General features: G+C 34.9%; 5 protein-coding genes and 2 long non-coding RNA genes across 17 annotated transcripts; 1 reads left to right on the top strand and 6 right to left on the bottom strand.

The window, feature by feature from the left end:
- Positions 1–41,337: 41,337 nt before the first annotated feature.
- LOC123561854 (uncharacterized) lies at positions 41,338–44,046 on the bottom strand. The gene is made up of 4 exons (XR_006688546.2): positions 43,890–44,046; positions 42,610–42,822; positions 41,697–41,839; positions 41,338–41,434 (listed from the first exon to the last, which is right to left on the bottom strand). It is a non-coding gene; the product is annotated as an uncharacterized LOC123561854 (long non-coding RNA).
- Positions 44,047–46,342: 2,296 nt separating this feature from the next.
- Positions 46,343–70,519, bottom strand: LOC123561855 (uncharacterized). Of its 5 annotated transcripts, none has more exons than XM_045354512.2 (14): positions 70,348–70,519; positions 67,459–67,764; positions 67,026–67,331; positions 65,620–65,904; positions 62,873–63,202; positions 61,079–61,369; positions 60,135–60,337; positions 59,562–59,676; positions 59,015–59,149; positions 57,417–57,548; positions 56,483–56,687; positions 56,132–56,154; positions 52,974–53,116; positions 46,343–51,560 (listed from the first exon to the last, which is right to left on the bottom strand). In XM_045354512.2, the coding sequence occupies exons 1-14, from the start codon at positions 70,409–70,411 to the stop codon at positions 51,387–51,389; spliced, it is 2,712 nt and encodes a 903-aa protein (XP_045210447.2). In that variant the 5' UTR covers positions 70,412–70,519; the 3' UTR covers positions 46,343–51,386. The 5 variants fall into 5 exon arrangements, with proteins under 5 accessions (XP_045210447.2, XP_045210448.2, XP_045210449.2 ...); XM_045354513.2 differs by having other exon boundaries at positions 70,218–70,518; XM_045354514.2 differs by lacking the exon at positions 70,348–70,519 and adding an exon at positions 68,536–68,713.
- LOC123561860 (serine/threonine-protein kinase 11-interacting protein-like) lies at positions 53,111–261,127 on the bottom strand. 3 transcript variants are annotated; one of them, XR_008372706.1, is made up of 26 exons: positions 260,937–261,114; positions 254,191–254,323; positions 252,576–252,796; positions 251,604–251,771; positions 250,502–250,609; positions 250,023–250,094; positions 248,256–248,385; positions 245,735–245,838; positions 243,546–243,677; positions 242,847–243,081; positions 239,911–240,189; positions 238,833–239,102; positions 237,652–237,791; positions 236,258–236,401; positions 231,222–231,284; positions 230,316–230,503; positions 228,729–228,871; positions 222,357–222,440; positions 218,401–219,730; positions 217,776–217,839; positions 217,142–217,236; positions 216,106–216,284; positions 212,541–212,708; positions 211,664–211,830; positions 208,016–211,292; positions 53,111–55,274 (listed from the first exon to the last, which is right to left on the bottom strand). XR_008372706.1 is itself a non-coding variant. In XM_053552821.1 (25 exons), the coding sequence occupies exons 2-25, from the start codon at positions 254,258–254,260 to the stop codon at positions 211,074–211,076; spliced, it is 4,773 nt and encodes a 1,590-aa protein (XP_053408796.1). In that variant the 5' UTR covers positions 254,261–254,323; positions 260,937–261,114; the 3' UTR covers positions 204,160–211,073. The 3 variants fall into 3 exon arrangements, 1 of the variants encoding a protein (XP_053408796.1); XM_053552821.1 differs by lacking the exon at positions 53,111–55,274 and having other exon boundaries at positions 204,160–211,292; XR_008372707.1 differs by lacking the exons at positions 53,111–55,274; positions 208,016–211,292; positions 211,664–211,830; positions 212,541–212,708; positions 217,776–217,839 and having other exon boundaries at positions 216,147–216,284; positions 260,937–261,127.
- LOC123561858 (titin-like) lies at positions 94,170–133,221 on the bottom strand. Of its 5 annotated transcripts, none has more exons than XM_053552824.1 (13): positions 132,573–133,220; positions 128,900–129,199; positions 117,772–118,059; positions 106,519–106,851; positions 104,445–104,735; positions 103,485–103,687; positions 102,922–103,036; positions 102,380–102,520; positions 99,702–99,887; positions 98,492–98,696; positions 98,142–98,164; positions 95,899–96,041; positions 94,170–94,425 (listed from the first exon to the last, which is right to left on the bottom strand). In XM_053552824.1, exons 1-13 carry the CDS (start codon positions 132,634–132,636, stop codon positions 94,252–94,254), a joined length of 2,466 nt encoding a protein of 821 aa, XP_053408799.1. In that variant the 5' UTR covers positions 132,637–133,220; the 3' UTR covers positions 94,170–94,251. The 5 variants fall into 5 exon arrangements, with proteins under 5 accessions (XP_053408799.1, XP_053408800.1, XP_053408801.1 ...); XM_053552825.1 differs by having other exon boundaries at positions 99,702–99,833; positions 132,573–133,217; XM_053552826.1 differs by lacking the exon at positions 99,702–99,887 and having other exon boundaries at positions 132,573–133,221.
- LOC128559889 (uncharacterized) lies at positions 150,717–153,694 on the top strand. The gene is made up of 3 exons (XR_008372708.1): positions 150,717–151,931; positions 152,242–152,430; positions 152,946–153,694. It is a non-coding gene; the product is annotated as an uncharacterized LOC128559889 (long non-coding RNA).
- On the bottom strand, positions 163,168–169,010 carry LOC123560390 (uncharacterized). Its single transcript, XM_045352584.2, has 5 exons — positions 168,732–169,010; positions 166,448–166,879; positions 165,364–165,548; positions 164,837–165,041; positions 163,168–163,524 (listed from the first exon to the last, which is right to left on the bottom strand). Exons 1-5 carry the CDS (start codon positions 168,796–168,798, stop codon positions 163,430–163,432), a joined length of 984 nt encoding a protein of 327 aa, XP_045208519.2. The 5' UTR covers positions 168,799–169,010; the 3' UTR covers positions 163,168–163,429.
- Positions 178,388–198,356, bottom strand: LOC123561859 (uncharacterized). Its single transcript, XM_045354520.2, has 5 exons — positions 198,284–198,356; positions 194,405–195,105; positions 191,564–192,859; positions 190,620–190,765; positions 178,388–180,517 (listed from the first exon to the last, which is right to left on the bottom strand). The coding sequence occupies exons 2-5, from the start codon at positions 195,095–195,097 to the stop codon at positions 179,713–179,715; spliced, it is 2,940 nt and encodes a 979-aa protein (XP_045210455.2). The 5' UTR covers positions 195,098–195,105; positions 198,284–198,356; the 3' UTR covers positions 178,388–179,712.
- Positions 261,128–268,014: the final 6,887 nt, after the last annotated feature.

Below are 268,014 nucleotides of genomic sequence, written 5' to 3'. Positions count from 1 at the left end.
CAATATCTAAGATATTTGAAAGGCATATTGCTTCACAGTTGCAATTATATTTCAAAAAGACAAATATATTACACAAAAACAATTAGGTTTTCGTCCTACTCATTCATTCCACACTGCTTTAACACTTTTAATTGATACATGGTTGAAAGATGGTAAATGTGTAGGGCCCGTATTTCTTGATCTTCGAAAAGCGTTCGATCTTGTCGACCATAAAATATTACTACATCAACTGAAGTTTAATCACTTCACAGAAAACTCACTGAAATTATTTGAATCATATCTGTCGAAAAGAACTCAACTAGTTAAAATTAAAAATTTATATTCTAAAAAAAAAAATCTTTGCAAAGTCTTGATTTCCACAAAGCTCGTTAATACTGACATGTATGCTGACGATTCCACTGTGCATAAATCCAACATTGACATTTCAGTTATAGAGCAAGAGCTCCAAAGTAATCTTAGCCTCATTACACATGGTGCAAAATTAATAATATGTCATTGCATCCGGAAAAAACAAAATGTATGCATCTAAGTACATATGATAAAATGAAACAAGCAAGGAATCTTGAACTGTTTATCAATGAAACGATAATTGAAAATGTAACAAGTCAAAATATTCTTTGAATCTGTATATATGATAATTTAACCAGGCATGCACAAGTTTGCAATGTTATGAATAAACTGAACTCAAAAGTTGCACTTTTAAAAAGAATTTCTTACTTTTTGACCGATGAAATGAAGATGTTATATTATAATGCATTTATTATATCAACCAAGGACTATTGCAGTACTGTATGGGGGCTTGACTGTAAATTAGATACTGATAAAATATATGATATACAAGAGAGGGCAATTGGTGTAATAACAAAAATCGTATAGCAGGTAGCGTGTTTAAAAATCTGAATCTGCTCACTTTTGAAAACAGATACAATTATCATATGGCTGTACTGGTTTTTAAATGTGACCATAACCTTGTACCAAAATATATGTCTGAATTATTATCTTTTGCTCACAACGATAGATATAATCTTCATTCCTCAACACGTAAAGATCTTGCTTTGTTGAAGCCCCGAACAAACTACTTGAAACAAACATTTTCATACAAAGCCACGCATTTATGGAATTCAATTCCATCAAACTGCAAGATAATCTATTAACATTTAAACGAAAAACTAAGGATTATTTATTACAAGAACAACGTTATTAATACTGAGTTTTTTTATTTATTCATTTATTCATTTTTAAATCTTCATCATTTACCATGCATTTTTGTGGCATAGGGTAGCTTTTAAATTTTATGATATGGATGGATGAATGTACATATATGCAAAATGAGTTATACTGATTTATTCTCCTGGTAAAACTATTTTATTTGTCGTTAAAATTGTGCTACTGTTACTCTTATTGTTGTAGATACTGTGTTTAAAATTTATATAGAAGGCCATATTGGAAATAAGTTGTATGTATACTATGTACTCTTAATATGTCATCTTCTTAAAATAAAGTTATTATTATTATTATAATTATTATTATTGTATTCAAATTAATTAATTCATACTATTCATACTATTTCATATCTATCTATAAAGAGAACGCAAAATGCGGACAATAAAATTTTTACACATTGCCATTACACTCAGTTTTCAAATTAAAATTGTAATGTTTGTTCGCAGGTACATCCCTTCAGCTGAACTCTATTATGAATTAACACTTAACCTAAAGCCTGCTGGCGGCAAGTGCTTTTGCCTTTGCGACCAGTGTAGACCAAGATCTGTGCAGGCTGATCTTGGTCTGCATTGTTTGCTATTCAGTCAATAAACAAATATTAAATGGCACTGTCCAAGTTAAATGATAGATCAGTCCATTTTAGAAATTTAGCAGGTAAAGGTTAATGGAATCCTCAGAAATAATGAGGACACTGAGCCTACGGCAGCCACACCACACTTAAAATGGCTGTTGTGAAAGTTATTCAATGCACAAAAAGATCAAATGCTTTAATTGGATAACTGCGTGTGCAAAGGAATATGGAGGTTAATTCCTGATTTGTACCTTTTATTATCCCTTTCTTTGCCTTGAAGTTAAAATGTCAAATTTTATCTGGTATTAACATTTCAGTTTCAAGCATTGATTAATTAGTTCATGTTTTTTTCGTGCCCGGACACATCTTTTTAAAAAGGGACATAAAGTATTTAAAATGGAAATTATTATTTGAAATATCATCACTAACCTATAAATATGCGAATATACAGATAATATAATTATATAGAAAACCCATCAGGATTTCATCTGTCATAAATCTTTCACGTTCATTCGTTCTGATCAACTGTATTGTGTTTCAAAGGAAAGTGATGTTCGTCGTTATAATGATCTTCAATTAATGTTTAAATTAAACTCAGTGCGTTTAATTTGATTCAGTCACATTTATTATGATAATTAGTTTTCAATTAAATCTGCATATAATGTATTCAATAAGGTAAATTGCCAATATGAAATAAAAGTACAATTTTAACATAATATAAATGAAAATGAATTTATTAAAATGGAAAAAAGATCTATAAACGTAAACAGAATATTATTTAGATGATCATTTGAAGTCCATCTACTTTCCTTCTATGTCTTTCTATTCGATGAAGCTAAATTTTCAATCAACCTGTGGAAATTTGGTCTTTTACAATGATAAAGGCATCAACATGACATTGATACGTGATACTGTTACAAATTGTATAAAAGCTATAAAAAATTATGGCTCATGGTAAGAATGTATATAAAAACATCTGTCATGACAATTGTTGTCAAAATAGTGTCAATAAATATCAGCTTAGTATATACCTTTTTCGTGACAAAGGTTAATTAAGTCTTTGTGCGAAATTTGGTTTCGCGTATCAAAATGTGTTTACAAATAGTTTAAAGAAACTGTAGATAGCTTCGTTATATTACAAAACCTCCCTCCTCTTTTGCAAAGAGTGACAGAAATTTTCAAAAGTTAGCTGACCAAATGAATACAGAAGGTTTGCCTGAGTGAAAAAAAAACCTTTGCTTAATCTACTTTTTGGTTCAACAAGCACTTTTAATGCAAATATCAAATAATTTCTGGGGAAGTATTTGTTTAAACGAACAGGTTCTTTTTCAGACAAAGTGAGTACCACTCAGCTTGTATGAGAATTTAAACATTTACAACATGTTTTGACTGTTACAGCTGATGTGCATGTTAAACGCTTGTAAAATACTCCAATACACGCTTGTCTCCAAACATTTTTCAGAAAGAACAGAGACAGATTCTGAAATCTATTCCGAAAGCCCAGTTGTCATATCTGTCTTGGTAATAATATAGTAATATTGTTTGTAATTTTTACTAAAGTCATCTGAATAAATGAACATTTCAAGCTCTTCAGAAACATATTTTTATTAATTGTCTCATTTCTTAAGTACTGAACTTTCTATAACTCGAGGTACAATAAAAGTGTCTTTAGCCTTCTGGCGGCAACTGATTTTTTTCCAATGTGACCAGTACAGACCAAGATCAGCTGCACGATGGTCTACACCTTTTACTATTCAGTCTGTAATTTTTCAGTTGACACCTCTTCAAATTATAAATGGTACTGCCCAAATTGAACTATAGACCAGTCCATTTTAGAAATTTAGCAGGTTCAAGGTTAATTCAAGATAAGAAACGTTAGCCTATTTCATCGCCAGATAAAGTAGAAATATACAAATGTGAGCACTGCACAAATACTGAATACAAATAAGTTGAAACTTTACTATTTTATAGTTGATTTTTTTTCACTTTCAAAATAAGTTTTGCTTTTCCTTATTAAAAATCATGACAAATGCAGACAGTTTGGAAAAATGTCAGTGTCGGTACATGAACCAAATCAATAAATAATGTTTTCTGTTTATAACTCAGAGACAATCTATATAGGATATTTTAATAATCAGGTTTTGTTTCTTTTCTTTTTCGTGTTAACACTTAAAAAAAATTGAATGGATATCTGTAAATTTATTTCCCATTAAATGAACACGAAGTAACGCTAGCTTTGTTAATTTAAGAGGGATTTTATTTTATTTTTATTAAATTATTAAAACATATATGAGCCGCGCCATGAGAAAATCAACATAGTGACTTTGCGACCAGCATGGCTCCAAACCAGCCTTGCGCACCCGCGCAGTTTGGTCAGGATCCATGCTGTTCGCTAACAGTTTCTCTAATTCCAATAGGCTTTGAAAGCGAACAGCATGGATCCTGGCACTTAACAAAACCACAACAATAACTTCCGGAATCTTCATATTTGCGTTTTAATTGTTTTAAAGTAATTTTCAGTTCTAAATAATGAGACCGAAGTTTTATTACTATTAGCAAATATTCCCTCCTTTAATCTAACCGATATTAAATGTTCACCATGAAGCGCTTTAAATAATTTGTACATCTTTTTGTTTAATTGTTAACAGAGCGCCGCAACAACCACATTAAACTGTAAGCCAATAACTTATTTGATGAATAAATACTTTGAAAATACCGGTCTACGTCTACTTCTTAGGAAGCCATGGATACGGATGCCTGAGGGATATTGGTCTTCTTATGACTTATTTGTTATTATTATGTGTTATTACTTATACTTATTTGTTATTACTTATTTGTTACTACTTTAACGTGGGAATACAAATGGAAGTGTCCAGCTTTAGGACCACATCAGTCACAAACTCAGGCATCTCCATGTGTACAAGGATGCATTTAAACGATTAAACATAAGAAGAGTACAGAAATAGGAAATGGGGCATTTGGTACTGTATATGAAGGGCGTTGGAATGGGACTAAAGTTGCTATAAAGGAGATTGTGATGAAGAGAATGGTGATTGCAAAATCAGTCATTGACCGTGAACTTTGTGTACATAGTAAGTTAAGGCATCAAAATAGTGTACTGCTGATGGCGTATGCCTTAGCAAGTGATCAGCTTTACCTGGTTTCTGAACTTATTGAAGGTTGCACATTGGATAACAGTTACTGTCTCTTCTGTAATTAAGAAAATTCCATGACTATGTTAGTGATATTGACTGTTTCATTAATGGTATCACAAGCCACTGTGCACTCACAAGATCCAATAATCATTCACAGGGATATAAAGCCGGAAAATATACTTGTTTCACAAAATTTCTATGTGGTAAAGTTACGTGACATGAGTTTGAGCAAGCTCAGGAGCATGAATACTGTCATGACAACTATGGCTGGCGGGTCCTCACAGCCTGGCACTCGTGCTAACCAGGCATCCGAGGTGATGCTGGAAAGAAGCAGCTCAAAGTTCAACAACAGATGTGTGGAGGCTTGCGTGTACGGTTGAAAAACCTGTCTGGAACCCCTCAGAGGACTAAGTGCAGTACATATTAAACAGAATGAAATTGAAGGCAAAAGATGGATGATTTAGATTTATTTGCAAACATTGCTGATGTTGATGATAATACAGGGAAAATCTACAACAATCTTGGATAAGGGATTAAGTTACAGTGCTAGCGACAGACCACATACACTTGGAATAGTTGATTGTTTTCATTGTTTGATGTTAGACCCAAATTAAAGATACTGTTGAAACAGGTGTAAAACCCCAAGAAAAAATTATAGTTGTCGGGTGTAGCACTCATTTTTGAACTTAGTATGCATTGTGTTAAATAATGTTGCGTGAAATTATGAACTTCGGATGTTATTTTGTTACTTGTAGTGCATGATGTCATCATTAGTCATTCTTAAAATATTAGATAAAAATTTATACTGGCTGTGAACTTCTATGGACCAGTGACAATTTTAACAATTAATGATATATTGGTAACACTATATAGAGTCTGTCAAAATGTTTTTCTGTTACATGTGTCTGTGTGTTAATGGCTTTTTATGTAAAAGAACTGTGTGTTTATCCATATTCATGTTTATATACAGATACATAGCAGCAGATAACTCAGAGAGAATATCCATTGTTTCATACATAATTTTTCATTGGTTTTGTATCTATTTTAACTTAATAAGTGGACTGAGGAATTTTTTCAGGGAAACATACAGTTAAATGCTGCTTTGTAGCAATTAGTATCGGTGGGTTGTCCGGCGTCCATCGTCCGTTGTCCCTTGCGCATCGTCCATCATGAACATTTCATTTAGATGTCTTCTTCTCAGAAACTACAAACCAGATATCCACCAACCTTGGTCTGTAGCATCCTTACATTGATCTCTTTCAAAAAGCAGGAAATGGTTTCGGCCCACAGCACACATGGACCACTGTAACTAAAGAAGATAAACATTTGAATTGCTTCTTCTCATGAACCAATGTATGCACTGGGTTTGCAGCATCTTTCAAACACCAGGAGATGGTTCCGGTCCACCGCACATAGGGGCTTCTGTTACTAAACCTTTAATGTAGATAAACTATTAAATGGTTTCTGCTCGGGAACCAGTGTATGCACTGTCTCCAAACTTTGTCTGAAAAATCACATCCCAACATTGACTTCTTTCTAAACACAGGAAATAATTTTCTGCACACTAAAGTACATACTTTACTACAATAATTCAGTACATACAGATGCCATTGTATGCTATGGTTCATACAGTATTCTACGGTAACAGTAGAATCAGTATACTTCTCTTGACACGGTACATGTGCTGAACATACATGTACCGTATACTAGAGCAGACACAACATATGGCATTACATACAATATAATTCAGTACATACAGTAAACTATAGTAGATACAGTACACTATCTTCAGTGTATATTAAATATATTGCTGTACAAACAGTATACTATGATATATTCTGTTGGTATTCTTCAGTACATGAAATGTTCAGAAGTACAATTATTCTACAGTAAACTCTGTAGACTGCAGTATACTTTAGTAACTACTGGATGTACTGCTCAAAAATAAAATAATGCGTGCTCAGATGAACGACTTAGTGTATCTTAGTCCTCTTGTTTAAGTTGTCATTTTGTGTTGCAGCAAACTTTTTTATCTTTCAGTGCCCAAAAGTTAAAGTTAACCTCTGTGTATTCTTCTTGCAACTTTAAGAAATCTTTTGTATTTACACATTATTTTTTTTCTAGTCTCTTGTATATCTTCAAAGTAAAATAAAGTGTTTAGTTACGACGTGTCATGAGCAAAATCCGAACCCTTAGCTCAAAGGTCAAGGTCATAATTGGAGGTCAAAGTTCAGCAGGGCTTTTTTACCTGTCCGGTCCATAACTCTGCCATCCACGAAGGGGTTTTATTATTAGTTGACACAAATGTACTCCATAATAAGAATATATGTCCTGCTCAACTTTCAGACCCCTGAATCAAAGGTCAAAGTCACACCTGGCAGTCAAATGTTAACATGGCACGGACACGGTCAGTTTTGTGTCCAGTCCATAACTCTGTCATTTATCAAGGGATTTTAATATTACTTGGCACAAATGTTCCCCACGATGAGACGATCTGCCATGCGCAAATCCCAGACCCCTAGCTCAAATGTCAAGGACCCAATTTGAAGTCAGATGTAAACAGGGTGGTCCATAACTCTCTATCGAAGAAGGGATTTTAATATTACTTGTCGCAAAAGTACCCCATATTAAGATAATGTGGCATACATATCTTTAAGACCCCTGGCTCAAAGGACAAGATCACAGTTGGCAGTCAAATGTTAATATGGCATGAACAGGGTATGTTTCGTGTCCGGTCCATAACTCTGTCATCCATCAAGGGTTTGCAAATGAATATTATTTGGCGTAAAGGTTTCCCATGATGTGCAACAACCAGAACCCTAACATAAAGGTAAAGGTTCCACCTCGAGACCAAAGGTGAGGTTATTTTTTCTGTCCTGTCTATAACTTTGACATGCAAAACAGGATTTCAATATAAGTTGGCACAAATAGTACCCTGGATGAGATAACTTGTGCAAAACCCGGACCCTTAGCTGAAAGGTCAAGGTAACACTTGGAAGTCAAAAGCCAAAAGGACCTTTTACCTGTCATGTATGTAACTCAACCATCCTTTAAGAGATTTAAATATTTTGGCACACATGTACCCTATGATAAGACAATGCGTGATGTGCAACACCCAGACCCATTATTCAAAGGTCAAGGTCTTACTTGGAGGTCAACGTTCAAAAGGGCTTTTTCCTGTATGATCTATAACTCTGCTATCCATGAAGGGACTTTAATATTGCCTTGCACAGCTGTTTTCCATAATAAGACAACTTGTCCCTGATAAAAAGGTTAAGGTAACTGTCAGAAGTCAAAGATCAATAGGATATTTTTCTTTCTGGTCGATAACTCTGTCATGAATTAAAGGATTTTAATATTACTTGACAACAATGTTCACCATAATGAAACAATGTGTCATATGCAATACCCAGACCCCTAGTGCAAAGGTCAAGGTAACACCTGAAGGTCAAAAGTCCACATTGATCTTTTATATAAGATAATGTGTCATATGGACCCAAGTAAAAATGGTGTATTTTCTTCAGAATTACTTTCCCTTAATATGAGGATTTCTTACATTTTTTCTCATATTTTTCCACAAAATTCTGTGAAGCAGGAACCCAAACAAACTGACGTATTATAATGCTAAGTATTACATCTGGTATCATATTTGATGATTCCATTTACTAATAAATTAATTTTGGCTCGACTTTTCGACTATTCGAAGAATAATAGAGCTATCCTACTCACACGGCGTCTGGTCGGCGTCGGTCACACTTGGTTAAGTTTTTCGTACCAGTCCACATTTTGACAAATCTTTTGAGATAAAGCTTTGAAACTTTCAAAACTGATGTAACATCACATGTCAAGTTTGAGACAAGAGTACATAACTCCATCAATGATTTTGGCTGAATTATGGCCCCTTTTTAACTCACAAATCTTGGTTAAGTTTTTCGTACTAGTTCATATTTTGTTTAAACTGTTTGACATATGGATTTGAAACTTTTATCACTTGTTTATTATAATAATTTCTATCTGTAGGCAAGAATTCATAACTCTGTCAACCATTTTAGCTGAATTATAGCCCATTTTTACTTGGATATTGGTACAATTTTCGTACAAGTCCATGTTGTGTCAAAACTATTTGACATGTGGCTTTAAAACACTTGTTTATCATCATGATTTCCATCTGTAGACAAGAGCACATAACTCGTCAACTATTTTGACTGAGTTATGCCCTTTCGGCTCATTTTTCGTACATGTCAGCGTTTTGTCAAAACTATTTGAAATGTTGCCTTGAAGCTTGTTTATCGTCATGTTCTCCTTCTGTAGGCAAGAAAACATACTCTAACTCTGTCAACCTTTTTGTGCTGAATTATGGCCATTTTTGGACTTTGAAATAAGTAAATTTTTCATACCAGTCCATGTTTTGCCTAACCTGTTTGTGATATGGCTTTGAAACTTTGGCCACTTGTTTACCGCCATAGTCTACATATGTAGGCAAGACTACATAACTAGAACAAGGACTTTAGCTCAGTTATGACCTTTTTTGACATAGAAATTAGTTAAGTTTGGCATACCATTCCTTACATTGTCAAAGCTGTTTGATATTTGCCTTTGAAACTTTGAACACTTGCTTACAATCATGGCCACATATAGTGCAACACGTATCCAAATACACAAATACAGGTACATTGTTTGTCTTATCTATTTTTCTTCTTTTGTCTGAACATCTCTGGTAATACTTCGACCCCATACTTCCACCAATTTCGAATAGTTGAGCGCGCAGACAGCTCTTGTTAGTATCTTGATTCATCAAATATAATATCAAATGTCCAAATGCTACGTAATGTTGTAATATTTAAAATCACACGGCAGTCATTTCTACATTTGCATATGAATCACACTTTATACCTGTCATGTTTATACCTCATGAGATCATATTACAACAAGAACAGTAACGAGAAAATAAAGGGTTTCGGGTTGACTAGAGTTGATTCGAACATGTGTAACATAAGAAGCTCACCCGAGCACAAAGGGCTCAAGCTATTGTAATTGCCCTATGACTAGCGGTTGCCGTGAAGTGTTCCTCGTGCGTCGTCAACAATTCATCCAAACAAATGTCTCCTAAATCAAAGTACAGACGTACTGAAAGAAGGTGACTTTTTAGTTTGAGTAAATCGAGACAATTCAGCATTTTTTCTGGCACAGTCAGTTTTAAGACTGACGAAAAATTAATTGTATCCATGTCTTGTCATTTTTACAGAATTTTAACTGTCGTTTTTCCTGGGCGAGAAATCCCCGAACTCATTTAAAGCAAAGCTCTCCTCAGCATCACCGGAAATTCCGTATTCATTTTCGGGTCTGTAACGATGGTGATAAAGATCAGAGGTGATAAAATAACTCCGCATTGAACTACGATGTACAGCGGATAGATATGAAACAGTTGAGAGACAGTCCGGTTCATATTAGATATTGAATTCTGCGTAAGTACATTGGGAGGTGATTTTGATCCATTTACCTAAACATTACATGATTGTTGCTTTGATGGCTGTTTTGAGGATTCCTTCAAATAATGCAATTGAATGCAGAGCTAAGTTTAACCAAAGATAAAACTTCAAAACTCTTCTCAAAAACTACTTGTAAGATTTCTACCAATTGTCTTTAAGTAATTTTGATATGCCAAAGAAAGCCACAAGGGGACAGGGGTTTATCGTATATACATCACCATGTGAAAAACATTAGAATTACTCTTTCAGACACCAAACGTCATGGAATTGATTTGCCAAGTGGGCATTGTAAGTTTTCCTTATATAGCAATATGGAACTTATAAAAACTCTTGTAAATGCAGTAGATCAACTTTATATGCGTAATGTTGGAAGTTTGATAACATTCTGAACTAATTTGATCAGTCCTTTCTAGACTCGAAAAACTGCGCAACATATACCACCCTTTGACGATAAACAACATCGGAACAATGATGTAATCTTGAAGTACTCTATCCCATAATCCTTTTTATTACCAATATTTGTAACATTGCTAAGAAAACACAAATTAAGAATGAGGTGATTACTTTTTATTTCTGCATTCTTGTAAGCACGGTGAAAAAATAACTCCATCAGCCACGCATGACAACATGGTCTAAGCCATATCAAGCTTAGTTTCAAGTACATGTACATGTAAGTTCAAAACCTAAGAAGTTGTAATGCAAAGTTATCGTTATGCATTGTACTTATATATACTTATTTGAAAACGTCCATGTTTACCACATTGGAAAGACTATAAATATAGAAAGTATCAATATGTTAAACCCATCGATTTTATATGAGTATCATTTACAGTCAGGGAACATGGATTTAACAGAACATGCAGATACTTCCAAAACACAGTTCAAATAAAATCTGTAGGAGGGTGACACATTTTAAAATGACACTTAAAGGACATATTAGGTTTGGTATAGAAGAATTCCTGCTCAAATATAGCTATGCAACTCATTTCTTTTTTCATTATATGTATTCTTCCAAACGACTATTTAGCTCGATGAAAAGTTTTAAGGCATCAAATGGATGAACATGGATATGTACAGTTGGTTTTATAAATTTAACAAGCGCTCTAAATTCTCTACTGCAAAAGCCTTTCCGTTAAAAAAAATGACTGATGCACGCATTCATATCCTCCCTTTTCACATTAGTACCAAAAGTCATGGGCATCAGTCAATTCAGGGACATAATACCACATATCGGGTTTTGTGGTCGTGTACTGCGAGAATTCCAGTGCTGTCCAGTTCTGTCTTAATCCGTTTGCAAAGCATCCATAAACGAATGAATGCGGCTGCAAAAAGATCAGTACCCATATCTGCTCGTAACATTCGTGGAGCACACTGAACATGATTTAAACAGTCCATGTAGTACTTGGCAACAACAGCTAGGTCATTATTACTGGATGCAACATCAAGCCACATGATTCAACGACAGTAACCGTCAATACATCCATGAATACACCATCCATACAGCTTTAATTTATCATATCCATCATGCCACACATAATTAGATTCTTTCAGTGTATACACTCTTCTCTTCAACCTATATGCTTTCCATTCTTCTTATGCATCTGGACAAAGTTGTTTCATGAATTTCACGACGTCGGTTCTCTATCAGTCTTTACCACATAGTTCTATAGATACCCTAAACACTGCCCTCTTACACTCCATTCGCGCTTTATTGCGTTCATCACATCTTCTGCAGAGGAGTAGGACTGAGGACGTCTCCGTAAACGCAGTTCGCGCATGATTCGTTTCAAATGACATATGCTGATTTTAATGTTGTGTTTACAGAATAAAAACAACTATTTCCGAATACTTTAGTCATTCGGCAAAATAGATTTTAATCAGTTCTTTTCTTGTCAGATCATTTCCAATGAGGGGAATATTCAACGGCACAAATGCACACAATAACAACAGTATGAATGAAACACATGACATTTTGGGAAATAATTATTTCGCTTTTAGATTCCAGCAATTTGATAGCTCCCTCTATTTTAATAGTCACATTTCTGTACTTCCCAAACGAATAATGCTCCCATCACATTTAACTTCTGGACTATATTTCTTGCACTTTTAGTACTAGCTTGGTTCTGAAAATACTGAAATGCAATTAAATTCATAACATTATGACATACTTCCAAATTCCACAAAGATATTCCACAAGACAATAAATATTCGTACATAAAATCATGTCGTTTAATTCTACGGAAAAGATAAACTAAAACACATATACATAGGTACACATATAGGAGGAAGGCCTAGTAGGTGCAAATGGTGGGATATCTTCAGAGAAAATTATTTGAACGTAAAAATTAAACTAGAACGTATTAGGTATTGTTTCCAGTATACCGATGTTACTTAGTACTGCAGCCATAATAAAACAATAAACATGGTTTTTAAAACACCTGAACACATTAAAATTTTGTCATTGTGACTGTCCTTTTTTTAAACTAAAAATAATTGTGGCAGATAAATCGACGTATACATACCTCTTTTGCACTAGGATTATTTTCCATTATGATGCAGTTTACCGCGTTTTGCCTTTCATATGTTGTAACAAATAAGTAGTAACAATTAGTAACAAATAAATAGTAAAAAATAAGTCATAAGAAGTAACTAAAATGTCCCTCTAGGACTTCCGTAAATTCTACCCAGTTGTTTTGTGTAACAATTTGAATGACAGTTTAAAACGTCATTGTATATCGCCAAATTGTGTATCTTGTGATAGCAGCTCACATTTAATTGGTAAATGACTTTAACGATGCACGTTCAATTACAAAATTAAGTTCAAATGATGAAATCAATAGTTAAATATTGATAGCGGTGCTATGTTACAGAGCCTCAAATGACATAGAATACATTAGATATATGCATAGATATTGTTGTAATTACATTCTAATATGCTTTTCTCTGTTAAAACTCTCTTACGCTACATGACGTCACGTTAACGTGCGGTGACGTCAATGTTTTTGTTGCGACCGAGAAAGAGCGCTACTATATTTTACCCTCTATTTTAGATTAGGGGCATATTAGAATCGAAATAATTTATAGCAAACCGTGTTTTAACACTATTTATACACTCAGGAGGTAATACGTCGTACAAATTATTACGCTCGACGTATAATATTTACATTTACCCTGTTCTATTCCATTGAAAATTATGACTTTCATTTTGTATGAACAGCAAAAGGAAAGGCGCGAAAGTTATGTCATCGCTGCTTAGTGATAACCGGCCACTGCTTTGACGACGTCCGCGTATTATCAGGGAGAACGTTCCTTAGATGACGTTGCAGTTGTTCCGTCTGGTGATTAGAATGGCCGGAAAGCTGATATTAATGTTATAGATCTATATGCCAAAAATTATGTGCAATTTATAATATAATCTTGTTTATCAATGGAAAGGAAAAATTATGTAAATATAAGAAATGAAACTATGTTTTCGGTGTTCATGCGAAATGAACAACAGAATAGGCTCGGCAAAATAAACATGAATCGCTAGCCCGATTCATTGATTTGCCGATCCTATTCTGTCGTTCATTTCGCATGAACACCGAAAAAAATCATTTCATATCTTAAAAGAACTACACAGAATAATTGTTTCAATCTAAAATACAACCAAGACTCGGTTTAACAGAGTCTGTTCATGAGAGGTAATGAAAAGTTCAGCATCCTTCACGTCCCGTTAGCACCGGCGTAAGCCAAATTCTATTACATATATATTAAATGATCTACATGGTCTTACTCAAAGGAAAAGGAAATATAACAACACTGAACCAAATAAGAGCCACCACACATCATTTTTGATTGCAGTTGTGATACTTAAGAATCAGCACGTAGGTGAAACGTAGCTTGAAATGAAGTTCAGAAGGTAGAAAAATAACATCAAAGCGTAACTCTTAAAACCACATTTAGTCAATAAAACAATAGAAATGTCTGGAAAAAAAAATTATTGCGATAATATTTTCAGAAAATTGCACAACGTTCCTGGAAAGTTTAGAATATTATCGCGATAGCTACCAAGCATCTCGTGGCAGTTTCGAGCATTAACGCGAAATTTTGCGCTAAAATATTTTCACAAAATATTATATATTGCGGATTTTTTTTCAGAAAAAAAAACACACATTTCCTGGAAAGTTTACATTATTATTGCGATAGCTACCTAGCTACCTCGTGGCAGAAATATGCCACCATACGTTTCAGCTATACGTAATATTTTCTAGATATTTTTATTTATTTCCTGAAAATGTTTTAGCGCAAAAATTCGCGTTAATGCTTGGAACTGCCACGAGACGCTCGGTAAGTATTACGATAATATCTTAAACTTTGCAGCAAAGTTTTGCATACTTCTGAAAACATAATCGCAATAAATTATTTTTTTCTCGATATGCATTTTATTTCCAGAAAACTTTAGGCTATTGCGATAAACTTTTCAGAAAAAGTTCGAAATATCCAGATAATTTCTGAAGGTATCGAGAAAGCTTATCTAGCTAAAAAATGGCAGTTGTGGGCCATAACACAAAAGGTATCGAGAAAATAATGTAAATTATCGCAATAATATTTCCAGGAAACCTTCCACTTATGAGAAAATCTTTTCAGAAAACTTCGTTTTATGAAGATAATTTTTTGTATCGCGGTAGCTACCTAGCTATCTCGTGGCAGACATATGCCACCATGGTATATCAATAAAGAACAAGATACAATAGTTCCGCGCTCAGTTCTCGATTTGTTGAATATAGTATGCAAGAAAATTATTTTATCACTGGTTGTACGGTTGAAGATGGGAATATCCGGCTCGGCAAAGCCTCATTCCACGTGTACCTTAACAGGTTTTCTAGAGCTGCACCTACAATCAATGAAAGAATCTTATAATACCACATTGCTTTTGTATATTGGAAAGGGAAATTTATAGAGTTTGAATGTCCTTTATCCTTTATTTTTACAGTTTTTTTTAGCACAACTGTCATTTGATGTATTGTAAATCTCTTTACTTTATAGTGTTAGCATTCAGTGAGACGTCTGAGGTGATAACTTACTGAAACAAATTATGTTCTCTTTCAAAAAAATATTTCTTTACAAATATTTATGTTCATAAAATCTATTATTCATGGAAATTTGTGCCAATAGTAAAATACATTTGTCGTGTCAGTTTACTCTGCGAACCTATTATACAAAGCTATAAAGAAATCAAAATTGTTAAGAGATAATGGGGACAAAATCAATTATTTACCAAAGTGACACTCACATTGTCCAGTGTTTTGTAAACAAAAAAGTTCAATAGAAAACTTTTTCCAATTATTTCATAAATAAAGTCGTCTTTAATTTTTAAATCGTATGAATAGAGGGATCTTTTAAAATGTATTTAATCGCTTTTAAAGCAATTGTGTCCGTTCGAAATTAAATTTGTACTGCTATGAATAAGAAAAACGCTTGTTTCTTTTGAAAATATAAAATTTGTACTTGAATATTATAAATTAAAATTAACTTTTTTTTTAAACTTGAATGTGGACTCGAACAGCTCTCATCAAATGCTTTAACACAATACTTGATGTTTTGCCAAATGTCTTTTAAGGCCTCACCAAATTAAAAAAGTTGTTCATTTACGATGAAAATCGAAAAGTGTTTGTCACGCTTTTAATCCAGGTAAACTGTCTCGATTATAAATATCATAATTATCTATTTTTGAAGTCATTATTCACTACTTCAGCTATAGCCCTTTTGGTTACGACGACAGGAAAATGTCTCTATTGCCGCGGCGGTCCGGGCTTCGATTCCCGACGCTGTCATCTTTTTTTCTTGATTTTGAACTTTTAGAATATTTTAGTAAAAAAATTCATATTCCAATGTGCATAATATCACCAAACTTCAATTTGAAAGAAAGGTGTTTTTTTAGCCAAATCTGGAGGTCAGTGCCTTTAAGTCTCTTAATTAAAATTATGGATTAAATTCAACCCATATGAATTTTCTACATGTAAAGCAAGTAAGTCTGACCAGTATATTATGATTCTTTTTGTTGATTTTTTAAAGTCTTCGTTTTCCTAACAGTAAAATGCAGATACAGGTAAGGCGGAAACAATACGACTTGGAGGGATGACAACTATAAAATATCAGATCATAAAATAAGTCATCCCGATAAGCCAAATGAGTAAGGCTACTCGCCCCATTGAAAAAAATCAAGGCAAAATTTGTTGGTGCGCTATATTTTACGGACGTAACAGTGTACAATATAAGATTCTTTCACTGGTTGTAGGTGCAGATGGGAATATCCGGCCTCGAGGATAACTGTTCAGGCGGTAACGAGGCTCCATGCCGAGTTACCAACTAAACAGTTACTCGAGAGCCGGATATTTCCATCGGCACCTATAACCAGTGACAGAATCTTTTTCTTGCATACCATACCGATTTCAAGAAATAATAATAAAAATAAAATCAATCGAACGGCTTTTCTTTTAGAACTATTTCTTATGGCAGTGTATTTATAAAAAGCGCGGGAAACCAACGTCCGTAAACAGGAAAGACGTCATGACGTTTCAAAACAAATAACAATGTTTAGTTCCGGTTTTGTTTTATCTCTAGTGAAGTGTTTTACGAACATTTTAGCAATTTAAATGCAGATTTTGAAAACCCAGGTGATATTCCTGATAGTATTGATTTTGAATTTAATGCTGGTTATAATGAAATGCTTAACAAACCTTTTTCGGTACCTGAAATTGAAAGGGCAATTAATGCATTAAGCAATAACAAGGCGTCTTCGACATTTGACAATATTTTGAACGAGTACCTTAAAAATGTTCACCCTAGTATGTTATCAGTATTTTGTAGTTTGTTCAATATCATTTTGGACTCGGGTATTTTTCCCGATATCTGGAGTAAAGGTGTTATTTTACCTTTGTACAAGAATAAGGGTAGCATTAATGACCCCGACATTTACAGGGGCATAACTATATTAAGCTGTTTTGGAAAGTTGTTCACATCTTTATTAAACACTAGGTTAAACACCTTCTTAGATGCCAATAACATATTGTGTGAAGAACAGGCTGGATTTAGAAAACATTATAGCACTGTTGATCATATATTTTCTTTAAAAATGTTAATAGATATGTATTTTGTCAATAATAAAAAACTGTACTGTGCTTTTGTGGATTACCGTAAAGCCTTCGACTCGGTCAATCGTATTGCTCTATGGCGAAAGATTTTAAGTTACAATATTGATGGTAAATGTTTTAAAATTATTCTCAACATGTATGATAAAGCGAAGTCTTGTGTAAAATCAAACAGTACTCTATCTGAATTTTTTGTGAGTCATACAGGAGTTAGACAGGGTGAAAATCTCTCTCCTGTTCTATTTTCTTTATTCTTGAATGATTTAAATAGCTTTATGTCTAGTAAATTTCATGGTCTTCAGTTATTATCTGACAATGTTAGTCATATGTTAAGTGATAATGATGTTGAGGTTTTCTTCAAGTTATATTTGCTATTATATGCTGATGATACAGTCATCCTAGCAGAAACCCCTAATGACCTCCAGTCAGCTCTTTATGCCATGTCAGAGTATTGCATCTCATGGGGGCTAAAGGTTAACAACGCAAAGACTAAAGTTGTCATATTTTGGAAAAATAAGAGAGGTATGCGTAATGCGCCAGTATTTCAATTTGAGGGTAATATTTTAGAAATTGTTGACCATTTCTCATACTTAGGTATTCAATTTTCATTCAATGGCAAGTTCGGTAGAACTAAGGCTCATTTAGTTGATCAAGCACGCAAAGCTATGTTTGCTGTTATTAGTAAATCCAGGAATTGTTTTTACCTATTGATTTACAATTGCACCTTTTCGATACCATGGTTACTCCTATTATCTTGTACGGCTCAGAGGTATGGGGGGTTGAAAATTTAGATATTGTTGATAAATTTCAGTTGAAATATTTAAAACTTATTTTAAATTTGAAGCAAAGTACCCCTAATAACATGTTGTATGGTGATCTTGGTATTTTACCACTTTCAAGTCGTATTAAATGTAGAGTGTTAACTTTTTGGAGTAAGGTAATAAGCTCCAAGGAAGATAAAATTTGTAATATTTTGTACAGAACTTGTCTTTCAATGTCTCAGAGGCAAAACAAGAAATTTAACTGGTTATGTTATGTCAAAGATAGTTTAGATTCTCTTGGTATATCTAATTTTTGGTTTGATCAGAAGATTCACTCTTTTAACTCCTTCAAAAATCTTGTTAACACTAGAATTAAAGATCAGTTTATACAAAACTGGAACTATTCAGTTAATAACTCAAGCAAATGTTTAAATTATAGAATGTATAAACACGAATTTGTATTTGAAAAATATTTCAAGCTTTTACCTTTTGACCTTAGCATTTCACTTTGTAAATTCAGATGCATGAATCATTTGTTGCCAATAGAGAAAGGTAGATTTGAAAACATTGCAAGAGAACAAAGAACTTGTCATTTGTGTAACAGTAACATTTTAGGAGATGAATTTCATTATCTTTTTGATTGCAAATATTTCAGTGTTGATAGGAAAAAATATATAGATGTATTTTATTATAAATATCCAAATACTGTCAAATTTTCTAACCTTATGAACAATGACAATAAGAATACTTTGTTAAAACTGGCTGTTTTCTGTAAGAAAATTATGTCTACTTTCAGATAAATAGTTCTCATCCTCCACATTATCAGTTACTTCTGCAATAATTTGTCATGTTTTACATGCTGTTCTGATTTTGTTACTATAACTGTTATTGTTATAATTGTTGTCAGATGCCCTTATGGGCCTTGACTTAATAAACTAAACTAAACTAAACTATCAGCTGCAGCGTAACGTTATGAATTTTTGATAAAATAACGTGATTTGAATCGGGAAATATATTATCAGAAACCAATAGGAACTGTCAAGGTACTGAATTTTTATCCTGTTTTTTTTTAATAAAATATAAATTACTACATAAATTTTCTACATATATGTAGTTCGTAATACGTCATTTACAGCACGAGAGTCATCTTACACCCCGGGGTGTAAGATGGATTTTTCCAGCACCGGTAAAAATACCGGAAATTCCCGTCTGGTATGCAAGAAATGCTTATATAATATGTATAATTCCAGTCTAAGATTGTTCTAAAATGGACTTTAAGGTCGGCATTAAATCTCCCGCATTGAGTGTGCGTACGCATTGAATGTACACTATAAGACCTATGTTAAACCTAGCCCTAACCTTTAGTCAGTATATAGTATACTCAATGCGTGCGTACATCCAATAGGTGCGATTTAATGTTGACGTGGACGTTAATCAAAATAAATACATATTCTAGCATAAAACTTCTGTTCTTGTCACTTTTCGGGGGTGTTTTAACAAGAGAGAAAACGTGTGTTAACAGAGAGATTCTCGCGCTCACGTGCTATTATAACACCTTTTTATATATGCGCGTTGCGTGGCAAAGCGTAAACGCATTACGGCCCCAAAACAGATAATTAAAACGGAAATGACGTCAACGTGAAAAAAACACGCAGACGTTCCCGCGCGTTTCATGGAATAATGACGCTGAGGGAGAATGTATTCATTTATTAGTGTTTTCTTTCGCTTTTTATGCTAGAATAGCGATAGCGCATGTTCATTTCGTGTTATAACATCTTCAGAATCCCTTGGGATACGTTGGTACCCTCGCCCTATAGACCCAGCGACAAATGGTTCCGCTAGCTGAAGAAGCTTGCTTTTCGTAAGCCACAGATCCAGGACATGGGGAGAAGTCGGATGTCAAACAGGAAGGTGGCCGGGGAATTTTTCCAGTTCTGGAGAGATGTATCGGAGAAGCACTCCCTGTTAGTAAACCGTCGCAGGTATGTTCTATTTTTTATTTATATATAAATATATAGTTTATATAGTTATATTATATTATATATATATATATATATATATATATATATATATATATATATATATATATATATATATATATATATATATATATATATATATATATATATATATATTATTATATATATAGTTTACAGATTGTTAAAAGGGCTGACAATATAATAATAAAACACTTAACTTATTAGGTCATCCTCATTTTTCAGATTTTCAACTGCGATGAGACTGGGTGGTCAGGCAAGGGGTCAGGTCGGGGAAAAGTGTTAGGGCCTAGCTAGGACAGGCTTTTTGTATCAGCAAACGCCCATTTCTGCAGACCACATGACTGCCCATTTTGTTTGCCTCGGCAGACGGACGATTTATGCCGACGATGATCATCATTAAGGGTAGTTTGCCGCATCGCAACTACAAGGGCGGCTTGCCAGGTATCCGAAATCATTAAATTTTATGAATGCACTATTATGTTAACAATTGTAGACGTGACTGTGTTTTTTTTTTAGTTTTCTGCATTTAAATAAATTCATAAGAAGATGAGATGAATAGATAGATCAATAAATAATAAACAGATTATCGCCAATAGTATACTTTTTAAGACATGAAAGCATGATCTCAATGTAAATGAAGTTTTCAGCTGTTAAAATCACAGCTTGCTCTTTGTTTCAGGCTCATGGCCATTCAGCACATCAGAGTCAGGGTACGTGGACTCGGACCTGTTTTATCAGTGGTTCATACGAATATTTGTTCCGAATTGCGGTCGGGCGCGTCCGGTTGTCTTGCTGATGGACAACCATGACTCGCACATTTCATTGCCCTTAGTGGAGAAAGCGAGAGAAGAGCAGGTACAGCTGTTTAAGTCTCTAATTAATCGTACATTATTATTAAATTTATTTAGCACAAATACGATGTCATAGGTTCACATTAAAATCTGAGCAACTCACCCGTAGGTCTGTGCATAGACCTACGTACCAAAATAGTTTCCATTTTACCTAAGCATCCACATAGATAAGAAATATCCACATAAAACACGTTAACACGAGTGCAGCTACCATCCAACAGTATCTCAGTATCTGGCTACAATTGGATGTCTATAATAAAAAAAAATGACCGGCTAAAGGAAAAAAATCATTGTTATGTTTTTTTAATTTGATTTACCGTCAATATTGCCTGGTGTCGTTAACAGAACACCTTGGATAAAAGCGACTTTTAACAGTTACCTCAATTATGTTACGCAGGTGCTACTAGTTGGACTTCCTTTACACACCTCACACTACCTGCAGCCGCTAGATGTGCACATCATTGGGCCAGTGAAAGAAAAGGTGACCAGTCCGGCGTCAAGTGTTGGGTTTTCTAAACCCCACACTTCTATAGGAAAGGCGCGATTACCAGTTCTGGTGTGTTATGCCATTGACCAAACCCCACCTTCACTGTAAAAGAGGCGTTCCTGTTGGCTGGTATGTTGGAAAACAATTATTGTCTAAATCATTATTCTCAGTATAAAACAAGTTGAAAACATAACTGCTTAATTATTAGTTCGCATGCTGAAGATGGATGTACAAATCAAATACTAAAATACGGAATGCTAAAATTCTAAATATCTGTAGATCGATATGAATTTGCATTTTCTACTAGAATTACCAAATAATATTGACTATTTTAGAATAAATCAAAAATGTAGTGACAGTCTATGTTTTGTTCCAGGTATAATGCCAGTCAATCCGGACGTTATCCAGGAGAGCCAGCTGGTGCCACCAACTTTTGCAGCAGCTGATGAGCCAAAGGGTGGTAAAAGCTCGCACGAATCTAGTACCAGGACATGTGAGACATGTGGACAAGTTATAGGCCAGAATCCACTTGTAAAAAGGTGAATGATTCCACCATCTCTGGTCGAAATTCTGGTGCCGCCTCCTGTGAAACCACAGACAGAGAACAAGAAACGCAAAGTCGTAACTTCCGGTAGAGTTATTTCAGGAGATGAAATGCTGAAAGTGTTGAAGGTAATCTTTAAACATGTAATACATATTTGTACCCACCATACAGACTAGAACTTTTAAAATGAATGTCTGAATATAACACTGTACGTATTCTGATATGTTATGCTAAGATCCAGTCAAACTTTTCACACCCGAAATATTCGAACAAAAAGTTGCGGTTAGTATACAATGTCAGCAGCATAAAATGGAATTTGAGTGATTTACAATATGTAAGATTTACCTCATAAAAGCAATGCAATGCAAAGTGACAGGGCATCACAGTACTGAGTAGTCGAACAAATGCATTCTCGCTGTATCATTCAAAACTCTCTTGCTGTCTTAATGTATCAGTGATGTACATTTTATCTGTGAGCACTGCTCAATGGAAAAGTCCAAACATGACAGCCGTATGCATAAAATTATGAATTACTATTATGTTTACAGGAAAGGGAGGAAGCAGAAGTAAGGCGCGAGGAGGAAAAGAAAAGAAGCCGCAGATAGAAAAAGAATCAAGGAGAGAACAGAAATAGTTAGAACAGGAGATGAGAATGGCGAAGAGGCAGAAGAAAGAACAGGAGAGAAGTGAAAGGGAGCTGGCGAAGTTAAGAGAGAAGGAGAAAAAGATAAAGTTTGGAAAATTGGCAGAAAAGAAGTATACGTATGGAGTGTGTGGAGAGAGAGGCAGTGTGAATGACGTGTTGTATGGTGTGGAATGGTACGGTTGTGATAATGAAGATTGTAAATCGACTGGACGGTTTCATTTTGACTGCTTGAGTGAGGGTGAAAGAGAAGTAATAAGAGACAGTTTGGAGGATGATGATGTAAACTGGTTTTGCAAGACTTGTTTCCCCGATTTTATGAAGAGGAATAAATTGTAAAATGTATTTTTAGATGCCGAAACTTTGGATAGCTTTATGTAAATTTTATAAGACCGATATTATAGAACTTGAAAACAATAATACATTAATTGATCCCTCTGCTTTCGGGGCCCCTGTTTTTGGACGCATGCGCAGATAAGGCTGGTATTGTTTACATCGTTACACTAAAAGACTAACGTTTAAAGATTTGTAAACAATTTGTATTTAAAAATAAATATAGAGAAAACCCTAATTCTTATCGGAAACTGGTCGGAAACCAGTAATGTTTGTTTGTATATAGTCGACACCGATGACTCATCCAGAAGACTGTTAGTAATCTTAGTGGGAGGATAGTGCAAGATACAGAAGACGCTCCAATTCCAGAAGCTTCCCTAGTTCTTTAGCGTGCCAGGTGTAAAGCACCCATACATGGGACTCTTATCCCAATGTTAGTAATTTTTAGTTGGAGGAGCGGGGGCTCGAACTCACGACCCCTGGTTTCGTAGTCAGACAGTGTTACAACTGGACCACTGCGTCCCATTTTCACTAAAGTGTTTTGGTACCGGCTTTATACAAGACTGGAGTGCACTACACATTGGAACTGGTTAAACATTTGCATATGTACTCAAATCTCTGTTATCGTGTCTCATAAGTCAACTGTGACATTTTAGTCTGTTTAACTGACTGTGACTAGAGAAGCTCTGAAAATTACCAGGATCTCAACGATATAATAACTTATAAAGAAAGCGTATGCATTCAGGGGCATGTCTCAATTCATAACAATTACCTTTCCCGTAAAGGAGATCAAAGAGGATTGATGTTCGCATTATTATGGTGGCGAAAACTCGACGTTTAGAGGGCGTCGACACGACAAATTTATCTGTCGAGTTTTCGTGTTGGCGGGTATGAATATGTCGTATTGGCGCCTTTTATTTGTCGTGTTTTCGTCCCGCCGACACGATAACTCGACAAATTAGGTATTTGTCGAGTTTTCGTGTTGTCGTGTTTTCGCCCCTTATTTGTCGAGTTTTCGTGTTTTCGTTTTGGCGTCTTCCGTTAGACATGCGCACAACAATTACTGAACTGAACACAACATAACTGCATGCAAAAATACACAAAAACAACAAGAAAATATAAGTTTAAGAATAAAAAAATTGATTTATATTCTATGTATATTTCGGCCTAATACCATTTTGTTAAATAAAATATATCGAAAGACGAACGTATGAAGTAACCAATGAACACATACACGTATGCGTACCCACACAAGCACAAATCGCAACCTCTCCAAATGATAAAATATTCAGCCAAACCTGTATTAAGCAGCCCACAAAAGAAATGAACCCATGCGATTATTATTTCTTTCATTATTCTTATCAGCATACAAAGAAAACTACAAAGTGCTTGATGGGAATTGGCCACCACCTTGTTTTATTGATATTAAGGCATATAACATGTTTAAATTATAGAAATGAAGAGGAAAAGGATAAAAATCATAATTGCAACGCGACCTAAGGGTAATTAAAGCAGAAAAGAAGCCTATGTTACAGAAAAAAAAATAACCAACAAATAACATGTTTCATGTTTGACATGAACCGGGTTATGTTATCAAATGACATGGAAGAACTACTAAATATAGAAGTGGGTTAAATTTATAATCAGGCTAATTGTTTAGAGGTTTCCAACAGATTATTGTATTTTGAAACAACAAGTCGAAGATCTTAAGAATCAAAGCGGAGTTGATTTCTAGGGAATGGCCGCGTCAGGACGTGATGTTTTAAAGGACTACCTAAGCTAGAGGCAGTTATAGCAGACGGACTAGAAACAGACGAAATCAGGAGCTGGTTTACAAACGCTTCCAGATAGCATTTGTCAGGATAAATTTACAAGACAAACAGACGTATCGATTAGTTTCCGAAATGTTGTACACTGAATCGGGGTTATAGCAGACAGTTAAAAACAGCCAGCGTGTCAGTTTCCCTAATAATGACAAAAAGGGAGTTCCAGTGCTGTTTCAGCCCTGCCATGCCAGTATAAAACATGTTAATGTCCTTGCCAAGCTAGAATTGTGAACGTAATTTCTTTTGTTTAATACAGCCGATGTAACATAACGGCAGAAAGGCTTTATCAAAATAGGTTTGGAAAGGGTTGGAGGAAAGTTTCCTGTCGATGTGGTTATAAAATGCGAATTTAAACCGCATAACGGAATACAATTCAGCGCACAAGTGGTCATCGTGGCAACGAAAACAAACTGGTGAACCACTGACACCAAAAATAACACACAATTTATTTCTATGAGAAAACATGAATATATTTAAACGTAAAGATATCCAATGCATGTCTTTCAGTAAAATCGTATTTTATATTAATATATTTTCTTCGAATGTAAAATATCCTCATCAAATGTATTATATAGATTACTTGTGTATATAGAGTTACATTCATAATTAAATGTAATACAGTTGACAGTCGTTTGTTAAACAACTCCGTTTTATTAAACAACTCCGTTTTTTGTGATTGTACTTTTTTGAATAGCTGTATACATGTATAAAGTGTGTACTAATTCAAATCAAATGCAAAGTACTGTAAATATAAATAAGGTTTATTAATTTTATGCTACTATGCTTAAAATCCTTCATGCCGACTTTGGTATTAGAGTTTTGGCATCATAGTTCCTAATAACCGATCTACTTGCCTTTCTACTGCTGAAATTTTAAAGTCTGTTCACTGGTTACCGGTAAGGGCTAGAATTATGGTTAAGATAGGCCTACTCGTTCTTGTCTTTCGCATCGTGCAGGGAAAGGTATTATCTTATTTGAAAAAAAGCAGTAATGTTCAGAGTAAATATAAATTCTAACACGATCCGATTCATTTCCCTATTAAACAGTACATCCTTGACGGCACTCATCAAATATTTGTCCGTTTTCAATCGGTTTCTTTTCCAGCGCGCCGCTATGCCGTTTGACGCTATGACGTAATAATTGTGACGTCAGAACAGTGAATTGTTGTATAATAATTCAGTTTTCAGCCTTCTTTGTTTAATAGGAAAATGAATCGGATCGTGTTAGAATATTTCTTAATTAAGATCATCTAATGTGACATCCGTGCATCATCGTCTGCACTGTTCACTATTCAGACAGTAAATTTTCAGTAAACACCCCTTCAAATAATAAACGGTATTGCCAAAATTGAATGATGGACCAATGCATTTAAGAAATTTAGCAGGCTAAAGGTTAATACTTTTGATAATCATTTGGGGTCTTGGAAATAAATAACATACTGCCACAATTAGCACACATTAATTTTGTTTAAAATGTAGCGTTCCAAATAAACCCCTGTAACTTTATGGAAATTAGCCTATACATTGGGTGTTGACTTGAGGTATAATAACATTTTTTATCATTATCATTGTTATTATTATTATTATCGTTGTTGTTGTTGTTGTTGTTGTTAAAGAAAATAATATATTAAAAGATATATATGAAAGAAATCAGATATAATTATCATTTTGAATTTATTTGAAAACACTTACACAATAAAACAATAAAATTTACCAATTTAGAATATGGGAACAAAGGTTTTCAAACTCTTTACAAAAATATTCTAAAATGTTTAAATTTTTATCAGACAATCTAAATAGGTAAACTGTACGTATAATTTGAATGTCACTGTATTTGGCATTTACAGTACTGACATGTTGTGATGGTCTGATTAAAAGACACAATTATGAATGGACTCGTGATCGCTGACGAATTTTGACGTCCGGACAATACTTCAAAGATCATTAATATTTGAGCCGTGCCATGGGAAAACCAACATAGTGGGTATGCGACCAGCATGGATCCAGACCAGCCTGCGCATCCGCGCAGTCTGGTCAGGCTCCATGCTGTTCGCTTTTAAAGCCTATTGGAATTGGAGAAACTATTAGCGAACAGCATGGATCCTGACCAGACTGCGCGGATACGCAGGCTGGTCTGGATCCTTGCTGGTCGCATACCCACTATGTTGGCTTTCTCGTGGCACGGCTCATTTATCATTTCGCATTATAGGCCGGATTGGTTATGGAGGTAATGTCGTTTTGTCTAAAATAAAAAAAAAATAATTTGAGAGCATTTGAGTTTCATGTTTTATTGCTTATAATACGGAATGGAAGAAGGCAAGAACAAAGCCCAACAGGAAAAGCCATATTTAAAGAACGCCTCCGCCCATAGCAACAGGGTTAGATCATAATTCTTATCAAATTAGCGACCGGCACACGCCACATCTAAAAAAATTAGACATATGTACTTATGGACTGTTTAAACTGGACCTCTGCCATTTTTATGAATAGCATGGAACATGTAGCACAAAGATTCCTGAAAAGATAGCTGAATAAGAGCCAATTAGTCGACTCACATATTGTTAGAATTTCAGTTTATTTAAGCAAGACCCCTGCAGTCACAGCAAAATACTGGTCAGATTAAATTTAGAGTTTTAAAACAGTGTTGCTGACAGCCATTATGTCTAATTTCATGAAGCCATTTCTTTTACGAATATAAAATGGCATGAATGAGTATCGAACCTTTTAAAATTGTTTTTTAACACGTTACCCCTGCTTTACCGACTGCACTTATGACAAATTAGTGTTAGCCAGTGTTTGCATTATTTTAACTTAACCGTTTTCAACCAGTTACAGCATGCATTCTACTTTAGTATATGGCAACTTTGTAGAAAATTTTGTAAATGACAAAGTAATTGAATGGATCTATTTCATTACCTTGTGTACCTATGTATTGTGTACTTATGTACAGTTTGTTAGGACAAATGGCACGTATATCAAGTTTAAGTCATTGCTTTTTAGTGGCAAACATTTGTAAAACAGGCTATAGTATAATAAGACCCGTCTCGTGATTCTGTGATGAATGGAAACAATTTGAAACCTTTGTGGTTGGATAAATATTACCCACTGTTACAATGTTTACCTAGTCTTTTGTTCCGTCAAATTTTATTTGTAATAATTATTTGATCAGTGATAAGTCAAAAGAGTGACTTTATGAATGTATGTAGAGACTATAATAAAGAATAAAGTATCATATAAATTGAAAGGAAACAAAACAGAAATCCGAGCGCAAGGAACATTAATTTCTATGCCCATACGAAGGCATTATTGTAAGGACATTAAAAATTACGGTTCAATTAATTTAAGTACTTCAAAACTAACCGAGATATTGTTGACCCGAATAAACGACATAATTAATTATACATAACCTAGCAGATAAACCTAATTATGTATTGTATGAATTAAAAACCCACCACAACCCAATGACCTGCTTTACCCACATGAACTTTTAACACAATAATAATACAACTATACTACAAAATAACATACTGGTAATTTAAGGCCATTCCTTAATTTTTGTGTTTTCACAATGCTATATGCTTATGTTTTTAGCTTTCTTGGTCAGGCCATTTGTTTTCAGTGTATTTTGAAGTTTTACAAATTTGACAGAATAAAGATGTCACAATGTAGAAACAAAATGTGGTTAAAAGTAAGTACTGAGAATAGATGCCACATTTATGCAATAAAACGAACGGCAAAATATTGGCATCAATGACTCAATTTGAGATTGTTCACATAAAGTACATTCAAAGTATTTTTATGTTTCGAAGAGATGAACATAATTGCTTTTCATAATACATATTGATGGTGTTGTTTATCTCTAAGTTAACAAAATCTTCAGTGCCATTATTTTATAAAAAAAATAAATTCTTGCGAAGTATCTGTAATAAAAAAAAATAGTGGCATTTAGCATACAGACAAAAAATTAAATCGCACGTTGTTCGCGCACAGCGCGTTGGGTCGGTAAACATTATAATTTGCACCATTTATGCAAACAGGTTCCATGTGCTGAATATACGGACAATATGCCGAGCATATGAACCAGGCTAAAAGCTGAAAGGCCAAGGTCAGAAATGGAGCTCAACGGCCAAAATTAAGCATCTACGGATAATCAGCTTTAAAACGGTATGCTCTAAAGCTGCTACGCAGAATGTGCGACTTGAAGCGTAGTATCTCGTTGACTACCTTAAGCCCTTGTCTTATCCCGGCACCTCAACACACAAATATTTAAAATACATACCAATACTTCTTTTTGGAGGGGGGAAGTGTGACCAACGTCACACCGCCGCAATTATATGCATGTCACATGGCGACTATTAAGGCTTTTTTTTATGTAGGAAGACCCAAAAAGCCCTTCCAGGCATTATTCAAGACTGAAACGTTCACTAGTATGAAACAATTGTCCTCCAGTAAACAAACTGACTGACTTCCACACTTAAAAGCTTGGTTTTGAATCTACAGCGGTTAGTGGCAAGCCTTTAGAATTCTGCGATCTTAATAACTCGACAAGGAATTCTCTATTAATATAGATGTACATTCCGGTGGATGATGTTTGAAAATGCCCTACACGAAAAGTTGACCCATGTTTTATGTATATGTACATGTATGCATAATTACACATGTTAGAACTGCAACGAGCACACTGCCTATACTCATGTGCTACACCGCAAGTCAGATCTTCCTCGCGATAATGATAATGTCTGTAAAAAGATCCTTTGGAAGCATAGAATGCAACCAAGCAGAATAATAGCAGATTCGGCTGTAGGTCAAGGTTACAACTTAGGATCAAAAGTTTGAGCCTTCCATTTTGTGTCCATCCTGTATCTCCTAAACCTCTTGAAGGATTTTCATCAAACTTGGTCAAATGATCACCTCATCAAGAACACATGATTAAGCCATGTCAACCCAAGGTCAAGGTCACAACTCAAGTTCAAAGGTTTGAGCTCTGTATCTCCTAAACCCCTAGAAGGATTTTCATGAAACTTGGGTCAACTGATCACCTCTTCAAGACGTTGTGCAGACAGAATTCATGAGTCAACCATGTCAGCTCAAGGTCAAGGTCAAGCACAAGATCAAAGGTTTACCCTTTCCCTATCCATAACAGTGGCGAGGGATTTAGTTGTCTTTCAGACTGCCTTTTTCAATATTCTTTTCCAAGTATTCCCAAGTATTTTCCAGCGAGCCTATTTTCAGCCTTGCCAGCAGAGGGAGACAGCTTAAACTTCTTGGGAGGTGGGGAACAAGCTCCACTACTTTGACTGAGCTTTTGTTTCAGGTTCAGCATTTTGAACCCACATTTCATCCCCAGTGACAATACAGTTCAAAAACGCATTTTTATCACGATTAAAACGCCCCAAATATTCTTTTGCTAGGTCACCCTGGATGCGTTTTGTTTTGTTTTTTGTCAGCTGTTCCGGCACCCATCCAGCACCTAACTTGCTCATACCTAGTTTAGCGTGTAAAATCTAATGAACCGATGCATTACCGATCTTAAACTGATTAGCTATCTCCTGCAATGTCACAAAAACCTCAACATTCACCGACATTGTAAGAGTCACTGCCTCAGTGGGCCTCCCTGGCCTAGGCTTGTTCTCACGCTTATCCTGCAATCCCCTTAACTGTGAAACCCAGCTATAAAAAGTTTTATTAGAAAAAACTTTTCTGCAACATTTGAAAAATATGGCTAGGTTTTTCACTCTCTAGAAGATTACAGATCTCTGTTCCTCCAGCTTAGAGTCAATGGTAGCCCTAACACATACATTGGTTTAAATGCTCTAAACTTCGTTTATACAAACTTATCATTGAAAATAAAATGACCGATTCATGAGCGATAATATGTAGTTTTCACTCATTTATAATATGAGTACATACCTGCACGTGAAAAGAGTCCGGATATTTTCCAACCAGCCCTCTTTTAAGGTTTTTTTGATAAACGAATAACATTTTTACCAACAATCTACCTGACCATTACATGTTCTGCCGCATTGTCCCGTACGATGGATACTTAAAATATTCTAAAACATTGTCTCCCTTTAAAAATGAATACCATTTGAAAAGAAATAAAAAGAAAAAATGCTGAAAACTACATTAAACCTAGTTATGTGAAATTTCAGCACTGGGACATCTTTGCAAATGCATCGAAACAAAGATATGTAACAGTTCTTTGAAAATGGTGAGTTTTTAAAGGCTCTGAACTGTCTGAAAATGTGGCCCCTTTATGCAGCCCTTTTCCGGAATTCCATGTATATATCAGCAAACTGACAGTTGAGTACAAGTTTTATATGTTGTTCAATTTTCAGGTGAAACAACATTTTCTTTCTATGATCTGTTGTTGTTTGAATTTTTTCTCAAAATGTAAGGATACGTCTTAAAGACAGAGCAAACTGTATTGCGCGGTCTGATAAATTTGTTTTGATGTTTTTACTTTAAAACCTCCGACATTTGTTCCCTATATCCAAACTAGGAAGCAGTATCTTGTATGATCCATTCAATATATTTCAGATATTCCTAGACAATGAGACCGCTATTTACTACGAGGGGATATTTTTAACAATCAGTATTATTATCAGATTACACCGTTTGGTTGTTTAAGAATTCCATTCAGTTCTTTTTCATTAAAACGATATACAATTCTTCATAGAGAAAAAATGAGTTTTTGATTTATTTCTATATTGCATCTCTTTGCAAAAGATAGTATTCGATATTTTGTTATTAATATAAAATAACGTAAACTGTTTTCCAGTTTGATATTATATACATATATATATATACATTATACAAAGACAATGATTTATAAAAAATATATAACACATACAATTTCGTGGTATTACTTGCGAAAGTCCCACAAATGCAGTGAACCCCTTACGCCCGGTGTTACAAAAACGCACAAAGAGTACTGTACAAGGTTTCATGTAGCTAAGTACCGTTCGCTATTTACAAATAAACAGTAACAATCAGAGCGGGTAATATCGAATTGTTGAAAAGTTCGGTCATTTAAGTGTGCCAAAATAGAATTGTATTTAATGCCAAATTTTAAAATTGTTCTGGATCTGCTCAAACATGCGGTACGTACTAAGTACACTTATATAAACCATACGAATAAGGTCAGTCTTTTGAAAATGATACTGATCTTTGAATACACGCCACTGTTTAAGGACTACTATACTTTAGATATCAAGACAAGTACTACCTTGACCCCAATGCGCGCATTCAGCTTACAAATGCTTAATCGGAAATGATTTTTTTCAGTAGCAGGGATATATAAAGAAAATGTATGATAAATAAAGCGTTTTGTATCTGTTGCGTTGTTTATTTTCTTTCATTTAAAAAACAGAAAGAAAAAAAGAAAATCAAAAGGCGACGTTGTCCGCCACTTTGTTTAGTTTGTGCCTGCATATTCCATTGTCGCATTTAGTTCCAATTTGAGCAAGCATTTTATGATAGCTGCATCATGTAAGTCGATGAATTATTTCATTGTCAATTAATTCTTTTAATGTGTAGTGTACATCATTGCTAGCATTCTGTTGGAGCCAAGCTCAGTTGAGAACATTGAAAATAGCGTAACAAGCAGAACATGAACATTATTCGTCATGACAAGCACCTATTAAGTGAATCTTTTAAATAGATTATTAAGTAGGAAAATATGGTGTTTGCTTATGGTTATCTTTAACCATAAATAGGTCATAGATGACTTATTTGCCATCTAATGAGTAAGGTTATTGCTGCCAAGGCGACGGGGCTCTGTTAGTCGAAATGCCACTGTTAGGCCGACGAAAAAAGTCAAATTGAATCATGATGCTGCTATTCATCATTTACAATGAATAGACTTACAATGTCAGGCGTACTCTCCACATTCCGTGAAAGCAGTGGTCACTCCACGTGGACAGAATTAACTGAGAGAGGATCTGGCTGAAGAAGGTGACAACCAGTTGTAATCGGATGCTGAGTTCGAAACCCTTATTAGGGATTAGAGGATGATTATATTATCTGCTGAAAGAAGCCATATTATTGTTTTGATAAGGTACTTCCTTTTGGAGTATCAACTTTTAGCTTCACTTTCGAAAACAAATGCTATGTTGCTAAATTAGGAATGAAAGTGGCAAGATTATTCCATAAGCTTGATGATTATATAGGTAGCGAGAAAGACTGAAACATGTTCCTTAGCTTCAGACACTTTTAAATCAATATAGACAAAACCATAGGTCCGGTCGAGATTTTGGTACATTGTATTTTTAGTGTGAAACTCAATTCTAACAAAATTGTTGTCAGAATTCCTGTCAGCATTACAAGAAGTTGTTAAAAGATTCAAGATTTACCACTGAAATCAAACATAACGTTGAAAGCTATGCAATTCCTTGATATTGTATTTTATGCTGCTTGATAAGTGCCACCTATGGTCTCTCTTGGCCATATAACCATATACGGATTAATAAGGAAATCGGCCTAGATCTAGAATTGCGATTAGATTTCCTTCAAAACTATAACGGAATTTCATTTTTTGGGTCACAAATAGGGACATTTAATTGCTTACGGACATGAGAGGCCAAGAAGTCTTGATATTTACTTTCATGGCCATTGTTGCAACGCTAAGTTGCCGTAGTCGTGGCATACATTAGGCGTTACAGCCGATATTATTTTTTAAAGTGATTTCCCATTCATGTTGCACTACATATATGGGGCGTCGATAAAAAAGAAACGACCAGGTTTGATTGCGATAATATCTCAGTGGTTCATATTCTGAACCAATTAACCTCAGCTTCCGATCGTGTTATGTATTTAGTTACTCTTCTTTTTTTTTTGAAAATGGGCTTTAATCGAAAAGCATTTGAAACTATTTGTCTGGTCTGAATTACCGCCACCAATTTCACAGCTATTATAATATCACTAAAAGCTTTTGTCATTTGAAAATTCCTGGAGGGTTGTCAAAGGAAACGTATCCGTAAAGGGCAAACGGGATCCGTTGATGTGTAAGATATATTAGTCGTGCCATGTTCTGTTAATCAATTACTATGAGTCAATTCCCTTTTTGTTGCTTTATTAGTTGCATATCGTGGCTTATTCAGAGAAAGAAAGTTAATCGCTCCAAGACACGGTGTAGGCAGCCAAATTCAGTTTAGTAACGTATCAGATTCAACAAGAAGTATTTTAGTTAAGTTACATCACTTCGAAACTAAGCAGAGCAGGATTTCAAGTTGTATCAAACTGCCTATGTAAAAGCCTTATCAAGTTACTTGTCTGTTAGGCCTAACAAGCAAGGTCCCTTATTTTGTTATGAGAACGGCATGCCAGTCACAAGGTCAGTTTTCCGAGTCCTAAGTTCTCGTTTAAGAACCTAATAAGATGCCTGATACTAAAGGCCTCATAATTTTAGAATTGGAAGAGCAGCTGACCTAGCAGGTTCGTGTTTTTCTGAAAAAGTAATAATGACATTAATGCATAGGTTTTCAGAATCATTTAAAGCCTAAATTCGTAATCAAAATTTTATACAATGTTCGCATATTTGCTTACATCGCCAGTCAGCGAGTGAGGATTTAATGAAAATTATTCCATGCTTTGCTTTATTTAGACGCTTTGGTTCTTGGTGATTCGTTCCCTTGTTGGGCAGGTAAAAGAACTAGAGCCACTGGAAAGTCAACCTTGCCGAACAGGCAAGATAATTGATTAGTGAGCCGTCAGTGGTCTGCCATGGTTGTTAAGATAAGTGTCTGGTAGGTCATAAGGGGTCTGCGAATGACTTAATCTCTCGATCTATTTTCAACTTTAGAAATGTCAGAAAAAGAGAAAATTACTGTGGCATAAAATTGACATGTGAACTTTTATTTTGCAAACAAAAGGTTTTGCGAAAAAATGTCGCGAAATTAATAAGTCGGCCTTCTCTGGCGATAGATTTTTTTAAAGCGGAAGTACGCAAGTGATATGCATTGTTTTATAAAATAAAAAACAAGCAAATGTCTTAACTACAGTATTTACGTACGGAAGAGCATTAATGCAACGTAGGTGTTATTCATTAACACGAAATATTAATATACAAGCTCGTGATTTAGAACTACCATCTCGATATTTCAACTTACAAAGAATTATTTCTTTGTATCTTGCCTCGATCCTTATTCTCAAACTTTGAACGTCCGTCCGTCTGTCAAATGTACAAAAGGTTAATGAATAAGTTTTACGGCTACTTCTCCTAAATTTCCAATCATTGACTCCAACATAGTAAAACTATAAAGTGGATACCTCTGCCTGCATATTTATATATGGTACTTGTTGGTACCTAGCATACAGGGACTTGAATAAGGATCAAAGCATAACATAGTGTCTACATATACCTAAAATGACCCTATGACACATTTATGTATAACCTGACATCTGGAGCTTCTCCAGATAAAAGATCTTTAATCTTTACTGTAGCCAGGACCTATACCTGTATATCAATGCATAGTATGGGTACTTCTTCTGTAGTGGCTAGAAAAAGGGCGAAAACATTCCAGATATGGTCAAAATAAAGAAATATTAGAAGTTTGAACACTATCTGATCACTTTCTATGAACAGCCCTTACGTCTAGAAATATGCCAGGTACATGTACCCGATCTTGGTCACGAACGGAAGCAAGTTCCTATGACTCCTTTTAATAGGATTCAAACCGGGTTGAAAATGCTTTTAGACTTAATCATGGTAGAAATAACGATCTGTTTAAAAGTCAACACTGACCGGTCACCAGTCATGACCATCAGGGCTACCCAATAGACCTGGTTCTAGCCAGAACCTATACATATATGTCCGTTTATGGTAGTAAGTAAGCCGAAAGGAAAATCTTCGAGATATCATATCAAAATTTCGATTTAATAAATGTGACTCACTTGGCACTAATGCTCTTTCATACGTGAGTACTTAGTAAAAACATGTGATTTCTTAATTTACAAAAAAAGTCACACCCCCACCACCCCCACCCCCCGCAAAAATAAAATTAAAAAAAATATAGAAAACAATGTCACTTTGATACGCTTGCTATATTAAAAAAAGTTTTGTTTGGTTTCGCAATTTTTGTTTTGGAAAGACTTAAAATGTCGCCTTTATGCCGCCGTAGAAATGAAATACATACAAAGAGCAACTATATTTTGGATAAAAATTTTCCATAGACGGGGTGTGGGATGGTGCTATCAATGACAGGTTCCCTATATAAAGTAAACACAAAAAGAGTAAATAGCTGTTGCAGATATTTTATAGCATGATATCAAAGCCCCTGACATAAATGTTTCAACAGGTTTTGGAACGGAAGATGGTGTTCGTTTAAACGGCGTTGGTCATATGTTGAAGATGTATTGGTAGATTTATTTGTCCATTTAATTCATTCCATTTACTTGCGTGCTAAAACATCACATTTATTTGCGTGTGAAAAATATTTATTGTTATTTTATTGTATCTGCCGGTGGTATTTTCATCAATACTGGCCTCAATAATGTCAGTAAAGGAGTATATTATACTGGACTACTTTAATATGGTTTCAATCCAAGGGGTAATTTGAATCGCGCTGTTTATTTATTTTGTTGGGTTTAACGTCGCACCGATGCAATTATATGTCATATGGCGACTTTCCAGCTTTGATGGTGGTGGAAGACCCCAAGATGCCCCTCCATCAGATTATTTCATCACGAGCGGGCACCTGGGTAAGTAATACCGACCTTCCGTACGCCAGCTGGATGGCTTCCTCACATGAAGAATTCAATGCCCCTAGTGAGGCTTGAACCCAAATCGATGAGGAGCAAGTGTTTTGAAGTCAGCGACCTTAACCACTCGGCCACGGAGGCCCCTCTGAGATAAATTTTGACTTTAATGTCTGCAAATTTGTTTTGCTTAGTTTACTGTTGCACTTGCCATGTTTGCATAGTTTATCATTGCATTTACAAAGTTTTTTTTTACATGATTGGATTCAAGTAATGTAGCGTGTAAGGGTTTTTGCACTTGACTTACAGTATTTTGCGTTTGTGTTTTGCCCAGGAGCACTTTCAATCTTAGCTTGCTTTATTCGCATTTTTTGCCATTCGATTATTTTGACGGAAAATTTATCTTATTTATGTTATTTATTACTAAAAATCGATATTATTTTATCATATGATGTAGTGTTTGTGAAAATTAATATTGAATAACATCTATATGGTATTTGGTTTTATTAACTTTTTCGAAAGATCAAATAAAAAGAATATGTGTATGTAAAATCAGTAATGAAGTAATGATGTTTTGGGGAAGAAAAGAGAAAATATAAATTTCTAAAATGATCGAAGAGGTTTTCAATTTTTTTGATGTAATTGATAGTTTATTGCTCGCAGGAAGTAGATATTTTATTAGGTAAAATTTTGGTTACAACCCTAGGCAGAATACTGCTTGCGTCTAGTGACTTTTGATTTTATAAGAAAAAACATCTTCTGTCTTTCGCCCAGCTTGCTGTTGATTTTGCAAGGTATACATCCCGAAAAAGATCCTAACTATTTTCCAATGGGGGAGGGAGGGGGGTGGGGACGGGGGCAGTGACTGATGTGAGAGTTAGTATATAATCAAAAAGAGCATATTTTATTATTTTATTATGAAAACTTATGAGAGGTCCAAATTAATCAAATCAGTCTAACAATAAATCAAATGCACGACCAAATATTTTTATTTGCCGAATTTTCTTAATAGTATATACTGAAGTTTTAAAAATCCAGGGTGTAATTAAATTCTAAATTGCAGCAAAGAAATTGATCCGAATGTGCATAGCTATATTAAAGCCGCGTGCATCTAAAAGTGACACCTACAAAAATGTATTCGAAATTACATAACTTGATACATTTTCAGCATTTTCATTTTTAAATTATTTATTCAATTGCTGACTATCTAGAATGTATCAAAATAATTCGCAAGAAGTCTAAAGTGGCCATCTTACCCCCTACTACAACTGTCTGTCTTTGATATTTAATGTACATGTTGAAAGCTTAAAATAAGATGATATATTGAAGGCATCACATGCTACGAGTCTAATGTCAATAAACAGTACCTACAGACAGCAATTTTCGGTAACGCTAATGATGCAAAAATTCTGTAGTTTAAAATAGACACAGTTTCGCGGTTGGTGTTCTAATAACACTGTTGTTTCCGGACGTTCCGTGTGTTAAATACAATTAAAGCCGCACCATGAGAAAATCAACGTGGTGCATTTGCGACCAGCATGGATCCAGACCAGCCTGCGCATCCGCGCAGTCTGGACAGGTCCATGTTGTTTGCTAACGGTTTCTCTAATATTACAATAGGCTTTGAAAGCGAACGCATGGATCCTACCCAGACTGCGCAGTCTGGTCTGGATCCATGCTGATCGCAAATGCACTATGTTGATTTTTTCATGGTGCGGCTCACTTATTATTTTAAATTTTCTTTTTTTTTTTCGAGTTATATTTGTTTCAAGCATATTTTCCAAACCGAATTCTCGGGGGCCTCCATGACCGTGTGGTTAAGGTCACTGACTTCAAATCACTTGCCTCACTCGAGGCGTTGAATTCTTCATGTGCGGAAGCCATCCAGATGACTAACGGAAGATCCATACTTCTACCTAGGTGCCCGTTCGTATTGAAATAATGAATGCACGGAGGGGCACCTGGGGTCTTCTTCCACCATCAAAGCTGGAAAGTCAATTCGCCTTATCACCTATAATTGTGTCGGTGCGACGTTAATCAAACAAAAAAAAAAACTTGAATTCTCCGAGGCATCTGATTGTCAATCATAAAATATATTCAGTTTGATTTAGTAGTTACGACGAGTTTTCATTACTATTATACACTTACCTGTTCTCTCGTACATTTTTATGATTTAAGCGGTACTGCATTATACTAACATCTTTATCATAAAAAGAAACTAAACAAAATAACAGCAGGCTCAGCTTTATTGTGGAAATGAACAATGCAACACATAGGCAAATGCCAGCCAAAAATAAGGATGAAAATTTTTTTCGCAAAAAGCATAATATATTTGGTTAAATGGTACATTATTAGCCATATTTTAATCATTTAGCATTAATTTTTGGCAAAACTTTTGTTAGAAAGCAATATTCGAAGAAACATTTTTCAAAATGGCGGATATCCTGTAAAAACGCTCGTACATCCTTAAGCGGAATTCTATTACATTCTGTTACATGTATACCAATGAATTCAATAATCTCCAAAATGATTAGAGAGGACACACAGCACATTCAGTCGTGCAAAAGTCTTATTAGCGGAAATTTATCATAGATTTTAACCAGTCTTTGCAACGTGAAATATACGTATATTGTTAAAAAAGAAGAAATGAATGAAAGCTTTTATGATTTTTTTTTTTTTGTATTTAGTCATGACCGTGGAATGATCTCTTTGCATTGATCCATTGTTACACTTGTCAATATTTATGTTAAGGATATTGCGTCTTTGAAAGGGGACAGTACAAACAGGAATTTGTTTCAAAAAGTGTTATTTTGAATGTTAATTGATACAATATGAAAGCTTTGAAACATTTATAAAGCTATATAGAAGGTCGGCTAGGTCATTTTGTACTGAATTCTGAATGGTTTTACAGCGAATGAAAAGACAAAAGATTTTTAGACATTCGTAAATGAATATTAGTACAATCTGCAAATTATATGAAAACAAGCCAAACAATGTCACAGTATCTGATACAAAAATACCAAACAATTGTAAAACTAAGATCTACATGATCAAGGGCATCATTTGTATTATAATGTATGCGGCTTTGGACTCATGGGTGATTCCTCATTCAGTGACTTTGGATGGAAGGAGTTAAGCTATTTTTCGGATATCCTTCTCTTGTTGTTAACGAAGATTTTTTCGCATGTATGTGATATTCCACAAAGACACTTGTCAATAGCCTTGTTACCTGGTTGACTATTGTAATGCCTTGTTAAGTACTTCAAATAGCACACTTGACAAGTAGCAACAAGTCCAGAACACGGCAGCTCGCGACTAGGACGCCCCGTCGCAATTATATAACACCGGTTCTGAAGGAGCTCCATTGGTTGCCAGTAAAATACAGGCAGGGTGCAGTATAAGGTTCTGACCGACACCTTTAAGGTTCTACACGATCAGTTCTCTGTCTATATAAGGGATATGATAGAAGTATATTTACAGGTCAGAAACCTAAGATCACAAGACACACTCTCATTGGTTATGCCAAAAACTAAAACCGTGATGTACGGCAATCGGAATATTTCGTTCACTGCTCCCAAGCTTTGGAACTTCCTTCCCGTCAAGGCCAGGGAAACTGGCACGCTGGCTGCTTTCACGCCTGCTGAAATCCCACGTCTTTGTACAACATTTCATTAACTGACCAATATATTCTTTCTAGTAGATATTTATACGTTTATGGTAGAATAGCATTTGCGCTTTTTATCTATAAAGGCGCGTTCCATGGTAAAGATTATGTAGAGTTAGAAGTGTAAACGGAATGAATGCTAATATTTTGTTTTAGCCTTTTACAAGTATTATGTTGTTGTTTTATTTTTTGTTGGTTTTATATCGCTCAAAAGCACTTGGGAATTTTTATGATAAAGGCGCGTTCCATGGTAAAGATTACGTATAGTTAAAACAAGTGTAAACGGAATGAATGCTAATGATTTGTTTTAGCTTTTTACAAGTATTATATTGTTGTTGTTGTTTTAGGTTTTGTTGGTTTTATATCGCTCAAAAACTATCGGGATTCCGAAGATGTTATATCACGAAAGTACTTGCGTTCAAAACGATAGTAGCAGTTTTTAAAGTAATATATGGTGCTGAACTTGTTTCACTACCGACTTTAATATTTGTATAACAAAAATATTATTTTCTTCGGTAGGCGTAGGAATAAAGATTTTTTAAATATTCCGAATTTTTATGTAATCAGTTTGCACAACTGGATTTTTTTTTGACTTTCCCATACACCGTAAAATGCAAAATAATGTTTTTAGGATATTAGAGTATTACAATTAAAGCTTCCATAGCCGAGTGGTTAAGGTCACTGACTTGCCCTGATTCACTTCCCCTCATCGATATGGGTCCAAGCCTAGGGGTGGTGAATTCTTCATGTGTGGAAGGTATCCATAAAGCACGGTGGGGGCACCTGGGGACCTCAAACATCTAAACTGGGAAGTTGGTAAATGATTTATAATTGTGTCGGTGCGACGTTAAATCCAACAAAAGTAAAAAAAAAATACATTTTACCTCTATATTCTCACAAATATGATGCCCATTATAAAAACTGTAAAGTGAAAGTTCTATAAACCATAACGAGGCATAATAAATATTTTATAATTTTTATTTCTTCATAATGTAACAAGGTGGTAAAAGTGACACATTACGATCGCATGGAGTTTGTTCTTTGCTTGTCTGTAATTCTGAAATTGATATAAAATGTTATTGAGATATTCAATCTCAGATACTGATAAATATATCAAGACCAAATGAATTGTGGGCAGTATTGGCATATTACGTTCTATATAGTTCAAAGCTTTCTATATAATTCACAAGGAAAGACAACTTGCAGGTGCCCGTCTACCCCTATCCATTTTCATTACAAATACCACTTACATCTAAGAAAAGGTGTACAATGTAAGAATATGAATAGTACACGTGATTAAAGGAAGTATATTCACATACCGTTATTGTAAAATGTTCAGATTTCTAGTAGTCGATGCCGCCGCCGCCCCTTTTACCGCCTCCGCCGCCGCCGCCAATGCCACCAATTCCGCCGCCGCCCAAAGAGCCGAATAATAATTGAATAATCAATATGAATACGAACACTGAAGATATAATACAGAAAACAATGTAATTTGAAATATAAAAAACTGAATAAGTTCAGCACTTAAACATGAACAAAATTAACTCTTATGATGAATATAATGAATATTGACGCTGAGAAGTAATTGGATAATCAATGTTACTACAAATATACACTGAAAACCGAACGAAATATACACTTGGATAATCTAAGAGTAAGATTGGCTCATCTGATGGCCAATACGATAAGATGTTGGTACGATGAGGTGTGAGACAATATTGTCTTGTATTGAAAGTAAATTCGTTGAAATCTTTGTTACAATAAAAAAAGAAATATCACACAGTAAGTGTGGACCACACTGGTGCTTTTTTCTACCAAAAGCGACTGTAAGACGCTGTGTGTGTGCGGGTTTAACGTTTTTTTAACACTTTTTCAGTCATATAAACGATCGTGTCTACTTGTAGCAGTTAGCACAATGTCCAACTTTATAGTGCAGTCTCACTTATATTAATCGCGCCTCAGACACGTGACACCCACAAAGTCACTTTATACTGACACCGTGCTGACAAGTCCTAGCGTACAGCGAGGAAGCTACTAACTTTACGTCTTTGATATGAGGCGACCGGGGATCGAACCCTCGACCTCGGCGCTCTACCACTAGCCTGCCGAGGCGCTACTGTAAGAAACTGAAACATCTGAACATTTTAAAAAAGTTCATACACTTAAGGAAATAAAAGGTTGCAAGTTTTCATTTATATTATAGCTAGAAAATCTTTACTTCACAAAACGTACAGAAAATGATCATTCCAAAAATGCCACCGCCGAAACCTCCGCCGCCGCCGCCGCCGCCGAAACCTCCGCCGCCGAAGCCTCCGCCGCCATAACCTCCCATCATATATGGCATTTTCCCACCATGATACATTCCACCAGCATGTGTCACCGCCAGTCCGGCCACACTAACAACGGCTAAAATTGCTAACATTGACAGTTTACCCATTCTGAAAACTACAAAATGAATTTATCTGTATTATACTGACTAAATGCACGACTTCATACAAATATATTACACAAAAACTATATAGAATAGTATGTTCATTAAGTCAAAAATTAAAATTAACCTGAGCCTTTTTTTACTACATATCACCAAAGTATGTACGATTCATAATCATTGCATATCCACATGGAACGCTATAAATGGGGGAAGAGTTTTCTTCACATTTCGAATTATTCACAATCGTAGGAAGAAAATATTTGATTATGTCAAAATATTGAGAGATGAACCCGTCTAGATCAGAATTAGTAATTTTAGTTTTGAACCATATTTATACATTTGTAAATCAATGAATCCGACGTTTTCTTGTTTTGTGAACACCCGTTGTAAAAATGTGGCAAAGACATGCATATATTTTAAAACATTTTTGTTAAAAATCTAAACTCTTTTTGTTTAACCCTTAGCCTGCTGCAGGCGAATTTAACAGCCTATGCAAACAGCTTGGAACCAGATCAGACGCCAATTAAATCGGCGTCTGATCAGGTTCCAAGCTGTTTGCTACTCTGACAATATTTCTTCCAATTTTGGAGCAAATTGAATGAACTTTACAATTTTAGCAGACGACATTTCCAGCAGACGACAATTTATCTAGCATGCTAAAGGTTAACAGTTAGCTGATTAACAAGGTTTAGCAAAACATTAAAAGCAACTTTTTAAATACTTGTAATACTTCACCTCTGCATGATAACAAATGTCATTAAATTTTGATTCAGTTTTGAGATTAGATTCCGACTGCCAGAACCAACTTGTCATCTTGGACAAAGCGTTGGATAAACTAAATTACAAACAACACATATATATATATATATATATATATATATATATATATATATATATATATATATATATATATATATATATATATATATATATATATATATTTGAAAATTAACTTTAGGAATGAATGTTACCACTTCTTCTGAACATTAAGTCTAAAAAGAAACTTCTTCTTAAAGCTTCAATTTGTTAATATGATTGTTAAATTAAAAATAAAAGATATAAATATGGTTTAGATACATACATTTCGGAGTGGAGACTTCCCGTTCTCTGATCAAAGAGGCCTCATTACATTGCCTTTATATGTACAATGTGTATGTGTTTTGAAACCGCTTCCTCGATGCTTGCGGAAAGTGGTCGAAAAAACACACCGGAAGTATCCATCTAAAAGGCTACAAGCTTGTGAAAAAAACATAGACTATATTGAAAAATGTTTGTATTTGCGTGTTTTGATAGCAACATATAATAACGTAAATAGATATTGACCGCAAAATATTTCATTTTCATATTGATACGATCAATCAAAGTGAAAAAAACAAGGAAATGGGGAGAATGACTAAATTGTTGGCAAGAACTTAAGACTAGAAACGTGTATGTAAAGTCAATTCGAAACCAACATTTTGACACTGCCCAGGGGCCTAAGTGTAAGTTTCGATTTTAGCTTAAATATCAATCTGGTTTATATACATGCATGGCTTAAATCATAGAACTTTTTGGATCATATGCAAAGTTTCATGTTTACGTGTTTTCTATGCAGTCTGATCTTGGTCTGTGCCCGCTATTCGGTCAGTACATTTTCGGTGAAAATTCCTTCAAATAATAAATAGTACCTCCCAAATTGAATAATAGACCAGTACATTTTAGAAATTTAGTTATTTAGAAGCAACATCATCAGTATGAACACCATTAATATACGATATCTAAACATTCAATAAAGCACATCATTAAAATTTATACAAAATGGACTTCTTGCAGAAACAGAGGATATCAAATTAATGAATTTATTGAACAAATAAAATATGATTCGATTCGCTTTCGTTTTGTTCGAGGAAAATTGAGAACATATCAACAGAACTACTCTGACTGCATACAATCAAAGCCTTGAGATGTCTGGAGGTTGCGGGTTTTGCTAGATTTATTTTCATTTTAAATGCCAGTCTATAAATATACATGTATAGGAAACAAATACTATTGTGCCTCATATCCAAGATAAATTCTGACCTTACATGAACTTATCTTAATTGACAGCTGGAAGTCAGTGATGTAACCATGGGCTGGAATACCTTATCATTGACAGATCTTATATAATCTAAATGGCCAGTGTGAATGGATAGAGGATGAATAAGAACTGCTCGATCATTGATGATTCATCCGCATTGTTCATGAATGGGACTACTTTGTGTAGCACATGAACATCTATTGGATGTGATTTGGAATCAAATAAAGATGCTACATGACTGTCAGAAATACACTTAACTTTGGTAGCGGGATAAACCCGCAACCAAAAAGAATAATAAAAAATACGGAGCAAGCAACCTTGACTTAAGCCAGATATAAGTAATTAGGCGCTTGAAAAAAAAAACTCCATGCACATTAATATAACATTAAATGAGGCCATCTTATCAGCCTACGTCATAGTTTATGAAGGGTCCGAGAAACTTACCTACGTGATTTATAAATAGTATTCCATTTTATCATTTTCAAAGAATTTAAAATTGGTTTTATGACTCAGTAAATCATTATCAATGATAATACATATTATTAGTAATCGTGATGTTTAATATGTAATATTATCGGATCCCAAAAATATGTCATATTGATAAACTCACTCTTTCCCTCTGGTCAGATCGATCTGTGTCTGTGCTATTAGAGGATGAATGTGGCACCCTGAGTGGCTACCTTTGTATTTGAACGTGTTTGTCTTGAAAAGGGTGCTTTAAAAATCTGGTATAATATATATATTAAGAATAAAAAAGAATAAAAAAGAAATATAATTTTTGTTACAATTTTACGATAATGATATATAACTTTGGTATATTATGATATATAGATTTGTCACTGTTTTCCACGCCTAGAGAATAATTAGTGTTCAGAAACCTGCCACCGTTACGCGACTGGACCAGATAGCTCCCACGCTGATTCCTGTACTACAGTTAGGCCTCAAGTGTGGTGAAAACATTGACCGTTCCCTACTTCAAAAATCAATAATTATAGGTGATTAGCAGAAAGGAGCGAAATCGTGCAGCAGAGATATTTACTTATGACTAGGCCCGGGCGAGGTAAGCATAGCATTTTTGAAGTTTTTTTTTTGTCACATGATGTTTATGAAATTTTATACTCGTTCATTTTTCTTGGTATAATAAGGTCCGGCAAAAGGCCTGAATTGCTATCGTGCAGACTTTCATGTTAGTTTTAATGATAAAAATTCCGCCGTTTAGATGGAATACATTTAATATTCTCATCTGTTCCTTCATGACCCTTGTCCAAATTATTAGATTTGAAACAAATAAAACTCTTAATTAATTGTTTTACACCTAGTAATCAACTTTGTGTATCAAATCGAAATATTTTGGAAATTTGAACATAGAGCTGTGTTAAACACACAGAGTTAGACAGAATTCAGTAGGATTATTTCTGCATGAAATTTGCCTGGAAGTGGCACATCCACCGCCATCTATAATGTGTGATGGCTGAATTCGCCCTTATTTCGTCCTCCCGCTAAAAATAATAATATTTTCTTGTGTTTTCTTTGTTACGTTTTAACTTTCTGCATGTTGAACAGCGGCTATTCAGCGCAAAAGAAAGAAATCAGTACATTTATACACACGCAGAAAAGAAAGAGAAAATAACGTTTGTTTTTACTTTACAGCCAAAACGTAATTTCACCAAAGCGATAGGATAATAAGTTACATAATTATGTTCTGTCGTGTTCTGGTAAGTTACACCTAAAAAGATGCGAAGTTTGAGGGCAGATTATGTTATTGAAATCACAGTTTCATACTGTATTTACTTGTCGTCGATTCAAAGAATATTGCTTCGTTTGGCATACCATAGTAAGCAAACAAACGTATGAAAATGACTGAAAAAAAAACGAAGCAGGAACAGATTTCAGTAAAATTTATTTCTTTTTCGAAATCAAGAATTTGGCCAAGTAGTATATGTTGGCAGTGGCATCTGACTATGTTTCATTTCTATTATTTTCAGATAAATTTCGAAGTATTTCCTCCGGCCAATAATCGATAACGGTCAGATTTTCTATATAGAAATAAAAAGGGCATGTATACATTTTAATAAATAACTAAAATACTAAAAGAAGTTGGTCCTTTTTCAAAATTTGATTTATCAAATCATTTTTTAAATATATTTTATCTTTAATTTTGAATTAATCGTGCCAAGATTTATGATTCCCCATTTCCTCATTTTATTTTCTGTAGTAAATATGGAAAAGTTTCATATAGCTTAAAGCAATGTTTGGTGCAAGCGATTTCTTACTCTCAATATAATTACTCTGAATATATATTTTGAATGAAATATATTTCATTTTTGCAAATAGAAATTTAATGAACCCACATACGTATTTTTTCTACTAATTAAAAAAATAATAGTTAAAGTCAGTGCAATGTTGTTGTTGTAGCGTGAAAATGATATGTAATGCCACGTAAGCATGAGGTATCGTGGTCAAAACGTTAAAGGAAGTGACTGAATAATTTGAATTGATTTGTATGTGAATATTTTATTCGTCATAACGAGTCTAACTTTAAATGTAATTTCACTTTGCAAACAATTTTGTGTTAATAACACATACTTTAAAATGTTGCTTGATTTTATTCTAAGCTTCCAAAGGATCTTTTTAAAGATATATGGTTATATTAAACACGATATAAAGAGAAAAAAAAGAGAAAAACAAAGGAAAAGATCTGTCACGAAAAATGTGAATAGAACTTTTATAAAGTGTACTGATTTAACACCATGATAATTTTCATGATGTTTTCATAAACGATAGTATAAATCATTTTTTAAACTATTTTACATAAAACCAATTTCTAGAATTTAATTTTTGCAAAGTAGAGAAAAGCTGATATGAAATAATACAAATGTTTAATGCACCGCTGGTAATCCTTTAATCGACCTGTAATAAAAGTGTCAATTTCCCCTTAATAACGAGCGTTAAGACAATACAACCCCATTTTTTAAAGATTTTATTTACAGAAATATACGTAAATCCCGCAAGAGCGTGAAACATCAGCTGTATGATAACACATAAGAAGTATACAAAATGCATAGTGGAAAACGTCTACATTACATTTACAAGATACAGTGCAGATGAATTCAAACAGATATATTTTTAAACGTGAAATTTGTGCAAGATTTTACAGTGCTTAATAAAACGTGAACAGCTTGACATTGGCTTAATCAAAACGAAAACGGACTGAAGGTTATCTAGGTTAAATTGGAAACAAATAATTAAGACATATTGAAGTGTTGGATAATCTTGTCACAGAAAGTACTTATTTTTTTAATTTTCTTTGTATTATCAGATGTTAACAAATTAATACATTGAAACACACTTAGTCTATACATGCAATAACTGTCTATTTATTTTCCCTCCCGGTTTCAAAACTTGGACAAACAAATATAATTATAATGAAATTCATTTACTATATATTTCTACAACAAATACATCCGTAGTAAAAACTTTTTAAAAAGAATATTACTTAAATATAAGCTGTTTAGCTGTTATATTTCAAATTCCATAATTTTGTTTCTTTTAAACTATATTCTTCTTAAATAAGATATACAGTACGTAAAAATAATTGGGTATGCAATGTAAACACTATTTTAATGCTATCATATTTGTTACTGTTGACTTAAAATACATTTTATCATTATATATATTTGTTTATTAGAGTCTCATCCCTTTCAAATCACCAGTAATCATATACACGATAGCTTTTATATATGCAAATGGTCATGAAAACTTCTGCAAAAAATAAGGAAGGTTTTCATGAAAACTAAAATATATCGCGAACACAGACAAATTTTTCATTAATGCAAAATAAATACCTTAACATGAAAATTTGTTAGTTAGTGCTTTAAACTGCTACAGAATAACAAGATAAAGTTTCATAATACCTGCTAACTTTTTATGAAAGTAAACTTTTCAAGACATTAAGGGGAAGTGCAGTGTACAAGAACCATAACTATCCTTCCAATTATCTCCCTTTACTCTAAAAGTACTCGAGGGAATTTATTTTAACTGCATACATAGATAAAGGACAATAACTTGAATAAGGGAAAGTGCAGAATATAAGAACCATAATTCTACCGTGCCTTTTTGTTCAATTATCTTCCTTTATTAAATTAATACTTCACACAATGATAGAGGACATTAAGTTTATGACCATGAATAAACCAGATCTACGTACTGATATGTGTATACTTCAGTACCAGAAATTAATTTATTTTACAACTTTTCAGATGATAACTTTGCCTCAGTGTGTGTGTGAAAAGTCTTCTTTCTATGATAGTTTTATACAAATCAGTATACTAACACATTGACCGTTGTGTTGATAATATTGATATAATTTTAGAGAATCGAATTATTTTTCAGGAAATTTTGCACTGAATTGAAAACTTTGGTTCTGCTCTATTGTTCAAACGAAAACAAATATAACGCCTTTTTTAATAGTGTTTTCATTTGCTCACTGCCTTGGGCATGAACGGCAAGTAAGTTTTTCAAAATTAAGGGAAATATTCTCTTATGATAAAAAAATCGCATTTTAGCATCTCGCCAACTGCTTTCGCAGTACCAAAGAAAATAGGCAAGGGTAGATTTCTCGGAAGCACAGAGCACCACAAACATAGCTTGAGAACCTTTCTACTGGTTTCCACTATGTACTAGGTTAAAGTATGTCCAGACCCAGAGGTTTACTTAAACTATTAATGCGCATGACAAAACTACGACACTTATGGTTTGCTGAATTATAAAGTCGACCTCAGGGAGTTTAACGATATTTTGTGTTTTGCAAATATATAACGGCCTTGCAAAGTGAAGTTATGTAACATATTCGCTGTGCATAATAATCAAAGCCTAAATTGTTACTATCTTTAAAAATTGTTATAATAAACAAGAATATTGAAACAAAAACAAAAACAAAACAAAAAAAAACAAAAAAAAAAAAAACAACATATTTCAAACAATTATATTAAGGAAAAGCAGAAACAAAAGTACATCACTCATCTAATCTATGCAAATGTTCAAGAAAGATATTACATAAAATATCATTAAAAAGCAAAATACTATGGACTTCTTGCACAAATCGCGTAAATTAACAATACCGTATAGCTGGTTAATTCTGCAGGCAAATGTTTATTTTTGCGTTTTTTATTTCTGCAACCTTCGAGAAAAGCAGGAATTAATTTTTGATCTGTCTTAGCGAATATGTAGTATGAACGCGTGGAAGAGTCTATGTTAATATGTAGTATGAACGCGTGGAAGAGTCTATGTGGCATTATCTTGGTCGGAATCTAGGACAGTGAAGTTGGCGCAGCTGATTTATGTTTAAATCTGATTTCTTTTCATTACCGTGCATGATCAAAAATCAGATTTAAAGATAAAAACGGTAGGTCTAGTACTGGTAATTCATTTTGAAAGACATTTTCATAAAATGCAATACTGCTGGCAGAAAAAATTACGAATTATTTACAAATATATACAAATGTAAAATCTAGTATATAGTCCGTTCACAGTTCATTCAGTTACAACAGAGTGCTTTCTGATATACAGTTATACAAATTACATGTCCGAAACGGTAAACATTCATTCGTAACAATAGATTGATACAATAACAAAAGCAATCAGCCACAATCGATACGGTGTGAATAACTTGATAGCAGAGATAAATATAACTGGTCATTATATTGAGCGAAATATCAAAGTTTATTTCTGCGTCAAAAAATTCTGCTGATACTTTAAATAAGCGGAATTTATTTCTGCGTGACAGCCTCGACCCGCAGATTTAGCAGAAATAAAAACCCGCAGAATTAACCCTCTATACGGTAATTGTATTTTCACACTGAATAATATAGTTACATTCTGATCACCCTAGCTCTATCTCTACCTTTTTATACTTATACGTGTGTCTTTAATGGGTCAGTCAAACTAAACTGTATATGCGTTACCGGACGTCCAACGTATAATAAAATTTTCAATCTGTTCGTGTCCTTTCGCATGCGTTTCTTTTCCGTTTTTTTACATGCGGCGCCTGTGATCCTTGCCCAGCGATGTTCGTTCCATCCGGTGGAAGGTTTTTAACATATTCAAAATTTGGAACGTGCACTTCCGGAAAAAGTTGAAAAGTTGTTTGCTAGATGTACGGTAGCAATTCGCTGGCATACGTTTTGTTTGTTACTCGTGCCTTCCTTATTCTGTACTTGTCTAGTTCGCATCCGTTCTTGTTCGGTAGACCTGATTCACGGCCGAACTACTACCGGAAATGCAACAGATGTTACAGACGATAACTGACAATACATTCGTCAAACGTTGGAAGTACGTTTTGTCAGTCTCTCTTGCTTTGAGCGTCCGTTAACGCTATACGGTGTAGTTAGCTTGATCTATAAAAACAAAGAGCATGAAAAGGTTTGTAATAAAGCTATCAAACAAATAAGTTATCAAGCAGACGATAAATACATGTATGATGTTCGCATGTCATAACTTTGTCCAGCCAAATAATTTCAGACCCTAAATTTCTCCACCGTCTTCATTCATTGTCACAGCTCCTGTTTTATGGAAGTCAATAGACACGTATTCTGTTGGCTCATCTCTTATCACCAGAGGACGTTTGACTGCATTGTTTGAATCTTGATTGAGATCAAGTTCAGCATAAACAAGGTTGTCTCCCTTCTCATTCTGAGGCTGAAATTATCGGTAAAAGTAGCATTAGAATTAATATTATCATTTATAATGATTTATAATGAAAATGATAAAACGCCGATAGTTACATATTTAAACATTGCCAAAATAACTGTAAACATATAATACATATCTAAACAAGTGGATCATGAAGTAAGCTGACCCTCTTTCTTGCACCCACAAGAGTATTTACAAGGTTTTTCTGTAAGTTGACATAATGATCTACTTTTAAACCCCAAATAAATCTTCATTACGAAAAACATTCTATAGAAGTTTTATGTATGTTAGGTAGAACATGTGACCAATGCAGTGTAAGCAATTTTTTTTTTCACAAGAACAAACATTTTGACCATGAATTATGATAAGGATTTAGTAGCAAAGAGCGCAAAATAATTGCATGTGACCTAACTTATAATTTCAATACCAGATAATTAAGGTTTGAACTTGAGATGAGATTAATATGAATGCTCTAATAAAGCCGTATTAGTTCAGGTAGAAATCGGGCCTGTAGAGTAACAAAATCTTTCTGTGACTTTTAACTTTGTGACTTAGTTTTTAAGTCAGATAATTCAGTATCGAATTTTAATACATTTCTTTTTCAAGACTAACATTCTGACCCGGTTTCAAGTGGATCAGGTAGAAAATAAACGGATTACAACGTTTTTCCATGATTTAGCCTAGAGATCAAGTGTTGGACTCCTGATAACCCAGTATCGAAACTGACCTGGAATTTATTCTGGCAAGGTATTATGCAGTTCAGATAAAATATGGTCTTTGGAGTGTTAGCGAGCTTTTTTAGTGATTTAACTCTGTGACATACTTTGTATGCACAACTTTAACCAAGATATCATAAAGACCTTTCTGACTGTTTCATTTAGATCAGACAGATAAATGTCGCCTATAGAGTGGAAGCAATACTTTTCTATTATTTGATTTAGTGATGTAGTTTTTAACTCCAAACAACCCAGTTTCAAACGTGACCTACATTTTATAACGCAAACATTCTGAATGCTTTCATAAAGATCAAATAAGAATAAAGCCTCTGGAGTATTAAGGCGTATCCAAAACTACTCAGAGATGTTACTTGGGCAAACATTCTTAGCAGGTTTCATCAAGGCGGAATATTACCTGTAAAATGTTCATGACGCATGATGCTCTACAACGGACACAGGGTGATCACAATAGCTTAAACACTTTATTCTTAGTTGAGATAAAAATGACAGCAATACCAATACTGTCGTTGTACTTTATGAAAAGTATGTTTCTACGTAGTCAATACAGCCAGCCTTCGACATAATGGCAAAACATTCAACATTCTTGAAAGTCAAACAAAGGATGTTTTATCAACAGAATCGCAAAAATTAAAACATATATCAAACCATTACAAAAATAATTAAGAAGAATTAGAACACTGACACTTTCGTTTTCAGCATCATTGACGGGTTCTGGACATGCATTTGCGTTTTCCCTCTCATTCTTTGGTACTACAAACGCATACTCTGGTTGTTCCTCCACTGCATCTTCATTGCTAGACGCTGCCACGTTATTATAGACAGGTTCTGTAGAATATAACATATACATAAGTTTTAAGGTAGTTCTGCATGTTTGGATCGATTTTTTCTACAATTTAGAATTTTACTAAACGCTGATTTTTTAAAACTTCAGAATATACCTAGAAAATTCAGGAAAAAAATGGCCGTGTGCTTGCTTTTTAGTTAGACTGATTTGAAAAATTTGGACCTCGTGCGATATTTCATGACGGGAGTCTGTGGGAAAATCATAACTTCCATAACAATTTTGCGAATAGATATTGTTCTACAATGTAGATTTTGATGAATCTTCTCACAGTTGTAACTAAACACATGGCCTATAACTTGGTGAAATAAAATGTATAGGTCCGTGTGCTTATTTTTTGGATATTTGACCATGATAAAGAAACCGAACATACTTTACGCCATCACTTCCGGATTATCAAATGTGCAGAACTACCTTAAAGATATATTCTTGTTGGACAATAGAAAATTGCACCGGTCTTTTCGCTAAAACTAAAGAATACATGTTATAAACAATTGCGATAACATTTACATTCATCTTGCATCAAGTGGATTCAAAACCATACAATTTCGATTCCCTATTATCGTAGTCATTCAGTCAAACATGACAGAACTGTGCATGAGTAACATGGCACGTGGTAATGTTAGAATGCAAAATGTAACATATCCATTCACAGTACAACGAATGCAGCATGTAACATTGCATCGGAATGTCAGATGTGATTTTACGCGGGTGCCCTCCAACTGAGATAAAAAAATGCAAGTCAAGTAGCGTTTAAACATTTTTCTTTTTGAGCTCGTTTTCTGGAGAATGATGTAGTTATATCTTTTTAAAAACCTACCTGCCTGAAGTCAACATAGTGTTGCATCTCATCTGTTTCAATCATACATATTGTCAACAACTCACACTTGTAAGAGTTAATAAGCGGTGTTGAATATGTCATTGCGCACAACCACTTTAAAATGAACTTTCCAACAAGGGTTATTTATCCGCTAATAAAATGTTTCTATTAAAACTACATTACATTTCTTTTCAGTTAGTTATTGAACAAGAAGGCCATGATGGCCCTATATCGCTCACCTGTTATCATTGCACTTGAGGACAAGAAGGTCCTCAGAAAAAATATCTAAGTCCAAAGGACAGGAACAACAAAGGAAAGAAATTTAACCAAAAAGAAAAACAAAATTTTTACAAGGTACGGATATGTCAAAATACACCTAAACATTGGAGGTACCATCCATGTTGTACCACAGAAAAGTGGTCTCGGTTTTTCCCTACGGCCAATAATAAAAAAGTTACTAAAATAGGCTATTTATAGTAACGTAAAAGGGAAGTAATTCAAAAGAAAATTATTGTAAGTTAACAAAAGAAGGATCTGCCAAATAAATCTGTTAACATAAATGAAATTTCAGATCAGTATCTTCATTAGTTACGGAGATATACCCATTTTAATTTCAAAAATAAAGGGAGGTAATTTGACATAAAATCAGTCCATAGTTATCTACCCTGATTGGCTCGGTCCAACTAATGACAATAATGAAATTTCAAATGAGTCCTGTAAGTACTTACTGATATAAATCCATTTTGACTACAATCAGGGGAGGTAATCAGATATAAAATAACTCTGGAAACTACGAATGGATCTGATTTGTCATGGAATCCAAGATTTATTGTTGTTGAAGATATTTTGGAAGTTTGTATCAAATAAAACCATAAATGAAGTCTCTATATGGCTGCAAAAGACAAAATAGCCAATTTTGGACATTTAAGGGGCAATAACTCTGGAACCCATGATGGAATCTATCCAGTTTAAAAAAAGGAACCAAGATCTTGTGGTGATACAAGTTGTGTGCAAGTTGGGTTAAAATCAAATCATAAATGAAGTTGCTATTGTGCAGACAAGGTCAAAATAGCTAATTTTGGCCCTTTCAGGGGCCATAACTCTAGAACCCATAATGGGATCTGGCCAGTTCAAGAAAGAAACCGAGATCTTATGGTGATACAAGTTGTATGTAAGTTTGGTTAAAATAAAATCATAAATGAAACCACTATCTTGCAGACAAGAAATTGTTGACGGACGGACGGACGCACGGACGCACACACGACGGACGACGGACGAAGGGTGATCACAAAAGCTCACCTTGTCACTATGTGACAGGTGAGCTAAAAATAACTGTGAAATATGTCTGGTTATATATATGTAAGAAATGTTACACTTCTGGTTATTTCGGAGTAAAATAATCAAATATTTTTCAGTAGAACAAAACGGGTTGATATGGATAAAAGCATTAAAAAGACATGAAGCAAAGGAAAATTGATTATTGTACAAATGTACGTGTAAAATTTCTTTTTTAAGCGTACAGTAATCCAATGACGTATAAGTCTACATGCTGCCATAAATTACTAGTACGTATTTCATTTTAAACATGCAATATAGAAATATACTGAGTAGTTTTGCACAGATTTTAATAAAAATAAATTATCAGGTTCATGTAAACGCTTTAAGATATGGACTCTAGTACATGCAGAATTTGAGTAACTAGATCGATTTCGAAACTGAAAAGAGAAGACACGAATAAATATTTTAAAAATTAAGGGTTTATCGCCGTTTTCTAACAGTAGCTCAGTTACGTAACGTGAGGCAGTTAAACTAAAAGTACTGTTCTTGGATTCTACAACAGTACTTGGCTGTTCCTTGCAAGTTACTGCCAACTTCTCCGTATGAATCGGAAGTAGAGGACATAATGACTTTAGACACAATATCTTTTTATCAAATCGTCACGGAGAACATACGTCTCTTCCGCGGATCGAACACTCGGCCCCGTGATCAACAGATCTACGCTCTCCCTACTGAAATAAGCGGACGGACAGGCTACAAATACTGGCAGATACAGCTCAAACAATCTTAAATTTTCATTCGTTAATATCTGAATAAAACAAAACATTATGCCGTTAGAGACAGCTTGCAAACGGAGTAAAAGTACACAAATATGCAGAAATGCTTCATACAATTTTCTTACCATTGTCTACTAGATGAACACTTCTGTAAATGAAAGACTGCAGTAAGTACGATTTTAACTGACCATATAATTATATTGTATTTCAATAAGCAAAAGTAATAACTTGATATTTCTAAATTTGATTTCTCCAGAACATTTTGAAAGAATGATTTAATGTAGGTCTTAGAGACATATTATACACATAAAACAACACAAGTAATATAAAAGCCGAAAAATATCACAAAAGTATTCAGTACAAAATAACCGCTTGTTAACATCAAAAGCCATATTATAATAACAAATATCGTTAATTTATGTTAAATTTCATATAGAAAATAAACAAAAAGTAGAGAAAAAAGTGTTTTAACATACGGTTTTCTGTCTTCTATTTCAATTTGATATGTTCCCTTTCTTTCCAGTGAAGTGTTCTGTCGTTTCTTTCGCCAGTAGAGAAACGCAGTAACCGCTACCACTGCAACAACTAGCGCAATAGCACAACCAATGACTGGTCCGGCCACGGAGGAGCTAGATGACTCTTTGCTTGCCATTGGTTTAGTTACTGGTTTTTCAGATGCATCTAAACAGAAATAATGAAACAAAAACTAATTGCTACCTATATAACGTTACATGTTTTCAGCTTATACATACAGTCAATTGGCTGTATTCCTATACTAAGGACAGAAAATTAAATAGCTTTATAACGGAGAAGCATGATAAACTGTTTCAAACAATTTATAAAAATTAATGTGAATTTCTGATAATAGAGCATAGATTTTTTGTTTAAAATGTTATCATCATTGGCATTATGTCTCCTGAAATTTCTTTATTGATTGTTATTAAACTCGTGCCAATAAAATAGTTTTCAGTCTACGTAATGAAGACAAATACTGCAGAACTTTATACATGTGGAAATTACTCCATTCAGGTAGTTTAAATGAATGATTCGAAAAAATTGTTGCATTTCCTATAAACAACAATCACACTTTTGTTCTAAGACTCAGTTAGGTTTCCGCTTTGAGACGTTTTGATATTACAGTCACTTTCATATCACATCAAATCAGGTTTTAACTATAACAATTCGAGAGCTCAGCGCGAAACTAGTTTATCTGCTTCTATTTCTATATACACTTAGCCTAGTTTTGCTCTGAGCCCTCGAATTATGCGAACGAAAATGAAAGGCAAAGAGATTAGTGTGTCAAGACAACGATTTTCTTTAAGTTGATAATGTCACATCCTATTAGGGTGCGTGAATCGCTCTAAGGCTTCCGTACCTCCACCATGAAAACCCTATAAAATTGTTCTTTACCTTTTACGATCAGGGTGACGTATTTGGATTTGGTGCTACCAATGCTATTGTGAGCTGTGCAGGTGTATATCTGAGAATGATCAAACGACACATTCACGAGGTGAAGATCAAAGTCCTTTGCTCCATACAATTCTTCAAAAAAAGAAACGGTATAAAAAATTATACATGTTAGTTCAAATTTTATGATATCTACTTAGACGACGACCCATTCCTTGTTGATCTAAATGGTTTTGCATATACTCTCCTGAAGAATGTTCAGGCACTGTAGTTCTTCTTCAGGCTTGTCCTTATACTCCGCAAAAATGTTCTATGTACGCAATGTCGTTTAAAGGTATATTAGACGCAAATTTTGTAAGTTTATGTAAATATAAAATTAACACGTTTATGTGTACAAACAACACTATGCATTAGGTTTAAAATATTACACGCTGTATACATATAAACACAGCACAAATGAGTACAGCAACTAGAAAAGACTTTTAACAATAGACTGTTACAGCATGAAACTTGAATATGAATGTAGCTCTACACAGACACTTAATTTATATATTTAGTAAAACTAAATACATAATTTTTTTTTTACATTTGAAGTAAAAATCTGAAGATAAATATTTTAATAAATGATGGCCATTAGATATCTTCAATGATTAAGGACAGAACATCAATTCTTAACTTGATATATGTATACAGTTGTGACGGACGTTAACTGCATTAATTAAGTTAGGCAGATTCTTTGAAAAGCTTTTAGCGTCAAGCAAGCTTGGTTTGATCGTCTCTGTTCACGGAAAGAAATGAATTGAGTTGCCCCACACTTTGACTCAGGTTGTTTCTGTATATTCCCGATCATTGGCGTCCATTCAATATTTAATGTAGTTCCGCTGCAGCCTGAGTAAGTAAGCGGCACTTACGTATATATTGGATATTGAATGGACACCAATAATCGCATATATGACGCAATCAAGAAAACTAATAGGAGGCTTGGTTTCATCGAGTCTGTTTGAAAGATTATGTAATGTGCTACATTAAGGGGAGTGGAGGTCTAGTTGTTAAGGTGTCGGTCGCTCAACCCGGGGGTTGTGGGTTCGAGCCCCACTGGGGTCACGACCATGTATTCTGATACGACACCAGTACTGATTTTTCCAGGAAGTGAACTCAAGAGTGGTTCAAATAAGGTTTAAGCTTTCATCACAATCGATCTAAAATGAATTAGTCCAATTTTTTGGAAGTTAATTAATCAAGAAGACTCAGTCTGATCGGATCTATAAGAGGCAATAAATTTACATCCCATGTACCAGCTTAATGACATTAGTACTGTTTTTTGAAATTCTTAACCTTGTGGCCAGATGTAAAGTTAATTGTTTGCATGGGACACTGCGAGTTTTTTAACAAGTCTGAAATCAAGTAGTATAAAGACAAGTTCAGGTGTACCTAGGACTCATTTCCATATCTACCGCACTTTGGGAAAGCCTGCTTAGCTATCTTAATGATAACCAATTAAGAAGTATGTCTTACCGATGTCTTTAAGCGAACTGTATTAGTAAGTAAAATTGAATTGACCTGCAAAATTTTAAGAATCGAAGCCATAGGCGTCTGCTTACCTTTGATTAAGTCAGTTTGGTTGTACCACGAGAGCATTGATGGAGGATTACTATCCACGTGGCAAGAAATAAAGACGTCATCACCTAGGTAGGCAACTCCATTTTCTTGTCCTGATACTGTGATAATTGGAGCATCTTGAATAAAAACAAATAAGTCAGCATGTTGAATCTTCATTCCATATGGCAATTTCAAGTTGTAGAAAAGAAAACAAATCAAATGCGAGACAATTTAATATATTTTAAATGTGCTTTAAAGTATTAGCAGTAACTGTTTAGTTACGACACTGAAAAGAGAAAGGGTCTGTCTTTTAGTAAATTATTATCTTTTCTAGAAAGAATCAGCATAGGAGCAATACAAAAACATTTAATTAATACATTTACCAGAGACGGGTCTTTATAAGTAAAATTAAAAGTTTATGATCATAACTATGGAAGATGGTTTTAGAGTTACCGGTGAAAGTAAAGTCTTTTTACCTTCACATGAAAAAATAATACTATTTGGAACAGAAACGGCATTTAAAAATTGAATGATGTAAATAGTACATACATGTAATATTTGGCCTGAATAGCTGCACTAACTCTAAATTTGGGAATTGTGGATTTTTAACTTCACATCTGATACTACGACCGTTATCATCTTTGGTGAGATTGAAAACCCAATCCTGCAAGGAATTAAAACTGCAAGTTTAAACGGCGTATTCTCCTATTTGTTGGTAAAAATGAAGTACACACAGAATGTGTTAAAATCTGTAAAATGTAACTGTTGTTAAAAGTATAAAGTCATAGACATAAGAACATTTGCAAATTAATTCTGTTAAGTAGAAAAACACAATCTGTTAAAAGGCATACGCCTCTGAATGTTTTCGAAATGATAAATACAATAGAATTTTTACATTGATCTCATCAATATTCATATCACCGACTTTCATTTCTTTAATAATTTCTGTATATCAGACACACTATGTGTAAATGAACGTATTGAAACTGTTAACGAGCACTTTAAAACACTTATGTAAAGTATAGTGTTTAAACTATTAATTGTATGTACACATGTAAGAACAACTATTAATCTATAAATCTGTTGCTTTTTTAAAAATATTTTCATAAAAGAATTGAATACCGCGGAATATGTCCACCCATTAGTATCACTGTGGTTGGTATATTTTTTCACTGTCAAATTTCTTGGAACATTTTTTACTCCTTTCCATTCAATAGAACTACGTGGATTTGACACGTCTACAGAACATCTCAATTTTAGCTCTGTATCACCATTGTCTTCGTTCCTCTTCATTATTTCTATGACACGAACTTTTTTCGGTGGGACTTAAATCATGATAAGAAACATTCAAACAATGCAGTGTATTTACACAACAAATGATCTGTTAGAATGTGAAGCCTGTAAAAGCGATATCAAGGTAGACTCAGTTTTTGTTGTACAATTACGTTCGACCAAACATTACGGCGCATTTTTAATATACATACGAACGTCAAATAATTAGATATTTTTATGCTTTATGAACATTAATACAATAATTGCATTTTTGTTATTGATATACAAATTAAAAGTTATGAATATATTTGCATTGGGAGTCATTGGCATAGCCTGCAACGAAATAATGTATGTAGGTTGAAAAATAATGCTTTATGTTATATATTTTAAGTTATAAATCATGATTAATGAGTGTTCATGATATCATAAGTGCAAGTAAATGCTGATGAAAGACATAAATCTACACTTGGATGATACGTATCTAACTGCTGCTGAAAATATCAGTAAAACACTGCTACAACATACTTCTATCATTTGATGGTTATCTGATGTTTTAATAATGACAACAGATGACTTGACAATTCCTTGCAATCATGCATAACACACTGGTGATGAAAAAGTCATTGAAACTTAATCGGGTATTTACATTTGAAGTGCTGCTGCAAATACAGTTCAAGATAGTAATACTTGCAGCACGTTACAGTCTCTTGATTCTCTGATATTTCGATAATGACTATAGATGACATTGACAAATCCCTTGTAATTGATGGTGAGAAAGAGTCATTGAAACTTACATAAGACATTTACATTTGACGTGTTGCTGCAAATACTGCTCAATATATTGCTGCAACACACTACTTTTTTTTGGTTATCAAACCGAGTGAAGTTTTTGACCACCGTTGTTGTTACGCTGTATGTATGGTCTGTCTTAATTTCACTTATCTTCTCAGTTTTGTCTTCTTCAACATTCTCGATGAATATCAACGACTTTCTGGGCGGTCTTCCTTTCTTTGCTATACACTGTATTTCACTTTGTTCATTTTCAGTGGCTTGTTTAACCTTTACTTTGACAGTTTCTGGGTCGGCTAAAATGGTGTAATATATTAGGGTTTCACGGCAAACTTATTATCATGTGGCGTATAAGCAAGATAATCATCAAACGTTCTTGACGTATCGAACCATACTTTGAATATAATAAGTCATAATTCTTAACAGTTGAAGCCGTTGTTTTACGAGTCTAATATAAAGTACTGCTAAATTCCTTCTATTCCTTTATTACATATTCTAAAGATTTTGCAACCATCTACAGAATGCGCTGAATTGCGTTATTTTTTAATTTAAAACCACCATATATTATATAATGAATGAAACCGCTTCAACAAAAATATGAAACCGGTCTCTTTTGACTTACATGTTTTCGTAATTGTGATATACAAAAAGAAAAATTATTAATATTGTCTACAAATATATTACTTACAGATTGTTATCAAAGTATTTAGACTTTCAAAAGTGTTCCACATCATATAAAGCGGAAACACATATATAGTTTATTGTAGTAGAGCAGAAAACCATTTGATAAATGCATGCTTAGACATCACAGTAAATTACCATACGAAAATACTGCTTACAAAATAATTCCGATCTATACAGTTATGTGCCAAGTGTTAGTCCTCAAAACATAGTTGTACCTTACAGCATAGTTATTTATACGTATTTTTTCATACTTTATAAACACTGGGGCTCTGTGGGTGAAGAGTTGATATCTGTGATTTCGAATCACCTATCCTTCGCCGCGAGGGATGTTGTGTAACACATCTAACTGGGTAACGGAATGTTGGTAGACAATTACAGGTGCCCGTGCGTGCTTTAAATCATACCCACAATGTTACCTGGGGCTTTCCCCTACAATCTGAAGTTGGCAAAATGTCCAAAAATAGTTTCGGTGTGACATAAACCCCAACCAAACAGACGCTACTCTCTTTATATTTCATCAGCATTAACGCATCAAATATTTGAACGATTTATACACAGGCATTTCAGATTCTTATCAGTCATTAACAATTTCTATGTATGTAAAGAACAACCATTTTATTCACGACAAAATGAAGGAAAATGTAATAAAGAAACTTTATAAGCCTACCACACATCTGGCCACTTCTCAGCCGAACGGATACGGGTCTTTCTGCCCGACTGAATGTGAAAATAAATCTATGTCAACTTGAACATATATCTGAACCCGCGTTCACAAAACATTTTCAGCCTCATCTGAGTTTGATAATGAAACTTCATTTTGTCATTTATTTCTGAATTACATGTTTAAAACTAAATGACTAAATTCTGAGTTCATAACTATTGTAAATTGACTATTCAATATTGATGGCCAGTTTCATTATGAATTAACTCTTGAAGTTTTAGTAAAATTGATAATAATATTTCAAACTCAAATACACCTTTTGTGAACATGAGGCCCGTAAACCCGATATACTCAATAACGAGATCTCGCGTGACCATCATGTGATTTAGCAACATTTCATTATGTGTTCTTTCAAGATTTTCATCTCTGTTTTATTATATAGATCTTTGCATACCTCTTATATATAATGGTGCAGACTTGTTTGATTCGGCCCTAAGCGCTGGATTCTTTACATTGCAGGTAAAAACGACACCGCAGTCCATTGTATTAGGTAAATATTTGTGCCTTGCATGGTAGATATTAACGCCATCTTTGCTAGTAATTGATTTATTCACATTTGAGATGATTTTCCCATCCTTAAACATGTTTAGCACCACTGGCTCTGTTCCTCCCTTCACAAAACATTCCACGTTTACCGATACATTCAGTTCTGCTAGTATACACTCTTTACACTCGGGTATGCTCCCATTCCCTGAAAATTCTGGAACAGTTGGGGCTTTCGGAACTGAAAATTAGAATGGTATGTTTACTTTATATGTTTAAAGTACGTTTCTTTTTTCTACAACGTTCAGTTTAGTTAAAATTCTCAAACCGTAACATTTAAGGCGGTCACCTGATATTTAAACAATATACATGTATTTCAAAAGATTATCAAGATATCAAAGAAAGTTCAGTTAACTTTGTAACATGCAAATAGTGATAGCATGTCCTGAAAAGTACGTAGTGATATAAAGGGAAAAATAAACTACAAATGGACCGCCTTCAAAATAAAAAAAGTGAACACAAACTATTTTTACAATTAAGCAAAGTTGATAATATATTTGGCATTCACACGCAACATGCTGATGTATACCTGCAAATTGAATGAAACTAGACTTTCCTTCATAGAACTGTTTATAGTTAAACGTCCAAAATACTTCTGTTAGTTCTTACGTTTCATGTACCTTTCTCAGTAATTATGTTAATGCGTCATTAACCTACTGAAAAATTTCAAAAGTTATAAAGATTTAAGCTTACACTAGGGCCATGCTGGTCCAAGACATCTCAAAATTTAACAATTTTGATAGAGAGACATCCATGAAACATTTATGCCAAACCACTTTAAAAACTGGCGAGAATTAAACTACACCCCCACAGCCCCAAACCTCAACACACATATCCTATCCCGTAGCAGGCATGTTTCTTTCTTTAATCAATTACACGACTGTTCAACAATTTTCGCATAAGTTCACTCAAGGAACATTTCTTTCAAATAAGTTCAATATCCAACAAGCGGTTAAGGAGGAATGGTTTCTATCTTAAGTTTTTGCAGCCATGTTTTTTATAAATTGGAATTATTTTGATATTGGTGGTATATGGTTTAGAATGATTTGAACGTCCTTAATAATTAGTCTCCCAAGAAACATTTTAGTAAAATTGTTTTAAAATCCAGCTACATTTTAGTGGTTCTTGACAAGTTATTAAATTTCTACTAAACAGGGAAAAGTAACCATGCCCTTTGGCGGCCATGTTTTTGACGCATTGGTATCACATGTATCTATGCAATCTTTGTAAGGGTCACCAGACACTTTTTAATGTCTGACAAGAACATATTTCAAAGTTGCCAGGAAAAACACCACACCCTCTGGCGGCCATGTGTTTTGGCAAATTGGAATAATTTGAGCATTCATTGTAAAAGTAAGGAACATTTTTGTTAATCGACCGAGAAGTTTTTCACAAGATTTTTCTTTTATGTTTCCACTAAATACATATAGGGAAATGTAAACACGCCTTCTGGTGGCCCGCTTAGCTCAGTAGGTAAGAGCGTTGGTCTACGAAACGCGGGGTCGTGAGTTCGATCCCCGGGCGGGGCGTATGTTCTCCATGACTCATGATTCATGTGGGGAAGTTGGCAGTTACTTGCGTAGAACAGGTTTGTACTGGTACAGAATCCAGGAACACTGGTTAGGTTAACTGCCCGCCGTTACATGACTGAAATACTGTTGAAAAACGGCGTTAAACCCAAAACAAACAAACGCCTTCTGGTGGTCCTGTTTTTTGGACGAATCAGAATAGTTTGAACAATCCTGGTAGAGGTTACCCAAGAAACAATATGTGATTTTGCGATCACAGTAGCTCACCCAAAGCACTTCGTGCTCAAGTGAGCTAAAAAAACTTTCTAAAATCTTATGTACCAACCTATGTACAACTGTATCAAACGAAATGGTCAAGAATAACTGGATTTTGCAAATGGATAAACAAAATGGCGACTAAGAAACACTTTACAGTTACCTTGGATGGGTACTTACAATTTATACACCTTTCTCTCTATCAGAAAAGAATGATATTAATTCATTGAAATTATAGTATATTATACGGTCTCTGAGACAACTTAGGCAAACTTACACTATTATTTTTAAACGGACAGGATGTATGTGCTCAGTGACGATTTGATAAAAGACATTGTGTCTGAAATCTTTCGTCCTCCAGTGGTTAAAGTTGGTAGTTACTTGTACTGGTACAGAATCAAGGAACACTGGTTAGGTTAACTGCTCGCCGTTACATAACTGAAACACTGTTGAAAAAACGGAGTTATACCCTAAACAAGACGGGTAGAAAAATGGCCTTTATAAGCAGAGGGTACAGTAGTCATTATTCAGATGTTGTTTTTAGTGCAGTTGTGACAAAACCTCTGTCTATAATATGTATTTAGCGAACTAATACATTCCTTTTGATTAGTTATTAAGTTGTTTCAAGAGAAGCTATGTCTTATTGTCAAACTTTCAATCATACAATAATGTAGCAGGGAGATGTCAAAAGTAGCCACATCTTTGACAGTGTTGATACTTCAAAAATATATAGTCAACAATTTCACGTGTGTATGTCAAAACAACATAGGGACGCCCTTAAATTTACAATTGATTAAAAAATATATTTATTTACCTATATATAGATGTACCGAATTTGACACTGCGCTATCACAATTCACTCTATATTCGCCACTGTCACTGAAGTCACTTGAATAAATCCAAAGGTTGTGTATTGTTTTCTCCCCATTCTTTGTAATGTCATAGTGTTTGCCTTTGTACAACTGCTGAAATGTCGAGTTGATTTTCTTTTCCCATTTTACCGGTCTGCCTAGATGTATACTAAACTGTAAAGTAGCCGCTTGTCCCTCTGTCAAATTATTTGTCTTCACTGTAAGACTGCCACAGTTTGTCTGGCTTTCTAGAAGTAAATCGAAATATTTGAATATTTTGTACTAGAAAATATAAATGAAAAAGCTTACAATCCGAACATTATCAACATTTGAATACTATACAGCTTAAAGGGTTATAATGCCTTTAATTATAATGTAGCTGTCACATTTTTGTTCATAACATAAAATGTACTCATTAATTTCTTGTTGAACCCTATTATATATTTTCGATAATTGTTTTAGCATATATTTGTTAAAGGTTCTGGGTATTAATTAACATAGTAGAAAATATTTTTGAATCGTTTTCTTTGATTACCTCCCTTTATGGCTCTAATTTTATATAATCATATATGCAATATTGAAAGTAAATTATGTCTAACTATTTCATTATACATAGCATCTATAGGCAGCTTTTTAACAAAAATAAAAAGCCAAATGAAACTTCAAGATAGTGCAAAATATTAAGTATGCGTTAAGAATTGCACCGAGTAAGTCCAAAAAGTAAATTTAACTACCACAGTGCAAAGCATCTGATATCAATGAAACAAAAGATAATAAAGTTAGCAACCTCTTGTAAATGAGAAAAAAAAGCCAAAAACATATATTCTCTGTCGAAATCTTTTGTATACCGTTTTTAAGTAGGTAGATTTTTTTGTGCCAAAGAATTAGTATCGTTTTCAGATTTTATGGAAGCATTATTGTTTGTAACGTTGTTTTGCAGCTCCGCTCCGTACATATTTATATACGGTGACGTTGTAGCTATATCTCCGTTTAGTGGGCCTCCGCGGCCGACTGGTTAAGGTCGTTGACTTCAGATCACTTGCCACTCATCGATGTGGGTTCGAGCCTCATTCGGGGGCGTTGAATTCTTCATGTGAGGAAGCCATCCAGCTGGCTTACGGAAGGTCGGTGGTTCTACCCAGGTGCCATCTCGTGATGAAATAAATGCACGGAGGGGCACCTGGGGTCTTCCTCCACAATCAAAAGCTAGAAAGTCGCCATATGACCTATAATTGTGTCGGTTCGGCGTTAAACCAAACAAAATAAATAAATATCTCCGTTTACTTTTATTTTACAGTAAGGAAGCCCTGAGATAAATCTTGTTCGAGAAAATATTGATGCATTGCAGAATTTATTTATTTGATCATACCTCCTGTAGGTGGTGGCGTGACAGTTAGCCTTGTTCTCTCGGTGTAAAGTTGTCCACAAGAAACAATATAAAACCCAGCATCTGCTTGAATTACTCCTTTGATTGATAAAGCGAAAGCTCCTTCTTGTGTTGCTTCAACATATTTGATATAAGTGTTAGATTTGCCACTGTCATAGAGGAGAGTCAATGATCTCTCCTCTTTATACCACTGTCGTGGTGCACCTATATCATGAGGTTTGTAAATGAGCTTTGCAACCCCTCCCTCCGTCACTGTGTCTTGCTCAAATTCAAGCGAACCACATGAAGCTGAAAGATGAATTATAATTTTGACTATAGAGATTTCAAGCGAAATCTTTACAGAAAGGAAGCTCTAAGATGAATCGTGTGCGAGAAAAATATTAATGCATTTCAGAATCTATTCATTTGATCATACCTACTGTAGGTGCTGGGGTGACAGTAAGCCTTGATCTCTCGGTGTAAAGTTGTCCACAGGAAACAATATATAACCCAGTATCTGCTAGACCTACTCCCATGATTGATAAAGCGAAAACTCCTCCTTGTGCTGCTTCAACATATTTGATATTAGTGATAGATTTGCCACTGTCATAGAGGAGAGTCAATGAGCTCTGCTCTTTATACCACTTCCGGGATGCATATATATTAAGCGGTTTGTAAATGAGAGTAGCAACCCCTCCCTGTGTCACTGTATCTTGCTCAAATTCAAGCGAACCACATGTAGCTGAAAGATGAATAAAAATTGTGTTTATAGCAATTTTAAGCGAGTTCGATAGGTGTCTCTACAAGTTCCCGTGCTATATACATCTACTCGTACTGATAAAACTTCATTTCAATTTATCTAACTATTTTTACACCGGAGCAATCTTTATTAAAGCGAAGTTGCTATGACGATTTTGCAGTTGGATTGTGAAGAAAAAACAGCTTTCGACCATTAACTGTACATGGTTGCCGTGTTCTTATCTCTGCGTGGCATGAACAAATGATTAATAAACCGGTATACTGAGTCAGATTTGATTTGAAGAATGAATATCTACTACAAATGAAAGACAAATATGACAATCTGACTGATTGCTAACCGTACGTTTAGCGAACTGTAAGTCCGGTAAATTTACTCACCCAATGAATGACTAGAAAACTGACGGGCTACAAGCTGTCGGTTTGTTCAAAAGCTAATAACATTTTACACAAAATACCTAAAGGTACATAAATATTGCAGAAATCCTGTATGTATAAAATTGTAACCACAGGTATATTTTATACCTGCAAAAGAATTATGCAGGTATTAACTTTATACGCAGATGTATAAGCTTGTACCTACAGGTATGAAATTGTACATGCAGGTCTAATTTCAAACCTACAGGTACAATGTCATACCTGAATGTACGCCATAAAAGTGATAGGCAAATAAAATCATCTGTAACACTACAATGTATGCAACAAATTATATGACTGAGAGAGGGGTCTCCGTGGCCGAGTAGTTACGGTCGCTTACACTGATATGTTTGAGCCTAGCTTGGGGTGTAGTATTCTTCATATAAGGAAGTCTCAGCTGGCTTAGCGAAGGTCGGTGGTTCTACCTAGGTTCCCGCTTGTCGCGAAATACTGCACAGAGGGGCACCTGGGGTCTTCCTACACCACCAAACATTGGAAAGTCGCCATATGACCTGTAAATGTGTCAGTGTGACTTTCAACTCAGCACAAACAAACAACAATGACAGAGAAGCTTTCAAACAGGATTACTAGTAAGTTCCCTGAAAAACTAGATATCTAGCTAGTGCACTTGATCTTAACGTGATCTATTTCAATTTATGTTTAAAAATGCGTTTCATTATTTTCATATTTACTCTGTGTTTAACGCATTTCTCCTTAATATGTGGTCCTAGTCGCGTAAACGTTACAACGCCTGTGCTGCATTTTTTAAAAAAAAGACACTTTAATGATATCTGAACATACTTAAAACTATTTTTAAGCTGCCATTGTTACCAGTAAGGTAGCAACAGAACTAGGACATTTAATAAATAATGAAAACATTAAGGTACAATAGAGCAGCATATATTCGTGTATCGTGATAAAACAGGCATAATGTATAAAACATGTAGTGAAGCAACCATGTAAAACTAGAAATGTTGAAAAACAAATACATATTTAAACGAACTTAGTGTCTGATTTAGTAAATTGCTGTCAACTAGTGTTTAATCAAAGCACCCATTTAAGTCCAATTAAACGTATATGTTTACATTCATTATTCCGTATGGAAGAAAAGTGCGTTTATTTTCCTATAAACGACATTGGTGTAATTATAACTAGGATGGCCTTTCCGCGAGACTGTAAGAGAAATCCGACATAATTTACATGAACAAACATATTTAACAAAATGGCGTCAGTCAATGTTTTTTTTCTTCAAAATTGGACACTAAAGTTTCAGAAAGTACACTAAATTATAGCATATCTATTTTTATCTGACGGTAAAGGTGAAACATGATATATGGATTTTCCATATATTTTGTTAATCACTCTAGATCTACTTTTTTCCAAAATTGTTGATATGCAGCAGTTAGAAAACATGCTTGCAAAATATGGAAGAAATAGCTGAATATATCATCAATCAGATCTTTGATAAGGGGTGGGGGTAGAGGGGGGTGGGGATGGAGGGAGGTAATTTGTGTTATGATTAAAATTACTATGAGTTAATAACAGCTTAAATCGACTAGCAGATATTATGCAGACCTCACTTAGGTTTTCCGGTATCATGACATGTTTAAAGGTTCTTGCGCAGTGCTTGATATCGATCACTTTTTAAAATTAGTGAAGTATAAATGACACAACATGTTAAGGTATTGCAAAATTTTACGTAAGGTGTAACTGCTATTCAAACAGTTTTGTACGGAAGCTTAGAAAGTGCACCGGAATGTTGCTTTATTGTCTCATATTCACTGTCTACTTACCAGTATATCCTAGCTCTAATTTAAGTAAAAGTATAAATGTTAATCCAATATAAACGTACACCATGATGTTAAATAAATGAAAAATGTTAATATCCTAGCTATAATTTAAGCAAACATATAAATGTTAATCCAATATAAACGTACACCATGATGTTAAATAAATGAAAAGTGTTAATATCACTGACAAAAACATGTATATAAATGTATTTTAACAACAATAGTCACGGACCGATCTCGTATTGTTGAAAGTATCTGTCAGAAGCGGAAGCAAGTCATTTGGTTAAGTATGTTGATTCATTGAAATCTTGGCAAAAAAATTAAGTACGCTTATAACACTACATGACTTAAACTTCAATCACCGCTTCTCGTTTTAATTGATATTCCCAACCGGTTGCACACCACCCACTCTTTCATCCTCCACATCCATTTTAACGTTTTGCGCAAACATGAACACAATATATTTGGTAGAAAATATTAAATGTCGTGCGGAGCCGTGTCAATATTTGTACATCCGTCATGTTACAAATAAATTAAACATGAAAAATAGATCGTACTAAGAGTTCTTCGCGTACTTTGACCTTTGTAATGAAATGGGATTTATACGCGCAAAACAATTGACTTTGTCTAGGGAGAAGGACAGTCGATCTTAGTCAGTTGGCAATGAATAATTATTTCGTGTGATGTAGAGTGGTGTTTAGTTAACTTTGTAATTGTAGTTTCCTATTTTCTGAAATCTGAACAAAACTCGCTCTTTCGCCGTTCATCTGCTGCAAAATCTCCAACAAGGCGTATAAAATTTACTGCCGGACCTAAAATCTCATATCTTAATGAAGAAACCGTACTTAGAGTTCTTCGCTTTCTTTGATTTTTGTAATGTAATGGAATTTGTTTGCGCACCGGAAACGAGTAAAATGTGAACAATGGAGACTTTGTCTAGAAGTTATTGGAATAAATGTATGAGAGTCAGTTTTTGTCATAATACTGATTGACAGCAAACGCTAATGACTCAGTGTATCTAAGCTATAACTAATATTTCCTATCGATTGTAAATTTGGTATTAGCATTTGCCAGCTGCTAAAAGGGCAAGAAATGTCAGAGAAATTTGAGCAGTTTTGACCGATAAAAAAGGAATGGAAATAAATTATGTCTTCTTTACACGTAAAATGGCGTTGCTAACAAAGTAAATACACCAACAATCCGGAGTACTCCGATCATGTCATTGTCAGAAATATATGTTCCAGTCCACTTAATGTAGGCCGGTAGAGAATAAGCGTGCACATACACTGTTTAGCGATCCAAATCGATTTTGAATGCAAACTGGAATACTCCCAAATAGAACATTTTCAATATATTATGAGCATTTGATGTTCCTTCAAAACAGTTTCTTGGTCAGAAAATTTCCTTGATATGAAAATATTAAATGTTCAGCATTGTACACTTGAATAGTATTATAAATAAGTATATTTTTGAGAAACATATGTTCATTTGCAAGCATTTCAAAGCATTTTAACTTCATACCTGTGTTTCGAAAACAAGAAACAAGTATCTTTACATGAAACTAAGATAGGTAATGTTCGACATGAGATACTTTCTATAAATATTAACCAAGGTTTTGTAGAGGATAAAATTGTTTTATATCATGCTAGTAGAGGATGAAATTGTTTTACATCATGCTATAATGATTGAGCTGCTTGCACTTTAAATATCTGGCATTTGGATAAACTATGTTTAAGATTCTTCCCTCGTCCTTAGTGATGGGAAAGTCGGTTAGCTATTCAAACCGATTAGCTTAACCCTTATCATGCTGGACAGGATTGATTCTGTCTTTGCGACCAGTGTAGATCATGATCAGCCTGCACATCCGTGCAGTTTGATCAATATCTCTGTACTACTTTCCATTCAGTCAGTATCTTTTTGGTAAGTTCCCACTTTAACAATTAATTGTGCAGTCCAAATTGAAAGATGGAAAAGTTCATTAATTGTAGCAATTTAGCAAGGTAAGATTTATGTTTGACTTCAAACAGACACAATATTTCACAAATGAATCATAAAATGATTAAAAATTAATAAAAATCTGTATTAAGATCTTAATTAAGTTTTCATGACCATTGACCGGAGATTAATTTAAAAAAATGTAATAACAACATTTAAGATATTAATAATAATTCATTTTTTGTTAGTGAACTCATAACCTGTATATCTGTACAATCGCATAAAAAGTAAGACTTAAAGCAGATTTCACAAACATTCTGCAACGAAAATGACACCCGAAGTCTTGCCTTCAAAAACGTCTATGAAATAGAAAAAGTGGAAACTCCACAGCTCGCCCAACACGACAAAAACGAAAAGGTTGCAGGATCGGTTGAATGAGCCTATTCATGGACGGCAGTGGAAATGGGTGCTACCGTTCACGCCTTCTATCCCCGGGTTAAGCAGAACTCAACATTGACACATGCTATTGTTCTATTTTATTGAACTGTCAAATGCATATTGATTACATGGTCGGTGCAAAGAATATTATAATATTCGGTTGATTTTCGGTACAATCCGTACAGTGTACGGAAAGTAACCAGCAATTAAAATGGTTTATATTAAGCGTGTATACGGATGTACGCAAGTCACGATAGTTCAGTGGTCATTGTCAATAGCTTGAAACCTGGAGGTCGTAAGATCAAAACCATTCAGTGTCTGTGTTTTTCCCACAAATTTCAACATACACTTTATATAATCGAAGTGCAATGACTGGGCGGCAATGCTTTGGTTTGGCGCTAAAAATTCACAACGAAACACTTTTGTTCGCGAAGCCCGTTAATTTCAGTCTTCACGAGTCCCTTTATAATTTAAAACATATAAATCAATAAACAATTAAAAATGAAAAAAAAATGTTCCCGCTCATGGGCTCGAACCAGCGATTTTCCGCATACGAGCCATGTGCTGTAAACACTGAGCCACCGATACTAACGACGAGTACGTATTTCACTTACAATACTAATAATGATATTTAGACTCTCCACCAAAATTTCTTTCCGTAAAACATACGGATATCACCGAAGTTGGGCCGAATATTATAATATCGAATTCAGAGAGCGTATAATTAATGCACATTTGACAAGTTAAAAAGATAGTACAATACACGTACAAAACTCCGCAGATGGGTTCATACGGCGGTACACATGGAACCTTCAATGATACACTAGCGTGTAATTCTATGATAAGCGGCGTATGGTCCCCAGTTAAAACAATGGGTTTGCCCTAAACGAGATAACAATAGGCAGAACTAAACAAACTGGAATTTAGAAAGGGGATCTGAGGTTATGGAGCCTGCATGTCATAGGAACTGCCAAAAGACAAAATTAAAATGCCGGCACCTTATCCAAGGGGTGATTATACAATACCCAAAGCTATGAAAGCGGGAAAATTGGAACCACACAGACAGAAACAGTACCAATAACACGACATAAAATTCGTGCTGAACGATCTGAGAAGATCGAAATATAACAGCCCTGATTGAATGAATGGGGACACTGTTTACGCCCGCCACACGGCACAAACAACGCTGCTATGATAATAAAATAGAAAAATTGGAAACTCCACAGGTCGTTCAACACAACAAAAACGAAATTGTTGCAGGCTCTGTTCGATTGAGAATGTTCATGGACGGCAGTGGAAATGGATGCTACCGTCCACGCCCTCTAGCCCCGGGTTGAGCAGAACTCAATACTGACACATGTTACAAGTACAAAAAATAACAATACAGAGACATCCGCAGATGTGTTCAAACGGCGGTGCACATGGAACCTTCAATGATATCCTAGGAAGCAATTCCGTGAAAAGCGGCGTATGGTCCCCAGTAAAAATAATGGATTTGCCCTAATCGAGAAAACACTTCGCAGAACTAAACAAACTGGAATTTAGAAAGGGGATCTGAGGTTATGGAGCCTGCATATCACAGGAACTGCCAAAAGACAAAATTAAAAAGCAGGCACAATATCCAAGGGGTGATTGTACAATACCCAAAGCTATGAAAGCGGGAATATTGGAACCACCAGGCCGAAATGTTCAAGCTGAAATCGAGTCTATAATGTAAAAACAGCACCAAGAGGTAATTAAGTGTCTGATTTTATCAACATAAAACAAGGGACATCGTCTGGATTGTTAGTCTATGACTCTCTGTCCTATATCATCCTTGTCAAATGTTTGGAACTTGAGGCAAAATAAAAGGTAGAATCAATGAAATGAAACTTTGTATACCGATTATATATATCAATACTAAGTTAGAAATTTAGATCAGTTAGATCAATTTAATTTTACCGGAATTGGCAAAAATAGTGTCTACCCAATCACTAAGATCTTGATTTTTTAGCTCACCTGTCACAAAGTGACAAGGTAAGCTTTTGTGATCGCGCGGCGTCCGTCGTCCGTCGTCCGTGCGTGCGTCCGTGCGTCCGTAAACTTTTGCTTGTGACCACTCTAGAGGTTACATTTTTCGTGGGATCTTGATGAAAGTTGGTCAGAATGTTTATCTTGATGATATCTAGGTCAAGCTCGAAACTGGGTCACGTGCCATCAAAAACTAGGTCAGTAGGTCTAAAAATAGAAAAACCTTGTGACCTCTCTAGAGGTCATATATTTCACAAGATCTTCATGAAAATTGGTCAGAATGTTCACCTTGATGATATCTAAGTCAAGTTCGAAACTGGGTCATGTGCGGTCAAAAACTAGGTCAGTAGGTCTAAAAATAGAAAAACTTTGTGACCTCTCTAGAGGCCATATATTTCAAAAGATCTTCATGAAAATTGGTCGGAACGTTCACCTTGATGATATCTAGGTCAAGTTCGAAACTGGGTCACGTGCCGTCAAAAACTAGGTCAGTAGGTCTAAAAATAGAAAAACCTTGTGACCTCTCTAGAGGCCATATATTTCACAAGATCTTCATGAAAATTGGTCAGAACGTTCATCTTGATGATATCTAGGTAAAGTTCGAAACTGGATCACGTGCCGTCAAAAACTAGGTCAGGTCAAATAATAGAAAAACCTTGTGACCTCTCTAAAGGCCATATTTTTCATGGGATCTGTATGAAAGTTGGTCTGAATGTTCATCTTGATGATATCTAGATCAAGTTCGAAACTGGGTCATGTGCGGTCAAAAACTAGGTCAGTAGGTCTAAAAATAGAAATCCCTTGTGACCTCTCTAGAGGCCATATATTTCACAAGATCTTCATGAAAATTGGTCAGAACATTCACGTTGATGATGTCTAGGTCAGATTCGAAAGTGGGTCACGTGCCTTCAAAAACTAGGTCACTATGTCAAAAATAGAAGACCTTGTAACCTCTCTAGAGGCCATATATTTCACAACATCTTCATGAAAATTGGTCAGAACATTCACCTTGATGATATCTAGGTCAAGTTCGAAACTGGGTCACGTGCCGTCAAAAACTAGGTCAGTAGGTCAAATAATAGAAAAACCTTGTGACCTCTCTAAAGGACATATTTTTCATGGGATCTGTATGAAAGTTGGTCTGAATGTTCATCTTGATGATATCTAGGTTATGTTCGAAACTGGGTCATGTGCGGTCAAAAACTAGGTCAGTAGGTCTAAAAATAGAAAAACTTTGTGACCTCGCTAGAGGCCATATATTTCATGAGATCTTCATGAAAATTGGTCAGAATGTTCACCTTGATAATATCTAGGTCAAGTTCGAAAGTGGGTCACGTGCCTTCAAAAACTAGGTCAGTAGGTCAAATAATAGAAAAAACTTGTGACCTCTCTAGAGGCCATATTTTTCATGGGATCTGTATGAAAGTTGGTCTGAATGTTCGTCTTGATGATATCTAGGTCAAGTTTGAAAGTGGGTCACGTGCCTTCAAAAACTAGGTAAGTAGGTCAAATAATGGAAAAACCTTGTGACCTCTCTAAAGGCCATATTTTTCATGGGATCTGTATGAAAATTTGTCTGAATGTTTATCTTGATGATATCTAGGTCAAGTTCGAAACAGGGTCATGTGCGGTCAAAAACTAGGTCAGTAGGTCTAAAAATAGAAAAACCTTGTGACCTCTCTAGAGGCCATACTTTTCATGGGATCTGTATGAAAGTTGGTCTGAATGTTCATCCTGATGATATCTAGGTCAAGTTTGAAACTGGATCAACTGCGGTCAAAAGCTAGGTCAGTGGGTCTAAAATTATTAAAATCTTTTGACCTCTTTAGAGGCCATATTTTTCAATGGATCTTCATGAAAATTGATCTGAATGTTCACCTTGATGATATCTCGGTCAAGTTCGAAACTGGGTCACGTGCGGTCAAAAACTAGGCCAGTAGGTATAAAAATAGAAAAACCTTGTGACCTCTCTAGAGGCCATATTTTTCATGAGATCTTCATGAAAATTAGTTAGAATGTTCACCTTGATGATATCTAGGTAAAGGTCAAAACAGGGTCACTTACTTTCGAAAACTAGGTCAATAGGTCAAATAATAGAAAAACCTTGTGACCTCTCTAGAGACCATATTTTTCAATGGATCTTCATGAAAATTGGTCAGAATTTTTATCTTGATAATATCTAGGTCAAGTTCAAAACTGGGTCACTTGAGCTGAAAAACTAGGTCACTATGTCAAATAATAGAAAAAACGACGTCATACTCAAAACTAGGTCATGTGGGAAGAGGTGAGCGATTCAGGACCATCATGGTCCTCTTGTTTATTGGGGGGGGGGGGGGGGGGGGGGGGGGGGGGTGTTAACGCCGTTTCTCAACAGTATTTCAGTTATGTTACGGCGGGCAGTTAACCTAACCGGCGTTCCTGGATTCTGTACCAGTATCAACCTGTTCTCTGCAAGTAACTGCTCCACATGAATCAGCGGCTGAGGACGAAGGATTTGAGACACAATGTCTTTTATCAAATCGTCACGGAGAACATACGCCTCGCCCAGGGCTCGAATTCGCAACCCCGCGATCCGTAGATCTGCGCTCTCCCAATGGAGCTAAGTGGGCGGGTTTACTAAGATCTAGTTGTTAAACCAGACCTGTATGTTTCTTATTGTAAGACCAAGGCTGGGCTTGCTTACAAGGTCTTTGGTTCATTGTCACGACCATTGTTACTAAAATCTGTAAACAAAGATTGACCAATAAAATGAAGTCGAATACACGGAATCAAATAGAACCAAGGCTATAGAAAATAAAGTCTGATTTTTAGCGGCTCTTGATGGTGACGTTTAACAACGTTACGTCAGTTCCGGCTTTGTATTTCATTTTTTTGTTGTATTGAGAGAACGCCATGATGTAGTCGTGATTTGTCATTTTGATAAAGGCCTTAAGGCCGAAACGTTAATAAAACAGAGTGAAAGAGTCTTTGAACATTCGATACTCCTTAGGGTCATAATTTTATTTTGGGATTGATATTTTGAAGTGGAACTTGACCAATACATAGTCTATTGTGATGACAGTGTTATGATTGCATATAGGACCAGAGGGGACATGGTTAATGCCACTGCCTATAAAAATGAAAGCAATCACATGAATCATAGGCTATAGGATGCTTATATCAATAACAAAGAAAGGGTTGAATATAAAGCCAGTTGGGTCAAGGTTAGGTCACTCTTACTATCAAAGAGTTAAAACACAATATTTGCTCACAATCTTTACTAAAGATTAGAAAGTATACTTAATAAGTCTTAATAATAAGCCCAAGGCTAGACTTGCAAACGAGGCAATCAGATTAATGTCAACTTCAAACTTCCTAGTGTGACAGGGCTTATGGAGAAGACGACCCCTATTGATTTTGGGGTCACTCCATCAAAGGTCAAGGTCACAATGGCTTGAACATAGAAAACAATTTCCGATCAATAAAATGAGAACCACTTGACACAGAATATTGAAACTTCATAGGATGATTGTTCATGCAGAGTAGATGACTGCTATTTATTTTGGGGTCACTCTAATAAAGGTTAAGGTCACAGGGGCCTGAACATGGAAAACCATTTCCGATCAATATCTTGAGAACCACTTGGCCCAGAATATTGAAACTTCAAAGGATGATTGGACATACAGAGTAGATGACATCTGTTGATTTTGGGATCACTCCATCAAAGGTCAAGGTCACAGGGAGCTGCACATAGAAAACACTTTTTAATCAATAACTTGAGAACCACTTAACCTAGAATGTTGAAACTTTATAGGATGATAAGACTTACAGAGTGCATGACCCTTATTGTTTTTGGGTTCACTCCATTAAAGGTCAAGGTCGCAGCGGACATAACATGGAAATCCATTTCCAGTCAGTAACTTAAGAACCATTTGAACCAGAACTTTAAAATTTCATAGGGTGATAGGACCTACAGAGTAGATGACCCTTTTGTTTTTTGGATAAATCCATCAAATGTCAACGTGACCGGGGGCTGAACACAGAAAACACTTTCCAATCAATAACTTGAGAACCACTTTACCCAGAATATTGAAACTTAATAGGATGATTGGACATGCAGAGTAGATGACTCCCACTGGTTTTGGGGTCACTCGATCAAAGGCCAAAGTCACAGGGGCCTGAACATGGAAAACCGTTTCCAATTCATAACTTGAGAACCACTAGGCCCAGAATGTTGAAACTTAGTGGGATGATTGGTCATGCTAAGTAGATGATCCCTATTGCAGCCAACCGTCAGTTCTCTTTGACTTTTGCTCCTGTCCCCTATTGACTTCTTGCCTACACGACTATGCATTGGGGGAGACATGCGCTTTTCTACAAAAGCATCGTCTAGTTGAATTTAATTCACACTGGTGAACAATCGTTTCTTTGAGGTTTAATGATACTGTCAACGGACCTAAGTGTTTAGGCATGCATTTTTGCTGCTTATTTGGAAAGTTCTTTCTGTTAATATTCGTCCATGTTTCAAGTCCTTGTATATTATGGGTAAAAAACTAACTGTTCTATAGCTTTTGGGAACATCTGTAGGTTTTCCATCTTTGTATATAGGGATAGCTATTCCAGTTTTACAATAGCTTGGTATAACCGATGTTTCAGTCATGGCTGAAGGTATTTCTTCAGGACTTCACTTACAAAATTTTGCCAATACCAGGCACTTTTCGCTTTTTAAGTGATTTCAATGCGTTTTCAATTTCACATAATTTAACCGCCTTTGATAAAGGCTTATCCTCTCTGTAGTCACCCGACTCTAAGAATGCTTTTTCAGCATCTAATTTCTGAAGGAAACTGCCGTCGAACTTTTCATTATTTCTTGGCGAAAGTACTTGCTAATAATAATCTCTGAAAAGTTCATCAATTTCATGTGGATCATGTTTTCAACATTCAATTACTTTAAGTTCTGAAATAGTGGAGGATATATTACAATCTTTGTTCCGGTATAAGCTCTAAAACAAGCACATGTCACATTTGGCTGCTGTACTGAGTTCTTCGCAATATTTATCTCGGAAGAGTTGTATTTTTTCCTTTTTGGTATTTATAAACCGTCGTTTAGCAGTTTTATATGAAATGTAACTATTTTCAGACTGATCACGTGGTCTATAATTCATAATCCATTTTATCCTGGCGTTTCTTTGTTCGGTATGGGCATTTTTTTTATTTTATCGACCAGCAGGGCTTCGCATGAGCGTTGTATATACTCTTTGGTAATGCATTTGTTGAAGTAGTAATAATTAATTTAGATCAAGCTCTAGCAACGTTGTTTCAAGATGGTTTGAATATGTTTGCAAGTCATATTCTGTGCATTTATTCCACGCTATATGATCATCTTTAGACGTGTAAACCATAACAGATACGTTTAACAAGGTAACAATTAGTTGGTGATCTGAGACGATACAGCAGTTGACATTCAATGATGAAATCATTTCTTGATTACAACTCCGTCAAGCATTTTATATCTCGGCTTGAAAGTATAATTCAGTCCATTTGAACCTTTTTATCCTCAGACCATTTAGATTAAGGAACTACATAAACGCTTCCACTCTTTGGCCACAGTCATTATTGTCTGTATATTGTAAGTTTACGTTCCAGTCAGCACAGAAAACGATTGTTCCTGAAAGTGAGTATACTTCATACAAACTGTAAATTGTCTAAGCATTCCTTATTATAATCTTCATCAGGATAATTCACACATGGCATACAGATGCAGAATATGTATACTGGTAAGGTATTTACACGACAAAGCTGAATGCCGGTAATTCTATGCGAGTTCGTATTAAGTATTTGTTTCGTGCTGAACACTAGTGACTTCTTATATAGGATGCTTACTCCTCCTTTGCCACATGACCAAAAGCTATCACAAACTATAAGAGCTTTATAGTTCGTGTGAATTGTATCTAGGAATGCGGAAGAGTTTGTTTTAAGTTTATATTCCATGACACATGCGATGTCAGTATCATATCTTTGAAGAAGATAACTGAGACTTCCAACTGAGGACATAACTCCTCGTATATTCAATGTAGGTATATTACAGCATATTCAGGTATCGGTAAGTATATTGTTAATTGTCGTTAAATAGATAAAAATAATAGAAATGAGTGATATTTGATTCTTCATGGCGGAGGTTTACTTAGTCGGCTCCCAGGTAGTTATGTTCCCCCTTTCTCCTGGCATGTATAAAACTTTGATTCCCATTCACGTTTGGAATACCACCTTCTACAATATTTTTTTTTGTCAAAAGTAGGTTACAGCATATAGCATATAGTATATGAAATATTCTATAAGTAGGTGATTACATACCGAGTTGTTTGAAAAAATTGTATTATCTAAAACTTGTATAAAGCCCTGACCCTTGCCATGTTAGATTTCTTTAAAGAATTTGTCTGTCCTTCAATTCGGACAGTACTATCGAGAGATTAAAAGATGTTTACCAAAAGATACTGACCAATAGGCGAAAAAAAGAAAAAAGAGCGCAGATCTTGATCAGACTGCACTGCTGTGCAGGCCAATCAAGATCTACACTGGTCTGAAAGGCAGAACCGATTGTGCTAAACAAAAACAAGGGTCAAAGCAATATACCATAGTATAATAACTACTATTGAGCTAAATAAAAGGGAAATAATTCCTACAAGCATAATAAGCTAATCAAAACACAGTTATTCATCTTTCTTGTTTGTAATACCTACTTCTTATAACCTTAATAAAGAACAAAAATAAAAGATACCAGATCGGCATGAGAGACTATGCAAAAAAGCTTGAGAAAAAAACGGGGGTGGTGGGGTGGGGAGGGGGGAGAGAACGGACAGAAACAAAGTAGGGGTTGGTGGTGCAGCACTGGGGAGATTCAGAAACGAACTGTACAAAAGAAAGATTAGTTGTCTAGTGAAAGCAGAGATAAACAATCACTCCATTTCAGATTGAATTTGTTTAATTTGTTTTCTTTTTTAGAGTTAAAATGTTCAAGTTTCAGTAGCATTTCCATTTGTGTTTTGAACAATTGAAAGCTTGGAAATATGTTTCTAGTTCGACATTTCGCATTTAGTAATATATTCATTAATGCAATGCTAAATTTTTCGTTACCTAAAATAATATCTGTCTTTGACCATTCAGTGGAAATATTCGGACAAGTTTCGTTTATCCATCTTTTGGCCTCAGTCCAGTATAAGTTACTATAATGGCAATAATAAAAATAAATGTTGTAAAGTTTCAGTTTCTGTATTACAGAAAGAACATAACGAATCATTTCTTAAACCCATTTTTTGGAGAGAGTAATATGTTGCAATGATTCTATGATTCAGTCTGAATTGAAACCATTGCAAATTTGTATCTTTAGTTACAATGAAAGGGAATTTATATATATATATATATATATATATATATATATATCCAATTAAAAAGCGCATTTAAATTTAATTAATCAGTCCATTTTCTCCTTGAAGAGAGGATTATTTTTGGCCTGGCAAGTAGGGAAGGATAGATTTTACTACATCATTTTATTTGACTATTAATTATTTTTACTGCAAACGGTTGTAAAGGTGAGGTTTCCCTTTTTGCATAATGTGGAAAACTAACCTTGTCAATGAAATCTCTTATTGATGCGATAATACTTTGGTATTGTAAAAAATTTGTTCTGACTTCATATTTATACAACAGAAAATTTCCATTTTTATCTAGAAAATCGTTGACTAATAAAACTCCTTTCCTTATAAACATGAGAAAGCGAAAACTAGCACCACCAAATTTAAAATTACTGCTGTGCCATACTGGCAGTGCACAAAAATCACTCCAGCCTTTTGGGTATTGATCATTTATTCGTATGATTCCTTTAAAGACATCATTCCAAAAGTAATTTCTAACAGTGTTCAATTTATTATTCATAAAATTCATTCCATATTTACTATAAGTTTGAAGAAAAGGGTAGATATCTGTAATAAGTTCAAAATATGTAGTATTATATCTCATATATCTGCGAAGCCAAGTAAGTTTTAAAGCGGTAATGAAAGTATCTAACTATCATTTTTATACCTCCATTTTTATAGGACTGAATATTAATATTTCTTTTTACCTTATCCTGTCCATTCCATAAAAATGTATAAAAAGAATTTTGCAAAGTTTTTATGATATCATTATTTGGATTTGGCAAACTCATAATAAGGTGATTGATTTTTGGTAAAGCTAGTGTTTTTCTGACTATATTTCTACCTATAGGACTGATGACCCTTCTAGTTCTGGATAAGGTAAAAACCTGCTATTTTTTAAAGATCCAATCAGAACAGCTTTTGTTTTATCTATGTTTATTTGTAGTCCCGATATTCTTGCAAAGAGTCTAATGTTTGTATTGTGTTTTAAGGACTTTTCAGTTCCGTCTAATAATACAGTTGTGTCATCCGCATACTGTGACAGGAGAAATTCTATATTATTTATTCTTATCCCTTTAATATTTTTGTTTTGTTTCAAATATTGCTGCTAATACTTCCGCACACAGAATAAAGATATAAGGGGACAGGGGATCCCCCTGACGGCAACGTCGTTGGACCCTAAACCAATCTGACACATGACCATTTATATTGACACAAGATTGTATGTCATTATAAAACAATGTAACCCAGTTTATGAAATTTTCACCAAAATTACAATACAGTAACACTTTGTACATAAAGGACCATGAAAGGCACCCAAAAGCCGTTGCAAAATCCACTAACAATAACATTCCTGGTATTTGTTGTTCTTCTGTGTGGAACATTACATCATACACTAGTCTTATATTATCTGCAATAAATCTTCCAGGAAGTAAACCAGTTTGGTCTGGACTAATCAAATTTGGTAAGACATTCAAAAGAGAAATGGGACGCCAATTTTTAATGTAACGTTTATACTTATCTCCCTTTGGGATACAGGTTATAACCCCTTGTTTAAGGGTAACTGACAGATTCCCCGAATCGAAGGCATAGTTAATTGATGGCCAATATCCGACCAGAAAAATTTAAAAAAGGCAGTGGTAAGCCCACTAGTACCAGGCGCTGTGTCATTTGACTTTTTTTAGACTGTTCAGCATCTCACTGTATGTAAGATGTCCTTCTAAACCTTGTTTCTCATTTTCACTTAATTTTGGGATACTACCATTTTGTAAAATATGGTCTAATTCTACTGTTTCAGTCTGTCTTACTGAGTATAAGTTTTTATAATGGTTAACAACCTCATTCATAATTTCCTCTTGCTTTTGCAGGAGGGCTCCTGATGTCGAGTACAAAGAGTTCATTAACTTAGAAACAAAATTCCTTTTTTCTAGACCGCAAAAGTATTTTGTGGGTTTTTCGCCCTCAGCGATCCACTTAGCTCTAGACCTTATATAGGCACCCTGCAATTTTTTTATCTCAAATCTACCAGTTCTGTTTTTTTACTCTGTAAAAATTCAAAGTTAATATTATTTTGTTTTTCAAGGGTACTAATCCCATTTATAAGTTTCTCTTGTTTTTTATCTTCTTGTTTTTTCTTAAAGGAGGAGAAAGCTATACTTTCCCCCCTAAGCTCCATTAAAAGAACCTCAAAAAATAGTTTATCATTTATGATCAATCTTAATTCTTCATTACTTATATTTTCTACTGGTTCTTGTGAAGATTGTTCTTCTGAAGCGTATTGTCTTTTAATCTGCATTATAAGTTGCTTAGTTTGTTCAAGAAATTGAATATCTGTTAACAAAGAGTTGTTGAATTACCAGTATGAGGTACCTTTCTTAAACTTTCTGAATTCAAAACTTAATAAAATCATTGAATGGTCTGTTCTATAGCCTGGTAAAATTGACGCATTACTCAAGTCTGTGTATAAATTACTGGAAATTAGGAAAAGATCTAGTCTTGCTTTTTTGACAGGATTTCTCTTAAACCATTATACTGTTTTTTTTTTCAATGTTTTGTTCTCTCCATGCATCAATTAAGTTACATTCGATAATGATGTTTCTCTTGCTTTAGGATTATTTACATTTAATTAATTAAAACAATCAAATGTCACCTTCTACAATATAACCGTCGAGGTCAAAATTTCTTATTTTCAACAAGATAACCTGCGAGACTGCCACATTGAGTATCTATAACTTTGACTCCTACTAGCGTTAATATTCTATGATGCTATATCTGTCTGAATATGAGGCTATTCCTTCGACATAATACCGTCTTGACGAGAATGACCACTTTCGAATACAGGTACACTTTGACGGTTGTTTCTATTTTTGGTCGTTCGTCCCTCAGCAACAAATGAAGGTTTATCTGTTTGCATTGATGTTAGTTCATTTTTTTTGTGTGTTCATGATTTACTTTCTCTGCAGAAATGTCTATTTGATACACATACTGGTATTGGCTGTTTCACGACATTTGCATAGGAAAGTAATACCGAGTCTGTTTGCTTCAAATTTTGGGCATGTTGTTTTTTTTGTGTCGTACTTGCCCCGTTGATTTTTGAGTTGCAGGAATTGACACTTGATATATCATTTCATTTGTGGATTTCTGCGCGTTTGTTCGAAACTTCAGTTTTTTCAACTTCTTTAAGTCGCCATATGACCTATAATTGTGTCGGTGCGACTTTAAACCCAACAAAATAAATAAATAGATTCAACTTCTTTTGCTCTATTGACTTAAAAAGCGATGAGGTGCTTCTCGATTCACTATGATTTTAATCGTTTTTTGACATTTACATAAGAGACAGCAGCTTCCTGGTTCAAGCCCTTATTTTTGGTCTCCTCGTTAATTTTAGTGAGCTTACTGTTTAAGTATTCAGTATCAATTTTTAATTTCATCACTGTCTCTTTTTGTCCTTTCTTGCCTTCCTTGTTCTTTTCAAACGATTGTTGTAGCATTTTTACCCCTTCCTTTAGATCATAGATAGTGATTCTGTCTTCTAGTCTTTCTGCTTGCAGATTGTCTATGGCTTGTCTGACAAGATTTAGGTTGCTTTCTATTTCAGCAATTTTTTAATTGCATGCTTTGATTTACACTATCGGCGTTTGATGAATAGTCATCTGTCGTTTCTGATTTTTCGCGTTTTCATGTAAACATCTTTACAGATATTTTCAGGTTGTTATTGTTAATAAATACTTGTAGAGCATAGCAGTCAATAGCATATCTGTGATAATTTTTCTCGGACTTTGTCGTAAACGTTCAATATAGCACACCATTAAACATTTATACAATACGGACTTCTTGCAGATACAGAGGATATCAAATACTGAAGTTATTGAACAAATAAAATAACATGATATGATTCGTGCGCTTCGCTTTCGTTTTATTTTGGGGAAATTGAAAAAAAAATGTTAACGGAACTACTCTGACTTAATATTCTTTTTATCACATACAAAACAAAGTTGAAAAAAACTTTTGACGAGCAGGCTACCTTGACTCAAGCCAGATATAAGTAATTAGGTGCTTGAAAAAAGCTCCATGCACATTAATATAACATTAACCTTTAGCCTGCTGGCGGCAAGTGATTCTGCCAAATTGAATGCAGACCAAGATCAGCCTGCACGTCCGTTCAGTCAGTAAATTTTCAGTGAACACCCCTTCGAATAATAAATGGTATTGTCCAAATTGAATGATGGACTAGTCCATTTTAGAGATTTAGCAGGGTAAAGGTTAAATGAGGCCATCTTATCCGCCTATGTCACAGTTTACGAAAGGTCCAAGAAACTCATCTTATCTATGTGATTTATAAGTAGTGTTTGTTTATTATCATTAGTATCATTGCATTTTAATATTTTTAAAGAAATTTAAATTGCTTTAAGAACCATGACTCAGTAAATCATGATCAATGAAAATGCATATTATCAGTACTCGGCATGTTATCGGATCCCCAAAATATGTCATACTGATAAACTCACTCTTTCCCTCTGGTCAGTTTGCTCGGTGTCTGTATTAGTAGAGGATGAATTTGGCGCCCTGAGTGGCTACCTTTGCTTTTGAACGTGCTTATCATGAAAAGGGGGCTATATAAATCTGGTATAATATATATGTATTAAAAATAAAAAAGAATAAAAAATATTTTTTTTTATAATTTTACGATATAAATATATAAATTTGGTATAATATGATATATAAATTTGGTATAATATAATATATAAATTTGTCATATACCTTCGAAGTATTTCCTTTTTCTACAAAGCTTCAGGCGTTTTATCCAATGTTTGAATGCATTTTCAAAAATTTAGTTATACCAAAACATACACCGGAAAACAGACTGCCGTGATTTTCAGAAAGGGGCGTAATCATGCAGCACAGATATTTATTTATGACTAGACCTGGGCATAGCATTCTTGACGTTTCTTTAGTACGTGATTCCTGTAAAATTCCCACTCACAGATTATTCTTTGGGCACCGCAAACATTAACTAAGGTCCAGCAAGACCCTTGTCCAATTTATATAATTTGAAACAAAATAAATAAAAATATTATGTAATGTTGCAACTAGTTTTCAATTTTTTGTATCGAAACATTTTGGAAACTTGAACATAAAGTTGTGTTAAAACACACAGAGTTATATACAATTCAGCACGATTATGTCTACATGCTCCTAACCGAAATTTGCCTGGAAGTGGCACATCCATCCCCATCACGATCTATGTGTGATGGCTGACTTCGTCCTAAGTTCATCCTCCTGCTAAAAATAACGATATTTTCTTGTGTTTTCTTTGTTACGTTGTAACGTTCTATAGCCGCTGTGGAAATGCAGCGTAAAAGAAAGAAATCAGTCATTTAAGCACACGCAGAAAACGAAATAAGGAAATATCGTGTGTTTTTACTTTACGGCCAAAACGTAATTTCGCCAGAGCGATAGGATAATAAGTTACAAAATTATATTATGTCGTGTCTGGTAAGCTTAACTTAAAGACAAAGATACGAAGTTTGAGGGCAGATATGTTCTTGAAAACACAGTTTTATATTTAGATATTTTACTGTATTTACTTGTCGTCGATTCAAAGAATATTGCCTCGTTTGGCACACCATAGTAAGCATATAAATGCATGAAAAAAGTACAATGGCTTTTGTATGAAAATGGAAAAATGACTGATGAAAAGCAAAGCAAGAATACGTTTCAGTAAAATTTATTTCTTTTTCGAATTCAAGAATTTGGCCACGTAGTATCTGTTGGGAGTGGCATCTGACTAAGTTCCATTTCTGTTTATTTTCAGATAAATATCAGTGTATGTTGAACTAATTTATTTACAAATATACCATTCCGAAGAATATATCACCAGCCAATAATCGATAGCGGTCAGATTATCTATACAGAAATAAAAAGGGCATGTATACATTTTACTAAATAACTAAAATACTAAAATTAAGAATCCTTAGGTGCAAGAAGTTTGTAAATTTTCAAATTTGATTCATCAAATTCCTTTTTTTTAAATACATTTTATCTCTAATTTCGACTGACTCACGCCACGATTTTAGGATTCCCATTTACCCCCTTTTTTCTATATTAAATGTGGAAAAGTGTCATACATGAGTTAACTTAAAGCAACGTTTGTGTGCAAGCGATTTCTTACTCTCAATGAATATATCTTTTGAATGAAATATATTTCAAAATAGAAATTTAATGAACCAACATACATCTATTTTCACTAATTTTGAAAAATAATGAACGTCAGCGCGATGTTGTTGTTGTAGCGTCATATGCAGATGATATGTAATGCCACGTAAGCATGCGGTATTGTGGTCAAAATGTTAAAGGAAATGGTTTAATAATTTAAATTAATTTGTATTTGAATATTGTATTCGACGTAATGAGTCTGATTTTAAATGTATAATTGCTCAATCAAATATTGTATTTAATGATACTTTAGATACTTAAAAGAAAGAGGTGCGTTTTTCCCCTTCTTATGCTGTAGTTCTCTCTCTTTCTGTTATTTATATTAATATAACAGTGTCGATTATGTCAATTACTCTTACATACAATAACTGATTTAAGTAAAATCCAATATCTATGTAATCGAGTTCCGCTTAAGCCGGTGCAAGGAGGGCATGAGGGATGTTGCACTTTCCATTACCTCTCATGAACAGACAGTCAAACCGAATCTACTATTATGTTGCTTGGTTGCATTCTAAGCTTCCAAGGGATCTTTTTACAGATTTTATCAAGGTGTCATTGGCTGATAGAAGGACGTTAGCGATGTTATAGTTAAGGTATGTGTATGTGCACATTTATGTAGATGCATACATGTATATGTATGTGTATATATGTATATATATGTTTGTACGCATGTACATATATGTATATGAACCGCCTCGGTAGCCTAGTGGTAGAGCGTCTGCTTCGAGTGCAGGAGTTCGTGGGTTCTGGGTTCGATCGCCGGCCGCGTCATACCAAATACTAGTAGCTTCCTCGCTTGGCGCTCAGCATTAAGAGGATAGTGCTAGGACTGGTCAGCCCGGTGTCAGTATAATGTGACTGGGTGGGGTATCATGTCACGTGTCTACGGCGTGATATTCCAGTGAGGCAGCACTATAAAGTTGGGCATTGTGCTCACTGTTACGCTACAAGTAGACACCGTCGTTTATATGACTAAAGAACTGTTGAAAAAGACGTTAAACCCGAACACACACACACACACATATGTAAAGTTGCAACTTTGGAATATGATTTGTTTGGTACTCCCATGTGTTTACTTTTTATTCATAATGAGTTGTATTTGTAAACTATGAGCCTTGAATTTTGTTAATGATTATTTGCCTCATGTTGTCAATACCTTGACCTGAATGAAAAAAAAAGATATTTGTATTTGTATTTGATAAAAAACCATAGAAAGAACTAATGGTCTTTTTATTTAATGGTGAATATATTAATTTTTTCTTTATTTGAACTTTCGGCCTACGTTTCTGAAGGAAATTACTGTTGTTATGTTGGGCCGTAAAACGTTTAATTCATACTTTACAAATGTATTTATACGATATTAAGGTATAAAGATATATGGTGATATTAAACATAATATAAAGAAAAAAGAGAAAAACAACAAGAAAAAATCTGTCACGAAAAATGTGAATAGAACTTTTATAAAGTGTAGTGATTTAACACCATGATAATTTTCATGATGTTTTCATAAAGTATTGTACAAATCATTTATTTTTAACATTCAATTCAAAATCATTTTACATAAAACCAATTTCTAGATTACTTGCAAAGTAGAGTAAAGCTGATATGAAATAATACAAATGTTTTATGCAGCGCTGGTAATCCTTTAATGGACCTGTGATGAAAGTGCCAATTTCCCCTTAATAACGAGCGTTAAAACAATACAGACCCTATTTTTTAAGATTTTATTTACAGAAAATACAAAAGTCCCGCAATAGCATAAAACATCAGCTGTATGATTACATATAACTAGTATACAAAATGCATAGTGGAAAACGTCTACATTACATTTACAAGATACAGTGCAGATAAATTCAAACAGACATATTTTTAAACGCGAAATTTGTGCAACATTTTACAAAATTTTACAGTGTTTTATATGTTAACAACTTGACACTGGCTTAACTGCTTAATTAAACAAAACGAAACTTGTCACAGAAAATACTTAATTTTTCAAGTTTCTTTGTATTATCAGATGTTAACAAATTAATAAATTAAAACGCACTTAGTCTATACCTGCAATAACTATCTATGTATTTTTCCTCTCTGTTTCAAAAGTTGGGCAAACAAAAATATAATGAAATACATTTACGGTCATGTGCCGGTATCATTTGCCATCGCTCCAGTTCAACCGGAAGGCGATGATTTCTGGTCAAAAGCAGGCACAACTGTTTAGATAAATAAAGAGGAAGTTTATCTATATATTGACTTCTTGTGAAGTTACTCATTATATATTTTAATCTGACATATTGTTAATTTTAGATCTACAGTTTTGTATATGTAATTCTAATGCCATTTTTTTCGCAACGTTGTATTACCACACGACTTAGCAAAAACGAAAAGCTGTATGAGTTACAGTCTATATCCAAAATTTTATAGTCAAGGAAAACATAAAATATGTATGTAATTGCAAACACTGATATTGTCTTGTCACGCTCAATTTTCTTCAAGATTAATAACGGCTCTCGTATTTTTGATAAGTAATTAATGGCAATTTTTAACAAACGATATATGCTTTAAACAATGTAAATATGTTAGAAATGAGAACAATCGTAGTAAATTTTATTATAAATAATACTACGTTTTATGTAAAAATGAGCAGTTTAGCGAAAACATATTTCAAATTTCATAATTTTGTTTCTTTTAATTAAATAAGACATACGTAGAAAATTTTGGGTATGCAATGGAAATATAATTTTTATTGCTAATATAATATATGTTACTTTTGACTTAAAATTACATTTTATCATTATATCTATTTGTTTATTAGAGTCTCATCCCTTTCAAATCACCAGTAAATCATATACACAATAGCATCTATATATGCAAATGGTCATTCTTATGGTGGCATAAAACTGCTACAACTTAACTATTAGTTTTCATGAAAACTTTTGCAAAATGAAGAAGGTTTTCATGAAAACTAAAAAATATCGTGAACACAGATACATTTTTCATTAATGCAAATTAAATATCTTAACATGAAAACTTGCTAGTAAGTACTTTAAACTGCCACAACATACCAGATAAAGTTTCATGATACCAGCTATTATTATTATTATACCAGATTTATAATTTATTATAAATCTGGTATAATAATATAAATCTGGTATAATAATACCAGCTAACTTTTCATGAAAGTAAACTTTTCAGAACATTAAGGGGAAGTGCAGTGTACAAGAACCATAACTACCCTGTCATTTTTTAAAAATTATCTCCCTTTACTCTAAAAGTACTCGAGGGAATTTATTCCAACTGCATACATAGATAAAGGACAATAAGGGGAAGTGCAGAGTACAAGAACCATAACTCTATCGTGCCTATTTGTTCAATTATCTCCCTTTATTCAATTAATACTTCACACAATGACAGAGGACATTAAGTTTATGACCATGAATAAACTAGCTCCTCTAACTGATATGTGTATACTTCAGTACCAGAAATTAATTTATTTCACAACATTTCAGATGACAACTTTGCTTCGGGGGTGAGGGGGGGGGGGGGGGGGGTTGGTCATGTCCAAAGTGGCTCTTGTTCTTATAGAGATGGTAACTAGTTTTCTTCGAATTTACAGCTGTATAATTGCGACTGTTTTTTGGAGTCACAGGTCTTTTACACAGTCAGATCCTTTATGACCATTTTACAGCTTTAATACATGTCTTTATTTCGTTCAGGTGGCGTTTCGTGGGTATTGTTTAGTTTGTCAAATCATTTGGACTAATATTATTTTTTTCATAGACCGCTTGACCGTGAACAGTATGTGACCTGTATGAAATTGGAGGTCAGTGGGCCAAATGTCAAGGCCAAATCTGTCATGTTCCTTAAATGGCCCTGAAGTGTTCCAAATAGCTAGGGAGTTAATGAGTCTTGCCTAGCAGATGTCCCTTACTGGCAGAGGTCATTAAATGGTCAAAGTTCAAGGTCGGACCTTTTATGTTATGTTAAATGATCCTTGAACCCGTCAAATTTGTGGGTGTTTGTCTTAACCAATAGATGTCCCAAACTGATTATGAGGTCACTGGGTCAAAGGTCAAAAGCAAACCTAACATTTAAAGTATTTAAAGTAATTGGCGAACTATTTTGCCTTGGTCTTCACACTTGAAAAGGGGGTACGTCTTGACTGGTAGAGGACCCCTTCTACTCAAAGGTCAATGTCAAACCTTTTTAGTTCAATAATGTGTGCAAGTGACCCGGGCGAACGATATAGGGCCATCATGACCCTCTTGTTTAGCTCACCTTTCTCTAAGTGGTGTCAGTTCAGAGCAAATATAATTTTGCTTTCATGTAAATTGATCTGGTTTCATGAAAACCACTATTATTTTCGCGAACATTTTCTTTAAGTGGTGTCAGTTCCGAGCACTAACTAGCATATTTCATGTTAAGATATTTAACTAGACTTCAAGATATGTTTCTGTTTTCATGAAATCCTCAATTACTGACGCGAAAACTTCCATCTTTTTCGCAAACGTTTTCATGAAAACTAATAGGTAAGTGGTGGCAGTTTTATGCTATTATACATTCTTTTAAAGAATTACAAGAGAATTAAAATAGATTCATTATTACAAAGTAACACGTTTATAATGCTATGATTCTATTAATTACATATAAAAGGTTGTTTTACATACAAATAACTTCTTATTTCTTATGAAAAGTCCTTTTTTTCAATATAGTTTGTAACTGAAGTTACACGTCAGCCAATTAAATTTGTTTAATTTCTAAAGAAAAACCTCTTCAAATTGAAATAACACGCCAGTCGTATAGGTGACAATACCCGGAGGCAATAAACATTAACATTGCAATATAATCGCTGTTGTTTCTCCTGATATCGATTTTCTGTCATATCGATTCTGAGGTCAGTAACTGTATAGAACGTAACTATTTAAATGAGCCGCGCCATAGGAAAACCAACATAGTGCATTTGCGACCAGCATGGATCCAGACCAGCCTGGGCATTCGCGCAGTCTGGTCAGGATCGATGCTGTTCGCTTTCAAAGCCTATTGCAATTAGTGAAACCGTTAGCGAACAGCATGGATCCTGACCAGATTGCGCGGATGCGCAGGCTGGTCTGGATCCATGCTGGTCGCAAATGCACTATGTTGGTTTTCTCATGGTGCGGCTCAAATATTTGTTCATGGTAAGATATCACGTAAACACACTTTTCGAGCGAGTGGCCCGTTTAAATATTTGCACGTCAAGTTTCCTATGAGAGAAGCTATTAAAAGTCTTTTTTCTATGATAGTTTTAAGCTTATTTCGAGCTAATCATTTCAAATCAGTATACTAACACATAGACCATTGCGTTGATATAATGTTAGAAAATCGAATTATTGTTAGGAAATTTTGCGCTGAATTTAAAAACTTTGGTTCTGTTCTACTGGTGTGTGTAACGAAAACAAATATAAAGCTTTTCTAATAGTGTTTTCAATTGCTCACTGCCCTGGGCACAGTACATTTTTTAAAATTAAGGGACATATTCTCTAATGATAAAAAATGCATTTTAGCATCTCGCTAACTTTTTTCGCAGTACCAAAGATAATAGGTAAGGGTAGATTTTTTGGAAGCACAGAGCACCACAAACATAGCTTCAGAACCTTTCTACTGGTTTCCACTATGTACTAGGTTAAAGTATGTCCAATCCCAGAGGTTTACTTCAACTATTAATGCCGCATGACAAAACTACGACACTTATGGTTTGCTAAATTATAAAGTCGACCTCAGGGGCTTTAACGATTGTTTGTGTTTTGCAAATCTAAAACGGCCCTGTAAAGTGAAGTTATGTAACATATTCGCTGTGCATAATAATCATAGCTTAAATTGTTAGTATCTTTCAAAATTGTTATAATAAAATAGAATATTGAAACAAAAAGTACATATTTCAGACAATTATATTAAGAAAAAGCAGAAACAAAAGTACGGACATCACTCATCTACGCTATACAAATGTTCAAGAAAAATATTGCATAAAATATCATTAAAAAGCTAGATAATATGGACTTCTTGCACAAATCGCGTAAATTAACAATGGTATTTTCACACTGAATAATGTAGTACATTCTGATTACTCTAGCTTTATCTCTACCTTTTTATATTCATACGTGTGTCCTTTAAATATGTTTAAATATACTTGGTTGAAGAAGAAGCTTGATCTACAAATAAATTATCTAAATTATCTAGCAGACGATAAATACATGTATGATGTCCGCATGTCATAACTTTTGTCCAGCCAAATAATTCTAGACCCTAAATTTCTCCACCGTCTTCGTTCATAGTCACCGTTCCTGTTTTATGGAAGTCAATAGACACGTATTCTGTTGGTTCATCTCTTATCAGCAGGGGACGTTTGACTGCATTGTTTGAATCTTGATTGAGATCAAGTTCAGCATAAACAAGGTTGTCTCCCTTCTCATTCTCAGGCTGAAATTATCGGTATAAGTAGCATTAGAGTTAACTGTTCTATATATTTTCATTTATGGAAAATGATAAAACGCCGATATTTACATATTTAAAAATTGCCGAAATATCTGTAAACATATAATACATATCTAAACAAGAGGATCATGAAGTAAGCTGACCCTCTTTCTTGCATCCACAAGAGTTTTAACAAGGTTTTTCTGTAAGTTGACATAATGATCTAGTTTTAAACCCCAAGTAAATTAATTCCGAACAGTTTGTATTACGAAAAACATTCCATAGAGGTTTTATTTATGTTAGGTAGAAAATGTGACCAATGCAGTGTAAGCAAGTTTTTTTTTCACAAGAACAAACATTATTACCATGAATTATGATAACGATTTAATAGCAAATAGCCTTTGGGGTGCGTAAAATGATTGCCTGTGACCTATCATATGATTTCAAAACCTGATAACCGAAGTTGAACTTGAGATTTGATTAATACCAATGCTCTAACAAAGAGCCTTATCAGTTCAGGTAGAAATCGGGCCTGTTGAGTAACAAAATGTTTCTGTGGCTTTTAACTTTGTGACTTACTTTTTATGTCAGATAACTCAGTTTCGAATTTAATATATTTCTTTTTCAAGACTCACATTCTGACCCGGTTTCAAGCGGATCAGGTAGAAAATAAATGGATTACAATGTTTTTCCATGATTTGATCTAGTGATCAAGTGTTGGAGTCCTGATAACCCAGTATCGAAACTGACCTAGATTTTATTCTGGCAAGGTCTTATGCAGTTCAGATAAAGATATTGTCTGTGGAGTCTAGTGATCAAGTGTTGGTTTGTGGAGTGTTAACAAGCTTTTTTTAGTGATTTAACTCTGTGACCTACTTTTTATACACAACTTTATCCAAGATATCATAAAGACCTTTCTGACTATGTTTCATTTAGATCAGACAGATAAATGTCGCCTATAGAGTAGATGCAATACTTTTCTATACTTTGATCTAGTGATGTAGTTTTTATCTCCAAATAACCCAGTTTCTAACGTGACCTACATTTTATAACGATCGAATAAGAATAAAGACTCTGGAGTATTAAGGCGTAGTTTTTGATCCAAAATTACTCAAAGATGTTACTTAGGCAAACATTCTTAGCAGGTTTCATTAAGGCGGAATGTTACCTGTAAAAATGTTCACGACGCATGATGCTCTACAACGGACACAGGGTGATCACAATAGCTTATCTCAAACACTTTATTCTTAGTTGAGTTTAAAAATGACAGCAATGCCAATACTGTCACTGTATTTATCAAGCAAAATAACCGAAAAGTATACTTCTACGGAGTTAATACAGTCAGACTTCGAAATAATGGCAAAACATTCAACATTCTTGAAAGTCAAAAAAAAAAAGATGTTTTATCAACAGAATCGCAAAAATTAAAACATATATGAAACCATTACAAAAATAATTAAGAAGAAATAGATCACTGACACTTTCGTTCTCAGCATCATTGTCGGATTCTGGACATGCATTGGCGTTTTCTCTCTCATTCTTTGGTACTACAAACGCATACTCTGGTTGTTCCTCCACTGCATTTCCATTACTAGACGTTGCCACGTTATTATAGACAGGCTCTGTAGGATATAACATAAACATAAGTTTTAAGATAGTTCTGCATGTTTGGATCAATTTTTTTCTACAATGTAGAATTTGATTCAACGCTGATTTCTCAAAACTTCAGAATATACCTGTAAAATTAAGCAAATAAAAAAGATATGACCGTGTGCTTGATTTTTAATTAGACTGATTTGAAAAATTTGGACCTCACGCAACATTTCATAACGGGAGTCTGTGGGAAAATCAAAACTTTCATAACAATTTTGCGAATAGAAATTGTTCTACACTGTAGATTTTGATGAAACTTCTCACAGTTGTAACTAAACACATGGCCTATAATTTGGTGAAATAAAATGTATAGGTCCGTGTGCTTATTTTTGATTAAAGAAACCGGACATTTCCCACTATTTTTTAGACATTGTTTTGCATTTTTTAACGTGTCATATTTTTGAATATTATATTTTGACTCACAGCTTTCGATAAATTCATAAAATGATTTTTATTTTCGTACGTACGCCGAATCCAGGCTTTATTCTACGTTTTCCGGATAAATGACGTTACGCCATCACTTCCGGATTATCAAACGTGCAGAACTACCTTAAAGATATATTCTTGTTGGACAATAGAAAATTGCACCGGTGGTTTCGCTAAAAATCTGTAGATTACATGTTAAAAAACATTGCGATAACATTTAATTACATTCATCTTGCATCAAGTGGATTCAAAACCATACAATTTCGATTCCCCATTATCGTAGTCATTCAGTCAAACATGAAAGAATTGTGCATGAGTAACACGGCTCGTGGTAATGTTAGAATGCAAAATGTAACATATCCATTCACAGTATAACGAATGCAGCATGTAACATTGCAGTATATCTTAAATCGGAATATCAGATGTGATTTTACGCGGGTGCCCTCCTATAGAGGTTAAAAAAATGCAAGTCAGGTAGTGTTTAAACTTTTTCTTTTTGAGTTCGTTTTCCGGAGAATGATGTTGTTATATCTTTTTAAAAACCTACCTGCCTGAAGTCAACGTAGTGTTGCATTTCATTTGTTTAAATCATACATAATGTCAACATATCACACTTGTTAGAGTTAATAAGCGGTGTTGAATGAACAAGTCATTGCGCACAACCACTTTAAAATTAACTTTCCAACAAGGGTTATTTATCCGCTTATAAAGTGTATCTATTAAAACTAAATAAAACACTTGTTGTTTATTACATTTCTTTTCAGTTATTATTGAAAAATAACTGTGAAATATGTCTGGTTATATATATGTAATAAATGTTACACGTCTGGTTATTTCGGAGTAAAAGAATCAAATATTTTTTAGTACAAAACAGGTTGAATTGGATAAAAGCATTTAAAAGACATGAAAAAAAGGAAAATTGATTACTGTACGTGTAAAATTTCTTTCACTCATGAACACCTGTGTATGAGGAACTCGTATTAAAAGAAGTAATTTTAGCGTACAGTAATCCAATGAAGTATTAGTCTACATGCTGCCATAAATTACTAGTACGTATTTCATTATAACATGCAATATAGAAATATACTGTTTTGGGTAAACAATAGTTTTGCACAGAGTTTTATGAAAAATAAATTATGAAGTAACCGCTTTAAGATATAGAATCTAGTACTAGAAGAATTTAAGTAACTAGATCGATTTCGAAACTGAAAATAGAAGAAACGAATAAAAGTAACATAACTTCAAGAACAAATAATGGCTTTCTTAGTTTAGGGTTTATCGCCGTTTTTTAACAGTAGTTCAGTTAAGTAATTGTTCCTTGCAAGTTACTGCCAACTTCTCCGTATGAATCGGAAGTAGAGGACGAAATGACTTCAGACACAATCTCTTTTATCAAATCGTCACGGAGAACATACGCCTCTCCCGGGGATCGAACACACGGCTCCGTGATCAACAGATCTGCGCTCTCCCTACTGAAATAAGCGGACGGACGGGCTACAAATAGTGGCAGATACAGCTCAAACAATCTTAAATTTTCATTCGCTAATATCTAAATAAAAGTAAACATTATGCCGTTAGAGACAGCTTGCAAACGGAAGTAAAAGTACACAGATATGCAGAAATGCTTCATACAATTTTCTTACCATTGCCTACTAGATGAACACTTCTGTAAATGAAAGACTGCAATAAGTACGATTTTAACTGACCATATAATTATATTGTATTTCAATAAGCAAAAGTAATAACTTGATATTTCTAGATTTTATTTCTCCAAAACATCTTGAAAGAATGATTCAATGTAGGTTTTAGAGACTTATTATACACATAAAACAACACAAGGAATATAAAAGCTGAAACATTTCACAAAAATATTTAATACAAAATAACCACCTTTAACATCAAAAGCCATATTATAATAACAAATATCGTTAATTTATGTTAAATTTCATATAGAAAATAAACGAAAACTAGAGAAAAATGTGTTTAAACATACGGTTTTCTATCTTCTATTTTCATTTGATATGTTCCCTTTCTTTCCAGTGATGTGTTCTGTCGTTTCTTTCGCCGGTAGAGAAACGCAATAACCGCTATCACTGCAACAACTAGCGCAATAACGCAACCAATTACTGCTACGGCCACGGAGGAGCTAGCTGATTGTTGGCCTGTCGTTGGTTTAGTTACTGGTTTCTCAGATGCATCTAAAACAGAAATATTGAAACAAATACTAATCGCTATGTAACGTGTCTCGTTTTCAATTTATACATACAGTCCATCGGCTGTTTTCTATATCATGTCCGTTTTCACTGAGGAGAGAAAAAGAAATATTTATATAACGGAGAAGCATAAATAAATTGTTTCAAACATTTTATAAAAATGTGAATATAATATGGTATAGATTTTGAGTTAAAATGTTATCATTATTGGCAATATTTCTTCAAAAATTTCTTTACTGATTCTTATCAAAATCATGCCAATTTAACAGTTTTCAGTCTAAATAGTGAAAACAATTATTGCAGATTTTTATAAATGTGGAAATTATTCCATTAAGGTAGTTTCAGTGAACAATTTGAATACTTTTGAAAAATTTCCTATTAACAACAATCACACTTTTGTTCTAAGAGTCAATTAAGTTTCCGCTTTAAAACGATTTGATATGAGCTGCGCCATGAGAATACAAACATAGTACATTTGTGACCAGCATGGATCAAGACCAGCCTGAGCATCCGCGCAGTCTGATCAGGATCCATGCTGTTCATTTTCAAAACCTATTGCAATTAGAGAAACCGTTAGCGAACAGCATGGATCCTGACTAGACTGCGCGGATGCATGGTCTGGGTCCATGCTGGTCGCAAATACACTATGTCGATTTTCTCATGGCGTGGCTCAATTACTACAATCACTTTCGTATTACTTCAGATCATGTTCTAACTATAAAAATTATGCAACGAAAATGAAAGGCAAAGAGTTTAGTGTCTCAAAACTTTATGACTTCAGTAACGATTTCTATAAGTTGATAATGTCTTGCATACACATCCTAGTAGAGTGCGTGATTTTGTTTGTTTGTTTTGGGTTTAACGCCATTTTTCGACGGTACTTCAGTCATGTAACGGCGGGCAGTTTACCTAACCAGTGTTCCTGGATTCTAGTCCTACACCATGAAAACCCTATGAAAATCTATAAAAACATTCTACTTTGTTCTTTACCTTTTACGATCAGGGTGACGTTTTTGGATTTGGTGCTACCAATGCTATTACGTGCTGTGCAGGTGTATGTCTGAGAATGATCAAACGATATATTCACGAGAGGAAGATCAAAGTTCTTTGCTCCATACAATTCTTCAAAAAACAAAACAAAAAACAAGAGGGCCAAGATGGTCCTAGGTCGCTCACCTGAAAACACACTATAACAGTGTAAACATGTTTGACCTAGGGATTTCATGGAAACAAATATTCTGGCCAATTTTCATAAGAATAGGACCAAAAATGTGGTCTCTTGAGTTTAAACAAGTATTTTATTTGATATGACCTAATGACATAGTTTTTGATGCCAGATGACCCATATTCAAATTTGACTTAGATTTCATCAAGGCAATCATTCTGACCAAATTTTATGAAGATCAATTGAACAATATAGCTTCTATCGCATACACAGGGTTTTTCTTTGAGTTGACCTAGTGACCTACTTTTTGACCACAGATGACCCATATTCAAACTTGACCTAGATTTCATCAAGGCAATCATACTGACAAAATTTCATGAAGATCAATTGAAAAAATACAGCCTCTATCGCATACACAAGGTTTTACTTTGTTTTGACCTAGTGACCTAGTTTTTGACCCCAGATGACCCATCATCTAACTAGACCTAGATTTCATCAATGCAATCATTCTGACCAAATTTCATGAAGATCAATTGAAAAATACAGCCTCTTATCAATACACAAGATTTTTCTTTGATTTGACCTAGTGACCTAGTTTTTGATCTCAGATAACCAATATTCCAAACTACTCTAGACTTTATCAAGGCAATCATTCTGACCAAAATTCATGAAGATCAATTGAAAAATACAGCCTCTATCGCATACATAAGGTTTTTCTTTGATTTGACCTAGTGATCTAGTTTTTGACCCCAGATGACCCATTTTCAAACTCAGCCTAGATTTAATTAATATTATCATTCTGACCAAATTTCATGAAGATCAGTTTAAAAATACAGCCTCTATCGCATACACAAGCTAAATGTTGACAGACGACAGACGCCAGACGACAGACGACGGACGCCGGACATCGAGTGATCAGAAAAACTCACCTGAGTATTGCTCAAGTGAGCTAAAAACAAAAAAAAAACAAAAACGATATAAACATTTATACATGTGACTACAACTTTTATGATATCTGCTTAGTCGACGATACATTCTCTGTCAGTTTAAATAGTTTTGAATATACACCTCTAGAAGAATGTTCAGGACAGTAGTTCTTCTTCAGGCTCCGCCTTATACCCCGTCCCCACAAAAAAAAAGAAAAACAAATCATACCATATGTCGTTTGAAGTTATATTGGACTCGGATTTTGAATCCAGAACAAGTACATTTATACAAATATAGAATTAACAAGTTTATGTGTATTAACAGCACTATGCATTAGGTTTAAAACTGTACACGTGCACGTTGTATACATATAAACACAGCATAAATGTGTACAGCTATTAGAAAACCGGAAGTTGTGTAACAATAGAATCTTAATTACTGCATGAAATTTGATTATGAATGTAGCTGTACATATACAATTAAATCATATATTTAACAAAAGTAAATACATCTGATGAGAATTATTTTACATTTGAAGTAAAACTCTAAAGATAAATATTTTAGTAAATGGCCATTAGATATCTTTAATGATTAAAGGCAGTACATCAATTCTCAATTTGTAACAGTAGTGACGGATGTTAGTTTCATTAGTTAATTAATATTGTTTGTAGGCAGGCTCTTTGAAAAGCATTGAGCATCACTAAGCAAACGAACAGCAAACTTAGTTTGATCGGTTCTTTTCACGAAATGAAATGAATTGAGTTGCCCCATACTTTGACACTGGTTTTTTCTGTATATTCGTGAACATTGGTGTCCATTCAATATCTAGTATAGTTCCGCTTAAGCCTTGTCGTATTTAAGTAAGCGGAACTAATGTATATGTTACATATACCAATGATCGCAAATACACGTTTATTTATGGAAAGCCATAGAGGAACCCCGCTAGTTCAATATAGAATGTATAGTAACAGCAGAAATTCGGGTAACCCCGCGCTTCTGGAACCCCGCCAGTAGCTCCCGCTGATTCAATATACTTACATGCCCCCTACATCCGACGTTCGCGGTTCTTTATTATGAAGTAAAATTTAACGAACCGTACGATCCAAAATGACCAGATAACGTCACTAAGTCCAATTTTAGGGCCGAAACGTGGCATTGTGGAAGTTTATTAACCGAGCAGCCTCAGTCTGATCGAGTGTGATTATAAGAGGTAATAAAATGACATCCCAAGTACCAGTTTAAAAACATTAGTATTGCTTTTTTTTAATATTCTTGTGGCCAGATGTAACGTTTATTGTTTACATGGGAATGCTTTAAAAATTTTGACACGGTGTTTTTTTTTTCACATGTCTGAAATCAGTAGTATAAAGACAAGTTTATGTGTAACTAGGCCTCATTTCCAAACCTATTTCACTTTGGAAAATCTTCTTAGCTATCTTTGTGGGCGCATTTGGCATGTTTTATTGGTAACCAATTAAAAGTAGGTCTTACTGATGACTTTAGGGGAAATGGTTAGTAAGTAAAATTGAATTGACCAGAGCTATTTAAAGAAACGAAGCCATAGGTGTCTACTTACCTTTGATTAAGGCCGTTTGATTGTACCACGAGAGCGTTGATGGAGGATTACTATCTACGTGGCAAGTAAGAAACACGTCATCACCAAGGTAAGCAACTCCATTTTCTTGTCCTGATACTGATACTGTGATAATTGGAGCATCTGGAAGATGAACAAATATGTCAGGATGTTAAATCTTCTCTTCCATATGGCAATATTTCAAGTTGTAGAAAAGAAAACAAATGCAAGGCAATTTCAATTTTAAATGTGCTTTAAAGTATTAGCAGTAACTGTTTTGCTACGACGCTGAAAAGGGAAAAGGTTTGTATTTAGTAAATTATTATCTTTTGTAGAAAGAATCAGCATAGGAACAATACAAAAACATTAAAATAATACATTTTAAACAGAGACGGGTCTTTATGAGTAAAATTAAAATTTTATGATCAGAAGTATGGAAGACGGTTTTAGGGTTACCGGTATAAGTAAAGACTTTTTACCATCAAATGAAAACAACAAACTATTTGGAACAGAAACTGAACTTAAAAGTTGAATGGAGTACATACATGTAATATTTGGCCTGTATGACTGCACTAACTCTAAATTTGGGAATTGTGGATTTTTAACTTCACATCTCATACTACGACCGTTATCATCTTTGGTGAGATTGAAAACCCAATCCTGCAAGGAATTAAAACTGCGAGTTTAAACGGCATATTCTCCCATTTGTTGGTAAAAACGAAGTACACAAAGAATGTGTTAAATTTTGTTATATGTAACTGTTGTTAAAAGTATATTCATTGAGAGGTGAACATTTGGAAAGTAATTCTGTAAAGAAGAAAACCGACATCTTGAATGGCATAAAGCCTCTGAATGTTTTTGAAATGATAAATGCAATAAAAAAATTTACATTGATTTATCACCGATTTTCATTTCTTTTATCATTTCTATATGTAAGATACACTCTATATAAATGAATGTATAAAACTTATCACCCCGGCTGCTAACCAGTACCCTATATCAAGTATAGAGTTTAAACTATCAAAATGTACGTACACATCTGAGAGCAACTACAAATCTATAAATCTGTTGGCTTCTTTTATATTTTCATAAAAATACTATTGAATACCGCGAAATATGTCCATCCATGAGTATCACTGTGGTTGGTATATTCTTTTATTGTCAGAGTTCTTGTAACCTTTTTTACTCCTTTCCATTCAATAGAACTACGTGGATTTGACGCTTCTACAGAACATCTTAACTTTAACTCTGTTTCACCATTGTCTTCGTTACTCTTCATCATTTCTGTGACACGAACTATTTTCGGTGGGACTAAAATCATGATAAGAAGCATTCAAACAATGCAGTGTATTTACACAACAAAATGGTTATTGAGAAAGTGAAGCTTGTAAAAACGATATAAAAGTAGTCTTAGTTTTATTCGACAATACCTTCGACCAAACACTATGCTTGCATTTTAATATACATAAGAACTTCTAATAATTAGTTATTTCATATTTTTTAACATTTACAATAATTGCATGAGCACTTTATTGATATGCGCAGTATAATTTATGTATATAGTAGCATTGGGAGTCGTGTGTCGCGCATAACCCGCTACGGAATAATCTATGTAGGTTGAAAAAGAATTCTTTATGTTATATATTATGTTCTAAATCATTATTAAAGATAACACTGAGTGCTTTTGATTTAAAATTGCACATAAATGTTGATGAAAGAAATTCGTCAACACTGGAAATACATATTTTAAGTGTTACTGGAAATATCAGTAAAACGGTGCTACAACATACTACCATTTTTTTTTTATTATTCTGATGTTTTAATAATGACAACAGATGACATTGTTCATTCCTTGCAATCCTGTATAGCACATTGGCGATGAAAAAGTCATTGAAACTTATACTAGTATCAGGTACCTACATTTGAAGTGCTGCTGCAAATACGGTTCAAGATAATAATGCTGCAGCATATAACATTCTGCTGGTTCTCTGGTGTTTTAATAATGGCTATAGATGACATTGACAAATTTATTGCAGTTGATGGGTGATAAAAAGTCATTGAAACTTACATAAGACATTTACATTTGACGTGTTGCTGCAAATACGGTTCAAGATAACGCTGCAACACATCACTTTCTTTTGGTTATCAAACCGAGTGAAATTTTTGACCACCGTTGTTGTTACGCTGTATGTATGGTCTGTCTTAATTTCACTTGTCTTCTCAGTTTTGACTTCTTCATTATTATCGATGAGTATCGATGACTTTCTGGGCGGTCTTCCTTTCTTTGTTATACACTGTATTTCACTTGGTTCATTTTCTGTCGTTTGTTTAACCTTTATTTTGACAGTTTCTGGATCAGCTGAAATGATGTAACACAGTGTTACTTCACGGCAAATTTATTATAAAGGGTCATATCGCAAGATAAACATCAAAATTTCTTGCACTGATAGCACCGTATTCTAATTATAATAAGTCATAATTCAGAATAATTGAAGGTGATGTTTTATGAGTCTTATATAAAAGTACCGCTAAATGCCTTCTATTTTGAACCAAAAGTACAATTTAGAGAGCTTCATTACAAATTATAAAGATTACACAACACTGCACAGAATCGCGTTATTGATTCTTTAATTTAAAACCCTATATATTATATACTTTATATAACCACTTCAAAATATATATGGAAGCGGGTCTCTTTGACTAACATATTTTCAAAATTGAGAAATGCAAAAAGACAATAGTGTCTACAAATATAATACTTGTAGATTTTATCAAAGAATTTAGACTTTCAAATGTGTTCGACATCATATATACTAGTAGCGGTAAAAACATTTATAGAAGCCTCAAACCAATTGATACATGCATGCTTGGACATCACAGTAAATTACTTTACGAAAATACTCCTATCTGTACAGTTATGTCATAAAAATTATTTGATCCATTCAGCATATTTACACGTATTTTTCCTACTTCGTAAACACTGAGGCTCTGTGGCCGAAATGTTGATATCGGTGATTTCGAATCACTTATCCTTCGCCGCGACGGATGTTGTGTAACACTTCTAACTGGGTAACGGAATGTCGGCAGACAATCCCAGGTGCCCGTGAGTGCTTTAACTAATGCCCGAAAGATTACCTTGGGCATTCCCCCACAATCTAAAGTTTGACATTGGCCAAATGTCCCAAAACAGTTTCGTTGTGACATAAACACCAACCGAACACTTTTAGACACTACTTTTTTATATTTCATCAGCATTAACACATCAAATGTCTTAACGACTACACACGTATTTCAGATTCTTATCAATCTATATCAATTTCTACATATTTAAAGAACAGTCATTTTATTCGCGATAAAACGAAGGAAGAAAATAATAAAGAAACTGTTAACTTCTAACTTGATTTTATAAGCTTACAATGTATCTGCCCCATTAAAGTTGAAAATAAATCTAAGTCAACGGGAAAGACTGTGACTTTATGTTTGGCACATATCTGATTCCATGTTCATAAAACATTTTCCGTCTCAGCTGAGTTTGATAATGAAACTTTATTTGTACATTATTTCTGAATTGCATGTTTAAAACTGAATTTTCAGTTCATAACTATAATTGATGGTCAGTCTCATTTGGCATTTAAGAAATAATTTATAGCAAAAGAATGTTTAAACACTATTTAAGCATGATGGGCGGTTATACGTCGGGTGTAATAATTTCACGAGGGCGCAGCCCTCGTGAAATTATTTCTACGACGTATTACCGCCCGTGTGTATAAATAGTGTTAAAACACTTATTTCGATTCTAATATGCCCTTAATATAAAACAGTAGATAAAATATAGTAGCTCTCTTTCTTTGTCGCAACAAATATATTGACGTCACCGCACGTTAATGTGACGTCATTCTAGCGTAAGTGTGTTTTAACAGAGACAGCCATATTAGAATTTATATTGAAGTTTTAGTAAAATTATTATTAAGATTTCAAACTCAAACACACCTGAGATCACAAAATCATGTGAACATGAGGATTGTAAACCTGATATACTTGATAACGAGACCTCGCGTGGTTATTATGAGATTTAGCAACATTTCATTATATGTTTCTTTTTAGAGTTTCATGCATGTTTTATTTTATATATTTTTGCATACCTCTTATGTATAATGGTGCAGACATGACTAATTCGACCCTAAGCGCTGGATTCTTTACAGTGCAGGTAAACACGACATCAAAGTCCATTTTACTAGGAATAAATATGTGCCTTGCATGGTAGATATTAACTCCATTTTTGCTGCCAGTAATGGATTTGTTCACATTTGAGATAATATTCCCATCCTTAAACATGTTTAGTACTACTGGCTCTGTTCCTCCCCTCACAAAACATTCCACGTTTACCGGTACATTCAGTTCTGCTAGTATACATTCTTTACACTCGGGTATGCTCTCATTCCCTGAGAATTCTGGAACAGTTGGGGGAGTTGGAACTGGAAAGGAGAATGATATGTCTACATTGTATGATTAAGTGAGTGAGTGAGTTGGGTTTTACGGCGAATCGACACAAAATGGTCATATATCGCCGAGGCATTGTATGATTAAAATATACATTAGTTTTTTAACCCTGCAGTTTGGTTAAAATTCGCAAAGCGTAACATTTAAGGATAACTACTCCAAATGGTCATCCGCATTTTAACAATTTATATAATAATATGAATTTTACAGTACGAGCTACACGCGCACAGGAGACAACGGACCAATATCACGAAGGAAACCAACATATCGGATCAGCTTTAATGAAAAATGATAATTGAATATAAAAATACTTGAATATATGTTGCAAGATGTAATTGCCATATATGGATGAGGCGTTTTATGTTTATGTATAGGGCGGCTTGACACATAATGTATGTGCTCTTCACCACTGTACCTATGAGTCGTGCAACATCAAGTTGTAAAAATGAAATGAATGAACTGGCACGCAAAAAAGTGCCTTTCAAATATTCCACATGACAATGCAAACACAACCAGCCGTGTCCAACTGTATAAAAACAGTTTGGTTAATTCCGAATGTTATGTATCAACACATCCTGACATGCACAAACAGTAGCCCGATGAACTCCCCGGAAACACTACCAGATAAATTCCCTTGCGAAGAATTAATGGCAAGTTAAGGCCTTTACGCGCGCGCAACGCTCCTTGCCTATCCGGCCCGAATCCGAAGAAAATCCCAAGCAAAACTGTTCACATGTCTTCTTCAAAGTTAATATCTTCCATGAAAAAGTGATTATGGAGATTTTTTTAAACCAATTTGTCTTAAATCATTATTCATTTTGTGTAAGAACCTAGCTAGATCTTTATTGAAGGTGGCTGTCAGTCTAACCGTGCAATCACTTTGAATATCGTAGATGATAAGACAAAAGTATTTGTAGTAATTGTGATGATCATCTAATCTGCCTTCTGTTCCCAAAAATATTTTATATGTGTTATTTGTTACTTGCACTTGTTTCAGATCAAAACGGCTGATGTTTGCCATCCAAAAAACATCTTCCGAGTCTACAAGCAATCTATCCATCCTTATATCCATGTGATTATAAGAATGGTGCACCTTACTACTAAGAAGCATTCTTGTTATGTCCTTGACCCAATCCATGCCTAATGACAAATTTGATTAAAATTTAAATAGGTATTATTAGTCTGTGTAATCAACTAAGATTGATTCACGTTCCGCATATGACGTATTATCTTTGAAAGTCGCTATATATAGTCGAGGAAAATTACCTCGTAATTTTGCTCAAAATTTCACCAAACAACTGTCTGTCCTATTGGACCCACAAAACAACTCAGGCGGCGGGACCATACCCGAAATCCGAAGTCACACCAAGCCATATTCTAACCCCCAGACAACAACAATAATCCTCACCAAACTGTGACAATGCGAGATACTTACCTTAACACACAGAGTGAAACCTCCTGGGCACCGCCATAGAACCATGTAAATTAAATTTCGAATTTTGAGCTCGTATCAAATTTTCGACCGAATCCCGAACAGAATATCTAATACTAAAACAATCTCACCGACCAAACGCCTCTAGATCATCCATTAGCCCAGACCCCTGCCAAAAAACCATCCAATCAAAATGCTATGCCACCACCCGTAACAACTACACATAAAACGTAGCAGGCCCCAAAAAAATCAGACAAACATCAAAAGTCAGTAACTAATCAAAAATTTTTTGTTAATATATTAAGAACTAAAGCATACATGTACCGTCTAATCAGAATCCAACAGTGAACAGTAGCCGGAAATAACCGTACGTTGTATTAAACTTCCATATACCTAAAAATATAAACATGTCCGCATGCTCCCATTCTCAGTTATACACAGTGTGCGTCATTACTGGATGTAAGCACCCATGACCCTGTCTCCAAATGAATGAAACCAAGCAGAGAGGAATCGAAACGCACCAAAACCACACATCGACACCCCGTGGAAATAAAGACATAACCTACAAACACCTGATTAACTCCGGAACGTTAGAAAAAAAACCGTCGATTACCAAGCCACTGTAATCAGACAAGCATCCGAAGTTAGTATCTAATCAAATATTTTCAGTTAATGTATTTGGAGTGAAAATACATGGTATTATCAAATACGGGAGTGTAAACAAACAATCCATGAAGCCAGTCAAGTGATAATTGATAACTGCATTGAAAAACAGTTGGGCACCGCCTTAGAACCACATGCCTCCCAGTCACTACCGTAAAACAGTGTGCGTGCAAGTCATGTAACACCCTTAACTTATTAAAAACAGTTATTTAAATGCCCAAACCAAAATGTTATGTCATCACCTGCCACAACCACATACAACGTGCCACGTCACCACCCGCCACAACCACACACAACGTAGCAGGCTCAAAAAGGTTATGCCATCATCCGCTATAAACACACATAACGGAGTATGTCTACCAAAAAACTCGGACAAGCGTCAAATGTTAGTATCTAATCAAAATTTTTAGTTAATAAATTAAGAATTAAAACATACAGTACCATCCAATCAGAAACAAACAGTGAACAGCTGCCGGAAACAACCGCACGTTGTATTAAACTACCATATACCTGAATCTGTCAACATGTCCGCAAGCTCTCATTCCCAGTTATACACAGTGTGCGTCACCACCGGATATAAGTGACCATGATTTTGCCTTTAAACGAATGAAACCAAGCAGAGATGTATCGAAACGTACTGAAATCATATAAAGACATCTCGTGGAAATACTGAAGCAGTTTACAAACACCTGAGTAACTCTGGAACGTCAGAAAAAACTCCGCCGATTATCAAGTCACCGTAATCAGACAGGCGTTCGAGGCCAGCCACTAATCAAATAATCACAGTCAATGTATTTAGAGCGAAAATATATGGTATTAACAATTACGGGAGTGTAACTTGCAGTTCATGACGCCGAAATGCCAGCCAAAAGACAATTACCATGAAAAACAGCTGGGCACCGCCTTAGAATTACATGGTATCGTCTAATACTACAGCATTATTAACTGTCAGAATCTACTAGTGTGTGGCATTATCTGTACTCTGTTCCTGTACCCTATCAAGTACTACTGATTAAACAAGTTATTTGCTCTGTCAATATAATTCCTCATTTTCTTGTGGAGTTTCCTATTTGTCAGTAATAAGGTCTTATTTTTCATTTGTACTCTGTAGCATGGTTAGCTCTATTTAAAAGCTTTTTCGCAATGAGATGTCTGCCGTCCAGCCTGTTAAAAGTAACTGGACAATATCTTGTATTATAACCTCTTTTCCTATACTGAGACAACCGTTTCTGGTCCTTATAACTCATAGAAACACCGTTAAAATTTAACATATGTTTATGGATAAATTTATTACTAGGATAACCACATCTGTGTAACCTAATTCTAAACAAACTGACCATGTGCATATATTCTAATTCATTGACTGAGTTTCTAGCATATCTATGGCATTCTGTAACAATAATGCCTTTACGCACACCTTGTGGATGGTTACTCTCAAAATGAGTGTAGGCGTACTTATTGCGTTATTTCTGGTAGACGTGAAAATAAATTTGTCCATTTAAAATGGTGTTGAAACCGATGCTAAAACTCAAATCTAAAAAATTAGCCACCATTCTGTTGACTGTGAATTCTATTTCTAACTCCGGGGGGTATATTTCAACAATATACTTAATACATGTGTTTAATTCTTGTAATATAATGTTATTAATCAAGCAATTTCATATTGGCCTTGTTATTTGTCCAAGGGTAGTCGTATTGGCCCGAGGCCGTAGGCCGAGGGCCAATACGACTGCCCGAGGACAAATAACTAGGCCAATATGAAATCGCTTGATTAATGATAATATTATTATTCAACTTTCAACTGTTGGCGGTAACAGTATAAGAACTCTGTGAGTTACCTTATGACAGCTATGCACGTTCAGGTGAAAAATCGTGTCATTCTTTGACAAGTTGTTTACAGTTTAGACGTATTTTAGAAATCATGATCATTTTCGCCAGTAAAACAGAATGAGTTGTATGTAGGTACTTGAGAATAATTTTGAAAGATACTTTTAATGCGACAAAATCAAGAGTAACTAGAACATACCTTATTTTTTGGAATTCCTATTTATTTTCTTTAGCGAGTACCATACCATTTGAACTGTGATAAAAAACTGCTTTAAAAGTCGTTTCCTTTTAGGCTGCAAGCAACGAGACACAAAATTATACACATATGTGTTGATCAAGATAATACAACCAATCAAGCACATATTATATAGTCCCATGCCTCGTTTAATTCTTATCCGAAATTGTTTGCAGTTCACAACTGACACTCTTGTTCGCCAATTTATTCATCCACTTTCCAGCACTTGAATCGCTATTTATCATTGCACAAATAGTCCACACTATCAAAATGTCTGTTAAAGATAAGTCTCATCCTTTTAATTAATCTGAGTTTCCATATTTTCTTATTATTTTCCTTGACAACTGCTAGAATTTCTGACAGGAAACACTTGCATTTTACACAATACCGAATAAGCGAAAGTACCGTTGTAATCTCCGAAGACGTACATCCCGCTCAGTCATACTTGGTTATTAAATTCAAACATGTTGGATGACTTTTTTTTATCAAAATGTGAAAAAAAAATGTAATCTATAACTCTGATGTAAAACAAAATGGCGTCATTTAAAAATCAAACGGAAGTGGCTTCTCCGTATTGGCCCTCTCTTTTGAACCAATCAAAATGCTTGAATTCCGTATTGGCCCTGTTTTTTCGTATTGGCCCTGTTTTTCTCATATTGGCTCAGTTATGTTTTGTATTAGCTCTGTCTGTTTCATATGATGTTTGCAATTGATCTAATACAGTGTGTAATATTGTAAAGTTGAATAATAATTCACAGTACAAAATGACACAACCAACGTCAACAAACCGGAAAAATTCTATTATTTTATCTGTTATAGGTGAATTTATCAATTTCAGCTCACACAATAGAAGTGCCAGATTTGCTCCGTCAAAAGAGTCATAGCTCCCCATAGTCAGACCAGATTTTTGCAGGAAACACCTGTCCTCCATGGCGTTGAAGATTGCATAACGTTTAATGAATGCATACAGATCGTGCATGAGATACCGAATACTATCGTCTAAATCTAATAGTCGACTCAAATGATCGATAGTATTGAAAATAGTGGTATTACTTATAGATGTATATAAAGAAGCCACATCAAAAGTGACAAAGAAAACTTTATCTAGATGGTCTGTGTCAAGATATATTGACTTTAATCGGTTTACTACTTCCATAGAGCTATGCACAACAGGTGCCTTGTAACCGGATGTAAAAAAGAAATTCAAAATGTCTTTGAAGTAGCCTCTGTACATATGCCCAAGCATTTTGGATGGTTCAGTATTCAAGGTAGCAAAACCATTTATTATCGGTCTGCCTTTCAATAAGTGTTCATTTCCAACACTAGGGTCGTCCTTTACCTTATGTACTTTGGGTAAAATATTCAAGGTTGGGATTTTTATATTGCCTCTACTACGGTAAATGAGAATTTGAGTATCAAATAATTCATTAGCGACTGTGAATTTATATTTATTGTATATATTATTTAAATCCGCGACTCCTAAATCCAAAAGAGAACTTATGTTATTTACTTCAATTGGTTGGTACACGTTACTGTCACTTAACTGTCTATTGTATTCACTGATGTACCATGATGTGTTGTTTATGCTAATGCCAAGATTCTTATCTGCAACATTAGCAATGATGTCTTCTCTTTTAGCCAAAGAAATGAGTGCTTTATATTCAGCATTAGACACATTGCTCTTTCTAGGGTAATTAAAATCAACCTCTGTACTCATGGTATTCATGTGATCTAAAATATCTATACAGTATTCGTATACGTCCCTGGGTATAGAAGGGTTATGCAAACCAAGCTTTAAAATGCTATTATTCGTGAAGTTATCCTGTTTTGTGTGGGTAAACTTTTTGATACCTTGATATATATCAGTTTTTATTTGTTCCTTTATAACTTGGTTAGTGTTTGTTCTGGTAGGTATGAAGTTGGGACCCTTACCAAGTATTTTAGTTAAATTGTTATTAATATACAAATTTGTGAAATTGTGTACTATACCATTATTCGACAGCTTACAAGCTGATAATTCTCTTTCACAATTACCGATACGTCTATCTAGTAACTCAATGGCTAGATTCATCATGTTAACTTTTTCATAGGAGTCTATATTATCTAAGATGGTTTTTAAACTTAATGCATTGTTAGCCTGTTCGCATACATTCTCCCTTAATATATTTATTTCTGTTTTTTTGCGTTATATGAATCTAAATACCCAATCATATCGTTAGAGAAAGATTGTTCTTCACTGATAGAACCTCTTTTATAATTGTACACGGCTGAGGACTTACTTGCTTCATAGGAATATAGCGAAAAATATGCTTTTTTGCCAACACTCAAGCTATAAGATTTATTAAGAATATTGTTTTCTTGACCAACCATCTTTACTACTAGGAGAAATGAATAACTGTTATATGTGGAGATGAAATAAACCAAACACGATTCCAGACGATAATTTTAAGGTACTTTCAATTTTTGACCTGTTTTGGGTTTAACGTCGTTTTCTAACAGTAATTCTGTGATAGTTCTCCCACTGCTTGGAGAAATGAAAGCTTTTCTGTGTCAAACTGATACAAACAACAACGATTAAACTTTAAGTCAATAACTGAAGGTTACTAGTCTTTCTAGGGAAAAATTCAACAAGGTTTTGTTTAGGGTTTAACGTCGTTTACCAACTGTATCCCGGCTATGTAACGGTGGGCGTTTTTCGTTATCGTCGCTCTCGTATAATGCACCCGTATTCTGTATTCAAGTACCTACCCCTATTATATGCACCAGAGGAAGAGGATTAATGATGTAATCCAGGATAAGCTATTACCAAAAAAACAAGGAAGAATATCCGACAGGGAAAGCCACGTTTAAAACCCGCAGTTTGCAACAACAACAAAACCCAGAATACACTTGAAACAAGAGATTTGTCTTTCTAGAACCCTGCAAACCCAGAACAGGTAAAATAATAACCACTACCCGAGCAATTTTACTTTACATAATAGAAATAACATAGAACGGAATCGGATTGAAACCCCAGTTGTAGATTAAGAAACAATTTCTTTGAGTATTCAAAGAAAGTAGGATTAGATTTGGGTATTTCTTAAATAAACCCTCCCAAAAGAAGGCCCACAAACTCTGTGAAAATATATCTACGTTTAACTTAAATATTTTCACGGCTGATCAGTAACTCTCAACCCTTATAATATGACGTTGAAACATGATGACGTCATGACCTAACTGTTGAAAGATTCGGAAAATAGACGTATTGTCTGTGTTATATATTCTGGGATAAAAACTGCTAGACCGTATGGAACATCATCACCATTGCAACCCTTTCCCCCCTTTGTTCCTAGGCTCGAGCACCCTAACTGCAAAACCACGGCGCTTCCGTATCCCAGCCACCGTACCACCAGATGCATAGTGTAAAGGATCGTGTATACGTTGGGGTACCGCCTTCGGATGGTCTTCAGTACGAAACGGTCAGCGGTATACCTATCATCTGGGAGCTCGACCTCTATTCCCCCTTTGACCCGTGTTATGCAAAGCCCCATTACTATATAGGTACTTATATTGATGCACATCATAGGCTGATATGATACAGATTAGAATGAATGTAAAAAAACAGCATATAAGCTTATTTTGTTTTTATCATTTACTTTTTATAATCCGCCAAGAAAGGATACATTATAGAAATGGACTGTTGGACACGGCTAGTTGTGTTTGCATTTTCATGTGGAATATTTGAATGGCACTTTTCTGCGTGCTAGTTCATTCATTTCATTATTACAACTTGATGTTGCACGACTCATAGGTACAGTGGTGAAGAGCACATACTTTATGTGTCAAGCCGTCCTATACATAAACATAGAATGTTATAAAAGTCCCGCGTAATCTCTTGGTGAAGGCTAAAAAAAGGTTTTCTGCTGAGAGAGTGGGCCTGTACCGGGTACTAACATATGTATAAAACGTTCTACCCTTGAACATAATAATTTATAAATGTATTGATAACAGTTTTGGTTAGTTCATAACACATTATGTCTATTATTTTTGTTGTTTTGTTTTTACTTTCATACAAGGTAGAATGTATCATATGGTAGTCATGCTTCTGCAACTATATAGTTTCTAGCGGCAGAAATGCGAATGCAATCACTGTGACTGACTGAATTTTATCATATAATCGGAAGAAAAAAATAAAGACAAAATAAGATTGTAGGTTGTTTTGTTTTTCTATATTCATTCTAACTCTGTATCATATCAGCCGATAATGTAAAAATTTCACTATTCTTCTTAATTCTTCATTAATTTTGTACCAGAATACATTGATTATCGTCACAATTCGATAGCCGGTGATTTATAAGTGATAATGAACGGTTATAATACCTGATCCAGTATTCAGTTATGTCTTAAATAGTACTTGTACAGCTAATTTTCTAATACAGACTATTACATTTTGCATCAGTCGGTTTTCTTATCATAATGTTCATTTCCTAAAGATATTTGTAAAATTTTCATATAGACCCCTAGGTCAGTATACAGTTTACTCATACTGAAATACGGTTGTGGTACGGCAGGAAAGCTACACTCCGTGCCTTCCGGTATACGTAGCAGACGATAGAAATGATCCAAGTTTATGTAAAGTATTATGAATTGAATGGTATTATTATAATTTCATTGCTATTTGCTCTAATTGTTATAGTCAAAATTTCTTTAGAAATGTCTATTTAGACTGTGAAATGTACATGATGCCCCTGTGAACACTGCGCCGTAGTGTAGTCATGTTCGGATATAATCCGCCAAGAAAGGATACATTATAGAAATGGACTGAATGTGATGATATAGGAATTTAGAAGTAAAAATGTCTTTGGAAACTGTTCAGAGGTATGTGCCATTTCATTTTTTAACTATTTAATTAGGGCTGGGATGAAATATTTATGTAAATATTGTAAGATTCAAGAATACAACAGGCTACATGGGTTACATTCGTTTCTCGGACATGTGTTTTAGTACAGCAGACTGGTGTTTAAGTTTTCATAGTGTCTGTGCACATGGCTAAAATATTTTAAAAGATAAATGGACTATTATTTATGTATTGTGTTATACGTTACGGTTTAATCAACAACACTCCCCCCTGTCTTATTTTCTACAGAAACTAAAAAATATAGATATTAATTTCAACTGTTATTACCCATAAAACTGGTAACTAAAATTAAATAATATCACAGTCTGCACTAAGATAAACTAAATTTTATAAAACAACACTCCCCCTTGTTTTATTTTCATGAAAAACTATATTTTATAGACCAATACTCCACCCTGTTTTATGTTGCACGACTCATAGGTACAGTGGTGAAGAGCACATACTTTATGTGTCAAGCCGCCCTATACATAAACTTGAATATATGTTGCAAGATGTAATTGCCATATATGGATGAGGCGTTTTTAACGTCCTCGAGTGTATCGTCGCGACTAATATTGTGTAGTTGGCGACTAATGATCGAATATCTATACTGAAACTATACTTCATGTAGGACATAGATGTACACAAATGCCCATTATACATTAAAATATTCGCCCTACCATATCAAAATGTAAAAGAAAAATGTACATTTTGTAGAACTTTTTTCCAACACTCTTTACACATTGTAACGCCACGCACTGTGTTGATGTTGTGCAGTAAAAATGTGTATGGTCTGGTAATGATTATAAAAATGCATGCAATAAAAAGAAAATATGTTTGTTTAGCAAGTAAAAACGTATGATTTTTCTCTCGTGAACACCAAATTCATACCATTCTGCTTGTGTTGCGCCACTAGTGAAAAATATTACATCTGGTGTTCAGTTAGTAGAATATTCTTACAGTGAAACCAAAAAGTATCCTCTATATAAAACGTTGTTGCTTACAAATGAAGCAAAGCATGCATCTGTGTAATAAAGATGAAATGCTCAACAGTCGTACACTACGCGACTAACTAAAAAGATTTTTTTTCAAATATTATGAACCAGTCTATGTACAAAAGCAGCAAATGAAATGGTCAAAAATAAATGAATTTTGCAATTGGATAAACAAGTCGACTAAGAAACATTTTACAGTTACCTTGATATTGTTCTTACAATTTTATACAACTATGTATCTGTCAGTAAAGAAAGATGTTAGTTCACGGATTTTAAAATACATTACACTGTCTCTGAGACAACTTAGGTAAACTTACACTTATATTTAAACGGAACCGGGCGGGGCGTATGCTCTCCGTTACGATTTAATGAAAAAATTGTGTATGAAATCATTCGTCCTCCACCTCTGATTCATGTGAGGAGGTTGGCAGTTACTTACGGAGAAAAGGTTTTTATCAGTACAGAATCCAGGAACACTGGCTAGGTTACCTGCCCGCCGTTGCGTTACTGAAATACTGTTAAAACGGCGTTAAACCCAAAACAAAATGGGAAGAGAAATTAGCTGACTTTACATATAAGTGTTACAGTAGAAGTTGCCTTAAGTGCATTAATGAAATCCTCTGTCTATGACGTATATTAAGCGGACCAATACATTCATTTTAATTACTTAGTAGTTATAAGTTGGCACAAGAGAAGCTATGACTTATTGTCCAAATTCTAATAATACAAAGCAGTGCAACCCTCACCCCACCATCCCTCAGTTATAAACATTTTCATAAATGTAAATTCAACCATTTAACGTTTGTATACTACAAATAGCATAGGAACGCCCTTAATTCACAAGTATTGAAAAAAGAAATTATTTACCAATATTCAGATACACTGTATTTGACACTGCGGGATCACAATTCACTCTGTATTCGCCACTATGACTGTAATCACTGTTGTAAATCAAAAGGTTGTGTACTGTTGTTTTCTCCCCATACTTTGGCATGTAATAATCACCGCCATTGAACAACTGCTGAAAAGTCGAGTTTATTTTCTTTTCCCATTTTATCTGTCTGCCTGGGTGTATTGTAAACTCTAATCTAGCGATTTCTCCCTCTGCCAAAGTATTTGCTTTAACTGTAAGACTTCCACAGTCTGTCTGACTTTCTAAAAGATAATCGAAATATATTTTTTTTAAATTCTTGACAGTTTATACGAGAAAATGTTAATGAAAAAGCTTGCAATCGGAAAATTATCATTAATATTTGAATACTTTACAACTTACAGGGTAGTCTGTATTCAGACCCTGTGTTTTGTTCACAGTACCTCTGCATATGATGGTACATACGGTTTGTTAGTTCATTTGTCAATTATGCATTTCGACCGATCTTGTTATTTATGTTTGATACATCCTTAGTGAAGGCTGTACGGGGAAATAACACTTTGTATTTTTTAGAACACGCTATGGTTTTGATATGATATTAAAGCAGAAGTTATCCACGGCATGAATGTATAACTGTTTTCTTGGTTATAAGTGCAACTTTTTAGCCGTGACGTCGCAAACATAACCATGAACGTCTGTTTTCGCGCCGCGTTAAAAAAAAAAAAAAAACGATAAACAAGAGGGCCATGATGGCCCTATATCGCTCACCAAAGTTGATCTGGTCTACTGACCTAGTTTTTAGACCTAGAGATAATTAAGGCAAACTTCTAACCAACATTCATAAAAAATAGGTCACAACTGTTGCCTCCAGAGTGTTCATAAGTTTTTCCTTTGATTTGACCATGTGACCTAGATTTTGACCCCTTATGACCCAGATTCAAACTTTAGCTAGAGATTATCAAAACAAACACTCTGACGTAGTTTCAAAAAGATTTGACGAAACTGTGGCCTCTAGAGTGTTTACAAGCTTTTCCTTTGATCTGGCCTACTGACCTACTTTTTATCCCCACATGTTCCAGTTTCAAACTTAACTTAGACTATATCACGACAAACATTCTGACCAAGTTTAATATATATTGGTTCACAACTATGGACTATAGAGTGTCCACAAGCTTCTCCTTTGATCTAGCCTACTGACCTAGTTTTTGATCCCACATAACCCGGTTTCAAACATGACCTAGCAATCATCAAGACAAAAATTCTGATCAAGTTTCATAAATATTGGGTTAGAACTGTGGCTTCTAGAGTGTTCACAAACTGTTCCCTTTATCTGGCGTACTGACCTAGTTTTTGACCCCACATAATCCAGTTTCAAACTTAACCTAGAAATCATCAAAACAAGCATTCTGACAAATTTTCATAAAGACTGAGTCACAACTGTGGCCTCTTGAGTGTTCACAAGCTTTTCCTTTGATTTGACCGGGTGGCCTAGTTTTTGACCCCACATGACCCGGATTCAAAATTGACCTATAGATTATCAAGACAAACAATCTGACTAATTCTCATGAGTTTCAAACTTAAATTCTGGTGTCTATAGTGTTGACAAGATTTTCCATTGATCTCGCCTAGTGGCCTAGTTTTGTCCCACCATGACTCAGTTTCAAACTTGACCTAGAAATTATCAAGGCAAACATTCTGACCAAGTTTGATAAAGATTGAGTCACAACTGTGACCTCTAGAGTGTTCACAAGCTTTTCCTTTGATTTGACCTGGTGACCTAACTTTTGACCCCACACAACCCAGATTCAATCTTGACCTAGAAATCATCAAGACAAACATTCTGACCAAGTTTCATAAATATTGGGTCACAACTGTGGCCTCAAGAGTGTTCACAAGCTTTTCTTTTGATCTAGCCTACTGACCTAGTTTTTGATCCCATATGAACCCAGTTTCAAACTTGACCTAGAGATCATCAAGACTTACATTCTGACTAAGTTTCATATAGATTGGGTCACAACTGTGGCCTCTAGAGTGTTCACAAGGCAAATGTTGACGGACGACGGACGACGCATGCCGATGGACGCCGGACAATGACTTTGTGCTCTAGTCGGCTAAAAATCGGTTTATTTTCTCTCATTTATTTTTTTTTTAATTTACAGCGATGAAACGTACATCTTTATATGTGTTATACAAAGGTCTACGGCGCTAGACATTATTTGTCACTTTTATTTTCAAAATGATGGAAAAAAAAATGAAGAAAAACGACATTCTCACTTTTTTAGATTTTTTGAAAAAATGGAACACTCGTATAATTAATGGAAAAACGGCTCGAAAATGTTTTGCCAAGTTTTTATATTTTCAAGATAAACTTTTGTTTGATAGAATATTAAAAAGTTAAGAACTTTTATCATCCAGTTTTTTTTTAAATAATGGTTTATTAAACATATTCGTCAGTGAAAAGTGACGTCAAAATATAACGCATAAAACTTACGGTTTGTATGTATGTGCATTTAACAGAAATACCAAAGTATCGAGCTTTAAGTACTTTTGTATTATGTGTTGTTTGTTTTAGAAATAATATATCTCATCCAGCGATTTGTCGTTGAATAAATCATTGTTTGGAGTTGAGATGCGAAGGAATTATATCACGAGGGCGCAGCCCGAGTGATATAATAATATGCATCTGAACGACAAACAATGATTTATTCAAGAGCAAATCAATAAATGAGATATAGTATTTCGATTCTAACACGTTAACAAGGACTTTTAAGTACATCCTCGACAACATTCATTAAAAATTTGCCCGTTTTCAATCGGTTTCTTCCTATGTGGCGGTAATATAGAATTCTAGTCTATTTTCTATTTAGAACATCTTTTACTGAAAATAATCATTATATCGGTGGAATAAACCTCTGAACAAAAGTGAAAAATGTCTTGCATATCAAAACTTTGTTTTTAGAATAAATCAGAAATGACTATTGTAAAACAACTGTAAAATGAAAAGAATACACGCAGTATCTGCATTAACTCATTTTCTTAGCAACTGGGAAAACTGTATTATTGCATTTGATTAAATATTCGATATAGGTTGTTCCACGCAATATCGATGCTATCCCTTACTGTTACACCGACGTGCAGTGAACTTCTATATGTTAAAAAAAAACACTTGCTTAAATTTTACAAATAAATAACATCTTTTATCCCGCTACATATAGCTACAAGTATAACTTATCAGATTTATGTTTTACAAGTACATTTAAGTGTGTAGTGTAACAATGAAATTGCACAAGCAGTCGTATCCTGAATTTCGACAACTCGGGAGTTTAATTAAGAAAATTTGAAATGTAGAAATGAAATGCTACTCGTATATGTGCATTTACAACAGCGCTGAAACGTATACTAAAATTACATTTGCTAAAGTACATTTTCATTTCATATCAAAGTATGATGACAATGAGTTTATTATTTTTGACCTGTTAGTTACTCTAGCACATTTTCCGACTTTCTCAGTTAATATTGCGCGTATGCCCAGCTCACGGTCACGACAATGTGCCAATTGAAGCATTTCGTCCTGTTGGAAAAAAAGTTGCAAATAATTTGAATGTTGACATACTTTTAATGTCTTTATTCTTTATAGAAAATTCCCTGTCAACAAACAAGATCGAATTTTACAGTGTTAATATTTTTAGGATATTAGCACTGTATTATGCAATGTTATGTTTATGAAAAGGACATTCATTTTAGATTAAATCATATTATCTCGAGCCCACGACATCTTATCTCCTGCGCATGACATTTTATCTCTTCCCTTAAATAACGCACAAAAGGGAACATGGGGTCTCCTCCATCATCAAAAGCTAGAAAGTCGCTATATGACTAAAATTGTGTCGGTGTGACGTCATTCCCGAAATCCGTCTGTTTTTTGTTGTTCAACATTGGGAAAAACACTACATGCTTGCCTGATTCAGTGTGATGAAATAACTAAATGGGACAGCGCTATTTGTTTTGTATATATTTTAGCAATTCCATTTTTATCGTTTTGGAAGCGAGTTTCGTTTATAGTAGCATGGTAATGAGCCTGTGGAAAGCCGGTGCGCCATGCTAATTCTAAAATAAAAAAAATATCGTGCGCCTTGCACACGAGATAAGTTGTTGAGAGCACGAGATAAGATGTCTTGCGCACGAATTAACATGTCGTGTTCACGAGATATGATGTCGTACGCGCGAGATAATTTAATCTAAAAAATAAATAAATGCATGTCCTAAACATACCACCGTAGTATTAACATCCGCTTGAAAAAGTTTTTGATCACAAATGTACGCCTACGTCTGAATTTTATTTATCAATGTATTAATAAGAGTGAACTGAAACCAAAATGATCAAAACTGCGACATTTCTGATGCTCAACAAAGTAAAGTACGAACCCTTACTAGCAGAGGTAAACGTACATACATATAAAGTCTAATCCTCTATATACCAACACCTATCACTGCAAAGTACTATAATTGTAAAGGAAAACAAGGTATTGTCAACACTACTACATTTAAGAAAAAAGATATTTACCGCCTGTGGAAAAGTCTTTCTGCAAGACGTTGTCTTTAAATACCACTACACTTACATGAATCTGTAATGTCACATGTTCGTGTGACCTCGCAGTAGTCATGAGCTTCTTCTTTTGTTTGTTTGTCTTGGTTTTTTCAACAGTATTTCAGTTTGTTTAACACTATTTTATTCATATATATACATTTACAACATAAAACTCTCCATAATTAAGGCAAGAAGGATTGAGTAGAAAGCTAAGCTTATTTGAAACTCTTTCTATTTCAGTTATGTAACGGCGGGCAGTTAACCTAACCAGTCTTCCTGGATTCTGTACCAGTACAAATCTGTTAACCGCCAAGTATCTTCCAACTTCCCCTCATGAATTAGAGGTGGAGGACGAATGATTTCAGACACGGCCTTTTATTATATCGTCACGGAGAATGTACGCCTTCGCACAGGGCTCAATCTCGTGAAACCGCGATCCGTAGATCTGCGCTCTGCCTACTGAGGTAAGCGGGCGGGCTCGAGACTCTTCTTTAATGTTTTCAGTTTTAAACAGCATGCCTTCAGATTTGGCTAAAACATAATCTTTCTTTCAAATTGAAGTTTTGGCCATATTATGAACATTAGAATATGATTTTTTGTTTCTAAAATATTTTGAAAATTCCAAATCAAGAAAAAAGATGACCGCGTCGGGAATCGAACCCCGGACCGCCGCGGCAATAAAGACATATTCCCGTCGTCGTAACCAATAGCGCTAAAGCTGAAGTAGTGAATAATGACTTCAAAATATAGATATTTATAATCGAGACAGTTTACCTGGAGTAAAAGCGTGACAAACGCTTTTCGATTTTCATCGTAAATGTAGTAAAATCAGCAAATTCTCATGTGTTTCCGTAACATAAAGTTTGTCAGTAATTAAGTTTTAAAGCCTTCTTAAGAAATATAGCGCATTTATTTCAAGATATCTGAAAAAATAAATTTTTTGTTGTCGAACTATCTGGAGGCATGCCGCTTTAACGTTTTTAAGCTAATAGAATTTTCAAACAATTTTCTTTTCGTAAAAACGAAGAAATTGGAATATTTATAAATGACCTTGATTGCGTACATGACGGCACATTTTTCTGCCAGATTAAACAAGATCTGAAAACAGAATAGTTATAAAATTTATTTATGAAATATTTTAGTTATAGAACAATTAAGAATTGAGAAAATACAAGTACATTTATACGGCAATATTAAACTTACATGCCTTTTTAAGTATATAGAATATTTTTATTCTTACGAATCCATACCCACGTTGTTTCCAAGAGCACACTTTGACGTCACTTTTTGTTCGTCGGATATTGGACGAAAATCAGTGATTTAAAAGAATACTAGATGGTAAAAGTTCTCATTATTTTGAAATTTTATCATAAATAATTTAATTTGAAATACATAAAATTTTGGGAAAAAATGTCGAGCCGTTTTCCTGTTAATTAAACCAGCGTGCGATTTTAAAATATGCAAATGTCGTTTTTTCTTTTTTTATTTACATCGTTTTGAAAACAAAAGTAACGAATTCTGTATAGCGCCGAAGATCTTTATATGATACTCATAGAGACGTAAGTTTCATTGCTGTAATTGAAAAAAAAAAACAATTGAAAGAAAATATACCCATTTTATCGCTTTTTAACGTAGCGACAAAACACACGTGCATGGTAATGTTTGTGACGTCACATCTTAAATGTTTCACTTATAACCAAGAAAACAAAAGCTGGCATCATTGAGCATTTTGAGAAATTCATGATGGCGTCCAAGATGGCCGCCAAAATCAGAAAATCAGATGGCGAAGCGCGACAGTACGACGGACTCTCACCATCGTACTGTCGCGCTTCGACATCGCACTATCGTGTTGTCACCATCGTACTGTCGCGCTTCGCCATAGTACTGTCGCGCTTCGCCATCGTACCGTCGTGCCCTCGCGCTTTGCGTTTATAGGGAGCAGGCGCTGGCCCTAACGGAACACCGTATGCGGGAGATTTTAATGCCGAACGTTATTTAGTCGGTAAAGACTTGCTCTATTCTATTAATCGTGCCATTCTATTACTGTCTTCAGTAAAGCATTTACCGTACATACATTCCAACAATCATTGCATTTGTCTTAAAATGATTTGCCCTTGTTTAATTAATATTTCCCTCAGGTAGACAAAAATGCAAATATAAAAAGTTACATACGTAAAAAAGCAAAATACCTATATTGATTTTTGCAGGCGCCCATATGTATTATATACGTTTGATTCTTCGTTGATAGCTCAGCTCAATAAAGAATAATCGAACAATAATCGGCGTGCTCGGGGGTTAAAATAATCCCTTTCGGGAAAGACAGTGGACTAACATCAGAAATAAGGAACAGCCAAGTTCAAATATGACATCAGACTTAAAGCTGAAGCCGAGATAGAATCATAAAATAGCTTTCATTGTTTTGCCTGTGGAAAGATAAATTTTCATCTCTCTAGCTATCGATTTCAAGATAAGCACTCGCACTTTGTTACTATGTCATTAGATTGTGTTTACAATACATTTTTTTAATTTGCATTCATATTACATGCACCACATAATAGTGTTGTATGATATATGATATATGTGATGCCGCAGGTAAACTGCCTTCTGGAGTAAGACTGTTTTAAATTGTGGTCGAGACATTAACAGCTATTTTCTAACAATTTCGATATTACATGCTTTCATTGCATAGCGAAAACGCACTTTGTTTAAGTAACAAAAACAACAGGTAAACACAGAAGAACCGTGATTGTGTGTGATTCTTCTTTAAAAATAGAACATATTCATATCCCTATTAAGCAAAGAGAAAAAATAGCAATAAAGATTGTGCAAACCAAATAGCACCAGACCTTGGTACAAATAAAGATTAATTTTAGCTCTCGTAGCGGACGTGAAACCAGTGTGCCTTTGGCAGGGATTTGCACACTATAACAAAATCGTTCACCAGAACCATCTTTTCCTAGTTTTGAAGATTTACTCGTAGGTAAAAACTCATTTTTACCTGTTTTATCTGCTGTAATAGATATTGACTGAGTATGGTTTAACTGAGTGGCTTATATTTTTTATTCCTTTAAGTTATCCGAAGAGTACGGCATACAAAAATGAATTAAGCACTGGTTGTAGGTATTGACTGTATTATTAGGCACACAGCTTATTGTTTTTCGTTAACTCTTCGGAGCATTGTAATCATCTAAACAGTTACCCCCGAGCCGGATATTTCTACTGGCACTTACGATCAGTGAAATAGTCATATAATCTGACATCAAGGAGAAGAATCATACCAAGGAAAATGAAAAGCCGTTCTGTCATTTAAAGCACAGGTTTTTCTTTACTATCTCAAATTAACAAAATTGCGGGCATATGAAAATGTTCCAGATAATGTTATATACTCAATACTAGTTGAACGGAAAACTTGATTTTAGAAGGAAAAACAACTTCATGATGTTTGCATGAAGAGCATGCTTCCATTTACAGGCCTATAAATATGCTAGTACTGTCATGGTTTTGCTGGACTTGTCAACTTTTGCTGCTCATAGCCTTTTTCGCGTTACAGACATGTCGTTTGAAGTTGGTTGGCCATAACATTCTGATACAAACCTTGTTGATTCATTATTATAATGTCATTGATGTCAGCTGTTATATTACCCAAGGATTTTAAGAGATAACCATCATGCAACATCTTGATCACCCTTGATTTGTCAATGCCATAGTAGCCTGCCACAGTGTCACACCCAGAGTCAGCATAGACTTCCAGTAAATCTCGCGCAATTCCATAATGCTTCTGTACCGTGTCTGTTGTATGTCAATAACAACTCTATCTCTCACAGGAGATCCCATGATCACAATTATAGATATATCTAACACAACATAATAGCGATTTAAAAGATTATATTTATAGGGAATTACATACGATAATGAAAGATTTATATCAGTTTGTCAAGAAAATTTGATTTTAAGCTTATCTGAATCAAAGTTCTTCACTGGCATAAATAAAATACAAATAAAAAATACAATTTTGAAATACAATAAGCACCATTCAATAAATATTTACTATACAGAAATATACACCAATCACCTCTGAAATATTTAGATAGACGTATAATACATGTACATATAATTATGACGTTACAATCCAATGTAGTAATTAAAAAAGCTCTGTCATGAATTCGATGATGTATCAGCACCATGGTGACATGGCTTTTCCATCTCAGAATGTGACACTAGGTGTGACTGAAAACAAACAACAACTGATATCACACATTTGTTCAGAGCTGTGCAACGATTCATACTTCCATCAGTTCTGTACAAACAATCACATGTTGACTGTCACTGGCGAAGGAGATGTTCCAACACAAATGCAAAAGGAAATAGATATTGATCGAGTTGACTTGAAATCTAAACATAAAGAAGCAGATATAATATTGATTCTACAAATGATTGACGCGGTTCACGAAGAACACACAGGTGTTGCAAGACTATCAGATGACACAAATGCGTTTGTACTGTTGTTATACTTTTATGTGGTGTTAGAACTACTTGTAATTATGGGATCTCCTGTGAGAGAAAGAGTTGTTATTTAAGAAATAATGTATCTTATCCAGTGATTTGTAGTTGAATAAAATCATTGTTCGGAGTTCAGATGCGAATGAATTATAATAATACGCATCTGAACGACACATACTGATTTTATTCAAGAGTAAATCACTAAATGAGATATATTATTTCGATTTTTTGCCAGTTTTTTTTTTTGTTGGTTTCTTTTTCAACGCGCCTCATTGCCGTTTGACGCTATGACGTAATAACTGTGACGTCCGAATAGTGATTGTTGTAAAATAACACACAACTTTCAACCTTCTATCTTTAATAGGAAAATGAATTAAGTCGTGTTAGAATGACATACAACAGACACGGCAGAGAGGCATTGTAAATGGAAATGGAAGCATGCCCTTCATGCAGACACGCCAAATATGGACCCATGTGAATACGGTTGGTGTAGGTAAGAGGTACTGAAGACACTCGTTCCTGAATCAGTAGCACCCACTGTAGCTTTGGCACAATCAGAAGTATTGAAGATAATAAAATGCGGTTGCGTGAATGACAACCCATCTTTAACATAATCACTGTAGGAAATCACATGATCAAAATAATCTCTAAACAAAAGTTATATTTTGAATAACATGAATAAATTTCCTACCAGGATAATACGTAAAATTTAAACAAAGCCTAACATATGACTAATGAAAGTTGTTAAATTATTATGTAGTTGACAATAATGATAGATATCCTGTAATTACAAACACTAAGGAAAATAAGAAGTCTCAGTTTCTTGAAGTGTTCTAGATACTCAGGAAGTAATTGTGATTGAAATCTATGTAGTTTTAGAATACATCTATGTTGCAGTATGATAGGCTATATTTTAGATTTACAGCAAAAATTGCTTCAATTTTATCCCATATTATTCATAACTTTATTTTGGTTTAGAGATTATTTCGATCACGTGATTCTTATATCAACAAATTTGATTACCATACTTGATATGTTAATACAATACGCCAAAAAGGCAATAGGGGCGGCCATTTTAGCCGCCATTTTGAATTCAAGCCGTCCTAGATGCCATCTTGGATTGACTTATATAAATATGTTTTAAACATTTAAAGTACAATCAATCCGCAAATAGCAATTTGTAAGTTATTTCTTGCACCAATGATATATTTTTTCTGTTTTTGGCGGCCATCTTGGACGCCATCTTGAATTTCTCAAAATCCTCAATGATGCCAGCTGGGCATCATAGATTCTTAAATATCAACATATTCCCTAACAGAATACCATTAAACATTTACTATACAAGCCAATGCCAGGTCATTTTTAGGATTGACAGGACTGTCTCTGTTTTTAACATAGATTAAAAGCTTTAGGAAACATTAAAAAAGTACAAAATATTAAGTTCGCTTTAAGAATTCACTGAGTAAGTCCAGGGTGTAAACTTCATATCGCACTATGGTTTTAGCACAAAACCTTTATTTAAAGAAACGCGAGTTCTTTTGATAACCTTTTCAAGATATCTGTTGCATTATATCTTGGCTTGTTTAATATAGTTTCCCTGATTACATCTACCATCGCAGTGTAGTGCATCGTATGCCAGTTTATATTAGATAAAAGAAAAAAGTGTGCAACCTCTTTAAATGAAAAAAAAAACATATACATTTTGTAGTATACCGTGTTTTAGTCGGTATAATTTGTTGTGCAAAAGAATTATTATATGAGCCGTACAATCAGAAAACCAACATAGTGCATTTGTTACCAGCATGGATCCAGTGTTAGTTTTCTCATGGTGCGGCTCATATCGTTTTCAGATTAATTTTGTTGACGCATTTTTGCTATGTTTGTAACGTTGTTTTGAAACCCCGTGCATTTTACACGGTGCCGTTGTAAAATATCTCCGTCACCAGTTTCTTTTAATTTACAGTAAGGAAGCCCTAATATGAATCGTGTGCGAGGAAAATATCAATGCGTAGTAGAATATATTTATTTAATCATACCTCCTATGACATTTAGTGTTGCTCGATCGCTGTAAGTTCCACGTTCATCACATCTAACAATATAATTCCCAGTATCTGCTAGAACTACTCTTTTAATTGATAAAGTGAAAGTTCGTCCTTGTGCTGCTTCAGCATATTTGATATCATTGTTAGATTTGCCACTGTCATAGAGGAGAGTCAGATTAGTCGTCTCGCTATACCAATACCGGGCTGCATGTATATTATACGGTTTGTAAGTGAGAGTAGCAACCCCTCCCTCCGTCACTGTATCTTGCTCAAATTCAAGCGAGCCACATGTAGCTGAAAGATGAATGATAATTTTGATTAAAGCGATTTCAAGCGAGTACTTTAGGTTATCTTCAAGTACAAATGCATCTTCTGTGTAAATCTACTTGTAGTTGATAACACTTCAATTTTAATTTTACTATCTATTTTTAAACTGAGGCAAGCTTTATTAAAACGAAATCGCTTTTGACCTTTAATTGTACAAGGATGCGCAGTTCTTCTCTTTACGAGGCTGGAAAAATGACTGATAAACCGACATACTGACCATTTCTACACATTTCAGATTTGATTTAAAGAATAAATATCTAGTAAAACTGAAAGGCGAATCTAATATCTGACAACCTGGCCGACTGTTGACTGTACGTTTTGGCGAATTGAAAGTCCAAAAAAGTGACAGACATAACGAATGACCGGTAAACTGACGGGCTACAAACTGTCAGAGGCCTACAAGCTAATAACATTTTATGCAATCTACCTGCAGGTATATAAATATAGTTGCAGGTACAATTCACAAATGTTCCTGCAGGTATAAAATTGTAACCACAGATATATGTTTGTAATTATATGTATTATATGTATGAAACTGTACCAATCAGGTACAAATCCGAAATGTACGTGCAGGTGTAATTTGTATACCTGCAGGTACATTTTATACCTGCAACAACATTCTGCAGGTATAAACTTTAAACGTAGACTGGTATCATTTTGTACCTACAGGTATGAAATTGTGCCTGCAGGTCTTATTTCAAATCTACAGGTACACATTCAAACCTGAATGCATAATTCTTATTCGTACCTGGAGTTATCAAATTGTTGTCAAATTGTATCTACAGGTAAAACAATTATACCTGCATGTACATTGTTATTCCTAGTTGTATCCGTTTACTTTTGACCAAAATAATACACCATCAAAGTGATAGGCAAATAAAGTCATCTATAGCACTAGAATGTGTGCGACAAGAGGGGTCTCCGTGGCCGAGTGATTACGGTCGCAGACTTCAATTCGCTTGCCCCTCGTCGGAACATTTTTCATGTTTGGAAGCCATCCAGCTGGCTTACGGAAGGTCGGTGGTTCTACCCAGGTGTCCGCCCGTTACAAAATAATTCATACAGGGACACCTGAGGTCTTCCTCCACCATTAAAAGCTGAAAAGTCGCCATATGACCTGTAAATGTGTAGTTGTGACGTTCAAGTAAAACAAACGAGGTCTGAGGAGACTGGTAGTTTCCTGAGAGACTAAATATATAACCGCGGGTCTATGTCTGATTTTTCAAAATTGTTTTTCGTTATGTTTATAATTACTCTGTGTTTTACGCATTTCTCCTTAATATATGGTCGTAGATGCGTAAACAATACCTGTGTGTGTTTTTAATGCAAAAATTTGAACGTAAAAGGAAAAAACATAAGTTGTATTTCAAAAACAACACTTTCATCATCCCAGAACAAACTGAAAACTTTTTAAAGCTGGTATTGTTACAGAGAAGAGTGGTGAGTAAGATCCGCACAAGAACTAGACACTTCATAAATAATCAGATGAAAAAAAGGTACTATAGCGCAGCATATATTCGTGTATCGTGATAAAAACAGGTATGATGCATACAACATTTTCCTGTAAACGACATTGATGTAATAATAACAAGGACGGCCTTTTTCCGTGAGCGACGTCATACTCATGAAAAAAACAACATATTAACCAAAATGTCATCGTTCAAAAATTTCTTTCAAAATCTAGACAACGAAGTTTCAAAAAGATCACTGAATGATAACTATTTTTTCTGACGGTAAAAGTAAAACATAAGGAAATGAACGTGGGCGTTCCGATCCTCATTGAAAGCAACCGCTAATTTTTGTAGCAAGCGAATGTAAAATGTAAACATTAGGATTGAATGTTTTTTTTGTGCGTTGGTACGGGTATAAATCACACTGAGACTTATTGCAAATAATCCAAAGAGTCGGATTTGCAAAAAGTGTCATTTTGGTTGGTGCCCGTATCAAAGCACAATAAAGTTTCTTTTTAAAAGGAAATGCTTGCCTGTTTTTGCAACCTAGGAACTATATCAAAGACTGCAAGTAAAGCAGCTTATGATCATAATAAAAATGTTCGCATAAAACAGGCCCGGATCCAGAAATATTTGACTGGGCGGAGTTTGGGGGGCACCAGTTTACAACGAAGATGTAACCGCCGGTATGATATGGTGGCCTTTTGTGCGTTTCTGGGTCTAAATTGTTAGAGAATATTATTCTTTTGAAAAGTATATGCCACTTCTCAGCCAACTGGGTGGGGTGGGTGGGGGGCAGTTCCCTCGGCCCGGCTCTGAATCCTGCCCTGCAGAACCGAAAACATAGTTTAAAAACATTCGTATCGTCCATTTGTTCTATTTATAGCCCAAATGAAGGGTTTCCTTTGTTGGTTTTTACTTCCAACGAAACCGGAAGTAGTCGACTTCTCTGTCATTTTCGCAAAATGACTAAGCAAAGAAAACATGCTCAGAAGCAGTCTAAAACCAGATACCCCTTTAAACACTAATGGATTCGGCCACAACGTAAGCGCAGAAACTGACTGAGATGCCTATTTGGCAGATTACATTATCTCATGGGTGTGCTTATTATAACAGTTATAAATGTCCATAAATTCTTAACATTAGTAACTAAAAAATCTGAAATATGTAATGTCAGAAATTAAAGATCAACATTTTCAATAAAATCTTAATATATATAACTGATTTACATTTTGTTATCATATTATTGTTCGAAAATAACTAACAGACTGTCATAAAACGCAAACACATGTTGGACCTAAGCATGTAGGTGTGACCAATCGGTAGACTCCTTTCATCATGTCACCTGGATATTCTGCTCTCCGACTTCTTGTAGTAGACACGACTACATTTTGAGAGGCATAATAACCGAAAACAATATATCATATTATTAAATTTTTGAATATGTACAGTACCAACAAAGACTTTTTTTTCATATATTTTGTTTCTTTTTCAAAATTATTAAAATTCATCAGTTAGAAAAAAAGAAAAGAATATTTATAGGATATGGAAGTAAAAGCTGAGTATATCATCAATCAGATCATTGATAAGGTGGGGTTGTGGGGAGGGGTAATTTATGGCATGAGTAATATTACTATGAGTTAATAACAGGTTCAAACGACTAGCAGATATTATGCAGACTTCACTTAAATTTTCCGTTTAAAGGTTCTTGCACAGTGCTTGGAATCAATCACTTTTTAAAACTAGTGAAGTATAAACGATTCAACATAATTATTAAGATGTTGCAAAATTTTAAGTAAGATGTAACTGCTATACAAACAGTTCTGTACGGAAGCTTAGAAAGTGCACCGGAATGTAGCCTTATTGTCTAATATTTACTGTCTACTTACCAGTATATCCTAGCTCTAATTGAAGTAAAAGCATAAATGTTAATCCAATATAAACGTACACCATGATGTTAAATAAATGAAAAGTGTTAATATCCTAGCTATAATTTAAGCAAAAGCATAAATGTTAATCCAATATAGACGTACACCATGATGTTAAATAAATGAAAAGTGTTAATATCCCAGCTCTAATTTTATTAAAAGTATAAATGTTAATCCAGTATAAACGTACACCATGATGTTAAATATAAATGCTAAGTGTTAACATCACTCACAAAACATGTATATATGTTTATTTCAACAACAATAATCACGGAACATTCTCGTATTGTTGAAAGTATCTGTCCGAAGCGGAAGCAAGTCATTTGGTTAAGGATGTCGATTCATCGAAATTTTGGCAAATAATTAAGTACACTACATGACTTAAACTTCAATCACTGCTAATCGTTTTTAATTGATATTCCTAGTTACATACATCCCACTCTTTCATCCTGCACACTCATTTTAGCGTTCTTGCACAAATATGAACACAATATATTTGGTAGAAAATATTAAATGTCGTGCAGAGCCTTGTTAATATTTGTACATCCTTCTGTTACAAATAAATTAAACATGAAAAAGAGACCGTATTAAGAGTCCCTCGCGTACTTTGATTTTGTATATATATATATATATATATGAATAAAAATGTAAACAGTTGACTCTGTCTAGGAAGACAGTCGATGTTAGTCAGATTACCAACTTACAATGAATGTGTATGATTTTGTGTGATGTCGAGTGGTATTGAGATAAGTTTGTAATTGTAGTTTCCTATCGACTATAGAAACTTATTGTTTCAGAAATCTGGATATAGCTCGCTCTTTCCGCTGTTCACCGGCTGCTTTAAGAAATCTCCAGCAAGGAGTATAAAATTTACTGCCAGACCTAAAATCAGTATTTCAAAGCATTTTAACTTCATACCTATGTTTTGAACAGAATGACTAGTAGTTCAACAGGAACCTAAGATAGGTAGTATTCGACATAAGATACTTTCTATAAATGAGCCGCGTCATGAGAAAACCAACATAGTGCAGTCTGGTCAGGCTTCATGCTGTTTGCTAACGGTTTCTCTAATTGCAATAGGCTTTAAAAGCGAGCAACATGGATCCTGACCAGACGGCACGGATGCGCAGGCTGGTCTGGATCCATGCTGTTCGCAAACGCACGTTGGTTTTCTCATGCGCGGCTCAAATATTGTAGAAGGTTTTGTAGCGGATTGAATTGTTTTATATCATGCTAGTACAGGATGAAATTCTTTTATATCAGGTTAGATTGATTGAACTGCTTGAATTTAAATATCTGGTATTTGGATAAATTATATTTAAGATTCTTCCCTCGTCCGTATATAGTGACTGATTGGAAAGTCGGTTAGCTCTTCAAACCGATTAATCGGATATAATCGGATGATCGGTTCCTGTAGTCGCGAATCTATTCCAAGTAAAACTTAAGTTTGACTTCAAACAAAAATAATATTGAACAAATGAAGCATAAAGTGATTAAAAACTAATAAAATATTTCAACCTTAATATAATTTACTAACATTTAAAATAATAATAATTTATTTTTCCTCAGTGATCTCATATTCAGTTTATCGCTACGGTCTTGACATATTAACGTTATAGAAATTATTTGCCATTCTAAACAGCCTGCATCTCAAAATCAGTATTTAAATATTTAAATGCAGCATGAGGTACACATGTCTTTGAAGAATTTAGCTGCATTACACATTTACTGAGGCATTTAGCCGAGTTACACATGTCACTGAGAAATTTAGCTGAGTTAAACATGTCACGGGAGGCATTTAGTGGAGTTACACATGCCACTAGAGGCATTTAGCTGAGTTATACATGTCACTGGAGGCATTTAGCTGAGTAACACATGTCACTGGAGGCATTTAGCTGAGTTGCTCATGTCAATGAGGCATTTAGCTGCGTTACACACATGTCACTGGAGGAATTTAGCTGAGTTACACATGTCACTGAGACATTTAGCTGAGGTAAATATGTCACTGAGGCATTTTGCTGAGTTTAACATGTCACTGAAGTATTTAGCTGAGTTACACATGTCACTGGAGACATTTAGCTGAGATACACATGTCACTTGGGCATTAAGCCGAGTTACACATGTCACTGAGGCATTTAGCTGAGATACACATGTAACTGGAAGCATTTAGCCGAGTTACACATGTCACTGAGGCATTTAGCTGAGTTACACATGTTACTGGAGGCATTTGCCAAGTTCCACGTGTCATTGAGGCATTTAGCTGAGGTATACATTTCACTGGAGACATTTAGCTAAGTTACACATGTCACTAAGGCATTTAGGTGAGTTACACATGTCACTGGAGGCTTTAAGCTGAGTTACTAATGTCACTTAGAAACTTACCTGAGTTGAACATGTCATCGAGGCATATAGCTGAGTTATACATGTCACTGAGGCATTTAGCCGAGTTACACATGTCACTGGAGGCATTTAGCTGAGTTGCAAATGTCACTGAGGCATTTAGATCAGTTGCACATGTCTCTGACGCATATAGCTGAGGTGCACATGTCACTGGAGGCTTTAAGCTGAGTTACTAATGTCACTTAGAAACTTACCTGAGTTGAACATGTCATCGAGGCATATAGCTGAGTTATACATGTCACTGAGGCATTTAGCCGAGTTACACATGTCACTGGAGGCATTTAGCTCAGTTGCAAATGTCACTGAGGCATTTAGATCAGTTGCACATGTCTCTGACGCATATAGCTGAGGTGCACATGTCACTGGAGGCTTTAAGCTGAGTTACACATGTCACTGAGGAATTTAGTTCAGTTGCACATGTCACTGAGGCATTTAGCTGAGTCACACATGTCACTGAGACATTCAGCTGAGTTACACATGGCACTTGAGGCATTTAGCTGAGTTGCACATGTCACTGAGGCATTTAGCTGAGTTGCACATGTCACTGAGGCATTACGCCAAGTTACACATCCCACTGAGGCATGTAGCTGAGTTATACATGTCGTTGAGACATTTAGCGCAGTTACACATGTCACTGAGGCATTTAGCGCAGTTACACATGTCACTGAGGCATTTAGCCGAGTTACACATGTCACTGGAGGCATTTATCTGAATTACACATGTCACTGAGGCATTTAGCCGAGCTACACATGTCACTGGAGGCATTTAGCCGAGTAACACATGTCACTGGAGGCATTTAGCCGAGTTGCACATGTCACTGAGGCATTTAGCCGAGTAACACATGTCACTGGAGGCATTTAGCTGAGTTGCACATGTCACTGAGGCATTTAGCTGAGTTGCACATGTCACTGAGGCATTACGCCAAGTTACACATGCCACTGAGGCATATAGCTGAGTTATATGAGTATTACATTTCGTTGAGGAATTTAGCGCAGTTACACATGTCACTGAGGCATTTAGCGCAGTTACACATGTCACTGAGGCATTTAGCCGAGTTACACATGTCACTGGAGGCATTTATCTGAATTACACATGTCACTGAGGCATTTAGACGAGTTGCACATGTCACTGAGGCATTTAGCCGAGCTACACATGTCACTGGAGGCATTTAGCAGAGTTACACATGTCACGGGGGCATTTCTCCGAGTTACACATGTCACTGGAGACATTCAGCCAAGTTACACATGTCACTGAGGCATTTAGCTGAGTTACACATGTCACTGAGGCAGTTAGCTGAGTTATACATGTCTCTGGAGGCATTTAGCCGAGTTACACATGTCACTGAGGCATTTAGCTTTGTTGTACATGTCACTGGAGGAATTTAGTCGAGTTACACATGTCACTGAGGCATTTAGCCGAGTTACACATGTCACTGGAGGCATTACGCCAAGTTACACATGTCACTGAGACATTTGCCGACTTACACATGTCTCTGGAGGCATTTAGCCGTGTTATACATTTCACTGGAGGCATTAAGCCGAGTTAAACATGTCACTGAGGCATTTAGCCGAGTTACACATGTCACTGGAGACATTACGCCAAGTTACACATGTCACTAAGGCATTTAGCCGACTTACACATGTCACTGGTTACATATGTCACTGGCGGCATTTAGCCGAGTTGAGTTACACATGTTACTGGAGTCATTTAGCTGAGTCAAACATGTCACGGGAGGCATTTAGCGGAGTTACACATGCCACTAGCGGCATTTAGCTGAGTAACACATGTCACTGAGGCATTTAGCCTAGTTACACATGTCACTGAGGCATTTAGCCGAGTTACACATGTCACTGAGGCATTTAGCCGAGTTACACATGTCACTGGAGGCATTTAGCTGAGTTAAACATGTCACTGAGGCATTTAGCTGGGCTATACATGTCACTGAGACATTTAGCTGAGTTGTACATGTCACTGAGGCATTTAGCCGAGTTACATAAGTCACCAAGGCATTTAGCCGAGTTACACATGTCACTGAGGCATTTAGCTGAGTTCAGATGCGACAGAAAACAAATAATCAGAGTTACACATGTCTCAGGACGGGTTGTGTGTAGAAGGGATGTGTGTGACTACATTGAACCAAAACGATATTGCGAAAAAGTTTGTACAATCTATTCATTTCATTTTCATTACAGATTCAGTTTAGATCAGCAGTGGAGTTACTTAGTGTAGGATATTCACTAATGTTAAATGTTATCTACACAATATTTCAATTTCTAAATCTTCTTTTACTGCGTCTTTTCACAGCATTAACCATTAGCATAAATTAGTTTGATTACTCTCAACAACAAGTGCGATTACGGAATGTATAAATATGCTAGCAAGCGGTAAATCTGTAACTTCCTGATTCAAATGCTTTTAACTTGTGTCTTGTACACAATAACAAATTAATGATAAGTACTTAATACATGTGGTAATTAACTCATCCTTCTTTGAAACAATTTTACAATATCTTCCTTGATGATCAAGTGTTTGAATTGTTCAATTTTTTCTCATAATAAGTGATATTGGTATTTTACTGCACAAAAGTAACTTATGAACTTTTTGTTGATGGTTGTATTCACGTAATCTATCAATTTGTTATATGAGTATTCTGAGCTTAGATCTGTAAAATTAGGCATACTAAAGTATACATACTTGCAACCACATTAAGGTTTTTTTTTTTACCTCAGTTGCAGAAATCAGCAGACGCGATAAACTGTGCTCCATTTGTTCTGTAGAATCGGAATCTTTGGCACATGTTGAAACATAAGTAAACATACCTTGCTGGATTGTAAATGCCTTTATTCCATTAAAATGATTATACTTTATCATATTTTACTCACTTTACAAAACAAACATTAGTATTAGACATACCTTTGTTATAAAGCTAATAAAGTAGGGCCTCCATGACCGAATGGTTCTGACTGATTACCTCAAATCCCTTGTCCCTCAACACAGTGGGTTCCAGCTCTGCTCATTTCGTCTTTGTGGAAGCCTTCCAGCAAGTTTGATCTACTTGAGATTCTGCCTGTGCCTTAAATAACACAGGGACTTCCTCCATCATTAGAGCAGGAAAGCCGCTGAACATTTTGCCGATATGAGGCACAAGTAAGCACTTAGAATTTCTTTATACGCTCTTCTTCTTCTTCCGTTGAACTCCAAACCTCAATATGAGTATTCTCGGAATTGTGACTGTACATGCGTGTGTTGCCGAGGGCAGCAAGTGAATTTAAAATGTCCTTCTTACAATTAAAAGTAAAAACAGTTCTAAGATTAATTTAGTGATGATAATAGCAGCCCAGACTTGAAGTCGTCGATGGTACTGGCTGCTACTACTGACTCTAGAAGACTGTTCCATAGCCGTATTGCACTTGGGAAGAAGGAGCCCTTGTGAAGTAGAAGTCTTGAATGCGGGACGATGAAGCACATGCTGTGACTTCTTGTTGACGTGATATTTGGCCTGACTGCATATACATGGATACACTTTTCTAAAATTAATTTCAAAATACATACAATGGCCTTTAACTGAGATCACTTTCACCCATTTACATGGACAATATCATCCTACGTACATTCTGGTCATATCGGAGTACTGGATATATTAGAGTACTAATCATATGGGCATACGGCTCATATAGGCATACTGCTCATATTGTCATATGTCACAATAACATTTTCCGGGTGTTACTCAATCATAATATATTTATTTAACTTCTATTATCATGTTATTCTTGTAAAACTTTTAATTATGATACACAGAGTTTTCCTATCTGATAATACTTATGGAACGCCGCAGCTGTCTTATATCGTGACTTTTCATGTTACCATGTCAGAGCGCAATGATAACTTGTCAAAACAGTGCCTTATTGTATTAAAAAAACTATGTTATTGTGTCAAAGTGTGATTTTAACTTGTAGAAACAGTGTCGTCTTATTAAGCTAAATAGCCATTTCATCTTAGCAATATATTGTGTTAACTTGTTGAAACAGTGTCTTACTGTAAAACACTTTAAATTCGCGAGATCTTTATTTCGCGAATTTGTCCCGATTTTTGGCATTTTATTATTTCGCGAAATCTTAAATTCGCGATGTTAAAATCGTAATTTTAAATTCACGAATGTGAATCCGGAAGAAAACCGGAAGTACGACTGCATTCGGTTACTTTCTGCAATTATGGTACCTGTATGACGTCACTGTTAAAAGTTTATTCTCCGGTCCGCTAGTGCGTGTTACGCTCTTTATTGATAGCAGATTAATGCCATTAATATCTGGTATGTGCTCACTGTTATATAGTCGTCAATAAATTGTTCCTTTCTTTTGTTATTACGTAGCTTTAATATCCGTAACATTTACAAGTGTTAGAAGTATCAGATTGGGTTTGAAACCGGCTATAATCGCAATGTAATTACGTGCCGGTGAGCTCATGGACGATGGAAGAAAAAGGTTCAAAACAGGTAAAATAAATAAGTTTAAACTAAAAAATATCATGGCTCGACTGGGACTCCATATTTACAATGAACGCTTGATCTTTGAACATTTATTATGCACCCAATCATTGCAAACTTTTCACAGTTTCTTTCAGTTTTGAAAAAAGTGTAAACCATTGTAAAATTGGTAAACAATGGTACATTTTGTATAATAATTATCTTCGTCTTTTGAAAAGGGAAACTGTTTCGTTAGGCGTGAAAAATAATTGCGTGTATGTATGCCAATTTCAAGTTGTACATGAAAGCATGTTTTGAGGAGTTTTATGCTAACAAAATCGCCGTCCAATTAAAGGATAGTAACATTGACTCTGTAAATGTTGATTTGCGCTTGTCCACTGTGAAACCACTGCACGCTAAATGGCTTGTTAAAACCATGCAGAAAATTGAGAATGACACTGATATGGTACAGCGTGTCTGGATTCAGGCTGGAATTCACGTCACAGCTTAATTTAGAATTACTAGTACTTAGTACATGTACTATAGTATTGTAATGGAAGATAACTTTGTTTGAGCGGTCATGTACAGTAACAGCGTTAGTTTCTTCCCTTGTGCTGATCGATATGTCATGAATTGGATAAATGTTTACTATTAAATAATAAAGATTATACTTTGCTGTATACATGTATATTTTGTATATAATATAGTCATTTAACCGTACTTGTCGAACCATGGTGGAATCACGCAAAATCACAATAACTGAATTTCGTAAGTGCGAACATTTATCGTTCAGACACTATTTCGGACATCAGCGAATTTCGGATAAACACGAACAGGTAAAGCTTTTTTTCGCGGTCACTTTGAATTCGCGAGTACTTAACCTCGCGAATATTAGCGAAAATTAAATTCTCGCGAATAAAAGGTGTTTTACAGTATTATGCTCAAAAGCTATGTTATCACGTCTGGGTGTAATGTTAACTTGCTAAATTAGCGTCTTATTATGTTAACTAGTCATGTTATCATGTTAAAGTGTGATATTGTCTTCAGATTGTGTTATCATGAAATAAAGCTATGTTATCTTGTTAAAGTATCGTATGATCTTGTCTACAGAGCGTGTTATTTTGTTTAAAGTTTATGCTATCCTGTTAAGGTACCGTGTGATGTTTTCTACCGAGCGTGCTATTATCTTAAAACGCTATGTTGTCTTGTTACAATGTCATGTGATATCGTCTACCGAGCGTGCTTTCATGTTAAGAGGCAATAGTATCTTATCAGATTGTGCTGTTAATTTCCCGATACAGTGTTCTATGTTAAAATGCTATGTTTTCACGTAAGATGTGATGTTAATTAGTCAAAATAGTGTCTTATTATGTTAACTAGGCATATCATCATGTCAAAGTGTCGAGTTAATTTGTTAAAACACTTATAATGTTAAAAAGCAATTATATCCGGGATATTGTACCGGCTAGGATGGATTACCTCCGAGGAGCTTAAGCGCCGAGTGTGATCAGGCCTGACTATAATACAAAATTCCAGATCAAACTCCTGTTGTAAAACTCATTTCATTATATACCTTCATTCACTTTAAAGTATTTTAAACAAAAAGATCAAAGCAAAACATGACGTCTGATGAGTTAGATAAAAATCGGAATAAACGTCACAAAAGATATGTAACGACGATAAATCATGTTTTGTAAACCTGTTATTCTACTTGTTTTTTTATATGGCCTTAATTCAGTCATTTCAAAATTAACAATAACGTCTTCCCCTACTGAGGATTTAAAAAGTTTATCAAGAACTGGAGTAGTCTTTTGTGATTGTTTTATAGTAAAACTAGAAAATAATGAATGATGAAATAGGACAAATGTTTATAAAATCGATATACAAATAATCAAATATCCTGTATCAGACCGATTACTGAAAAGAGTTCTATATTGCTTTTATATTGTCCAGTATCGGCTTCATGCTGGAAACAATGTAAAAAGAAGAGCTCCACAGTATTCTGAGAGTTTGTCACTCGGGTATGAACTTTCGCCGACGTTAACTGTAAACGTTAACTGACTATTGATAACCAAAATGCACTCGTTTAATTGATACATGAAATGTCTTTAACATGTATCACAGACGTATTTTTAATGACGAAAATGTCCAAAGCACACATATTTCTAAGTCACAAGTCTCTCAAACTATAGACAGAAAGCCGTGACCTAGAAAAATTGGTCGTCATGAAAGTCGTGACCTAGAAAAATTGGACGTCATGAAAGCCGTGACAAAGAAATATGATCCGTCATGAAAGCCGTGACATAGAAATATGTATCGTCATGAACGCCGTGACATTTAAAAATTAGCACTAGGTATACTTTGCTATTTATATGATCTGCTCAATGGTAGTCACTTATTACAGAAATCGTTCGAAATCTATGTCACTTTACTCACAAGTCCGTTAACAAGGCTCATACGAAAATATTTCTACGTGTGACCAACATACCTAAGCGTGATGTTACGTCAACTTTTCAAACCCAATGGTGGAACGATGTTGAAATTAATTAGACCAAACTGAGTGTGATGTGAAAAGCATAAACATTATTCATAATCCGTCTCACCGTCTTTATGGACGCGAAGTATCATACAGTTCGCAATTGCCAGTGATTTAATAAATGTTGTCCTTGAATGGCTTAAGATTTAGATTAATTTGTTTGAGTAACAGTTCGATCTGTATTCTTGATAACATGGAAACTGGACTGTCGTGCTCTGTACGTTATCAGTGAGTTCTTTAATTACGAAATTGCCATGTTCTGATAAGCGAACCGTTAGCAGTACTCTATAAGTCACTTTTATACCTTCCATTCCACTGAACATATGTTGTTTTCGTCACGACATCCTAATTGCATGATACAGCATATTCATTGTCTTTTTTTCTTGATTACAATTCATCATCCTTGGAAACTGTTAAAAGCTTGTTTCAAGAAGATGAACATAAAGTGCTTGCCTAAAATTCTATTTGTATTACTTTTAAATTTCACGTGATTGACGTTACGCGAAGGCTATATCTACTAATTAAACCTCAGAACTAGAACGTATATTGGAAAATAGATAAGTAGAAAAAAATGTTGCACTTAATACAATGAAAAATAGGTAAAGGGATAAAATTCGGCCTTATAACGTTACCTGACGTGGCCGTAAAGACCACTGCTTACTTACTATTTGTCAAAAGAAAATATCATATATAGATATCATTTGGATATACCTTCACAGTATAGAGAATTTCAAATTCGGATGTTTGAAGAAATGAGAGCGCTTTTCGGGTATTTTCTCAAAAACCCACGTTGCATCTGGCTGTTATATGTCCTCTTCGTACTCCAATTTTTTCAACCTTTTTGAGACACGTTTAGTTTTTAAGAAATTGTAAATCATAAAACGAAAGTATTAGCAAATACCTAAGTTGCACTGTGACCTATTTAACCTTTAGTCTGCTGGTGGCAAGTGTCTTTGCTTTTGCGACAAGAGCAGACAAGATCAGCCTGCACATCCGTGTAGTCTGATCATGGTCTGCACTGTTCGCTATTCAGTCAGTAAATTTTCAGTGAACACCCCTTCAGATAATAAATGGTACAGTCCAAATCGAATGATGGACTAGTCCATTGTAGAAATTTAGCAGGGTGAAGGTTAAAACCAAGATCATCAATCCACCATTCACTTTTAAACAGCTTGCGAATAATTATCTCCCTTCAAAGTGTATACCACAAAATGACAGGGGCTACATTATATATTAATTTAGTTGAACGTTTAGATAATTAACACATTGTCTTTGTCTGTTATATGCAACCTGCCAATTTGTAACTAGATACTAGTATTTCTTAATATGTTAATCATATTTAATTACCATCATGGAAGCACGAAAGAATAATATATTACTATGTTACAACAGAATTAAATGATGCTATGGTATCGTTCACTTCAACCCACTTTTACATAAAACACGGAAGTACCAAGTGTATGTATCTGCGAGATATCTGTATCAGCATTCAATGTATCTGCATCCTTATAAATGATATATGTTGAATGAATTAAACACATAAAACTAAGAAGGAAATTAAATGATGCCTTTCCACCATTCTATTTTGTTCACAATTTGATATATTTCTTAAGGATTTAATTTTTCAACCATTTGAGAACATATATGATCTCAAACCGTTGTGTGTTGTACATGAATGATATACATTGAAAAATAACCATGTAAAGATAACACTGCGAACCGAATCACAAGAGCACTGATCCCTTCAAAACTGTCTGTCAGCCACATTTTAACATCACATTTCCATTTTGGAAAATATGGTTAATTTTTTTGTCCATTTACGGTACCTCAACAATAATAACAATGACTTGTAATCGTTTCATGGACAAGGCATGTTTCAAATTTGAAATTTGTAAACAGGTACCGGTAAAGAAATAATGATAACTGCGTGCAAAAATATGCCAGAACTACCAGAAAGTACAGTTAGTTTTCTTTTTAAGAATTCATATGCAGCTATATAATGCATAAATACCATACTGCTATATTTTTATGTCATAAATCCACCCTTACCTTACAAATAGTTTCAAAGGTACTAGAACGATATTACTATAGCAAACAAGTGCTATCCTTTTCTTTTCATGTATCTAGGTTCTGATTTAGAAACATTAAAATATCACAGTTCGATATTTTACGTGAACAATTACTTTTATGCTTTGTTTACACCTCAAAACCGTGGACTACAAGGTATCTTCTTTCAGGAGAATCACGAGTATTCCGACTCTAATGGTGAGTTAACTATATTTATGATTAGGATGGTGTATCGAGCTGGCAGTTTATTATAATTGGCGGGAATAAAACTATGAAATGTGATTATGATTCAACATTTTTATATTGAAAAAAAAGCGACTAAATAAACTAATTTTCAAGGTCAATTATTTATATCAGTTTATTGCTTAACATATATCTGTACCGACTGATGCTCTGGTAATTCTTGCCAGCTGAAGTACATTTCCAATCCAAATGTTTACAACAGCATGTTCCAAAACTATATAGACAGTAAAATATTTTAAACCACCCTGCGTTCCCGCTTTGTCCCAGTTTTGATGCCCCGCAGTTGAAACAAAATCTCAGGACGCCATTCTAGAACTACAATATATCCAGTTTTTTTAATAATCACTCAGCAGGTAGAATTTGCATTTATTGAGTATTTATCATTTGACATTTACCTTTTGACAGTCAATATTTGACATTAAGCATTTAGCAAATAACATTTTGCATTTAGCACTCGACAATCAGCAACGCGCATTGGCTTTTACATAAGATGTTATGCTAACGTAATTTTCTCTGATATTTAAAAATGAACCAAATTTAAAAGTTACATACTCGAAGTTTTGCATAAAAAAAAGTTAACATAGAGATACATTTATTACAGCATCAGTTCATGAGAGGATCAATTTACGATGCTTGGCTCTGGTTGTTTTTGATGAACTCAATCTTCCAGGTACTGTACTTTTCTTTATACTGGGATTCTTAAATTAATCATGCAAACCCTAGTTTTGTATATTAAAAGAGTGTGTGCACGTTTATACATAACAAAGCTACTGTTTTTGATTAATTTCTTATTATGTTGGGGTTGCATAAAAATAATGCTTCTAAAACGATAAATTTATTTGCAGGATGAATGTTATATAATGTAGCATGGTGAGTACATCCTCATTAAACCTTCCAACTATGCTACTCGCTTTCCACGAGTCAGTACGTAACATTCCTTTGTGAGAAAAAGCAACAGTAACAAGATAACATAGCACATATGCATTCTTATACAATACAATACAATACAATACAATACAATATGTACAAGTTGAAGCTTCAAACATAAAATAATGTCACTTCACAATTTGCATACATTTCCGATGTCTCTACAAGCACGTTTACTCGGAATGTATGCACGTGTTTAGCGAAACCATATCTTGTGCAATAGGTAGAACTGACATTTGATGGATATAAACACTTAATACAGCGAAAATCACGTTCGTTATGATTTTTCCAATATTTTGTTTATAAACATTAAATGATTAATGGGTTAGCACATCTTTTAAGTTCACATGTAGTAGAATTGATCAACATTGCATTATGAGCTTCAGTATTTTGTTTATAGACATATTTATTTTGTTATCAAACATATCGTATTGAAAACAACCTTACACTACAACAGTAACTTGATCTGGAGTGTTCTATAATAGCCAAGGAGATTTTGCCAGGCTTAGATTACACACGGCGTGCAAGCGACCAGGTAAAATCTACGAAGTCCGAGTGCATCCCAGGTTATAAATTTCTGCTGTAATGACCCTTTTATCACAAACCTATTATTTTTTTATTTTATTTTACAGGTGACGTCTTTATTATAAACTCTAAAGAACTCTAGAATACTTTTGAAAGTAGATCAGGCACATGCCAAATAATCGGATTTTGACCGAGTGCAATACCGATTTTGATTTATGTCAGTTCCTGTTCATTTATGATATAGAATATTTATTTTTAGGTGTGACACTGTCGAAAGATCTTAAATGATCCTGATTTTGCTGATACCTAGATTCCTGGTTTGTCAATAAAACAAGAACTGTATCTCGTTTGATGCTCAATTGTTCAGGCCTCGCTCTGGGCGTTGAATTCCTCTAGTGAGGAAGCCATCCAGCTGGCTTACGGAGTGTCGGTGGCTCCACCAAGATGCCCGCCCGTGCTGAAATAATGCACAGAGGGGTACCTGGGCTCCTCCTCTTCTATCAAAAGCTGGAAATCGCCATATGACCTATAATTGTGTCGGTATGACGTTAAACCCAACAAAAACGAAAAAAAAACGTGTTCTATATGCGCTGCCTTTTATAGAAATAGTTATAACTGCAAACGTATTAAGACTGAAAACCAATAATGATACAGTTACCTGAAGTATAATACAGCAATAGAAAAATAGAAGAGAGGTGTTTAATTTTAACAATACTCCAAAACTGCATCCAAAATGCTCATGTAAATTAAAGATACATTTGCAAATACTTGGTAAAAAGAATTAAATTCGACATGTAACTACAGTGTTTAAAAAGGTCTCTTTTTTTTCAAAACAAGAGGTGTGGTCTTATTTTATGCTCGAAGCCGTATTCAAGTCTCACTGTTCATGACATAGTAAATCAAAATGTATTTTAATGCATTATTCATCAAAATACTCGTAAATAGAAATATGAGAGATTAGCTTACATTAATATAATTCAGTTCAAATGGTGTTTACTGCAGTTCACATAAAAATTCTCCATTACACAATAGTACTGCTATTTTCTACATTTTGAAAAAAGATATCCCATCAATAGCTGTTCAGAAAAAAAAATAAACAAATACATAAAATATTTGTTGAAACATACACAGCGGCTCATAATCGAATTATATCCTTTGAAAATTTCTACATCTCGTCTGATTCACTCATATTTTGCAAAAATATTTCTGAACACGTTTGCTCTACTTCTTTATTGCTTTTATACTAAGGATTAATTAAAGTTATTTGACAATATATTGTTTTCTATCGAAATCGTAAAAATGAAAGGAAATATCAATGCTCATTTGATTATCTGCTCCAGATTCGGAATAATTGTCAAGTGCAATGATGACTTTTCGATGTGGTTACGTAAATCTTCTCCATGCGCTTTATAACTATGGTAATACTTAAGTGTTCCGTGATGGCCATCATTGGCTTGCACTCTTGGCCTTTGGATTGGTAGGGTTGAGAATACGGGATTACAATGCGATGACATGAGAACACGATGCGAAGGCACACAAACATATAACGATCACACGATAGCACAATAGGATGACACGAGAACATAATGCGATGACACAAGAACAAGATCCGATAACACGACAACGCGATGCAATGACAAAATACACAAAGCTATGACACGAGAACACGATATAATGGCACGAATATATATCGTGCTCTCGTGTGATCGTTATATTCCATGACACGAGAATATGAAGCGATGATATGTGAACGAGAGGCGATGACACGGGAATACGAAGCCATGACACGTGGACACGATGCGAGAGCATGAGAATATGTTGCGATGACAAAAGAACACTAAGCGATGACACGAAAATCTGAGTCGATGACATGAGAACAAAAAACGATGACTCGAGAACACGATGAAAATGTATTCTTATGTCATTCTGATTCAAGTTTCTCGCATTGTGCTTATGAGCTACAAAATAAATGTACGCACACTTGCCAACTTGTCACATTTTTATGTTTAGCTGACATTCTCTGCATACTATATGATCATACATTATATTATAGAGACGCTAAAAGGTACGTCTATGTATATTTTAAGATAAACTCAATTTGCTCTTTGGAATAACAAATTGCAATAACATTCATCTACAAATAATAACAAAAGGCAAAAGGTTCGAACAACAAATTTTGACAAAAGTAGTGAATGTCATTCTCTCACTAAATATAAACAAAACTGTTACAATATATTAATATATACAACGAACTAAAACAGAGCTGAACACTAGACAAGAGCAATAATAAGATATATATGAATGATATAAATTGCTTAACAATGAATATCAACAACAATAACAACAACAAAACATCTTCTGTTTGGTACCACTTTGTCTGTTTGTCAACGGCCAGCCGTGAGATTTTATAAAACGTGCCTTTATATGTATTCACGTCTGTAATTGTTCAACTGTTCCATACAACTGGTTCACTTCTTCTCGATCGTCAATTATTCAGCATGCACAAGAATAACTATCATCTTAATCTGTAGCTGAAAAGTAGTTACATGTAGTAGTTTTTACTAGAAGAAGATTTCTTCGGCAAAATACAACAGAGCAAACAAACGACTACCTAGTATCAAATACCAATGCTGTTAATACGCTGTGCCCAAATATCTAGAAATTCGGCTTTTCTATTTATTATGTATTTATTTGGGTTTTACGGCGCACCAACACAGTATAGGTTATATGGCGCCAAACAGGACTACAAATTTTGGTTTCACAACTCATTTACATCGAAATAAAAACATGAGGTATGGAATCAAAATTTGCATACCTGTTGGAATCACAGTTACAGCAAAACCAAGTGTTAAGACCCTATTAGTCGCCTCTTACGATCATGCAAGGGTAAGGCAGTGGTTCCAAGTCTTTTCATACATAGATCGTCCCAGAACCACATGGGGCTCGGCTTTTCGAAGTAATACAAAACAAAAGATTGATAACTTATGAAGGCATTAAAATTTTCTAAACATAACTACCTAGTTTTGAATAATAGGTTTCTTCCTTATCCAGGTTTTGTTCAAGCCCTTCATAAACTGGTTGTTCTGCATTAACGTAGTGAGACTCTGAAAAGATTAAACATAAAAACAACAACATGTATCACTTGAGGCTAAGCACGCGATACAAAGACGATTGACAGAAATAAATAAAGTTTGAAATAGCTAAAACATTTCATCAACAAATTAATTAAACTAATTTTTTAAGAGCAGATAAAATGTTAAGATAGCACATGCCCAGGTCAGTAGGGGCGAGAAATCAATTGATCGTTTTCCCTACTTCCCGAATGAGAAACTTAATATTGAACATAGTAACTTGTTTCCCGTTTGGGAAGGAAAATCATCATTTTTTGACTTATTTCCTAAAAAAGGTCCGGTGCATAAGAATATGCATGATATCATTTAAAGTATACCAAGTTAAACTTAGATGATTTATCTAAACTTTTTTAATGTCTCAATAAAAAATTTTATTCGAACGACGGGCAAAATATAGTTCAATAAGATTTTAAGAGCAAAATTGCAGGCTGAGATCGATGATATGTAAACATCTTATTTAGTTATCACTTTATGAATAAATAATACGGAAATTATTGAAATATAATTCAAAATTACACATGTTGCTGAGGCATATACCTGAGTTCAGAATCGAAATGCAAATAAGATTTCAGAGTACTAGTAGCTAGATGTATTTGTGTCTAGTGACGGATTGGTAGGGCTAGACACGTTACTGACTCGTGAGTGACAACATAGAATCAATATATTTCGTCCCTCACCGATGTGGGTTTGAGCCTTACTCGAGACGTTAAATTCTTCATGTGAGGAAGGGCATCCAGCTGACTTACGAAAGGTTGGTGGTTCTACCAAGGTGCCTGCCCGTGATGAAATAATGCAAAGATGGTCACCTGAAAGTCACCACGTGACCTATAATCATTAAACGCAACAAAACATATAAATAACAAACTTCGTGTAACCTTTTCGTTTCTGATTACTGACGCAGTGCCATTTCTAGAGATCACCAGCTACAACAGAAAGTAATTATAGTATATTCTCTGCTTTTAAATTTGACTTATGTTAAATATTATTTACTCAATATTTTAATTTCTAAAATTGTTGCTTTTGTTTTCGCTTTTAACACTTTTGATTATCGGGAAGATGTCCCCATGTTTAATTAGTCCAAGTTACAAGTGAATTTTAAATGAGATGACTTCGGAAATTATAAATTGCCGTGCAAGTGGTGCATCTTTAACGTCCTGATTCAAGTGCTTATATACACAATAGCAAATTAATGGTAGCTACTTAACTGATTTTACTTTCAACTTCCGTGATGATCAAGTGCTTGTTATGTTTTTCCACAAGTAATGTTGGGATTTTACTGCACATTTACATTAGTAACCTCTGAATTTTTCTTTGATTATTATTCTAACTTAGTCTATTAATTTCTTATACTGAGCAGTCTGAACTTCGCCATACTAAAACTTGCCATGCTTACAAAAATGTCAAGATATTTTACCTTACTTGCAGAAATAAGCAGAAGCGATAAAGTGTGCTCTATTAAAATACTTTGACTATGTAGAATAGCATCTTCAGCGTTGTTTGCAACATAAGTAGACGTACGACTCTGCACTGTCTCAATGATCGTATTTAATCCTGGTCGTATTGGCATTCTGCTCATACCGGAGTACTGCTTATATCGGAGTACTGATCATATCGGAGTACGGGTCATATCTGAGTACTGCTCATATCGGAGTACTGCTCATGTCGGAGTACTACTCATATCGGAGTACTGCTCATATCGGAGTACGGGTCATCGGAGTTCTGCTCATATCGTAGCACTGCTCATATTGGAGTACTGCTCATAACGGAGTACTGCTCATAGCGGAATACGGGTCATATCGGAGTACTGATCATATCGAAGTACGGGTCATATCGGAGTACTGATCATATCGGAGAACGGGTCATATTGGGGTACTGGTCATATCGGAGAATGGGTCATATTGGGGTACTGGTCATATTGGAGTACGGGCATATCGGAGTACTGATCATATCTTAGTATTGCTCAGTTCGGCATACTGCTCATATCGGCAGACATAATAATGTCATTTTGCGGATGCTACTCAATCATAATAGATGTATTTCACTTTTTGTCATCATGTGATTCTTATAAATTGACTTTCAATTACTAGAATAAAGCTTGTATGGTAACAACATTTTCCTGTCTGATAATATTGACCAAACTGATGCTAGTTAATGGCCACATGTTTTCGAGATTTCACATTTGGTCGTAGGGATTTTTTTTCAAGGTCAGTGAATTGTAAAGGAAATTTTAATAATGGTCAGTGAAAAATGAAATTTTAGAAAAGTCAGGGAAAAATATAATTCTGGGTCAATGCTTAAAAAGTTCAGTGGCTATGACAGTCTTCAAGCAATTTTTATAAGTATTTCCAAACATAATTATTGTGTTGTAATTGTGTATACATGTATACATTATTTAAATGAGTCTGAATCAATTTTGTGTTTTTTGTCAACTTTGGAATTTTGAAGGCTGAAATGCTTTGCAACCCTTGCCTCCAGAGCAGGCTAATCCTTTACATATGAAAGGTTGGATTGGATGGCAGTTGGGGAGGAGGAGGCCGATAAGAGATGTTGGTATTGGTCAGTGAAAAGTATTGTATAATCAGGGAAAAGTTAAGGAAAGTCAGGGAATTTCATTTCTCAACTAAGTGGCAACCCTGTCAGTCTCCTGCTGTTTCCTTTAGTTAGCGGAGTAATTTAGTATAAATAAAACAAAAGTCAAAGTCTTGAAATAAAATGTCCTGGAAACTGAAATGTTATACAACAGGAATCTTATTTAATTCAACGTCCGATACAGTGGATTATAAGTTCTAATCAGTAAATATTTTCACTTTAGTGTTTCATATTTACAATCGTATTTGTTTCTAATATGAGATGCATTTTGTATTTCCAAGTAAGTATGTCTGCTTTAAAACACTCTGGTGTCAACTGTCGTACCCTGTACTGTGAACTCTTACAGACCCAGTCAGCTAGTATCACAAGTATCCTGGTCATGGTCAACATCATGATAACAGTGTCTCTATCCACTACTGAATGTTAACGACAATTTTCTGGTACTTAACTTTTATGAATGAAAGTTAAAAGATCTTAATCAATATCAATGTCTCTGTTACAACTGCAAACAAAATGTGTGATTTTGGTTTTGAATGAAACTACTACCTAGTACATGTATTTACTTACTTAGATTTAAAACAAAATGACTAGAGAATTATGAAGATATTATAGAGAAATAGAAAAAAATGTACAATCTAGTCTGTTGTGATCATTTTAATTTTATTTATCCAATTTAAGTTCACGAAAATTTGAAAGTTGTTAAATCTGTATCATAAATGTTAACTGACGACATTGTACGGGTATTTTCAGCAATGAAGCTCATCAAGTCAGGCAGATGCTCACATATGAACGGAGACACCCTTGAGGCTCTGATGAGAGTTCACGCCAATGGTCCGCCTGCAGCCCTGTTTGATTTCCAGCCTGTCATCCACCATCGGATAACCAGTGGCCCTGGTACTCGTCACCTCAATGGCCACGAGCTACCACAGAAACCCAGAGGTAAGCACTGAACATGCAGCGCAGTAAATGACAAATTATGAAAGTTTGTAACAATGCTAAAATGAGCATGTACACATCTTGACTAGATAATGCAGTGTTACATATACTTTTGCAGTAATTACACAAAAATGTCTATGTATACCAGCTATCAGATTTAAATGGCTGTGACTAAATACAGAGTTGGTGCGCCCGTGATATATTACAGACTCCGGTATATACCGGATTAACTAAATTTGAACAAAAATACCTTAAATATATATATTTTGTAACCATGGTGATTCTAACCCTAACCTTTAGTCAGTATATTATGCACATTATACACTAAATGCGTGCGGACATGCAAAAAAAATGAGTATTTTTGCCGTCCGTTCCATTTGATAAGTATTCCGCGCATGCGCAGAACGGCTGCACCAACTCTGCAATGAGAAACATTCGATTTAAATATCAGTATCTGATATACTTGAACTCAAACCAGTTTGTCTGCGGATAGCTTTTTATTGTACTTTCTCTTCCAGTTGTTCCGTCTGACCGACAATGAACATGATGACCTTGATGATTCCCGGGACCAGTAGTGCTGTACCAACTGCACATGCAGTACATAAGGACAATGTTTTGAATCTACTGTGCAGTTTGTGAACATTTAACTAGTGATAGAGTGTACATGTCAAGTAGATCTTCATATTGACAACAATTTTAAGTACATCTCCAATTAAGGCTAGGCCTCGTTTAGGAGGAAGAACTTTGTATTGACAGTGACTTGCAAGTTAAATATAAACTTTCTTTTTATCCGATGTTGCGACTATTGTATTACTTGACAGAGACTTGTAGTTTGTATACTTAGATATTTAAGTGAAGTGTTTCTTCTATCTGATGTTGCATTATCTTCTACTTGTTCTTTCTATTACGAATAAAGAGAATGAACTATTGACCATTTAAGCTCACCTGGTCCTGTGTTCACAAAACATTTTTCGGTCTCAGCTGTGTTTCAGTTTGAAATTTATTTCCTAATTAAACTGCATGACCAAGATCAAATGCATAGAGCATCATGTGGATTTAAGAAAATGGAAATAAACATTCATGTTATAAAAGTGGTAATACGACAAAATCTTCAGTTTTAATAGAAAATCATTTTTAGCCAAAATCTGGAGTCCAGTCCCTTTGAAATAGCGATTTGGTTTTAACAGTGTTTCAGGCTCATTTATTGAAAAAGTATTAAAGGCACTAACCTACATATCTAACCATCTATGATCTAACGTGTCACACACAATTAAGGTCAAACAGTCAAAGTCAGATGAGCGAATTCTGTTAAAAATAAGACAAAATATCCTTATGATTCACATCATTTACGTAGTTTACATGATTTTGAAGAAAAAACGTGTATCTTTAATTAAGATGTTGCTGTTTTGAAAGTTTTGATATTGAGATGTACCAATAAATATTTATATATAACTTAATAATTGTTCAGCGAAATATAGTACAGTCCAACTTTGTTCAAGTGCTCCAACTTGCTCGGCCATGTACCAGGCTGAACATGATTAATTCTGCCTTTGCGACCAGTGTAGATCATGATCAACCTGCATATTCGTGCTGTCTAATCATGATCTGCACTGTTCGCCATTCAGCCAGTATAATTTTGGTAAACATCCCTTTTAACAGTTAATGGTACTGTTCTAATTGAAAGATGGACAAGTTCATTATAGAAATTTAACAGTGTAAGGGTTAAAAGATTTGCTTTGATAGATGATGTAATAATGTCTTATTAGTGCTTCAAAACAGTTCTATTAGCTTGAACATGCTTGGCATCCGCGTAAAATACTAGTATGACGGTATATACTGATGTGTCAAAAGTGTAAATGCGTCACAAACCAGCACTAAATGATATTCGTTCTAAAAAAAATATTTTTTTATATATATATTGTTGTGGGTTTACTTTGCAAATGCGTGGCTTTGAGGCTGTGTTTGTGGTACTGTGCTTCCAAGAAATCTACCGTTACCTATTATCTTTTATAATTCATTGCTAAAACGTAATATAAATGAACATGGCATATCTGTCGTGTTCTAACCAACAAACAAAATATCCAAAAATACACAAATCTAACAGAACATAAAAAAAGAGAAATAACAGAAAAATCTGAGGTCTAACTGGATTTAGAACGCATATCACGTCAAACTGTGTATTTCAGTCCGTTCCATTTCATTTCAAACCACAGTTTGTGGTTCCCATATCTTGCCATCCAAATTAATTGCCTTATTTTTTCAGTTCACTTAGAGATAATCATCTTTAAGATATGTAAGTGCTTTTTTTGCATTGTTTTTAAGAAAAGAAAATGATATTCAAATCACTGAACTTAGCGCAAATATCGGTTAAAAACCAATAATTACCGGTATGTTGTTAGTACCAGGTAGATAAATGGTTTATAGCGGTGGAAGAACAATTCATCACTGTTGTACTGTTTTTCAAGGAATTTGTTTAATTTTTCAAAGTTTCTTTTTAAGAGTTTTACTTCAGTTTAGACCACAATTACTGTATGTGCTTGTGAACAATTGTAGAAAATATTATAAGTCTTCTTATAAAACAATGCATTAGATAAGGGGTTTCACATTCTGAGTACATTTTCATGTTTTTATTGAAAAGGGGAAAATCTGGGTGAATTCGCCAGTTTCACAATAGATACACTACTTATTTGGCAGATGTGAAATAAGTACATGCACTTGTTAACGGACGTGGCTTAAAGAAGCTGCATAAAATTTTTGGGTATTTGATCTTTTCAAGGAAAAATAAGTTTTCTAATACCACTTGCATTTGGTCTCCATTAAATGTTCATTAACATTAAGTCACTGTTAAATTTTGATTGGAAGGTAGGTGATCAAATATTCATGCATTAAGGCTTTCATTGCCGGACAGTTACATATTGTGTGTGTTTTTGTTAAACATAACATTGACAGGAAAATGTGTCATTTGATGATTTTCCAGCCTTTCTGGTACTAGAGGAAGAATCCAGGTGCCCGTCAGGCACGTAGGAAGCATTTTTAGAGTGGGGGCGGCAGGGCGGCACACATTTTGAAAGTCAGCCGACCTATAACAAACCCAGTTCCATGAAATGTTAAACAACGTTTTTTAAAAAAAATTTTGGTTGTTAAAACATCAAAAACAACTACAAAACTGCAGGGCACAGCTAAAATTGACTCGTTGTCAAAAGATTGCTAAGAGAATTAACTTAATTGGTCAAATTATTGGGAGTGTGGGGAGGGGGGGGGGGGGGCTGTTCTTACGGCCATACCCCTCCATGCATGGTACAAGAGGAAAAGATCAGGTGCCCCTCCATGCATAGTACTAGAGAAAGACCTCAGGTGCCTCTCCAGGCATGGTATTAAAGGAAGCCCAGGTGCCCCTCCATGCATGGTACTAAAGGAAAACCTCAGGTGCCCCTCCATACATGGTTCTAAAGCAAGATCCCAGGTACCCCTCCATGCATTGTTTCAAGCACAACCATCCAATTAGATGGCTTCCTCACCCGAGAGTTCTGCACCACAAGCAAGGTTTCCAACCCACAGGGATGAGTTTAAACTCGAAACTCACTTTTCTTACTCGAAACTCACTCGAAATTCACTTTTTTAACTCAAAACTCACTACTCAAAAAACAAAGAAATCCTCAAATTTATTCGAGCTATAGGTAGTTCGAACCAACTGAATTTCAAATATAATTAGGTAAGCTTCCTAGAGAAACATGATGTACTACATATCTTACTTAGCAATTGACTAAAGAAAGTATGGAAATGATATGAATTACAGTTTTATGCTTATTCAAAAAAAAACACATTAACTGTATACCGTATGAAGATAGAGGTTTTATAAGGACCATAGGTCAAGAGCATAGCAGGCTGAGTTCGTGCAAATGAAGTTGAATGTACCATAAACCTTTATACCATGCACTCAACGCTTTTTATCCATAAAACCTTTTTTATATATACTACAAGAGGGATATAACAGTCAAAAACATGTTTTTACTGCGTTTTTTGCCCCTAAAAACTAACCAAATCTGGGAGGTTAAGAAGTTTACTAACTAGAAAATTTTAATACAATATTCAAAAACACATCATAAAATGCATTTTAATTATATATAGTATATTGCACATACTTTTTCAACTTAAAAAATCAATTAAAATCATCATTAATTACGTTGTAAAACTTCTAATCCCTTCTCTATAGCTGAATCCATTGTTAAAATATTCATTCTGCCTATGACTTCTTTTCTTATTATGCACTGTGCTATTAGATAAGACTTACTGGTATCAATAGTATAAATAGTTTACACATATTTATTTAATCTAACCAATAAGAAGACTATTATAATAATTAAGTTAATATTTCATCAAGTATGTGAAATAACTCGCTAAATTACCATAAATAAAAAAAATGCAAAACTGTTTCTATGTTGCTATGGTAACGCATATGAAATGAAAGTTTTGGATTTTAGTTTTAGAAATTTTCTTGATACGAAATAAAACGAAACAGACATAATAAGTAGAAAATACGCCTATGTAGATGTATAAAATATAAAAAAAATCTTATTTCTTAAAAGAGTTTTCGGTCGTCCTTACATGAAAGAGTTATCTCCCTTGTTTTCCTTGTTTTTGCACGATCATTCTGTCTTGGAATACAAAATAAAAAATCGTTTCAAGAAGTTGGATCACTGTGTATTGTGACGACATACAATTTATAGGGTTCAGCAATATAAAATGAAATATATTGCAAAATAGTTTTCTATACCCCCATTCTAAATGATCAAATATCTTTTCAGCGTAAGTCTTAGATAGGTGTAATAATCAATTATTTTTGGTTCATTACCGACGTCTGGTCATTATATCTTAGTGGATTTTGAAAAATATAGTTAATTACCAATGAAATGGTATTGTTTTACATGCATATTTAGTGGGGGCCATTTTTGGTCCTTATCATATCCCGTCCTTTCAATTTTACTAAAACTTCAAGGTTAAATTCCAACTGAGACTGACCATCAGAACTTAACAGTCACTTGAAAATAGTTATTAGCTTAAGATTTAGTTTTAAACTTGCTATTTAGATATATATGACAAATGAAGTTTCATTATCAAACTTTAAAAATGTTCCGTGAACACGGGACCTTGAGCCAAAGGCTCAAGGCTCAAGGTGAGCTTTAGTGACCGCTAGAGGACCGCCTTGCGTCATGCGTCCGTCAACATTTTCTATAAAAATCTTTCTCTTGAAAACCACTGGGCAAATTTCACAGGAATGATCCTTGGGTGCCCCCTTTCAAGGTTGTTCAAAGAATTGAATTCCACAAAGAACTCTTATTGCCATGGCAATCGAAAGGATAAACTTTAAAAATCTTCTTGTCCAAAACCGCAAGACGTGGAGCCTTCATATTTGGCTTTTGACATTTTCCAATGATCCTCTATGAAGAGTGTTCAAATTATGCCCCTGGGATGAAAAGAGGTCCCGCCCCGGGGGTCCCAAGTTTTACATAGACTTATATAGAAAAAAAGGTTCAAAAAGCTTCTTGTCAAAAACCACAAGACCTAGGCCTTTGATATTCAGTATGTAGCATTGCTTGTGGTCCTCTATCAAGATCGTTCAAATTATAACCCTGGGGTGAAAAGAGGCCTCGCCCCGGGGATCCCAGGTTTTACATAGACTTACATAGAGGAAACTACTTTTAAAATCTTCTTGCCTGAAACTGCAAGGGGTCACAAGTTTTACAAAAACTTATATGGGGAAAAAACTTTAAAAATATTCTTGTCTAAAACCACAAGACCCAGGCCTTTTTAGTATGTAGCATTTCCTAGTGGCTCTTTACTAAAATTGTTCAAATTATGCCCCTGGTGTGAAAAGAGGCCCTGCCCTGGGTGTCCCAAGTCTACATAGACTTAAATAGGAAAAACTTTTAAAGATATTATTGTCTGAAAGTTCAAGGCCTAGGTTTTTTATATTTTATATGGAACATTGCATAGTGGTTTTCTAACAAGATCGTTCAAATTATGCCCCTGAGTGAAAAGAGGCTCGCCCCGGGAATCACATGTTATATGAGTTATACAACAAAGAAATACTTGAAAAAAATCTGATCATATTTCCAAGATTGTTTAATTATAATTACCCGATGACCTCAAATTATTAGGTGTCATTTTACTGTGACCTCGACCTACTGACCTATTGTCTTGTTTTTTTAAGATATGACCTTGAAATTTGGATTACATGTACAGATTTGCACACAGATCTTTAAACTGAATTTCAGTGACCATGAATGTGACCTTCTGGCCTACTTTCTTAATATTTTAGCATTAGTTTTACATTTGAAACATGTAGTTCATATTACTGACAGCGATCCAGGTTCATCATGACCCTCTTGTTTCTGTTTTCCAACATTCTTAACCAAAGTGGTCTTTAACAATATTTGGACAATATCAGCATCAAAATAAACATTTATTGTCTTTCATATATATGTAGACTAATATGATAGGTATGTGTTTGCGAACAAGAAACAAACACACCGTTTTATTTTGACGCCTTTTTTTAATTTATTAACCAACATGTGTTACAGACCCCTTTGAAGTTCTCACATCTCAGTAAGTCTGGTTCGGATAGAGCAAGTTTGTACTTCCGAGGTTTAAATTTCTTGACAGCTACAAAATAATGCTGGGCCACTAGCAAGATTATAAGTTTGTCGGACACTGTTTACACAATCAAAGCTTTAGTTTAATAAATGGTGACAAAATGCATTAGAAAACAGAAGAGTGTTATTGACAAGAACAAACTGAATTCATATGAACCAAATGACACACTTTCATACTTATCTCACTGTGTTTCAAACGTTATTTAAATTTTCCTCGGATGTACTCTTGCTGAAAATGCATATATCATGGAGGTTACAACTCTGTCTAATAGATAAGTTTTATACAGTGGTCTCCCGTTGCACGTTAATGAAGCGCCAGGGGAGATTACCTTTTTTTTCTTTCCTTTGTGACCAGTGTAGACCAAGATTAGCCTGCACATCCGCGCATGCTAACCTTGGTCTGCACTGTTCGAACTGTTTGATGATAGACCAATCCATTTTAGAAATTCAACAGGGAAATGTTTGTGATTGAGCAGAACATGTGAGGCAATGCGGTCGACCTGAATTTGTTGAAAACGATTAGGTGTCGTCCATTTTTGTCTTTTTATTTTCATAAAATCATAATAGCATTGGTCTCCGACTGGAGTCAGATCGAAACTGCCAGAAGCCCACCCGCTTAGTTTGATAGGGAGAGCACAGATCTATATATCTCGGGGTCGCAAGTTCTATCCCTGGGCGAGGCATATGTCCTCCGTGACGATTTGATAGAAGACATTGTGTCTGACATCATTCGTCTTCCGCCTGTGATTCAGGTGGGGGTGTTGGCAGTTACTAGCGGAGAACAGGTACTGGTAAGAATCCAGGAACACTGGTTAGGTTAACCCGCCGTTACATAACTGAAATACTATTAAAAACCCAAAACAAACAAACAAACAAAACTGCCAGAAGCGGCGTAGGAGACTGAAGTCGGACTCAAAGCGTAGTCAATTCGATTTGCTAGGACACTTAACAGAGAAAAACTAAATAAAACATCAAGGTAACGATTATCACATATGACGAGAACTACTTTTCAACGTAAATGAGGAACATTAGCTTGTTACTTCCCTTCAAAAGTGCAAGGACAACCAAATGTACTATTGGTCCCTTTCAGTTGGATATAACTTTTTCGTTATAACCTTTGTCCAAGATGTTGTGGTTGGTCAAAATAAATATGCTTTTATCTTAAGGTTTCTTAATAAAAATGATTAATCAAACTTAAATTTAGCATAGAGCCATTAAAAGAAAACCTGTCCTTAATTATTTTCCAATCCAATGAAATTTAGTACAGATATTGCTTTTGAAAATTGTAAAATAAGTCAACGCTTAAAACAGAGGAAGTACCAATCTACTTCTTGGACATTATCAGGGGAAGTAACTGACTAATATTCTCCACTAGTTTATACGACTTTATTAATATGCTAAAATATGAAAAAATATACAAAAGTTTTAATGATTGAGTGACTCTTTAGATAACCAATGTAAACTCATGAATTGTAGAACAGCCATATTAATGACAATATTCGTTTCAACAAGACAGGAACGATTATTCTCAATCACAGATCTACGCATATAAGCATACGTTCTGCAGTGTATCTGTATGACAAAACCACAAACAAGCTTTAATTGTTACTTTGTAAAATGACCAATGTCGAGTTAATTTCGTGTTTGAAATGAAAAAGGATCGTGAGGTTTTTATTTCATATACATCAATGGAGCAGAAGTCATAGATATGATATTGTTATGTTCTGAGAGAAAAAAACCATCTTTTTGTCTAGTATGTCAAATATCACACTGGCCATAGCTTTCGCAGAAGCGGTGGTTCCAACGCCGCGGCGGTGGAGATTTCGTCGCAGAAGCGGTGGAGAAATATGGCCGGCTGACTACATTACGGTAAGTTTTCTAATGAGTTTTCCCATATTCATTCATGTTTGAATAGAAACAACCTGTGAGACAGGGGCCCACATGTGTAGTCTTCCAGCCACAAACACTTGTTAAGTGCCATTCTTTGTCGTTAATGTAAACACTTCTGTACAGTTTGACGAGGGGAGGGACAGCCGTTTTTGTAGAATTTCCACTAAGATGGATAAACTATTGTACGAAGGTACTCCTGAGGACGTTTGCATAAGTTCGTAAGTAGGACAATGTCAAGCAGAATCTATTTCGAATAATAGGTGAATCTTTATTGCAGGCATATAAAGTAATCAACCAAAAAGTGATTCCAACGCAGTGGCGGTGGGTACAACTGCAAGGCATTGCGGTGGATCTTGTTTCTTTAATGTTCGTTATGGGCTTTTAACTTAACTTAATAACATTTTCCCCGAGTTTTTGATTTGGGTAGAAGATACATGAAATCACTTTTACATTAGACAGCAATAGAAACTGAATGTTTAGAAATAATATTCTATTGATTTGCACTTCCATTCTTTTGAATATATACGCGAAAAGTAAGCTTAATGTTTTGAACCATAATCTCCTGCCAAGAAATAACATCATGTTCTATCATACCAAATACTCTTCAATTATGATTGTTGATATGAACACATGAAATATTTCTTTAAAGTCGTTTTCCGTGAATATATACAAATATCAACTAACAATATCGATTGTTTAATTATTTTTTTGTTGTTTCAACACTGAAAAATAAACGTAGAAACAGAGTACGGACAACTATTTAAAAAAAAAATATCCATTTCATAGCATCGCTTTGCTTCTTTTGTTGAAGACGGTAAAGTCAAGTACAACTGTTCTCCCTTACACGAGATGAAAAGTAGAGCGATGTTATTAAGGGGTATTTTGTTTTTATAAGGTTTAGAAACATAGTGAAAAATAAAGAATTCTCGCCTCAGAAGAACTTCTTTATTCCTAAAATAAAACATCGTCAACCATTTCTTATTCTCTGGAGTTATCAATTTTTCTTTATATTTTGACGGCCTATGAATCAGTTGTTTCTTTGTCGTCTTCTTGGTACTAGGACAAGGAGTAAAATGTCTCTTATGTTTGATTGGCGATGTGACAGTTTTTAGGTGAATCAAGTTATTGTCTATTATTTGTTATATCATTGCTTTCTGTTTATCGTTTGTTAGTTGTTTGTACTCTGTTTCTCCGTTTATTTATTTTTCAATGTTAAAACAAACAAAACATTTCTCTTGAAATTTTGAAATCTTGTGGTAAACGTCAGAAAAGAAAATGACATTGCAGAGATAGAGATGAATCAGCCTACTTGTAAAAACTCAAATACGCAGCTTCTCAATGGCATTTTGTTATGGTACATGTATGCTACGTATTAGTAATTGTATTGCACATTAGTCAGGTCGATACGTTATATGATATAAAAGTCGCATGTGGTCAGCAATTAATCAAACAGTCGACATTGTCAGTTGATATTTTGTTTATATTTAGGGAAAATGAAGTTAACGAAATATTTCATGTGTTCATATAAACAATCAGAATTGAAGTGCATTTGGTACGAAAGAACATGGTGTTATTTCAATGCAGAAGATTATGGTTCAAAACATTAAGCTTACTTTTCGTGTATGTATTCATCAGAATGGAAGTGCAAATCAATAGAATATTATTTCTAAACATTCAGTTTCTATTGCTGTCTTATGCCAAAGTGATTTCATGGATATACCCCATTTAAACTCCTGTGAAAAGTGCTTTTTAGTTAAGTTAGAAGTCCATCACCCACATTAAGGAAAGAAGATCTACCGTAATGCGTTGCAATTGTACCCATCGCCACTGCGTTGGAATCATATTTTGGTGATTATCTTAAATGCCTGCAATAAAGATTCACCGATTACTCAGAAATAGTTTTTGCTTGTCAGTGCCCTACTTACGATTTGATGCAGAGGTACTCCGGGGTCGCTTTGTACAATAATGGAAAATCTACAAAAACGGCAGTCCCTCGTGAAACTGTACAGAAGTGTTTACATTAACGACAAAGAATTGCACTGAACAAGTGTTTGTGGCTCGAAGAGTACACGTGCGGTCTCCAGTCTCACTGGTTGTTTCCATTCAAACATGAATAAATATGGGAAAACTGATTAGAAAACTTACCGTAATGTAGTCAGCCGGCCATATTTCTCCACCGCTTCTGCGACGAATTCTCCACTGCCACGGCGTTGGAACCACCGCTTCTGCGAAAGCTATGGCCGGTGTGAAATATAAGTACAAAGACAAAAAGTCTATTCTTTTACGCAATAAACCAATTAACTGTCTCTTCCTTGAAGCTAAATCACTCCTTGTTTGAATAACTTTTGATATTTTAAGTCATAACTTCATTTATCAAGATCCTTATCCCACAGGTGTATACACATTGCACCATCAGTATATCCATTCTTGTTGTTTTATATTTTTTCACCATAAGGAGTTCAATAAATTGTTGTTGAAATCAAAACAAAACCAAACAGCAGTGCAAGCACTTTCCCTGCGATGAGCTTTGTCGTTCCATTAATAAGATTATTCCCTGAAATTAACAAAACTTGATCAATTATAACAATGATATACAGAAAAAAAACTTCTTTTTACTATCTTCTTTCCGGTTACAATTTCATATAAGCCTTAATTACTATTCAACGGTATAAAAAAATCGCCAATGTTTGTGTTTTCTAAACAGTTATTGTTTGTTAGTTCTTCGAAAGTATGACTTATATGAAGGCACGCTGAAAAGCAACACAATAATGTATCATTTTCACATACACACGTGTCATATGTTAACGTATTCTTAAATGATACTTAGCCCGCGTACAGTACTAGAACAAGATTATGATATTGTTTTGAAGACACTTACAGGAGTAACACAACTTATAGACGTAAATAAAATTGTTTGTTTCCGGTATCCCGACCTATCCTAAATTTTTGGCCCGACCCTAAATGTTTTTATGGCATTGGAGTATATGTTTTTCAACTTTTTAATAAAAAGTTGCAAAACTGTACTTTTTATGCTGTAAACATGGCTAGTGATGTTAGAAATCAACTTACTGATGCTGTAAAGGCATAACCTCCTTATTTATTTGTATTAATTTTTGGACGCAAAAACAATTTCCGAAAAGTCTCCCTTAATAATAATTTTAAAAAAATCCAAAAAAAAAAATTTCCGACCTACCTACCCTAACTTTTTGAGCATGTTACCGAAACAAAGAATTTTTTTAGGTCTTATTAATTTTGTATCCATTTTAACGGAAGCATGGTCTAGAGATGAAATAAGCGACTTAGTTTCAAATGATCTGTTTTAAGAATGAGATTTATTTATTCATTGTTATGAAATAGGAGACTTAAAGCGCAAAGGGATATAAATTAGCAGGGGCCCTGTAGCCCATGGCCCCTACATTTTGGGCTGGGTCCCTAAATTGTTGGAGAAAATAACCATATACCTAATGTAATAAAAACATTAATTTTTGCCAGCCTGGGCACATAAATAAAAATAGCTAGTTTATATCCCTGGTGCATCTATTTCACAGAAGTGAACGCACCTTTCAAAAACAACCAAAAAAGACGTCATAAAGACGTCTCAAAAAGACGTCATAAAAAACAAAGAAGACGTCTTTTGTTTGCTGGGCTGCTGTACCCTGAAATTCTATGCAGTTTCCCAAAAGGAAGGTCGTTGGTTCTTGTCCTAGTTGATCCTGAAAGCGTATATTTTCTTTTTTATCATTATTCCGTGTTTGTTACGGCTCTGATTTGATGGTCTATCAAAACGCTTTTCAAAGACTTGACAATACGCATAGCAGGTACCCAAGCGATGAATGTGTAAAATGTCGAAGTTATACAGTACTTACCTGGTGTAATGTGAAACTCCTCTGAGTGCACTCGATACTGTGCACCGGAAGTAAGTTGTGTTGCCACGTCACAGCGGAATGCCGTTCTTTCGGTGTCCCTTGACGACATGGTAAATTGTAACTTGGAGGTGCGCATGTATTCACATTGATATGAAGTGGGAAACCCATCGTCTATAGTGTCCCCAGCTTGCGTAGGATAATACCTCTACATACAATAGGATTCCATATTGATATATGAGCGTAAGTAATGTAAATAAATATCACGAATAAAGGGGCGAGATAATAGCCGGTTGGAAAAAAAAAACATAAGTTTTCGGTAAAGGTAGTGGTTGATGACTGTAGACATCAACCCATTTGGCAAATTGAATTCTCGCTTTCGGATTGACCTTGACCTTCTTACAATTTTAGTTACATGGTCTTCCTATTTATTTTATGAAGTGTTATAAAATATACGACTATGATAGTTTCAAGCTTCTTATGTAAAAAATGTAATATGACAGCAAAAGAAATACAAATTCTGCTCATACCTGGAAGAAAACGCTAGGAGGAATTTTCCTGAACCACTCAATGAGTGTTGAGTCGGAACTCCCAATATAACCTGTACATGAGAATTCTACCTGCTCTCCAGAATCAATTATAGACTGGTTTTGAATAGGCTGTACGCCATAATCTTGCGTCATTTCTGCGCTGATCTGAAGGTCCCTTGGCAAAACTAAATAACAATAATATTGTGTTTATATACTAGTGAGGAATAGAATCCGTATCAATTAAATGCCATAGTTTAAATATAACGCATTTCAAGCTCAAAAAGTGGAATGTTATGTGACCAAATCTGTCATTTATGGTAGTAAGGCACCGTGGTCAACTCGTATCGTTAGTAACAATCTCATTTCATTTCATTCTGATATAACTGCGGACGGATCGTCAGGGGAGGTAACTAGAGGCACAGACTAGGACTAGTCCAGGCGTAAGCGTTGGACTGTCCAAGGTAGCGGACTCGAATCCCGAGGAATGCGGAATTTTGACAATGTTGCCACAGTCCATCACTAGGGCGCGAGCACTTGTCAGATATCCATACAAGAAGCAGTCAATGAGCACATCCCACATTAGTTGTAATAACCGTCTTTCCGCAATCGATGTAAAAAATAAGTCCCAACTTAGCGGAATTGACTGAAACACGATAACTCCAGTTGTGATATTTTATGCGCCAGCACAGTTCTCTAGGTGTCCTTTTTTTGGCAACTCTACGAGATACTTTCTTACAATCTGAATCATGGGATAGTTCTTAACAAGATAGGGCTGCTCGCTATGGTAACTATGTCTGCTACATAATTAAAGAATATAATAGAATTCAAACTATTGAATAAATGTATTTAAAAGATAAAGGAAACATTTAACAAGATGGAATCTATTTTAAGACATATCACGGAAATACTGACGTGTACAACATTAATACTTATTTAAAACAAATATATGACATTGTAGAATAAAATTAATGAATTATGCAATACAGATATAGCGATAAATAACTTAAGTAACTAATTTATTTTGCAACGGTTGACACGTCAAACATTTCAAACAACTTCTTGATCAAACAAAAACTTGTCTTACCGTTCACGTTTAAGCTCATTTCAGCGCTTGTATCCACTGTGTCGGCTTCCATTGGTTTATAATTTATAAGACACTGGTAAGTCTTTGCATCCATGCAATCCATTTTAGAAACTAAGAACGTTGCTTTTAAGCGGCTAGCAAGTGCGTTATTGGTGTTAATTGTTCCTTCCAATGTTGGCGCTTTGGATCTAATGTCACTTGGTGCATAAGGACTTAACTTCGCTACATTTCCGACCACAGATATTTCAGCAAAAGAAGTTGATTCTCGCTTAATGTACATGGAGTAAATTGCTTCAAGAGCAACATAGATTCCGTCAGGAGAACACTCCATTTCGACAACTTCCGGTGTGATTGTGGGAGCGGAAGTACTGGATATTGTGCCACCACTCACTGAAATCGTGCTCGGTTGTATGTTCATCCTCTGTGCTGAAACTACAAACAGTAACTTTAGAACACAACAAACTTGATGTGGCTGCCTTATTTTTGCATAAACATAAAATATATTATCCTTTTCGTTCTTTATTTCAAGCAATTATTTTATTAGGTATTTGTCATTATATTTGAACATGCAAATAACATAGATTCTAGTTGAAAGTATTTTCAAACCCAATGTTTCTGATTATATCCCAACCGTCCACTACCACCATCCCTCATACACTTTTATTCATGGCTCTGAGTGCATACAGGCATATGTTCTTGTGTTCTTGAGAAAGTAGTGTTTTTCTTATGATGCAATTATGCTTTTCTCTCAATTGGACAGCTGCTTTATCTGGTATAACATAGAATTTAAAGCGTTGCGGAATTTTAACATAATGCACAGTGACAATGTCCGTTCGATTACTTGTTCTCTGCATGCTATATTTTTGCATTCCCCGATAGGAACAGAAAAGCCATTTATCCGTAACGAACGAAACAATGCCGAAAAAAACATACGAAACTGCATAGAAACTGCTACCTTCGTTACAAGTCCACTATCTTACATTTTTAGAATATTTGATAATAATTCGATAAAAATAAAGTTATATTATTAATAGTAATAATCAACACTGATTTTTTTCATTCGAAAGGTTTATTTCAGTCAACTGACAGCAGAATCACGAGAATCCAAGGCTTCAAAGTTCTGAATATACAGTCAATACTTATGTTACTATACATAAATATCATAAAGACAATAACAAGCAAACATACATTTTTTTTTCTAGGAACCAAACTAATAAGTAAGTCTGCTTAAAATACAAAAGAGAAACGAATATAAAAAAATGAAAATTCAAGGTAAACCCTTATATAAACAAGATTTCATGATTCATATGGAGTCTGGCAATGAATGTTTCAACCAAGCCGTGGTGGGATGCCTTAAGACACGATCTAACTGTAAACAACTAGCTTGTTTTTGTTTTGATATTATGTCTGCCAAGATATATTGTTTTCAGTCCAATCTGCCCGTCATGAAATCGTGTCTTTTCTATATCTTTTTACCCACTGGAAGGATGCTTGATACTTACTTGCTATTAATCATGATGTCATTATGGGACGATGTACCAAGCCAAGGTCTCACAGTGAGATCACGGATCATACAGAGGTAATTTCGAGCAATCTGTGTATTTTACCACCTCCATGGAAGGATTTTCAAACCATTTGACATAACTATCGACCAAAATGAAACAACTTTCAGCCATGTTGGATCAATTTATCAATTGCACGATAAGATAGATCAAAGGTCAACTATGAATTATTTTGGCTGTCTTACCCGGTTGAATTTTAATTAAGCATTTTATTTGTCTCTCTTTATTCAACGGCTAGAAACTATCATCAATTCATCTTTCCATTTAACCGGCACGGACAGAATGTTTGCCTAGCAATCAGGAATTCCACCATGATCACGAAAATGATGTTCTTCTAACTTGTAATTAAGGCGATGAACGTCCTAGAAAAACTGACTGTCACTTGGCTCCTACACAGTTGAACAGCGTGCTTTTCTGTGTATTAGGTAAGCTTCCGTGTATTTTAAGTAACGAAACAGGGTTGTTAGGATGTCTTTGCGAGCTTCTAATCTATAGAACGGCAGAAAGCTTACCCACGATGACTGATATATTCAATCACAGACATCCGGCATTGATTAAACTAATGTTGTGTGTCCTTAATACAAATTTTTATGTGTACATGTTTAGTCCTGAAAGTAAGTGCATTTTAAGGGAATTAAACAAACGTTATGAATTAGTCTTAAATACAGATATATCATCATTGGTGGAAAATGTTTTTAGTATCAAAAGTGCTTTTTACTTACCATTTTGACTACGAAGAAGAAAAACAGCTATTCCAAAAATAATAGAAAGATATTCAATATTGTACATCTTTATGTACTAAAATATAGTCCAAATTCAACGAAACCAAATGTTGTTGCCACGGACTGAAAAAAAATCATGTATACAAATTACGTAGCTTTAAACGGAAACTTAAATACAAGACAATTCCAGTTGCCTCTTTTAATCTTTAAAATTAAAGTTTGGTTTCAAATATTCTATTTTCTTTATAACCTCGCATTACTCACTGAATAGCAAACAATGACATGATACTCCAACATAAATCGTGCCGGCCAACAACCCTCAGTCATGATAAACACACATGGGGAGGTTGTAAAAATGTAGTTTCAAGATTTTTATGAATTTATTAGTCTTGTTTACCCAAATACCAAACACTTTACCAAAGGAAATCAGAATTTATCGTAATTCATATGTTGCACATGACCATATGATGCTTTCTTTCGGATTCAGGAAGATTAGCTCCTAGACTGATATGTGATGGTTTTTTTTTCTTTTTTGTTTGTTTTTCTTTCTTTTTTTTCTAACTTTTGTTGTTGTTTTTTTAAATTGTGAATGCAGCCAGTCTATATTCTATGTCCAATATCATGATAATATTACAATCATAGACTGGCATTTGTAACTTTACACAGAATAAAAGAAGGATGAAACTAGAAATGTGTCGCAGACACGGATGCCCCTCGCAACATGAGAAAGGTCATAGGCATGGTACTGCTCACAGACTAAAAGGACCCGTAAAAAATCTACGTCCACACAAAAATCCTAACCAGGTAGAGATATAGGTCAAAATACATCTCAAAATTGGATGTATCATGCGTGTTGTACTACAGAAATGTGGTCTTAATTTTTCCCTACGACCAGTAAAAAAAGGTTACAATATAAGCTATTTATAGTAACAACAAAGGGAAGCAGTTCTTAACTAGGGACCTGATTAATGCGCATGACATTCTGTCTCATGATGGTAGAAGACCATGACACGAAGACTACATTTTCAGAATATATGTAGTGAAAATTGGCTAAGTTCAACCAGGGACGGTTGTTGCGCATGACATACCGTCTATCCATGCTTATCAGTTGTTTGAAATAATTCTGAAATCGGACCATGCATGTCAAAGTTATGGCCCGGACACCAACACCACCCTTTCCCTTAAACACAGAAACACACGGACAGGGGTAACACGTCCCCATCCCCCTCCCCCAAATTTTATAGCGGGGGCATAAAACGTTTAATTTTTGTAAAAAAAAAATCTTTATTATCAGTCTAGTGGATGGTATAGGATTCAGATTGCATGCATATTCGTGTTTCGGAATGATTGTGTTTTTAAAGGAAACCGGGTGTCCGAGCGAAACTCCGTCTCACTGAGGCACACACTATTCTATTGTTCCATTCTTATCAAAGTTACAGTCCGAACAAGATCATATATGATAGAGTTTTATTTAAAAATTGGACCTTGACCTTGGACATTGGTGCCTAGGTCTTGAGCATTAGCGAGAGTGCTGCCAAAAAAGCAGACTGCTCAGTGACAGACAATACAAGGTCTCCCAGAACATTTCTGCCTAATAAAACAAGAAAGTAATGATGGCCCTAAATCGCTCACCTGAGTTCTAGAGCTTATAAAGGCTAGTGTGCAACTTTAGTAAAAGACAATAATTATGCTCCCGGTCTCGATGGTTCAAGTCAGCAGAAGTGCACTTTGTGCTCAGGAGTGCTAAAAATAGCCAGCAGGTGTTCAATGTTTCCTATAGTCATATGAAGAACACTAGTCACACCCTTAGCAGCCAAATTTTCAATAAAAAAAAGATGTATTGCTTCAACAAAAACACCCACATAGAACGTACATCTTCATAAACTAATTTTCAAATCAGACGAGTGGTTTTGATGGTGATGGCTTGCGAAGATTTTACTATAATAAGCTCTGGCAGCCATGTTTTTTGTTGTTGGTTGGTTTTTTTTTTTGCTGAATCTGATAACTAAGATTGTCACCCAATGAACATTTCTGTTGGTTAGACGGAAATGTTGTTACAATTTTTATGGCTGTGACTAAATACAGAGTTGGTGCACCTGTGATATATTACAGACTCCGGTATATACCGGATTAACTAAATTTGAAAGAAAATATCTTAAATGTATATATTTTGTAACCATGGTGATACTAACCCCAACCTCTAGTCAGTATATTATGCATTTGATACTCTACATGCGTGCGGACATGAAAAAAAATGAGTAATTTTGCCGTGCGCTCCAATGGATAATAATTCCGCGCAGGCGCAGAGCGGCTGCACCAACTCTGCAATGAGAAACATTCAATTTTTATCATTTAGTTTAACTTTGCTTGCCCTGCTTTTTTCAGTCAGAATAATTTTACTGATCTTGGTGAAGGGTCACTCAAGAAAGGCCACTTAAGAAACATGTATGTGAGCATTTTGAAATCAAGCAAGCAATTTGTGATATTAATAAGAATTTTAAAATTTCAGGTATGTGGAAATGTGAAAACGTACTCTGATGGCCATATCTTTGACAAATCAAATAATCTAAAAATCTTGGTAGAGGGCTGCCAATGGTACATTTGAGTGGATTTTGTTGTTTTTTAACCATACTAAAATATTCTGGAATTGAAGAAAATTTCCTCATTATATACATCAAGGAAAAGTGACCAAGACCTCCAGCAACTAAGATTTTTGACATATAAAAAATAAATAGCTGGGTAGAAAGTCATGCAATTATTTAAACAGGAGGGTCATGATGACCCTATATCACTCACCAGCTAAATGACCAAGTTTCAAACTTGGCCTAGGGATCATCAAAATAAACATACTGACAATGTTTCATGAAGACAGCCTTAACAAAGCTTTTCTTTGATTTCAGTGGCAGCCTAGTTTCTGACCCCATTATCAAGATAAACATTCTGACCAAGGGTCTGAAGATATTGTCATAAATTTTGGCCAATAGAGTAGAGACTTACACTAAGCCTTCATTACACAAGGGAAACAATCTGGTAATATAGTGATATTGTTGAGTGAACACCGTTTGTTAATCCTAATCCTGTCCCAGTTATATCAGTGCAAAGGAAAAGTAACCTAACCAAGTCTCAATACTTTGCATGTTAATTCAGTCACACATCTAACAGTCCTGAAATTGATTTCTTTGATTTTCTCATATTTCTAGATATTTTTCCCATACTTTGATATATATATATATATGTGGGTAAAACAAATAATTGTACTCTTTCTAGCAGTAGCCTTTTCAACATATTTCACCTTGTGAAATTCTGTGGGTTTTGACTTTTTCAAAAAAAAATCGTCTGTTTGTTGACAAAATTCACCACAGTATTAAATGTCACACTTTCCCCAGGGCATTAACTTACTTGATCTTAACATAGTTTTCTATTCAGATTGCTAATCCATGTAGCAAATCTGCATGCTTTTTACCTGCTTAGAAGTAAAAAGTGCATAGCTTGCATGATAGAGGTTCTAGGTCTATAGTCACACAAGCCTATGACAAAGTCTTGGCAGAGTTCTCTCCATTTTTTCCAAATATTTTACCTGGGATAATTTTTTTCAGCTCAAATAACTCTTTTTCAGAAAATGATATTTTAATAATTCTTTCAGTCTATGTCCTTTGGTGCAGTTAACTACAAATATATCTAAAATAGATAGTTCCTGCTTGAAGTTAGTATTTTTAGTTACACTGCCTATATAGTGTTAACAAGCTTTTCCTTTAATTTGAGCAGGTGATCTTGTTTTTCACCCCACATGACCCAGTTATGGACTTGGCCTAGGAATCATCGAGATAAATTTCCTGACAAAATCTCATGAGGACAGGATCATAAATGTGGCCGTTAACAAGCTTTTCCTTTGATTTGAGAGGGTGACCTAGTGTTTGACCGGAGATGACCAAGTTTCAAAGTTGGCCTAGAAATCATCAAGATAAACATTCTGACCAAGTTTCTTGAAGATAGGGTCATAAATGTGGTCTTAAAAATGTTAACAAACTTTTCTTTTAATTTGATCAGGTGACAAAGTTTTTGAACTCACATGATCAAGATAAGAACTTGACCTAAATGTCATCAAGACAAACATTCTGACAAAGTTTCACAAACATAGGGCCATATGTGGCCACTAGTGTGTTAACAAGCTTTTCCTTTGTGTCTTTGATTTGATTGGGTGACCTAGTTTATAACCCACATGACCCAGATTCTAACTTGACATAGAGGTTATCAAGACAATTCTCATGAGTTTTGAATTTTAAATGTGGTCTCTAGAGTGTTTGAAAGATTTTTCTTCGATCTTGCCTAATGACCTTGTTTCTGACCCCACATGACCATGCATTGCAAGTTTCAATTTTTTTGTTTTAGTTCAAGGCCCGCTAAGGCTATCCCCGTTTATTTTTGAAGTTCACAATTTATCATTAAACAATAACATAGAAGCAGTAATTGTATAAATCATATTTGTAACATGCCTGTGTAGCAAATGCAAAAATTGGTGGGGTTTTTTGGGGGGGGTTTTTTGATAATATGTATATAAATACACACAAATATAAACACGCCCGTCCGCTTAGCTCAGTAGGTAGAGCGTCGGTCTACGGATCGCGGGTTCGTGAGTTCGATTCTCGGGCAGGGCGTATGTTCTCCGTGACTATTTGATAAACGACATTGTGTCTGAAATCATTAGTCCTCCACCTCTGATTCATGTGGGGAAGTTGGCAGTTACTTGCAGAGAACAGGTTTGATTCTGGTACAGAATCCAGGAACACTGGTTATGTTAACTGTCCGCCGTTATATGACTGAGATACTGTTGAAAAACGGCGTTAAACCCAGAACAAACAAACAAACAAAACAAATATAAACACACATATATATATATACAGGCAACTGTAACTTTCTAATCTATGTTTTTATCTTAGCAATTGTAGTTCTTTTTAACTTTGCACCTAATGACCTTGCTCATCTTTCAACAATCTGTCTCAGTCAAAGCGCCTCCAAGTTATAATCAGTATTGATTGTTGGGCAGTCCACAGTAGATGTAGATGTAGATGTAATATATTTCTCCCTAATAATATCAATCTAATTATATTGGGGTATAGCAAGAGTATTTAGTAAAGAACATTCAAGGTAACTTATGATTCCATTCTGGAATCTGAAACAGACTATCTACATTCAATGAAATATGGGGTGATTATACCATTCTGCTTGACAATGAAGATGAAGCGCTTATTTTAGGCCAAAACTTCCCCCAGCACTGCACTACTATTTTTATAATGTAGTATGCTCTTATCTTGTTTCTATTTTTTTCTTTTTTTTTTATTTCGAACTGAGGTATTAGGGGCAATAGTTCTGTTTATAGAAGTGTCTATATATATCTTTCCATATAACAATATTATTGTGAAAAGTTATAAGATTTGCCTCCCTTATATTATAACTCTCAGAAAGTACTAACAAGGTCTCAAGAATTGTCTCCCTTATAAAGCTCTGTTATTTTTCTCTTCTTTGGTCTAATTATAAGCTAACCTTCAATAGTACTGGGAAACTAGTGCCATATCAGTTAATAATTTTGTCAGCTGGACATTTATAGCACTTTTAAATTATCAAGTTTCAAACTTGACCTCAAGATCAAAAAGATAAACTTCTGACCAAGTTTCATAACACGAGGTCCAAGATGGGCCTAGGTCACTCAACTGAGAAAAACATCATAACAGTGTAAACATGTTTAACCTGGTGATTTCATGGAAACAAATATTCTGGCCAATTTTCATCAAAATTGGACCTAAAATGTGGTCTCTTGAGTTTAAACAAGTATTTCCTTAGATTTGGCCTAATGACCTAGTTTTTGACCCCAGATGACCCATATTCAAACTTGACCTAAATTTTATCAAGGCAATTATTCTGACCAAATTTCCATGAAGATCAATTGAATACAGTCTCTATCACATACACAAGGTTTTTCTTTGATTTGACCTTGTTTATGATACCAGATGACCCATATTCGAACACAATCTAGATTTCATCAAGGCAATCATTCTGACCAAATTTCATGAAGATAAATTGAAAAATACAGCCTCTATCACATACACAAGGTTTTTCTTTGATTTGACCTAGTGACCTAGTTTTTGACCCCAGATGATCCATTTTCAAACTTGGCCTAGATTTCATCAAGATAACCATTCTGACAAAATTTCATAAAGATCAATTGAAAAATACAGCCTCTATCGCATACACAAGGTGTTTCTTTGATTTGACCTAGTGACCTAATTTTTGACCCCAGATGACCCATTTTCGATCTCGGTCTAGATTTCATCAAGCTTATCATTCTGACAAAATTTCATGAAGATCAGTTGAAAAAATACAGCCTCTATCGCATACACAAGCTTAATGTTGACAAACAACAGACGACGGATGACAGACAGACGCCGGACATCGAGCGATCCCGAAAATTCCCCTGAGCATTGCTCAGGTGAGCTAAAAATGGACTCATAAATGTGGCCTCAAGGATGTTAAAAAGCGTTTCATTTGATTTGACTGGGTGGCCTAGTTCTTGACCCCACGTGCGTGTGTGCGTGTTAGCAAGATTTTCCTTTGAACTGGCCTAGTGTCCTAGTTTTTGACCCCACATGACTAAGTTTCAAACTTGACCAAAAGATCATAAAGATATAAATTCTTGCCAAGTTACATGAAGATAGGGTCATAAATGTGGCCTCAAGAGTGTTAACAAGCTTTTCTTTTGATATGACTGGGTGACCTAGTTTTTGACCCCACAAAATACAGCTTCGAACTTGACCTACAGGTTATCAAGACAAACATTCTGACCAATTCTCATAAGGTTAAACCTTTAACTGTGGACTCTAAAGAGTTAACAAGATTTTTTTTATCTGGCCTACAGACCTAGTTTTTGGCCCCACATGACCCAGTTTCAAAATTGACCTAGAGATCATCAAGAAAAAAACATTCTGACCCAAGTTTCAAAAAGACTAGGTCACAACTGTAGCCTCTAGAGTGTTCAAAAGGCAAATGTTGATAGACGACGGAAGAAAACCGGTCGCAACAGCTCACCTTGAGCAGCTAAAAAACAAAAGTATGAACTGCAGCAATAGGAAAAAGCCCTGTCCATAAGACAGCCAATGCTCGACCATTGGACTTTTTGTCCCAGAAGCTTGTATATTATTCTAAATGTTAATGATGCTATGACCAAGTTTTATAAACCCAAAGAAATGTGCGAAGTTTAAATTCAATATTTGATTTAGTTTTTGAGAAAGTAACTTTTGAGTAAAACTTTTACCTGTCAGGATTTTGTAAGTCAAAAAGGGGGCCATAATTTGGTTAAAATGCATGTCAGAGTTATGGGACTTGATACTATAACCTAGTTTTATAAACCCAAAGACACACGTGAAGTTACAGTTCAATATTTGCATCAGTTTTACCATAGTAACTTGCATGCAAAACTTTAACCAGGATTTTCTAAGTCCAAACGGGGTCATAATTTGGCCAAAATACATGTCACAGTTATGGAACTTGACCCAGTGAGGTTGATAATTGTACTAATGCATTGACCTAGAAAAAGAATGCTTTAACACAAAATTTCGTTGTTAATACTTGAAACTACCACAAGATGCTTGGTTGATATCATGGTAATCTTACCAAACTTTCAAGCAAAGTTGTGCATTACTATGAAACATTACTGCAATAAATTATAAATTTATGTGAAACTATATGCCACTAAGACAAACTTCTCAGAAAACAAGAAACGCGGCAATGCCACGAAACCAGGTTTTCAACACTTTTCATAAGAATAAACAAGAGTGCCAGAATGTCACAATATACGCCCGTCACAGCAAATTTCTTTACTCTAACACCTGTATTTGCAGATGTAATTTTAATTTTGTGGTTGTTTATTATTGTAATTCTTTTGTTTTTCTAAGTCCACAAAAAAACTCCTTACCAGGAGATACCTTAAAATACACCTAAAATTAGAAAGTAACAACTATGTTGTACCACAGAAAAGTGGTCTTGGTTTTTCCCTATGGTCAATTATAAAAAGGTTACAATATAAGTTATTTATAGTAACAACTAAGGGAAGTTAATCTTAAAAAAAAAAAAAAAATACAAAAAGAAAAATTGTAAGTCCACACAGAAATCCTTACCAGGTAGAGATTGGTCAAAATACACCTCAAAATTGGATGTAACATGCATGTTGTACTACGGAAAAGTGGTCTTGATTTTTCCCTACGTCTAGTAATGAAAAAGTTACAATATAAGCTATTTATAGTAACAACAAAGGGAAGTAATTCTAAAGAAGGGAACTGCGCAAGACACTTCGTCTTATGATGGTGTATAATTGTGCCAAGTTACATCAAAATCCCTCTATGCATGAAGAAGATATGCTCCGGACAAAGTTTTCATTCTTGTATCCTTTGACCTCTAAGTGTGACCTTGACCTTAGACCTAGGGACCTGGTTCTTGTGCATGACACTCCGTCTCATGATGGTGAACAATTGTGCCAACTTTCATCAAAATCCCTCTAAGCATGTAGAAAATATGCTAACCCTAACCCTAACCTAACCCTAACCCTATTTTTAGTAACAATGACCTTGACCTTGATCCCAGAAACCCCAAAATCAATCCCAAGCTACAACTTTATATAAGTTTTCTATACACCAAGTTTCATCAAGATAGCTCATTCCTAAGTTAAGTTATTGACCGGAAACCCTTTTTCTATTTTAAGTAACAGTGACCTTGACCTTGACCCCAGAAACCCCAAAATCAATCCCAGCCTTTGTCTTGATATAAGATACATACATACCAAGTTTTATTAAAATATCTTTACCGAAACAAAAGTTATTGACCGGAAACCCTTTTTCTATTTTTAGTAACAGTGACCTTGACCTTGACCCCAGAAACCCCAAAATCAATCCCAGCCTTTGTCTTGATATAAGCTACATACATACCAAGTTTTATTCAAATATCTTTACCGAAACAAAAGTTATTGACCGGAAACCCTTTTTCTATTTTTAGTAACAGTGACCTTGACCTTGACCCCAGAAACCCCAAAATCAATCCCAGCCTTTGTCTTGATATAAGCTACATACATACCAAGTTTTATTCAAATATCTTTACCGAAACAAAAGTTATTGACCGGAAACACCAGTTTGACGCCGCCGCCACCGCCGCCGCCGCCGCCGCCCGCCCGCCCGACCGACATCTACCCCAATCTAATATCAAATTACCAAATTATTAGGATAAATTTTGAAAATATCATGACAGCTATCTAGCTTAATAATATCTGTCATATACGTATCGGACAGAAATATCCATCCCGAGGGCACCTGCGCATTGGGCAGTAATGAGGCTTGCCGAATTACTGCCAATGCAGTAATGAGGCTTGCCGAATTACTGCTAATGCGCAGGTGGCCGAGGGACGGACATTTCCATCTGATTCGTAAACACATGACTGATATTTTTAATGTAAATTATTCCAGGAAACATTTGATTATTTCAAAAATCTTTGCTTTATGGCACTAGCTACCTAGCTAGCTCGTGGCAGAAATATGCCACCATAATAATGTACAGCCTAATAGCATGGCAAGTACATTTTGTACATCTCAATTACACACATAGGAAAATGCAACAAATTTTAATTCATAGGTTTTATTTCTAACAAAATTGTATACACACTTATCTATTCTTTATATATATATACACTTAAAAATTTGTCCAAAACATTACAAATTTGTTCTAATTTCACTTGGGCTATCATGTAACCCACCTATAAAGAAACTATATAACTGCTCATATTTGTGTGTATTCTAAAACTGATTAAAGAATTCATTATTCTAAAACTGATTAAAGAATTCATTATTTTAATGAGCAATTAAATAACAAAATAAAAGAATACATTGTGATTGTCTTAAGCCTTAATCACTTAGTTCCAAGTTGTTGGTCAATGTAACATTACAGTGCAAAAGTCAGTTTTGCTATACAAACATTACCATGATGGTTATACTGCCCTTGTCAATATACAGATGCAGAAGTGGAACCTAATAGCAGATAATGATTTATTAGGTTATGTTTATATGAATCTAAAATTCATAGTGGGATATGGAAAAAAAGCCCCAGCCGCCAGCACAGACAAAATCCCACATCCACAATTTGACTAAAGCAAACAAAATCTTGTCCCTTTCAGTGATTTCTAATCATATCTTTCACTTCCTTATGTTTAGAACTGATCATTATAATCTTAAAAACATTTCTTTCATTTCCGATCATCTTCGTTTTTATTCAACAAAATTACAGGAAGGGGATTTTGTCTGCCCTGGTTAATCTGTGCGAAGAGGATTTTGTCCGGAGGGTTATACATACAGGAACATGACCTGCTCAACATGAAAACTATGACACAAAATGTAATGAAATATTTCAGAATTTCAAAACGACGTGTCCCCAAAAGCAATAAAAAACACAGGAAATATGTGTTTTCAAGAAAAGAAGTATATTGGGTTATGTCAGAACATCAGATATAGGTCATTGGTTTTCGGATGTTCTAGCAAAGGAAACACTGATGGCCTTTGATTTACAAGATTGCAACTGTTTTGGAGTAAATCATCCAGATCCAAATCAGAGGTATTCAGTTTGAATGAGATGTCTACAGACCATAATCAAATTTGTATGTACTGTTTTTAAGCAAAGCAACATCAGTAAATTTGAATTAATTATTTAATTAATTAATTAATTAATGTTCATGAGAAATTACCAAATATGCATCATCCCTCATTAAAATGGCTTAAGCTGAATGACAATGAATGTACTCCAAACATGGCTGTCACATATCACTAAAGGACTGAGCCAGAGGTAATGATAGTTAGAAGTTAAAACACATCAGCAATCTCTCAAACCAAGAAAACAGATCACTATGGTAGTTAAATATGTCAGTATAACATTTCTCCTTAATAACCTTACTCTCTCATATATCCATTGCTGTGTATTCCCTAACATCTTCAATTTCATTTTGCGGCAGATCTGAATAAATGACTATATTTCCCCCTGCATGACCATTGTCTACAACAATATAACCAGTTTGTTGATTATCCACGATTGGTACATCCTCCGTCTGTATAACTATTGTTTCGCTTGTATCTAAATCCTCTCCAATATCTAGAACAATCGTATCCGTGACATCTGAACTTGTCTCTGCATAAATTCTGTTAGCTTCATTTTGTATATTACTATCACAAATTCCTTTAGCATATTCGTAACTCTCACCGTGACCCTGACTCTGACTATCACGTTCCATCATTTTCAACCTCTTTACGTTTTGACTGAAACTTTTTCTCATATCAAAAGTACATCCCGGTTTTCCAATAAATTCATGTTCATAAGAAGGCTCTTTCTTTGCAGCATCCTTATTTATATTCCGCATGTTTACAATATCTGGATTTTTTATTTTTATCTTCTTGGCTTCTTCTTTTTCTATATTGTGGATTTTCCACATATGTTTATAGTACGGCCATATTTGAGTAAATCCCTGATTGCATCGAGGACAGAAATATATTTTTTCTCCAGTATGAGTTAACTCGTGCTTCCTAAGGTCAAGGTCACCTTTGAACTTCTTTGGGCAATATGAGCACTGAAGGAATGGATCAAAATGACGATTACGGTGCTGATTTCTTGTTGCAACCCGAAAGAATTCCTTATCACATATGTCGCATTTGTAATTTCTTATGTTTTTGTGAACACTGTTAACATGGCGACGTAGAATGTAGGTCATTCTGTAAGCAGAAAAAGTAATCCATTGTACAGAGATGCAACTGTATACATTTCAATTTGCGAATACTGTAAAATCATTAATATTCGTGGTGGACTAATTTTCATGCATTCCGTGGTTGAGTCAATCCACGAAATTTAATCCCAACGAACAAGTAAGATTCCCATTTATTTTATGTTCATAAGTTGAAATCCACGAATTTATATCCCCATGAAATTGCTGTTTTGACCAAAACCACGAAATTTCATGCCCACGAAATTAAATGATTTTACAGTATTACATATAAGTGGGTGATTTTCTATCAATTACCTATTCTCCAGTTTGGCAGTCACTCAGCTGGTATAGAAATTGCTTATAGCTCATTAAGAATATTTCTTCACTGCAGCAAAACTGTTTATAGTCATTTCAAGTGCACTACCTTAAAGAATTTTTTCTAGTTACAAAATGATCTTGCTGTTTTACCTTATCTGAATGAAATTAACCAAAGTTTGCATAAAAATTATAAGATCTTAAATTGCACAATCCCTATATTTGCGATAAAATGTTTTGAAGTTATACGCTGTAATGTGGTTGCCGTAAATATTATTAATATAGCCAGAAAAAGAAGCAAAAATTTTAGATACCTTTACCCTTAACAAGAGCTGTCTAATAACTATGAAACCCTTTCACATAATACTAGCTTACATACCAAAATCTTTACTGATAATTTATTTTTTGTTCCTTAATTAAACAAGAGCTGTCCATAAGACAGCGCACTTGACTTTTCTCAGTGTTTGACTTTGAATTAGAGCTTTGCCAGTAAAAACTTTATAAAACTTCTGGGTGCTAGGTGCAGTGGTTCACGAGTAAAGTGCCTTCATGCAAAAAGTTAACATTGGTCCCTGTGACCTTGACCTTTGACCTGGTGACCCCAAAGTCAGTAGGGGTCGTGTACTCAATAAGTACTATCAGCAAGTGAAGTATGAAGGTCCTGGGTGCAGTGGTTCACGAGTAAAGTTAACGTTGTGACGAACGAACGAAACTAATGGATGGACAGTTGAAAACTAATATGCCTCCCTTCGGGGGCATAAAAATTCTAAGTTAGAAAGGGCATGATTCTGTCAAAATTCAAATCAGAGTTAAGGGGATTGTTTCTCCTGGTGTAGACTTTGATAGTTAATAAGTATTTTAATTTTATAGTCAATAGCTTTGATAGTAACAGAGATATTTGACTTTGTCAAAAACTTTAACCAACGGCGACGCCGGCACCGTGGCCAGTATAGCTCTACTTTTTCATCAAAAAGTCGAGCTAAAAAGGGAAAATTTTGTAAACTGTAATACAGAGTCAGAGCAGTCATTTCATGAATCTTCAGACTAATGAAGAGCCTGACAGCATCCAGTACCATACGTCTTGACAAACCTGTTTCAAACATGCAAAACTCTCACCAAATGCAACTATGTTAACAAAAGCTATAAAGCAGAAAGCGTGCTCAACTTCTTTTGAGCTGAACAATGGCCAAAACTTAGTATGACTTATGAAACGGAGTTATGGTTTATTTCAAATTTAAATTTTTACTGCAATGACAACAAGAGCTGTCCGTAAGACAGCGCGCTCAACTTTTCTCAGTGCTTGACTCTGAATTTGAGCTTTGCAAGTAAAAAAAAAAATCCAAGTTAAAAGGGGCATAACTCTGTTAAAATTCAAATTATAGTTATGAGAATGGTGTCTCCTGGTGTAGACTTTTATAGTAAATAACTATTTTGAGTTTCAAGTCAAAAGCTTTAATAGTAACAGAGATATTTGACTTTATCAAAAAAATTTAACAAAAAAAATCTAAGTTAAAAGGGGCATAATTCTGTCAAAATTCAAATCAGAGTTATGGGGATTGTTTCTCCTGGTGTAGACTTTGATGGTAAATAAGTATTTTAAGTTTCGAGACAAAAGCTTTGATAGTAACAGAGATATTTGACATTATCAAAAACTTTAACTAAAAATTCTAAGTTAAAAAGGGGCATAATTCTGTCAAAATTCAAACCAGGGTTATAGGAATGTTTCTCCTGGTGTAGACTTTGATAGTAAATAAGTATTTTAAGTTTCAAGTCAATAGCTTTGACAGTAACAGAGATATTTCACTTTATCAAAAACTTTAACCAAAAATTCTAAGTTAAAAAGGGGCATAATTCTGTCAAAATTCAAACAGAGTTATGGGGATTGTTTCTCCTGGTGTAGACTTTGATAGTAAATAACTATTTTAAGTTTCAAGTCAATAGCTTTGATAGTAACAGAGATATTTGACTTTATCAAAAACTTGAACCAAAAATTCTAATTTAAAAAGGGGCATAATTCTGTCAAAATTCAAATCAGAGTTATGGGGATTGTTTCTCCTTGTGTAGACTTTGGTAGTTAATAACTATTTTAAGTTTCAAGTCAATAGCTTTGATAGTAACAGAGATATTTGACTTTATCAAAAACTTTAACCAACGGCGATGTCGACGCTGGGGGGAGTGAAATAGCTCTACATTTTCATCGAAAAGTCGAGCTAAAAGCTACCATGCCAAACAAGGACAGTAAGTTGAATTAATTTCTAACAAGAGTCTTCTCGCGAGGTACACAGACACTTTTGATAAAAACAATGTCTTGTGTGAAGATTCAATCCAATATGTGTAATAGTTACTTTAATACAGCTTGACTGCTGCATGCAAAACTGTAACCAAATATTTCAAAGTAGAGAAAGGGCCATAATTTACATTAAATCTAACAAAAAAAATTATCTAAACTGGTTATTTCAGTAGGTCTAATGAGTAAAGTTACTGTGATACAGCGTAATAATTAGTATCTCACAAAACTTTGGAGTTTTTAAGTAGAAAAAGAGCCGTAATTTGAATTAAACTTAACCAAGAGCTGTCCAAGTAGGTCTGTGACTGGAAGGCACTGCTTGAATTTTAAACTAGGGGGTGAGTGAGTCAGGTTTTAGGACAAACCGACACAAAAAGGCCATATTTCAAATCAAGACACACACTTATTAATATTACTGAGATACACCTTGACAGTTAGTTACATACAAAACTGTACATAAACACCCCAAGTCCAAAAAGTACCACAATTTAAATTAGATTAAATCAAGAGTTTCATAACTTGATTATTTCAGAAGGTCTGGTGACCGGGATGCACATTGTGATATTTCAATTCAATGAAAATAGTTGTAATTGAGATAAAGCTTGACAGTTTGTTGCACATTAAACTTGAAACAAATTCTTTGAGTCAAGTAAGTCCAATAATGTGTGTTAAATTCATCCAAGAGTTACCTAACTTGATTTTTTTAGGAGCTCTGAAGACTGGGAAACATCTTGTGAGGTTTCATTCAGTTGTTACTGAGATACAACTTGATAGCTGGTTGCATGCAAAACTTTAAACAAATTCTCTTATTCGAAAAAAGGCCGTAATTTAAATTAAATTCAATCAACAGTTACCCGACTTTGTTATTTCTGTGGTCTGATATTTGCAATTTCAATAAAGTTTCAATCAATTACACTCCTATGATTCTGTACATTTAAACATGCCAAAATGTCACGAAGTTTACACTGCGAGGTCATCTCAATGTTCCACAGAAGTGTGAAGAGTTAGAAAACAATTGGTCTAGACTCTCAAAGCTTCTGATTAGCTTACTTACATACAAAATTTCTATGTAAAAATGGGTCATAATTTTCACAAAATGTAGGGGGCAGTTATGAAATCTGCTCTGTGAGATCACCTTATGATGACAAAAATGTGTGTGTAAATCGAGAGCATCCAGTTCAATTTTTTTCTGAAAACTTGCTCACATGCAAAACTTCTAAGTTAAAAAGTGGAATGATTTTGACAATAAAAAGTTAAAGTTACGTCTCTTGTCCTGTAAGGTTACATCATGATATGGAAGATAAATGTGAAGTTTGAAAGAATTCTGTGTAGCCTACTTAATTGCAAAACTTTTATGACACGACTGGGATGACAACAAAAATCCACTATTTCCAGCTATTTCTAGCTAAATAGAATGGCTTCAACAAATTTACATTCAAAATGGCTACCCTTCATACTCATAGACCATTATGGGGTACTGCTTGTTTCCATTTCAAGGTTTTTGTGTTCAATCTAACATTTGATTGTTCTAAATGATGATGTTTCAACAAAGATTAAAAGTCATTGGCTATTTCATTCTGTTCCTGATCTGGGAAAAACTTAGGAGAAATGGTTATAAATATGGGAACGGTTGAGGTCAAACTAGGTTGCAGCAAAATAAAATTATCTTTGCTAACTTACTTGAACTTTTGTCCACATAACTCACACACATATGGGTATTCTCCAGTATGATTAGTCATGTGTACCTCCAAATACTGTTTCCTATAAAAGGCTTCAGGACACAGCTCACATTTCCACTTTTTCTCAAATCAGAATTATGGGGATTGTTTCTCCTGGTGTAGACTTTGATAGTAAATACGAGGGTTATCCCAGAAAATCTCGAACTTTTTTTATTATTTCGAAAATAAGCGACGCATCAAATAATAATTTTAACTGCTGTTATTTCATTGTATACTCTACAGGACTATAGAGTTTAAAATTAAATATCTGTCTTATTATTTGAGTATTTTTTAAATGATGGACGGCAGTCAGTGCTAGTCGGCGCACATTCAATTTTCCCACTACAAAAAGAAATGACTTCCTTTTAAATTCATGTAACTTACCCGATATACATCTCACAGAATTAAAATTTCTATTGTCGCTAACGGCAATGTGTGGCGCGTGATTATGTTGCATTTCAAGTCTTTGACATCACTAACGTTAAAATAGTGATGTAATTTTAAAAGTAATGATCGCACACCATTTCAGAAATTGCGACGTCAGATAATTTCACAGCGCAGAAAGTATTTATAAAATGTTGTGTTAATCACGGTATGACTCCTTCACAAACAAAAATTAAATAGAAAATTCTGGAAGTTTGGCAAATGTTAGCAGGACACTTGTCTTTACGTGACATAAACATTTTAAGGAAGGTCAGGCGAGTGATTCAAAACGAGGGCAAGATAAAATTTTAATACTTTCTGCACTGCAAACCTATCTGACGTCGCCATTTCTGAAATGGTATGCGACCATTACTTTCAAAATTACGTCACTATTTTAACATAAGTGATGTGTCAGACTTGAAACACAGCATAATTACAAACCACACGTTGCTGTTAACTATGATATAAATTTTATTTCTGTGAGATGTATGGTTAGTTACATGAATTTAAAATGAAGCTGTTTCTTTTTGTAGTGGGAAAATTGAGCATGCGCCGACTAGCACTGACTGCCGTCCATTATTTAAAAAATACTCAAATAATATGACAGATATTTAATTTTAAACTCTATAGTCCTGTAGAGTATATAATGAAATAACATCAGTTAAAATAATTATTTGATACGTCGTTTATTTTTGTAATGATAAAAAAAGTTCACGATTTTTTTGGACAACCCTCGTAACTGTTTTAAGTTTCAAGTCAAAAGCTTTAATAGTAACAGAGATATTTGACTTTATCAAAAACTTTAATCAAAGATTCTAAGTTAAAAAGGGGCATAATTCTGTCAAAATTCAAATTGGAGATAAGGGGATTGTTTCTCCTGGTGTAGACTTTGATAGTAAATAAGTATTTTAAGTTTCTAGTCAATAGCTTTGATAGTAACAGAGATATTTGACTTTATCAAAAACTTTAACCAACGGCGACGCCGACACCGCGGCGACTGCAATACATGTAGCTCTACTTTTCCTTCGAAAAGTCGAGCTAAAAAGGGAAAATTTTGTAAACTGTAATACAGAGTCAGAGCAGTCATTTCATGAATCTTCAGACTAATGAAGAGCCTGAGTGAGTGAGTTGGGTTTTACGGCGAATCGACACAAAATGGTCATATATCACCGAGATGAAGAGCCTGACAGCATCCACAGCATCCAGTACCATACTTCTTGACAAACCTGTTTCAAACATGCAAACCTCTCACCAAATGTAACTATGTTAACAAAAGCTATTAAGTAGATAGCATGCTCACCTTCTTTTTAGCTGAACAATGGCCAAAACTTAGTACAAAAACAGAGTTATTATATTACTGTTTATTTCAAATTTAAATTTTTATGGCAATGGCAAAAACTATCATGCCAAACAAGGACAGTAAGTTGAATTAATTTTTAACAAGAGTTCTCTCACTTGGTACACTGACACTTTTGATAAAAACAATGTCTTGTGTGAAGATTCAAAATATATGTAGTAGTTACTTTAAACAAGAGGGTCATGATGACCCTGAATCGCTCACCTGAGTAATGTGAGCCACATGTTTAAAATGGCATACTGATGCTAAAATATTAGAAAGTAGGTCATATTCATGGTCACTCAAAATCAGTTTTAAGATTGATGTGCAAAACTGTACATGTCATCCAAATTTCAAGGCTGTATCTTAAAAAACGAGAAAGTAGGTCAGTAGGTCAAGATCACAGTCAAGTGACCCCTAATCGCTTGTGGTCATCAGGTAATTATAACTTAATAGTCTAGGAAATATAATCTGATAATTTTTTAAGTATTTATTCCTATATAACTCATATAACAAGTGACCCCCAGGGCGGGGCCTCTTTTCACCCCAGGGGCATAATTCGAACAGTCTTGTTAGAAATCCACTAGGCAATGCTACATATCAAATATCAAAGGCCTAGGCCTTGAACTTTCAGACAAGAATATTTTTTCTCGCTATATAAGTCTATGTTAAATTTGGGACCCCCAGGACTGGACCTCTTTTTCCCCCAGGGACATAATTTGAACAATTTTGGTAGATGACCACAAGGCAATGCTACATACCAAATATCAAAGGCCTTGGTCTTGTGGTTTTAGACAAGAAGATTTTTAAAGTTTTTTCCTATATAAGTCTATGTAAAACTTGTGACCCCCGGGGAGGGCCTCTTTTCACCCCAGGGTTATAATTTGAACAAATTTGGTAGATGACCACAAGGCAATGCTACATACCAAATATCAAAGGCCTTGGTCTTGTGGTTTTAGACAAGAAGATTTTTAAAGTTTTTTCCTATATAAGTCTATGTAAAACTTGTGACCCCCGGGGAGGGGCCTCTTTTCACCCCAGGGGCAGAATTTGAACAATCTTCATAGAGGACCATAAGATGATATCACATGCCAAATATCAAGGCTCTACGCCTTGCGGTTTTGGACAAGAAGATTTTTAAAGGTTTTCTTTTCGGTTGCAATGGCAACCAGAGTTCTTCATGGAATTCAATTCTTTGAATAATTTTGAAAGGGGGCCACCCAAGGATCATTCCTGTGAAATTTGGTGTAATTCTGACCAGTGGTTTTCAAGAAGAAGATTTTTTTAGAAATTGTCGACGGACTCACGAACCACGACGGACTACGGACATTGAGCGGTCACAAAAGCTCACCATGAGCCTTTGGCTCAGGTGAGCTAAAAACTTGACTGCGGCATGCAAAACTTTAACCAAGTATTTCAAAGTAGAAAAAGGGCCATAATTTACATTAAATCTAACATAAACTTATCTAAACTGGTTATTTCAGTAGGTCTAATGAGTGAAGTTACTGTGATACAGCGTAATAATTAGTATCTCACAAAACTTTAACTGGAGTTTTTAAGTAGAAAAAGAGCCATAATTTGAATTAAACTTAATCAAGAGCTGTCCAAGTAGGTTTGTGACTGGAAGGCACTGCTCGAATTTCAAATCAGGGGGTGAGTGAGTTGGGTTTTACAACAAACCGACACAAAAAGGCCATATTTCAAATCAAGACATACACTTATGAATATTACTGAGATACACCTTGACAGTTAGTTACAAACAAAACTGTACATAAACACCCCGAGTCCAAAAAGTACCACAATTTAAATTAGATTAAATCAAGAGTTTCATAACTTGATTATTTCAGAAGGTCTGATGACCGGGATGCACATTGTGATATTTCAATTCAATGAAAATAGTTGTAATTGAGATAAAGCTTGACAGTTTGTTGCACATTAAACTTGAAACAAATTCTTTGAGTCAAGTAAGTCCAATAATGTGTGTTAAATTCAACCAAAAGTTACCTAACTTGATTTTTTCAGGAGCTTTGAAGACTGGGAAACATCTTGTGAGGTTTCATTCAGTTGTTACAGAGATACAGCTTGATAGCTGGTTGCATGTGAAACTTTAAACAAATTCTCTTATTCGAAAAAAGGCCGTAATTTAAATTAAATTCAATCAAGAGTTACCCAACTTGGTTATTTCTGTGGTCTGATATTTGAAATTTCAATGAAGTTTCAATCAAATACATTCCTATGGTTTTGTACATTTAAACTGCCAAAATGTCATGAAGCTTACACTGCGAGATCATCTCAATGTTCCATATAAGTGTGAGGAGTTAGAAAACAATTGGTGTAGACTCTCAAAGCTTCTGATTACCTTACTTACATACAAAATTTCTATGTAAAAATGGGTCATAATTTTCACAAAATGTAGGGAGCAGTTATGAAACCTGCTCTGTGAGATCACCTTCTGATGACAAAAATTTGTGTGTAAATTGAGAGCATCCAGTTCAATTTTTTTCTGAAAACTTGCTCACATGCAAAACTTCTAAGTTAAAAAGTGGAATGATTTTGACAAATAAAAAGTTAAAGTTATGCTCTTATCCTGTAAGGTAACCTCATGATACGGAAGATAAATGTTAAGTTTGAAAGAAGTCTGTGTAGCCTACTTAACTGCAAAACTTTTATGACACGACTGGGATGACAACAAAAGATCCACTATTTCCAGTTATTTCTAGCTTAATTGAATGGCTTCAACAAATTTACATTCAAAATGGCTACCCTCCATACTCATAGACCACTATGGGGTACTGCTTGTTTCCATTTCAAGGTTTTTGTGTTCAATCTAACATTGATTGTTCTAACTGACAGGGCTTTCGGTAGGTTCTGAAACTCAAGAGTCATTGACTCTTCAGCCTAAATTTTCAAGAGTCAAAATCAGATTTTCAAGAGTCAAAGTCAGATTTTCAAGAGTCAAGATCAGCTTTTCAGGGGTCAAGCTATACTTTTATTAATGCAACTCTCATAGACATTATCTAAAACAAGTACATTAGTCATTACAGATTTTCTCAGCAATTCATATTTTAGTTGTCTTATTTTGCACATTGCCTAGAAATGCGTGGGTTTGGTGTTTTACTTTATTCTTGGCAAATTCTTCTAAATTAGAACTAACAGTGATCATATTTTTTCTTAAATGCAGACTTTTTATTGTCTTTTTATTTAGACTGTATTAGAAAAATTTTAAGAAATGATAAAAATGTCCGAAAATGGCAGTCGCGAAAACGAGTGACAAATACGGAAAACGAAAGTAAACATTAAAAATTATTGCTAAAATAACTGTTTTAAATTTCATTTTTTTCACCATACCACGTATAATTTCTGCTTATTTAAAGCATTTTTTTTTTTGGCCCAAACAAAACCTCGGCAATGATAATGAATTTATTATAGTCCGTCACGGTCGACCGGCTCATGTAATCGTGTCAAGCACACAGAATAATTAACAAGTAGTACAAACATGTTAATCTTGGGCTGCATTGTTTACCAATTAACATTTACACATTGATCAATAAACACCTTTGATAATGACGGGTCATTATTGTACTCAATACAAACCGCGAGATGATTACGTGTCAGTCGGCGCATGGCGTGATTGACATCTGTCAGTAGCTAATTAACATACGACGCTCCGCCTATTGCCATACTTCCGTTTGTGCCGGCAACAATATTGAAATTCACTGAGATTTTGATTGATACGGGGCAGAACTTTCTAACTCGAGACGCATCAAAGTAAATTTCCGCGAGTCAAGCCGACGCACGGGGCATATTTTATGCGGGTCAAGTACAAGTTTTTCTCTATTTTCGCGGGACAAAACCCGGGACCTCGGGTCAACCGAACGCCCTGAACTGATGATGTTTCAACAAAGATTAAAAGTCATTGGCTATTTCATTCTGTTCCTGATCTGGGAAAAACTTAAGAGAAATGGTTATAAATATGGGAACAGTTGAGGTCAAACTAGATTGCAGCAAAACAAAACTATCTTTGCTAACTTACTTGAACTTTTGTCCACATAACTCACACACATATGGGTATTCTCCAGTATGATTAGTCATATGTACCTCCAAATACTGTTTCCTATAAAAGGCTGCAGGACACAGCTCACATTTCCACTTTTTCTCACCATGCTGCAGTGCATGACTCTACAAATATATCAAACATATAAGTCATAAATGTAGGCAGTTTTAAATACAATTAGCACTGATACATCAAAGCTGACATGAGACAATGGAACACCTGCAACTACCCCTAAGAATATAAAACCTTGTTTGGGGACCAGTCTCTATGCTACAACATGCTGATTTATTGTTTCCCAGTATAAGTTTGAAATTGACCAATGGCAAGGCTGCTGTCCAAGACTAGTCTCCAAACTCAAGTTTTATAACCTTGGACCTGCTTTTGTTTGTTTGTTTTGGGTTTAACGCCATTTTTCAACAGTATTTCAGTCATGTAACGGCGGGCAGTTAACCTAACCAGTGTTCCTGGGTTCTGTACCAGTACAAACCTGTTCTCCGCAAGTAACTGCCAACTTCCCCACATGAATTATCAGAGGTGGAGGACTAATGATTTCAGACACAATGTTGTTTATCAAATAGTCACGGAGAACATACGCCCCGCCCGAGGATCGAACTCGCGACCCCGCGATCTGTAGACCAACGCTCTTTACCTACTGAGCTAAGCGGGCGGGCTCCTTGGACCTGCAGTATGGTGGTGTTACTTACTGGTATCATTTCTTCTATGTATACAGCATATGGGCAGAAGAAAAACACATAAAATGGGTCAAGTGAACAAATGTATGGGAGCACATAAAAAAGATTCTAAATACCAAGTTTGATGGAAATCCATCAATCTGTTTATAAGAAGAAGTTGTTCAAAGGTGTTTCAAATTTCCAGCTCTAATGTTCCCTAAAAATACATTTATATCATAATTCTATCCTTACCCTTCTACATGCTGCAGTCTTGAAACACTTTCCACATTCTTCACATTTGTACGGCATCTTATCAGAATGCATCTGTTCATGGTATCGTACCATATTTAGAGTCCCAACTTTACCACAAACCTCACATTCAAAGTCAGTGCGTTTACATGACTTTCCTACTTTTGCTCTTTTCTGCCTTTGTTTCTTTGGAAAATACTGATTCTGTGATTTGTCCAATACTTCCGCTTCCATCCTGTCAGCTTTTTTATAAGAATCAAAAGATTCATTTTCAGTACCTATAATTTTCTTATCATCACCATTCTCTACTTGTTCTAAAGACTCATCATCTTCCCCCATCAGAGCAGTCTGACAATTTTCAACAGATTTTTCTGACTGATCAAGCTCATTTACCACAATTTTAGCTATATCCATGTCTCCCTTTTTCTCAAAATCAAAACCTTCATCCTTGTTTTCATCAATATTACTGACCGTAGTTGCATAATACATTGGATGTTTTTCTTGTTCAATAGCTTTTGTGACTTCCTTTCCTATAACAGAAGATTCAACATACTCACATCTAGACCTTTTAATTTGTTTCAAATCTCCAATCTCTCTTAATGACAGTAAAGTTTCACCAGCAATAAAATCAGTTTCACCAGTATTAGGTGTTCTTTTAGTTTCTTTTGATGTTAACAGATAAGTAACATTTTGTTTTTGTTCTGGTTGCCTTTTTGTAACCTTCATTATGTCTGGTAATTCACTTTCTTTCATCTTTGTAGTTAACTTCCTTTTTCTGACTGACCTGGTATGAACAAAAATATCATTCTGCATATCATTAGCAACTTTTAGTTCTGATTCCAATGCTTTCATTTTGGTTTGTTCTAAGCTTATCTTATCCAATGCACATGTATCATCAAATGTGTTTATAACTTTCTTCTTCATTCCAAGTCTTTTCTTCGCATCCTTCACACTATGCTCATCTGAATCTGTTTTACAATCTTTTGTAACATTGGTATCACTTGATTCTTTACTTTTATCAGTGTCCTGTTCACTGTCACTTTCACTGCTGCCATTATCAACATAATTCTCTTTTCTAGGAGGACTAACAGTACAAGAAGAATTTTCTCCCTCCTCTGGTGTTACAACAGAATCTCTGACAGTGTCTTTGTCACTCTCTGTCTGTTTATATTTATCTGTAACAGAACTACAAGGTACTTGAACACAGTCTAAATCAGATGTAGATGGTTTATCAAAATGTGTGACAGCTTCTCCTGCTATAGTGTCTCGTAGACGAAGTGAGTCATCTGGTACCAGGACCTGAATAACAGATATGAACAATTATGCGACATGTTCATATTCTTATGGTTACCACAGCTGTCAAAGGACAGCAAAACTCAACTATTCACAAGCCCTGTCACAGAAATGTTTAAAAAATAATGTTTTAAAATCAGGCCGCCAGCAGTTTTTTACAGTTTCCAACTTTTAATATACATTTAGGGAAAAGTGACCACACCCGCTGGTGACCATGTTTTTCAAACAAATCATAATAGTCTGAACAATCTTTGTAGTGGGTTACATAAGGACCATTTGTGTGAAATTATTTCGAATTCAGACCAGCAGAAAAAGAGAAGATGTTGTTTGTCATTTGACAATTTTTCTATTTTAAGCTCTGGCTCCCATTATATGCAACTAAACAGAACTGTTTGAATAATGTCGAAATAGACCACCCAAGGAACATTCAGGCCAAGTTTCATCAACTTCCACAATGCAGTTTCAGAGGAGATATCGTTTGAAGAAAAGTGAGGATGGATGCCAAACATTGAATGATCACAATTTAGCCCAACTGAACATATTTGTGCTTCGCTGAGCTAAAAATTAAATCGATCGGGATGAGTACACCAAAGAACAGACAAATGCAATAGCTGTAATTAGTCTTTGAAGAGTCAAGCTTAAAGGTTTTAATCAAACACATGTTTCCTCACTATATCAGTAGATACCTGTTAAATTGTATCCTTGTTAAGAGTTTCCCTTGTAGAGTTATAATGTAACTATGTGTGCTATAATTCTGGTGAAAACTAAAAATCAGATTATTAACTCAACTGAAGAAAGTCCTTGTTTTCTGCTAAAAAAAATGTCCCCACCCGCCCCTACGAGTGATTATAATGCCAAACATATTATGTGGTCTTTGTCTCTAACCCAAGAACCCTTTCCTGCTGTGACATTGACCTTGGAGGTATAGCCCTGACCCTAACGCATGACATCATGCTTAAAATCTGTGTAAAGTTTGGGTGGCATCCCTTCAATTGTTATATTTCTTAGACACAGTTTGCCTTACCGAAACCCCATTTTGTGTGACCTTGACCTTACAGGTACCAATACTATATGATTGAACTATGTAAGACACCTTCTAATCAAGCTAAACATTTATATAGTTGTTCACTGAAATCTTATAGATAGACAGTTTCATCTACTCTGCCTCTCTTTGGAATCATAACAAGATCAGGTCAGAGAGATGGCCTTTTTGAACCAGACTGGTATTACACTAAGAGCACATACTGCCTCTTTACTTATAATAAAAACTTCAACAAAAATAAATATATTTAAAACAGGGTGTTGTTATTTTCATCGCGAGTCATTTCCTCATTATTGTTGATATCCTTTTCGTAAAACTTAAAGGTAACTTTTTTTTACCTTTTACGATTTGCACTATTAAAAAGTTTCATCCTTTTGCATTCAATACAATTTTGCCATGTGACACAGGGCTCATCAGCATTTAAAACTTATGTGACATTTTTGATTTTTATGTGACTATGGCTCATGTCTCACGGGTTTCCCAGTCACTGCTCATATAATAAAACTTACCTCAAATTCCTGATCTGTTTCAAGTATATCTCCCCCATTCCTTTTCAGCTGCTCTATAATAGTATTGGCAGTAACCTGGAATAAATCAGCATCATCTTCATTCATTTCAAATGTAATGGAACCATCTTCTCTTTTTTCTATATTTCTCACTTTCACAAAAGCAAAGCCTTCTCTTTCCTTTCTGTCTTCAGCAACATTTTTCTTTTCCTTTGTCCCATCATCAACATCCTCTTCACTCGCCTTTTCTTTCTGATGTCTTGTCTTGGCTTTGAAACTAACCCTATCATTATCGTCTGAAGTTTCTGTATCTGACTTAGCCAATTCTTCAATGTCTGGATCATTTTTCTTGAGTCGATGAGAAGTTGTAATCTGTCTGGCTGAATTTATTGAGCGTGCATGTCCAGTAAGAACCTTCAGATTCAGCATTACATTGCTAGAATCTTCAGCATCGAACTGAGTGGCGCTACACCTCATATCAAATTTTGGAAATGCAGTACTGGTCACATGATCAAAAACATATGACCCGCCTTCACAGTGTTTCATACAATGAAAATGTAAACAGCATAGTGTTTCAAATGTACGTGAGCATCCCCCGCAGTTGTACTTGTCTACAAGTCTATGGCGACCAAGAATGGACTGCTTGATCTGCTTCCAGGTAAGTTTTTTAGGAGACTGACAAAGATGAATAGTCATTGTTTAATCTGAAATCAAAATAAAAAAAAAATGTTGCATAGCTTCTACAATATATAATATTCTGGAGAAATGGTTTGGCAGTGTATATTGTGGATACAACAAAAATGTTACCGACATGAACGAAACATATCATTATAAAATCATTACTGTTTTTAACGGATTATGTTTTATGGACTTTTTGGCTGTCTCACTCCATAATTCAACTGAACAAATAAAATTTCAATTTAGTTCTTTGAATTAATTTATATCCCACCAAGGAGGCTAAAATATAGCAGAATATAGTAATATTTACAAGTTTTCAAAATTCACGCTGATTTCTCAATTATGGTATGTTTTTATAAGAACTACAAACTGAACAATGCAGATTTATTTTATTTATTTTTTATGGTGACTTTTCAGCTTCGATGGTGTAGAAAGAACCCAGGTGCACCTTCATGTAGAATCACTGACCTTCCTCACACTGAGACTTCAATGCCCCGAGTTGGGCTCAAACCCACATCAGTGCGGGGTCAACGACCTCAACCACTCAGGGACGGAGGCCCCTATGACTTAATGGGGTATATAGCAATTTTGTTCAGTGTGATTTATAATAAAATATAATAATCAAGGGCGTACTGTAGAATCATAAATATTTGTTGTGGTATAATTTTTGTGGTTTTCATGTTTGCATCAATCCATGAAATTAAATGCAAACAAAGAATTATTATCAATTTGAGCCGCGCCATGGGAAAACCAACATAGTGGCTTTGCGACCAGCATGGATCCAGACCAGCCTGCGCATTACAATATACAGTCAAACTCGCTTTATACGGACTCATCCGGACCTAAGAAATATGTTCGTATCAAACGAAATTCGTATTAATGAATGTATGACCAGATAATTTGTTCGAGCAAGTTGGGCAGTATCACCGGTATCATCGATGAATAGATTCCGATATATGAAAGTAGTTAATAGTTTTAAACGGATTAAGTTAATTTATTCAGAAAACATTGAAATTACTCAACAAAAGTTATACTTAACATGTAAAACTGTATTAATTTAAATTTTAATATGCGGTCGAGGTCCAGAGCTCCAAATTATATCCTCCGCCAACATTGAAGCTAAGTAATATATAATTATCATTCTTAGAGGGATAAAAGTGTGTATATTTTGTAAAACGCAGCCTACCTGTATTGACATTAGAACGTCAATAATCTGTTTAAAATTATTTACACCTCTTTAAATCTTGACCTGTCAATTGATTAAATTGTTTTTCATTGACATGATAAACAAAGGACTGAGTGTTTGTTTGTCAATAAGTGTGAACTACTCCATTGTCCAATTGCCACGCGGCACTAGGTTGACCGTATCATTATTTTCAACACATTTTATAACGGCCCCGACTTCTAATATTAATTCGTATCAAAAGATGGAAAAGTTTAATATTTAAGCTTATTGGGACTTCCAAAATGTGTTCGTATCTACCGATTATTCATATTAAGCGAGTTCGCTATTACCGAAATAATTTTACAAAGAAAATAGAAGGACTCGGCCGGGGAATTCGGATTTTGTTCGTTCAATTCGAAAATTCGTATCAAGCGAGTTCGTATTAAGTGGACTCGACTGTACAATAGATATGTTGCTGACCTGTTTATCTAGTCACTAATTAGCTTTCATTATGCCAGTAGTAAATTGAAACTGTCACAATCAATAATCCCACTGTATTAATAAACTTTGATAATGTGGCAGCTGACCTCAATACAATCGACACTGTTTATTTTATAATACAGGTAACTAGTAATTACTTTGCTATACAGCCTAAAGTTAATTTTATGATGGATTATCTTTGAACACCCCTGGACTTATTGGACTCAACTGCCACATTATCAAAGTTTATTAGTATTATTATATGCCCGAAGGGACATAATGTCATTATGTTATGATGCTGGAAGGATTTCGAAGAAACTTATCAAAAATGTTCACCACATCAAGACAATGTGCAAAACACATGTTTCGGATAGTTCACTTCAAGGTCAAGGACACACTTAGGGGTCAATGGTCATATGGCCTTGTTTCGTTTCCGCTCTGTAACTCTTGAACTGCTTGAAGGATTTTAAAGAATCTTGGCATAAATTTTCACTACATCGAGATGACATGCATAGGGCATGTTTCAGATGGCTTGCTTTAAGATCAAGGTCATACTTAGGGGTCAAAGCAATTTCGTGTCTGCTCAGTAACTCTTGAACCCCTTGAAGGGTTTTGAAGAAACTTTACACAAATGTTCACAATATGAGACAATTAGCAGAGTGCATGGTTTGGATGGCTCACTTCAAGGTCAATTTAAGTTCACACTTAGGGGTCAAATGTCAAATGACTTTTCCTTCAAGGGGTTCAATAGTTACAGAGCGGACACGAAATTGCTAACGGACGGATGGGCACAGGTGTCATAACATAATATGTCCATTTGGGCATATAAAAAACAGTAAAGTTATAGATTAAGCTGTAAAAAGCATAGACGATCTGTACATGTACCACATTCTTAGAACTGGGAAAGTGTCTGTGGTTCCAGCTGCCAGTCAGTGATTTGTCTCACAGTAGTTCTGGCTAACATAACTCAACTGGAGCTGTTGTTATTCATCCATTAAGTTATGGTGAAACCCCATTTGTTTAACTAACCAGTATCAAACTGCAACATCTTGCAGTTGATGACGTCAGGCAAAAGTTCAGAGCACAAGGTTAAATTATTTTTGAAAATCAGGATCAAAATTTTGCATATTTATGAATCTAATTTAATCATAAACATAACCATTCTTGATAAAGTTTCATAGAAACATACAAAAGAAGGTTTAAGTTCTCCGATAATGTCAATAAATAACGATTCTTTACTGCCTTTTGGATTTCAAAAAGAAGAGTAACCTGATCAGGTGACAACTGCAATGGCAGAAAAAAATATTGCAGACAGTGTTACCCATTGGAAACTTGTGTGTATAACTTGTGTTCAAATTATGTTGCATGGGTTATTTTATGCCAGATCAAAAGAAAAATGGATTAGAAATATTTTAAAGTACTGTAAAGGTTAGTCCAAAATTTGCATTTCTTTTGTTGAAATTATAGCGTGACTGAATTCTGGCACGATTCCTGGTTTAGCACTGGTATTTGCATATAATTATATTAGATTAAGAATATTATTTGCAACGACACAATACCTTTTGTTTGGTTTTTTTGGTTGGGGACGTTCTACAATTTTTTTCTTGCAAATGGCAGAGAAGCAGCAAAGGGAAGTAACTTTGATCGAGGATGAAATAAAAGTTAAATGCCGGTGTACTCCGTTCTTTATCCGTGTTATTTCATTTTCTCCGCTTGGGACTTATATATGCACTATTCCTTTCTTAACCACCATTTTTATATACCTCAGTATGAATGGTAATAAAAGTCTCTTGACAGGGCCATAAATTATGACGCTTAGCAACGTCATTACGGCGGACGAAGGAACATTGATTAGGTTAACGGCCCGCCGTTACATGACTGAAATACTGTTGAAAAACGGCGTTAAACCCCAAAAAAAAAATTAAAAAAGTTGTCAGATCGATTCTCAAATAATGAGGACATTGCTGCTGAAAACAGCAATACAAAATAAATGAGCCGCGCCATGAGAAAACCAACATAGTGGCTTTGCGACCAGCATAGATCCAGACAAGCCTGCGCACCCGCTCAGTCTGGTCAGGATCCATGCTGTTCGCTTTCAAAGCCTATTGCAATTAGAGAAACCGTTAGCGAACAGCATGGATCCTGACCAGTCTGCGCGGATGCGCAGGCTGGTCTGGATCCATGCTGGTAGCCAAGCCACTATGTTGGTTTTCTCATGGCGCGACTCATATTATGATATTTATAACTTAACTGAAAATATGAATAAAAATACCACGACAAAAATGAAGAGAATTAGCTATATCATTTTAACGACTGGGCAAAATAGCACACTAAGTTTCATCATGGGTCTCGGGCTAATTATTAATGTCCTTTAGCAATTAAAGCAGCAAGTGTGCCATTGTAGCAAGCATGCATAGCCAAGTCGTATATTTACGTCTTGAGAATTGGTCGACCAATTTATATATTTATTATAAGCTATAACTATAAATCAAAACAAAACCAATGGTTATCACGAAAGTCTTTTTTTTTCAACTGTATTTAGGTGTACACGTCCGATTATGTGTAGATCTAACTGAGATTTAAAATGTCCATAAGTAGAGCATTGCCAGTATGATTAGTAACAAATCTGTATACGTGCTTTAGAACTAAGAATAGGCCTTCCATGGTATTGTGAGCTTACATGTTGTGTAACTTGGTTTTAGGGGTACTTAAAAATACCCATTTACTATTTTCTTGATATATATACATGTAGCACTATATAAATAACTGTAATATGATGGGAGTTTCAACACACTCATTTCCAAAAGAACAATTATATAAGTAGTAATATAATTGTAATTGGAAGGCCTATTCTTAGTTCTAAAGCACGTATACAGATTTGTTACCAATATTACTGGCAATGCTCTACGTTCTAACAATGACTTAATGAATTATTTGGTTCTCAATAACATCCTACATGCAACAGTGTTGCTGATCGCGATTTCCCCACTCTTGAGAACAAAGCATATGTACAGAGTACATTTTTAGGTCCAAAGTCGAAGCGAACTCGAAATTCTGCTTTCTGAAAATTTGAATTTTGGTCCTCAAACTGTTTGAAACTGGTTATACTGACTGAAAACAAAATCAGAATATGGAGTGTCCGCTATTTGCTGTAATAGATTCCGTAAGAATTGACGGAAATATACGAGAATGTTCGAGTATTGCCGATAGCGAAAAAAACACAAGCTTTTCTTCTTCACATGAAATTAATATGAAAATAAAGCTAAACAAAGATAGATTACTAAACCGTCGGCAAATAATAAACTATTTATTATTTGTCAAACAGAAGCTAGTATTTTCTTATATTGTAGATAGACAGACATAAAGTATACGCAAACAAAAGACCATTTTCTTTTAAATCCATTTTGAAAATTAAATATTTAATAAGAAAGTCAATATATTGAATATTATCACATCGTTTGCAAGGCTAAAATACATATGTACCTATAATACTTTTTCCACAAATTTTGATAAAGTACAGGACTCCTTCGTTGCGCTAATATAAAATATTTTCTCTCGTGCGGTTTTGATTTCATTTTAATTTTTCCTGGACACTTTTTAGGACTGTGTGAATTCTGTGTGTGGCCCTTTGTCTCGACTGAAATTATACAAATTAGGTATCTTGTAATGAATGCACACCTGGTATATACCGGATTCAAGCCATCTGAATGACTAGTATCTTTAATGTATATATTTTATAGCCATGGTAATCCTAGCCCTAACCTATAGTCAGTACATACATATTATACACGAAATGCATGAATGCGGAGATGCAAAAACTTGTGTATTTTTGCCGTGCACTCCGATGATAATGATTTTTTGACATGCGCAGAACGACTGCACCAGATTTGTAGTGATTTCAGTAGTATGTCCGCAGTGTCGAACGCTTTTTTAATCATAACCAGCATAACGTACACATCAAAAATCAGTACTTATTTCAGGTTGAAGCCGTTCCGCATGTTATCCAAAATATTATCGTACACTTCAGTTTATTAGCAAAATGTGGTGACGATATCATACAAGAATAAAGAATATCTTTTTGATTATGTTGTTCTTTGGGTTGTCACTACTTTTCATTGTTTTAATACGTAAATAAATGAATAATGGACCACAATGGAAATAAGAGATGATTTCTATTTCTTTTTAATGTCATCCATAGTGTTATAATGTATATGACATGGCTTTATTTAACATGCATACTTGTTCATTTTTATCTGTATGTTGTTATTTATATTTGCCACGAGTATGTACATTGTTCACAGAAATAAATCTATCTATCTAAAGATAAGTTTCCCTTGGAAATTGATGAAAACGGACACAGACGAAAAATCCGAAGCTCATGCTTTTTTGCAAGAATATATCCCTTTCCTTTTTGGGATCAGTGGTTCAAAGGTCAAGGTCACGAGGACTTTAGGGAATTTCCAGTCATCAAGTACATTAGCTACAGCTTTAAATTTTTACAAGATGTCTAGGCACCACAGCATAAGTACTGTTTTGGGGGTCAATAGGTCAAAGGTCAATATCACAGTAACCAGGAGACTGAAAAAGTACATGATTACTGGTTACAGTGATCGAAATAAATTTCTGGTGTTTTTTTTTATTTCCTGGGCTATTAAGTCTGAAAGTATACTAGCTATAGCTTTCAAATTTTACATCATGAACAACTTATTTATTGCAAGTACCACTTTAAGAAGATCCCTGTTGATTTGGGGGTCAATCAGGTTCACAGGGATACCACCTCACACCCTCGTCCTCATTTTTTGATATATTCTCAGTTCATTTTTAACACGATACATGTTTGTATACCAGGTCCACATCCTGCCCACTTCCCCACCAATACCCACCTCTCAACCACTTTTAGTTGTTTTCTTTTCACTTTCGGTTCAGTTTCTTGATAATGTATCTTGGTATTCACATTCATACACACAATCATCCCAATCTTTCCTCATCCTGTAAATGAAAACATGTACTTCCCTGTCCCAGTCTGCTTGTGAACGATCATATTGCACCCTGTTAGGCAGAGCTTTGCGTTAGGACAGAACCCACCATTTGTGATTGACAGAAGGGCAAACACGTACAGATGAAATAGAGAAACAAACAGATAAAATGAAAATAATACGAGGTTCTAGCCATTGTCCTACCTATTTACGAGGGGTGATTGAAAAGTTTTGCAACCCACCTTCTATTTCTTTAATTAGCAGTCAAATCAACAACTTTAGCATTTCATTCCCTCAAAGTAATCTCCTTTCGCCTTCACACAAAGTTTCAAGCGTTTAATCCAATTTTGAAAACAATTTTGGTAGTCCTCAATAGGTATACCCTTTAGGCACTGATAAATTGCTGTACCAGCAAGTACAGATTTCAGTCCAGGGAACAAAAAATAAGTCGGCGTTTTTGAAAGTAACGATCAAGCTTTGTCAAAACCACTTTTCTATAGAATTTAGCATTGACAGTTCTTCCTTTATGCACAGGAATTTGGAGGACAGGTTCTTCATGGTTGAAGAAAACGCAATATAAAACCTTGCGCACTTTTGCAACTCTCTTGGCAATTACGGGTCTCTTTCAATGTTTTGTTGCCCATACACGATTTGAACACTTTCGTTGAGGTTCAAAATAATGTACCCATGTTTTGTCACCCGTTACCAATTCAGAGAACGCCTTACCTTTGCATTTTGATTACAACTTCAGTAGTGACTGCTATTTTAACGCGCTCCCGTTTCTGCTGTGGCGTCAGCAAATGAGGGATCCAACGAGCAGAAATCTTTGTAACTTTGAGCTTTTCCTTTTGAACAGAATAAACTCGTTCCGATGATATCCCCGTAAGGTTAATCTAGCATCTTTCTCTAATAATTGTTTTATTTTTTTGAGACTTCGGCTGTCCACTCCTTGGTAAATCTTGCAACTGCTCCAGACCAGATTTAAAATGGGATATCCATCTGGTAGCAGTGCTGTAAGACACTTCATGGTGTCCATATATGTCACAAATTTCAGCAAAAAGATCCCGTGCACTTAAACCCAAATGACTCCTTGCTTTAATGTAGGTCCGAATTTCTAGCCATTTACTACTTCTAAATCCAGCCATTTTTAACACAGTGTCATCGAGTAGGGATTTTCAATTCGCTCGTTCTCCTAATATGTATAATACACATGACTGAAATTTTACACATCAATAGATAAAATGCGCACAAGGTTGGTGCATCTATTGCACGTGGATTTCGAGATTTTACAGCAGTTGCAAAACTTTTCAATCACCTCTCGTACCAAATTTCATGACATGAAAAATACAAGAGGGTCATGATGACCCTGGATAGCTCACCTTAGTAACTCAACATACAACCTCTAGTGTTAACTTGCTTATCCTTTGATTTGACCAGGTTACCTAGTTTTTGACCCCACATGACCCAGGTTCGAAGATGGTGTAGAGATCATCAAGATAAACATTCTGGCCAAGTTTCATGAATCTATGGTCATAAATGTGGCCTCTAGGGTGCCAACAAGCTTTTCATGTAATTTTAGCACGTGATCTATTTTTTGACCCCACGTGATCAGATTTGATGGTGACCTAGGGATCATCAATATAAACATTCTGATCAAAATTCATGAAGATTGGGTCAGTAATGTAGCCTCTTCAGTGTTAACAAGCTTTTCTTTCCATTTGACCGTGTGGCCTACTTTTTGACCACACATAATCCACTTTCGAACTTGACCTAGGGATCATAAAGTTAAATATTCTGACCATGTTTAATAAAGATAGGAAAAATGGGGCCTCTAGTGTGTTATAACAAGCATTTCCTTTAATTTGACCAGGTTACCTAGTTTTTGATTCAACATGACCCAGTTTCGAACTTGACCTAGAAATTATCAAGACAAACATTATGACCAATTCTTGTTAGTTTCAAACCTGAACTGTGGTCTTAACAAAATTGTCCTTTTATCTGGCCTGTTGACCTGGCTTTGACTCCAACATGATGACCCTGTTTCAAACTTGACCTAGAGATCATCAAGATAAATATTCTGTCCCAGTTTTATAAAGACTGGGTCACAACTACCGCCTCTAGAGTGTTAACAAGGCAAAGGTTGACGCACTTTGTGTCACTGACAGACTGACATACAGGGGATTAACCTGAAGTCCCCTCTTGTGAAACATCAGTAGTGGACTTAAAATGTACCAGACAAAACCAAATTTTTTTGTACCGTATTTGCTCTTTCATCTTCAAATGTACATGTTTAGTGTAGTATTTTGAACAGAACTGAACATTTTCCTACATTTCCTTTTTTAATTCTACAAATTTTACCATATTTTGGCAAAGCAAACTTTCAATTTCCGTTTATTCATTTTATAATATTCATACAAACCAATAATTTTCATGGACCCACAAAAAACAAAACAATGTGGTCAGGATATATTAATTTATTTTTGATGAACACATGAATAAAACAAACAGGAAGTCAAGCGTCATTATTACTATTAAATCTATCTTTGTAGTCCTGTCCATTGGTCTAAATACTGTCACATGATTAATGATAAAAATGTATACTGACTCATGTGTGGAGCTAAAAACACATATTGACCTCAAACTGTAACATCATGCCATTTTTATGTCATAAACTTGTAATGTCATTCACAATATACTGGAAAATATTATCAACTGATTTAACTGCTCTCTATTCAGTTAATCTTCAAGATGTTGGATTTATTTATAAAACAATTGTTACCTTTTCAGTTCAGTCAATAGGAGTACTTATCAACCAGGGAAATTTTTTATTGACCACTGGCTACACCTCGGTCAATATGACTATTTCCAGGTGAATAAATCAACATACTGGCATCACTACCAGCAAATAATTGTATAATATCACATAAGGAAAAGAAAATATCTTAAAGACACTGTACACTCTATAATTCATTGCAACTGTGAAACAATATCATTTTTACACAGACGTTTCAAGTATCTGGGCATTGGTAAAGTCAATTTTGGATGTCTATAGTCGGTAAAAAATTAGAAACAATGTTTCACCAGAAAAAGGTGGCTTATTAAAAAGTATCTTACATTTGTGTCTTTCCGTACTAAATTTATAAAACTTAAAAGGAGAAATTGTTAGGAAAAATATGACAAATATCAGGAGAAGTTATTAAACTAGCAGAGCCTTCGTCTTTAAGATTTTTATTCAAAACATTTAATAAATTTAAAGTGTCATGTAAAATCTTCTATTTATATCTCCTAACGGTAAGTGTATAAATCTTAATAAGATAATTTCATGTGTTTTCTCAATATTGAAAAACTTGCAACTTCTTGGAGACCTAACTAATGAAGGTTGACTTTTTCAAAGTCAGACTTACTGATCATTAAAATATTATGAATAGTTCAAAATATTCTTTCTTGCATACCAGATGGGGATTTACGGTATTTTTACCGGTGCTGAAAAATCCATCTTACACCCCGAGGTGTAAGATGACTCTTTTGCTGTAAATGACGTATTACAAACTACATATATGTAGAAGATTTATGTAGTAATTTATATTTCATTTCATAAAACCGAATAAAAATCCAATACCTTGACAGGTCCTCTTTGTTACTGATAGTATATTTCTCGATTCAAAAAACATATTTCATTTTTCTTTGAAATGTCAGGATGTCTTTCCTGTTTACGGACGTTCGTTTCCCACACTTTGTTTAAATACGTTGCTATAAGAAATAGATCTAAAAAATGTTGTTCTATTGATTTTATTTTTACAATAATTTCTTGAATATAGAATGGAAGAAAAAGATCGATCACTGGCTGTTGGTGCAGACGGGAATATCTGGCTCTCGGGCAAGCGTTTATGCAGTAACAAGGCTGGCAGAGCCTCGTTACCGCCTAAACAGTTAACCTTGAACAAGATATTTCCATCTTCACCTACAACTAATGAAAGAATTTAATAATCTGACATTTGTTATGTGCAACACATCTTAGTTAAAAGAAAGAAAATGGACAGAAATATAAATGTTTAATCATACATCTTTCACAAACATCACTTTATTACAGTCTTCCATTTCTATTTGTGTAAGTCTGCACTGTGTAGCTACAACATTTTCTGACCACTGACAATAAATTGTAGGCCCGGAGTAATACGAATTTTGTGACTTGTATTCAATGACTGCTTGAATTAACCCCAAATATATGGATACCTAGACTAAATTCAAAGTCCATAATGTAAAACATAATGTCTGTTTCTAATAGTTCATCATCTTAATACAGGCTAAATGTAATATAATTTGGAGTGCATTTTTGGTAAAAACTCTTTCAGTCTATGAAAATGGATAGATAATAAAGATATACCCACTAGACCTGATTAAAGGGGCATGCCTCCAGACTGATGTCAATATTTTCAAAATCAAGGTAGTTTTATTTGTTAGAAGTTGTAAATACAAGTAAAACAAGATGAAGTTCCGGAAGTGCTTTAAAATCCCCTAAGTGTCAGCTATGCAATAGAAATACTGAGCAAAATATGAGGGACTAACTGTGCAGGTAATGGAAACTGGAAAATTATCATTCCCTGTATGTAATCAGCAAATTATGTATTCCCTGTTTGAGGTCGGCAAATGACATATCCTCCATGTGCAATTTCTGCATTTTCCATTTAACACAGAAAACCATTTTAGTGTTGAGCTAAATTCATATCTGACAAGAGGGCCATGATGGCCCTATATCGCTCACCTGTTATCATTGCACTTGCGGACAAGAAGGTCCTCAGTAAAATATCAAAGTCCAAAGGACAGGAACAACATAGGGAAGAAATTTAACCAAAAAGAAAAAAATTCTTACAAGGTATAGATATGTCAAAATACACCTAAAAGTTGGAGGTACCATCCATGTTGTACCACAGAAAAGTGGTCTCGGTTTTTCCCTACGGCCAATAATAAAAAAGTTACTAAAAATAAGCTATTTATAGTAACGTTAAAGGGAAGTAATTAAAAAAATAAATATTGTAAGTGAACAAAAGAAGGATCTGCCAAATAAATCTGTTGACATAAATGAAATTTCAGAACAGTATCTTCATTAGTTATGGAGATATACCCATTTTAATTTGAAATAAAGGGAGGTAATTTGACATAAAACCAGTCCATAGTTATCTACCCTGAGTGTCTCTGTCCAACTAATAACAATAATGAAATTTCAAATAAGTCCTATAAGAACTTAATGATATAAATCCATTTTGATTACAATCAGGGGAGGTAATCAGATATAAAATAACTCTGGAACCTACGATTGGATCTGATTTGTCATGGAATCCAAGATTTATTGTTGTTGAAGATATTTTGGAAGTTTGTATCAAATAAAACCATAAATGAAGACTCTATATGGCTGCAAAAGCCAAAATAGCCAATTTTGGACCTTTAAGGGGCCGTAACTCTGGAACCCATAATGGAATCTGGCCAGTTGAAGAAAGGAAGCAAGATCTCGTGGTGATACAAGTTGTGTGCAAGTTTGGTTAAAATCAAATCATAAATGAAGCTGCTATTGTGCAGACAAGGTCAAAATAGCTAATATTGGCCCTTTCAGGGACCATAACTCTGGAACCCATTGTGGGATCTGGCCGGATCAAGAAAGGACCCGAGATCTTATGGTGACACAAGTTTTGTGCAAGTTTGATTAAATTCAAATCATAAATGAAGCTGCTATTGTGCAGACAAGGTCAAAATAGCTATTTTTGGCCCTTTCAGGGGCCATCACTCTGGAACCCATAATGGAAACTCGCCAGGTCAAGAAAGAAACCAAGATTTTATGGTGATACAAGTTGTGTGCAAGTTTGGTTAAATTCAAATCAAAAATGAAGCTGCTATTGTGCAGACAAGGTCAAAATAGCTAATTCTGGCCCTTTAAGGGGCCATAACTCTGGAACCCATAATGGAATCTGGCCAGTTCAAGAAAGGAACCAAGATCTCGTGGTGATACAAGTTGTGTGCCAGTTTGGTAAAAATCAAATCATAAATAAAGCTGCTATTGTGCAGACAAGGTCAAAATAGCTAATTTTGGCCCTTTCAGGGGCCATAACTCTGGAACCCATAATGGGATCTGGCCAGCTCAAGAAAGGAACCGTGACCTTATGGTCATACAAGTTGTGTGCAAGTTTGGTTAAAATAAAATCATAAATGAAACCACTATCGTGCAGACAAGAAATTGTTGACGCACGGACGGACGCATGGACAGACGCACGGACTGACGATGGACGACGGACGAAGGGTGATCACAAAAGCTCACCTTGTCACTAAAAAAATGCAGAATTGCCTAATAAGAATATGTAATCTCACAGATTTCCAAGTGTCATCAGTGGTCCACTGATTTTTGACTCAAATTACCAACAAGAATTTTTTACATTTTGTGAAAATGATGTTCAAATGTGAAATCTGGAGGAAAGTCCCTTTAAAAGCATCAGTCTAAACATTGTAGCACCGTAAAGCATATATAACAATGATGTGTATTGCAGCTGTAGGCCTGATTTATTCAGATCGAATTGAATCAATGCCCATTTACAGAGAATTTAAAGCAATATAATGATAAATGAGCCGTGCCATGAGAAAACCAACATAGTGGCTTTGCGACCAGCATGGATCCAGATCAGCCTGCGCATCCACACAGTCTGGTCAGGATCCATGCTGTTCGCTTTAAAAGCCTATTGGAATTGGAGAAACTGTTAGCGAACAGCATGGATCCCGACTAGACTGCGCGGATGCGCAGGCTGGTCTGGATCCTTGCTGGTCGCAAACCCACTATGTTGGTTTTCCCATGGCACGGCTGAAATATTAATGTATGTATAAAATAACATGATAAAATGCATATATATTTGGCAAAACTGTGGAATGTTTTAATCTATAAGTTAACTAAAAACCACGCTGCTTAAAGTCCTGTATGTATATACAGTATATATACAGTAAAGTTGAAATGTACACATGATCACAGGCAATTGAGGCAAACTGATGTACAAAATAAATGGTATTTTCATAATATTTCCATTCAAACACATGTCATATACATAATAATTATCACTCTTGTCATAACATAGACAACCATCACACCTAGCAGTCTACAGTCGCTGGCATATATTTCTCTTTTGAAGCTAAAATTAGGAAACATATAGATCTGTTTTCCCTTTCCTTAAATATCATGTCGACAAAAGTGCCACTCTGCATTTAACATGTCACTGGGTTGCACATCTTAGTAATATTAAAAGCTTATTGAAGAGTTGAAAAAAAAAAAAAACAAGAGGGCCAAGATGGCCCTAGGTCGCTCACCTAAGAAACACTCCATAACAGTGTAAAACATGTTTGACCTAGTGATTTCATGGAAACAAATATTCTGACCAATTTTCATTAAGATTGGACCAAAAAATTGGTCTCTTGCGATAAAACAAGCATTTTCTTAGATATGACCTAGTTTTTGACCCTAGATGACCCATGTTCAAACTGGACCTAGATTTTATTAAGGCAATCATTCTGACCAAAATTCATGAAGATCAACTGAAAAATACAGCCTCTATCACATACAGAAGTTTTTTCTTTGATTTGACCAAGTGACCTAGTTTTTGACCTCAGATGACCCATATTCAAATTCGACCTAGATTTCATTAAGGCAATCAACCTGACCAAATTTCATAAATATCAACTGAAAAAAACAGTCTCTATCGCATACACAAGATTTTTCTTTAATTTGACCTAGTGACCTAGTTTTTGACCTCAGATAACCCATATTCAAAACCGACCTAGTTTTCATCAAGGCAATCACTCTGACCAAATTTCATGAAGATCAATTGAAAAATACATCCTCTATTGCATACACAATGTTTTTCTTCGATTTGACCTAGTGACCTAGTTTTTGACCCCAGATGACCCATTTTCAAAATCAGCCTAGATTTTATCAAGGTTATCATTCTGGCTAAATTTCATGAAGATCAGTTGAAAAATACAGCCTCTATTGCATACACAAGGTTTTTCTTTGATTTGACCTAGTGACCTAGTTTTTGACCCCAGATGACCCATTTTCGAACTTGGTCTAAATTTCATCAAGGCAATCATTCTGACCAAAATTCATGAAGATCAATTGAAAAATACAGCCTCTATCGCATACACAAGGTTTTTACGTGATATGACCTAGTGACCTAGTTTTTGACCCCAGATGACCCATTTTCGAACTCGGCCTAGATTTCTTCAAGGTAATCATTCTGACTAAAATTCATGAAGATCAATTGAAAAATACCGCCTCTATCGCATACACAAGGTTTTTCTTTGATTTGACCTAGTGACCTAGTTTTTGACCCGAGATGACCCATTTTCGAACTCGGCCTAGATTTCATCAAGGCAATCATTCTGACCAAAATTCATGAAGATCAATTGAAAAATACAGCCTCTATCGCATACACAAGGTTTTTCTTTGATTTGACCTAGTGACCTAGTTTATGACCTGAGATGACCCATTTTCGAACTCGGCTTAGATTTCATCAAGGTTATCATTCTGACCAATTCTCATGAAGATTAACTGAAAAATACCACCTCTATTGCATACACAAGGTTTTTCTTTGATTTGACCTAGTGACCTAGTTTTTGACCCGAGATGACCCATTTTCGAACTCGGCCTAGATTTCATCAAAGTTATCATTCTGACCAATATTCATGAAGATTAAATGAAAAATACAGTCTCTATCGCATACACAAGGTTTTTCTTTGATTTGACCTAGTGACCTAGTTTTTGACCCGAGATGACCCATTTTCGAACTCGGCCTAGATTTCATCAAGGTTATCATTCTGACCAATATTCATGAAGATTAATTGAAAAATACAGCCTCTATCGCATACACAAGCTAAATGTTGACAGACGACGGACGACAGACGACAGACGACGGACGACAGACGACAGACGACGGACGACGGACGCCGGACATCGAGCGATCAGAAAAACTCACCTGAGCATTGCTCAGGTGAGCTAAAAAGTAATGTACTGCCATTCACATCTCTGACCTTAACCAATGACCTTAGCCTTAAATTCACTGTTCTGTATGTTGTCTCTCAAGAAAAATACAGTATATCTCTTCTGAAGTCGGAGGAGGTGGAACTTTCCCAAAACAAACACTGCTTATCAAACAGAAAAGTCAGCAATGAATGACTCAGTATTTCTAAATTATAATATAGATTGTGCTGCTGTAATAGTTAATAAAGAAGCTGATAAAATAGTTACATGCTTTTACAGCAAATTTTAGCAGAACCAGGCATATTATCACAGAAAATGATATCAATATATTATGACTCTGGTTTATACAATGGATATTAACATCTGTTACTCCATAAGACTGGATTTCTCTGTATCAGTGAATGATGTAGACGTTATATCCAACGAGACTCCGAATTCTTCTTCCCAGGGTCCACGTATTGAATCAACAAATAATTTCACCCCTTGCATTGTTTCGAATGTAATAATCCATGCTGAAGGACTACCAACAGCTGAGGTCTCCAGGAAAGCTAGCTGTAATTCTGTGGGTTTGTATTCATTGAAGGACTGAAAGCAAACATGGATAAATACATTTAATCTACTACTGTTGTATAATATATAATAAGCACCGAAGTATTACCTCCTGCTCTGACACAAATTCTTATCCATCCATCTAGGCTGTTCACCATCACCATAAAATTATGGTACAAAAAGCATTACATATAATATCTATCCCACTAAAATAACATTGATTTCTGTCAAATATTTGAACACAACAATAAGCTTATAAATAGGTGGGATATAACTATGGAAAAAATTGTATTTTTCAATCTTACACCAAGTAATAATTTTATTCTTCTCAATGTATGGTTCATCAAGACAAGAGATAAACAGTTTAAACATGATAACAGCTAAAACAGAAATTCACTAATGATTACCAATGTTCCAATATTGTTGATTTTTTCTCGCTGAACAACAGTGAATTGCTTCCCTTTGATGGCCCCTGTCAGAGGAGCCTGTAACCTTGGTAACGGCCACTGATGATTCTCATCAACAAGGACAAGATCTGTCTGTGTTACAACCAGACTACGTGTCACTGTGTCATCTAAACAAAAGTTGTTCAATAGATTTTACAAATTACACTTCAACCTGCCTCTTTAGTTATAAATACATATACATTTTTCACGTGTTTGTGTGTTTCAAGTACAGTCATTTATCAACGGTTTTTCAATTTTGTATTAATCCCTATTTCCTGGAGTTTAAATAGTTAACAAGTCAAATATCTGCATGTAACTAAAAATGTCCTCATAGGAATATAGAAAGTAAAAGCCAAGAATCCTCTTTTAAAACCATTGTGATAAACTAAATAAAGGAGACAACTAAACCTGAGGTTTTTCAACTAGATCTTCCATAAAATAATGAGTGGCTATCTTACAGAGAATTAAATCAACATATCTTTGTGTGAAATGCATTGTTTCTTTCAAAGAATTAACTATAAAAAAGATATGGCAATTCATATCAGTAGCTGAACAAAGCAAAACTTAAAATGAAGATATGAAAAATAACTATGAATTTTACTACACTGTATTAACCTTTAGCCTGCTTGTGGCAAGTGATTCTGCCTTTGCAACAAGAACAGACCAAGATCAGCATGCACATCATAGCAGGCTATTAATGGTCTGCACTTTTCAGTCAGTAAATTTTCAGTGAATGCCCCTTCGAATAATAATTGGTACTGCCCAAACTGAATTGATGGATCAGTCCATTTCACTAATTTAGCAGGGTAAAGGTTAAAAAAATATAACATAGCCTTACCACTGCCTGTCTCAGCATCAGAGTATTTCACCATGAGAAATCTGACCAACTGTTGTGGTACAGTATCATCTTCAGTACACAGTACTTGGTGTTCTAGGTTATCTAGGGTGGTCGGGTTGGACTTTCCAATTCCCTCTAAATGACTGTGGTCTGAATGGGCAACTATATCTGTATACAGAATGGACAATGGAAATGGTCAGTAAGGCTTTTTATGAAATGAGAAAGAACAAGGGACCAACAATCTCCTCTTGATGAGATTAACAACTGAAGATATTTTATAACTAGAAATGTGTCACAGACACGGAAAAAAAAATTGAAGTCCACACAAAAATCCTAACCAGGTAGAGATAGGTCAAAATACTTCTCAAAATTGGATGTAACATGCATGTTGTACTACAGAAAAGTGGACTTGATTTTTCCCTACGACCAGTAATTAACTAGAGCTATCACTAAAGGTGATGAATGTACCCCTCCGCATGCACTGACACAGTACATTGCAATTTGACGCACACAAGATTGCATAATTATGTGGACTGTATGTATATAGACTGTATGTATACAGTATAGTAACAAAAAACAAAGTCCCATAACTATGCAGAATATTTATCTAAAAGAATGTCACATGACCATGCACAACTAGGGATGGTACTGGTCACTTGTGTGAAGTTTCATTAAATTGTGTGCAAGGGTTTGGTAGATTAGGCACGCACAAGATTGTATATGCAGACTGTATGTACATAGTATGTTAACAAGAAACAAAGTCCCATAACTCTGCAAATTTTTTTTCTGAAAGAACCTAGCATGCCCCATGCACAACTACTGTTGTTACTGATCACTGTGTGAAGTTTCATTAAATTGTGTCTAGGGGATGAAGAGAGATGGTGCGCACAAGATTATGTCTATGTATATAGTATAGTAACAAAAAACAAAGTCCCATAACTCTGCAATTTTTTTTTCTAAAAGAACCTAACATGCTCCATGCACAACTACTGTTGGTACTGATCACTTGTGTGAAGTTTCATTAAATTGTGTCAAGGGGATGAGGAGAGATGGTGCGCACAAGATTGTGTCTACATGTAGTATAGTAACAAAAAAACAAAGTTCCATAACTCTGCAAATTATTTTTCTAAAAGAACCTAACATGCCCCATGCAAAACTACTGTTGGTACTGATCACTTGTGTGAAGTTTCATTCAATTCTGTCAAGGGGATAAGGAGAGATGGTGCGCACAAGATTGCGTCTACGGACAGACGGACAGACGACCAGACGGACAGACCGACAGAGAAACAGACAGACAGACAGACAACCTGAAACCAGTATACCCCCCCTTACAACTTTGTTGTCGGGGGGTACAAAAAGTTACAATATAAGCTATCTATAGTAACAACAAAGGGAAGTAATTCTAAACTAGAGACCTGGGTCTTGCACATGACATTCTGTCTCATGATGGTGTACAGTTGAACAAACTTACATCAAAATCCCTCCATGCATGATGAAGAAATGCTCAGGACAAAGTCATTCTTGTATGTGACCTTTGGTCTTTTAAGTTTTACCTTGACCTTAGACCTAGGGACCTGATTTCTACACAAGACATAAACATCACCCTTTCCAGAACACACAAACAAACAAACACACAAATGGACAGGGGTAACACTATATGCCCTGACCTCCCCCCCCCCCCCCACTTTGGTGGGGGCATAAAAATCCTTCTAGTGGTTAAGAAGACATCTATGGAAAACAAGTTTAGTCTATTTGATTTTTGACCACTAAGTTTAACTTTCAGTTTAGACCTAGTGAACATGGCTGTGTGCTCTGAATATTGTTTTGGTGAATAATTTATTTTAGTTTCATGAAAATCTGCCAAGTGATTTAGACAATATGGAGCCGACACAAAGTTAATCTATTTGACCTTTGACTTGCAAGTGTGACCTAGACCTTAAAACTAGTGACCTACGCTGTGTGCTCAGCATGTCAGCTTGATTCGGTTAAAACTGATGCTAATTTCATAAAAGTCTGCCAAGAAGACTATCTGACCTTAGACTGCCACATGTGACCTTGATCTTGGACCTAGTGACCTGTGCCATGTGCTCTTCACATTGTAAGGTAAACATCTGATGTTAGTTTTAAGAAAATCTCTTAAGGGGTTTAGACAATATAGAATTAACACCAAGTTAATATCTACTCGACGTTTGACTCCAAATGTGACCTTGACTTTGGACCTAATGACTTTGGTTGTGCACATTGCAGGTCTTCTTAACGAGTTTATAATTGATGGTAGTTTTGTGAAAATAGATCTTCTGAGCCATTAAGAAGTTATGGAGAACACACAATGGATGAAGACATACATGACACCAATATAGCTCACCATAAACTTTGTATCTCAGGGCATAACAACTGACCTTTGTGTTCAATACACAGCACAGTTTATATGACACTTGTTTTAGAAAGCTTGGTAAATTTTAATCATTCCATTTGTGTTTGTTTACAAGTACTTTCAAATAGTAAAGTTGTGCAGATATACCCGTAATGTATAACTTTACGAAAATTCAGCAACATGTCAAAATTTCAAGATTCAAGACTAAGCTAATACATTAAATGGTCAGAGGTAATAACTTAATATATAAAATTAAGATTGTTTTAAATCTAAAGCCTCAAGACATAATCAAGTTACAGATAAGCAAGTGTAAAGCAAAACAACCAATTATTAGTTATAAGCCTGCAAAATGCAAATCAACACATTGGGCAAAATAGCAAAATCAATTATTTTTTTATTTTTTTATATAATTTTTGTTTGTTTGTGTTGGGTTTAATGCAGTTTTTCAACAGTATTTCCGTCATGTAACGGCGGGCAGTTAACCTAACCAGTGTTCCTGGATTCTGTACCAGTACAAACCCGTTCTCCGCAAGTAACAGCCAACTTCCCCACATGAATCAGAGGTGGAGGACAAATGATTTCAATGACTAAACCATCAGATGTGAAATAAAGGTCATTCATCACATTTCCCTTCTTCAGAACTTTAACATCCTAACATTTACACTTCTTTGAGTGTTGACTCCATATACAGTAAGATTTTCACTGATTTTCCGATCGTGCCTGCCCAACCAAGATAAAGTTATTTTGGCATAAGCATAAATTTGGTAACCATACATAGCCTAGGGAATGGTATCAGTGAAAGAACCATTGTATTATATTTGTCAAAGCATTGCATCGAGTCACACTTCATGAAAAATATGCAAGTTTCTAAAACCATCATTACCTCCCTTTGCCTATCTTGGTTGTTTAGAAATGAATTTAATTACTAAGCTTCACACCATAATCAAACTTGCCTTCTGATTCAGAACATTGAAATATCCCAACATCTATCCAATGGAAAAGTAAAAGTAGAAATTACATTTAGTTTTTTACTACTACTTCCATATTAAAGTGGGGTACAAAACTTTATGAAATTAAACATACATTTCTAGTTATATAGGTAACTTTTTTTTTCAAAAATAAAAATCTCATAGAATATGTGAAAAAGTGACACAGGTCATATTAAATTGTTGCTAAAATGTGATTACCTACCTGAGATCAGGGTTTTGAACTTTTTGCAGCGTCCTTCGTCAGCAATCAGTAATGTATAGCTGGAACACTCTGTCTCAAACTCCAAACGAAGTGTCTGGTATCCTAGCCCTATATCTACATATCGAAGCTCTGTGATAGGCTGATCTTCATAGGACTTCAGCCAATCACGGGAAGCCGCACTGAGAATGTTAACAAGTACAAATGTATACATTTCTGCCTCAGTCTAAAAGAGTACTTGAATCTAGCTTCACATTATCGTGTGACAATAGGCCTAAACTGGCCTAAGACACTGATCTTGCTATGAATAAGAATTCTTTAATGAAACTCTTCAAATCTGATTTGACTTTTGTGCCCCTAAGACAGAAACACATTTAACCTCAGAACCTGACTTAACTCGAATAAAGTAACCAATGAAACACAAGCAAATTACTGCACAAATTAAAAATAACCTCCAATCATTAGCAAAGGTTGAAAAGAAATGGCTAAATTTGAAATATGCTGCAAATAGAAAAAGTAGTTCTTTGGATATAAAACCTCTGAACTTACTTTAGTTCTGGAAAGTGCATGGTCAGAATACTATATGAAAACTGTATTGAAAATCTTTGGTATAAATTGCAAGTTTAAGTTAACTCTGTTCATTCGGATCAAAATATTTTCTGGTTTTCATTTATAGCAGCAATCAAAAAAATGAAAACTTTAGACTTTAATTAAACTTCACAGTTGGACATTTACATATTTTCTATACATATATATATATCCCTAGCTGAAGGTGTGGATGGAAATATCTGGCTCAAGGGTAACTGTTTAGGCTCTGCCTTATTCCCCCTAAACAGTTTCCCCAAGCCTATCTCTTGAGCAGAATACTTCCATCCACACCTTCGGCTTGTGAAAGATTCTATTATTACGTCTCCATATGCCAGTGTCTGGCTTTATTCTATGTTTTACAGATAAATGATGTTACACCATCACTTCTGGTTTTCAAATGTGCACAACATTGTTCAACAACTGATTGGCAAAAACTATGAAAGACTTTCACCTGTCTCCTTCGATCCTGAAGATAATGATACGATGTGTTGATATGACAAGTAAACTCTTTACTGCTTCCTGGTTCATATACTGTACAATATCACACTGAAATGTAATAATACAGTGGTCATAAACAACTCAACCTGAGCAGTCACCTGTATTAAACAACCACTTGCCTTAAGCAGTGAGTGAGACTATATCACTACCTTGGCTGGCTGCTTAATTCAGGTTTAACTACTGAAAAATGATATTTTTTTTCATTTTCCACAGGTTCTGAAAAACTTCAAATTTAAACTAATCCAAGACAAAACAATTCTATACTATACTTTTAAATGCATATAAAAAAATCTGAATGCCTTGTCTATCACAAAATTTACAACATACATGTACCAGCTGAACATAGAACAAACATTCTCTTGTCACATGCACAGATATGGTTATTTATTTATTTATTTATTTATTTGGGTTTTACGGCGCACCAAGACCTAATACTTTAGAAGCATTTTCATAAACCCAAGTATCTTTGTATTATGTGTAATTACTTAAATATATAGGATTTTCAACAGAAGCCTCTTTTTTTTGTGTCAATGTACAGAACGATCGCCCATTATGGGTACTGTGCAATGTTACATAAGCTAACTAACCTGGATTGCACACAGAGCTGTCTCTTCTGCTTTGAACACTTGTAACTCCAAATGGAGTTTAATACTGTAAACAAATAAACAAATAATATCTTTTAAATGTGCTCTCAAGACTAATATATATGTAGATACAGTCCAGCTTTGTTCGCTTAAACTCTACATGCATACAGAAATTTGTTCAAGAGATTGATCGTTTGTGCCAAACTGAGTTTGGAGATCAGTCTCAGTCTTCACCTTTGCAAATTGGTCAATTTTAAGACTGAGCTCAAAATCAACCAGTCAGATGCAAGAATTTTGAGACTCATCTCTGCAAGTAACTGACATGAATCAGAGATGGAGAATGACTTTAGACATGTTGTCTTCTGCTATACCATCAATAAGAACAATATCCTTGCCCAAGGACTGAACTCTCTACCTCTTGACTGAGGTACCAGTAGTTCTTTGCTCTCCCAATAGTACAAATCAAGCTGGCTACCAAAAGAAATTGCAAAAAGTTTTGTCATATAGAAAAAAATCTAATTTTCCAATTCATTTTTCCTGTCATTATTATTTCCTAACATTATTTGTAACAAATATACTTCATTAAGTTCCATATATTAACTTCTAAGTTCTTTAATACTCTACTTACTTATGGTCAATGTTAACAAATTCATCATGGTTCAAACTTTCATCTCTCCTACTTTTCTCAGGTGACTGGTTCCCACTTTGTTCCCATGGCAACTGAACACTAGATGATGATTCCTGACTTATTTCACTGACTTTGCCAGTTTCATTTAAATTCTGAGCAGACTGTGGTGATGTCTCTGCTGACTGGTTTTCTTTATCTGAGATTTCACTATTGTTACCAACATATAAAGCACTTCGATTTTTGGCTGACTGTCTTGATGATCTTGTCCTTTTAATTGGTGAAAGTTCTGAAGGGAATTCTGCAATGTTGGCACTGTTATTTTTATTCTCCGCCTCATAGACTACATTTTCATCTACATATATTGCACTTCTATTTCTTGACCTACTTCTACTCCTACTTCTTGATCTTGAACTTCCTTTTCTTCTCAGTGGAGATGAATGTCCAGACAAAAGCTGATTGGTTAAAGAGTCATCATGTGACCTTCTAGAATAAGACAAATCTGCTGAGTCATCATGACTTGTCTCTATGCTATCATCAGACACTGCTGTGTCATAGATAGACGGACCACTAGACTCATAAGCATCTTCAAATTTTGTACTGTCTTTTTCAGAAGCATCAGAAGTATCATAAATGCTTGCTTCCCTACTACTAGATTTGTTCACTGTATCTTGAACTGTAGCTGAGACATTACTGTCAAACTGTCCCACACTTAAATCTTGATCATAAATAGTAACATTTCTGTGATTTGATCGCCTGCCATTTTTGCCACTTTTTGAACGTCTAATTGGCACAGATTCTGCAATATCATCTTCATTCAGACTTGCTTCAATAACTTTAACACCATTTTCTGTGGAAGTAGCATTCTCCCCGCTACCAGCTAGAGTATTTTCATATACACTAGATACCATGCTGGAGCATACACTGTTAGTAAGTGGGGAACCAACTGGAGTTAACTGCCCTTGCCCTTCTTTTGTCCCACTAATACCTGTATTATTTGTTACAATGTTATTGCCTGAAGTCACATGACCATTGTCACCACTTTTATCCCTAGTATTTTGTTCTAAATTTGTGGCCGAAGTTCTGAGAAGTTCGTTACTGGATTCTGATATAACAGCAATACTTCCACGGCTGGTTGAATTTCCAACAAGCACAGTAATGTCACTCTCCACAGATGACACGCTATCTCGGGGACCTGATTTATTAACACCAGATTTTCGTACGTCTGACCATGATGAATTATTCTTAAGTGAAGAAATTTCTGTCACTGACTGGCTGTTTGTCTGTTCACACACAGAGGTTGCTGAGAGTTCTTCTTTAGTTTCTGACTCAGCTGTGTGAAACAAAAGAAGATTTAATTACACAAGCAAGTAAAAATCAATTCATGAAGTGCTAATAAAAACTATTTGTAAAACATATATGTCCACTGTATGACCAGTCAAAGGTAACAGAGTATGTATTATTTCATTCTATGACCTTGACCTTTGACTTTATAACGGAGTTAACAATAAAGTTAAATTATATGACCACAACCACTTGTCATATGAAAATTAAAAGCCATAGGCTCAAGCATTCTGAAATTATTCATCAGATCTAAAAGTCACCATGACCTTGACCTCTGAACAATTGAACCAGTCATCTTGTGATAAAAGGCAATCATCCTACCAACTCTGACAACCATAGACCAAGTGTTCTCCATTAACAAGATGAAACCATTTTGAGTCTTGAGGTGACTGTAACCTTGATGACCTTTGACCTACTGACCTTTAAAACAAAAGTAGTCATCTACAGACAATACAAAATCATAATCATCATATGAAGTGTGACAGCAACAAACCCAAGTGTTCCTCACACACTGATCTGACATATACTGAACAGATACATTTTCAGACTCAAGATCAATGTGACCCTGACCTTTGACCTGCTTAATCCTGAAATAATAAAGTTCAGCTATTGATTAAACCAGTCACCTTTTAAAGTTTCGTGGCTACAGACCCAAGTGTTTCCCATTTATTAGCTCATCTGATTTTTGGAAAAAAAATGATGAGTTATTGTCATCACTTGATCAGTGTCGGCGTCGGCGTCTGTGTCGGCGTTGCCTGGTTAAGTTTTATGTTTAGGTCAGCTTTTCTTCTAAACTATTAAAGCTATTGCTTTGAAACTTGGAACACTTGTTCACCATCATAAGCTGACCCTGTACAGCAAGAAACATAACTCCATCCTGCTTTTTGCAAGATTTATGGCCCCTTTTGTACTTAGAAAATATCAGATTTCTTGGTTAAGTTTTATGTTTAGGTCAGCTTTTCTCCTAAACTATCAAAGCTATTGCTTTGAAACTTGGAACACTTGTTCACCATCATAAGCTGACCCTGTACAGCAAGAAACATAACTCCACCCTGCTTTTTGCAAGATTTATGGCCCCTTTTGGACTTAGAAAATATCAGATTTCTTGGTTAAGTTTTATGTTTAGGTCAACTTTTCTCCTAAACTATCAAAGCTATTGCTTTGAAACTTGCAACACTTGTTTACCATCATAAGCTGACCCTGTACATCAAGAAACATAACTCCATCCTGCTTTTTGTAAGAATTATTGCCCCTTTTGGACTTAGAAAATATCAGTTTTCTTGGTTAAGTTTTATGTTTAGGTCAGCTTTTCTCCTAAACTATCAAAGCTATTGCTTTAAAACTTGCAACACTTATTCACCATCATAAGCTGACCCTGTACAGCAAGAAACATAACTCCATCCTGCTTTTTGCAAGATTTATCACCCCTTTTGGACTTAGAAAATATCAGATTTTTTGGTTAAGTTTTATGTTTAGGTCAACTTTTTTCTCTTAAACTATCAAAGCTATTGCTTTTAAACTTGCAACACTTGTCCACCATCATAAGCTGACCCTGTACAGCAAGGAACATAACTCCATCCTGCTTTTTGCAATAATTATTGCCCCTTTTGGACTTAGAAAATCAGTTCTCTTGGTTGAGTATTATGTTTAAGTCAGCTTTTCTCATAAACTATCAAAGCTATTGCTTTAAATCTTGCAACAGTTTTTCACCATCATAAGTGGACGCTGTACATCAAGAAACATAACTCTATCCTGCTTTTTGCAAGAATGATGGCCCTTTTTAGACTTAGAAAATCATGGGTAGGACAATATTTCTATTATACAAAAAAAATCAGATGAGCGTCAGCACCCGCAAGGCGGTGCTCTTGTTTAGGTTACTGTGACCTAGACCTTCGGGCTACTGACTACAAAACAACAGAAGTAATCTATTTACAAAGCCACAGAACTAAGCATTCTGTACTTACTAACCTGAAAACCAAGATTAGTGGACTGACAGGCATGTGCAAAACAACATACCATATTATCAAAAACCTATTTTTCTCTTCCCATCAGCATTTGTACCATGTGACTATCCAATATGTTTCCATATTGGATACAATATATTCCATATTTTATGATGCAAAAACTTTGATTCAAATTTCCCATGTTAACTAAAGGCTGCTTACCGATAAATGTAACCTTATGAATATCAACATCTATAAATGCTTGATGTAATGTTTTTATATACAATTAAAAGAATTGAGTCCTTCTGATTGTTTTCCCTTTTTAGCGATAAAAATAAACATAGAATAAAAAGATTATTCAACATTGTCCTGTCAATACAGGATATATTTGGACTTGTATCTATGTATCTATCCAGTAAACTTATCATCCAATATGTTTCTTTAAATGGGTAGTACCTATCCAAATATATCAACCTACTGAACAAAACAATGTTAAGTAACCTAACAATACTTATTTTTCAAAGTAAATAAGTTTTTACAAATTAAATCCACTCTTCAAATAACTTAAACTTAGAATCAAGGTCACATAATTTCTTTTTTTAAGGATATGTAAGAGAAGTTAAATAGAATGAACAACCAGTTCTTTTTTGTTTTTGAAAATGCAAACCTTACCTTGTGTATTTCCATTTGTAGACAGACCAGGTAGCATTACTGGTATCAACTGGTCAACATGATCTTTCAAACTACTTCCAAGGCCTGAAATTACACAGGTATTCACTGGTGTTTACACTTATATAGACAGTTGGCTAACTTGGAAAAGAGGCCTGGTTAACAAATCCATAGGCATTTTTTAGTACAATATGGTATCATACCTTAAAACATTCGTTATTCTTTCTTCTATTCAACCAGGGTGGATACCAGGCTCAAAAATCCATTTTATTTTTTTGTGAGGCCCCAAAAGGGGACAATTAGTTTTTTCTCAATTTTAAGGGAAATTAAAGAAAATTTTCATTTTTATCATTATCTGATGAAAATGTGTAGCTGTTCTAGATGAAATGTATTGTAACATGAATAAATATGTTCATCACACTAATTCTTTTAGACTTTGAGGCCCATTACAGGGTTTTTGAAAAAATATTTTGAAATTTTTGATAGGTGTCGCATAATTTAGAAGTATATTGTTTTTACTCTATTTGTGAAATCTCTACAATAGTAAGGTTGAGTATTTAAGGTTCAGGTGTGTAACAGGCATTCTAATACACAAAATAATAAAAAAGTCACCACTGTGGGGTCATGTTATTGTAGAATAATTGAAAAGCAAATTTTAAAGTTTGTTGAAAAAAATTGGTCAATTGCCCTCTTCTTTCATATGTTGTAAACTATAAAATTTACCAGAATATTTTCTTCACAGCAATTTAATATGTGTTCTTAGGTAGTTATTTTACACCCCCACCCCCACCCCAAAAAAAAAAAAGAAATATGAGGCTCCAAAGGGGATTAAATTACTCACATTTCGTGATAATTTAGATTAATAATTAGTTATTAGTTAACAGAATCATTGCTGAAATATATTTAGCATATGACGACTTATGATTCACCATTTTATATGTATGGTGGTATTCACATCTCTTTAATAGGATGTAAGTGGAACATTAACTAATATGCCATAGTATAAATATAGCTCAAAGACCAGATTATTCTTAAATGTGTGCCCTCTTGATATACTAGTAGTAAGCCTCCAATTATATTCATTGGCACATTATGTCACCTATACATGTTTCTTTATTCATCTGATCTCTTGTAACAACAATCAGATCACTTGATTCAGCTAGCCAGAGAGACAAATCAAAGGCATTTTTTAACCAATTTGGTATCAGCAGAGCAGTTGTCAAGTATTTAGGTTTCCGCTGCTCAATCTGGAGGTCAGCATTTCATGTACCACATGACACCAGTACTGGTGTGTGTCCACTTCAGTAAATGTCACAATGACACTGCACAGCTGATAGTTACATTTTATTATTGTAAGTATTTCACTATCTGAAAAGGATAACTGATGTGAACATGTAGCACCTATTTTCCCAACCAGCTACGTATTTGGTAGGTAGTGTTTATGAAGTAGCCACAAAGGGGCAAGAAAATTCTAATATTTTCAAAAATAATGTAGTCATTAGTATTTTGTGTAATTTTGTTCCTTGCAGATTGTAGATATCGGCTCGTCTTTGTCCTCATATACTCGCATCTATTCATGCTATAGGAACAAGAATATCCAGGACCTGTAAGATCTCTGTTTGTTTACAATTTTGATAATAGATTAAGTATATATATTTTGTTGTTCGTTATTAACGATAGTTATACTTGTAAGGATTACTGAGAGTAAGCATTTTTATGTACAAATGACTGCATGAAATGATTTTCCTGGCACCTTAGTGATGGTCAGGGCTAGATTCCAACCTGAGGGCCCTCCATGTAGTTTCAGCTCAACATTAAAAAATTGTTAATGGTCATTTTGTTCACTTCTAGGCATAATATGCACTAGAAGCCTATTTTGCTCAGGTTAAAAGAACTGAGTACATGTCTTAATAGTTGTTAGGCTTACTTTGTATCTACATTTACAGAAACATTTCGTATTGTACATACTGCCATCACGTCTTTTATTTACACTGTTATGCAACTCAGTTGGAAGGATTAGGAGAAAGGTTTACTTCACTTTTTACTGGTTTAATTTCCAAGTTGTGTTTTTACAACTGACAGTTCCAAATCTGTGCTCCACTTTGTTCATTGTGTGTTCGTATCTTTTTCGTTGTCTATATATTTTACTTTGTTCATGTATATTAAGTCTAAAGTTAATCATGTACACATCCATACAATCACTGATATGGAGGGGGGAGGTTCTTTCTTCGAACGTAGTTTTTCTTAATGAATATTTGTCCATGCGATTTTTTTGTCTAGCCTTGTGCTTTGAAAATACTCTCAAAAAGTAATCAAAGCCTTGAAATGTCTGATGGTTGCGGGTTTTTGGTAGATTTATTTTCTGTTTAAATGCCAGTCTATGAATATACATGAATGCGAAACAAATACAAATTTAATGTGCCTCATATCTGAGATGAACTCTGCCTGACCCAGCTTGTGATGTAACCATGGGCCATAATACCTTATCAATGGTAGATCTTATATAATCTAAATGGTCAGTGTGAGTGGATAAAGGTTGAATAAGAACTGCTTGTTCATTGATGATTCATCCGCATTGTTCATGAATGGGACTATTTTGTGTAGCACATGAACATCCTTTGGTTGTGATTCGGAATAAAATAAAGATGTTTTGATTGTCAGAAATACACTTTAACTTTGGTAGTGGGATAAACCCGCAACCAAAAATGCAACATCCATTCTTTAAGACAGTCTAAGCATGACTTGTGTTACATGAGCATATGGCGCCTGTGTTGTAATTCATTTCACTACCACCCTAGAAACTCATATTAATAGCGCTGTCTCGTATGTAAGGATCTGTGACGTCACTGACAATGTCTGCTATCTAAAAATAGCGCAGGTCTCGATGTGCGGACAAACAATCGGTGCTTTTCCTGTATATTAGCATCAGTAATTCACAGATTTTGCATTTATCTCCTCGTGTATTTTAAAGTTGATGCATATCAAACGAACGTGTATCACATAGCTTTCAATTTCTATATACTACGCCTAAATACTGAACAGTAAGAAATTCTTAAAAATGTTGACAGCACAGTTTTGAATTTTTAAAATCCACGTCAGTAATAACACATCGAATTGTCATCAGTATATGAAAGGATGATGTTGTTCTACTATTTGTTTTACACATTCCAGTTACGGTCATATATCAATATAATTATATCCATTTGCTATTTACCTCATTCGCAAGGGTTCAAACATTTATCACTATTCTGCGTTTTTTGCAAAATGTAAATATATGATATCACATGATCACATCCTAGTAATCCGATTGAAATTTCGAAATGTCATGAACAATATGTATAACTGAAAGTCAGCAATATTTAATAACTTAGATCTATAGTTCTTCATTGAAACAATTAACATCTCTGTGAAATGCATCAGTATAATGATATGTTACAAATGACACCTTAGTGTGACATGTATAGATATTTGACTTTTAGCAATGATATTTAGATGTGATCTGATAAAACATGGTGCTAATTTAATGCAACACCATACAGTTCTACCTATGTCCTGTCATATATTTTTTCAATTATGAAGTATTTAATGGACCACGCTTTCAAGTACCTTGTATTGAGGCTCAGCGCGGTGTTGTGTGAACCAAATGTATGGAAAGAAGTACATGTGTTAATGATTGTGCTGATATATGCTTTGAAAATCATGAATCAAAATTATTATCTTGCACTTACTTTTTCGACCGCTGGTGTTTCTAATCCGAAAATATTGTATATTTGTGATAAAGACTTTAAGCCAGTCCTTCTGATGCTATACTTTATTGATGTAATTTGCAGAATATTGAGTAATTTGTATGCAATGTACTGTACTTTTTAAAAAAATTATTTGAACATCTTTTTAATGGCCCCGGTCTAACGAAACGCTAAAATAATATGCCTATTTATTTCCTACGTTTATTTCAATATACAATGTATATGCTTTATTGATTCCTTTATTTAGCAGGTTTTTCAAGGAATTTTGTGCAGGCAAAGTGAATTTTCCGTATTTTACCTTTTTAAATTCTCTTCGAAGTTTACTGTTCAAAAGGTTAATATAAAAATTTAGTATATATACGTTATATATAAACAACGGTCCCTTGTCCGCAATTCGCGCGTTGCATTATGGTATCTCTGCGGTGTGTTCTATTTATAGAATACGAGAGAGCGCTATTACATTTCGATATACAGAAATTCGATCATCAGTAAGGGAATGACATACCAAATATCCGTAAAAGTCTTGATACTGTTAAATGATTAATAAATTTACCAAGAGTTTAAGTTTGGTAAGTTTGAAGTTTTTACCTTGCAAAACACTTTTGTGTGATGTAGATGCAATTACAAACATTTACGTGTAATGTCACACAAGGTTTTCTATATTGTAGTAGTATTATTACATCTGGTGACTCCACCATTCCAAACCAACTGAATGTTAATTGGTCTTATGGCATACCACTGCTTCAACAAAATATTTTTGAAAAATGCCTGTTCTGGCCATGGATAAAGTCCGATAACAATTTTAATAACAATAGTTGCCCAAAAGCTGTGTACTCGACTATTCAACAATTTCTAAGTTTAACAAGGACCATGACTGGGCAAGACTTACAAATCCATATATTGGTTACTTCCTGAGATTTGATGACCGGAAGCACTATGTGAAATTTTAATCAAATGCAGGTAGTTTCTGAAATACACCCTGTTTTTTAGGGACATGCTGAACTTTTACCAAATATTCTAGGCTGAAAACAAATCATATTTTGTATTAAACTCAGTCAAGATTATTTTTATTTCAAAAGGTTAGACGACACAAAAGCCTTATGTAAAGTTTTAATCCAACACATATATTGGTTGCTAAGATATGAACTTACATGCAAAACTTATCCAAGGTGAGGATGTCAACAAAGGCGACACCAACACCAGAGTGAACAGGATAGCTCTCACTATTCTTTAAATGCACTAAAATTTTGAAAAGTTTGGCAATTTTTATGTGTATATCAATGTACATCAAATATTTACACACAATGTTTTGCAAAAAAAAAATGAAATATTTGCCAGGAAGTGATATTGCTTGTTTACTTTTTTGAGTGTATATATCGGTTCAGTATTCCATATTTGGGCAATTTGACTATATGTGTCTCAAAAGTTAGTACCAATAAACCGATACTTTACGCACTCTTATTGTAGTAACAATTAAATGAAAATAAGGAAATGAAATGCAGCGAAGTAACATGTATATGTAATATATTGGCTCTACAATTTCTTGAAATTCTCAGAGTTACTTATTCTATATGTATCAAGCTGTTTTGCGAAAGTCTCGGTTTTAGTGTTCTCAGACCTCAATAGAAAGTGATGCTGCAATAATAAAAACAGTAAAATTACTTTACACAATAAGTTTTAGTACAGTTAATGTTTTAAGACTGCGTGAGTATATCCACACACTTAACTGAATGTTACGTTGATAGCAAAAATGATATGCAGCATGTCCGGTTAAAATTGTTCATTTTGAGTGTAACTCCTTTTGGGGCCTCTTGAATTATATATGAAATTTCAAAGAAAATGTAACATGTCTTAGTTTTTTATATGCACTGGATACTATAGAGAATAAACATTCATTTCTTAATTACATGTTAATACCAATGTACCGCAAATTTTAAGATACTGGATACGTCACATCATCATGTAAATGCCGTCTGACGGAGAACCCCCAATTAAGGGCCTGTTAGTCTTTAATTTCACTTGAAAATTACATTTATACGTCAAATTATATTATATAATTGAATCTTTCCGCTCTATTATATATTTAAGTCAGATTTACCTTAACCTATAATTTAAACAACATTTTACTTTCATTTTTATTTCTTATCACATGCACCCCTTTTGGGGCCTCACGAAAACTTGAACAGGGATATTTGAGCCTGGTATCCACCCTGGCTGAATTCCATATACCCCAACGAACATTTTGATGTATGATACCATATTGTACTAAAAAATGCCTACGGATTTTTTTCTCGGGGCTTTTGCCAACTGTCAATATATAATCAGATTAGATACTGGTATATATTTAACAATTTATACATATGAATACAAGGCTGAGCTAAATGACTCATTCAGTATTAATTCTGATATTTCTCACACTCCATGAATATACTTATGGTATCATGGAAAACCATGGTAAATATAATACTGCAGGTTTGACAATATAAAGTAGACTTTACTCTAGAAGAGATCCTCACATTGAAACTGTACATGTAAATATTGTGAAATATAATCCTATTTGAAAATTTCTGAATTTACTGTAACCATGGTAACAAAGACACAGAACATATCAAACTGTCATTGTACTTACTATATCTGTCATCTAAACTTGATTTCTCAGGGATCTCAATGCTGTCCACTACACTGGAGTCTGTTTCATCAAATGCATCATCTTTAACACGTTCACGACCTTTTCTACTTCTCCGAACTGTCGACCGATGCCAGATTTTTGATCTGCAATGTACAAATACCTATAGAGCAACCTCCATATGTAAGTCACTGTATCAGTAGTTTCAAAATAGAAATTTATACGAATTATCAACAACAGATGTCACTCATAGGTGATGATGAAAAGACCTTGACCTTGGAGGTAGATCTGACTCTTGAGCCCATTCTCATCATGCTTAATGTTTGTGTAAAGTTTTGTTGCAATCCCCTGAATTATTACAGCTGAGACAGGAAGTGTTTGGGATGAACCAACTAGCTAACAAAAAAGACAGTGGGATTACTATGGGATAAACAAGAGCTGTCACTAATGGTGACAAATGCCCCCGCAGCACCTTGACCTTTGACCTGGTGACCTTGACCTTTGACCTGGTGACCCCAAAGTCAATAGGGGTCGTGTACTCAATAAGTACTATCAGCATGTGAAGTTTGAAGGTCCTGGGTGCAGTGGTTCGCTAGTGAAGTGCCTTCATGCAAAAACTTAACGTTGTGACGAACGAACGAACGAACGAACGAGCAGACGGACAGTTGAAAACTAATATGCCTCCCTTCGGGGGCATAAAAACCATACATTAAGTATTATTAAATCTATGATTCTTTAAGGTATTTGCTATTACTCGCAGGGTAAGGAATTTTGTTAACTATTACAAAAAATTTACAGCTGTCTTACATCAAGGATTTTCTTTCAACATGGTAAATTGTTAAGTAGCTACTATTAAGAAGATACTGCAAATCACAGAACTATGTCTTAGAACTTTAACATGACGGCAACAAGATCCTTAAAACAAAAGCTATCTTCCAAATATACACTGCCGTGCCTTAAAACTTTTATTTAGAGACTAGTGTCCTTAAACCAAAAGCTCTCTTCCTACTCAATAAGAACCACTTTTCCCTAAAACTTTAACTTGAAGACAACAGGATCCTTAACCTTTAGCCTGCTGGCGGCAAGTGATCGTTCCTTTGCAGGATGATCATGGTCTGCACTGTTCACTATTCAGTCAGTAAATTTTCAGTGAACACCCCTTCGAATGACAAATGGCACTGCCAAAATTGAATGATGGACCGGTCCATTTAGAAATTTAGCAGGCTAAAGGTTAAACCAGTCCTCATGTGAAGGTATTTGATATTACAGGTGAAGCTAAGAAGTAATGGTGAAACTGAGAACTATGCCATAAAGCTTAAACTAACATTTATACATTTTTTGACCTACAAGACCTTGACCTTGTGGGTACCTTTCTATATACAAAAGATATGTGTCCTTTACTAAGACCAATCCTTAAGTAAGGTTTGATGATAAAAGGATTAGTTCAGAAGAAAAATTCAAACTGAGTGCACTGTGCCATAAAATTTTAACCTAAAAGGAACGGCTATATAGCAAGTACAGTTGGAGCAGTTTATAGTTCTATGTTTGCAATTTTCTGGCGACCAACCTCAATAAAAAATGGACACTTACTTGTTTTCTGTCCCTCTTTCAACCTCTAAAGATGATTCAACTGATTTTTCACCTGTTTTCTCATTCAATGGTGGGGAAACTTTTACCGTTTCTGACTTGATCACCATTTTACTGGCACATTTTGGGCATTTAATCAAATCTGTGGATTCTTGAAAACCAACTTCAAAATCATGGTGACACTTCAAACACTGGAAAAATTATTTAAAATCAATTAATACACCATTTTGGTACCAGCTGAGATGGAAGCAGAATTTTGTTGATCAATAACTTTTCCTGGTTCCAACATACATATGCAGTGGTAACTATGTAACAGATTTGTGAGGAAAAAAAAACCTCTTCAGCATGACAGAGATGTCTGTGAATTAGCCAATCGAAAATAACTTTTCATGTGACAAATCATTTCTAATCAGCCTATTTGTTTGTTTGTTTTGGGTTTAACGCCGTTTTTTCAACAGTATTTCAGTCAGGTAACGGCGGGCAGTTAACCTAACCAGTGTTCCTGGATTCTGTACCAGTACAAACCTGTTCTCCGCAAGTAACTGCCAACTTCTCCATATGAATTATCAGAGGTGAAGGACGAATGATTTCAGACACAATGTCTTCTATCAAATCGTCACGGAGAACATACGCCCCGCCCGGGGATCGAACCCGTGACCCCGCGATCTGTAGACCAACGCTCTCCCTACTGAGCTAAGCGGGCGGGCTTCTAATCAGCCTAGTAGAAGTTGATTAGCCTCCCTTACACATTACTGAATAAACAACTTGCTCCGATTTCTGCAATTCCTTTGGAATCTTAGTTGCTACAGTTACAAAAGAGAAACACTTTGTGTACATACTGCACCTACGAAGTATTTCAATATGTTCATGTGAAACATAACAAAATGGAGAAAATGATAAAAGCAGTACCTGCATTTGGTCCTTTTCAACTCTGTCAGACTTTATATGAAGTGATGAAAGTAATTCAAACCTCTGAAAATAAAATGTGTAAACTCATAACCAGAAACAGGTAGCTTTAATTGTAGCGACTTGAAACTGAAACCAGATTAAGTGCAGCTGTCATCATTATTTCGATACATTTTCAACAAGAGCTGTCAGAGGAGACAGCATATTATTCCATTGCTGAATACCACAATCAGGTATAAGGTGACATAATCTATGAAAGATTGGTGCCACAGCTACTGCTCTTGTCATAGACATAATCTATGAAAGATTGGTGCCACAGTTACTGCTCTTGTCATAGACAGACATAATCTATGAAAGACTGATGCCAGAGTTACTGCTCTTGTCATGGACAGACATAATCTATGAAAGAGTGGTGCCAGAGTTACTGCTCTTGTCATGGACAGACATAATCTATGAAAGATTGGTGCCAGAATTACTGCTCTTGTCATAGACAGACATAATATATGAAAGATTGGTGCCAGAGTTACTGCTCTTGTCATGAACAGACATAATCTATGAAAGATCTGTGCCAGAATTACTGCTTTTGTCATAGACAGACATAATCTATGAAAGATTGGTGCCAGAGTTACTGCTCTTGTCATAGACAGACATAATCTATGAAAGATTGATGCCAGAGTTACTGCTCTTGTCATGGACAGACATAATCTAAGGAAGATTGGTGCCAGTGTTACTGCTCTTGTCATGGACAGACATAATCTATGAAAGATTGGTGCCAGAGTTACTGCTCCTGTCACAGACAGACATAATCTGTGAAAGATGGGTGCCAGAGTTACTGCTCTTGTCACGGACAGACATAATCTATGAAAGATTGGTGCCAGAGTTACTGCTCTTGTCATAGACAGACATAATCTATGAAGACTGGTGCCAGAATTACTGCTCTTGTCATGGACAGACACAATCTATGAAAAATTGGTGCCAGAATTACTGCTCTTGTCATGGACAATGTAGATAATGGAAATGATCAAAATCAGATCCGTTCAGAACTGATAGAGCAATAAATCTAAATAAAATCTTAAATTCTAAGTAAAACAGGGGCACAAAATTCATGAAATATCATGCCCAGAGTTATGTTTCTTGTTGCATATAATTTGTATGTTGATGAGTAACAACTATTTTAAGTATGAATGCAGGGTTTTAGAAATCTGCAAATTTATTGGTAGCCCATTGGGCTACCAAAATTTTAATCTGGTAGCCCGAACATTTAAGTTTATTTGGCAATGGCCATTTCGGTTTATTTACTATGTGCTTCTATACTGCAGTGGATGGAATGATTAAATTATTAGAGGTTTCATAATTTTAGCCATACGCACATTGTTATAAATTTTGTTCTCTTAAATAGCAATTATCATTACTCCTTTTTCTCCTTTTAAAAGATAAAACTACATGTTTTTAAACTGAGAAATATTATCAGGAGTACTCCTGATATTTATTGCAACATGGCAATAAAAAACAAGAGGACCATGATGGTCCTGAATCGCTCACCTGTCATCACATGACCAGGTTTTGAACTGTGTATGACGTCGTTTTTTCTATTATTTGACATAGTGACCTAGTTTTTGAGCTCATGTGACCCAGTTTTGAACTTGACCTAGATATCATCAAGATAAGAATTCTGACCAATTTTCATGAAGATTCATTGAAAAATATGACCTTTAGAGAGGTCACAAGGTTTTTCTATTATCTGACCCAATGACCTAGTTTCTGAAGGCACGTGACCCAGTTCTGAACTTGACCTAGATATCATCAAGGTGAACATTCTTACCAATTTTCATGAAGATCTCATGAACAATATGGCCTCTAGAGAGGTCACAAGGTTTTTCTATTTTTATACCTACTGACCTAGTTTTTGAATGCACGTGACCCAGTTTTGAACTTGAACTAGATATCATATAAGATGAACAATCAGACCAACTTTCATACATATCCCATGAAAAATATGACCTCTAGAGAGGTCACAAGTTTTTTTATCATTTGACCTACTGACCTAGTTTTTGACCACAGTTGACCCAGTTTTGAACTTGACCTAGATATCATCAAGATAAACAATCAGACCAACTTTCATACAGATCCCATGAAAAATATGGCCTCTAGAGAGGTCACAAGTTTTTTTATCATTTGACCTACTGACCTAGTTTTTGACCGCAGTTGACCCAGTTTTGAATTTGACCTAAATATCATCAAGATGAACAATCAGACCAACTTTCATACAGATCCCATGAAAAATATGGCCTCTAGAGAGGTCACAAGTTTTTTTATCACTTGACCTACTGACCTAGTTTTTGACCGCAGTTGATCCAGTTTCGAACTTGACCCAGATATCATCAAGATGAACAATCAGACCAACTTTCATACAGATCCCATGAAAAATATGGTCTCTAGAGAGGTCACAAGGTTTTTTTATTATTTGACCTACTGACCTTGTTTTTGAAGGCACGTGACCCAGTTTCAAACTTGACCTAGATATCATCAAGGTAAACATTCTGACCAACTTTCATGAAGATCTATTGAAAAATACGGCCTCTAGAGAGGTCACAAGGTTTTTCTATTTTTAGACCTACTGACCTAGTTTTTGAACGCACGTGACCCAGTTTCGAACTTGAACTAGATATCATCAAGATGAACATTCAGACCAACTTTCATACAGATCCCATGAAAAATATAGCCTCTAGAGAGGTCACAAGGTTTTTTTATTATTTGACCTACTGACCTAGTTTTTAAAGGCACGTGACCCAGTTTCAAACTTGACCTAGATATCATCAAGGTGAACATTCTGACCAACTTTCATGAAGATTTATTGAAAAATACTGCCTCTAGAGAGGTCACAAGGTTTTTCTATATTTCGTATATAACATCTCTCAGTTTCTTGGCACTGTGTATTCACTTATCCGAATTTATGTTTGTCCAAAATTCTGTATACTTTCTGATATTTTGCTAAATCATGGTCGATTTTTTTGCATGTTAGGTAAGTATTTAAATTAACAAGAGCTGTCTCCATAGGATGACACATGCCCCCGATGGCACTTTGAATGAATAGTTATGGCCGACGTTAGAGTTTAGGACCTTTGACCTACGGAGCTGGGTCTTGCACGCGACACGTCATCTTACTGTGTCACACATTCATGCGTAGTTATTTTAAAATCCATGCATGAATGACAAAGATATGGACAGGACACGCCCATCAATGCACTATCATGAAAAATGACCTTTAACATCTAAGTGTGACCTTGACCTTTGAGCTACGGACCTGGGTCTTGCATGCGACACGTCGTCTTACTGTGGTACACATTCATGCCAAGTTATTTGAAAATCCATCCATGGATGACAAAGATATGGACCGGACACGCCCATCAATGCACTATCCTTTAACGTCTAAGTGTGACCTTGACCTTTGAGCTACGGACCTGGGTCTTGCGCGCGACACGTCGTCTTACTGTGGTACACATTCATGCCAAGTTATTTGAAAATCCATCCATGGATGACAAAGATATTGACCAGACACGCCCATCAATGCACTATCCTTTAACGTCTAAGTGTGACCTTGACCTTTGAGTTACGGACCTGGGTCTTGCACGCGACACGTCGTCTTGCTGTGGTACACATTCATGCCAAGTTATTTGAAAATCCATCCATCGATGACAAAGATATGGACCGGACACGCCCATCAATGCACTATCCTTTAATGTCTAAGTGTGACCTTGACCTTTGAGCTACGGACCTGGGTCTTGCGCCCGACACGTCGTCTTACTGTGGTACACATTCATGCCAAGTTATTTGAAAATCCATCCATCGATGACAAAGATATGGACCGGACACGAAAATTGTGGACAGACTGACAGACCGACAGACTGACAGACTGACAGACCGACAGACGGACAGACGATTCAAAAAACTATATGCCTCCCTTCGGGGGCATAAAAATGGACTAGTTCATTATAGAAATTTAGCAGGATAAGGGTTGAAACAGTGGAGAAAGTTAGTGCCACAAATACTTTGCAAAGGATAAATCAACTAGCCAACCAACAGTAAGATAACTCCCAAAAACAGCTCGACCTCAGCTTCATTTGTGGGGATAAACAAGAGTGCCAGACTGTCACAAAATACGACCGTCTAAATATTCAGTAACATAAATTTAAGGGCCATAATCCAAGAGTGCCTGGGGTGATTTAGATAGTTATCAAACTGGGCCAAGATATTATACCCATAAACATTGTCAGCAAGTTTGGTGAAGATTGGATGAAAACTGATCGACTTAGAGGGCGGACAAGGCTAAATTCACAGTTTTTCGAGTAATTCAAGGACCATAATCCAAGAGTGCCTGGAGCGATTTGGGTGGTTATCTGATTTAACCGAGATATTATGCCCACAAACATTGTCAGCAAGTTTGGTGAATATCGGATGAAAACTGCTCGACTTAGCGAGCGGACAAGGCTAAATTGGCAGTTTTTTAAGTAATTCAAGGGCCATAATCCTAGAGTACCCCGGACGATTTGGGTGGTTATCAAACTTGGCCAAGATATTATGCCCACAAACATTGTCAGCAAGTTTGATGAAGATCAGATGAAAACTGTTCGATTTAGGGAGCGGACATGCTTTTGGACGCCAACCGCCCTCACGCCAAACACGGGTGTTCACATAGTACGCCCCGCTCTTTCAGAGACGGGTGTATAAAAAACCGTTTAAAATTATTTTTTTTAGATTAACAATGGGTCATAATTTATGGTGTGTAAAAGAGTCAATTTTAAATGAACCCCTTTCGGTAGTTAACTGTAAATGTTTGACACCACTCCATCTGATACTGAATGAGAAATTTGGCAGGTAAGATTTGAGGGATATATGTAAGATGTTCATAAATTTGAGCAAATATTGTGCAAAACTGGAAACATAGACAATGGCAGTTGTATATGCATCGTTCCCCCACTTTGTAGGGGCACAAATGGTTCAGGTTTGACAACAATGCAGACTATGTGTTATATTCATACCCTAGCCTCATCCTCAGACTCCACAGCATATCGTCTGTGCCTCAGATCTTTACGTACGTAATCAAAGTCCAGATTGAGTATTGTAAACACAAAGCCTCCAATAATATCATGCCCATAGCATTTCTCCTCTGTTCTTCTTATTCTCTGTTCAAATAGACAATTTAATATCTAACACATCTTTCATTGCTTTTTCACTACAGAGCAAGACATACATACATTTTCTATTTTATATGGATATGCAACACAGAAGTAACGCTTCACATTATTTTTAAGAAAAAAAGAGAGCAAAAGTACTGTTGATTATAATGGAATCTTCACTTTGAAGTGGGTGTGATCAAGGCAAGAAGGTGACCAGGTGTGGGTACACAATGTTTATAATAAATGTTCATGGAAAAGAATGAAAGACGTTTAATGAAATTCTACCAATTGGTTGGTTTTTTATGTACAAATCTGTGGATTTTTAAACAACTAAAGGGCAATAACTCTAAAGTTAGTAAAGAGATCCGGACGAAATTGTATATGCTCAACCACATTATGGTGATCTAAATTCCATTTAAGTTTCATAGTTCTAGGTCAAATATATCACAAGTTATGAAGCAGAAATTGCCATATTTATAGTACCCTATATAGTTAACACAAGAAACTTCTAAGGGCCATAGCTCTGGTGTTACTTGGGCAATCTGACTGAAACTTGACGGGCCGCATAATCTCATAGTGGTGAACACATTTATGAAGTTTTATTTAAATATTACCAACCACTTCCTAGATATGGCTCCGGACGTGGAATTTTCATTAAATCAAGGGCAATAACTCTAAGGAAAATTGACCAATCCAATGTTGGTTCATGTTTATTTCAAGTTTTATGAAATTCTACCTGCTAGTTACTGAGAAATGGCTGCGGACGGATGCAGGCACGGATGCACGCACAGACAACGCCATTTCAAAACCCCCCGCCAATGAAATCGAGAGGGATAAAAAAAAAGTTTAATGGTTACTTTAAAGGTGATATTGCTGGTAGTGTAAAAGATTTGGCATACACTAAAAGCCGCTTGTTCGACACTTTAATCTGCTGTTAAACTAAATGCTACTTAAATTTTGATTCAAAATACTAGTCTTGGTGGGAAAGACTAGTATGATGTTTTGATTTTACTGTGAAAACTTTTAAGTGTTCATAACCCTCAACAAATACATTTGATTTTCTAAGTTTTCTGAAATGTTGAAATATAACCCCATAACTTAATTGACCATTAGCTTAATCATCTGTTAAAATTTCGAATAACTAGGTCCTGGGCTCTTTTTTTTTTTACTGGAAATAATGTGTGAGCATTTCTTTTCCTTCAATTAAGTATTCAATTTTACAGCAAGCAAAATATAAAACAGCTAACAGAAGTTACCTTCAAGCTTTTGAGATCTAAGGCAGCTATTTTGTTCCCACCGAGATCTTTCTCTGTGATAAACCTCTGATTGATCGTCACAATCAACTGTTTCATCTCATCATCTGGTAACATCATAATGAATGGCTCACATTCTGATCCTGAAAGTAATGTTTTCACTTACTTACATACTGTGAAATCATTAAAATTAAATATTCGTGGGGGACTAATGTTTGTGGATTTCGTGGTTGAGTCAATCCACGAAATTTAATCCCAACGAACAAGTGAAAATTCCCATTCATTCTATGTTCGAAAGTTGAAATCAACAAATTCATATCCCCACGAAATTGCAATTTTGACCAAAACCACGAAATTTCATGCCCATGAAATTAAATGATTTTACAGTATTCCATAATATATCAGCTCTAAAAGTTGAACATTTTGTAAAACAACAGTCAAAGGTCATTAACTCTAGTTTGGAGGCCGGTATCAGAATACCAAATTTGTGTTCAATAACACCCAACACAATTTTTGTTTAACTTTAAAGAAGTCCTGTAGGTGCTATGGTATATTTTACTGACACTCAGACTGTGGTTTTAATTAAAATGTCTTACATGGAAATATTATTGAAAAACTTACTGGACAAATTCTGTACTAATCAATGAAACATAATGACATACAAGTCTAATATCATCATGGAATATTATTGAAAAACTTACTGACAATATTCTGTACTAATCAATGAAATTAATGACATACAATCTAATTCAACAAGAAACTGTTTTGGTCAAAACAACTTCATACAATTTAGCTAGATTACCACACTGAATGATTAATAATTATTTCGAAGGAATGAAACTGTGTTGGTTTTTGGCAAAAAAAAATTATTTCTCAGGAATATGAATTTGTTGATTTCCACTTTTGCAGACAGAATGAATGGGAACTTTTGTTTCTGGGAATTAATTTTTGCGGATTTTACAAATTTATTAGTCCCTACTGAATATCATTTACTTCCAATAAGAATTTTAACAAAAACCCTACTTTCTGACTATAGGTAATATATGTAGGTATTTCAAACAAATATTTCTATCTTGGGATCTATATTTATGTTAAAGCAAATATTCATACAATTTAAATATAAATGAAAACAAATCTCTATTTGAAGCTAATTTTATTTTACAGATCTCACTCAAAAGCCCTACCATACTGTTCAGAATTATCTTCCGTAGGTGATGTTGGAGAATCAGGAACGTCATCTGAATACATGTGGAAAATTCTTCTAGTTTTCTTTTCCTTAGTTTTGCTACCAGATTCTGACTTCGGCAAGGAATAAATATCTGTTGTTTCTCCAATCGTGACACCCTTTGGGGATGTAGGGGAGAGAACTGCCCCCTGACCCTGGGAGCCAGGAGAGGTAACTGGGCTATGGACTTCTGGATGTATGACCTCTTCAACCACAGGTTGTGGTGTCTCTGTACAAGAACATATACAATGATGTTTACAAACATGATGAAGTAAACTGGAGCTATTAACATGCTTGTTTATACATTTATGTGGAAATTGCTGAATTTAGTGCCATTTGAGTAAAATTGCAAGGTCATGGACAAAACTGGACAAAATTGAGAAAGAAATAGAACATGATGACCTTAGGTGGCTTTAACAATTTCAGTAGATCACACAAGGAAAATATCCTGGAATGGCCCAGCCATTTCTGACAAAAATGTTTTTTCAATAAATACATATAGGAACCACTATAATAAAGATTATACAAAAGGCTACACCCTAGAAACCATGTTTCTGCCAAACCAGAATAATCTGAACTGCTTACATAAAATTAATTCAAAATCTGACCAGCAGTTAATGAGACTTTGACATTTGAAGATTCATCTATTTTTTGTGTTTTCAAAAAGTTGGTTGGAGGTAACTGGTAAATGACTCTCATATATACAGAGTGAAAATACATACCATTTAAATCAAGAAGGAATTTTGGCAGGACTTGAAAATTTCTTCGAGACAGCAGGAATTTAAAGATAAGCAAGTCTAAGACACCAAGTTTCAACTGTTATTTAATCTTTAGAAGGAAAGAAACATTCACTTAGCTAGTTTTTGTCAGTTTACATAAGGATTTATTTCTTGCATGTTTAAGTTCTCTGTATGCAAGACACAAGTTTAATTTTAGTGTATCCTGATAAATATTCATTAAACGAGGACATATTGGTGTATCAAACATTTAGAAATACCTTTAAACATGACTGTATTTTTTCTTAAGATGTAGCATACCTTTAGTATCGCCTTTATACACATTTTCATCTTTCTCTTTCTCCTGTTTACTGATACCGTTCTCTTTCAAATTTTTGTTCTTGCCATGATGAGTGTCTGGAACATCTTCAGGTGTTATGTCAGCCTGGTTCTTCTGCAACAGATCACTTTGATTGGCTGACAAAGCATTTAACCAATCATCTTTATAATATTCTCTCATTCTCTCGTAATACTTCTCATCTTCTTGTCTCTGAGCTTCAAGTTCAGAATCCTCTACATAGGATGTAGATGGTGAATTACCTGAAATAAACAAAAAAAACTTAATGACTGCTTATCTCTCACATGCCAGTCTTAACACTTCCGTATCACTTGCATTAACAACAGCTTATCTCTCACAAGACGGTATTAACGACAGTTTATCTTTCACATGAGTCATTTGACAGTCTTGATAGCTTATCTCTCACAAGATGGTATAAACGACAGCTTATCTCTCACAAGAGAGCCTTAGCAGCAGTGTAACTCTCACATGACAGCCTTAGCAACAGCTGAAACATACTACATAACTATAGCAACTAAAATATTGCTGAACAAGAATGATATCAACATTGTCTGAAACAACCTCCCTCAAAATGGTTGACAGAATTATATCATAAAGTCTAGAAAGGAGCTTTTTCAAAAAAAAGTTTCTGAACACAAAACTCCTGCTAATATGCATATGTCTGCTTGATGTAGATGATGTATACCAATTTTCATTTGAATTAGATGGAAACTTTAGAAATTTAGTACACAGCATTTAAATGTAGCATTTCAAAGACCAAAAAGAGCCATAACTAAAAAAATATGGTACCAGACATGAAAGTCTCACCAATAATGTGCATTTCCATTTTATGCAAATGATATATACCAAGTTTCATTTAAAACTGTGTGAAAATGGTAAGAGGTGAGTGCACAATAAAGCATAATGGACTAACTGGAGGACGGACAGTTCAAACACTATATGCCTCCCCCGTCTACTCAATACCTGGCGGGCATAAAATGACTGAACAAGAGGACCATGATGGTCCTGAATCGCTCACCTCTTCCCACATGACCCAGTTTTGAGTATGATGTCATTTTTTCTATTATTTGACATAGTGACCTAGTTTTTGAGCTCATGTGACCCAGTTTTGAACTTGACCTAGATATTATCAAGATAAAAATTCTGACCAATGAAGATCCATTGAAAAATATGGTCTCTAGGTTTTTCTATTATTTGACCTATTGACCTAGTTTTCGAAGGTACGTGACCCTGTTTTGAATTTTACCTAGATATCATCAAGGTGAACATTCTCACTAATTTTCATGAAGATCTCATGAAAAATATGGCCTCTAGAGAGGTCACAAGGTTTTTCTATTTTTATACCTACTGGCCTAGTTTTTGATCGCACATGACCCAGTTTCGAAACTGACCTAGATATCATCAAGGTGAACATTCAGATCAATTTTCATGAAGATCCATTGAAAAATATGGCCTCTAGAGAGGTCAAAAGATTTTGATAATTTTAGACCTACTGACCTAGTTTTTGACCGCAGTTGACTCAGTTTCAAACTTGGCCTAGATATCATCAAGATGAACATTCAGACCAACTTTCATACAGATCCCATGAAAAGTATGGCCTCTAGAGAGGTCACAAGGTTTTTTATTATTTGACCTACTGACCTAGTTTTTTACGGCACGTGACCCAGTTTCAAAATTGACCTAGATATCATCAAGGTGAACATTCTGACCAATTTTTATGGAGATCCATTCACAAGTATGGCCTCTAGAGAGGTCACAAGGTTTTTCTATTTTTAGACCTACTGACCTAGTTTTTGACCGCACATGACTCTGTTTCGAACCTGATCTTGATATCATCAAGATGAACATTCAGACCAATTTTCATACAGATCCAATGAAAAATATGGCCTTTAGAGAGGTCACAAGGTTTTTCTATTATTTGACCTACTGACCTAGTTTTTGATGGCACGTGACCCACTTTCGAACTTGACCTAGATATCATGAAGGTGAACGTTCTGACCAATTTTCATGAAGATGTCGTGAAATATATGGCCTCTAGAGAGGTCACAAGGTTTTTCTATTTTTAGACCTACTGACCTAGTTTTTGATAGCACGTGACCCAGTTTCGAACTTGACCTAGATATCATCAAGATGAACATTCAGACCAACTTTCATACAGATCCCATGAAAAATATTGCCTTTAGAGAGGTCACAAGGTTTTTCTATTATTTGACCTACTGACCTAGTTTTTGATGGCACGTGACCGAGTTTCGAACCTGACCTAGATATCATCAAGGTGAACGTTCTGACCAATTTTCATGAAGATCTTTTGAAATATATGGCCTCTAGAGAGGTCACAAGGTTTTTCTATTTTTAGACCTACTGACCTAGTTTTTGACGGCACGTGACCCAGTTTCGAACTTGACCTAGATATTATCAAGATAACATTCTGACCAACTTTCATAAAGATCCCATGAAAAATGTGACCTCTAGAGTGGTCACAAGGTTTTTCTATTTTTAGACCTACTGACCTAGTTTTTGACCACACGTGACCCAGTTTCGAACTTGACCTAGATATCATCAAGATGAACATTCTGACCAACTTTCATGAAGATCCCATGAAAAATGTGACCTCTAGAGTGGTCACAAGGTTTTTCTATTTTTAGACCTACTGACCTAGTTTTTGACCGCACGTGACCCAGTTTGGAACTTGACCTAGATATCATCAAGATGAACATTCTGACCAATTTTCATAAAGATCCCATGAAAAATGTGACCTCTAGAGTGGTCACAAGCAAAAGTTTACGGACGCACGGACGGACGGACGACGGACACTGCGCGATCACAAAAGCTCACCTTGTCACTTTGTGACAGGTGAGCTAAAAACATGATATTGTCAACCTAATTCAAATAATACTACCTGATGACTTGGCCAAGTATTCTTCTTCTAGAGAGTCTTCAATATTTGCAATCTTTGGTAATCTCCCCTTGCTTCGTTTTCTCCTGTGTCCCCGTTTCTTCTTGCTGCCATGGGGACTGAGCTGGGAAACAGCTATATTTGATTCCGTCTCTCTGAGATCATGCTTACCAGAACCATTTGAAACACTTGGGGTTTCCCGATCATAAATACTTCGGTACTGATTTTCTTGTAAAACCTAAAATTGGCAGCTTAAACTGGTTAAACAAAATATATAGTTTGGAGCAAATATCCAGTACTTAAAACTTGACTCATTACTTACAAAATTATGATTTTCTGAACATAAAGCTGTATCGGGTTATTTTGTAAACAATTTTATTCTTAACTTTATTTGTCAGACTCCATTCATATCTAAGAACTTAACAACATAAAAATATATGAGACGTGCCATGAGAAAACCAACATAGTGGCTTTGCGACCAGCATGGATCCAGACCAGCCTGCGCATCGGCACAGTCTGGTCAGGATCCATGCTGTTTGCTAACAGTTTCTCTAAATACTATAGGCTTTGAAAGCGAACAGCATGGATCCTGACCAGACTGCGTGGATGTGCAGGCTGGTCTGGATCCATGCTGGTCGCAAAGCCACTATGTTGGTTTTCTCATGGCGCGGCTCATATCCAAAAGGAACAACAGCAACATACTTCAATTTCATGGTGAGAAAGTTTTTTTCCATCCAACAAAAACACACCCAGTCCAGCATGTGGATGTATGTACTGTAGTGACAGGTTCCTATGGTCAGTCCTGTAACTCAAAGGATTTCCAAGCAAGCAGAGCTGCAAACAAAATATCATTCATCATAGAAACACGAAAAAAGACTTGAAAAAAAAGGTCTGTTTTTATAGTCCACAAAAAGGCTGTAAAAAGAGCTTGGTTTTTTGCCCATTACCACAGTTAAAAATGTATTTTATATCTATTTCTCATTGGTTTACAGTGTTTACTGTAAAAATATTTCAGTCAATTAACCCTTACCCTGCTGAATTTCTATAATGAACTTGTCCATCTTCCAATTTGTACAGTACCATTGATTATTCCAAGGGGTGTTCATTGAAAATTTACAGACTGAATAGCGAACAGTGCTCTTGGTCTGCACTGGTCGCAAAGGCAGAATCACTGGCTGCCAGCAGGCTAAAGGTTAAACTTGTTTTAAAAGGTCATTGGCTTGAGTACTTTAAAAGTTGAACAACACTCAGTTTTAAAGATAATTCTTGCTTTCGGGTATTGCTGGGTGGTATGTCACTGTTTAACATGGTAATACATTCCTTAAAGTTTCATAAGGTTTTAAACTTTATGTTAAAAATGGTGTAAAACAGCTGTCCAAAAACATGTTATGAGCCGCGCCATGAGAAAACCAACATAGTGACTTTGCGACCAGCATGGATCCAGACCAGCCTGCGCATCCACGCAGTCTGGTCAGGATCCATGCTGTTCGCTTTCAAAGCCTATTGGATTTAGAGAAACTGTTAGCGAACAGCATGGATCCTGACCAGACTGCGCAAATGCGCATGCTGGTCTGGATACATGCTGGACGCAAAGCCACTATGTTGGTTTTCTCATGGCGCGGCTCATATGCATAACTACATGGTTAGAAAAGTGCTACTTTAGATACTGCACATGAACTTTTAAAGTTAGAGCCATAAAGGGAGGTTATCAAAACTTTCTACTATGTTCATCAATATTCAACCCTTTGACAAATATTTCGGACAATAATGATCGGAAATAGGACTTTAACAAGAAAAATATATATTTCTGGTTCACAAAAGAAAATACAGCTACCACATTTAAACAAAGGCATTATGATTCTGTAACAAAAAGTTAGGAAAGCAGTTTATAGATGATACAGTCAAACTCGTGCTGAAAGCCACCTGGCAACAGACACCATGTGGCTTGTAAGACCATTGGATTCATTTCCCACCATATACATCCGCTGTGTATTATAACCTGTGAATACCGACCAGGTTTTGGCTCTTACAAGCATTGCTATTATATATCGGTTCAACTATAGTTCTAACCCACTCTGTAACAATTTACTTATCACTAGTGTAAATATATAATGTGGTATAACTTTTTCAACAAGAGCTGTCCGTAAGCAGCCAATGCACGACAAACAGAATTGTTCAGAATTCCTGAAGCAGGAATATTACCCTAAATGTTAAAATATATATAGAGTTTCAATCAAGTATCTGCATTAGTTTTGGAGATAGTAACTTGCATGCAAAACTTTAACCAGGATTTTCTAAGTCCAAAAGGGGGCATAATTTGGCCAAAATGCAGGTCAGAGTTATGAGACTTAACTTTAACCAGGATTTTCTAAGTCTAAAAGAGGGCATAATTAGGCCAAAATGCATGTCAGAGTTATGGGACTTGATGCTATCACCTAGTTTTATAGCCCCAAAGACACATGAGAAGTTTCGTATCAATATCTGCATTAGTTTTGGAGATAGTAAATTGCATGCAAAACTTTAACCTGGATTTCTCAGTACAAAAGGGGGCATAATTTGCCCAAAATTTATGTCAGAGTTACAGGACTTGACCTACTGAGGTTGGTAATTGACCTAGAAAAAAGGAAAAAATAAATTTCAAAGCTATATGCCTTAAAATGATAGCTATACGTACTTGCATGCAAAACTTAAGGTGTGACGCCGACGCCAATGCCCGGGTGAGTAGAATAGCTCGGACCATTCTTCAAATAAACTAGCTAAAAACACATGCATCTATCACTTACATGCCCATCCATATAACAAGTGTCCTTTTGTCACAAGAACATTTCAGAAAGTGAATAAGTAGTTTGAGAAATATTGCTGTTTGAAACATTATCTTATCAATGGCTCACCACTTGAAGTCTTTTGAGTGCTGCCAGACCTTGCAGGACCCTGTGATCCAGTAGGAAGTTCTCAGATACATCCAGCTCCTCCAAGGCAACCAGCTCCTCTATACCTGAAACAAAAACAGCAGGTTCTTGCAGGGAATACCCCTTCTACAAATTTTGTTACTGTTCTAGTACATGTCACTTGATTTTCTGAAAAGAAAACTTTTAAAGCCCCAACTTTTACTACCCTGGCAGTAAGTTTTGTAGGAGGGGCCTATCAAATAACAAGGCTACTCCAGGCTGTCTGTCAGCTAAAAATAGCTCACTTTCAATGATTCACAAATCAAATGTAAACAATGGTCAGTTGAAGAAGAAATATGAATTTACATGTTTTGATGATTACAAATTATCATTATACATATTTTGTGCATCCATATCAATATCATTGTTATGAAAAATTGAGTTGAGACTAGCATTCCTGATTTTTAAACTTCTTATTAATGTAAATTGAACAGTGAAACTCGAAATCAAACATTCTTAACTTTTCTGTCATTGCTGGCAGGTCCATTAATTGAGATAATGTAGCAATAAATGCAGAAATGATAAACTATTTAAGTCTGAGATGTAGCACAATGCACACAAATTAGCAAGTGTTGCTGTGATAAGGTCTAATAAAAATGATAAGCTATTTGAAATAATTTTCACTGTATGTCTGTTATTTAGTTCCCTATATCTCTAAAACATTTTTTAAATAACACATAAAAATATAACTGCAGAAATGATTGAATATGATATTCTATTCAGTTTAAAAATTCAAAGTTACTTTTCTGGAAAAGTTTTACAATGCACTCTAGGTGTTAATTCTACTGATACATAAAGCTTTCTGCTGATCAAGTTTGTTGATAAAATTAACCACGTGGGAATTGTTTACATTCTCTGTTTTCTCTAGGGTTCATGACCTCATTAGCTCCTCCTGGCAAATTCAAATTTTTGGCAGTTAGGTTTAAATAATTTTTTGAAACTATACTTCACAATTTTTTGTTTTAAAAAATAAAAACACCAATTGATAAAGAATGTTTCAATGTGTATTTATGCAATTTTTCATAACTTTTTATCCAGTAGTTCATTTAAAATTTTGAAAAAGGGCTCTCTAATGTGAAACATGCATAATTTATATAAAAACCTGCCCCAGCGCCATCTTCTGGCTTTTATATGGCAGTTGGGGGTTTAAGTAGTATGAAAGAAGAGATCTTCCAGGACGTAACAATTACATAATTACACAAATTTATACATATATCTTTAACAACACTAGATGTGTGTCCATAGGACACTGGTGCCCTGATTACCTTATCTATCACTGTATGGATATAGGCTTCTTGTTGACAAGGGTGTTAGAGGGTTTAATTCCCAAATAAAACCCTAGGTGCAGAATTTCACATGCTGAACAACCTTTCTATAAAGTTTCACGAATACAGGTCAAATGCTTTTTTTAGAAACATGGAACACAAACTTTTAGGCCCTTTGTGCATATTTTTGACTGAGTCAAGGACCTTAACTTTGGTGTTGTGGAGTGAAATCCCAAACAAAACCCCTGGCGCACAAATTCACATGCTGAACAATATTCCTGTAACGTTTCATGTCTCTATGTCAAATTCTTCTTACGATATATGTATGCTCTTTATGAGAATTTTTTTACTAAGCCATAACTCTGATCTGGATGGGTGAAATTTTAAACAGAAATCTGGTGCACAGCTTCACATGCTAAATAACCATCCTGTAGTTTCTAGACCAAATAATTTTTGAGATATGTGGCACACAAACTTTTTTACCCTTAACCCTTATCCTGCTGGCAACAAATGATTCTGCCTTTGCGACCAGTCTGCGTGCAGTCTGATCATGGTCTGCACTGTTCGCCATTCAGTCTATAACTTTTTGGTATGCACCCCTTTTAACAGTTAATGGTACTGTCCAAATTGGATGATGGACAAGTTCATTATGGAAATTTAGCAGGGTAAGGATTAAAGCATATTTTTGGCTAAATCAAGAGCAGTAACTCTGGTCTACCTGAGTGAAGTCCCAAACCAACCCCATATGCAAAACTTCACTTGTGTGGTTACAATGGTTGATAGGGCAAAGACTCTTTCCTTTGGAGGTGAAGGCCCCACCTTCGATTCCTTGCTACTCCCATTGCGGTGTCTCCTTTGGCTATGCACTTTATCATAATTGCCTCAGTCGACCCAGCTGTAAATGAGTACCAGCAAATTGCTGGGGATAACGTATAATTGGTTTCAACTCTTCTTAAAATAGGGTCACTCTAAAGCTCTACAGAGCTCATTCCAACTTATGTCCCAGTACTAAAACTTAGCCAAATCGTGACACTGTCACAGACACCATTGTAGTCAATAAATGGTGCAATAGGGTACAACTGCCATCTTTATAGAGTTCTTTAGAATGATGTCAAATGTGAACTGTATTTAATATATTTAAAAGAAAAATCAATGAAAAACTTGAAGAGGTGGATCAAACAGTAAGTATGGAAATTTACCATCTAGACTCTCTAAGTTGTTATTGCGCAACACCAATGTTTTCACTTTCATTCTACTCGCAGAGGAAAACTGAGGCACTGCCTTCAGCATGTTATAGCCAAAGCTGATTCTCTTTAATTCTAACAGACTCTGAAAAACATAACATATAATAATATAATAGTGCGAATCAAATTTATTCTGCAGTTTATGCCCTTCAAAATTCTCCTTTATACCGTCTTAACCAAGTATTCTTAACCAAATACTAAATGGGTTACACAAATAACTTCTAACTTGCAATAATAATGAAAGTCAAAACATATAATTTCAGACAAGATTAATATTATCTCTGGATTCCACTACAGTGGAACATCAGAATACCAGACTTTCAAAATATTAGATACATCTAAACTCCAGACTTTTTTTCTGGTCCCACGAGTGTGCAGTTTTCATAAGTTACTCTGCACATATCTTTATCTTGTTGTCAGGCTTTCTATTTTGTCAACTATAAACTTCATTAAAGGAGAGTCTGCTAGTGCGTGACTAGTAGATTTAGGCTCAGACTAGAATCAAAGAAATACTAGTCTACAGAATGCTGTAGATCTTTACAATATTTAATCCATAAAATTCACCTACAAATACTCTTATTAAGCACGTAATTTCATAACTACACAGACTTGATGCTTTAATGGCATGTAATAATTCATAAAGACAAAATAATCAACTGAATCTGCTCTGCTTCTTACATGGACTAACATGTCACAACAAGCTACTGATTTTGCTCTGTTTTTTATGTGGACTAAAATAGGAAACTGTTTTTCATGTAAAACACCATTCATCCACATTTAAATAAGTACAAGACAGCTCCTCTATACACTGACTGAACACTGCCTGCACCAAGATACATGTGTATAAATTTAGTCATGCCTATATACTATGTGGAATAAATAAGTAATGCCTTTAGTCTATGTGGTAGAGTATGTGGAATAAATAAGTAATGCCTTTAGTCTATGTGGTAGAGTATGTGGAATAAATAAGTAATGCCTTTAGTTTATGTGCAATGAATAAGTTGTGCCTTCAAAATATGTGGAACGAATTAGTTATGCCTTTGGACTATGTGGAATGAATTAGTCATGCCTTTAAACTATGTGGAATGAATAAGTAATGTCTTAAGTCTATGCGAAATAAGTAAGTAATGCCTTTAGTCTATCTGGAATGAATAAGTAATGCCTTTAGTCTACATGGATTGAATAAGAAATGCCTTTAGTCTATGCGAAATAAATAAGTAATGCCTTTAGTCTACATGGATTGAATAAGTAATGCCTTTAGTCTATGCGAAACAAATAAGTAATGCCTTTAGTCTATCTGGAATGAATAAGTAATGCCTTTAGTCTACATGGATTGAATAAGTAATGCCTTTAGTGTACATGGATTGAATAAGTAATGCCTTTAGTCTACATGGATTGAATAAGTAATGCCTTTAGTCTACGCAAAATGAATAAGTAATGAATTTAGTCTATATGGAATGAATAAGAAATGCCTTTAGTCTACATGGATTGAATAAGAAATGCCTTTAGTCTATGCAAAATGAATAATTAATGCATTTTGTCTATCTGGAATGAATAAGAAATGCCTTTAGTCTAAATGGAATGAATAAGAAATGCCTTTAGTTTATGCAAAATGAATAAGTATTGCATTTAGTCTATCTGGAATGAATAAGAAATGCCTTTAGTCTACATGGAATGAAAATAGAATCATTCCCTAATTTGAAAGGGATTATGTAATAATACCTGTAGACAGTCTCCAGTTTTAGTTATGCTGTTGTGACTCAAGTCTATCACTTCAATAAATGGAATATAATTCTGAAAGAATAAAGCTTCAATCAAAATTACATGGACATAGTTTGCATGATATAAACAAAGTTAAACACTCTAAGAGGGTTATATGCCCTAACAAATCAACCCCCAGGTGTACAACCTCTTTGTCATGTTTAAATATATCTAAACATGGTTATGCTATATATTATTTCACAAGTATAACTGTTTTTCAGATATTAGAGCATAAACTTCACAATCTATTTCTTTACAGTTTTATGACAAAAAATGCAAAATGATTTCAAGTGACAAACTCAGCAAAAAATTTAGATATATTTTTGTGAAATAATGTGTTATGACGTAATACTTTCATCCACATTCTTCAAATTTCTAATATAAAAGTGTTGATATGTACTTTAGATCAAGCTGAAGTGTATTCATACAGAAAGACTTACCAGTGACTGGTCGAGCTCCTGTAATGTGTTGAAGCTGAGATATGCTGTTTTAAGATGAGGCCATACCAAACCGGGGGTCCTGTCTCCTCCACAGATCTCCAACAAGTCCTAATTAAAGTAACAATCAAAAATTTATAATTTTTTCATTTAAAAAGTGTATAAGTACAATATTAATGTGTTTTCTTTCATATAATAACATTTGCACAATACCAAGGAATTGGCCTGTGTAGCAACTTAACAAGAGGGATTCTGCAGATGTTGTGTCATGAAATAAATGTCTGCTTACACTATTTTAGCATAACAAGTTTATTTTTCATATTGTTCTGTCAATGGATGGTTAGGTTGAGTTTGCAGGGGGCGGTGGGTCAGAGCTACTAAGAAATATATGAGGACTGGTGTAAATCAAAGACTTGAGATGTCTGGTGGTTGCGGGTTTTGCTAAATTTATTCTCTGTTTAAATGCCAATCTATAAATATACATGTATGAGAAACAAATACAAATGTGCCTCATATCTAAGATGAACTTTGCTGACCTTACGTGAACTCATCTAAATTGCCAGCTGGAAGTCAGTGATGTAAACATGGGCTGGAATACCTTATCATTGACAGATCTTGTATAATCAAAATGGTCAGTGTGAAAGCATGGATAGAGGTTGAATAAGAACTGCTTGATCATTGATAATTCATCCACGTTGTTCATGAATGGGACTACTTTGTGTTGCACATGAACATCCATTGGATGTGACTTGGAATCAAATAAGATGCTATATGATTGTCAGAAATACACTTTAACTTTGGTAGCGGGATAAATCCGCAACCAAAAACAGGTTCTTGTAGGAGTTTAAAGGAAGAGAGGTAACGGTTTCACAACTGAGACAGATTGACCTGCAAATAGAACAGTTATATATTTTAGTTTAATAGAATAACTAGATTTGCCTAGTCCCTAATTATATACAATTTTGTTCAATTAAAAGAATTATGCATCTTCTGAAAGGAATTTGACATGTTAGCAAGCAATGCTGTTTGTTAGATAATTGTCCAAAGGATGCAACTGACCACCTTTAATACACTTTATTTCTTCCAGTTGAATATTCTTCTTTACCTTTAATGTTTGCAAACTTTTGGACACAGTTAACTCTTGCAGCTGACCCCTCAATTTCGACAGTCCTTCAACCATATGGATTGGTACCCTCTTCACCTCCAACACTTGTAATGACCTGAACCTGTGGATCTGTATGGGTGCCTTCATGGTGTATGTGCCATGGATAATCTAAAATTAATCAATATTCTAACATGACCAGCAAATAACCTACATACATGTAGAGCAAAATCTATTTCAGGTTATTCTGCAATAAACCACTCGCGTGCAATGACGTCATCCAATCCAGTTGCGTAGCACGGTCGTAAAAAGTAGTTACCATTTTTTCTAACACTGTTGATACTAGTATGTCGTGTTAGAATCGAAATAATAAGTTCCCAAGTGTGATTTATCATAGAATAACCAGAGTTTTTCTCTCTTATACGAAACAATATATCACTCAGGCCTACGACCTTTGTGATATATTCTTACGCATAAGAACTCAAAACTCGGGTTATTCTATGGTAAACCACGTTTGGGAACTTATTATTTTTTAAGTAACTAAGTCTCGAGGAGGGAATTGTGAAGCATTTTCTGCTGACCATTTTTGATTCCTCTCTTTTCTTGTTAAAAGCATAATTACTATCATCACAACATATTTCATATATTTTAGCAACAGATTTATTTAAACTTCTATATTTTCAATACTGCATCTACAGATCCTTGCTAAATAGCATTAAGACTTAAAAGTTAGTAAACAAAATGAAACAGGTATCTAGTACATAGTACATCCACTGATCCAGTGCACTGTTGTTTCATAAGTCCGGTTTCGTGTGCTTTAAATTTTCTTCAACAATTCCAATTAGGACGTTTTACTTCACATTTTTCCAAACTGTAAAATGTCCTGGCCTCATTCCCAAATCAGTGGCAAAAAACACTGCAAAAGATATTATATATAATACCTAACTAGAAACATTTATAAAAGGTTTATATTACCTTTAAAGCTTTTACTTTCCAGACAAAATCTATCAATATTCTTATGTTTTCTTTCCATGTTTTTAAATCTATCTCATCTTTTTTCTTGTTTTTTCCAGAAAGACTTCCTGATGATTCACCTTCACCAGTATTCTCACTGAACCTCCGGAAATTCACTGCTAGAACACTCAGTGAGCTTGTGGTAAGACACAAGTTTGTCTCCCCTGACAATAATTTATCAGCTGAAATATAAATCATTTTAGACATAAGCAGGAATCAACATAACAGTACCGAGAAATTCACAATTCTGAGGCCATTCTTAATAATTTCCTTTAGCTTTGCTCTGACCCAGAATTTTCCAATACAGAGTCGATCAACTTTAAAGATACAGTATACTGAGGGTACATTTGGGCTAATAATGAATTAATCCTTACATTTTACATGACTTATTTCTGAAGTTACCAGTATACTATAACTGCAACAATCTAAAGTGACTGAAGGAAGGGAACATGATATCTGACCTTTGTACAAAAAATCTGTCACCTTGAAGGTTAAAGAAAGATCGGGTAGGGGTAATTTGGGCGGGTTGGTCAGAGCACCACAAACAAACATTTTTTAAAGATGACCTGTTCAATCTGCCTCCACTATTATTGCTATGGAAAAACAATACATACCTAAACAAAAAAACAGAAAATGAGCCGCATCATGAGAAAACCAACATAGTGCATTTGCGACCAGCATGGATCCAGACCAGCCTGCGCATCCGTGCAGTCTGGTCAGGATCCATGCTATTCACTTTCAAAGCCTACTGCAATGAGAGAAACCATTAGCAAACAGCATGGATCCTGACCAGACTGCGCGGATGAGCAGGTTGGTCTGGATCCATGCTGGTCGCAAATGCACTATGTTGGTTTTCTAATGGCGTGGCTCAAATGCAAAATGTAAAACTTATACCAACTGCGCCAGAGTTTTGGTCTAAATACAAATATGACCTCATTACATGGTTGAAAATAACTTAATATGCATGCTGATCTACTGACCATATAGAAAATAAATTCTAGTAAATGATTTACACACAAGATTTATAGCAAATACATATACCATACAGAAAGAACAAAAGATGGCAAATAAATTTGCTCCACCACTTTTCTGACTTCAAGATGTTTGAAAAAAACCCATATATATCAGTCAAATGCTGTAATTTTGCACTTATGTTACAACTGTTAACACTGTAATGTTTCAATGTTTCATGCATATGGAAAACTGTTTGATGTTTCAATAAAATTATTTACTACCATTATGCAAACATGCATGACTGATTTTAATGTCAAATAGCTACTCGCCAAAAATAAAATAATTTTAAAACATTTTCAACCCACGATTATTTCACTGTAAAGAAGTTTGTTGCTTATAGAATTAACCTTTAGCCTGCTGGCGGCAATTGGTTTGCCTTTGCGACCAGTGCAGACCAAGATCAGTCTGCACATCCATGCTGTCTGATCATGGTCTGCACTGTTCGCTATTCAGTCAGTAAATTTTCAGTGAACACCCCTATGAATAATAAATGGTATTGCCCAAATTGAATGATGGACCAGTCTATTTTAGAATTTTAGCAGGCTAAGGGTTAAAGACTTACAATTTTTCTTGAGCAGTTCTGTTAATTCTATGATCACTTTCCTTTCAGCAGCTTTTGTTGTAGATCCCATTTTGTTTCAGAATACCTTTATATGATGCATGATATCAAATCCTACATTCTAAGTTAAATGTACCTGTAAGAAAAACAAAACTACCTTTAATAATCAATACACAAAGAAGACTTATTTACCAACTTAACAAGCATAAACAAATAGATATAGGTGAAGAATCTACACTTTCTTATTCTATAAAACTGGAGAAAAAAAAACTGCTATGTTAAATAATGACATTTTACTTCCCTGTTTCAAAGTGTTTGTGATATAATGTAATTAACTGCAATCAAAATGTGTAACTTAAGCCGAAATCTAAATGCAAGAGCTGGGACGGGCAACAATTTTATATCCAGCCACATGCCACTATATTACCCATGGGTGTCTTGGTGCCCATTATTCTTAAGCGCCAAAAAATTTTATTAACAGACTTCCAATGCTTGCATCTTTTTCATAACATTTATAAAATATATAACCTATATATTTTGGAATTTTTTAAAGGTCTTTAAAAGCTCTAAACATACAAGCAAAACTGATAATATTCCTTTTAGCTACAAAACTTACAGGTCACTTACTGGAATCATCAATGTTTGACCAGTCTTATAGCTAGCCGTCTCCCCTTATATACTCAAAGGTTTACAGCAATTTATACAGCATTTCTTGATTCCCAAACTGTATTATAGATTTTGAAAAAAAAAAGGTTTGTTTTATTTTAAAGACCATTTTTGCCTGGTTACGTGGGTATTATATTTTTTGTTTTGTATGAAGAGTGCTTTAAAAAAAAAAACTTTCCAAAAACGTATTTACTTAATTATATACTTTCTAAAAATAACAAAAGATACAAACATTTTAGAAAATATTATATTTCAATTGAAGTAATTGCCTTTTTTTATTCCATTGTTTTCCTTTCCTTCATGTCTGCCTGAAACAGCTTACAGTCAAGTCAAAATGCAATTTTTATGAATTAAAGTTATGTTATTGTAGGTCCCAGCACTTAATCAATACTTTAGTCTTTAAGTTCAAACATCCTTTTATACTACGAAAACAAATTCACTTACAAGTTTTACCTACACAATCGCAAGAATGCATTTTCCTATTTGCTACCTGATATTTCTATGTAAAGCAAGTTTTATTACTATTTTCTTTCTTTTCTAGTCCACTCTGAAATCTGAGCACACAAAATAAAATGTATAAACAGAAGTTTAAATAACACCTTGACCACAATACTGCTAAATTTTTTAGTGCAATCAATAAAAGGAACTTATTTACAAAATTTGCTTAGTACCTATATTGTTAATGATGAACTTGCATGGCAACATTTGGTAGACATGAGGGAAACAACTATTCTCGTACACAATGTTGTCTGCCAAAAATATCATTCCACCTGAACAAAATACATTTAAGCATTATTAATCCTAGTGACGTGTAGTGCTTTTGGTTTGTTTGATTTGTATTTTTTTTTTGCCACAAATGTCATATTCAGTTAGCAGTGTTAGAACAAGAGGGCCAAGATGGCCCTAAGTCGCTCACCTGAGTAACACACAATAACAGTTCAACGTGTTTTACCTAGTGATTTCATGGTGACAAATATTCTGAATAAATTTCATTAAGACTGGACCAAAAAACATGGCCTCTTGAGTGTTAACAAGCTTATTCTTTGATTTGACCTGGTAACCTAGTTTTTGACCCTACATGACCCAGATAAAAATTCATACGATATTTCATGCACACAAACATTCTGACCAAGTTTCATGCACATCAACAAGAGTGTTAACAAGCTTTTCCTTTGATTTGATTGGGTGACCTAGTTTTTGACCACATATGACCCAGTTTCAAATTTAGCCTAGGAATCATCAAGATAAACATTCTGTCCAAGTTTCATGAAGATAGGGTCATAAATGTGGCCTCAAGAGTGTCAGCAAGCTTTTCCTTTGATTTGACCGGGTGACCTAGTTTTTGACCCCATATGACCCAGTTTCAAATCTGGCCTAGAAATCATCAAGATAAACATTCTGACAAAGTTTCATGAAGATAGGGTCATAAATGTAGCCTCTAGGTTGTTAACAAGCTTTTCCTTTGATTTGACCTGATGACCTAGTTTTTGACAAGACATGACCCAGTTTCGATCTGGGCCTAAAAATCATGAAGATAATAGTTGTGGTGGACAGATAGCTCAGTAGTTTGCACACTGGCCTTCCAATCCTGAGGTCGGGGGTTTGGTCCCCGGCAGCTACTCGGGAATTTTCAGAAACGCTTTTCAGTGTTTCCCACCCAACTAGAGGTGTACTGGTCAGGAACCCAGGCAATCCTTGCATGTATCAGTGCTATACACTGGGCACGTTAAAGAACCAGGCTGTCTATTCGCAACGAGCTAGGCTAAGTTAGCCAGACAAGCCTGTATCTGATTTCTGATCTCTCTGTCGTGGGGGCTTTGTCTCACTCTGTCCTTCAGGTCAGATCGCTCTGTGTCTATACTAGCAGAGGATGAATTATGCGCCCTGTATGGCTGCATTTGAACTATGTAAAGCGCCTTTGATCGTGAAATTGGTCATGAAAAGGGCGCTATATAAATCTGGTATAATAATAATTATAATCATTCTGTGCAAGTTTGTATCAAATCAAAGCATAAATGAAACCTCTATATGGCTGAAAAGGCCAAACTAGAAAATGTTGCCCCTTTCAGGGGCAGTAACTCCAGAACACATGAAGGAATCTAGCCAGTTTTTGAAACAAGAGGGCCATAATGGTCCTATATCGCTCACCTGTTATCATTGCACTTAAGGACAAGAAATTGATTTAACCAAAAAGAAAAAGAAAATCAAGTGACCCCTGGGGCGGGGTCAATTTTGACCCCAGGTGTCATGATTTAAACAAATTTGTAGAGGTCCACTAGGCAATGCTACATGTGAAATATCTAAGCTCTAGGTCTTCTGGTTTATTTTTAGAAAATTTTTGAAGATTTTCCTATGTAAAATCAAGTGACCCCTGGGGCAGGGTCAATTTTGACCCCAGGGGTCATGATTTGAACAAATTTTGTAGAGGTCCACTAGGCAATGCTACATGTGAAATATCTAAGCTCTAGGCCTTCTGGTTTATTTTTAGAAAATTTTGGAAGATTTTTCTATGTACAATCAAGTAACCCCATGGGAAGGGGTCAATTTGACCCCGGAGGTCATGATTTGAACAAATTTTGTTGAAGTCTGCTAGGTAATGCTACACGTCAAATAGCTAAGAACTAGGCCTTCTGGTTTATTTTTAGAAAATTTTTGAAGATTTTCCTATGTACAATCAAGTAACCCCATGGGACGGGGTAAATTTGACCCCGGAGGTCATGATTTTAACAAATTTTGTAAAAGTCTGCTAGGCAATGCTACACATCAAATATCTAAGAACTAGGCCTTCTGGTTTATTTTTAGAAAATTTTTGAAGATTTTCCTATTTAAAATCAAGTGACCCCTGGGGCCGGGTCATGTTGACCCCAGGGGTCATGATTTGAAAATTTTTTGTAGAGGTCCACTAGGCAATGCTACATGTGAAATATCTAAGTTCTAGGCCTTCTGGTTTAATTTTAGAAAAAATTTGAAGATTTTCCTATGTAAAATAAAGTGACCCATGGGGCGGGGTCAATTTTGACCCCGGGGGTCATGATCTGAACAAATTTTGTAGAGGTCCACTAGGCAATGCTACATATCAAATATCTAAGCTCTAGGGCTACTGGTTTATTTTTAGAAAATTTTTGAAGATTTTCCTATGTAAAATCAAGTGACCCCTGGGGCGTGGTCAATTTTGACCCTGGGGTCATGATTTGAACAACTTTAGTAGTCTAGAGGTCAACTAGGCAATGCTACATGTCAAATATCTAAGCTCTAGGGCTTCTGGTTTTTGAGAAGAAGATTTTTTAAGATTTTCCTATGTAAAATCAAGTGACCCCTGGGGCGGGGTCAATTTTGACCCCGGGGTCATGATTTGAACAAACTTGGCAGAGGTCTACTAGACAATGCTTTACACCAATATCTAAGCTCAAGGGCTTCTGGTTTTTGAGAAGAAGATTTTTAAAGTTTTTCCTTTCGGTTGCCATGGCAACCAGAGTTCTGTATGGAATTCAATTCTTTGAACAATTTTGAAAGGGGGCCAGCCAAGGATCATCCCTGTGAAGTTTGGTGTAATTCTGTCCAGTGGTTTTCAAGAAGAAGATTTTTTTAGAAATTGTTGACGGACGACAGACTACGCACGACAGACGACTGACGACGGACATCAAGCGGTCATAATAGCTCACCTTGTCACTTCGTGACAGGTGAGCTAAAAAACTGAGATCTTATTGTGACTTAAGTTGTGTGTAAGTGTGGCTAAAATCAAATTTAAAATGTCACTTCTATCGTGTTCACAAGGTAAAATTAATAAATTTTGGCTCTTTCAGGGGTCAATCAGGGGCTGTAACTCTGGAACCTACAATTGGATCTGACAGATTCATCATGGAATCCAATATTTATTGTTGTTGAAGATATTTTGCAAGTTTGTATCAAATCAAATCATGAATGAAGTCTCTATATGGCTGCAAAAGCCAAAATGGCAAATTTTGGCCCTTTAAGGGGCCATAACTCTGGAACCCAAGATGGGATCTGGCCAGTTTATTGAAAAGAACTGAGATATTATGCCAGTACAAGTTGTGTGCAAGTTTGATTAAAATTCATTGCAATATGTGGTCTCTATCATGTTCACAAGAAATTGTAAACGGATGACGGACGACAGACAATAATGCGATCACAAAAGCTAACCCTGTCACTACGTGACAGGTGAGCTAATAGCAAATTTTGGCCCTTTAAGGGGCCATAACTCTCAAACCCATGATGGGATCTGGCCAGTTTTCGAAAGAACCGAGATATTATGTCAATACAAGTTGTGTGCAAGTTTGATTAAAATTGACTGCAAAATGTGGTCTCTATCTTGTTCACAAGAAAATGTGAACGGACGACGGACAAAATGCGATCACAAAAGCTCACCCTGTCACTAGGTAAGCTAAAAACAGAAATGATTAGAAGTGAAGTCTGTTACTAAGTGAATTGACAAATATATTTTGAGCGTAAACATGTCACTTGCAATTTGGCTAACAATACTTTGTAAGCTTGTTGAAGTCAGTCATTATGTTGGTCAGTCAAGGATATCTGCTGTGTATTTCACATGTTTTAAAGCAGGGACAAGTGTCATGTTCAAAATTAAAGGTGCAATGCATCCAAATATAAATTAACGTAATGGTATATACATAACTGGTAAATTTAAAGCCACGCATGTAATTTAAAGTGCTTTGGCAATATTATACTATATTTATGGCACCAGGGGTCATCTTGATATTAAAATCCATGCATGAGTAAACATTCATCAAAATTTATGGGGGACTGCATAATTTTAGTTTTGTATATGTATTTTTGAATGCATTATAGTTAGTTCTAATTTTTGTTGTACAATAACTTATCTGCTGATCTGAATAAGACGGTACCTTATTGAGGAAAATCTCCAAACAGATAGTATCTTGTCACAGTGTCACTTGTATACCCAACCTGAATCATCCCACAAAATGGCCTTACTCATTTGGCTTATCAGGATGACTTATTTTATGATCTGGTATTTAATAGTTGTCATCCCTCTAAACCTTACCCGTATCTGAATTTTACCATTAGGAAAATGAAGACATTGAAAAATCCAAAAAGTCATAAAATACTCATCAGACTTACTTGCTCCAATAAATTAAACATTAATATTTGTGTAGAAACTTCAAATGGGTTTAATATACCTCAAAATAATTTTAAATAAGATCAATTATCAGAAATATGATGTGAACAGATGCAAGTAGATCTACCCTGACACTGGTTTCAATACACAGCAGACTGCCGATGACACAAAATTGCACAAACAATACACAAAATATGTCAGGGAGGCAATTTTAAGCTTTAATGTAAATTCATTATCAGAGATGTAATCTTACAAATACATTGTAAATGTACCAGAAAACATCCCTGGCAGATTCTTAACAGAAATATGCAGATTAAGTTTGGACGTGACGGGACAGGGACAGTCAAAAGTTATCACGCTATCCCAAAACATCCTATTATTTGGACTATCCACAAAAGTGAATATGCATTTTGTGATCTGCTATGTTTTACTGACATTCACAGGTCAAAGAGCTATGTACAATACAAATAATTGTATTATTAGTTCTCAGAGATATTGTGTTATCAAAGAGTATGATGACATAATTTTAACATGTCCAAAACATTGCGGAATGATACTAATTTCACTTGGGTAATGATTACATTTTACTCAGACTTTATCTTAGACTCCCTGTGTAAAATCTAAAACTTTTAACTAAAATAAAAGGTATTAAATCGATATAATATTTCAATGAAACTTCTAAGTTTTGTTGTTTGTAGCATCATCTGGGGCATGTGCGGTGAAAAATCTTAATTTGATTTCTAAAATAGTGTGATAAATGTATTTATTTCTAAAGTCACTATATGTTCATTGTAAATATACTTTGTTATACCCAAGTGGAAACTGGCAGGTACTGGAAAATGCAGCTCTCTGATTGGTCAGTAAGAACCCCTAATGTACTGTGATGTCATGATAAAGTTATGAATATATTCTCTATTCCTTTTTGATTTACTAGTCTATAGTGAATGGGTACCTGGGGGAGTGGCATTACCTGACCAGATATACCCGCCCAGTGATAGTCCGAAATCGACGGTTGGGTGAAAGATGTAGATACAAGGGTACTCAAGCACTCGTCCCAGCTCTAATGAAACCTTCGTATCAATATTCTGATTCAGTATTCAAATAATCTGACATATTTTTAGCATAAGCACTCTAAGATTGTATTTCATATAACACTTTAACAACTGACTAATAAAATCTACCTTCTGAAATAATCTAGTTTATAATAAGCAACAAAACCTAAAACCCCGAAAATGATGAATCCGAATAAACTTCCGAAATTTTTTCACATGAGAGACTTTTTAAGTTGTCAAAAAGGATTTAAAAAAAACAAATGTTAAGAAAAAAACGGAAAATAAATTAAACATTTTAAACTTACCGTTTCCCGAAATTAAAAAAGAAGCAAAAAATTCACGAATCGCCAATTTTTTATCAATTAAAACATTTCCTGGTGGGCATATGATTTTTTCCCGGGCAGCGCTTAAAAAATTAAAGTCTCCCCCCAAAAAAAAATAAAAACAAAGGCTGAACACCGCAAAATCCAAAAGTTCTTTATTTCAAAAAGGGAAATGAAGGGGGAATTAGCCATATCCCTCCGTGGTCCCCCGAATTTAGTCCATATCAATATATAGTGAAATTTTTTTTCCCCCTAGAAAGGCCTTTTTCATGCCAGATAAAAAAATTTAAATTTGTGCTTGATTGTAAAAAGGAATTCCGCAAAATTTTTTTAAAAGCTACTTTAAATAGCTTAGAAGAAAATTGGAAGCTCCCTTTTTGTAAAAGAAAAGGGGAAAGTGGGTTTTTTCCCCGATGCCCTAACCTCCCGCAATAAAAAACTTTTTCCCATCACGTGTCCCAGTCCCGTAAACCAGGGTTTCACGAAATTAATGGTAAACCCCCAAATTTTTTTTTGGTATATTTTGTTTCCCCAAAAGACATACCTTCAAGAAAAGGGGTAGCCCTCGCGGGAAGTGAAAGGCTAAAATCTTGAAAAAAACAAAATTTAAAAAAGGGGATTTTAAATTTATTAATATAAAAAAATGAGCAGGGGATGCTTTAATACTTTAAATCCCTTAAAATGAAAAATTCGCAACTTTCGTAAAAATTTTGCTTCAACCGATGAAAAAACTGGTTTTTTTCCTGATCAAATTTTGAGCGTAAGCACCATTTTAAGCCCCCAAAAAAAAAAAAAAAAGGGGCAAATTTTTAAGGGCAAATTTTGGGTTTTTTTTTTGGGAAAGTAGGAAAAATTTCAAAAATTTTAAGGGTTTCCCCACATCTCAGTTTACCCAATCACGCCCACCTTTTGGGGAAGAATGACAAAAAAACAAATTATTTTTTTCGTGTATTTCAAGCTTTTTTTCTTAAAACCCAAAAAATAAAAAATAAGAAAAGTAAGGGCCGTATGATACTAAATTTAAATGAAAAATTGGCATTATTTTAATGCCCCGAAAAACGTTTTTTTTTGCGGGGTGGACTGTCTGTCTGAAGGGGGTAAAATTTCCCAAACAGTACCCAAATTCTTTAAAACTTAAATTTTGGAAAAATTTGTTGAAAAATTTGGATTTTACGTACAAAATTTAACTGAAACCCAAACGTTTTTGGAAAATTTTTGGTATTCTTAAAAGGGCAAAAAGGGGGGCAATTACCGGATACCCTTTCCGGGGCCCCACTCGAATGAACCAAATATCAAAATATAGTGAAATTTTTCCCCCGCCTAGAAAAGGCCTTTTTCATGCCAGATATAATTTTTAAATTTGCTTGTTTTGAAAAAGGAATGTCCGCAAAAGTTTTAAGCAACTTTAAATGCTTCAAAGATGTTGGAAGCTGCCTTTGAAAAAATTTAAAGTGAAAGTATTTTTTCCCCTGAACCCTCCCCTACCAATTTTAAACTTTTTCCCATCACGTGACCCAGTCACGTGCCCAAAGGTTTTTCACTGCATTAGGGTCAACCCCATTTTTTTTTGGGTAATTATGATTCCCAAAAGACATCCCCTTCAAGAAAAGGGGTTGCCCTCGCGGGAAGTAAAAAGGCTAAAATTTTTATAAAAAAATGTTATAAGTTTTATTTTATATAGAAAATACAGCGGAGCATATTAAAAACCTTCTTTAACCTAAAATAAAAAAATTCGAACTTCGTAAAAATTTTGCTTCAAAAACCGAAAAAAAAACGGGTTTTTTTTCCCTTATCAGAATTGACCCGAAAGCACCATTTTTTTTAAGCCCAAACTTTGGAATAAAAATTTGCAAAAAATTTTGGGAAAAAATTTGAGTTTTTTTTCGGAAAGTAGAAAAATTTCTGTTTTTTAAAGGGGGTTTTCCCCAAAAACTCAGTTTTGCATCAGCGCACCATTTAAAAGGTAAAATTTACAAAAAATCGATTATTTTTCTTTGTATTTTCTAGCTGTTTTTTGGGAAAACCCCAAATAATAGAAAAAAAAAGAAAATGGCCGAAAGGATACTAAATTTTAATTTAAAAATTTTGGCTTTAAACTTAAGCCCCCTGCCACGTTTTTTTTGCAGGTTTTGGACTGTCTGTCGAAGGGGGATAAATTCCAACAAAGCCATTTTTTCAAACTGAAATTTGGGAAAAAATTTGTTGAAAATTGACTTACGTACAAAAATTAGACTGCAACAAACGTTTTTTGAAAATTTTGGGAATTTTCTTATAGGCATAAAGGGGGAAATTTTAGCCGGATTTTCCTCCGGGGCCACCGAAAAAAACCCAAAACAATATAAAAAAGGAAAATTTTCCCCCCCCCCCCTAGAAAAAGGGCCTTTTTTCATCCCAATATAAGCTTATTTGTGCAAAAATTGAAAAAAGGGAATGTCCGCAGATGATTTTAAGCTACGAAAATGCTTCAAAAAATGTTTTGGAAAAGCTGCCTTGAAAAATTTAAAGGAAAGTAGGAAATTCCAGATGTCTACCAAACGCAATATTAAGGGGCCCCCAATCACGTGCCCTCACCCACGTGACCATTTTTTAAAACTGCATTAGGGCCAAACCCCATATTTTTTTGGTATATTTTTAATTGCCGAAAAAACCATACCTTCAAGAAAAGGGGTATTCTCGCAGAAGTAAAAGGGCTAAAAACCTCTTGATAAAAAAATGTTTAATTTGTTTTTTTATAAAAGAAAATAGCAGGGGAAATGAAAATTTAAAAACCTTCCCCCCTAAAATAAAAAATTCCCGCAATTTGGGGAAAATTGCTTCAACCGATGTAAAAACGGGTATTTTTCCGATCAAAAAGGGGGGGCAGAAGCACCATTTAAAAAAACAAAAAAGGCAAAAAATTGCATATTTTGGGAAATTTTGAGATTTTTTCGAAATTAGGCAAAATTCGATTTTTAAGGGGGTTCCCCCACATCTCAGTTTTGCTTCACCGCACCATTTTAAGGTAAGAAAACAGAAATCGAAAATTTTTCGTGTACTTCTGGGCTGTTTTTTGGGCAAACAAATAAAAAAAATAAGAAAAGGGAAGGCCGTTTTAAAAAAAAATTTTTAAAATAAAAAATTGGCATTACCTATGCCCCGACAAAAAATTTTTTTTTGGGCAGGTGGGGGACGCTTTCGAATGGGGTATAATTCCAACAGAACCATTCTTTAAAACCTGAAAGTTGGCAAAATTGTTGAAAAATTGCCCAAAACTTTACAAAAAAAATACGCAACAGAACGTTTTGAAAATTTGGTATTTCTTAAAAACAAAAAAGGGGGTAAAATTACCCGGGAAAAGCCCCTTTGGACCACTGGGAAAGAAGTCCAAATCAATAATATGGCAATTTTCCCCGCCTAAAAAGGCCTTTTTTCCCAACCCAGAAAAAAGTTTTATTTGTGTTTAAAAGTAAAAAGGGAATGCCCGCAAAATAAATTTTAAAAACTTTAATTGCTACAGAAATGTTTGGAAGCCCTTTGGGAAAAAATGAAAGTGAAAGAAGGAATTTCCTGATGTCAACCACGAAAAATTTTAACGTTTTTTCCATCACGGCTAAAGCACGGACCTTTGGTTTTCCCCCTCCCTTTAAAGGTAAACCCCAAATTTTTTTGGTTTTTTTAAATTGCCTAAAAAACATACCTTCAAACAAGGGTAGTCCCGGGAAAAGTAAAGGCTAAAAACCTTGAAAAAAAAAAGTTATAAGGTTTTTAATTTTATTTTTTTTAAAAAAATAAAAGGGGTTTTGCTTTTAAAACCCCTCAAACCTAAAAAAAAAAATTTTCGCACTTCTTAAAATTGCTTAAAAACCGATGAAAACGGGTATTTTCTGATCAAATTGAGCAGAAAACCCCAAATTTTAAAGAAAAAACCAAGGCATTTTAAATTTCCCTTTTTTTTGGGAAAAATTTGAGATTTTTTTTTTGGGAAAGAAAGGCAAAATTTTTTGGTTTTTTAAAAAGGGGGTTTTCCCCACATCACATTTTTTGCATCACGTCACCATTTAGGTAAGAATGACAGAAATTCGATTTTTTCGTGTCCCTTCTAGCGTTTCTTGCAAACAAATAATAGAAATAAGAAAAAAAAAGGGCCCTTTAAGAAACAATTTTTTTAAAATGAAAAATTGGCAAAAATCAATCCCCCGCCCACTTTTTTTTGGCAGGTTGGACGCCCGTCTGAAGGGGTTTATAATTCCAAAAGTACCCTTCTTTCAAACTGAAAGGGAAAAATTTGGGTTGCCCAAATTGACTTCCCGTACAAAAATTTGACTGAACCCAAACAAATTTTGAAAATTTTGGGATTTTTTAAAGGCAGGGAAAGGGGGAAAATTACCGGGATATGCCCCCTTTGGCCCCCCCTCGAATGTTTTCCATTCAATAAAATTTAAATTTTTCCCCCCCCGCCAAAAAAAAGGGCCCAATTTTAAATGCCAGAAATAAGCTTTATTTTGTGCTGATTGTAAAAAGGAATGCCCCGCAGATGTTTTTAAAGCTACGTTATAAGCTTAAAGAAGTTTGATTGGAACTGCCTTGAAAAATTTAAAGTGAAAGTAGGAAATTTCCCCTGTTTCCCTACCAAAACCAATTTTAAACCCGTTTTCCCCAATCACTGTCCAGTCACGGCCAGGTTTCACTGTAATGGTCCCCCCCCAAAATTTTTTTTGGAAAAATTTGATTCCCCTAAAGCCCTACCTTCAGAAAAGGGGAAATCTCGCGGGAAGTGAAAGGCAAGAAATCTTAAAAAAAATTTATTTTATAAGTTGAAAAATTTTATATAAAAATACAGGGGGATGAAATTAATTTACTTCAAAACCAAAAAAAAATGAAAATTCGCCCCTTCGTGAAAAATTGCTTAAACCGTTTAAAAAACTGGTATTTTCTGACAGAATTGACATTAACCACCTTTTTAAAAGACAAAAAAGGCATAATTTTGCAAAATTTGGGAAAATTTTTTGAGATTTTTTCAAAAGGTAGGAAAAAATTCTAAATTTTTAAAAAGGTGGTTCCCCACATCTCATTTTTTGCATAAACGTCCCCAAAATTTTAGGTAAGAATAAACAAAAAATCTTTATTTTTTTTTTCGTGTACTTCTAGCTGTTTTTTTTGAAAACCCAAATAATAGAAATAAGAAGAAACCCCCGAATAATACAAAAATTTAAAATGAAAAATTGGAAATTATCTATGCCCCTGACACGTTTTTTCCCGGGTTTTGGCCCGCCCGTCAAAAAGGGGTAAAAATTCCAACAGAAACCATTCTTTAAAACAGAAAGTTGGCAAAATTGTTGACAATTGATTTAAACGTACAAAAAGGGATTTCCAACAGAACGTTTTTTGGAAAATTTTTGGGTTTTTCAAAAAGGGCCCTGAAGGGGGCAATTGCCGGATATGCCCCTGGCCACTCGAATTTAGTCCAAATCTTATATTTAAATTTTCCCCGGGCCAAAAAAAAGGGCCTTTTTTTCCATCCCAAATATAAGCTTTATTTGTGCTTGATAGAAAAAAAAGGGGAATTCCGCAGATGATTTTTAAGCTATTTAATATGCTTCAAAAAATTTTGGGAAAGCTCCTTTTAAAAAAATAAAGTGAAAAAGGTTTTTCCCTTTTTCCCACCCACAAAAATTTTAACGTTTTAAAATCACGTGTCCCCGTCACGGGGACCATGGTTTCACTAAATTTGGAAAACCCCCAAAAATTTATTTTGGTATATTTTGATTGCCAAAAGACATACCTTCAAACAAGGGTAGCCCTTCGCAAAAGTGAAAGCTAAAAAATTTTGGAAAAAAAAATGATTAAAAGTTTTTAAAATTTTATATAAGAAAATACACGGGATGCATTTAATCCTTCATACCTAAAATAAAAAATTCGAAACCTTCGTAAAAAATTGCTTCAACCGTGTAAAACGGATTTTCTGATCAAAATTGGGGCAGAAAAGCACCTTTTTAAAGACAAACAAGGGCAATAATTGCATTTTTGGGAAAATTTTGAGATTTTTTTCGGAAAGTAGGCAAAATTCTGTTTTTTAAAGGTGGTTCCCCCCCTCTCATTTTTGGCATCGGGCGAAAAACCAAATTTTGGGTAAAGAAATACAAAATCGTTTTTTTTTTCCCTTTGTACCCCAATTTTGTTTTTTTTAAAAACCAAAAAAATAAAAAAAGAAAAGAAAGGGCCCCGTAAAATCTTTTTTAAATAAAAAAATTGGCATTATCAATGCCCCGACACGTTTTTGCAGGGGGTGGACGGGTCTTCAAATTTGGGGTATAATTCAAACAGTACCAAATTTTTTCAACTAAAATTTGGAAAAAATTTTTTGACAAATTGATTTAAGGGTACAAAAAAAAAAAAAAAGCCCGAAAACAGAACTTTTTTTGAAAACTTTGGTTTTTCAATGGGCATAAGGGGGCAATTAGCCATTTTCCCCCTTTGGTCCACTCGAATGTACCCCTATCAAAAAAATAGGCAATTTCCCCCCCCGCCTAAAAAAGGCCCCATTTTCATGCCAAAAAAAAGCATTTTTTGGGCCTTGTTTGAAAAAAAATTTCCGGCAGATGTTTTAAAAGCTACTTTGATAGGGCTTCAAAAGGGTTTTGTTTGGGAACTGCCTTGTAAAATAAAGTGAAATGTTATTCCTAAAGTCTACCTA

This window comes from Mercenaria mercenaria, chromosome 10 (genome assembly GCF_021730395.1).
Source record: "Mercenaria mercenaria strain notata chromosome 10, MADL_Memer_1, whole genome shotgun sequence".
Lineage (NCBI taxonomy): Eukaryota > Metazoa > Mollusca > Bivalvia > Venerida > Veneridae > Mercenaria > Mercenaria mercenaria.
The sequence above is the reverse complement of the archived record's forward strand: the minus strand, read 5'-3'. Positions and strand labels throughout refer to the sequence as shown.

Excerpts from the sequence above, each read along its gene's own strand:
- LOC123561858 (XM_053552824.1), bottom strand. The coding sequence starts at position 132,636 with ATGGTGTACGTTTATATTGGATTAACATTTATGCTTTTACTTCAATTA. Across the intron at positions 118,060-128,899 it reads AACACTAAATGTCATAGGAG|AAAGTCAGACAGACTGTGGA; the intron begins GTATGATTAAAT and ends ATTATCTTTTAG. Across the intron at positions 94,426-95,898 it reads ATGATGCTGAGAACGAAAGT|CCTGAGAATGAGAAGGGAGA; the intron begins GTCAGTGATCTA and ends CGATAATTTCAG.
- LOC123561855 (XM_045354512.2), bottom strand. The coding sequence starts at position 70,411 with ATGTGGAGGATGAAAGAGTGGGTGGTGTGCAACCGGTTGGGAATATCA. Across the intron at positions 67,332-67,458 it reads CACCCCAGCACCTACAGTAG|CTTCATGTGGTTCGCTTGAA; the intron begins GTATGATCAAAT and ends TTCATCTTTCAG. Across the intron at positions 65,905-67,025 it reads CACGCCACCACCTACAGGAG|AAAGCCAGACAAACTGTGGC; the intron begins GTATGATCAAAT and ends ATTTACTTCTAG.
- LOC123561859 (XM_045354520.2), bottom strand. The coding sequence starts at position 195,097 with ATGACTATTCATCTTTGTCAGTCTCCTAAAAAACTTACCTGGAAGCAG. Across the intron at positions 190,766-191,563 it reads AGACTGCAGCATGTAGAAGG|AGTCATGCACTGCAGCATGG; the intron begins GTAAGGATAGAA and ends ATATATTTGTAG. Across the intron at positions 180,518-190,619 it reads TTATGTGGACAAAAGTTCAA|AATGACCTACATTCTACGTC; the intron begins GTAAGTTAGCAA and ends TTCTGCTTACAG.
- LOC123561860 (XM_053552821.1), bottom strand. The coding sequence starts at position 254,260 with ATGGGATCTACAACAAAAGCTGCTGAAAGGAAAGTGATCATAGAATTA. Across the intron at positions 250,610-251,603 it reads AAAGTTTGCAAACATTAAAG|GACTTGTTGGAGATCTGTGG; the intron begins GTAAAGAAGAAT and ends TACTTTAATTAG. Across the intron at positions 217,840-218,400 it reads TTTGTTAACATTGACCATAA|TATTAAACTCCATTTGGAGT; the intron begins GTAAGTAGAGTA and ends ATTTGTTTACAG.
- LOC123560390 (XM_045352584.2), bottom strand. The coding sequence starts at position 168,798 with ATGTACAATATTGAATATCTTTCTATTATTTTTGGAATAGCTGTTTTT. Across the intron at positions 165,042-165,363 it reads CTCCTAGCGTTTTCTTCCAG|AGGTATTATCCTACGCAAGC; the intron begins GTATGAGCAGAA and ends TATTGTATGTAG. Across the intron at positions 163,525-164,836 it reads GGAGTTTCACATTACACCAG|GGAATAATCTTATTAATGGA; the intron begins GTAAGTACTGTA and ends TGTTAATTTCAG.